A 243793-nucleotide genomic window follows, 5' to 3' on the forward strand; every position below is an offset into this window, starting at 1 on the left:
TCTCAGATATGCATCTGAGCTGTATCTAGAGTGCCTGCCATGGCCTTGGGGATACTCGGTACCGGGCCAGTTCTTAAGAGTATGTGTCACGGCAGCAATGACCAGGTCCGTGGCCCTGGGCGTCCAATGAAAAATGATGATTAAAGGGGAAATAAAGTTTATAAGAGATGATTTGTGATGCCACCTGTGGTACTCAGCCAAGGATGGCCAACGCTGCTTAAAGAGACCGCTGGGGCTGATGGTGATGCAGCAGAGTTGATACAGCCCTCCACAGGTAGAGCTTAGTCCCAGGGCAATTATATTCTTAAAGGTGGTGATGATGGATGTAGTGCAGGGTGTATGGTGCAGTAAATAATTCCGAGGACACTGCAGGGTGCAGTTTCCACACTTTTACTCACGGTTTGAAGTGCAGGCCGGAGCACTAGTTAAAGATGACAATGGAGGTCCGGGGAACCTGGAAGCAACTTAGGATCCAGTAAGTCAGATGGGTTTTGAGACCTCCTTACTGCACTGTCCTCTGAGGTCCTTGCTGTCTAAAGCTGTGCTCTGTCCTCTGTTCCTTATTGTTCTGAAGTACATTCCTGTATGGCAGGCAGCTTGAGCCTATTGCAGATGTCACTCCTTTATGGCGGCTCCGGTCTGGTCTGCTGCTGTGCCTTCAGGTGTTAGCTGGGCCAGGAGACCTGCAATCCCCTGCCCTCCAGATTTAGCTGCTGGGACTGTTGTATCCGTCAGCCATGGACTCCGGCGTCCGGCTTCTAGCGCTGTACTCTGAGGTGAGCTTGGTCACAGCTCCACTCCCCAGGTTCTCTTTCACTTCTCCTCTCTCCTCTCTTCACTCAGACTCTGTCTCTCTCAGTCCCAGACACTGACTGACTGACCCCGCCTCCAGGTCAGAACTAATAGAGAAGCTTCCCTGAAACCGGGTTTAGAGCTCCCTCTTCTGGTCTGGAGTCAGGAAAAGTGTTGGATGTAAGTGTCATCTGGTCAGGGAACCCCTCCTTGCTTCCAGGCATGTCATCATCCCCCTGTGAGGGAGGCAATGCCACTGTGGCAACTGGACTCCTGGGGTGCCACATATCCACAAAAGAGCTCACATGCAGGCTTATCTGTGGATAACGCAGTAAAATGAAGGAGATGAATATTATATAGATTTGATAAAAAAGATTCAGTATTACTTGTATTTTATTAATTGAAATCACTGGTGTTTGCATGTGAGTCCACTGGGCAGTACTATTAAGCGATTTACAGCTATCTCTGCAAGGACAACCATACAGGAAACTGTTAATCACTGAGTAGTACCGCCCACTGGACTCATATACATACAAACACTAGAGATTCCAATGGATATAATCAATTTTTCTGAAACTTTGAAAAGATTGAAACTGATCAACTCCTACTGCTCTATAACATCCTGCCAGCAGATCACATACCATGTTTAACATGACAGGTTCCCATTAACAAGTCATTCAGGCAGTGACCATTGAATTTCTGTAGTCCATGACCAGCTTACAGCCAGTTTCCATTGTTTGACTTCTCCTTTAAATAATGTGTTTATCTCCATCTAGAGCTCTATAGTCAATGTGCGATAATCCACACCCAATATAAAGGACTCAGGTTTGGCTGAGATGGAAGGAATATTAGTGACTCCTGACATCTCATAAAATCGGACATGGCCAATATGACAACATTGTAGGAAATGGCAAACAGTGAGCACAATAGTCTCAGAGCTGATCTGAGAAGGTGGGTGAGATAATAAAAGTGCAAGGTGTGCACAAAACAAAGAATCAAGAAGCAGACTTGTGTACTAGAGGTGCATTCTAACCCCTTCATGACTGGACGTATTTTCGTTTTTTATTTTTCGGTGTAAAAGGAAGCACTGTGTTCAAAGTGTTAACCATATTGAACCACTGCCAGAGTAGAGACATATGAGGAAATCAGCAGAATTGTAAAATCTAGAAGAAATGGATGAGAAGGTAAGAAAAAAATAAGAAAACAAAAAAGGGGAGGATGATACTGAAGAGCAATAACCCCTGGAAGTGCAAAGAGAGCCTGCTTAGTGAAGCGATGGCCGGGGGACCACCACAATGCAGGGAGACTATGGTGCACAAGATGAAGTGCAAGTAACAAAGAGTTAATTTATTTACAGGCAAGGAATGCAGTGTTAGGAAAGTGTAAACAGGGGTATGCTAAGACATAAAACAATTTACAAAAGTGATATTCTCTAGCTGGGCCGTACAAATGGCACGGTACACCAACTATTACAGACGAGTGTATTTTGAAAAAGGCCAAAAAATACAATAAAGTACACAAGGCTGCTACTCTAACTATAGCCTGACTGACCGCTGCTAATCCAGCCGCACGGCTACCGGGCTACCGTGCTTTGTCTATTGTGGTCTATCCTAAGCCCTAAACATGTGCACAAACGGGGTTAACACTCACAGTAGTTGGCATCTCAGTCCATTCCCAGGGGCCCCTGAAGCTATGTAAGATGGTGCGCAGTTCTTCCTGGAAGCTCTGTGCAATGTGATCTTTTCCTTGTGTGCAAGTTCAATGATGCTCCTAGAAACGGTGGATTCCTCCTCTGGGTTCCTTTCTTGTCTTTTCTTTGTGGCTTCTCACGGCAAGACAGGAAAGCCACCTTTTAATCCCCAGAATAGTTTAAAAAGTCACAGTCGCAGACTAAACGTTCTTTTCCTCACAGCTCAGGCATGCACACCTGCTTCCTGCAGAAATCTTGGGTCTCTTCTCCACACAGAAAAGCAGCCCATCCCCTCTGTAGTCTGGCAGATGAAACCAAACAGCCTTCACAGCAGGGAAGCGCAGAATGTCCCACCGCTCTAATCAAGGGGGTGCTGTCTCTTAAAGGGGCTTGTCTCTACTGTCCATAGCAATGCCAACCCCCTTACACTTAGTACTGTATATAAAGATTGGGGACCTAGTATGGACCTCCCTGTATGAAACTAAGGAGCCGTGTAGGGGGAGGACTTACTGGACTGTGTCAAGAAAGAAGCAGAGATTGCAGCGCTGGTGTAGGATGATGGACTTCACTTTCTGGAATGGCACTAGGTTACCTGGGCATATGGGGAGGTTTGTATACTGAAAGGTGAACATAGTCATTGGGCTTAACGTGATGTGGGAGAGGTGGGGGCTCAGCACTCAGGTGATCACCTAATAGGCTTTTGTGCTGTAAGTGGGTGTGTCAAATCGGACATGTCAAAGTGCGTCATAAAGAGTATATGTGAATACTGTCTCACCAGTTGCATCTCACTAACTTTGGGAAGCCTCATGTGAAGCCTACCTCACAGTTTGAGAATCACTGCTCTAGAACAGGCATGGGCAATTAATTTTCCCCATGGGCCACATGAGATACCATGATTATTGTAAACTAGATGGAGGCCCGATGCTATCGCATCGGGAGGGAGGTAATGTCACGATGGGGGCAGGCTTTGCAGCTTTGAGAATCTCTCACCCATGTGCTCACCCACCTTTCCACTAGCTCTCTTTCCCCATGTGCTGAATTCTCCTGTCTGTGCTCTCTTCTTTGACCTGTCTACTCCATGTGCTCTTCCCCTTGTCTGCTTTCTCTCTTCTTCCTGTACTGTGCTCTCCCCTCATGTGCTGTCCCATTTGAGCTGTCTCCTCCCTGTGCTCTGTCTCTCTCACCCTGTGCGCTTTCTCTCCCCCATCTGCTGTCTTCTCTCATGTCATCTCTTCTTTGACCTGTCTACCCCATGTGCTCTCCCCCTTGTCTGCTCTCTCTGTCTCCACCACTGTGCTGTATTCTTCCCTCATGTGTTCTCTCATTTAAGCTGACTCCCCCTGTGTGTCCTCTTTCCTATGTGCACTCAAATTGTCTGGGTCTGACTGTGTACAGAACATATCACAACTACTGGGCAGGGAAGGAAGCAAAAGACAATACTGACATTACAGCAGGAGATCGCAGAGGATACATTTTGTGAGGTAAAATATTGTTTAAAAACAGTCAGGGAAAGATTTTACCTCACAAAATGTATCCTCTGTGATCCCGTGCTGTAATGTCAGTATTGTCTTTTGCTTCCTCCCCTGCCCAGGAGATGTGGTATGCTCCATACACGGTCAGACACAGACAATTTTTAAAATGAATTATCGTTCGTGGGAAATCCCCTTTAATGTGACCGGCTTTCTCTGCCTGTAGAAACGTCACGCATCTGCTGCCGGGATCAGCCGAATGATTCACTGCGCCAGCGCAGAATTCAAGCAGGCACAGTAAATCAGACTGCCGCCATCTTTGTGCAGACAGATAGCGACGGTCATATTAAAACTGCGCATGCGCTCCTCCTGTAGAAAGATGGCGGCGGTCAGTGAATCAGTCGGCTGATCCCGGCGGCGTGTTCGCGACGGTATTCCGCTGATGGTGCCACGCAAGAGGCTGCGTACAACCAGCAGTTTCCATATTGAGACAATCATCAATTGGGTGTCCGAATATGGTGGTCGGTGAACTTCCGCCGCTTGGAATTCTGGGATCCGGACATATCTGGACGGAACAGGATGTGAAGACATTGCAAGGTAATTATATATTAGATATGAAAATAATTCTGCTGAATATTAACATTATTACTATAATTAATAATAATAAATATTCACGTTATCGCGCCCTCCTATGGAACATAGTTGATAAGACGCCGTGTCACGAGAAACCCGAGAGCTTGCTAGAGCTGAAGGTAGTGGACCTAAATAGGACTGAGAGTGTGGGACTAGTGGAGGTCCCAAGCAGTAAATCCAGGGTGTCCATAGTGATGGGACGCAGAACCACTGAGCGAGAAGAGAGAAACTCACTGATCAGGACTATGGCCTAGAAGCTGGGTTGTGGCAAAGTGAAAACTACACAGATAAGCTGCAGAGCCCTGGAGTAGCCTACAGCAGAATGATACAGAAGGAATGAAAAGGCTTCTTACTGTGAAGGAAACGTGCTTAAGACGGTATACCCATTAACCCTTATCAAGTTCAGTAAAGACCCCATGATTGAAAGGAAGTCTCTTTTATTAATCTGTGGGATTTATGGTTCTGGCTAGCCAACACAATCGGCTAAAGGTAGCTTGCACCAAGCAAAGCACAAAATACTGAGGACCAAACAAACCCAAGCTGTGTGCAAGAGATTTCTGAATTCTCATAGACTTTGCTGGTACTGTAAAGCACAGCTGAAAATTTGCATAAAAAATGCAGCAAAAAAAAATGCCACGTGAGAACATAGCCTAAGGTGGTTGCATCATGTTTTTTTGATGGGGGCGCTAAATTTTATCAGTATGCACAAGGGATAGGTGATGACTTGTTTTAAATGGACAATCCCTAAAATGTTAACAGATGGCTTTGGCCAATGTTCCTACTCTGTTAGAGTTGCCGCCAATTGCAGATTATTCTAATGCTGACCGTACACATGATTTCGATTTCCAGGTCACCACCTGACAGCATGCTGGAGGACGTCCTTCTTATCCACAGTGGGGCAGGAAACCACGAGAGTTTAAAAGGACCCTCCCCCTACCACCCTTCAGTGTTTTTCTTGTCCCACTGCGGATAGGAACAGCGAGAGATCTGACCGTTCTGGGCAGATGGTGTGGATCGGGGGGCCCAGCATTTCCCTTCCCACCAGAGGGTCCCTCAGCAGACCAAGTGTAGCGCTGCTCCTGGGGAGTGGGGTCGCTTCCTCCTGCGGGGGCTTTTGACTCCAGGCGACACCCCTGATGTTCCTGAGCCCGGGCCGCCTCTATGGAAGACCGCCGTTCCAGCATGAGGGTCCCGGGGACAGATTACCGCCACATGGCATCCCTGCACGCCGGGTGCTGCAGCTCCCGGCCGCGGCTCATCACTCCCGGGTTGCGGCCTGCGGGGGCGGCCGCGTCACTTTCGGGTCGCGACCAGGGGCAAGAGGCAGAGCAGCCGCATCACTTCCGGGTCGCGGCCAGCAGCAGGAGGCGGGGCGGCGTCTCCTCCATAGCGACAGAGGAGTATTTCCGGGACATGTCGGACAGCACGGCGTGGCCAGCATCCAGGTACGTGGTGCAGCAGGTGGTATAGCAGCCCCAGGGCAGCCCTCCCTTCCCAATAGTATGGAGGAACAGGCTAAGATAGAGATGGGGCCAGAGGGCCAGGGTCACGTAAGTTCCCAGTAAGGGTTACTTCAGAGCCCCAAACAGGCCAATCCCACAGGACAAACATGTCATATATTCCAGGGGGAACCTCTACCTCAGCAGAAAAGAAGGATTCCAAGAGGTCGGGGAAGGATAAGAAGTGCCCTATTTGTACAAAAAGGCTAAAGGTACTGTCACACTTAGCGATGCACCAGCGATATGACGCGGTCAGGATCGCTGGTGCATCGCTAAGTGGTCGCTAGTGGGCTGCCACACAGGCAGATCTCACCAGCGACATCGCTGGGGTCGGGGGTCGCTACTTACCTGTCAGACGCGGCGATCCTGACGTCCTCCCGCCCGCGTCCACGTGTCGCTCCTTGGTGCCACAGGAAGCTGATGACGAGAAACGGCCCAGGACGTTCTCGCGCGATCAGCGATAACCAGCGGGGGAGCCGGTCAGAGGTAAGTATCACACATAGCGATATCGCTAGCAATATCGCTATAATGTCACAAAACCAGTGACTTTATAGCGATATTGCTAGCGATATCGCTTAGTGTGACCGGCCCTTAAAGGACACATGGCAGAAACCCCTCTGTGACACATGCACCAGAAGGATCGTGGGGGAGGAGCAGGCTACGCTCATGTCTAACATGAGGTCTATTATAAGAGAGGAGGTGCAGGCTTCGGTGTCAGGCCTTGTGTTCCCCCAGACCATACAGTCGAACCTCCAGGTATCCAGGAAGAGGCCAAGGGAATCGGACACCTCATCTGAGGAGATCCTGTCCGAATCAGAGCTGGAGGAGGAAGAAACAAATAGAGATCCTCCAGAAAAAGGGAAAAAATATCTATTTTCGCCCGGGGATACGGACGAGCTCTTGGGAGCAGTAAGGCAGACTATGAAGATTGAGGAGACCCCAGCAACTCTCTCAGTACAAGATGAGATGATTGGGGGGCTGCGTTCGCAGACCTCAGTGGTCTTCAGGGCCGCCATCAGGGCATTACTGCCCTTACTACTGTATGGGGCCCCATGAACAGTAGCAAAAAGAGGGGCCCGGATATGCTGGCAGCCCGGGCCCTCCTCTCTTGATACTGCTGTTTGGGCTACAGGTGCAATAGTTCATGGCCGCTGCAAGCCAGATACATAACAACACTGCGGTGATTTAAAGATACACCTACAGTGTTGTTAGTGAATGCAGTGGCCAGAAATCGGTGCTGTACCTTTAAAGCAGCAGCAGGACCAAGTGCATCATGGCCCTGACGCAGGTCATGTGACACACTGCGCGCTCTTCTTCATTCTGGAGCAGAGCAGCAACATGTCACGTTTCTGGGAAACAGAAGATGCTGAAATCGGCGAAGAGGCAGAGGAGGCGGCAGTGTGTGGGGACTTGCAGGAAGTTGCAGAGGGGAGTGAGGTGAGGAGATGGCAATCTGCTGATGTGAGTGAGAAGTTGGGAATCTGCTGAGGTGAGGAGATGGGAGGCTGCTGAGGAGATGGGAGGCTGCTGAGGAGAAGGGAGGCTGCTGAGGTGAGGAGAAGGGAGGCTGCTGAGGAGAGGAGATGGGAGGCTGCTGAGGAGAGGAGATGGGAGGCTGCTGAGGAGATGGGAGGCTGCTGAGGAGAGGAGATGGGAGGCTGCTGAGGTGTGGAGATGGGAGGTTGCTGAGGTGAGGAGATGGGAGGCTGCTGAGGTGAGGAGATGGGAGGCTGCTGAGGTGAGGAGATGGGAGGCTGCTGAGGAGAGGAGATGGGAGGCTGCTGAGGAGAGGAGATGGGAGGCTGCTGAGGAGAGGAGATGGGAGGCTGCTGAGGAGAGGAGATGGGAGGCTGCTGAGGAGAGGAGATGGGAGGCTGCTGAGGAGAGGAGATGGGAGGCTGCTGAGGTGAGGAGATGGGAGGCTGCTGAGGTGAGGAGATGGGAGGCTGCTGAGGAGAGGATATGGGAGGCTGCTGAGGAGAGGAGATGGGAGGCTGCTGAGGAGAGGAGATGGGAGGCTGCTGAGGAGAGGAGATGGGAGGCTGCTGAGGTGAGCAGATGGGAGGCTGCTGAGGTGAGCAGATGGGAGGCTGCTGAGGTGAGGAGATGGGAGACTGCTGAGATGAGGAGATGGGAGGCTGCTGAGGTGAGGAGATGGGAGGCTGCTGAGGAGATGGGAGGCTGCTGAGGAGATGGGAGGCTGCTGAGGAGATGGGAGGCTGCTGAGGAGAAGGCAGGCTGCTGAGGAGAGGAGATGGGAGGCTGCTGAGGAGAGGAGATGGGAGGCTGCTGAGGAGAGGAGATGGGAGGCTGCAGAGGAGATGGGAGGCTGCAGAGGAGAGGAGATGGGAGGCTGCTGAGGAGAGGAGATGGGAGGCTGCAGAGGAGATGGGAGGCTGCAGAGGAGATGGGAGGCTGCAGAGGAGATGGGAGGCTGCTGAGGAGAGGAGATGGGAGGCTGCAGAGGAGATGGGAGGCTGCAGAGGAGATGGGAGGCTGCAGAGGAGATGGGAGGCTGCAGAGGAGATGGGAGGCTGCTGAGGTGAGGAGATGGGAGGCTGCTGAGGTGTGGAGATGGGAGGCTGCTGAGGTGTGGAGATGGGAGGCTACTGAGTAGATGGGAGGCTGCTGAGGTGTGGAGATGGGAGGCTGCTGAGGTGAGGAGATGAGGCTGCTGAGGAGATGGGAGGCTGCTGAGGTGAGGAGATGGGAGGCTGCTGAGGTGTGGAGATGGGAGGCTGTTGAGGAGATGGGAGGCTGCTGAGGTGAGGAGATGGGAGGCTGCTGAGTAGATGGGAGGCTGCTGAGGTGTGGAGATGGGAGGCTGCTGAGGTGAGGAGATGAGGCTGCTGAGGAGATGGGAGGCTGCTGAGGTGAGGAGATGAGGCTGCTGAGGAGATGGGAGGCTGCTGAGGTGTGGAGATGGGAGGCTGCTGAGGAGATGGGAGGCTGCTGAGGTGTGGAGATGGGAGGCTGCTGAGGTGTGGAGATGGGAGGCTGCTGAGGTGTGGAGATGGGAGGCTGCTGAGGTGTGGAGATGGAGGCTGCTGAGGAGATGGGAGGCTGCTGAGGTGAGGAGATGGGAGGCTGCTGAGGAGATGGGAGGCTGCTGAGGTGAGGAGATGGGAGGCTGCTGAGGAGATGGGAGGCTGCTGAGGTGAGGAGATGGGAGGCTGCTGAGGTGTGGAGATGGGAGGCTGCTGAGTAGATGGAAGGCTGCTGAGGTGTGAAGATGGGAGGCTGCTGAGTAGATGGAAGGCTGCTGAGGTGTGAAGATGGAAGGCTGCTGAGGTGTGGAGATGGGAGGCTGCTGAGGTGTGGAGATGGGAGGCTGCTGAGGTGTGGAGATGGGAGGCTGCTGAGGTGTGGAGATGGAAGGCTGCTGAGGTGTGGAGATGGAAGGCTGCTGAGGTGTGGAGATGGGAGGCTGCTGAGGAGATGGGAGGCTGCTGAGGAGATGGGAGGCTGCTGAGGAGATGGGAGGCTGCTGAGGAGATGGAGGCTGCTGAGGTGTGGAGATGGGAGGCTGCTGAGGTGTGGAGATGGGAGGCTGCTGAGGTGTGGAGATGGGAGGCTGCTGAGGAGATGGGAGGCTGCTGAGGAGATGGGAGGCTGCTGAGGAGAAGGCAGGCTGCTGAGGAGAGGAGATGGGAGGCTGCTGAGGAGAGGAGATGGGAGGCTGCTGAGGAGAGGAGATGGGAGGCTGCAGAGGAGATGGGAGGCTGCAGAGGAGAGGAGATGGGAGGCTGCTGAGGAGAGGAGATGGGAGGCTGCAGAGGAGATGGGAGGCTGCAGAGGAGATGGGAGGCTGCAGAGGAGATGGGAGGCTGCTGAGGAGAGGAGATGGGAGGCTGCAGAGGAGATGGGAGGCTGCAGAGGAGATGGGAGGCTGCAGAGGAGATGGGAGGCTGCTGAGGTGAGGAGATGGGAGGCTGCTGAGGTGAGGAGATGGGAGGCTGCTGAGGTGAGGAGATGGGAGGCTGCTGAGGTGTGGAGATGGGAGGCTGCTGAGGTGTGGAGATGGGAGGCTACTGAGTAGATGGGAGGCTGCTGAGGTGTGGAGATGGGAGGCTGCTGAGGTGAGGAGATGAGGCTGCTGAGGAGATGGGAGGCTGCTGAGGTGAGGAGATGGGAGGCTGCTGAGGTGTGGAGATGGGAGGCTGTTGAGGAGATGGGAGGCTGCTGAGGTGAGGAGATGGGAGGCTGCTGAGTAGATGGGAGGCTGCTGAGGTGTGGAGATGGGAGGCTGCTGAGGTGAGGAGATGAGGCTGCTGAGGAGATGGGAGGCTGCTGAGGTGAGGAGATGGGAGGCTGCTGAGGTGTGGAGATGGGAGGCTGCTGAGGTGTGGAGATGGAGGCTGCTGAGGAGATGGGAGGCTGCTGAGGTGAGGAGATGGGAGGCTGCTGAGGAGATGGGAGGCTGCTGAGGTGAGGAGATGGGAGGCTGCTGAGGAGATGGGAGGCTGCTGAGGTGAGGAGATGGGAGGCTGCTGAGGTGTGGAGATGGGAGGCTGCTGAGTAGATGGAAGGCTGCTGAGGTGTGAAGATGGGAGGCTGCTGAGTAGATGGAAGGCTGCTGAGGTGTGAAGATGGAAGGCTGCTGAGGTGTGGAGATGGGAGGCTGCTGAGGTGTGGAGATGGGAGGCTGCTGAGGTGTGGAGATGGGAGGCTGCTGAGGTGTGGAGATGGGAGGCTGCTGAGGTGTGGAGATGGAAGGCTGCTGAGGTGTGGAGATGGAAGGCTGCTGAGGTGTGGAGATGGGAGGCTGCTGAGGAGATGGGAGGCTGCTGAGGAGATGGGAGGCTGCTGAGGAGATGGGAGGCTGCTGAGGAGATGGGAGGCTGCTGAGGAGATGGGAGGCTGCTGAGCTGAGGAGATGGAGGCTGCTGAGGAGATGGAGGCTGCTGAGGAGATGGAGGCTGCTGAGGAGATGGAGGCTGCTGAGGAGAGGGAGGCTGCTGAGGAGATGGGAGGCTGCTGAGGTGTGGAGATGGGAGGCTGCTGAGGTGTGGAGATGGGAGGCTGCTGAGTAGATGGGAGGCTGCTGAGGTGTGGAGATGGGAGGCTGCTGAGGTGTGGAGATGGGAGGCTGCTGTGGAGATGGGAGGCTGCTGAGGAGATGGGAGGCTGCTGAGCTGAGGAGATGGAGGCTGCTGAGGAGATGGAGGCTGCTGAGGTGTGGAGATGGGAGGCTGCTGAGGTGTGGAGATGGGAGTCTGCTGAGTAGATGGGAGTCTGCTGAGGTGTGGAGATGGGAGGCTGCTGAGGTGTGGAGATGGGAGGCTGCTGAGGTGTGGAGATGGGAGGCTGCTGAGGTGTGGAGATGGGAGGCTGCTGAGGTGTGGAGATGGGAGGCTGCTGAGGTGTGGAGATGGGAGACTGCTGAGTAGATGGGAGGCTGCTGAGGTGTGGAGATGGGAGGCTGCTGAGGTGTGGAGATGGGAGGCTGCTGAGGTGTGGAGATGGGAGGCTGCTGAGGTGTGGAGATGGGAGGCTGCTGAGGTGTGGAGATGGGAGGCTGCTGAGGTGTGGAGATGGGAGGCTGCTGAGGTGTGGAGATGGGAGGCTGCTGAGGTGTGGAGATGGGAGGCTGCTGAGGTGTGGAGATGGGAGGCTACTGAGGAGATGGGAGGCTGCTGAGGTGTGGAGATGGGAGGTGTGGAGATGGAAGGCTGCTGAGGTGTGGAGATGGGAGGCTGCTGAGGTGTGGAGATGGGAGGCTGCTGAGGTGTGGAGATGGGAGGCTGCTGAGGTGTGGAGATGGGAGGCTGCTGAGGTGTGGAGATGGGAGGCTGCTGAGGTGAGGAGATGGGAGGCTGCTGAGGTGAGGAGATGGGAGGCTGCTGAGGTGAGGAGATGGGAGGCTACTGAAATGACCAAAAAAATTCTAGAATTCCACTTTTTTCATTTTCACCACACTTTGAATTTTTTTCCCATTTTCCAGTACGCTATTTGGTAAAGCCAATCATGTCATTCAAAAGTACAACTCATCCTGCAAAAAACAAGCCCTCACACGGCCATATTGATGGAAAAATAAAAAGTGGGTATATATGATTGGGAAACCTCTTTATTTCGGAAATTGTTCTGCGCTCGCATGGCGGTGCATGGACTGGGCGCCGATCTCCTGGCCTGCATCCTCATACATGCTGTGAGGCTGCTGAATGCTAGTCAGGAGACCCGCGGCCCATCCATGCACTGCGGTCCGAGCGCAGATCGATATCCACCGACAGCTTCATACATGTACAGAAAACAATACAATAATCTACAATCAGAAATACAGATTATAAAAAAAGTCACAATCTGGTTTCAATTATTTTAAAAAAAGTATGTGACTCATTTCCTTAAGGAAAAATAAAAATATACCTAAACAGAGTATTGGGTATTTTAACAAATGATTAATAAGTTACAGTAGAGTAGAGCTCATCCAAAAGAGTCTACCTTGTTGTGGTGGCGGCTTAAAATTCTTTTGGCCAGAACAAAAGCTGCTGGCTATATGTGTGATCTGGGAAATGTTAATGTGTGATTGGTGAGGACGTGGTGCAGAAGTGGAGTTTTTCCAAGAGTGGGCAGTAGGACTCTGGAAGATTTGAGGGGTGGAGGCACGGCTGGGGTGGAGCCTGGACGGAGTCTCAAGGGGGCCCAAAAATTTTTACAGTATGGGGCCCTGAAATTCCTAATGGCAGCCCTGGTGGTCTTCCCAGTGAACTCCCATCTACGAGCAATGATCTTAGAGGAATGGGAAGAGGCAGAGAAAAGACTGACTATCCCCAGAGACTTTAGACTTTGCCTACCATTTGATCCAGAGGAGGTCAAGGTCTGGGAAGAGATCCCCAAAATAGACATCCCGGTAGCGAAGGTGTCCAAAAAAATGGCTATCCCCTTTGAGAACTCTAGCTTAAAAGAGCCTATGGACCGGAAAGCGGATGGGCTCTTAAAGAGGGCCTGGGAGAGTTCAGCAGCAGTCATACGCACCAATATAGCTGCAACGTCAGTAGCACACTCCATGCATCTATGGGTAGATGATCTGGAGGAGCATCTTACAGCCAGAACTCAGAGGGAAACTATCTTAAAGTCCCTTCCCTTACTGAAATTAGCAACCGGTTTTCTGGCAGAAGTCAGTCCCTGTCCAACGCAGCCAGAAGAGCCATCTGGCTAAAAAGTTGGTTAGGGAATATGCAATCAAAAAACAAGCTTAGCTCAATTCCTTTCTCGGGGGGGGTCAGGGAGTTTTTGGGCCTGTCCTTGATGAAATTTTAGAGAAAGCCTCAGACAAAAAGAAATGGTTTCCAAAAGAAAAACACAAAAAATATCAGCCCTTTCATAGACCCCGCTTTAATCAAAAGATGGACTACAGAGGGAAAGGGAAATCGGGAACATGGAGATATCCCAAAGGGGCAAAGGGTGCGAGAGCAGGGGTAGAAATAGAGATACCATCTTCTCCGGCTTGGGGTCGAGTTCCCGAAGGAAATGACGCCACCAGGGTAGGGAAGCGATTGGTCGGTTTCCTAGAAGGCTGGTAAGAGATTTTCAGCAGCCCTTTGGTTCTGCAGGTCATCTCTCAGGGATACATAATAGAGTTCAACTCCCTACCTCCGGACAGGTTTCTCGTAACCAGTTCCCATCTTTGTTCAGCCTCCCCTATGTGGTCAGATATTCTGGACCTCCTAGGGATGGCTGCAATCGTTCCAGTACCCACTCGAGAAGAAGGGAGAGGACACTACTCAAACCTCTTCTTGATAAAAAAAAACATCTGGGGAATCCAGAACCATAATAAATCTCAGACCCCTAAACAGATGGTTAAGATAGAAGAGGTTCAAGATGGAATTGATAAGATCCACGATTCCCATCTTAGTGAAAGGGGTGGTAATGTGCACTCTAGACTAAAAGAGTGCATATTACCACACGTCAATCTACCCAGACCACCAAAAATACCTCAGATTTGCAGTCGAAAAAGATGGCAGGATCTACTACTATCAATTTTGCTGCCTCCCCTTTGGCCTAGCATCAGCCCCCAGCGTCTTCACAATGCTAATGGTGGAGGTAGTGGCCTACCTAAGATATCAGAATATCACAGTAGTTCCCTACCTAGACGATTTCTTGATCGTAGCAGATTCGGTAGATCAGCTCAGAATCTACTGTCAGTCTTTGATCTCCACACTGCAGAAGTTGGGCTGGATCAAAAACTGGGCAAAATCAGACCTAGTACCCAAGCCAAAGATAAAATTTTTGGGAGTCATGCTAGACTCGAGTGCAAGAATGTCTTACCTACCGAAGGAGAAGCAAGCCAGCATGAAGGAAAAGATTTGTCAGTTCACAAGGAACCAGGTCTCTATCAGGGATGCAATGAAGATCTTGGGTCTAATGATGTCCTGCATTCCCTGCGTGAACTGGAGCCAGTTTCATTCCCGGGAACTACATCAAGCGGTCCTAGCATCCTGGGACAGAAAGCAGAGCTCGCTAGACAAGAAGATACGGCTGTCCCCTCGGGTCAGGAAATCCCTGTATTGGTGGACCATCCCGAGAAATCTACAGGCCGGTGTCTCATGGGTTCAGTCTTCAGAGATCATAGTCACCATGGATGCAAGTGAACAAGGATGGGGTGGACACGTCCAGGGAAGATACTACCAGGGACGATGGAGTCCGGAGGACAGCAGCGAATCCTCCAACTTCAAAGAACTTCACACGGTCTGGAAGGTTCTATCTTCCGCCCAGTCCTTGGTGAGAAACAAACATGTGAAGGTACTGTCAGACAATACCACAACGGTAGTCTTCCTCCATCACCAGGGCGGTCCAAGACACCCAGCACTACAACATCTAGCGGGATGAATCTTCAGGTGGGCAGAGAGGGAGATTCTCTCGATCTCAGTGGTACACCTGGAGGGTACCAGAAACCAGATCGCGGACTTCCTCAGCAGGAGAAGGGTAGACGCAACAGAATGGGAGCTGAACGACGAGGTGTTCAACAGACTATGCCAGCGGTGGGGAAGACCGGAGATAGACCTATTCGAGGTCAAGCAGAATGCAAAGGTCAAGACATTTGACTCTCTGAACCCTCTGGGAGGCCCAGCAGGAATCGACGCCCTGTCACAATCATGGAGCAAGAGTTCTGTTATACGCTTTCTCGCGCTGATCCCAAGGACTCTCAGGAAGATTTGCGAGGACAGGGCCAGAGTTATACTAGTGGTGCCCTTCTGGCCGAAGAGGAGTTGGTTCCCCTTGCTGAAGAAAATGTCAGAAGAGGAACCCATTCTCCTACCAAGAGGAGACCTTCTTCATCAAGGTCCGGTCTTGCACCAGAACCTAGAAGCACTCCAGTTATCAGCATGGATCCTGAGCATTAGGTCCTAAGATCTAGGGGTCTGTCAGATGATGTTATCTCTATCCTCCAAGCGAGTAGAAAACCGGTGACTTCCGCAATTTATAACAAAATCTGGAATAAATTCTGCAGCTTCTGTGGAGAGGCGACAGTTGATACTGACCACCCTGACATCCCCAGGATCCTTGACTTTTTACAGGCAGGGTTCAGGAAAGGTCTATGGCCCAGTACTCTAAGAGTACAGATCGCAGCCCTATGCGTATTCTATGACTCTTCCCTATCGTCACACCCTTGGATAGCCTGATTCTCCAGGTCCGTTCAGAGGTTGGGACCCTTAAAAAGGAAAACTGTTCCTCCTTGGGGCCTTAATTTGGTCTTTAACGCATTATGCAGACACCCATACAAGCTAGCGGCAGAGATGGAGATTGGTAATCTCTCACTCAAGACGGCGTTCCTAGTAGCCATCACGTCAGCAAAAAGGCTAGGAGAGCTTCAAGTCCTGTCTATCCAAAATACTTACCTACAGGTGTTTGACGACTGACTAGTCTTGAGGCTTGACCTGACTTTTCTCCTCAAGGTTATCTCGGATTCAAATATGAATCAGGAGGTGGTGCTCCCTTCACTTTGTCAGCTTCCTAAAAATCAGAAGGAAAGTACCTACCATAACCTGGATGTCAGGGAAACAGTACTCAGGTACCTGGACGCAACCAGGCCCTGGAGACAGGATAATAATCTTTTTGTTCAGTACAGTGGTCCGAATAGGGGGAAAAAAGCATCAAAATCCACAATCGCAAGGTGGATCAGATCCACAATTAGCTTAGCCTACAGGGCACAGGGATAAAGTCCCCCAGGGAGCCTTAGAGCCCACTCAACTAGGGCCATGGCCGCTTTATGGGCAGAGAAGGGGGGAGCTTCTGCGGAACAAATCTGCAAGGCCGCATCCTGGTCCAGCCTTAGTACCTTCTCTAGGCATTACAAACTAAATATAGTGTCGACGCAGTTAGCGTTCTGCAGAAAGGTGCTTCATGCAGTAGTCCCACTCTATGACCAATATCCTTTGGCACTACTCCAGCATGCTGTCAGGTGGTGACCTGGAAAATGGTAACTAAACCTACCGGTAATTGTGTTTCCAGGAATCCATCCTGACAGCACTGTTAGTTCCCTCCCTATGACAATCTCCATACTACTGTGATGTAACATGTGTATGATGAATTATTGTTTAAATAAAAATCTCCTTTTTGCATCCATCCAGATGTGTTACTTTGAAAGAACACTGAAGGGTGGTAAGGGGAGGGTCCTTTTAAACTCTCGTGGTTTCCTGTGTCACTGTGGATAAGAAGGACGTCCTCCAGCATGCTGTCAGGATAGATACCGTTTTTGTCCCACCAAACCGGCTACATACTAAGGACTGGCAACTGTGGTAATAGTTTATTTCCAACTAAAAGAAGGGATCAGACGTGGTAAAATTCAACATTCCACATCTTGTGCTAGATTACTAGCTACACAGATTACATAAAACAGCCAAAATGGCTGATGCAAGCTCTTTCAAACAATTATCAATTTCACAATCCTCTTAGTTACACAGGAAAGTATTTACTTTATATGTTGTTACTGTGAAATCATTGTCGTCCTTACTCTTGTACTGTGACATTACTATGTTTATTATCACCATATTGTGACATCACTGTGTTTATTATCCATATATTGTGACATTACTATTTATTGTTCATGTACTATGACAATCATTACTATTTTTTTCACCATGTAGTGGGCTATTAGGCTATGTTCCCAAAATTCTGAACTGGCAGCGCTTTGTATGCAGCCTATTTTTGCTGTATTCCATTGAAGGCAGATGAATCAACATGTGATCACTGAACTGTGCGGATTTACTGCATTCAATACATTCTATTGAATCAATTTCTGTTGCAGAGACTAGTGTCCTGAAAGACCCATGGCATGTTAGTCTCCGCGGGTGATTCACAGGCGCACATGCACGCATAGTGGACATGGGATCTCTAGAAATAATATCCAATATGTTGTAACATCTGGCCTCTGCGATTTTAATGCAGAGTCAAAAGCGCAGCAAATCCTAATCGTGGGCACGTGCCCTGCTTCTTACATCACTGTCTTTACTATCCTTTTGCTTTGACATCACTGTGTGTACTACACCTCTACTAGGACACCGCTCTCTTTTTTTTTTTTTTTTATGCCTATAGTGTGACATTATTGTATTTATCATCCCTGTAATAATGATATCACTGTTTTTCTTTTAACCGTATTGTGACATTGTAAGGGGGATGACCGTACCGCGGGTACCTGCATGCTGGGTCCAGAACTAAAAAAACGGCTGCATCCCCTGTTCCCGTGGGGAAGCATTAGTGTGCCGGACCTTCCTCCTGACAGAGGGTGGCGGGGGGATAAAAAGGCAGAACGTGTGCAGCAGTGGAGTTTGGCGCCAACCTGGGGCAGCGTGCGGTCAGAGGAGCGCTTCGCCCCGTCCCTCCACACAGTACTGGTGCTGTGACAGGCCCCACCACCTGCAGAGGGGCTGCAGCAGAATGAAAGGCCAGGCATGCTGCAGCAGACCAGAAAGAGAGTGACTGCCTTGCTCCAGGAAGCCTGGTGTCCAGCAGACCACAGAGAGGAGTACTCCGTCCTGGGAGCACCAGCATCGTGTAGGCCAGCATTCGTCGTCTCCCGCCACCAGCCGCGGGGACCAGAGAGAAGGAGACGTACAGTGTGAGCCAGGTGACTACCAGAGAACAAGGCGCCGTACGAGCCGAGTACATGAGTACAATGCATGTGACTCATGAGAATGACCGGGAATGGGACTGACACTTGCGCCTTGATGTTGCCCGCGAATATTTGCCCAGACACTTGCATCCTGATTTCACCAGTGCATATTTGCAGAGCCACGTTGGGCTCATACAGGACTGTAGCCCACACCCTTCTCAGCCACTGCCGCATATGGACTAGGCTCAGCAGAAGGTACCGGAGACCAACCGGTGCCACCAGAAGATGGGGTATTGTTGCCCACAGGACCTTCCTGGAAAAGACACCGTGCCAGCTGTTGCTGGAGCTATTGAGTTCCCAGTAGGAGTTACAGTTTAAGGAACTTCTGACACAGGTGCTTCACAAGAACTGCTATTACTTGATCCTTTATTCTTTTCCTCAGAATATCCTTTGCCATTTATACCGTTTAATCCCCTGTTTGAACATTTACCTCCCTGCATGGAGTATTCCCCTGTTAAATAAAACGGTTAACACTTGCTCTGCCTCCTGTCCGCCACTGCATCCAGCAACATGCTCACACTCTCATCGTGTTTAACATCCCGACATTGTGACATCACTGTCCATGCTCCCTTGTATTGTGACAGCATAGGGTTTATTATCCCTTTACTTGGTGGCGTAGCGTGGGTTGCCAACAGCCAGGACGTTTTTTGACCATAGTTTAATAGCACTCAGATTCCCTTCCACCAGTCCAGTATTTAACACCTTATACCTCAAGCACAAGTATTATAGTTGAGAAACGTACTGATATACCGTTATTATAGTTTGCTCTTTGACCTTGTAGCTATCTTCTACTTTCTGCTGAAACCTGAAATAAAAATGTAAAAATTAACAGTTATTCTCGTGTATATATAGATATATATATTTTTTTTACGTTTTTATTATATTTTTGAGTTTTTCTCTGATAACTGGCAATGTATTTTCTCTGGTAAGTTATGCTAACCTAGTTAGAGTAAGGGTACCATTACACTTAGCGATGCACTAGCGATCCCGACAACGATATGGACCGCTGGTGCATCGCTAAGTGGTCGCTAGTGAGCTGCCACACAGGCAGATCTCACCAGCGACATAGCAGGGGTCGGGGGTCGCTACTTACCTGTCAGACGCGGTGATCCTGACGTCCTCCCATCCACGTCCACGCGTCGCTCGTCGGCGCCATAGGAAGCCCAGCAGGAAGCGCCCGACGAGAAATGGTCCAGGACGTTCTCGCGCAACCAGCCATGAGCAGCGGGTAAGTGGGTCGCCCTCCAGTCCCAGGGCAGTGGGGTATTCGGTACCGGGCCGGTGTCAGGGGGAAAGTATCACGGCAGCTGTGACCCGGTCCGTGGCCCTGGGCACCCAATGTCAATGGTGGTGTGTGGTTAATGGAATTGAATAGTTCGTGACGCCACCTGTGGTGTTCGGCAAGGAAGATGTTGAGCCGACGCTGCAGACAGATCCTCTGGGACAGATGGTGGGATGCAGCAATGGTGGTATAGCCCTCCACAGGCAGGGCCGTTGTCCCAGGGCAGTGTAGATGTGGGGACACCTTGATGGTGTAGTGTCCGGCGCAGGGAATGTAGCAGTGCTGGCAGACGCAAGAAGGAATGGAGGACACCAGGGCTTGCAGTTTCAACGCTTTACTCACAGTTCTTGGTAAGCACTGGTGCCCGCTTCCATGCCATGTCCTCCGGGGCAGAGACTCAATCAACCTCCCAGGCACGTTAGGCTTCTCCTCTCCAACACTCCGCCGACATGTACCTTTCTTGAACGACTCCTCTATTGCGCCTTTAGTGTGAAGAGCTCCAGTACCGTGGTACTCTGAAGTTCCTCCTGTCAGATGTTCCTAACAACTCTACTTGTATGACAGACAACTGTAGCCTCTATCGGGGACTCCTCTCTGAGTCCTGGCTCTCTATTCGGTTGCTGTTGTGTCCCAAGTCTTAGATGGGAGTAGTGCATTTACAGCCAACTACTCCACCGGTGTCTGCTGCAGAACCATAAGTGTCCATACAACCTTGGGGACCGGGCCCCGGCCTTGCGCTAAGAACCTATAGGCAGGGTTCCTCTTCCAACCCACAACTCCTCTCTGTTCTCCTACTCCTTCGTTCTGCGCTGTTCCTTCTCTCTCTTATGGAAGCTTAGGTTGCAGTTCTACGTCTTTCTCCTTCTGTTCCTTTCCTAGGGATCTCGTTCCACTAAGACCAGTCCTCAGCCTCGCCTGACTGACTGCCTTCCTCCGCCTTGAGCTCCCCTCAGGCTGACCTCTTGTCATCCTGCTCTCCTCCAACCTCCTCTCAGACTGAACTCCAATTCTCAACTTTCCCTCTCTTTTATATCTAACTCCACCCACCTCCCAGCACATCTCGTGTTACGAAGCAAGGACCCACGAAAGGTGCTCTGCTATCCTCTAAGCATGGAGCCACAATCTGGTCCATTGCTGAACTATCCTGTGCGTGTGGGTGCAGGTGTTGAAGCGAGGAAAGGAGTTCCCAACTTACCTAGGCGGTGGGGCACTACACCTTAGGAGAAGGTGCTGTACCTCTGTGGCGACTGAGCCTCAGGGGCGCCACATAAGTATCAGACATAGCGATATCGCTAGCAATATCGCTGCTACGTCACAAAATCAGTGACGTTACAGCGATATTGCTAGAGATATCGCTATGTGTAATGGGCCCCTTAAAAAAGAGTATTTAAAAATGCAAAGTTTATGATAACATTATTTTTTTGTATGCAGAGAATACTTAAAGCGGACCTGTCAACAGGATTTTACTAAGTAAACTACAGGCATTGTCAAGTTGGCAGTGTTAAGCTGATTAAAATGATACCTGAGGTAAAGAAATCCATCTTGTGGTTCTTCCGTAATCAGTGTTAGAATTTTGCAGTTAATGGGATGCCCATGCTTGGAGTGGCCTGTAGGCAGAGTCTTATCTTCATGCTTTATCCTGCTCTAGGCCAGAGAAAGCAACAAGAGACTTTCCCACAGGCCGCCTTGAAGCACTAACATGTTCCTCATCATAGAGACAGTGAGAGAGACACACTGTGCTTCGGGGCCTCCTGTGGGCAGATCTTTCCTTGGTTTCTCTGACTAAGGCTGGTTTCACATTAGCGCATTTTCAGCGCGCGCACGGCCGGGGGTAGCTCCGCCCCCGAGCCGGCTCTCTGCCCGGCGTGCCCGCCCCTTGCTTGTAGCGCCGCCTACTAGCGGACAGCGGCGCCTGCGATCGGCGCACCCTATCTTTAGCATAGGGTGCGCAGATCGTGCGCAGGCCGTGCGCTAGTTGCGCTTTGACCTGTGCTGCGCACTTTTGACGGTGCGCCGTGCGCGCCAAAATCAAACTTTTCGGATTTTGGCGCGCACGGCGCACCGTCAAAAGTGCGCAGCGCAGGTCAAAGCGCAACTAGCGCACGGCCTGCGCACGATCTGCGCACCCTATGCTAAAGATAGGGTGCGCCGATCGCAGGCGCCGCTGTCCGCTAGTAGGCGGCGCTACAAGCAAGGGGCGGGCACGCCGGGCAGAGAGCCGGCTCGGGGGCGGAGCTACCCCCGGCCGTGCACGCGCTGAAAATGCGCTAATGTGAAACCAGCCTAAGGGTACCGTTACACTACGTGACGCACCAGCGATCCCGACAACAATACGACCTGTTAAGGATAGCTGGTGCGTCTCTAAATGGTCGCTAGTAAGCTGTCAAACAGACAGATCTACTCAACGACGCAGCAACGATCCATTGATCTGTATAACGACCTCGGCGGTCGTTGGGACCTTGTCACACAGCAGCTAATTCTGACAACTCCCGCCTGCGTCCCTGAGTTCTGAGTCGCCAACGAGGTCGCTCGTCGGCGTCAAACACAAAAGTGCATGCTGACCAGCGGGACACCAGCGATCAAAAAATGGCCCAGGACATTCGAGCACAATCAGCGAGATCGCAGTGGGGGCCCGATCGTCGCTATGTGTCACATGTAGCGAGATCGCTGGCGAGGTCGCTGTTGCGTCACAAAGTCTGTGACGCAAGTGAGCTCGCTAACGATCTCGCTATGTGAGACGGGGTCTTTAGAGCAGGAAGATAAGACTCTGCCTACATTCCCGCCCCGGAGAACGAGAATATCATTAACTGAAGACTTCTAACACTGATCACAGAAGAACCACAAGACAGACTTCTTCACTCCAGGTATCATTTTAATTAATGTACCACTGCCAACCTGACACTGTCAGTAGTTTACTTAGCAAATCCCGCAGACAGTTTCGCTTTAAATTTGAGCCAGTTCTCACAGAATTCCATGTGAAAGGCGGAAAGATGTGGGAGAGCATAGTGCAACCTTTTTCACCTCCGTTGCTGCCTCTGCAGAACCCAACAGTCAAGATGAATTTGTCTTCAGCTGCTGTGTTCTCTCTAGGGAGTGGCCAAGATAGCAAAGCTGCCTATGCAGAGCGCAGCCTCATGACAAAGTCTCTGTGTACACATTGCTGCCAGCAGTAAGCTCAGTGACGATTGCCTAGGGCTGTGGGCTGGCTATTCAATGATTCTCTAAGTGGGTGCAAATTTTTGCATTCCCATAAAATGTTATTTGATGAGCAACTATCCCTCTGTCCCCCAATGCTATGCCATGGCCTACAGTGGGGGAAAAAGTATTTAGTCAGCCACCAATTGTGCAAGTTCTCCCACTTAAAAAGATGAGAGGCCTATAACTGACATCATAGGTAGACTACAACTGGGTCGCCCTCCCAGGGCTGTGGGGTACTCGGTGCCGGGCCGGTGTCAGTGGGATGTGTCACAGCGGCGGTGACCCAGACCGTGTCCCTGGGCGCCCAAGTAATAGAAAGATGTGAGTTAAATGAATAGTTCGTGACGCCACCTGTGGTGTTCGGCAAGGGAGGTGTTAAGCCGACTGCATGCAGATCCTCCGGGACAGATAGTGTGGTGCAGCAATGATGGTATAGCCCTCCACAGGCAGGACTGTTGTCCCAGGGCAGTGCAGATGTGGAGACACCTAGGTGATGTAGTGTCTGGCACAGGGGATGTAGCAGTGTCAGGCGGACGGATGCAGGAAGGAATGGAGGACACCAGGGCATGTAGTTCCAAAGCTTTACTCGCAGTCTGTAGTGCTTGCTTCTGTGCCGTGTCCTCCGGGTCAGAGACTCAGTCAACCTCCAGGCAAGATGGAAAGCTCCCTTCCACACTCTGTCAACTTGTGTGCCTTTCCTGAACGTCTCCTCTATAGCGCCTTTAATTGTGAAGATCTCCAATACCGTGTTACACTGGAGTTCCTCCTGACAGATGTTCCCAAGAACTCTACTTGCACGGCAGACAGCTGCAGCCTGCTTCGGGGACTCCCTAATCCTAAGTCCCGGCTCTCTCTCCATATTTCTGTTGTGCCCTCAAGTCTTAGATGGGAGTAGTGCATTTACAGCCCACTACTCCACTGGTGTCTGCTGCAGAACCATTAGTGTTCATACAACCTCGGGGACCGGGCCCCGGCCTTGCGCTTAGAGCTTCTAGGCAGGGTTCTTTATCTAACCCACCTCCTCTGTGTTCCCTTTTACTCCTACGTTCCGTACGTGTCCTTTCCCTTCTATGGAAGCTCAGGCTTCAGGTCAACGTCCTTCTTCTTTCCTTTCCTTTCCCGTGCCAGCTGGCTCAGGTCACTGAGGCAGCTGCAGCATTCCTTCCTCCATCCCTTCTTCCAGGGATCCCCACTCCTCCCGATTGACTTCCTTCCTCACTGACCTCCTGTCAGACTGACCTATAATCCTAAACCATCCCGCTCATATATATATTCTGAACTCCACCCACCTCCCAGCACGTCTAGTGTTCCAAGCAGGGAACCACCAAAGGTGCTCTGCTTCTCTCTAAGCAAGGAGCCGCAATGTGGTTGTGCTGAACTACTCTATTGTGTGGGGTGCGAGTGTTGGAGTGTGGTCAGGAACCCCCAACCTACCTGGATGGTGGGGCACCACACCTTATGAGAAGGTGCAGTACCTCTGTGGCGACTGAGCCTCAGGGGCACCACACCCCCCCTGTTAAACACAGCACGTCCGTGGGCTGGAAGGTAAACAAAATTGACAGTACAGGAACATACAAATTTTTATAATGCTGAATAAACGTTTCTTATACTAAACTTCCCAATGTGAGAGGCACTTATTCTTGAACGTTGCAAACTGTTATTAAATAACTACCTAAAATCCTCAGTCAAAAAGTACAATTTTTCCATACCACACTTAATTCAAAGTGCTATTATCCGTTACTCTCTATCACTTCAGTATTCTTCATCTTTCCATCTCTAGTACACATTTTCTACTTTCTTTCAAGTGACAACCGTGATGCCTGGTTCACCATATACATTTTCAATTCTTTATTCAAATCTCTCATCTCTGTATCAAAACATTTCTAGTTCTATATAAAAGCTATCATGAGACACATTATCAAATACTTCACATTAAAACTTTCAACAATAATTCTTGTAAGTGCTGGACACCGCTCCCAGCCGGGATCTCTTGCAGTGTCCTTTGATTGGAGTCATGCTCCAAATGAGGTAGACGTAATCTTCGCAAAGTGTCCATATGTAAAACCAAGAGAGGGCACCTAAAGAGGTGCAACCATTTACCAGTAAAAGTTTTTGGATCACTCCAAGTTCATGATCGCTAGTTCACTAGGAAGGCTGCCAACAACACAGGGCAACAATAGGAGAAACCAAAACTGAACCATGATGGTCAAAAATAAAACAAAAGGCACAACGGTGCAAATAAACCCTCCTGGGTCACGAGAGTTAGTGCTAATTTTTAGTGCTGGTCCCCTCCTGTGGTTCTTGAAGCTGCTGATGGGGTACTGCTACCAGATGAAAGGAACACACGGGCAGTCCTCAAGTACTCCTCTTCCAGTGGGGTGAAACCGGTGGCTTTCTGTACCTTGGACACATCTTGACACAAAGGGGCAGTAGGTGGTCTCTGCCTGCAGGTCTGGATGAGATCCTCTGGGACTAGCCTGATATTCATGGCATACCAGCCTCTGAGACCTTCATGTCTGGTAAAGGTCACCTTGTCTCCTGGGCTCAGGTTCCTGGCAGGGTGTCCCTTCCTCAAGTGAGGCTCCACATCCCTCCGGTGGAAAAACAGATTGGAGATTCGGCTAGGGTCATGAATAAAGCCGAACCCCCTCTCATGGTTCACATTTAGGACATAGCCCCAAACTGCCGCATCTCGGGGACCAAAATGACTGGCACGTACCCTCTCCTTCCGGTCCAAATCTGGGCCTAGTACCGCTTGCCGGCGCTGCTCCCTCTCCCGGTGTTCAGCTGCCAGTTGCCGGATGGTGACTTGACAACTAGCCCAGTGCTCATCATACTCCTGCTCCTCCCGGGACCGATCCAGGCTGGCTTGGTACTGCGGCGCCACCTTCAGGGGTTTCGGTGTTCCCCCCGGGGACTGGTATCCCGGTCCCAGACCAGATCTAGCACAACCTGGCCAGCTGCGGCGACCGTGGTGCACCCCAGGGCCTCCCCAGATGTCGGGGCATCGGACGTACCTGGGGCCTCTTGACGACGTGGCCTCTGCTCCGGTGCTGGTGGAAACGGGCCGGTGGCAGCAGGTGGTGGATCCAGGTCCGCGGGGGCCTCCGGTGGGACCTGCGCAGCCATGTCAGGTCCAGGCGGGAGCTTCTCTTCCGTCTCAGCTCCCGGGGATTCATATAAGTGTTCCTGTGGCGGCAGCAAAGTGTGTTCGGATGCTGTCGGCGATGTGGCGGCAGCGGCAGGCTCCACTGAATCTGTCTGGGGAAGCTCCGCTGCAGTGGCGGTGGTCACCGCAGATGTAGGCCCCTCCTGGGTGCGCTACCAGTTCAGCCTCCACAAGACCTCCTGCCTCAGCCGCAAACATTGGGTCAGCCGGGCGATTTCGTCCTCCAGCTGCTGACGGTTCATCTCTACTACGGGGTTGGAGCCTTCAGCCATGGCGCCGGGGAGATCCACTTCCCCGTGCTCCGCAGACCTCCTTCCCTCTCCAAGATGGCATTCTTCTCCCTCCTCTCTCGGCCCCTTTCCCGCCACTGGCTTCTGCCCCTCCTTCTGGGGACGGCGTCTTCTTCCAGCGCCTCCATACCAAGCCAGTATACGAACCCCTCGGGGGGTGGGCCATGTTGCTGTTACATAGTGATTCAGGCAGGGGAGGCCCAAGACTCTTTGCGGTCTTTTCCTAGGACCTCCCATCTCTTCACGCCCTTCTTCTCCACACCAACGTCCATTTTTAAGGTTCATTTCACAGTCTATTAAACTGGGTCTTCTGCACATTCTCAAATGTTTTAAGTCCAACAAATCTTAGGCACACAAAACCCGATGGCATCGGGCATCGTCATCCTGTTCGTGACGCCAAAATTGGGTCGCCCTCCCAGGGCTGTGGGGTAGTCGTACCGGGCCGGTGTCAGTGGGATGTGTCACAGCGGTGGTGACCCGGACCGTGGCCCTGGGCGCCCAAGTAATAGAAAGATGTGAGTTAAATGAATAGTTTGTGACGCCACCTGTGGTGTTCAGCAAGGGAGGTGTTAAGCCGACGCTGCATGCAGATCCTCCGGGACAGATGGTGTGGTGCAGCAATGATGGTATAGCCCTCCACAGGCAGGGCTGTTGTCCCAGGGCAGTCCAGATGTGGGGACACCTAGGTGATATAGTGTCTGGCGCAGGGGATGTAGCAGTGACAGGCGGACGGACGCAGGAAGGAATGGAGGACACCAGGGCATGTAGCTTTACTCACGGTCCGTAGTGCCCGCTTCTGTGCCGTGTCCTCTGGGTCAGAGACTCAGTCAACCTCCAGGCAAGATGGAAAGCTCCCTTCCACACTCTGCCAACTTATGTGCCTTTCCTGAACGTCTCCTCTATAGCGCCTTTAAGGCCGGTTTCACACTAGCGCTTTTTCAGCGCGCGCACGGCCGGGGGTAGCTCCACCCCCGAGCCGGCTCTCTGCCCGGCGTGCCCGCCCCTTCCTTGTAGCGCCGCCTCCTAGCGGACAGCGGCGCCTGCGATCGGCGCACCCTATCTTTAGCATAGGGTGCGCCGATCGTGCGCAGGCCGTGCGCTAGTTGCGCTTTGACCTGCGCACTTTTGACGGTGCGCCGTGCGCGCCAAAATCCGAAAAGTTTGATTTTGGCGCGCACGGCGCACCGTCAAAAGTGCGCAGCGCAGGTCAAAGCGCAACTAGCGCACGGCCTGCGCACGATCGGCGCACCCTATGCTAAAGATAGGGTGCGCCGATCGCAGGCGCCGCTGTCCGCTAGGAGGCGGCGCTACAAGGAAGGGGCGGGCACGCCGGGCAGAGAGCCGGATCGGGGCGGAGCTACCCCCGGCCGTGCGCGCGCTGAAAATGCGCTAGTGTGAAACCGGCCTAAGTGTGAAGATCTCCAGTACCGTGTTACACTGGAGTTCCTCCTGACAGATGTTCCCAAGAACTCTACTTGCACGGCAGACAGCTGTAGCCTGCTTTGGGGACTCTCTACTCCTAAGTCCCGGCTCTCTATCCGTATTGCTGTTGTGCCCTCAAGTCTTAGATGGGAGTAGTGCATTTACAGCCCACTACTCCACCGGTGTCTGCTGCAGAACCATTAGTGTTCATACAACCTCGGGGACCGGGCCCCGGCCTTGCGCTTAGAACTTCTAGGCAGGGTTTTTCCTCTAACCCACGTCCTCTGTGTGGTCCTTTTTACTCCTACGTTCCGTACTTGTCCTTTCCCTTCTATTGAAACTCAGGTTTCAGGTCAACGTCCTTCTCCTTCTTTACTTTCCTTTCCCGTGCCAGCTGGCTCAGGTCACTGAGGCAGCTGCAGCACTCCTTCCTCCATCCCTTCTTCCTGGGATCCCCACTCCTCCCGAATGGCTTCCTTCCTCACTGACCTCCTGTCAGACTGACCTGTAATCCTAAACCATCTAGCTCATATATATATTCTGAACTCCACCCACCTCCCAGCACATCTAGTGTTCCAAGCAGGGAACCAGCAAAGGTGCTCTGCTTCTCTCTAAGCAAGGAGCCGCCATGTGGTTGTGCTGAACTACTCTATTTTGTGCGGTGCGAGTGTTGGAGTGTGGTCAGGAGCCCCCAACCTACCTGGATGGTGGGGCACCACACCTTAGGAGAAGGTTCAGTACCTCTGTGGCGACTGAGCCTCAGGGGCGCCACACAACTATGAGAGTCAAAATTAGAAAACAAATCCAGAAAATCACCTTGTCTGATTTGGCAAGATTTATTTTTCAAATTATGGTGAAAAATAAGTATTTGGTCATTAACAAAAGTTCATCTCAATATTTTGTTCTATATCCTTTGTTGGCAATGACAGAGGTCAAAAGTTTTCTGTAAGTCTTCACAAGGTTGGCACACACTGTTGGTGGCATGTTGGCCCATTCCTCCATGCAGATCTCCTCTAGAGTAGTGATGTTTTGGGCCTGTCGCTGGGCAACACGGACTTTCAAATCCCTCCAAAGGCTTTCTATGGGGTTGAGATCTGGAGACTGGCTAGGCCACTCCAGGACCTTCATATGCTTCTTATGAAGCCGCTCATTTATTGCCCTGGCGGTGTTCTTGGGATCATTATCATGCTGAAAGACCCATCCACGTTTCATCTTCAATGACCTTGCTGATGGAAGGAGGTTTGGACTCAAAATCTCACGATACATGTCCCAATTCATTTTTCATGTACTCGGATCAGTCATCCTGGTCCCTCTGCAGAGAAACAGACCCAAAGCATGATGTTGCCATTCCCATGCTTTACAGTAGGTATGGTGTTTTTTGGGTGCAACTCAGCATTCTGTCTCCTCCAAGCATGATGAGTTTTGTTTCTACCAAACAGTTCTACTTTGGTTTCATCAAACCATATGACATTCTCCCAATACTCTTCTGGATAATCCAAATGGTCTCTAGCGAACGTCAGAAAAGCCCAGTCATGTACTGGCTTAAGCAGGGGACACGTCTGGCACTGCAGGATCTTAGTCCCTGGCGGTGTAGTGTGTTACTGATGGTAGCCTTTGTTACAGTGGTCCCAACTCTATGCAGGTCATTCACTAGGTCCCCCCATGTGGCTCTGGGATTTTTGATCACTGTTCTTGAGGTTGTGGATACGTGTCTTTTATACTGATAACTAGTTTAAACAGGTGCCATTGCTACAGGTAATGAGTGGAGGATAGAGGTCCATGAGAGCCAGAAATCTTGCATGTTTTTAGGTGACCAAATACTTATTTTCCACCATAAATTGCAAAAAAAATCTTGCCAAATCAGACAAGGTGATTTTCTGGATTTGTTTTCTCATTTTGACTCCCATAGTTGTGGTCTGATATCAATTACTGGCCTCTCTCATCTATTTAAGTGGGAGAACTTGCACATTTTGTGGCTGACTAAATACTTTATTCCCCACTGTATATTGTGTCATCAAAATGTATTATCGCTGTGAGGAGCAGGCCATTGACTAAAGACTATTGGAACAATGAATGTAGAGTGGAGTACACAGCTCTAAGGTTATGTTCGCATGTTGTATTTTTGCTGCATTTTTGTTCTGCAGGCAAAACTTTCTGTCTTGGCAGTAAAGAAGTGTGGTGCCCCTGAGGCTTCAGTCACCACAGAGGTACTGCACCTTCTCCTAAGGTGTGGTACCCCACCATCCAGGAAGGGTGGGAACTCCCTTTCACATTCCAACACCTGCACCCCACACACAGGATAGTTCAGCAGGGAACCATCCATGCTTTATGCTGGAAAGGTCATAGGGTGCCTTTTGTGGTCCCTGGCTTCGTAACACGGGAGGTGCTGGGGAGGCGGGTGAAGTTAGAAATAAAAGAGAGGGAAGGTATAGGATTTCAAGTCAGTCTGGGGTGAGTCCCAGAGAAGGAAGTCAGTCTGACAGAGGGTCAGAGAGAAAGGAAGTCACTCAGACAGGGGTGAGGATCCCTGGAAGAGGGATGGAGGAAGGAGTGCTGCAGCTGCCTCAGTGACCTGAGCCAGCTGGCACGGGAAAGGAACAGAAGGAAAGAGACGTAGACTGGGGACTACAGATTCCATAAGAGAGAGAGAACAGATCGGAACGACGGAGAGTAGAAGGACGGTGGGAAGCAGGTTGAGAAAGAGAGAGAACCCTTCCAGTCCAGAGCGCAAAGGCCGGGGCCCGGTCCCCGAGGTTGATTGGATCTTTATGTCCGGCAACAGACACCGGAGGAGGAGTGAGCCCCTAACGCCTTACTCCCATCATAGACTTGGGACACAACAGCAACTGAATAGACAGCCGGGATGCAGAGAGGAGTCCCCGAAGCAGGCTACAGCTGTCTGTCATACAAGTAGAGACTAGGAACACCTAGAGAGAGGCATTCCAGGGTAACTAAGTACTGGAGTGCTTCGCACCTAAAGGCGCATTGGAGGAGTCGTTCAGTAAGGTACATATTGGCGGAGTGTGGAGGGGAGAATCCTATCCTGCCTGGAGGTTGGCTGGGGCCCTGAACTGAAGAACACAGTGCGGAGGCAGGCATTTGTGTGAACTGCAAACAGTGAGTAAAGCTTTGGAACCGCATACTCTGTTGTCCTCCAGTTATTTCAGCACCGCTACACCTGGGTACCAGCATCTATACCATTCTGCGCCTCTCCTCATCCATTGCACCTACACTGCCCTGGGACTACATCTCCACCTGTGGGGAGCTACACCATCGTTGCTGCACCACACCATCAGTCCCAGTGAATCTGCATGCAGCGTTGGCTCAACATCTTACTTGCCAAACACCACGGGTGGCGTCACGAACTATCCAAATAAACTATTACTCCATTAACACCACCTCTATTGATATTGGGCTCCCAGGGCCACGGACCAGGTCACCGCTGCTGTGACACACATTCCCCCTGACACCGGCACGGTACCAAGTACCCCACTGCCCTGGGTGTGAGGGGTGACCCAATTTTGGCATCACGAACAGAATGACAAGACCCGATGCCATCGGGTTCTGTGTGCCTGACATTTGTGAGACTTTGTGCTTTTGAAAATGTGCAGAAGACCAAATTTAATAGACTGTAAAATGGACATTAGAAATGGCCGCTGGCGCGGAGAATAAGGGCGTGAAGAGATGGGAGGTCCTAAGAAAAGACCGCGAACAGTATTGGGCCTCCCCTGCCTGAATTACTATGTGACAGAAACATGGCCCACCCCCCGAGGGGTGCACATCCTGGCTTGGTATGAAGGCGCTGGAAGAAGACGCCGTCCCCGGAAGGAGGGGCAGAAGAAGCCAGTGGCGGGAAAGGGGCCAAGGCAGGAAGAAGAATGCCAGAACGCCATTTTGGAGAGTGAGGGAAGGAGGCCTACGGAGCGCGGGGAAACGAATCTCCCTGGCACCATGGCTGACGGCTCCAACCCCGAAACTGGCATGAGTTGCCGGCAGCTACAGGATGAGATCACGGAACTGACTACTCGTCTGCAGCTAAGAAGAGAAGCGCTGGAGAGGCTGAGATGACAGCGCACACAGGCGGGGCCTACCAGTGAGATACTCAGTTCACCGGTACTCGCTGCTACACCGGACTGCCCCCGGACGGCGCTGACCTACACATCTACCCTGAATGTGCGGTTGAGCACCACCTGCCCGGAGAAGTTATTGGAGGACCCGGGAGTGGAAGCGGAGCTCCCGGCTGGACCTGACGTGGCTGCGCCGGTCCCCACCGAGACCCCTGCGGATCCAGAGTCCGCACCTGCTCCTTCATCAAATGCACCGGAGCAGAGGCCGCACCGCCGGGAGACCTCAGGTATGTCCGGCGCCCCTTCACCCGAGAAGACCCGGGGTTGCCCCACCGTTGCAGCGGCCGGCCAGGTTGTACTAGACTTGGTCTGGGACCGGGAAGCCAGTCCCTGAGGGGAGACACCGGAACCCCCAACGGTGGTACCGCAGGCCCGAGTAGGCAAAAGCAGGTCCCGGGATGAGGAGGAGCAGAATGAGGCCTATTGCCGAAACACCATTAAACAGGTGGCAGCTGAGTACCGGGAGAGGGAGCAGAGGAGATTGGCTGTGCTGGGCCTGGATTTGAGCAGGAAAGAGAGGGCCCGTGCTGGGCATTACAGTTCCCAGGATGCCACAGGATGGGGGCAGGTCCTTAACGTCAATCAAGAACGGGGGTTCGGATTTATTGCAGACCCCAAGAGGATAAGTGACTTATTCTTTAACCAGAGGGACGTTGAATCCCACTTGCCCAAAGGACACCCTAAAAGAAACCTGCAGCCTGGGGAGTATGTGACCTTCACTCGCCATGAGGGGCTCAGGGGATGGTACGCCCTGAATGTACGACGTATCCCTACAGAGTTTATTGAGCGGTACCTGCCAAGGAGACCTGTTAATGCTCCTCCACCTACAGTTACCACCCAAGCTGCTCAGGTGCCTAGGAATCCAACCATTACCACGTCAATTCCAACCCGGCAGCCTAAAAAGATCTCTGGCTTGACACCGTGAGAAGAGGACTACCTAAAAATGGTCAATGATTATCTCGAATATGGTGATGGTGCAGCTTCCAGAACCCCAGGAGGGGATCACCAGTAGAAGAAAAATACTTTTCCAAATCTCGTTACCCAGGAGGGTTTGTTGCACCAGTTGTGCCTTTGTCTTTTTGTTCATCATGTTGCCCAGTTTTTGATTGGCAGCATTGTTTTTGAAATGGAACTGTAGAGATCATAGACGCTGATTGGTCCAAAACTTTATTGTACATAGTTTGCACCTCTTTAGGTGCCCTTTCTTGGTTTTACATATAGGACCCTTTTGTGAAGATAATGGATACACAAGGACACTTTGCGAAGATTAAGTTTTTTAATGGACACTCTTCGAAGAATGATGTCTACCACAAGGGACACTGCAAGAAATCCCGGCAGGGAGCAGTGTTCAGCACTTTGCAACAATCTTTAAATGTTTTATGATGACGTATTTGATAATGTTCTGTCTTATGAAAAGTAAATGTCTTTTATAGCATGTTTGATACAGAAAGTTAGAAAAGTTTTGAGATAGAATGTGAGAATTGAATAAAGAGTAAAGAATTGAAAGTGACAGATGACAGGCCAAGTACAGATGGTCAGTGTCTTGCATCCAGTAGAAAGAGAGAGAAAGAATAATTGCACTTTGAACTAGGAATTGTACTTAAAGAAATTTTTGATACTAAGATCGGAAGTTAGCCTGTTTGTAACGTTTAAGAAATGTGCCTCCTACATTAGGAAGATTAGATAAGTATTGTTACACAGCATTTAAATTTTTTGTGCGTTCCTGTATTGTACCTTTTGTTGTCTTGCAGCCCGCGGACGTGCTGTGTTTAATGGGGGGTATGTGGCGCCCCTGAGGCTTCAGTTGCCACAGAGGTACTGCACCTTCCTTCTCCTAAGGTGTGGTACCCCACCATCCAGGTAGGTTGGGAACTCCCTTTCACATTCCAACGCCTGAACCCCACACACAGGATAGTTCAGCAGGGACCCATCCATGCTTTATGCTGGAAAGGTCATAGGGTGCCTTTTGTGGTCCCTAGCTTCGTAACACGGGAGGTGCTGGGGAGGCGGGTGGAGTTAGATATAAAAGAGAGGGAGGGTGTAGGATTTCAAGTCAGTCTGGGGTGAGTCCCAGAGTAGGAAGTCAGTCTGACAGAGGGTCAGAGAAAAAAGAAGTCACTCAGACAGGAGTGAGGATCCCTGGAAGAGGGATGGAGGAAGGAGTGCTGCAGCTGCCTCTCAGTGACCTGAGCCAGCTGGCATGGGAAAGGAACAGAAGGAAAGAGACGTAGACTGGGGACTACAGATTCCATAAGAGAGAACAGATCGGAGCGAAGGAGAATAGAAGGATGGTGGGAAGCAGGTTGAGAAAGTGAGAGAACCCTTCCAGTTCAGAGCGCAAAGGCTGGGGCCTGGTCCCCGAGGTTGATTGGATCTTTATGTCCGGCAACAGACAACGGAGGAGTAGTGAGCCACTAACGCCTTACTCCTATCATAGACTTGGGTCACAACAGCAACTGAATAGAGAGCCGGGACGCAGAGAGGAGTCCCTGAAGCAGGCTAAAGCTGTCAGTCATACAAGTAGAGACTAGGAACACCTAGAGAGAGGCATTCCAGGGTAACTAAGTACTGGAGTGCTTCGCACCTAAAGGCGCCTTGAAGGAGTCGTTCAGTAAGGTACATATTGGCGGAGTGTGGAGGGGAGAATCCTATCCTGCCTGGAGGTTGGCTGGGGCCTTGACCTGAAGATCACAGTGCGGAGGCAGGCATTTGTGTGAACTGCAAACAGTGAGCAAAGCTTTGGAACCGCATACTCTGTTGTCCTCCAGTTATTCCAGCACCGCTACACCTGGGTACCAGCATCTATACCATTCTGCGCCTCTCCTCATCCATTGCACCTATACTGCCCTGGGACTACAGCTCCACCTGTGGGGAGCTACACCATCTTTGCTGCACCACACCATCAGTCCCAGTGGATCTGCATGCAGCGTTGGCGCAACATGTTACTTGCCAAACACCACGGGTGGCGTCACGAACTATCCAAATAAACTATTACACCATTAACATCACCGCCATTGATATTGGGTGCCCAGGGCCACGGACCGGGTCACCGCTGCTGTTACACACATTCCCCCTGACACCGGCCCGGTACCGAGTACCCCACTGCCCTGGGTGTGAGGGGCGACCCAGAAGCTGCTTACAAAAAGCCGGTTTTGCTACTTTTTTTTGCTGAGTATTTGCTGCGCTTTCGCTGCATTTTTATCAGGTGCATTTGTCTCGTGCATGCTGATAAAGTTTAGTGCCTCCCAAAAAACATGTTGCAACTTCCTGAGTTTTCAGCACCAAAACGCAGCAAAGCCTGATACCTGCATTTTTGCACTTACTCATTGCTTTCTGTGGGTGAAAAAACGCTGAAAGTGACATGCTGCAATTTACAAAAACGCAAGTCATGAAAAGAAAAACAATGTATGTGCATGAGATTTCTGAAATCTCATAACTTTTGCTGGTACTGTAAAATGTATCTTAAAACTTGCATAAAAAAAGCACAAAAAAAAAATCACAGCAAAAATGCAGTGTGTAAACATAGCCTAAGGGATGTGGACTTTTCCCAGCATGGAGCACCGGTAACGTTGACCTTATTGCTGTGTTTTATTAGAGATTTGCTTGCTTGTCAGATTAAGGTGCACAAATCTCTCCTGGAAAGCGTTCAGCCTCCGGAATCAATGTTTTCAATAAGTGACAGTAAGCAGAGGAAGACATGCGGGCTGGATCTTATGTGTACATAAGGCCAAACATAAGATTGGTTATCAGGTAAAGCAATCATTCCACTACACTCCTCAGAGTTTCAGGGGCCTCAATTAAACAATTGTTCTCCCAGTCACTAGTCCCATTGTGTGGATGAGGTAGTAGACCCAATGGAGCCGTCACCACAGGGGGTCTCACCTGCAATCCCAGGCGAGGGTCTCGGCCTCAGGAAAATACCTCCACCAATGCACAATTAAGGCCACGTCAAACACAGCGATCTCGCTAGTGAGATCGCTGATTTTGTGACGCCACAGTGTGTGACGGGGATCAGCGACCGGCCCCCCTGCCGATTATCGCTGATCGTGCTCGATCGGCCTCGGCCATTTTTCAATCTCTGGTCTCCCACTGGCCAGCGCGCATCGCTGCGTGTGGCAGCGGGAGACCAGCGATCAGCGACCCTGGACGCTGGTTTCTAATGTAAACATCGGGTATCCAGGAGTTGTGCAGCTCTTAGATACCCGATGTTTACCTTGGAAACAAACGTGTAAGCCGGTTTCCAAGGTAAACAGCGGGTATCCAGGAGCCGCGGCGACTGAAGCCTCAGGGGCGCCACATTATTATAACAGTAAATACTCCATGCAGGGAGAGAGAATGAGGGAATATAGGTGCACAAAGCATACACAGTTATAAAGCAATAGTATAAGTTCAAATAAAGGGTTAACTTCTCAGTCTGTGGTTCCCGGACAGAGGAGGCTGGAAAATCCCATGATGGCACCATAGGTGACGGGAGAAATCCCTGAACTGATCCCGGAGAAAGGTGAGGCACTGTCTCTTAACAGCAGCGACGTATCCTGGCCTTCCCACCCATAGTCTTGTGGTCCTGGAACAAGGAACTGCTCGAGTGGGAGTCTGAGGCAACACGATTGATAAACGAAGTCCCGGAATGGAGGCCGCGGTCACGCTACCTGCTTCAGCGTGCACCGCTTGGTGAGTACTGTGTCGCGCGCTGGCAGCACCGGTTTGTCTTAGTAATGTCAGAGACAAGAAAGAGGAGTGATGGTCTCTGGAGATACACAGTCTGTTTGCGTGGGGAATGAGAGAATGCAACACGGGCCTGCTCGTTGGCGTCGGTCTGTGGAGAGCGAGTCAACCTTCTCCTGTCGCACACGCTGTCTTCCTGCCAAAAGCCCCATCCTGGTGCGCCCTGTACCTTTTATCTCAGACCCGCCCCCTACAGTCAGGTGCAAAGGTCTCTTCCAGTCAGAAGGTGCTTCCCCCAGCAACAATGGTGATAGCCCCAACAGTTCCGACCCAGACACGAAAGAGATACCACTAGCCCGGTCTATCTCCCTACACACCCACAGGTCCAAAATGCTAAACAGGCACATTTCCAGGTTGCTTGTCAGAAATATTGCCATTTAGGCTAATAGACACAAGATTATGCAGCCACTGATCCACTGGCTGCAAAACAGACTGCTTGCCCTGGAAATGTTGTCGTTTCATTTTTTGGAGACGGAAATGTTGCCGTTTAGGCTTTTAGAGACAGAACCTATACGCAACTTTATGGTGGCAGTCGTTCTATGATATTCTGTCCCCAGCCGCCACTTTTTCTCCCGATGTGGCATCCCCACCTTGTACCAGCATGTGTCCAGAACATCACCCGTGCCCTTACCTATGAACTTACAGGCATTGTCCACTTAACGACCGACATGTGGACAAGAGCTTGTGGGCAGGTATAAGAGGGTGAACTGTGATTACACCAGGAGAGCACTAAGACCCTGTGGTGTTTGCCTGCTGCAGCTAAGAGCAGGTGCTGCGAGTGCCCTGGAATCTGTGTGTGCTGGGGGATGGGCCCTAGTGTCGGCTGTCTAGATCTGACAGGGAAGCTTCCAGATGAAGAGAGACTGCCCTGAGAGACACTGTGTGTGTGTGGAGCAGCTTGTGAGAAGCAAAGAGATTGAACGCTGTAAGAGAATGTAAACTGCAACACCTTCATCTTGGGAGCCTGAGACCTTGCAGTGGAACAAAGACTGAGCATTCCTGAGAGCTGTGTGACTGTGGAGCTCTGTGGACTCCCTGTTGTGATGAGCTGAGAAGCAATATTGGACAGACATTTTATACAGAAACAAGCATATTGCTTCTAGGATAATTCGTGAGGACCACAGGAGAGACGGCATCTTGAGGCTACAGAACTATAAGTCCCAGGCGTTTGGGCTCGGCACTGGCCGACAAGACAAGGAACCTTGTGTTGCTGCAACTGATTGGTGCCAAAGATTTGGGACTGGCTGCAGCCGATGTAATCTATATGCCGGAGAGGAGACTCACCTCTGGGTAAAGGTACCGTAGTCATAGATACCAGGGTATCCCTAGTTGAAGCGCTTAAGGACCTTTGTATTATATTTATATGTATTTTTACTGTAGGTTATACTTAGTGTGCCATTCCAGGGGGTCCTTTGATATCACTACATTCAATTTACACCTGTTCCCTGAGTACCTGAATTGACCTTTCTGATAGGTAAATTTATTTTAATTCACTCTTCAGGGAACCTTGAACTGGCATGGTGATTTCTGCTCTGGCTGAGTGTACTGTATAAGGGTATTTCAATCTGTTTCTTCCACATACTAAGTTCTACTTTATCTGCTGTTTGAGTAGACACTTTTGAGATTTTTGTCTCAGTCTCGGTTTGTGACCCACTGGATCTTATTCGGACCTCTGGTCATTACATTTTTGGCGTAGCCGGCAGGATCCAGTATTTGTCATGGACAGAGGCGAGAAAAGAAATGACCTCACTGCACCAGCATCCCCCTCGGTGGGTGAGGGTCCCCTGGCAGCCACGGCGACTCCAGCAGGGTATGTGCGTGTAGGAGCTTTACTTCAGCACATGCCGAAATATGATGGGTGCAACATGGCGTTGCAGGATTGGGCCGAGAGGGTCCGGAGTATTCTGCGTATATGTAATCTGGCCCCTGCATTACGCGCCAAGCTGGCATTAAATGCACTAGAGGCCGATACCAGGCGGATGTTGATGGTGCACCCAGAATCAGAGAAGAAGAGAGAAGATTTTGGAACCGTTAGAGGGGAGTTTGGGAAGCAGAGCTTGTGTGACCCAGCTTTGGTTCCTATTCTTTAATCACCCTCAAAAGAAATGTGAGTCTCTGATGCAGTGCTCTAATATCTTGCAAGAGATGTTGAATGAGGTGCAGCGACAAGACCCAGCGGTCATGGGGGCATTCCGAGAGGTAGACCACTTGCTCTAGGATCAATTCATCACTTGGTTAGCGAATAGACTTCTCCAAGACAAACTGATGGACATCGCCCGGACTGCACCGGAATTATCTTTCTTGCAGATTTATCGTGCCACAGTGGAAAGGGAGGAGGAGTCTGCCCTTGTGCACGAGGGGTCAGTAAACAGTGCCCAGCTGGAGGGAAAACGGTTGTCAGTGTCAGGAGAAGGGCAGGTAAGCGTGGTACAAGCTCTGCGTGCCGAGTTGAAGGACCTGAAACTGGAAGTGTCTAAATGTAGAGCTGGGCTAGCCTCTACCCCCGCAGGGGGATCATCTGCCATACCCCCTGGAACGGTGGCCCCACAGACGGCTAGGTCACCCTCCCAGAATGAGTCAATTCCTCGTCCACGAGGAGCAGTCTCCTGCTGGAAGTGTGGATGCCGGGGACACATCTCTCATTACTGCTGGATGCCTGTAGCCCCAGAGGCCCCATCGCCAGCTTTAAACTCCCATCTGCTGCCATGAGAGGGAGAGCAGCGGTGGCCCCACCCCCACAAAGCCCTCAACGATATGAACAAGATTTTTTTGCATGCAGTTCAGTGATGGAAGCAGAGTTTGAAGGGCGGAAGATGAGGTGCTTAGTCGACACGGGATCCGAATGTACTATAATGCCTTTAGAAGTGTATGAGAGATACTTCAGTCAACTAGTGGTTCCAGAAGGTGGCCGAGTGATATGACTTACCACTGCTAATAATGGCCAACTGTTGGTTAAAGGGATCGTGTGGATGCAGCTAAAAATGTTTGCTCAAGAGCTGGGACAGAAAGGGATAGTGCTGGTGGATCGCCCCCCCAGAAAAGGGATGGAGGTGATGCTCGGAATGAACGTGATGCGAGATTTGAACCACCAGATGTATGCCAGTGAGGGACCCCGATACTGGACCCGTGCTACAAGCCACCGACCCACACAGAGAATGTTACACCATCTAGTGCTGAGTTGCGACTTGCTGAAAAGTGCAATCCCAGGGGGCCGGGTGGGCCTGGTCTGAGTGCCATCGCGGACCCCAATGCTGCTGGCACCCAGACAAGAGGAACTCTTAATGCTGCCGGTGGGAGCTGCACAGAGATTGAATGGGCTTGAAATGCTACACGAGTCAGCCCAAGAGAAGTCCTCATTTGCCAAGGTACAAGTGGCCTGGTCTCTGGTGATTGTGAAGAATGGACGGGTGTTGGTCCAATGCATCAATGTTTTAGATGAGGTTGAACTGTTTGTGCCGGTGGAGAAGGTGCCTAACAAGGCAGGATTTGAACTGCACCCAGACCAACAGTCATCCTGGACATTGGTAGTCGAAGTAGGTCGGACTGAACCCCCTACCGAAGAATGGAATGGTGGTATGATCATGGAATAGATGGGAGTGGATCGGGAGAAACTGACCTCCGTGCAGTTGGAGAGAGTTTTGTGGGAGCATCAAGATACCTTTTCGCAACATGGGGAGGACTTTGGATGCGCCCGGATGATTGAACATGAGATCATGGGGATACTCCTCCCATTATGGAAAGATATCATCAAATCCTTCCAGCGCTCTATCAAGAGGTGAAGAGCATGGTGGCCAGTATGCTAGACAATCCAAGAGAGCCGGAGTCCCTGGGTGGCTCCTGTAGTCTTGGTCCGGAAGAAGGATGGGACTCTTCGATTTTGTGTGGACTATCGATAATTGAATGCCCACATGGTACGGGACACATATCCTTTGGAGAATACCTGTTGGCATTGGGTCGGGCCAAATATTTCTCGACGTTGGATTTGGCAAGTGGTTACTGGCAGGTCCTAATGACCAAAAAAGTTTGGGCCAAGACGGCATTTGTCTTGCCAATGAGGCTCTATGAGTTCAGTCGGATGCCCTTTGGCATCGCTACCGCGCCAGGAACCTTCCAACGTCTGATGTAACATTGCTAAGGTGATCTGAATTTTGAATCTGTCCTGATATATCTAGACATCGTGGTGTTCGGGACCTCATTTGAAGATCATCTTGAAAAGCTGCGTCAAGTTCTCCGGCGACTTAGTAGCTTCGGCCTGAAAATAAAGCAAAAAAAAAATCAACTGTTCCGGAGTCAGATTGAGTATTTGGGGCACCTGGTGACCCCGGACGGGGTGCTACCTGTGGCCAGTCAGGTTTAGGCGGTACAAGAGTGGCCGCCTCCTCGTGACCAGCAAGAAGTGCGGTCCTTCCTGGACCTAGCAGGATACTATTGGCGGTTTGTGCCTAAATTCTCACAAGTGGTGGGTCCCCTAAATTAACTTTCAAGAGGGACAGCACTGGGTCCTCAAAACCGCTCCAATGGGGCCCCAGCAGGAAAAGGAATTTGATGAAGTGAAAACAGCCCTAACGATGCCTTGTTGGTGGCATATACCCGGTTTGACACCCCTTTTCTGTTGTACACAGATGGTAGTCTTCATGGATTGGGGGCGGTACTAGCACAGGTGCAGGATGGCCGACAGCGATTGATTGCCTATGGCAGCAGGTCTTTAAGAGACTCCGAGCGAAATCCGGCTAACTACAGCTCATTCCGGCTGGAATTGCTTGCTCTGGTGTGGGCAATGACAGAACGCTTTGCCGAGGATCTAAAAGGAGCTGAGGTGCTAGTCATGACAGATAACAACCCTGCTGGCTCACTTACAGAATGCAAAACTGGGAGTGTTGGAGCAGCGGACGGTCGCCCGCTTTGCCAAGTTCAATTATCGCATTAAATTCTGCTCTGGCCGAGGAAATGGAAATGCAGATGCATTGTCAAGGGTACCCCTTGGGTCCTTGGGGGTGGATGTTGATGACCAACTTGAGGACACTGAAACTCCAGCCTTGGAGCAGATACCTATCTTCCCAAGTGTGGTACACTCAAGTGAGGTGGCCACTGGGATGCCCTGTGTCCTGACTAAAACCTCCTCAGATTGGGCAAAGATCCAGGATGAGTGCCCGGACATTGCACTTGTGCACCATTGGGTACAAAACGAGGTCTGGCCCAGTGCAGAGGACAAGGCTCAACTGTCCATGGAAGGAATGAAACTAATGCGTCAATGGGACAAGTTGTGTGGGGAACGGGGCCATTTGTATTATAAGGTGTACCTACCATCTGAGCTGCAGCAGCGGTACCAACTAATAATCCCTGTGTGGATGGGTCCAGTGGTTGCTTGCAAGGCGCATGAGAAGAGGGCTCACTTTTGAAATGAAAAGACACTTCAGTGGTTGCAGCGAGTCCTCTATGTAATGTCACGTGTGACTGGATACACCTCATCCAGCAGGGCGAATTTCTATAACACCCGTGAACCTGGATACACCGCCTCCAGCAGGGCGAATTTAAACAGAGTTAAGGGAAACACTGGGGAAACCATTACAATGGAGGGCCCTGCAATAGGGCACGGGACGTGGAGACCTCCTGAGTCAGTGTCCCTACACTCCTGACGATCCCTAGGCAGGTTCCACACCTGGCGAAGAGCTGGATACCTCAAATCCCTAGCTCGCCCTGCACCTATCCCTTTCTAGTGAATTGGACGGTGCAGAAACTAATCCCACCACTGCACTAATACACACACAAGGAAAGTCACAAACAGGGAAAAACACCACTTAGCTTTGCTCTGTTGCTAATGCTCCCAGCAACAGAGTACAACACCAAAGTTCAGCTTCACCCCTCAAACTCGACACCTGAATTCAGCTTCCGCCTGAAGCTATTAACCCAGAGCTCCCCTGAGCTGACAGGAACTCCTCTCTGTAGTTCCTTCCTTCGCCAGACTTGGTTGGAAATGAGCAATATCACCAACAGTGAGTGAGACCACCTGCTACTCCTTTATAGGTAGCAGCCATGGAATCACACCTGCTTCATTATCACGTGCAAAAACACTAGCGGCCACCGGGGGCAACTGAACCAAAGTAACCAGAGTGCAATGACCCTAACGGCCACGGGGGCAAAACTAGAACTAAAACAACCACAGTGTAATGACCCTAATGGCCACCAGGGGCAAAACTAACTTTAAGCAAACAGCTTAAAGGAAAAAAAAAGGTTACTTGTGCAAAATCTGTCATAATCCAACCTGGATCATGACATTCTATTGCACTGAGTTGGGAGCACAACCCCATCTGTGGATGTCGGGCCCTCAGACCATCCTCATGGAGTCGGTTTCTAACCATTTGTGCAGACACATGCACATTTGTGGCCTGCTGGAGGTCATTTTGCAGGGCTCTGGCAGCGCTCCTCCTTTTCCTCCTTGCACAAAGGCAGAGGTAGCGGTCCTGCTGCTGGGTTGTTGCCCTCCGATAGCCCCCTCCACGTCTCCTGGTGTACTGGCCTGTCTTCTGATAGCACCTCTAGCCTTTGGACACTACGCTGATAGACACAGCAAACCTTCTTGCCACAGCTCGCATTGATGTGCCATCCTGGATGAGCTGCAATACCTGACCCACTTGTGTGGGTTGTAGAGTTTATCTCATGCTACCACAAGTGTGAAAGTACAAACAACATTCAAAAGTGACCAAAACATCAGCCAGAAAGCATTGGTACTGAGATGTGGTCTGTGGTCCCCACCTTCAGAACCACTCCTTTATTGAGGGTGTCTTGATAATTGCCAATAGTTTCCATCTGTTTTCTATTCCATTTGCACAACAGCATGTGAAATTGCTTGTCAATCAGTGTTGCTTCCTAAGTGGATAGTTTGATTTCACAGAAGTTTGATTTACTTGGAGTTATATTCTGTTGTTTAAGTGTTTCCTTTATTTTTTTGAGCATTGTATATCAATAACACTTTCAAAATATTTTTGTTAAAATATTGTTATGGATTCAATGACTCATCCATACAGTTTAACATGATTATTATTGCATTACGGTGGTTTGTAAAATGAACAAAAACGTAGAAAAATAGTTCAGAATTTGATTACTCATCCATACAGTATTACCTGCTTTCCGTCACATTTTGAGGGTATATAACTGTAGAGAAAAGCATTTGAAAATTTTGCTTGTTTCTTCACATTTCTTACTCATACACTATTCTGTGTTCTGGGGTACATAATTATGATATACCGTATAAGACTCCAAAAAAAACTTTACAAATTTTGCTGGGTTACATTGCTCAGCCATGCAGTATTACTTTTTCTTGGGCACATTTCGTTGTTAAATAACTCTGCAAAAACTTTTTGAAAAAGTTATTGTTATTATATTGATTACCCATAGACTATTCCTTGGTCTGGAGTACATTTCCTTGGTATATAACCCTCAAAAAAACTAATTAAAAATTTATTGGTATCATATTGCCCACCCATATGGTATTACATCTTCTTGGGTATAGGATATTGCCCACCCATAGGGTATTACATGCAATATAAACCTCCAACAACGTGTTAAAAAATTTAGGCTGTGTGCACATGTTGCAGATTGGGTGCGTTTTTGTCGTGTTTTACTGCGTGGATTTGTGACAAAACCTGATGATGGCAAAGTGAATGAGAAACCTAAAGTGTCATGCACACTTGAAGTACCGTAGATACTCACATATAAGCTGAGATTTGCAGCCCATTTTTTTGGGCTGCAAGTCCCCCTCTCGGCTTATACGTGAGTCATACACTGGGGGTCAGCGGGGAAGGGGGAGCAGGGGTGTGAGAGATCATACTTACCCCCTCCTGGTGGGTCTCTGCAGCCCCCTGCTTCTCCCACGCCTTCCTTCAGCGGTCACATGGTACCGCTCATTAAAGTAATGAATATGCGCATATTCATGACTTTAATGAGTGGTACCACATAACCGCTGAAGGAAGGCGTGGGAGAAGCAGGGGGCTGCAGAGACCGCACCAGGAGGGGGTAAGTATATGCGATATTCACCTGACCACAGTCCATTGCTTCAAGCCGCTCTGTCCTCCACGTCCTCTGTCAGTGACGTTCAGGCGCGATAACTTAGTGCGCGCCGCTCCCTCTGCTGCCTGAACGTCACTGACAGAGGACCCAGAAGACAGAGCGGGCGCAGCGATGGAGCGGGGACAGGTAAATATCACAGGTTCCGGGGCCCTGAGCCAGCGGTGACACGGGCACCTGTCCCCCATAACACACCGGTGTCCCCGCCTGCTCAGGACACTGGCACCTGGCCCACAGCGACGAGAGATGAGTATGTCATTTTTTTATTTGCAGTGGCAGCACATGGGGCAAAATCTATGGGGCATAATCTATGGAGCATCTTATGGAGCATTTTATGGGGGCATAATATATGGAGCATCTTATGGAGCATCTTATTGGGGGCATAATCTATGGAGCATCTTATGGGGCATAATCTAGGGGGCATGTTATGGGGCATAATCTATGGAGCATCTTATGGGGGCATAATGTATGGAGCATCTTATGGGGGCATAATGTATGGAGCAATTTATGGGGGCATAATCTATGGAGCATCTTATCAAGCATAATCTATGGAGCATCTTATGGGGCATAATCTATGGAGCATCTTATGGGGCAGCATATGGGGCATAATCTATGGAACATCTTATGGGGCCTTTATTAACCTTTGTGTAGCATTATATGGGGCGTATTTTGTATGGAGCATCTTATGGGGCCATCATGAACTGTATGGAGCATTATATGGGGCTCCTGATTCAATATGGATATTCAAAAACATTTAACTTACTGATGTCGCAATTAATTTCACTTTTATTGGTATCTATTTTTATTTTTGAAATTTACCAGTAGCTGCTGCATTTTCCACCCTAGGCTTATACGCGAGTCAATAAGTTTTCCCAGTTTTTTTGTGGCAAAATTAGGGGGGTCGGCTTATACTCGGGTTGGCTTATATACGAGTATAAACGGTATTTTTGACTTGCAGACTTGGTTCAGAAAATGATCTGCAGCATGTCAATTTTCTGTGTGGTGAACATACCCTTATCGGTATTATATTGCTTACCCATAGAATATTCCATGGTCTAGAGTACATTTCCTTGGTAGATAACCCTCAAAAGTGCATAGCATTTGAGAGTCCAGAAGTAGAAATGAGTGAATTTGTTCGGATTTTGTCCCTGAACCTGATTTTGACATATTCGTGCCATATTCGAACACTATTCGTGCCGAATATATCCTTGATGGTCGATTCTGAATATATTTGGTAATTTCTACTCCCATTGACTCTAATGACGTTTGGCTATGTTCAACGAAATTTGCAAAAACAATATTCAATGCCCATCGTATTCGGATCTACTCAACTCTATCCAGGAGTTCCAATATACAGTGGGGAAAAAAAGTATTTAGTCAGTCAGCAATAGTGCAAGTTCCACCACTTAAAAAGATGAGAGGCATCTGTAATTTACATCATAGGTAGACCTCAACTATGGGAGACAAACTGAGAAAAAAAATCCAGACAATCACATTGTCTGTTTTTTTTTTCATTTTATTTGCATATTATGGTGGAAAATAAGTATTTGGTCAGAAACAAAATTTCATCTCAATACTTTGTGATATATCCTTTGTTGGCAATGACAGAGGTCAAACGTTTTCTGTAAGTCTTCACAAGGTTGCCACACACTGTTGCTGGTATGTTGGCCCATTCCTCCATGCAGATCTCCTCTAGAGCAGTGATGTTTTTGGCTTTTCGCTTGGCAACACGGACTTTCAACTCCCTCCAAAGGTTTTCTATAGGGTTGAGATCTGGAGACTGGCTAGGCCACTCCAGGACCTTGAAATGCTTCTTACGAAGCCACTCCTTCGTTGCCCTGGCGGTGTGCTTTGGATCATTGTCATGTTGAAAGACCCAGCCACGTTTCATCTTCAATGCCCTTGCTGATGGAAGGAGGTTTGCACTCAAAATCTCACGATACATGGCCACATTCATTCTTTCATGTACCCGGATCAGTCGTCCTGGCCCCTTTGCAGAGAAACAGCCCCAAAGCATGATGTTTCCACCACCATGCTTTACAGTAGGTATGGTGTTTGATGGATGCAACTCAGTATTCTTTTTCCTCCAAACACGACAAGTTGTGTTTCTACCAAACAGTTCCAGTTTGGTTTCATCAGACCATAGGACATTCTCCCAAAACTCCTCTGGATCATCCAAATGCTCTCTAGCAAACTTCAGACGGGCCCGGACATGTACAGGCTTAAGCAGTGGGACACGTCTGGCACTGCAGGATCTGAGTCCATGGTGGCGTAGTGTGTTACTTATGGTAGGCCTTGTTACATTGGTCCCAGCTCTCTGCAGTTCATTCACTAGGTCCCCCCGCGTGGTTCTGGGATTTTTGCTCACCGTTCTTGTGATCATTCTGACCCCACGGGGTGGGATTTTGCGTGGAGCACCAGATCGAGCGAGATTATCAGTGGTCTTGTATGTCTTCCATTTTCTAATTATTGCTCCCACAGTTGATTTCTTCACTCCAAGCTGGTTGGCTATTGCAGATTCAGTCTTCCCAGCCTGGTGCAGGGCTACAATTTTGTTTCTGGTGTCCTTTGACAGCTCTTTGGTCTTCACCATAGTGGAGTTTGGAGTCAGACTGTTTGAGGGTGTGCACAGGTGTCTTTTTATACTGATAACAAGTTTAAACAGGTGCCATTACTACAGGTAATGAGTGGAGGAAAGAGGAGACTCTTAAAGAAGAAGTTACAGGTCTGTGAGAACCAGAAATCTTGATTGCTTGTTTCTGACCAAATACTTATTTTCCACCATAATATGCAAATAAAATGAAAAAAAACCAGACAATGTGATTTTCTGGATTTTTTTTTCTCAGTTTGTCTCCCATAGTTGAGGTCTACCTATGATGTAAATTACAGACGCCTCTCATCTTTTTAAGTGGTGGAACTTGCACTCTTGCTGACTGACTAAATACTTTTTTTCCCCACTGTATTACAATTTGAACACAATGTTTATGAGACCCTCCTTTACGCCTAATACAGGGTGTATCTCAGTCCCTTATTTTGGGCAGTTCTTGCTTCCTTCATACATTAAACTGAAATTTCCCTTTTTTAAAATAAAAAATCTATTTTGGTTTAAGTAAATTAAATTTTTTCACATCCTGCTTAAATTTTTGCCTTATGTAGAAGTCATCATACAGGAAACAATGTTTATTAACATTTTTTTCCTGTAAAATGAAATTTCTCGTGGGTTTGGAATTGTTTATTGTCCCTCTTAAAGTGGAGCAAAAGTGTGACACCATTGTTATCAGCAGCAATCTGGGAGTCAGAGATGCTTCCAGGGGTCTTCCCCATGCTGCTCTCCTTCCATTTAGCACTTTTCCCAATCATTCCAACATTTTCACTTCCCCCCAGACCTCTTTGTAGGGTCTTCCAGAAAAAACTTGGCTTTCCCATTGACTCCCATTATACTTGTTACTCAAAACGAGCATGCAAGTATTAGGAATTGCTCGGTTTGAGCACCAAGCACCGGAGCAGTTTAGTGCTCGCTAATCCCTAGCATTTAGAACACTGACTAGGAAATAGAGGGGTTGTGGCTATCTGGAGCTGCATACATGTGCTATGGTCTTGGTATCCATCATTTGGAGGAGCATGGACTGTGCCTGCAAACTATACCGGCAGGAGATACAAAAGCTGTTGGCCAACCAAAATTTGGGAGACAGTAGGTATCGCCTGGTACAGGGGCAGTGGAACTACCAGACCCCGGGAAGGGATCTTGTGGGTTGCGGGCATTTCATTGTGACCATCTACTCCGAGTAGCAGTAAGACCATGGATGGAAGGAATAAAAAATAGTTGCATCATTAATGTGCGTAGGTGATTATTACAAACGACAATCTCAGATCGTCACAGTCTCTTATGTTATGACATCATTAGATTTATTATCCTTGTACTGACATCACTGTGCATATTAACACTCAGAGGCTGGCTGGCAAATTTTGGCCTGGGGGTAAGTAAAAATAAGTGGCCCTCGAGTTGTGGCGGACTACCATTAATCTGGTTTTCTTTGGCTGCTGCATTAAAGCAGCAAATGTAACATGCTTTAAACATAATGGTGGGTAACATAGTAACATAGTTTTGAAGGCTGAAGGAAGACCTTATGTCCGTCTAGTTCAGCCTATTTTTAGTGCAGTTGTTCTGCATTGTTGATCCTGGGGAAGGCAAAAAACCTACAGAGTAGAAGCCAATTTTCTCCATAGGGAAAAAAATTCCTTCCCCTAAGCTGGGTCAACCATCTACCTATAATATTATGTTATTCGTAACCTTCTATACTGTTACTCCCAAGAAAAGCATCCATTCCTTTCTTAAATTCATTCAGTGAGTTGGCCATCACCACTTCCTCAGGAAGAGAATTCCAGAGCCTCACTGCTCTTACCGTGAAGAACCCTCTTCTATGCTGGTGCAGAAATTGTCTTTCCTCCAAATGAGGAGAATGCCCCCTTGTTCTTGTCACAGTCCTTGGTACAAACAGTTCATTGGAGAGATCTCTGTATTGCCCTCTGATATACTTATACATATATATTAAGTCTCCCATAAGTCTTCTCTTTTCTAGAGTAAATAGACCTAATTTTTGATAACCTTTCTGGGTATTGTAGTGAACCAACTCCATTTATCATTTTAGTAGCCCGCCTTTGAACCCTTTCCAGTTCAGTAATGTCTTTCTTGAGCACCAGCGTACAAAATTGCACACAATACTCCTAGTGAGGTCTGACGAGTGATTTGTACAGAGGGAGAATTATGTTTTCATCTCGTGTCACCAGACCTCTTCTAATGCATCCCATGACCCTATTTGCTTTGGTGGCAGCTGCCTGACACTGGGCACTCCAATTTAGCTTCTTATTGACTAAGATGCCTAAGTCTTTTTCCATGTCTGATTTCCCCAGCAGGTTCCCATTTAGTAAGTAATTGTAGCATCTGTTTCTCCTTCCCATGTGCATAACCTTACACTTATCTGTGTTAAACCTCATTTGCCATTTTTCAGCCCAATTCTCCAATTTACTCAAATCTGTCTGTAGTTGCAAACTGTCCTCCTTTGTGTTAACTACCTTACATAGTTTTGTATCATCTGCAAATACTGATATTTTACTGTGTAAGCCATTCACTAGATCATTAATAACTATATTAAATAGTAGGGGGCCCATTACAGAACCCTGTGGTACCCCACTAGTAACCCTGGCCCAATCTGAGTATGCACCAATAATAACCACTCTTTGTTTTCTATCACTAAGCCAGCTACCTACCCATCTACACACATTTTCCCCTAGCCCAAGCTTTCTCATCTTACTTACCAATCTTTTATGTGGGACAGTGTCAAATGCTTTAGAGAAGTCGAGATAAATGACATCCAATGATTCTCCTTGGTCCATTTGAGAGCTTACATCCTCATAGAAGCTGATCAGGTTAGTTTGACAGGAGCGATCCTTCCTAAATCCATGTTGATATGGAGCTAAACATTTATTAACATTGAGATATTCAATAATGGTATCCCTTAGAAACCCTTCAAAAACTTTACCCACAACAGATGTTAAGCTTACCGGCCTATAGTCTCCAGGTTCCCTTTTACACCCCTTTTTAAATATTGGTACCACATTTGCTTGCCGCCAATCAAAAGGAACAGACCCTGTTTCTATCGAGTCTTTAAATTTAAGGAATAGAGGCCTGTCTATCACATTACTTAACTCCTTTAATACCCGAGGGTGAATGCCATCAGCGCCTGGTGATTTGTCAATTTTAATCTTACTAAGGTGGTTCTGCACTTCTTCCTGGTTTAGGCAGGTAATACTTAATGGGGAGCTTACATTATCACTCTGCATTTCCCCTGGCAAATCCTTTTCCTGTGTGAACACTGTTGAGAAAAAAGTATTTAAAACATTTGCTTTTCCCACATCGCTCTATGATTTCACCCTTATTGTTCTTTAAAGAGCTGACACCATCAATTTTAATACACAGATATGTGAACAGAATTGAGCTTACTATATAGATACATGAACAGAGAGAAACTACAGCACAGATACGGGAACAGAACCATGTCTACTGCATAAATATGGTGCCAGAGCCGGGATTAATACCTAAATACAGGAACAGAAAGGAGCTTAATGCATAGATAAGGGAGAAGAACCAAGTTTACTACATAGATTTGGAAACAAAAACAAATCAACTACACAGATACGAGAAAGAAACCAAGCTTAGTACATCAATGCGAAAACAGAACGGCGCTTACTACATAGCTACAGCAACAGAACCAAGCTCACTACATACTGTAGATATGGGAAAAGAACCAAGCTTACTGCTTAAATATGGTACAAGAACTGAGCTTAATATATAGATGCATTAACAGCCAAGCTTACTGCACAGTTATGGGTACAGAACTAAACTTAATGCATAGATACAGGGGCAAAACAAAGCTCGCTGCAAAGATATGGGAACAGAACACAGAATTAGAAGTCATCAGTCATCATCAGACTACAGACCATACAGGAAGCACAGCACTGATGAGACACATCACAAATAAACATTTACAACCACGTACCTTATAGGTGATTAGAGATGGGCGAAGCCGAACAGTAAAGTTCAGCATTCGTATCGAACAGCTACTCTTCGGGCACGGGCACCGAACACGGACTTCACCAGGAAGTCTGTGCTACTGTTTGGGTTCGGCTGCCCGAACACCAGGTGTTTGTCACGCTGTCATGTGCATGGCAAACACCGCTTCTAATCGGCGATGAAATCATCCCCACCGGTCAGAGAGCTGCGGTTCCCACACTGTCAAAATAAAGCATGAGCGCTCAGCTGTGATTGGAGGTATAAAGCTTACCTCCGGTCACTGGTGTCAGCTAATAATAGCGAGAGCAGGAGCAAATGACGGGAGTATTCATTAGCCGCACCTGTGCGGTAAATAAATAATTAAAAAAAATGGCATGGGTTCCCCTGTATTTTTGCTAACCAGCCACACAAAACTCAAAGCTGGGGGCTGCAATCCTCAGCTGTCAGCTTCAGCAAGGCTAGTGATCAAGAATAGAGGGGTCGCCATGCTGTTTTTTTTTTTTAATTATTTACATAAATAATTAAAAAATACGTTGTGGGGTCCCCCCATTTTTGACAACCAACCTTGTTAAAGCAGACAGCTGGGGGCTGGTATTCTCAGGCTGGTAAGGGGCCATGGATATTGCTCTCCCCAGCCTAAAAATAGCAGCCCATAGCTGCCAAGAAAAGGAACATCTATTAGATGTGCCACTTCTGGTGCTTTGCCGGGCTCTTCCCACTTGCCCTGTAAAATAAAATAACTCAAGGAAAGTGCAGTATAAAATTCACCTAAATATCATAGTTATGCACCCATGGAAAATATTAAAAAGACAACTCGGACATATAAGATAAAACAAACGAAAAAACCGAGGAAAATGTCCAATAATTAAAATTTCTTTATTTTATTATTTAACAAACAAATGTATACATTATATATATAATTAAAATAAATTAATAAGGGGAGGTCAATGCCAAAATGAAGGCACAGCCAGGGGACAGCTGTAAATACTTAGTAAAAATGCACCCACAATAATGACATACAAAATCTAGTGAAAATATAAATGTATAATTAATGTATAATATATAAATATATAAACATATATATCAAGTGCAAAACTACAGATGATAAGTGCAAGCAAGAAAGAACTGTGTAAAAAAATATTAAAAAAATGTAATATAAAATTATAAAAATAAAATAAATATACAATGAAAAAGATTGATAAATAATAAGTATATTACCACAAATAAAGTGCAATGTGTTGAAAAATAGTGAATAAAAAAGTGTACAAAAAATCCCTGTATAAATATATATATATATAAACATATATTTAAGACCAAGTGCTGAGATAATTAATAATAAATAAAAAATAAATAAATAATAAATAAACTGCCGCACATAAAGTGCGATGTGCTGCGGTGATGCGGTGGTGCGGTAAATCAGCGCTTATAGTAAAAATAAATAATAAAGAAGTGAGCACAGTGTGGATACCTTTCTGCTGCTTCTGTCCCCAGGATGTGCCAGCCCCGACGCGCGTTTCGGCGTACCTTCGTCAGGGGGTGGCACCATCCAGACAGGAAGGAGTATAAATAGGGCAAACTGTCCAATGAGAGCGGGGGGTGTGTATGGTGACGCACGCTAGCATCATGGGTAACCAGGCAACCCCACGCCGTCGGCCCACGTGTCTCCCCGATCGTCGCAAAGTGATGATGCGGCGAAGAGGGACGCAAGCACGGCGGGCGGGACTCCCGGAACCCGATGCCAAAGTGCGTACAACACTGACCGCTATCATTGGACGCCATATAGCACGTGGTACATAAAATCATTGGGTGCTCTATGATAGGATGAATTAGACACATGACACAAAGGTCCTGAGCACACACAACATAAACATGGAAGTCACATGGTACGAAGGTCCTATTGAAATCAGTATAGAAAAAGACAAATAAGTAAGAAATTTGAATAAAGTATAAATAATTAGTATAAATAATAATAAAGTAGTAATTAATAGTAATATACAAACATATATAACATTAAGAGGATGACAATAACAAAATATTTATAGACATAAATAAACAAATACTAAATTCATGTCCAATCAAATTCACATGTATATTTTGACGAAACAATTCTCATTCTTTGTCCTCTTTCTTTCTCTTCTTTTTCATATATATATCAGCAGAGAGACGCCGGCATCAGCATCAATCAACTCCAGAACCTCCACTTAATAGGTGACACAAAATAATTGCTGATATAAAATAAGAACTAAAAAATAAAATAAATAAAGATTATATTAACATTATATATGAATACATATTAATAAAACCATGTGAATAAATAATCAATAATAAATATATCACATGCCCAATAAATAATAAATAATATAAAAATGTAAAAATATATAAAATATATATAACAATTATATATAGAAAAATATAAAAGCTGGATGACTAGGTGGTCATAAAAAAGGGACATAACTGATATTCTCATTTAAACCTAAGGGGGATGTGGTTTTAAGAGTCCATATCCATCTTGTCTCCATTTGTGCTAATTTCTGACTAATTTGGCCTCCACGTATAGAAAACGGAATTGTGTCTATTCCTCTTACTCGAAACTTGCTTGAATCACAGTCATGAAATTGTTTAAAATGCCTCGGAATGGTTTTCAAGGCAGAAATGTCACTCTCAGTTTTTGCTCCATTGATTCCAATTACATGCTCTCTTATTCTTACTTTCAATTGTCTTATGGTAAGACCAACATAGATCTTTGAACAAGGGCATGTGGCGTAATAAATTACTGCCTTGGTCTCACAGTTGATGTAATGTTTAATAGAATAGTTTCTTGAACCAGAGGAGTCCATAAACGTGTCACTTCTGTCCATATTTTGGCAAGCAATACAATGACCACATGGATATGAGCCATTCCTTTTTGAAATCTGTGTAAAAAAGGATTTCTGTTCATTCTGATAATGGCTCCTTACAAGCGAGTCTCGCAAATTCCTAGAACGACGAAAGGTAATACTTGGTTGCTTCGTTAGATAGTTAGATAGAGTCTGATCAGCCAATAAAATATGCCATGATTGACTTAATACTTCTCTTAGTCTTTGATTAGCAGTGTTATAGTTCGTAATGAATCGAACTGATGATGAAGATACAGGTTTCGATCTAGAATATAATAAATCATTTCTAGTTGAATGTTTAGCTCTATTAAAAGCTTGCTTGACACATCGATTGCTATAACCACGATTTAAGAACCGTATTTTAAGTTCTTCAGACCTCTTCTCAAAGTCTATATCATTAGAACATATTCTTCTTAGTCTTAAAAATTGACCTATGGGAATTGATCGAACAAGAGATGCTGGATGGGAAGAGGATGCATGTAAAAGAGAATTTGTTGCTGACTGTTTTCTAAAAATATCGGTTTGTAGAATATTATTAGAATCACGTTTTACCAATACATCAAGGAATTCAATATTATTTTTATCATAGTGATGCGTCAACCGAATATTCAAAGAATTATTATTTAAATGAGAGATAAATAATTCGAGAGACTCAACAGAGCCTTGCCAAATAAAGAAAATGTCATCAATGTACCGTATGATATTTAGGTGAATTTTATACTGCACTTTCCTTGAGTTATTTTATTTTAATTGTTTATACTGTGTTTTGCACAGGTCTTTCTCTTTGGACATGGATTTTAAGGCCAAGGAACAGTCCTGGCTTAACCGAATTAACCAATTATTCGGTAATGGTGGGTCCAATGCTAATGGCTCTGGTGGTCAAGGACTAATTGATTTTTCTTCCACTATTAAAAATTTGTCATACAAGCGGACACGCTTATGGTGGAATAGGGCTTTTCTTCAAAATTATATTAATAAGGATTTGATCCCTAGGGGTTTACGTGTAAGAGTGATTCCCTCTTTTCCTATTGAAGATGTTGAATTTATACAAAATTGGGAAGAGATTTGCAATAATACCTCAAAAAAATTCATGGAATTATTGGTTAATCTTAATACTAAGAATCTAGCTAATATTGATTTACAATTAGAAAATATTTATATATCAGCTAAGAACCAATTGACGGCAGAAAATTTTCAGTCCATTAATACATCAATGGAGAAGGAAGTTGAAGTATGGGTTAAAGAAATCCAAGAAAACCATGCCAAGAAATTAATGAGAGATATGAAGGATCGACAAATGAACAAGATATATAACTGGAAGAGATCCTCTATGTCCACTGATCGCACTCGCCTTACATCTACATCTTCGGTCCTTTCGACGAGCGAATATTCTGATGTTTCAGCTTCTTCCTCTTTATCATATAAGAATACCATTAAACGCAAACGGAATCTACGTAATTCTCCATATGGAAGAAGGAATGTTCGTTCACCTGACAGTAATCATCTTCAGGTAATTAATTTGAGTGAACATTGTCTCTCTGAAACAGATTTAAGGGTTCTTGGCAAGGGTCTCACTTTTTGTCCAGATGCACGTTTCGATATTTTTTCTGCTACTAAAGATCTGCACATGTTTGCTAGAGCTTTAATGTTCAAAAAACATTTCCATGATGAAACATTACAAAATCTGTTTCCAACAGACACGGAGCAGGAAGCATTACAGATCTTGAATGAGCTCTCCCATGAACATTCATCTTTTGAAGGGGGTAAGATTCCTTCATGTATTTTACCACACTCTAAGAAATTTCCATCTTTCTCTTCGTGTCCAAACATTGATTTATTTGTTAAAATAGTCAGTGAGGAGTTTAAAAAGATTCCCCAGAATATTTCTAATGGAAATTTGAATTTTGAAGAGCGGAAAAGTTTAGAAAAATTAAAAAATTTATCTGATGTAGTTATCAAACCCGCCGACAAAGGCGGGAATATAGTCATTTGGCCTTCTTCGATGTATGAAACAGAGGTTTTTAGATAATTAAGGAATAAAGTCTGTTACAAGAAGCTTACATTTAATCCTCTATTAGCTTTTACATCAGAATTGAATTCAATCTTGAATGAAGCTACTGGTGCTGGCTTTATAACAAAAGAATTGAGTCAGGCGTTACAGATAAGGGAACCATGTATACCCACATTTTATCTTTTACCGAAGATTCATAAAAATCTAACACTACCACCTGGAAGACCTATTGTGTCGGGAAATTCCAATTTTTTAGAGAACGTGGGTAAATACATTGATTCAAAGCTACAACCTTTGGTTGAATGTCTCCCGTCTTTTATACGTGATACCAATGACTTTTTGAGGAAGATTGATGGGTTATACATAGATGATGTTGCATTGCTGGTTACTTGTGATGTTGAATCACTATATACCAATATTAAACATCTAGATGGTGTACAAGCTACTAGATATTTTTTATCTATGTCGGATTATTCTCTTTCCATGATAAATTTTATTACAGAGATTTTGGAATTCAGTTTATCACACAATTTTTTTATTTTTAAGGGGTCCTTTTACCTGCAGCTCCACGGTACAGCAATGGGAGCGTCTTATGCACCTTCATATGCAAATCTGTTCCTGGGGCTGTGGGAGAGGGACCTCTTTTTATCTGATGATTGTCATTCAATGTGCCGTGTCCTATTGTGGACACGGTACATTGATGACATTTTCTTTATTTGGCAAGGCTCTGTTGAGTCTCTCGAATTATTTATCTCTCATTTAAATAATAATTCTTTGAATATTCGGTTGACGCATCACTATGATAAAAATAATATTGAATTCCTTGATGTATTGGTAAAACGTGATTCTAATAATATTCTACAAACCGATATTTTTAGAAAACAGTCAGCAACAAATTCTCTTTTACATGCATCCTCTTCCCATCCAGCATCTCTTGTTCGATCAATTCCCATAGGTCAATTTTTAAGACTAAGAAGAATATGTTCTAATGATATAGACTTTGAGAAGAGGTCTGAAGAACTTAAAATACGGTTCTTAAATCGTGGTTATAGCAATCGATGTGTCAAGCAAGCTTTTAATAGAGCTAAACATTCAACTAGAAATGATTTATTATATTCTAGATCGAAACCTGTATCTTCATCATCAGTTCGATTCATTACGAACTATAACACTGCTAATCAAAGACTAAGAGAAGTATTAAGTCAATCATGGCATATTTTATTGGCTGATCAGACTCTATCTAACTATCTAACGAAGCAACCAAGTATTACCTTTCGTCGTTCTAGGAATTTGCGAGACTCGCTTTTAAGGAGCCATTATCAGAATGAACAGAAATCCTTTTTTACACAGATTTCAAAAAGGAATGGCTCATATCCATGTGGTCATTGTATTGCTTGCCAAAATATGGACAGAAGTGACACGTTTATGGACTCCTCTGGTTCAAGAAACTATTCTATTAAACATTACATCAACTGTGAGACCAAGGCAGTAATTTATTACGCCACATGCCCTTGTTCAAAGATCTATGTTGGTCTTACCATAAGACAATTGAAAGTAAGAATAAGAGAGCATGTAATTGGAATCAATGGAGCAAAAACTGAGAGTGACATTTCTGCCTTGAAAACCATTCCGAGGCATTTTAAACAATTTCATGACTGTGATTCAAGCAAGTTTCGAGTAAGAGGAATAGACACAATTCCGTTTTCTATACGTGGAGGCCAAATTAGTCAGAAATTAGCACAAATGGAGACAAGATGGATATGGACTCTTAAAACCACATCCCCCTTAGGTTTAAATGAGAATATCAGTTATGTCCCTTTTTTATGACCACCTAGTCATCCAGCTTTTATATTTTTCTATATATAATTGTTATATATATTTTATATATTTTTACATTTTTATATTATTTATTATTTATTGGGCATGTGATATATTTATTATTGATTATTTATTCACATGGTTTTATTAATATGTATTCATATATAATGTTAATATAATCTTTATTTATTTTATTTTTTAGTTCTTATTTTATATCAGCAATTATTTTGTGTCACCTATTAAGTGGAGGTTCTGGAGTTGATTGATGCTGATGCCGGCGTCTCTCTGCTGATATATATATGAAAAAGAAGAGAAAGAAAGAGGACAAAGAATGAGAATTGTTTCGTCAAAATATACATGTGAATTTGATTGGACATGAATTTAGTATTTGTTTATTTATGTCTATAAATATTTTGTTATTGTCATCCTCTTAATGTTATATATGTTTGTATATTACTATTAATTACTACTTTATTATTATTTATACTAATTATTTATACTTTATTCAAATTTCTTACTTATTTGTCTTTTTCTATACTGATTTCAATAGGACCTTCGTACCATGTGACTTCCATGTTTATGTTGTGTGTGCTCAGGACCTTTGTGTCATGTGTCTAATTCATCCTATCATAGAGCACCCAATGATTTTATGTACCACGTGCTATATGGCGTCCAATGATAGCGGTCAGTGTTGTACGCACTTTGGCATCGGGTTCCGGGAGTCCCGCCCGCCGTGCTTGCGTCCCTCTTCGCCGCATCATCACTTTGCGACGATCGGGGAGACACGTGGGCCGACGGCGTGGGGTTGCCTGGTTACCCATGATGCTAGCGTGCGTCACCATACACACCCCCCGCTCTCATTGGACAGTTTGCCCTATTTATACTCCTTCCTGTCTGGATGGTGCCACCCCCTGACGAAGGTACGCCGAAACGCGCGTCGGGGCTGGCACATCCTGGGGACAGAAGCAGCAGAAAGGTATCCACACTGTGCTCACTTCTTTATTATTTATTTTTACTATAAGCGCTGATTTACCGCACCACCGCATCACCGCAGCACATCGCACTTTATGTGCGGCAGTTTATTTATTATTTATTTATTTTTTATTTATTATTAATTATCTCAGCACTTGGTCTTAAATATATGTTTATATATATATATATATATATTTATACAGGGATTTTTTGTACACCTTTTTATTCACTATTTTTCAACACATTGCACTTTATTTGTGGTAATATATTTATTATTTATTATTAATTAATCTTTTTCATTGTATATTTATTTTATTTTTATAATTTTATATTACATTTTTTTAATATTTTTTTACACAGTTCTTTCTTGCTTGCACTTATCATCTGTAGTTTTGCACTTGATATATATGTTTATATATTTATATATTATACATTAATTATACATTTATATTTTCACTAGATTTTGTATGTCATTATTGTGGGTGCATTTTTACTAAGTATTTACAGCTGTCCCCTGGCTGTGCCTTCATTTTGGCATTGACCTCCCCTTATTAATTTATTTTAATTATATATATAATGTATACATTTGTTTGTTAAATAATAAAATAAAGAAATTTTAATTATTGGACATTTTCCTCGGTTTTTTCGTTTGTTTTATCCACTTGCCCTGTAGCGGTGGCAAGTGGGGTTCATATTTGTGGGGTTGATGCCACCTTTGTATTGTAAGGTGACATCAAGCCCACAGATTAGTAATAGAGAAGCGTCTATAAGACACCTGTAACAACCCTGCTGGCATCAATGCATGGCCTCCCATCCCCCGCACACCAACTTACTCACTGCTCCAGGTCATTCTGTGACTTCTGTCTGCTGCCAACTCCATGCTCTGTGCCTCTTGTCTCCTGTCTGCTCTGTGTTTGTCTCCTGACCGTGTGTATAGGGGGGCAGCACCTGAACTCTCTGCTTCTTATGGAGTCAGGGTGCACCTGGCTAATTTGTCCCTGACCAATTGCCTAGATCCCTCTACTATTTAGGGATGCCCCACCCACTGGAACATTGCCTGTGCAATGTCTAAACTCAAAATCACCTTGTGGTAACCTTAACTTCTAACAAAGACCAGGTGCTACACCATCGTACATCTCAAAAATACAAATTGTATTAAATATACACAATTTATACACAGATTAAAAGAAGGTGCCAGACCAATCCCAAAAAGACCCATAAATTATGGAAGTACAACACTTAAATATTTTGCAGAAGGCATTCCTATATAGCACATTATGGGAAAAGTAGATTGTGTATACAGGGGAAGCATTAACCACTGTTAAATCGTAAAGGGCTATCAACACGTTACCCCAGCGGCACTCCCTCTCATCCAACACTGATAATCCTATATAGTGTGATACACATTATCCCATCAAGCAGGAAGGCAATCGGGAAAGGCAGCCACTAGTGAATTAAAGAACCGCCCATAGGAATGTCAATAAGGACTGTAAACCCACTACCCCAGTGAACACTCCCTAACAGTGTCCCTAGCTTCACAATGCAATGCTAGCATACATGGATGTTTGCCATAATAACATACCACAAAATAGGTGGCGCTTCCCAGGCGTCTCTTATGCCCCGACGCGCGTTTCGCACTGCTTCATCATGGAGGCGTGTCAGAAGAGGGGGGCTGGGCCACTTAAATTTAAGAGGCCCGCGCTCGTCATTGGCGAAGGTGCGATGTTACACCTGGTTAAAAAATCATAAACCCTGTGTCTGATTACTGCACATGCGTGGTAGACGTCTCATGTCATTCACACAGATGATATATCTAGCGACGCTGTGTCTACCTACTGCGCCTGCGTGATTAAGGTCCTGTGCCCTCCACACAAAACACATAATGGCACATGCCCAGATCACATGACCTCCGCCAGCCAATGGGAGGAGTAGTTCGCGGTCACGAGGTCCTGGTAGTGCCAGGTCCTAAAAGGACACCGGGATACGGAGGAACACCGCAGACCGCTATGTATTCCTCAAGGCGATTCAAAATCCTGACATGCGCACTGTCTCTTTGTGGCATATAAATCACTCCAAATAAATAAATAGGGGGGTAAATAGAGTTCAACCCCAAGATGTATGATAATAGCCTTCATTGAAATATAAATGCTAGAACAACACCATAGATATAAATATCGCGCAGTAAATAAAATACATGCTTCATTTGGACAATTACGGTAATTTTATACAATTCTGATAAATAGAATAGATGAGAAAAATAATATAGATGAAAAAAATAATAAATATATGCCCAATCAAGACAATTATATAAATCTAGGTTTTATATACATAATAAGCTGCCACCATGCATTATTGACCCCAACTGGAGGACTTGTAGGACCCTAATAAACATACAATGACCCCCACATTGGTTGTCCATCCCTGGGAAACAAAACCCTATATCAGGATTCTAAGAGATAATTGGTGAAATGCTCTCATCACTAAATAGTTGGTAAGGTAATAGTTGGGAAAACCTACCATTACTGCCTTGATTAAGCTATATACTGTATACTGTATCATAATTTGTAAAAAAAAAAAAAACCCTCCTATTGAATAGAAATATTGCACAATGCCCACCAAAAAACGCACACTAAATATCATCGCTCCAACTACAAGGCGACAGATTCCCCAATGGTCAAGGATTTTTCAACCCTATTGACCATATTCACCATCCACCCTAAAAAGGAATGGAAAGACGACATATGTTGAAATGACGATTCTAAGCGACAGTAGATCCTCATCCGAAATGATCCAGCCGTAATCAGAAGAAATCCTTCAATTGTAGTAGACAGGTATATCCAAAACGATCAGTCACAGGGTATAGTAACTAGAATTAAAAAAACAATTAAAACCAAAAAAGCAAATAAAAACAAACAATAAGAATCAACCCCCAAGTCTGAATTCCTTGGCTATTTAAAGATAAGCGCTAAATCCGAAACTCTCATTTAAACCCTGAGGTACCAGCGTTCCCAATCTAAAAATCCACTGACATTACTGTGAGGATTAATGTCTAAACTCAGTTAGTGTTTTTTTGCTGCTGAGTAAGCCAGGCCCTGTTCTGTATTTCTCCTTCTCTGGAGGCTACACTCCTAGCTGTCAGAGACACCGCACTGCACTTGCGCATAGAGCCAGTGCGCGTGTCCTGAGTACAGAAGCAGTGCTAAAAGTTACCTCTGGAGCAGGGCAGCAGAGGTGACCCTGCGTGCTTCAGGCTAATAGTGTCAGGGTCCAGTCAGCGCTGGAAAGTAAAGAGGCATAGGACCTGCGGACACTGAAAATGAGTAAGCTTGCACGGGACCTATGGTCATGTGACTGCAAGGGGCGGGGCTTAGCGTCCTGTATTCAGATAGGACAGGACACCATACAACAACTCAGAGTCAGGCAAAACAGAGGTCACAGCAGTACGGGCAAACGAGGTACAGGAGGGACAAACAGACGGGCAGTCAGACAGAGCCAAAGGTCATACACAAGAGGGCGACGTGGTACCAAGTGGACGAGCAGAGAGGAGTCGGGTCACAAGCAGAGAGTCATACACGAGAGGTAGCGCAGTACAAGAGGGTCAGGCAGAACTCGTAACAGGGACAGAACCAGATCACAACCGAATAAGCAAGCAAGATATCAGGCACAAGGCACACGTATACAAGAGGTCACTTAACTCAGCCGAGGGCAGGAGTATAACTGACACCGGACCCAGGTCCAGTGAGCACTAAATAGCCTCCTGCTGCCAGAGAGAGGCAGCACAATTAACCCATAGTATAACCAGGACCGGTCAAAGTGAAATCCCGTCCTGGATCATGACACTAGCTTTGTCTTGTGCCTGTCTGTCTGCCCTCCAGGAGACTGAATATCCTGGTCTCTGTGCTATAGCTCCTGACCTTGAATTGCCTTGTACCTCTGTCCGCCTTCCAGGAGGCAGTATATCCTGGTCCTTGAGTCTTTGTCCCTGTACCTTGTCTGAACTCTGTGTACCCCTGCCTCCTTGTCTTTGGCTTCTTTCCCTGCTGTGTCTTTCCCTGTGTCCTCCCTGTCTGTGCTCTGCACCCTTGCAGCTCCAACTGCTCTGCACCCTTGCAGCTCCGCCTGCTCTGCACCCTTGCAACTCTGCCAGTTCTGAACCCTTGTGGCTCCGCCTGCTCCGCACCCTGGCGGCTCCGCCTGCTCTGCACTCCTGCAGCTCTGCCTGCTCCGGACTCCTGCCTGTATCCATACCTGCTCCTCCCGTGTGAACAGGTCCAAACCTGTCCCGTCATATTCCACTCCCTCCTATCAGTACCCATCCCTGCACCTCCTGTGTGAACAAGACCGTTCCTGTTCCTCCATATTCCATTCCTTCTGGCGAGTACCCGCTCCTGCTGTGTGAACAGGTCCCTACCTGTTCCTTCGTATACCACACCTGCCTGCCCTGTGTCTCAAGCCGTGCCTGCCTGCCCTGTGTTTCAAGCCATGCCAGCCTGCCCTGTGTCTCGTCCGTCCCAGCCTGCCCTATGTCTCCAAGCCATGCCTGCTTGCCCTGTGTCTCAGCCGTGCCTGCTTGCCCTGTGTCTCAGCCGTGCCTGCTTGCCCTGTGTCTCAGCCGTGCCTGCTTGCCCTGTGTCTCAGCTGTGCCTGCTTGTCCTGTGTCTCAGCCGTGCCTGCCTGGGTACCAGCCGTGCCTACCTGCCTGCCTATCTATAGCACCTGTCCAAGTGACTTGTCCCCTAGTGGGATCAGCATCCACAACCAGACACCACCCTGGAGTGGCACCCGGCAGCTACCTGCCGCACAAGCCTGACCTCACCATCAGAGGCTCCAGCGAAGACCGAGGTAGCTGTCGTAGTCATGCCCCTTCCAGGGTAGTCTGGTTTGTGGCACAGTGGGGCCACAACCCCCCGGCTCGCGCCAATCAGCCAAGACGCGAGCATGACAACACTTATCCTTTTCTTAACTCTATACATTTTTGTAAATAAACACACAGCCAGAAGTCCTTTGTTTGAAATAAAACTAAACACAGTTTTCCATTTTTATTTAAACACCTAATTCCAGTGAAGCCCTCAGTTTCCTATAATAAAAGTAAAATAAAAAACAACAAAATACCATACCTGTCCTTCGTTCTGTCCCATGCTGTAATCGATGTCTGGGGGATAAACAGTTTTCAACCTGGACGATACCAAGATGCGACCATCCAGGCTGAAAATCACAGGTGAATGAGCTGCTGCAAGTGCAGCCTCAGAGACCGGTGGTGATGTCATAGAGGTTACAGTATGTCCAATCACTGAGGCTCTGTTCCCAGTCGGACAGAACTGCCATGACCTCGGTAACATCCCCACTAGCACCGTGAGAGTTTTTCCTCACCTTGTATAAGGTGCATTGAGCATGTCCTATTCTGATCCTCAAAATCGGATAAGAACAGAACATTCTCTGACCTTCCCGGATCTCATTCTCAGATCCATAATTTTCATGTATGTGTGAATGGACCTATAAAACTCTGAGTACGTGTGCCATCCGATAAAAAAAACCTGGAAGCACATGGGCATTTCATACAAATGTGAGAATGCAGAATAAGGGATTTTACAAAAAAAAACATTATTACTCCACGTCACACAGTGCAGATACAGAATAATTCAACAAGAAAGACAGAGTGAGTGCTCCATTTCTTTTATTCTTGTCTGTGCAAGATACAGAATAATATCTACATCCAGGCACTTACCGCTGATGTCTCATCTGATTCTCCTGTTTCTTCTTCATCTTATCAGACCTTCATGTCGACATCTCCCAGCCACGACTCGTCTTGTCACGATGATCTTCGCAGCCCTGAAAATAGCAAGGTCACATACATTGTATACATACAGTTGGTACTGAAAGTATTCCAGGGAGAAAGGCCAGATTGCCCTCAGTGTTAACTGCCCTGCAGGGGCCCCCCTCCAACTCCGGGCCCCAGTGCAGTTGCACATGCGGTATGTCTGCCCCTGACGTAGGGCTCCCAGACAGGCTGGCCTGCACTTAGTTCCACTCAACTACCCATGTTACTTTCCTTACATTTTCCTACCAATAGTACTCTATGAAACTGATGTTTGTGCCATCTGAGTGTGGCTGGGGGAAACAAAGGAGCTGTTGAATGAGGTATCTGGGCTCTCAGCTAAGAAGGCTAGGGGTCCCGTTACATTTAGCGATGCACCAGCGATCCCGACAACGATCAGGATCACTGGTGCATCGCTAAATGGTCGCTAGTGAGCTGCCAAACAGGCAGATCTCACCAGCGACGCAGCAACGATCCAGCGATGCTTGGCGGTCGCTCGTCCCTGTCAGACGGCAGCGATGATGACGACTTCCACCTGTGTCCATGCGTCACTAGTCGACGCCAGCGAGACACCAACGAGAAGAAAATGGCCCAGGATGTTCGAGTGCGATCAGCAATATACAGCGGGGGGCCGGTCGGAGGTAAGTGTCACATGTAGCGATCGCTAGCGCTATCGCTGTTGCATCACAAAATCGGGGATGCTTTAGCGACATCGCTAGCGATCTCGCTATGTGTAAAAGGCCCTTTACACAGCTCCCTTAAAAGGTATCTATCAGCAGTTTTGGCAGATATAAGATATGGCCACTACCTTTCAGGGCTTATCTACAGCATTATATAATGCTGAAGATAAGCCCTCGATCTGTCCTGCAAGATAAAACGTATTTTTCTTATTATACTCACCCGGGGGGGGGGGGTCTGGTGCGGTCCAGTCCGATGGGTGTTGCACGTCCGAGTCCGGTGCCTCCCATCTGCTTGCTTCAGCGCTCCCCGGCATCGCGCTCCTGCACAGGCATACTTATCTGCCCTGTTGACGGCAGAGTAAAGTACTTTAGTGCGCAGGCGCTGGTCCTCTCTGACCTTTCTCGGCGCCTGCGCACTGCAGCAATTTGGTCTGCCCTCAACAGGGTAGAGAAGTACGCCTGCACAGGAGCGTGATGCCGGGGAGCATTGAAACAAGCAGGAGGGTGGCGTTGCAAGAAGACGGGAGATGCCGGACCTGCGATACCCATCAGACCGGACCGCACCGGACCGCCCCACCGGGTGAGTATAATAAAACTTATTTTTCTTCTCTTGCAGGTCGGATCAGGGGCTTATCTACAGCATTATAAAATGCTGTAGATAAGCCCTGAAAGGCAGAGGCCGCATCTTATAGCGTCCAAAACAGCTGACAGGTTCCCTTTAACCACCAAGTCTTCATTGAAACTTCATTCCACAGCTGTAAATGCTGGCCCAGACCCTGATACTTCATGAATGGCCCACGGCTGACTGCTTCTGTGCCATTAGAAAATGTTCTATCGTGGGTCAGTTGATCAGTCAACAACCTGTGTTACTATTTTTACATATCGGCGAGCGTCAGGACGTTCGGCGAATCGAACAGAACTGAATGTAATATTTGCTAAACCACTCATTCTCTAAACACCCCACTAAACATTCAAAGCAGATCCAAACATATAGTCTGAGATTCCATAACTTTGTTTGCTATGGCAACGCATCCATACATGCTATATTCACAAAGAGAGAAGAAACAGACGCACAACCACGTGTCCGCAAATACACCAATATAAAACTCTTGAACAGCAATGCAAACATCAGAGAGGACTCACTGTTCCTATTAGTTCCACCATTCATTTGTATAGCTGCCAAATGTCCCTGATTTTCATGGACAGTCCCCACTTATTAAACATTTGTCCCTGAGTATTCTTCGAGATCAGATACATGGTGTCCGCTGCTATTAAACACAATGTCATTTCCTTTGTTTTACTTCTATTTGGATTATTTATTGCTTTACTTATGCCTGCTGGAACATGTAACCAGACTGTATCAGCACTGTCCTTAACCTCGTACACTTTGAAGAATATATTTGCAAATGTTTGGTCTGACAGTGAAAAGCCCTTATTTCTAAAAATGTAAAAAAAAAAGTAAACTTCAAAGCTTTGCATGTTATCTATGTAAAGTGTCACGCATGGTCATAGGGGTTTCTCTCCGTTGATTTGGTTTCTATATTCAGGTAAAATTTCTACAGGTACATTAGAGTCAGATTATTCAGCTACACTTATGACAGAGCATTTTTTTTGTCTTTGGTCTTTTGTTTATTCTTTTCCTCCTTCCATGTCAACATAGCCATATACACACGTGGTCAAAATTGTTGGTACCCCTCGTTTAATGACAGAAAAAAACACAATGGTCACAGAAATAACTTGAATCTGACAAAAGTAATAATAAATCAAAAATCTATGAAAATGAACAAATAAAAGTCAGACATTGCTTTTCAACCATGCTTCCGCAGACATTTTTTAAAAATAGAACTCATGAAATAGGCCTGGACAGAAATGATGGTACCCTTAACTTAATATTTTGTTGCACAACCTTTTGAGGCAATCAATGCAATGAAATGATTCCTGTAACTGTCAGAGACTTTTGCACCTATCGACAGGTATTTTGGCCCACTCCTCAAGAACAAACTGCTCCAGTTGTCTCGTGTTTGAAGGTTGCCTTTTCCAGACGGCATGTTTCAGCTCTTTCCAAAGATGCTCACGAGGATTTAGGTCAGGGCTCATAGAAGACTACTTCAGAATAGTCCAATGTTTTCCTCTTAGCCATTCTTGGGTGTTTTTATTTGTGTGTTTTGAGTCATTATCCTGTTGCAAGACCCATGACCTAGAACTGAGACCAAGCTTTCTGACACTGGGCAGCACATTTCTCTCTAGAATCCCTTGATAGTCTTGAGATTTCATAATACCCTGCACAGATTCAAGACACCCTGTGCCAGATGCAGCAAAGCAGCCACAGAACATAACAGAGTCTCCTCCATGTTTCACAGTAGGGACAGTGTTCTTTTCTTGATATGTTTCATTTTTCCATCTGTCAACATAGAGCTGATGTGTCTTGCCAAAAAGTTCCATTTTTGTCTCATCTGTCCATAGGACATTCTCCCAGAAGCTTTGTGACTTGTCAACATGTAGTTTGGCAAATTCTAGTCTGGCTTTTTTATGATTTTTTTTAACAATGGTGTCCTCCTTTGTCGTCTCCCATTAAGTCCACTTTGGCTCATACAGCGACGGAGGGTGCAATCTGACACTGATGTTCCTTGAGCTTGAAGTTCACCTTTAATCTGTTTAGAAGTTTTTCTGGGCTATTTCTCTTTCCCCCATGACGGCACCACGGAGAGAACGGGATCCGCCCTCAGGGACAGGAAACCTACAGATGAAAAAGGCGGTACCTCTCTCCCACATCAGTTGGTTTCCTGTCCCTGAAGGGGAACCTACAGCACGTACCTGGAAGTCGTCGCAGGATTCCGGGGAGCTATCCAGACCGGCAATAGGCAGCGGGGCTCCCTGCCTTGGCCGGGTCGAGGCCTTGAACAGGCTCCCCCTCGAAGCACCACCATCGGGATCGGCGGGCCTTGAGGGTGAGTGGGGAGAGGCAGTGAAGAATCCAGGAAGTCTGCCAATCCCAGGAAAAAAGGGAAAAAGGATAAAAAAAAAAGGGGGCCTCCTACAGTATAGTGACGGTGGTCACTACAGGAGAGTCCAGCCGATCTGATAAGGGGCCGGGCAGGTGGCGGCGGTCACCACGGGCCATACAGCATAGCCTGCCATACCTGGAACGGAGCCGAGAGCCAGGAAGCGGGCAGGCCTCTGCAGCGCACAGCGGGGGCGACAGCGGCCACCGGAGCCAGGTGTGCAGCACCGGGAGGCCGCAAGAAACGGGCGCCGGACGCGCGGTACACCGGAGGATGGGGGCGCGCGCCATGTCAGCTCCCTTAAGGGAAAGGGAGGCGTGGTGCACCGCTGGGTGATCTCGTGGTGCGCATGCGCGAGACTTCCGGCGGGCCGCGGTACTTCCGGCGGGGCGCAGGGATCCCTGGGATGGGGGCAGCGGCGGCGGAAAACTCAAATTCAAAAAAAAAAAGGGGTTGGAAAGTTTAAAAAGAGCAAAGGAAAAAAAAAGAAAGCGGTCACCATGAGTGGGAAACCGCAGAAGGAGAGGGAGACACGGCGGCGGTCCCCGAAGCAGGGACCACAGTAAACGCAGGAACAGCACCAACAGCGCCAGCGCGACTCTTCCCAGCAGCGCAGCAGCAGTGGTCACACAAGATCACGGCGCAGCCAAAGCTCCACCATGGCGGCACAGCCAGAAGTGGATTCAGCAGTGGAGATAATCCGTACGCCCGAGACGGGGCGTAAATGCACTGCCAAATCTAAACACATGGTATGTGCTATATGCACAGAGGAACTACCCCCTAAATGGGAGAAAAAGCTCTGTGCAGCTTGCATAGAGCAGACAATACAAGAGGAATCCCCGGCGTTTGCCTTAGACCTCAAAACGTTAATAAAAACTCTGATCGAAGACGCCCTTAAGGGCGCCAGGACCTCAAAGAAGAAACGCCGGTCCAGGCATAGATCCCCAGAGTCGAGCATCAGTGAGTCGGGAAGCGAACTATCCAACTCAAGTGATTCATCATCCTCCCAATCCTCTTCATCATCATCAGAAGGGGGACGCAGCTGCTTTCCCATTGAGGAGACGGACGCCCTAGTAAAGGCTGTGAGGACAACTATAAAAACAAAAACCAGCAAATAATTCCAGCGGATGCTTCCTACTTGGCCATAAAATCCATTTTATTTTTATCTTTTAAAATAGTTCCATATGGCAGAAACCCAAATATATACAGGGGGTCAGAAGAAAAAAGGGCACACTGCTGCTTTATGCGTGCAGCCTACGCGTTTCGACCTTACTAGGTCTTCTTCTAGGTCCTAGAAGAAGACCTAGTAAGGTCGAAACGCGTAGTCTGCACGCATAAAGCAGCAGTGTGCCCTTTTTTCTTCTGACCCCCTGTATATATTTGGGTTTCTGCCACATGGAACTATTTTAAAAGATAAAAATAAAATGGATTTTATGGCCAAGTAGGAAGCATCCGCTGGAATTATTTGCTGTTTTTTGTTTCTATTGCAACATGGGTGTGCCTCTCCCATTACAACTCCGTGCGGCTTCCTGGCAGTGAGCAGAACCACTAAGGATGTCTAACTGGGTGAGCTGGCTATAATTTTTCTTGTTTGAGTGAGGACAACTATGGGGCTGGTAGACGAATACCCCAAGAAAACGGCCCAAGATATAATGTTCGGAGGGCTAGAGCAAAAGAAACGGAGGCCTTTCCCGATTAATGAGAAAATCCACTCCCTCATCAAGCGAGAGTGGAAAAAGCCAGACAAAAAAGTCCTCCTAACACCAAAGAGGAAATACCCCTTTGACGACCCGGCCTGCTCCTTTTGGAGCAAAGCTCCTAAATTAGATGTAGCGGTCGCAAAAGCCTCTAAAAAGTTTGCCCTGCCCTTCGAAGACATGGGCACCCTGAAGGACCCAATGGATAAGAAAGCTGAAACTTTTTAAAAAAACGCTTGGGAAGCAGCAGGAGGGGGGGCTAAAGCCAGCCATAGCAGCTACATGTATGGCACGGGCCCTGATGGTATGGCTGGACCATTTAGATTCTCAAATAAAGGAGAAGGTCCCAAGGGAAACGATACAGAGGTCAGTTTCCGTAATGAAGGGAGCAGCAGCGTTTCTGGCGGATGCGTCGGTAGACTCAACCAGACTGGCAGTCAGGACAGCGGCCTTTTCAAATCCCGCAAGACGCGCCTTATGGCTGAAATGCTGGCCGGGAGATTTGCAGACAAAAGCCAAATTGTGCGCAATCCCGTGCGAGGGGGAATTCTTGTTTGGCCCAATACTGGACGACATCTTAGACAAGGCCGGGGACAAGAAAAAATCCTTTCCCGGGTTCCCCAACCAGTCATACAAATGACCCTTTCGGAACAGAAGGTTTATGCGGCGGAAGCCCCCAAAAGGGAACAAAGAAGGTTGGGAGGACAGAAGGAACAAGAGTAAAGGCTTTATGTTCAACAAAAAACCTGACAACAAGAAACCACAATGAGGGTATTCCCCAGGTCGGGGGAAGATTATCATACTTTCTCCTGGCCTGGGAGAAAATATCCGCGAGTTCTTGGATACTGGACATAATAAAGGAAGGTCTGAGGCTAAAATTCATTTCCCTTCCAAACAACTCTTTCGTGATAACCCCTCAAAGGACATCACAAGAGCAGCTGGCTCTACAACAAGAAATAGCGAACCTAAGGGAGAAAAACGTATTACAAGAAGTCCCCTACCAAGACAGGGGCAAAGGCTTCTACTCCCCTCTTTTCCTTGGCAAGAAAACAGACGGTTCATACAGGATCATCATAAATCTGAAAAGGCTGAACAAATTTCTAGAAATTCAGCACTTCAAAATGGAGACGATAAAATCTTGCATAAAAATGCTTCCCCCAGCTTCCTTCATGGCCATATTAGACTTGAGGGACGCATATTATGTGCCTATCCACAGAGACCACAGGAAATACCTCAGGGTGGCGGTGACAATCCAGTGGGAGGTAAAACATTATCAGTTCAGAGCCCTCCCCTTCGGACTAGCCATTGCTCCAAGGGTATTTACGAAGGTAATGTCAGAGGTAATGGCCCACATAAGAGAGCAAAACATTCTGATAGTCCTATACCTGGACGATCTCTTAATAATAGGGGTCACCTCTCACCACTGCAAACAACAATTGGACATAGTCATGAAGTCCGTACTGAGTCTAGGATGGATGCTGAACTTGCCCAAGTCCAAACTCATACCAAGTCAGGTGCAGTAGTATTTGGGGATAACACTGAATTCAATCGAACAGAAATGTTATCTGCCGCAGACAAAGGTTCAAAAAATGACACAAATGGCGTCACAAATGATAGCCTCCCCAAACACTACCCTGAGAAAAGCGATGTCACTGTTAGGGTCCATGACAGCCTGCATTCCAGCAGTTCAGTGGGCACAGAGCCATACTCGAGACTTGCAATACTAGAGACGCAAACACTTCCCTACACGGGAATTTAGACATGCAGTTAAACATCTCACCAGAGACCAAACATTCCTTAACGTGGTGGACAATTCCAGCCAACCTAGTCAAGGGGGTTCCTTGGACATTACCTGCAACAGAGATCCTAACTACAGATGCAAGCCCCTGGGGGTGGGGTGCACATCTAGACAACCAAGTGGCACAGGAGGCCTGGGACCAGGGAAGAAAGTCCGCTTCCTCAAATATGAGGGAGCTGCTGGCAGTAAAACTAGCTCTCATTCATTTTCTGGACTCCCTTCGTTCCCATCACACAAGGGTCTTCTCAGACAACCAGGTAGTGGTGGCATACCTAAACCACCAGGGGGGCACCAGATCTCAGCCACTGATGGAGGTAACAAACTCCATCTTCCACCTGGCAGAGCACAATCTAGAATCCCTGACAGCCCTTCACATAAAAGGTGCAGAAAATCGAACGGCGGACATTTTAAGCCGGACATGTCTAAAACAGGGGGAGTGGGAACTAAGCCAGTTAATCTTCAACCAGATCGTGAAACTCTGGGGCCGGCCACAAATAGACTTATTTGCGAACAGTCAGAACCGGAAGCTGGAAACCTTCTGCTCGATCGATCCCTGGGGGGGCCCAGTAGCGCTAGACGCTTTCACGATACCCTGGGGTTATCATCTGGCCTACGCCTTCCCACCAATATCTCTCATCCCCTTAGTACTGAGGAAAATACGGGAAGACAAAGCAACGGTAGTGGTAATAGCGCCCTTCTGGCCACGGAGAATATGGTTCTCCTGGCTGAGAAGAATGTCCGTAACGGATCCCTGGGTTCTACCAGAGACTCCAGACCTGCTATCCTAGGGACCAGTGTATCACCCCCACATAAAAAACCTACACATGACAGCTTGGCATTTGAGAGGGAGCTCCTAAGTAACATGGGCTTCTCGTCAAACTTGGTATCCACATTACTACAAATTAGAAAGCCAGTAACCACTAAAGCATATGGCAAAGTGTGGAAGAAGTTCATGTCAGTGTCAGGCTCTTACCCAACAGGCGAAATCCCTGTAGCCAAAATTCTGGAATTCCTACAGAGGGGGTTGGAAAAGGGGTTAGCTACCAGCACCTTAAAAGTACAGGTGGCGGCCTTGGGAGCTTCGTATATCCATGACCTAGCCAAAAATAGATGGGTTATGAGATTCATTAGAGCCTCAAGTAGGTCCAGGCCAATCCCTCTACACACCACCCGCCTGGGATCTAAACCTAGTGCTAAACACACTAACCACATCTCCCTTCGAACCCCTAGCGGAGGCTCCTTTAAAAATATTGTCACTTAAGACTTCCCTCCTCGTAGCCTTAACTTCTGCCTGCTGCATTAGTGACATGCAAGCTCTGTCTGCCCACGCACCCTTCACACAAATTCTGGATGATAGGGTAATTCTTAAAACCGACCCAGCATATCTCCCCAAGGTGTCTTCACAGTTTCATAGGACCCAGGAAATCTCCCTACCCTCTTTCTGCCCCAATCCCAAAAACAAAACAAAAGAGGTGTTGCACACTTTAGATGTAAAAAGATGCCTGGTCCAATATTTAATAACCACGAGGGAGTTTAGGAAGGATAGGGCTCTGTTTGTTTGCTTTCAGGGTCCTCTGAAGAGTCAAAAAGCATCGAAGGCCACACTGGCGAGGTGGATAAGAGAAGCCATCACCCTATCCTACTCCTCTTGCGGGCCAGCCATACCGGAGGACGTAAGGGCCCACTCAACCAGGGCAGTGGCATCATCCTGGGCAGAGAAAGCCGGCGCTTCAATAGATCAGATATGTAGAGCTGCCACTTGGTCTTCCCCCTCTACATTTTTCAAACATTACCATCTAGACTTGACCTCCTCTTCAGATCTCAGCTTTGGGAAAAGGGTTCTGGAGGCGGTGGTCCCTCCCTAGATGTACAATCTTTGTAATTCTCTCCGTGGTGCCGTCATGGGGGGAAAGAGAAAATCATAGTTACTTACCGATAACTGTATTTCTCTGATCCCATGACGGCACCCGTACATCCCCTCCCTTTCATACACACAGGTGTGCACATAAGAGTGAGTTAGTTAGCTTTAGTACTTAGCCACACGGTGCCTTTGTTAAGCATAATTTGATTAATGTTGGATTTTTTATAACAGTTTGAGTTGCAGCTGAGAGTTCTGTGTAATGCTCTGTAAACCAACTAATGTGGGAGAGAGGTACCGCCTTTTTCATCTGTAGGTTTCCTGTCCCTGAGGGAGGATCCCTCTCTCTCTCCATGGTGCCATCATGGGATCAGAGAAATACCATTATCGGTAAGTAACTACGATTTTTGTTGCCATTCGTATTATCCATCTCTTTGATTTGTCATGAAATTTCCTACAGTCCCATGGAGCTTAAATTTCTGAATAATTTGTACAACTGTAGTCACAGGAATATCAAGCTGCTTGGAGATGGTCTTATAACTTTTACCTTTAACCCCTTCATGACCAAGCCTATTTTGACCTTAATGACAAGGCCATTTTTTGCAATTCTGACCAGTGTCCCTTTATGAGATAATAACTCTAGAATTCTTCAACGGATCGCAGCGATTCTAAGATTGTTTTTTTTGTGACATATTGGGCTTCATGATAGTGGTAAATTTCAATAATTTTTGCCTTTATTTGTGAAAAAATCAGAAATTTGGTGAAAATTTTACAATTTTCAAATTTTGAATTTTTATTCTTTTAAACCAGAGAGTTATGTGACATAAAATAGTTAATAAATAACATTTCCCACATGTTTACTTTACATCAGCACAATTTTGGAAACAAATTTTTTTTTATTAGGAAGTTATAAGGGTTAAAAGTTTACCAGCAATTTCTCATTTTTACAACAAAATTTACAAAACCATTTTTTTTAGGGACCACCTCACATTTGAAGTCAATTTGAGGGGTCTATATGGCTGAAAATACCCAAAAGTGACACCTTTCTAAGAACTGCACCCCTCAAGTTGATCAAAACCACATTCAAGAAGGGTATTAACCCTTCAGGTGTTTTACAGCAGCAGAAGCAACATGGAAAGAAAAAATGAACATTTAGCTTTTTAGTCACAAAAATGATCTTTTAGCAACAATTTTTTTTTATTTTTCCAATGGTAAAAGGAGAAAATGGACACCAAAAGTTGTTGTCCAATTTGTCCTGAGTACGCTGAAACCCCATATGTGGGCGGGAACCACTGTTCTGGCGCACGGCAGGGCTCAGAAGGGAAGGAGCGCCATTTTACTTTTTGAATGGAAAATAGGCTCCAATCGTTAGCGGACACCATGTCATGTTTGGAGAGCCTCTGTGTGCCTAAACTTTGGAGCTCCCCCACAAATGACCCCATTTTGGAAATTAGACCCCCTAAGGAACCTATATAGATGCATAGTGAGCACTTTGAACCCCCAGGTGCTTCACAAATTGATCCGTAAAAATGAAAATGTACTTTTTTCACAAAAATTTTCTTTTAGCCTCAATTTTTTCATTTTCACATGGACAACAGGACAATATGGATCCTAAAGTTTGTTGGGCAATTTCTACTGTGTACACCGATACCTCATATGTGGTCATAAACCACTGTTTGGGTGCATGGCAGGGCTCGGAAGGGAAGGAGCACCATTTGACTTTTTGAATAGAAAATTAGCTCCAATCGTTAGCGGACACCATGTCGCGTATGTAGAGCCCCTGATGTGCCTAAACATTGGAGCTCCCCCACAAGTGACCTCATTTTGGAAACTAGACCCCCCAAGGAGCTTATCTAGATGTGTGGTGAGCTCTTTAAACCACCAAGGGCTTCACAGAAGTTTATAACGCAGAGCCGTGAAAATAAAAAATCATTTTTTCCCCTCAAAAAATGATTTTTTAGCCCGCAATTTTTTATTTTCACAAATGTAACAGGAGAAATTGGACCCCAAAAGTTGTTGTCCAGTTTGTCCTGAGTACACTGGTACCCCATATGTGGGGAGCAATCACAGTTTGGGCACACGTCGGGGCTCGGAAGTGAAGTAGTGACGTTTTGAAATGCTGACTTGATGGAATGGTCTGTGGGCGTCATGTTACATTTGCAGAGCCTTTGATGTGCCTAAACAGTGGAACCCCCCCACAAGTGACACCATTTTGAAAACTAGACCCCCTAAGGAACTTATCTAGATGTGTGGTGAGTAGTGCACTTTGAACCCCCAAGTGCTTCACAGAAGTTTATAACTTAGAGCCGTAAAAATAAAAATCATATTTTTTTTTCACAAAAATGATCTTTTGCCCCCAATTTTTATTTTACCAAGGGTAGCAAGAGGAACTGGACCCAAAAAGTTGTTGTGCAATTTGTCCTGCGTAGGCTGATACCTCATATGTTGGGGTAAACCTCTGTTTGGGTGCATGGTAAAGCTCAGTAGGGAAAGAGCGCCGTTTGACTTTTTCAATGCAGAATTGGCTGGAATTAAGATTGGACACCATGTTGCATTTGCAGAGCCCATGATGTGCCTAAACAGTGGAAACTCCCCACAAGTAACACCATTTTGGAAACTAGAACCCCCTAAGGAGCTTATCTAGATGTTTGGTGAGCTCTTTGAACCCCCAAGTGCTTCATAGAAGTTTATAGCGCAGAGCCGTGAAAATAAAAAAATCATTTTTTTTCCACAAATATCATTTTTTAGCCCCCAATTTTTTTATTTTCCCAAGGGTAACAGGATAAATTAGACCTGCAAAGTTGTTGTGCAATTTTTCCTGAGTACGCTGATCCCCCATATGTTGGGGTACACCACTGTTTGGATACAAAAAGGGGCTCGGAAGGGAGGGAGCACTGTTTGACTTTTTGGACACAAAATTGTCTGGAATCAATGGTGGCGCCATGTTGCGTTTGGAGACCCACTGGTGTGCCTAAATAGAGGAAACCCCCTCAATTCTAAATGAACCCTAACCCCAACACACCCCTAACCCTAATCCTAACCACAACCCTAACCACAAGCCTAACCCTAATCCCAACTCCAACACACCCCTAACCCTAATCTTAACCCTAATTCCAACCCTAACAATAATGTCAACCCTAACTCTAATCCCAACACTAATTCCAACCCAAATTCCAACCCTAACCCTAATTCCAACCCTAATTGCAACCCTAATTTCAACCCTAACCCTAATTACAGCCCTAACCCTAATTTTAACCCTAACCCTAATTCTAACCCTAACGGAAAAATAAAAATAAATATATTTTCTTATTTTATGTGTCCCTACCTAAGGGGGTGAAAAAGGGGGGCTTTATTTACTTTTTTTCGTATTTTGATCACAGTGATACATTTTGATCACTGTGATAAACTACCTGTAAAATGAATGAATGAATCTGCCACCTGGCAGATTTGCGGGCACACTGCGCATGCGCCCGCCATATTGTAAGATGGCGGCACCCATGGAAAGAAGATGGCGGGACACAGGGAGGTACCGTGACTCAGGAGGTACCTGTGGGGTGATAGGGGGGATCGGAAGGCACGGGGAAGCGGTGGGAAGTGGAGTGGGAGCAAATATTGACGGCGGCTGATCGCCGCCGTCAGTCGGTGGCGGCAGCACTTCGCCGCTGTCAGTCGATGTGGTGGGGGGTTGGATCATGGTCTCCAGCCATGCCCCATGCTATTGCAGCATCGGGCATGGCTGGATTGTAATATTTCACCAACTATCATTGGTGAAATATTACTATCGCTCTGATTCGCTGTTTCACTTTCAACAGCCAATCAGAGCGATTGTAGCCACGGGGGGGCTAAGCCACCCCCCCTGTGGTGAAGTACAAAGCCTCCTGTGTGTGCGGGTAAGGTGACCTTTCAGTGACCCCGGTCACCCGAACCGCAGGAGGGCAATTAATTCATGACGCCACACAGGCGTCACTGGTCAGATTGGCACGACTTTTCATGATGCCTATGTGGCGTCATTGGTCTGGAAGGGGTTAACATGTTTGTCTATAATATTCTTTCTAATCTCCTGAGACAACTTTCTTTCGCTTCCTCACTCACTAATTCCAAGATTTTAAACACCTGTGATGCTAATTAGTGGACACACCTTGATTTAACATGTCCCTTTTGTCACATGATTTTCATGGGTACCATCATCTCTGCCCAGGCCTATTTCATGAGTTTTATTTATTTCTAAATTCTTCGGAAGAATGGTTGAAAAGTAATGTCTGACTTTCATTTCTTTGTTTTCTTAAATTTTTGATTTATTATTACTTTTGTCAGTTTCAAGTTATTTCTGTGACCATTGTGAGTTTTTCTGTCATTAATCGAGGGGTACCAACAATTTTAACCACATGTTTGTTTTTTGGAAACGAGTTGTAAAAAAACATTGGTTTGCGTCACCAATATCTTAGACATGTAACTTTGTAATTTTGTTGTTGATAGACCTGTGTAGGGCTTGAGTTTTGAGTGATGACCTGTAGGTTTTATTGGCAGTATTTTGGAGTACTTACAATGTTTTGATTGCTTTTTATTCCATTTACATGGAATGCAAGATTATCAAAAATGTCAATTTAGGCTTTTCATCTTTTTCTTTGACGCATTTACCGTAAAAGTTACATTAATTCTCCAAAATATATTGTAAGACCCCCAATAAAATTATCTAAGCTTTAACAATCCATTGGGATGAAAACAGTTAATGCTGGATTGTACCCAAAAGAAACAATAGGGGAATATAGACAAAGTAATATAAAACAGATAATAAATTTATCGGATAATCGCATAATCACAAAAATATACAATAGCTAAATATATTGCAGATAATCAATATAATAGAGACCAAACAAAGACAAACATCAGGGGAAATCCAGGTGGTGCAGTGGTCCACAAAACAGACCAAATGTTAATATGACGCTTGTAATAGGATAGGTATTAGTTAATGTTATTAATGTAATTGCACATGTCCCATTGATTACTGAAAGAAAAGTGGCCATGCACATTAGATGGCTGATGTAGACTGAGTTCCACGATGCATATAACCTTGTGGAAAATACGTTGTGTTTTACAGTGGAATCATAGTGTATGACAAATCTAATGCACATGCTGCAAAATATATTGACAGTGTAAGTAGACTGGAGCTGAGGGATCCACGGCATGTTAGTTTATGCTATCGATGTAAGAGTGGATTTTATTTGCAATGCAAAGGATGATGACATGTGCGGCTTCCCCTTTCCTTCACATTGATATCTGTGTAAAGGTTGGCCAGGGCTGTAGTCATGGCCGAGGACACTGGGGCACATAAGCCCTGGCCTTTCCTTCACAGAAACACTACATTTCTCTTGTTGTTCACTTGCCTCTCCATTCCTGGCTCCGTCGAGGTCCACCCTCCTTTTCGTGGTGTCACCATTGGCGTTAGCTGAATGATCAGAGACACAGTGGAAGTATAATTCAAAATACCAAACTTTACTCTCGGTACTTTGCAGAACATCCAGATCCAGTACAGCACTTACAGCAGTATTCACATTGCACATCACTTCTTCCTTTCCTTCCTCACTCACTCTGTTGTATGGCTCGAGATCAGGTCGTACCGCACCGTACGTCTTCTTGGTACTCTCCCTGTGCAGCCTGGCTTCCTTTGAGAGTTTCCCCGGCCATTTTGCCCATGCTAGGAACTGCCACATGATGAGTAAAATGCCCGTATGTCCTGCCGTGTACTCCAATGTAGTTTCTTCTCTAGAAACGCCTGTAGCTATAGCTATGCTACGTGCACGTCAGCTGTAACTTTACTGCTTCTTGCTCTGGCTTTAGTGATGCTGCTCCCCACGTTCTGGATGACTGGGCTCTCACTCCTAGATAACGTTGCGGGATATCTAACTTGCCCGGGCCAAAGGCCACCCGAGCTCTATGGGCATCCTCACCCCCAATGTCCCTAACCAGGAAGCTCCCTTATCTTAAACTAAGTAACCCCTCCTATATTAACTATCTACATTCTTACTATACCTTCTGTTGTCCTATATACACCTCAGTGCCCCATCTAGTGGTCCACTAGCAGTATTACGGTATGTTAGAAGGTACATATATATAATAGCCTGATATACACATATTAAACACAGCATTATAACGGAATTATGTAGCAAAGAAATACAACCGCTGGCAAAAATTATGGAATCACTTGCCTTGCAGGATGTTCATTCAGTTGTTTATTTTTGTAGTGAAAAAGCAGATCACAGACATGGCACAAAACTAAAGTCATTTCAAATGGCAACTTTCTGGCTTTAAGAAGCACTAAAAGAAATCAAGAACAAAAAATGTGGTAGTCAGTAATAGTTACATTTTTAGACCAAGCAGAGGGGAAAATTTATGGAGTCACTCAATTCTGGGCGAAAAAATTGTCAATAAAATTTTCACAAACATCTCTCAAAAGTGTGCGGTGATTGAACATTTCTCTATATACATACAGTAGCAGCATAGGGAGCTTAAAGGGGTAAAACCTTCAACCCCTTACATTTGCAGCAGTAAATGTTGTGGATCTCGCAGTGACATTTCTGCTACATGGGAACGTAGCCTAACACAGCCATCCCCCCACTCTGTATGTAACAGGCTCAGCAATTAAAAGGAACCTGTCAAATAAAAAACGTTCTTTACCTGGAGTTATTCTGCAGGTTAATATCGTTCTGAACCTGCATGGTGCCCGCACTTAGACCCATGTTCCCAGGAGAAATTAACTTTATTCCTCCTGGCAGCGTTTGCTTTTCAGTCACGGGGGGCGGCATCGGCACGGGTTTAGTTTCCTCTCTGTGCATAGAAAATGGCAGCTGTAACCACACCCTGGCACTGACTGATAGCAGCATCATAATTCGGGTCGGCTGTCAGTCAGTGCCAGGGCGCTGTTACAGACGCTATACTCTATACAAACAGCGGTGACTGAACCCGCGCCGGTGCCAACCCCATGACTGAAACCCAAACGCTGCCGGGAGGAATAAAGCTAATTTCCTCCTTGCAGCGAGGCTCAAAGTGCAGGCGCCGGGCAGGTTCAGAACACTGTTAACCTGCAGATCATTAACCATCTGTTAACCATCATTTCATTGTTCGTCTTTAACACCAATGGCAAATCTAAAAAATGTGCATACCGTAGGTGAGGTAGTTATTGCTATTGCAAAAAAGCGACGAGCCTTTAATACTTTACAATATCTCATGGTCAAAAGAAGTCATTTCCTACTTGAGCAGAGGTGCGATAATTGATACTCCAATCCCCATTATATCTATTTCATGTAAAGTGTGAACATCCCACCTATAGATTAACTGCGCCCAGGGAAAGCCTCCAACATGAATGGACTGTCTATGTAATATAATGACAAATGATGTCCTCCAAAGAAAGATCTGCTCTATGCAGCGACTTTCAGCTGAGCTATGAGAGTGGTGTGCCGAGTGACGTTCTCCTATATTACATCCATCTGTCATCATCGGAGCTATCTAAAGTGGACACCCCCTAAACATTTCCGTATATTAGGATTACTATATCCAATGTTGTGATGCTTGAGATGTTCTCTTAGGGCGGTTTCACATGGCTGACCACAGTCCAAGTAAGAACCGTGATGCCCAACCTGACCATAAGTCTCCGGACTCAAACCCAACAACTTCATGGGCATATTTGAGGCTGTTGAGTTCAGATTGTGAATGTCAGATGTGTGAAACAGATATATTGTAATAAAGAGGCATACATAAAAAACATGATTTTATAAAAAGACTACGGAAGGTTCCTTAAGACTGACATAGTACATGCCAGTCTTAATGAGGGATCATTTTGGAGAAGGATGCACCATATTCATTACGTGGCACATACATTTTAATGAAATTGGCACGTGCCTCCTTGCACTGTGCCATTAATACTACCCTAGTCAGGATCTGAAGTAACATTTCTGGTGAAAAAAAATGCAATCACTATTGCACAATATTTGCACATAGATTTTAATGTGTTTTATGTCAGTTTTCTGGCATAAACACTTTGATGAATCGGAGACTGAGTTTAAACTTTCATAAAGCGATTCTGACGTGGATTTTCGTAGAAAGTACACCAGCCTCATCAGATCTAATACTATAGATTTGTTTTCTAATGTGTACAATTTATATTGTGTAATCTGGTGATAGATTATTTTTAAAGAGTTGGCATAATAATCAGTAATCAATTTACAGAGATTTTAATTCAGAATGATTACTCCTTGCGTCAACCAATTTTCGTTATACGTTTTCTTATTCACATACATGTTTTTTGGATTTTTGAGAGAAGTAACTGATTTCTGGCTTTTTACCTAATTGATGATCAGAATCCCTTCATGTCCCTTTATACAGCACTGGCAAAAATTAAGAGACCACTGCGCAGTTTTATAAAAATCAGCTTCTCTACATGTCTGACAGCCATTCCATTCCAGTGTCAGTTGAATTCCAACCAGAGTACACCTCATTCTACTTAATGTGCTTCTGATTAGGTGGTATATGCAAAACACAAGCCGCGGAGACACCATTCACATGTTTCTCAACGCAAGCAATGACTAACCAGGTCAGTCTCCAATGAAGGAAACCACCTATGCCAAAACATGGTATCCATCCGCGGCTTGTGTTTTGCATATTTTACATATTTCCCATAAGGGATGGGGGCCTTGCTCTAGAATCACTGCGTTGAGAAACATGTGATGGTGTCTCCGCAGTGTTGGATGTTGATCTCCATGAGTTCTTTCTGATTAGGTGATCACCTGAACCAAATCCTATTTAACGAAGGAAATAAAAACCCTGCTGTGGTGTTCACAATCCTCTTGCAATAGGATAAGTTGAATGGCAAAACAAATGCAAGTAATATCCCAAAAGTAATAGGAATGAAAAAATACCTTTTAACCATGCCAAAGGAGTTGAAAAGAAAAGTCTTGAGTGAGGAAAAGAAGGGCTCAATTCTGGCTTTACTAACAGAGGGAAACAGTGAGCATCATGTTGACTCCATCCTTAAAATTTCTAGACGGCTGTTCATTACAACAAGATCAAGCAGCAGACATTGGGGACAACAAAGCTACAAACTGGCAGAGGGAGAAAATGACTCTTCACTGACCGGGATGACCGTCATCTTATTCGAATGTCACTCAGCAACTGCAGGATGACATCAAGTGACCTACAAAAGGAATGGCAAATGGCAGCTGGGGTGAAGTGCATGGCAAGAAAAGTTCGTAACAGGCTCCTAGAGGCAGGGCTCAAGTCATGTAAAGCTAGAAAAAAAGCCTTTCATCAGTGAGAAGCAAAGGAGAGCCAGGCTGAAGTTTTACAAAGACCATAAGGATTGGACCATAGACGACTGGAGTAAGGTAATCTTCTCTGATGAGCCAAATATTCAGCTTTGCCCAACACATTTAATGGTTATACGGAGACCTGGAGAGGCGTACAAGCAACATTGTCTTGCACCCACTGTGAAATTTGGTGGATGATCGGTGATGATCTGGGGATGCTTCAGCATGGCTGGAATCGAGCAGGTTAATCTTCGCGAAGGACGTATAAACCAAGACGCATACAAGGTTATCCTAGAAAAACAGTTGATTCCTTCTGCTCAGGCAATGTTCCCCAACTCTGAGAACTGTTTTTTTTTTCCAGCAGGACAATGCGCCATGCCACACAGCTAGGTCAATCAATGTGTGGATGAAGGACCACCACATCAAATCCCTGTCATGGGCAGCCCAATCTCCAGACCTGAACCCCATTGAAACCTCTGGAATGTAATCAAGAGGAACTTGGATAGCCACAAGCCATCAAGCAAAGAAGAACTGCTTACATTGTTGTGCCAGGAGAGGCATAAGGTCACCCAAAAGCAGTGTAAAAGACTGGTGGAAAGCAGCCAAGACGCATGAAAGCTGTGATGAAAAATCATGGTTATTCCACAAAATATTGATTTCTGAACTCTTCCTGAATTAAAACATTAGTATTGTTGTTTCTAAATGATTATGAACTTGTTTTCTTTGCATTATTTGATGTCTGAATGCACTGCATTTTTTAGTTATTTTGACAATTTTTCATTTTCTCAAAATAAATAAATACAATATTTAGTGCTTGGAAATTCGAAGACATGTTGCCAGTCAGTAGTTTATAGAATAAAAGAGCAATTTACATTTTACTCAAAAATATACCTATAAAGAGAAAAATCAGACAAACTCAAAATTTTGCAGTGGTCTCTTAATTTTGCAAGAGCTGTTTATTGCAGGATCTGTAGTGGCAACTGTGCATTTTGTCTTCCTGTCCGATTCTTCATTGTCTGTATCTTCCTGTACAATTCCTGTATCCATTACTATTCCTATTTACTTGAAGTCTTCATATCTGAGTTTCCAATCTTTCCTGCCTTTACTATGTGTGTCTGCTGCATTGGTGAAGGTATAATTATATATTTCTAGACTAATTACTTTCTATTCATAGCACACTTTTCCTCACGCTGTTAGGCCTTGACCCATCTGCGTCCATTTCCTGAACACACCTTGAGAAAGATTCCTCCTGATAGCAAATCTATGTAAATACAATGCATCTCAATGTCTTCTCCACCCTCCATTATTCCTAGCTTCAAGTTTGGAATCTTAGGAAGATTATGCACAGTCAGATCTCCTGGGCCTCATTAAAAGGAAATGGTCTCTTTAACGTTTCTTACCTTTTAGGTCTACACTTGTAAATGTCTCCGTGCAATAATCATTATTAATCTCTTCTCTTATGTGATCTCTTCATAAAGACAATACATTTTTTGGATCTTTGGAGTTTAGAGTTGCAGAATATCTGTGATATTTTACCGCTGATATACAGTAAGTCACTCGCTTAGAACTTTCTATGGGTCGACACAGACATTAAGGTGACCTTAGCAAATGGAACCCTGATTGCAAAAGGGTCTAGACTTGTGACCTTCTAGCTCTTGCTCCAAAAGCCTTAATTCCCCGTCCTGACAACCATACTGCATTGGTATCCTCCACCTGTGCTATCTAGTATCTCACCTGCTGGACCCTGTTACTCAATGGAAATTAGTCTGGTACTAAGAGATAACGCTACAAGGAACCCAAGCCATCACCACTGGATAGGACTCCTCTCTTCTACCACCACCTTGTGGCCTGTAATTTCTACATGACCTTAAAGAAGTTGTATCTTTCTTTGTTGGATTTGACCACTATATCCCCAGTAGGACAATCCAGCTCTTGCACAATCTGAAAGTTTCCCATATACACATCTCTGGAAAAGGGCTGAGGTTTACTACATGGGTAACATTTGTGATAGCAGCATAATTAAATTTTTCCAACAATTCTTTTGCCTTCAACTAATGCTCGCAGTATAAAAAACAGAGCCTCCTCGCCTATGAAGAATTTCCACATCTCCAAAATTCTTCTGCAGTCAAATAGTAAAGGAAGAATATTGATGTCTACTTACTTTAAGATTGATATAGAAATCTCAGGTTGGCTTTATATTGAATACAAAGTGGTCTTTAGCAATATAGACCCCAATATAGACCTCAAAATTATTATTTCTCAGTTGCACGGCTTATAAGCTAGCTCTCAATTCTTCATAGAAGTGTTGTGCTCTACCACCTGCCTAAATAGATGTTTACTTCCCCATCCAAAACACTACTCGAATCTTCTTCCACTCTCTTTTGGCCTGTCATAATGTCCACAGTTTCTGGTCTTCAAATTCCCACATGACAGCAGGTGAGGCTCAGTCCCAGATAATTTTAAGGTTTGCTTTTTTTTTTTTTTTTTTTTTACTAAACATTGTTCCTCCTTGTAGGAAGTCTTGTGCATGTAGAAGAGGGCCATACCTACCTGAAAATACGAGTATGAACCATACCTAATTTCCTTTTAAACAGTGTATATATAAACATAGGAATGTCACGCTCTCCCCATGTTGGTTTCCTTCGGGTGCTCCAGCTTACTACCACACTCCAAAGGCATCTTGATAATGAATTTACATTGTGAACCCCAATAGGGACAGTGATGATGATGATGCCTGTAATGTCTGCGGAATACAAAAGTGCTATATAAGGAAGTACATTTTTTTTCCTGCATTCATGTAATACTGTCTTAACATTTCACATGTTGCTGACCTATCAAAGCTATTCTTCATTACAATAAATTGGAGCGCCGTCGTTTTTTGTAAACTCTTATAGACATTGATGTCTTAATTGATATCCTTTAATGAATGCTAATTATAAATTCATTAATAAAGTTTAATTGTTTATTAAAATTACCATGTCCTCACGTGGGCTGATGTCGCAAGATCTATGGGTGAAACATCATATTCCAATCTATGAAAAGTATCTGAACCATTGTGATCCCTGGACCATGTTGTATTGCACGGTGGCACCAATAACATCTTTATTTTCCTAATCTATGTGATAAAATTCAGCACTGTTTTTATGGGCCTATGGATAACAGTCACCTTGACAGGGTTATATGAGGAATTTTTTAATGTTAAGGTTTAATTGACGCCCACAAGCTCAGTTAACTACAATAATCCCTGCCCATTAGGTACGGTCTGGGGCTGAAATTCAGCCCTGGCATTTGAAATCACACAGGCCCATGCCGTCCCCATCCCCAAGAACCAGATGGGATATATTAGTAATATTACCCTGGATGAAAGAAAGCAAAATTTTCTACAAGATCAATAATTCTAATGATACCCATGACCTGCTGGGGTAAGTGACGGAGTCAGCGACTTTATACTTCATCACAACTCTTAACAGAATCGGTGTTCTCAAGACACCGATACTGTTAACGACAATGCGGCTCACGACCAGACGGGCCCTTCTGGCATTTGGCAGAATTGCTAGATGGCCAGTCCGGTTCTGCCTGCCTATATAATGGTTTCAGTCATAGTCAGTGTCCCCATATCAACAGTAGTTTGTGCTAGCCATAGTTTACTTGTACCACAATCAGCATCAGACAACCCAGTGCCAGCCAAAGAGGACCAGTACGGTGTAACCCCTTACTGGTCCATGTTGTTCGGTAGCTGAGAACAGAGAGTTACCTATGAAGGGCTTACCATATACAGTGGGGAAAAAAAGTATTTAGTCAGTCAGCAATAGTGCAAGTTCCACCACTTAAAAAGATGAGAGGCGTCTGTAATTTACATCATAGGTAGACCTCAACTATGGGAGACAAACTGAGAAAAAAAAATCCCGAAAATCACATTGTCTGTTTTTTTTTTCATTTTATTTGCATATTATGGTGGAAAATAAGTATTTGGTCAGAAACAAAATTTCATCTCAATACTTTGTGATATATCCTTTGTTGGCAATGACAGAGGTCAAACGTTTTCTGTAAGTCTTCACAAGGTTGCCACACACTGTTGTTGGTATGTTGGCCCATTCCTCCATGCAGATCTCCTCTAGAGCAGTGATGTTTTTGGCTTTTCGCTTGGCAACACGGACTTTCAACTCCCTCCAAAGGTTTTCTATAGGGTTAAGATCTGGAGACTGGCTAGGCCACTCCAGGACCTTGAAATGCTTCTTACGAAGCCACTCCTTCGTTGCCCTGGCGGTGTGCTTTGGATCATTGTCATGTTGAAAGACCCAGCCACGTTTCATTTTCAATGCCCTTGCTGATGGAAGGAGGTTTGCACTCAAAATCTCACGATACATGGCCCCATTCATTCTTTCATGTACCCGGATCAGTCGTCCTGGCCCCTTTGCAGAGAAACAGCCCCAAAGCATGATGTTTCCACCACCATGCTTTACAGTAGGTATGGTGTTTGATGGATGCAACTCAGTATTCTTTTTCCTCCAAACACGACAAGTTGTGTTTCTACCAAACAGTTCCAGTTTGGTTTCATCAGACCATAGGACATTCTTCCAAAACTCCTCTGGATCATCCAAATGCTCTCTAGCAAACTTCAGACGGGCCCGGACATGTACAGGCTTAAGCAGTGGGACACGTCTGGCACTGCAGGATCTGAGTCCATGGTGGCGCAGTGTGTTACTTATGGTAGGCCTTGTTACATTGGTCCCAGCTCTCTGAAGTTCATTCACTAGGTCCCCCCACGTGGTTCTGGGATTTTTGCTCACCGTTCTTGTGATCATTCTGACCCCACGGGGTGGGATTTTGCGTGGAGCACCAGATCGAGGGAGATTATCAGTGGTCTTGTATGTCTTCCATTTTCTAATTATTGCTCCCACAGTTGATTTCTTCACTCCAAGCTGGTTGGCTATTGCAGATTCAGTCTTCCCAGCCTGGTGCAGGGCTACAATTTTGTTTCTGGTGTCCTTTGACAGCTCTTTGGTCTTCACCATAGTGGAGTTTGGAGTCAGACTGTTTGAGGGTGTGCACAGGTGTCTTTTTATACTGATAACAAGTTTAAACAGGTGCCATTACTACAGGTAATGAGTGGAGGAAAGAGGAGACTCTTAAAGAAGAGGTTACAGGTCTGTGAGAGCCAGAAATCTTGATTGCTTGTTTCTGACCAAATACTTATTTTCCACCATAATATGCAAATAAAATGAAAAAAAAAACAGACAATGTGATTTTCTGGAATTTTTTTTCTCAGTTTGTCTCCCATAGTTGAGGTCTACCTATGATGTAAATTACAGACGCCTCTCATCTTTTTTAAGTGGTGGAACTTGCACTATTGCTGACTGACTAAATACTTTTTTTCCCCACTGTATGTCATGCAGCATTGTGTTTAGTGCCATTCTGCACTGAAGAAATTTCTGTCCTACAGAACTAAATCTAAATCTAAATAACAAGCAATAATGGCGTCATGTCCCTAGAAAGGGATCCTAATGAGCCTTTTCCAAAAAAAGACAGCTTTCTTTTTGTGCTATCTATTGGAGGCACCCACCCTATAGGGCAATGATGACCATGTACTGAGCCTTGCCCCATCAACTAGGATATTTAACCAAGGAAAAACATTGTCCAAAAGAAAAAGACATCTATTTGTAGATATTTGCTTCAAGGTCCGTCTCCTTTATCAGTCTACTACTGGTTGGCTCAGTAAAAGGCATTTGATAGAGCAATAGGGGGTAAAATTTATAGTTTTGGAGATCACAAAGATGGTGTAGGAAGATTTATAGGCTGAGAAAAACTTGCAAATTAGCACTCTTCCAGGAGGAAGAAGACTAATTCTTAGTGCTAACTATTTGAGGTAGACATCCTTCAAGTCAATGTTGAATCTATAACTGTTGGATTATGCAACGGCTGCAGATTTATACTGTGGAGGCACAATTTTGAGCAGACAGCAGATGATGCTTTGTTAAATTTTAGCATTTGTAAGCACTGTATTGTATGACTTCTTATTTAGTGTCTCTCTTGCTGTCCTCCATATAGATAATGTCCTAATTAAAACAGTTTATTCTCCAACAATGCCTTATTGCTGATGATTATTCTAAAAGCTGAAATCTGCAACAGTAACATGCCTTACCATTTAGGATATTCAGTAAAATCTGAGGTTTCTTCAAAGGAAGAAGACCCCCATCTGCAGACAGCTGTTTCTTGCCCTCATTAGTGCAGCGAAGGATACTGGTTGGCTCGGTGAGAGACTTTTGACGGAGGTCTTGGGTGTGTATCAAGTGTCCCTTGAGGATTAGATGCAGAAAAACACCTAGTTTTTTGTGAGCTTCAAAACTTGGATCAAAAGGTTATAGAGGCTTCAGCTTCAGGGTGTTCCCAGCATTGTGTAAGGGTGAGTAGTATGTTTAACCCTATAAAAGATCAGAAGTTTTCTTTCATCAATTAGCTGCTTAACATACACCACACGTCAAACCAGGTGAAACCAGACAACGCTCGTGGATTTTTCAAACCATCATATATTTGACATCTTCAAAAGCTCCTGTCAGACAAGAAAACAAACATATACATAGGCTCCTATGAACTGACAGACATGATCGGTTGACCTGTTTGTATGGCCATCTGTATAAACTGTAGTCTGCTGACTGCCATCTCTCCTGATTCCCCCAAACACCGCTGTATATTTTTCTGTATGGGCAGAAGAGAATAACCATCTCTCCAGGGAGAACAAAAAGATTGGACGCTTAATAGAAAGAAACTTGCCACCTTCTCCAGGCCTCCCAAACCACCACCATACAATTATTGATTCCATTACACCTTTCCTACTAAGTCTCTTTTAGTGGTCGCTCTTTAAAAGTCTCTGCCTTCCTGGCAATGCGCAGTGGAGAAGGGTGTATACACCCCAGCTTAATCTGCACATTGCGTATGCCCAGGGAGGCAGCAGTATACTGGACACAGCCAGCATTGAGATTTGCAGGGTCAGCTGTAATGGCTGGATAAGTCCTGTGTCACTGTTGCCTCCTTGGGGATGCAGAGTGCGTTAATAAAGCAGCGGTATGTAGACTGTTGTGAGTTCATTTTCCCCTTCACTACTGAGGCCCGAGGAACTCCCTCTTCTGGTAAAGAAAGGTAGTGAGCCTGATTATCAAACACCTGAGTCTGATGATGATGACTGGCTGAGTGGAGTTACTGACTGGATATAAGGCTGCTGACGCCCTTCTGCCCTGCGGGTGATTTCTCTGTGGGATCCTTGGAGACCAGTCTGAATTCCTGCTCCTCTAAAGCTAAGTTTTCTGCTCGGCCTTTTGCATTTGTGCTTAGACTTTGTTTTGCTTTGTTTTTCTGGATTTCTGCCATTCCCTGCTGGGGTGTGCTGAATTCCTTTAGCTCTGTCTTCTGAAAATACCTGAGTGCTGATTTAGTTTTTGAAGCCTAGCTGCTTCAGGGTCTCTTTCATATCAGCTTGTTGGCTTATGTCTTTGATAGGGTTTTGGCAGATTGCAGACAGCAACCTTCCTTTCCTGTTCTGTTTAGCTAGCTTGGGCCCCATCGTTTGCTCAGCCTATCTTTCTATCTGTGTGAGTGTTTTTTCATCTTGCTTCACCGTCATTATATGTTGGGGGCTGCCTTTTACTTTGGGGTCTGCTCTGGGGCAGTGTAGATTTCCTTTTCTGTCTTTAGGCTATTTAGCGCTCCGGCTGTGATCGAGGGGTCTAGGGCATCGTAGGAACCCCCCACGGCTACTGCTAGTTGTGTTGATAGGTTCAGGGGTCTGCAATCTGATAGTTGCCAACTTCTCTGGATTTCTGGACGTAGCTTCTATTTTTGTGTCTGCCTCCTACGGTGACGCAATCATAACAGAATCACCCGCCATACCACAGATCCTAGGGTACTCAATAGCAGGAAAGAATTGTAAAAAAAAAAAAAAGTGTATATTTTTTCCCTCTATATCTCTGAGGCCGTAGGGGGAACTTTTTTTCTCTCAATGGAGATAAAGCAATTGTCTGATCGTGTGGAGCAGCTCGCTGCGGAAGTGCGGGGAATTTCCGCCTACCTTGCTCATTCACATGCTGCTGAACCAAAGATTCCTACACCTGATGTATTTTTTGGGGATCGGTCTAAATTTTTGAATTTCAAAAATAATTGTAAATTATTTTTTGCCTTGAAGCCTAACTCGTCAGGGAGCTCCACGCAGCAGGTTAAAATTGTCATCTCTTTGCTGCGTGGCGATCCCCAGGATTGGGCGTTTTCTTTGAAACCAGATGATCCTATTCTGACTAATGTGGACGCATTTTTTCAGGCCTTGGGGTTGTTGTATGACGAACCTAATGCCATTGATCAGGCTGAAAAGACCCTGCTGGCATTGAACCAGGGTCGAGATTCTGCAGAATTGTACTGTCAAAAATTCCGAAAGTGGGCAGTACTTACTACCTGGAATGATAATGCCTTGGCTGCTCTCTTTCGGAAGGGGTTGTCAGAAGCCGTAAAAGATACTATGGTGGGATTTCCTGTTCCCTCTGGTTTTGACGATTCAATGTCATTAGCCATTCAGGTTGATCGGCGTTTGCTCGAACGCAAAGCTGCACGAGAGGTGTTGCCACCTGTTGAACAAATGTCTGAACCTATGCAATGTGATAGAGTTTTTTCCAGAGAGCAGCGTCAGGAGTTCAGAAGGCGTAATAAGTTGTGTTTTTTCTGTGGAGATGCCTCGCATATTATTTCTGTCTATCCTAAACGAGAGAAACGCTTTGCACACACATTTTCTGTTGGTGGTGTTCAACCTAAGTTTCTTCTGGCTATTACTCTGATCTGCTCCCTGTCCACATTTTCCGCCAAGGCTTTTGTGGATTCGGGAGCAGCCCTAAACCTAATGGACTTGGATTTTGCTAAACGTTGTGGATTTCCGATGACACCTCTGCAGACGCCTATCCCTTTGAGGGGGATTGATGCTACTCCTTTGACTAAAAATAAACCTCAATTTTGGACCCAGGTGGTAATGCGGGTCGCCCCAGACCATCAAGAAAATTGCAGATTTTTGGTGTTGCATAATCTGCATGATACTATTGTTCTGGGGTTTCCCTGGTTACAAATTCATAATCCAGTTTTGGATTGGAAATCTGTGTCTGTGGTGAGTTGGGGTTGTCGGTGTGCCTTTAGTGAGGCTCCGGTGTTTTCCACCTCTCCTCAGTCGCATGATGTTCCTGATTATTTGGCGGACTTTTATGATGTATTTAGTGAGAATGAGTCTGCGTCTCTGCCTCCTCATAGGAGTTATGACTGTGCAATTGAACTGAGCCTGGGGTGTAAATTTCCCAAGGGTCGGCTCTTCAATCTATCTGTACCCGAGCACGAGTCTATGCGATCCTATATTAAGGAGGCGTTGGAGAAGGGTCATATTAGACCATCCTCGTCACCCTTAGGTGCGGTTTTTTTTTTTGTAGCCAAAAAGGATGGATCATTAAGACCTTGTATTGATTATCGTGCCCTCAACAAAATTACTGTTAAATATCAGTATCCGTTACCCCTGATTTCTGATCTATTCTCCAGAGTTAAAGGTGCTTGCTGGTTTACCAAGCTTGACCTCAGGGGGGCGTATAATCTTATTCGTATTAAGCATGGGGATGAATGGAAGACGGCGTTTAATACTCCGGAGGGACATTTTGAGTACCTGGTGATGCCTTTTGGGCTCACTAATGCCCCTTCTGTCTTCCAGTGCTTCATGAACGATATTTTCCGAGATTTTGTCAATAAATTTTTGATTATCTATCTGGATGATATTTTGATCTTCTCCAAGGATTGGGATTCTCATGTGGAACATATTCGGACTGTGTTCCGGATCTTGAGGGAGAATTCCCTGTATGTCAAAGGATCTAAATGCCTTTTTGGAGTACAGAGGATTTCTTTTTTGGGATTTATTTTGTCCCCGTCAACTATTGAAATGGACCCGGCCAAGGTACAGGCCATTTACGATTGGGTTCAGCCCACTTCTTTGAAGGTCCTCCAGAAGTTTTTGGGTTTTGCTAATTTTTATCGGAAATTTATAGCAAAATTTTCTAGTATTGCCAAGCCATTGACTGATTTGACTAAGAAGGGTGCTGATGTGTTAAATTGGTCTCCGGAGGCTGTCTCTTCCTTTCAGGAGCTGAAGCGAAGATTCACCTCCGCCCCGGTTTTGCGGCAACCTGATGTCTCACTTCCGTTCCAGGTAGAGGTGGATGCTTCTGAGATTGGTGCAGGCGCTGTTTTGTCCCAAAAGGATCCTGTAACATCTAAAATGAATCCCTGTGCTTTCTTTTCCCGAAAGTTCTCTCCATCTAAACGTAACTATGATGTGGGGAATCGGGAACTGTTGGCCATGAAATGGGCATTTGAGGAGTGGAGACATTGGTTGGAGGGAGCTAAGCATCAAGTCGTGGTCCTCACTGACCACAAGAATTTGATTTACCTAGAGTCGGCTAAGCGCTTGAACCCTAGACAGGCTAGGTGGGCCTTGTTTTTTACACGTTTTGATTTTGTGGTTTCTTTTCTTCCTGGAACTAAGAATGTCAAGGCAGACGCCCTCTCTAGGAGCTTCTTTGCTGATTCTCCTGTGGTGACCAAGCCTGCTACCATCTTAGGCGAAGGGGTAGTTCTTTCTGCCATCTCGCCCAATTTGAGACGTGCTCTGGAAGAGTTCCAGGAGGACAAACCTGAGCGTTGTCCCAGTGGAAAGTTGTATGTTCCTGACCAGTGGAAGAAGAGAGTGATGTCTGAAGTTCATTGCTCTGCTTTGGATGGTCATCCAGGTATTTTTGGTACTAGAGATCTGGTGAGTCGGTCTTTTTGGTGGCCCTCCTTGTCTCGTGATGTCAGGAATTTTGTGCAGTCCTGTGGGACGTGCTCCCGGTCTAAATCGTGTTCTCGCTCTAGTGGGTTGTTGATGCCTTTGCCTGTCCCCAAGAGGCCATGGACCCATATTTCAATGGATTTCATCTCTGATATGCCAGTCTCTCAAAGGATGACTGTTATTTGGGTGATTTGTGATAGGTTCTCTAAGATGGTTCATCTTGTACCACTCCCTAAGTTGCCATCTTCCTCTGAGTTGGTGCCCCTGTTTTTACAACAGGTGGTTCGCTTGCACGGGATTCCTGAGAACATTGTATCTGACAGAGGAGTCCAGTTTGTGTCTAGATTTTGGAGAACTTTCTGCTCCAAGCTGGGAATTCAGTTGTCCTTCTCCTCTGCTTTTCACCCTCAGACCAATGGGCAGACAGAGAGAACAAACCAGACCTTGGAGTCATATTTGAGATGTTTTATTTCTGCTGATCAGGATGATTGGGTTTCATTTTTGCCCTTGGCTGAATTTGCTTTAAATAATAGAGCTAGTTCTGCCACTTTGATGTCACATTTTTTTTGTAACTTTGGGTATCATCCTCGATTTTCTTCAGGGCAGGTGGAGCCCTCTGCCTGCCCAGGTGTTGACACTGTGGTGGAGAGAATGCACCAGATCTGGGACCAAGTGGTGGATAAGTTATCTCTCTCCCAGGAAAAGGCCCAGCGGTTTTCCAACCGACATAGGACCATTGGTCCCCAGTTTAAGGTTGGTGATATGGTGTGGTTATCATCAAAAAATATTGCTATGAAGGTGGCTTCTCCTAAGTTTAAGCCTAGATTTATTGGACCTTACAAGATTTTGGAGATTATTAATCTGGTCTCTTTTCGTTTGGCTCTTCCTGTCACATTTAAAATCCATAATGTGTTCCATAAATCTTTGTTGAAGAGGTTTGTTGAACCTGTTATTCCGGGGGGTGGCACCTCCAGACCCTGTATTGGTTGAAGGTAACATGGAATATGAGGTAGAGAAAGTACTGGATTCACGTCTGGCTAGACGGAGACTCCAGTATTTGGTTAAGTGGAAGGGTTATGGTCAGGAGGATAATTCCTGGGTCTCTGCCTCTGATATTCATGCCAAAAGATTGGTGTGTGCCTTTCATCGGGCTCACCCTGATCGCCCTGGTGGCATGGTTGAGGGTTCGGTGACCCCTCCTCAAGGGGGAGGCACTGTTGTGAGTTCATTTTCCCCTTCACTACTGAGGCCAGAGGAACTCCCTCTTCTGGTAAAGAAAGGTAGTGAGCCTGATTATCAAACACCTGAGTCTGATGATGATGACTGGCTGAGTGGAGTTACTGACTGGATATAAGGCTGCTGACGCCCTTCTGCCCTGCGGGTGATTTCTCTGTGGGATCCTTTGAGACCAGTCTGAATTCCTGCTCCTCTAAAGCTAAGTTTTCTGCTCGGCCTTTTGCATTTGTGCTTAGACTTTGTTTTGCTTTGTTTTTCTGGATTTCTGCCATTCCCTGCTGGGGTGTGCTGAATTCCTTTAGCTCTGTCTTCTGAAAATACCTGAGTGCTGATTTAGTTTTTGAAGCCTAGCTGCTTCAGGGTCTTTTTCATATCAGCTTGTTGGCTTATGTCTTTGATAGGGTTTTGGCAGATTGCAGACAGCAACCTTCCTTTCCTGTTCTGTTTAGCTAGCTTGGGCCCCATCGTTTGCTCAGACTATCTTTCTATCTGTGTGAGTGTTTTTTCATCTTGCTTCACCGTCATTATATGTTGGGGTCTGCTCTGGGGCAGTTTAGATTTCCTTTTCTGTCTTTAGGCTATTTAGCGCTCCGGCTGTGATCGAGGGGTCTAGGGCATCGTAGGAACCCCCCACGGCTACTGCTAGTTGAGTTGATAGGTTCAGGGGTCTGCAATCTGATAGTTGCCAACTTCTCTGGTTTTCTGGACGTAGCTTCTATTTTTGTGTCTGCCTCCTACGGTGACTCAATCATAACCGTAGACCCGGTGTTACTGCGCATTGCCAGAGAAGTAGAGATTTGAAAAGTCCTAAAGGGTTTGGGGAGCCTGAGATAGCTGAAAAGTTTCCTATAAATATAAAATGCTTGATTATTCTTCTCCCCAACATCATCTGTCAAGGGAAAGTCTGGAAGCTTGCCCCCCTACGCACACCAGATGGACATCTGGCCCTAGTGAGATCAGCGGATTCAGCCAGCTTTACTTTAATGTGTATGGGCATCTTTACCCTGGGTACTGTCAACAGTTATGTTCCAGATGCAAACCGTATGTATATGATATGGCAGTCAACCTATATTTATTCAAATTAGCAAATAACAGTGCCATACAGTGTCCACATAGTGCCACACACTGTGCATCTAATAGATCTCGATATTCCTAAAATAATAATGCCATACAGTGTGTTAGGAGTGGCTGAAGGTGTGGCACCCCCTGAGGCTTCAGTCGCCACAGAGGTACTGCACCTTCTCCTAAGGTGTAGTGCCCCACCATCCAGGTAGGCTGGGAACTCCTTTCCGCATTCCAACACCTGCACCCCACACACAGGATAGTTCAGCAGTGACCCATCCATGCTTTATGCTGGAAAGGTCATAGGGTGCCTTTTGTGGTCCCTGGCTTCGTAACACGAGAGGTGCTGGGGAGGCGGGTGAAGTTAGATATAAAAGAGTGGGAAGAGTGAGAGTTAGTTAGTTGGTTAGAGGAGAGAGAAGATGGGTGTCTGAGGGATGTGCTGCAGCAGGTCCCAGTGATCTGGGCTGCTGGCACGAGAAAGACCAGAGAAAGAGACTGATAAGATTGATAACCTAACCTTCCATAGGAGAGAGAGAACAGATCAGAACGAAGGAGAATAGAAGGACGGTGGGAAGCTGGTTGAAGAAAGATAGAGAACCCTTGCAGTCCAGAAAGCGCAAAGGCCGGGGCCTGGTCCCCGAGGATGATTGGATCTTTATGTCCGGCAACAGACACCGGAGGAGTAGTGAGCCGCTAACGCCTTGCTCCCATCATAGACTTGGGGCACAACAGCAACTGAATAGAGAGCCGGGACACAGTGAGGAGTCCCCGAAGCAGGCTACAGCTGTCTGTCATACAAGTAAAGACTAGGAACACCTAGAGAGAGGCATTCCAGGGTAACTAAGTACTGGAGCGCTTCGCACCTAAAGGCGCATTGGAGGATTCGATCAGTAAGGTACATGTTGGCGGAGTGTGGAAGGGAGAATCCTATCCTGCCTGGAGGTTGGCTGGAGCCCTGCCCTGGAGAACACAGTACGGAGGCAGGCAGTTGAGTGAACTGCAAACAGTGAGTAAAGCTTTGAAACCGCATACTCTGGTGTCTTCCAGTTATTCCCGCACCACTACACCTGGGTACCAGCCTCCATACCATTCTGCGCCTCTCCTCATCCATTGCACCTACACTGCCCTGGGACTACAGCTCCACCTGTGGGGAGCTACACCATCTCCGCTGCACCACAACATCAGTCCCAGCGGATCTGCATGCAGCGTTGGCTCAACACCTTACTTGCCAAACACCACGGGTGGCGTCACAAACTATTCTACCATTAACTACATCACCGCCATTGATATTGGGCGCCCAGGGCCACGGACCGGGTCACCGCTGCTGTGACACTTTCCCGCCTCGACATCGGCCCGGTACCGAGTACTCCTCTGCCCTGGGTGTGCGAGGGCGACCCAAAGACACTAAATAAAAATGTAAATTAAGTGCCTTCGCTACTCGGGGTCCACCGTGCGGTGGATGGAATAACCGCTGCTAAAAGAGGCAGAGCACTAAGGCGGTAATGTGCACAGGGTTTTAGCTGCACCCAGTGCACTGAAGCAGACTCTGTTATATGCACAGAGCTGCAAACAAAAGCATAAATAACGCAGAGTCTGTACAGGGTCACAGACTTCCAGCGATGGAAATACGGTATTAAAGGTCACAGGAGTAGCCTTAAACACCAGGACTACTCCTTCTAGACCTACCGTAAAAATAGGATGCGGAACGTCGCAACTGCGAACGCCCGATAGGCTGCAACCGCAGCGCGGCGTGAACTAAGCCGCAGAGAAAGCACCACAATGCTGCAAGCGCGATGCAGGACATTAGCTTCTGGCAAAGATGAAGCTTGAGTGCTCTGGCGCTGGCGCTAATACTGGCTGATGCCCAATCACTCACACAAATGTATTATCAGAGGGAAGGGGTTTCATAATAAGTCAGTCACCAGTCCAAGCATCCATCACCATACATACAGCAGCAGTATGAAAATACTAGCGCATGGCGGAACGGCCATGCACACTTTTTATAGCGAGCGGGACCTGCCGGAAATGACTAGGTCTCCAAAAGGAGCCAATAGGATCCGGAGCAGGACCTGAGCACCTGACTCCCGAACTCCAATGGGAGCTCGTCCCGTGAGCATGCTCAGAAGATGGAACAAAGGACTTAGCCTCTGGAGATAAATGTGAGAATCTGGATTCCTGCATAGGCATGGTAGAAACCAGATTCCTAACACAGTGTCCTAATAGAAAGCGATTACTTGAAGTTAGTCCCTTCTGAAATTCAACCTGAAGACTGCAAGTTAGTGAAGACCATCCCTGGGCCATATACCCCTTTTGCCTCACCAGATTGTGGCCCTGCTTGGATCCATCAATGTTATCTTCAGGCATATCTTTAACACATAGATGACTTTTAAGGCCCTTTTAGATTTAGCGATGCACCAGCGATCCCGACCACGATACGACCTGGTCAGGATCGCTGGTGCATCGCTAAATGATTGCTAGTGAGCTGCCACACAGGCAGATCTCACAGCGATGCAGCAGCGATACAGGGGACGATACTTACCTTTCAGACGCGGCGATCCTGACGTCCTCCCGCCCGCCTCCACACGTCCCTCGTCAGCGCCACAGGAAGCCCAGCAGGAAGCAGACGACGAGAAATGGAGCCGCCCGATCTCGCGCGATCAGCGACAGACAGCGGGGGAGCCAGTCGGAGATAAGTATCACACATAGCGATATCGCTAGCAGTATCGCTATAACGTCACAAAATCAGTGACGTTATAGCGATATTGCTAGCGATATCGCTATGTGTAAAACCCCCTTAAGTGGATTTCCTCCACAAGTTTTTTTAAAAGGGAATCTGTCATCAGGGTTTTGTAATAATGTGTAGGTGCTGGGTATGTCACCACAGAACAGACAGACCAACAATTAAAGGGGGGGTTTATTTACAGGGATAAACACTGGCAATATAACAGTGCAAGTATTGGTGAAGTGGAAAACAAGTTATAAAACAGGCAAACGGAATAAACAGTATTAAACAGTATTTCCTGGAATGAACTTAACAGTCTGAAGAGGACTTGCTTGTATGGTTAACCTTCTCCCACGTAGGTACCGAACAACAGCGACACTTGTTGTCTATAGTCTCTGTGAACTCTGTGATCCTTAACAATTCCCAGCCGGGGTCTTAGAGGTTAATGCAGAAGTCAGAGGGGGCACGAGGCAAATGGGGTCCCCTCTGCTCTGAGTCTTTCGCTCCAATACTACAGTCTCTCCTGCAGAAGCAAAGCTGGGTACACAATGGCGTCCCTTCGCCGGAATCAGGAGCTCTGTCTGCACTATCTCTGTGGGTACCGGGGCTTCACGCGGGGATCACTGCCTCTGTACGGGTCACTGTCTCTACACAGGCACAGTTTCAACATGGGCCACGGTCTCTGCGCAGGCCACAGTCTCTGTACGGGTCACAGTCTCAACACGGGCCCTCGTATCTGCAAGGGCCTCAGTCTCTGCATGGGGGTCAGGACACACCTTTGCTGCCACTGCAGGCTCCAGCTCCACGTACTCATGGGCTGCAGTCTCTGTGTGCGGTACTCCGGTCTTTGCCTTCTGAACGGGAGCTCTGTCTCTCCCCGGTCTGTGTCTGCGTCTTGTCCTGACCGCCGCCCAGGCTGCTCTGAGGACAGCGCGTGCACTTTTCACGCTCTCTGCCCGGCTTCCTTCCTGTACCAGGCCCCTTTTCTGTCCCCCGGGGATCAACCAGTTCTCTGAAAGCTGAGCTGTGTATAACCCTGCCCACCCCTCTGATTGGCAGCTTTCTGTGTACACTGTGTATAGGCAGAAAGCTGCCAATCAGTGGCAGATGCGGGTTTTTTTCAGAACCCGTGAATATGGAGGACTAATCTACCGCTGATGAAACAGTGATTTGATTAAATTTACAGCGAGTAGTCAGGTAAGTGACACATTTCTGCAATCAGAGTCTCTGCCCCTACATTATGCTTCTCACATTAGGTGGGAAAATCCTGGTGACAGATTCCCTTTAAAGTGATGTGTTTGGTGCCATGCAGACTTTATACTTCCCAACCGAGAACCTGAGTTATTTTGCTCTACATCCTTTCCTTCAAGACTTCCGCAAACACCTCTCTTCCTCATATTTGTACTGATTAGTGTCTTGATTGAATAATCACACGCCCAAACTGTCACCCGGTCTCATGTTAACGGGAATGACAGAATTATGTGCCAGATTATGTTTAACTCTTAAACAATGTACAAAGATGAGATGATTGCCGGAGAACACGATGCAGTGCAGTCATCTTCATTTTGACACATTAATGCCCTATATAAAAAAAAAATGCGGAAAACTGACTTTGAAGCATTTTTGGCCTCTAGAGACAGATAACCAATTAACATATAAGTTATAACCTATTAAAGAGCATATGTTTATCTTATCTCATAATGCGTTTCACATTCTGCCATGTCTTATGATTATGTTGGCCCAACCTGATTTTCTACAGATGCTAGATGTTTATACCCAAAAGACATAGCTGACATACCAAATTCCCAGGATGACAAGAATATGATCCAGAAGAAGCTTATGGTAAACCAGATAGTGTGTAAGGAGCTACCCAAAGAAGATATATAATGGAGCCTACAGTACGATCATTGGAAATGCGCCAATATGTTATATTACACAGTCGCAGTTACACCTAGGGGCTAAGTAGCTCCTCTACCGAATAACAAAAAATCCTACAGTAGTATAAATAACACATTAGTAGATGGGGGACCCCATTACAGATTTTGGCCTAGGAGCCTTAAGTTACGCCTCTGCTGCTCTGTGCATCTCCATGACTTTGTGTTATATCTTACACAGTATATGTGCAGAGGCGTTTTTTTCTGCATTTTGTCTCCTGCAGTTTTTTTTATATACTTAGGCCAAAGTTGTAAAGTAACAGATTGACCTTGCCTATATGCATTCTCAATTTTCTCACTGAGAATTGTTGTAGGGTCCCATTGCTGCTATGCCTACTACATGGTAATAATGTCCACTACTCAATGGGAAGATGTGATATTTTAGGAAAAATCCTGTTCGTACAAGACTGCTGAAAGCCACAAGGGAGCGCTGCTCTAAGAAAACTTCTGTATGCCCAATCTTAGATATTTTGGTTCCGATTATTCAAAACTGGCGATATTCACGGCAGTAATTGATGAGGGTGCGTGTTGGAGTCAGACGCTCCTGATTCATTCGGAGGCACATGCCTCTTAAGTAATGAATCAGTAGTGTCTGGTAAGTGTGATGCGCTGCTGCGTGCCAGAGGAAGATTTTTTGAATTAGGGACATTACAGCTAAACATGAATTAGCCAAGCAGGCATCATTATGCCCGTGTTCCGCCTCAGCTCTCTCCATTTTGGCATAACTGGCGTAAAAACAAAAAAGTTGCAAATCTTTGCGCAACTCCACTTTGTTCAAAAAATTTGCTGCTTTTCAAGGCAATTTACACAAGAATTTTAGCGTAATCATTTTAATGAATTGGGGCCTTAATTTTAATTTTATTGCAAATTTTCCTTCACTGAGACGAAGAGAAGCTTTATAAATCCCATGTAAAAGCCAAGATGCACAATGTGGTTCTGTGATGAAGCTTTCTGGTAAGCAGTTAGGGAAAATAAACCTCATCAAATTCTAAAATACTGAATCAAATATGTCAACTTATGGAGGTTTTTCACTGAGGCTTGGTGTTGGGGTTTCTGGCAATTGTACTCTTTATAAACTGCTCCTTAACACCTGACTGTCCAGGACTGTTCATCAGACTATTTTGATTTTGATAATTATTATTTCCATCCATTTTTATTGATTTAAAGGATCTAGGGGGTGCTATCAGTTAGGATCTTACCCCATAACCTGCGAATAGGGTCTATCTTCCAATCTTGTGAATACCCCTTTAAGTCAAATAATATAAAAAAATATGCAATTTGAAAATAGTCTTGATTTGAATATTCTACTGCCATATATCTATAAAGCCTCTTATCCAGACTATGTGTCTACATGGTAACAGACTACAAACAATCCCTGTGTAGTCTGATTCCACAGTCACATAATTCCCAAACTTCCTGACAACCAATTACATTTATAATAGGAGAAAAAAAAAGGTCAAATGAAACAAAATTTGACTGTGGGATCAGACTACACAGAGTTTATAGTCTGTAATTATCCATCCAGATGCATAAGAGACTCCTAAAAAGATCCATATGTAAGGTAGTTTCTTTTTTTTAAATTTCTGATTCATTACCTTTTGGGTGTGTGCACATGTGTCGCCCCTGAGGGTTCAGTAGCCACAAAGGTACTGCACCTCCTCCTGAGGTGTGGTGCCCCACCATTCAGGTAAGGTGGAGACCCCTGACCACACTCCAACACCTGCATCCCACACAACACGGTAATGTAGCAAAGCACCTTTGGTGGCGCCCTGCTTGGAACACGAAGAGTGCTGGGAGGTGGGTGGAGCTTAGTCTGCACAAGAGAGGACTAGGTCAGTCTGTGAGAGGAGATCCCCTGAGTGGGATGGATTGAAGGAAATGCGGCAGCAGACCTCAGTGACCTGGGTCTGTTGGCACAGGAAAGAGAAATTAAGATAGCCTAATTCTCCATAAGAAAGATAGTTTTGTACAGAACGTAAGGAGAAGAGAACTAAGGATTAGGGTCAGAGCAGAGCCCTTCCTCAAGTTGTAAGCGCATGGTCCGGTCCCTGAGGTTGTATGGATACTAATGGTCCTGCGACAGACACCGGAGGAATAGAAGCTGTCACCACTTTATTCCCACACAAGACGTGGGGGCACAACAGCAACGTGAGAGAGACGGGACTTAGTAGCAAGGAGTCCCTGAAGCAGGCTACAGCTGTCTGCCGTACAAGTAGAGTTCATAGGAACATCAGACAGGAGGAACTCCAGTGTAACTCAGTACTGTGAGTACTTCAAATAGGCGCTAGAAGGGAGACGTTCAGAAAAGGCACATATGTTGGCGGAGTGTTGGAACGGAGGACTTCATCTTGCCTGGAGGTTGGCTGAGCCCCTGACCTGGAGGACACGGCACGGATGCGGGCACCTGTATGCACAACAGACTGTGAGTAAAGCTTTGGAACTACATGCCCTGGTGTCCTCCACTTATTCCTGCGCCAACCCACTCAGCACTGCTACATCTCTGTGCTGAACACTGCACCATTACGCTCTCCTCACTAGCTCTCCAGCTACACTGCCCTGGGACAACAGCCCTGCCTGTGGAGGGCTAAACCATCATTGCTGTACCACACCATCTGTCCCAGAGGATCTGTCTGCAGCGTCGGCTTAGCATCTTCATTGCCGAACACCACAGGTGGCGTCACGAATCATTCACTTATAAACTTTAATCATCACACACACACTATTCCCCTTTTACAATGGATGCCCAGGGCCACGGACCGGGTCACCGCTGCCATGACATCTCCCATTGAAATCAACGGGCCCGGCTCCGAGTACCCCGCTGCCCTGGGAGGGCGACCCACACACGCTGCGGATTCTGCTGCGGATCCGCAGCGGTTTTGGTCCTGCGGTGTACAGTACCATTATAATCAATGGAAAGCAGAATTTCAAAACCGCAGCATGTCACTTCTTTGTGCGGAATCTGCAGCGGTTTTACACCTGGTCCATTGTCCAGGTGTCAAACCGCAGGGGAAAACCGCAGGTTAATCAGCAGATAAACTGCAGGTCTTTTGACCTGCAGATTTACCTGCGGATTTTGCAAAATCCTCGTGGAAAATTCCACAGCAGAATCCGCAGCATGTGCACACACCCTTTAAGTCTGGAGTTACACAGCAAATTTTGGCTGTGAAACAGGTAACATGGTAAAAGATTGTTCTATGATGTTACAACAAGCAAGTTGAAAAAAATCCGACTGGTTCTAACTTTTTGCAATTTGGTTGTTGCAGTACCTTCATGGGGGCAATGTGAACCCTTTAACTTGTTTATGTTGCAACATTTCAGCAGTATACAGCAGTATCTGGCCGTAATGCTTGTGTTGAAGTCAAAGTCACCGTGTAACCCTAGCCATAAAGAATACAAACTATATTAGGGAAAACAAATACATAATCCGGTCAGTAATTTCTATCCTGCTTGTGGATGGTTTCTAGGTAGCAACAGATTTACCTGAAATCTAAAAAAATATAGTGACAACAGATTGTTTAGATTTGATGACTTATTATTATTAGTGATGAATGAGTGTGCTCGTTATTCGGGTTTTCCGAGTATGTTTGGGTGTCCTCCGAGTATTTTGGGCGTGCTCTGAGATTATGTTTGAGTCGCCACAGCAGCATGATTTGTGGCTGCTAGAGAGCCTGAATACATGCAGGGATTGCCTGTTTGTTAGGGAATCCCCACATTTATTCATGCTGTCTAGCAGCCGCAAATCATGCTGCTGCGGCAACTCAAACATAATCTCCAAGCACGCCCGAAATACTCGGAGGACACCCGAGCATACTCGGAAAACCCGAGTAATGAGCACACTCACTCATCACTAATTATTATTTAATGACCTTTGATTTGATCACGAGCAATGGCAACTTGATGGATGAATGATCTGTATGAAGATCAATCTTGCGCAATTTTTTATCCCCACATGAGGCGAATGGAGGTGTAGTTGATTGGGGCTGGGAGAGATTCCTACCTTCCGTTTCCTCAATGCAGAGCAGACAGGACCATTATTGCAGTTCATTCTTCCGGAGAGATGATACACACCAGGGATTGTGAAGTGCAGACTTGTTTATTTGGAAATCTGGACATAGATTGGTAATGCAGTAGGTTCTCCAGATGTGCAGAATGTTAACAACAAGATGTGAGCAACGAAGTGTGAGCAAAGTGGTACAGCAAATTGTGGTCGAAAAGCTGATGCCTTTCACAGCTCGGTACAGCGTATCTCTCCTGGGTGAAAGAGAAACTAAGAATGGGTGCTAGCAGGAAGAGAAGCTATGAACCTTGACACGGATGTGAAAGGCATGTACAAGAATTAATTAGCTGCAGGCTGCCATACAGAAAAAAGACCAGCACGTGGCAGCAGAGCAAATGCAGGACTAGATTATACACAGCATGGAAATAGTAATCTATAGAAACCATATAATCATAACTTAGACGGAACAGCACACGCAAACCTATCTAGGTCCACCAAAGTCTTCACCGCAATTATTTTGATTGTATCTAGCCTTTGAGTTACTGGTCTTCCTCTTCACCTTGTTCCTTCTTTTCTTCCAATCATGATAACCTTCTCCAGTGACTGCTGTCTTTGTATGATGTGTCCAAAGTAGACAAGTCATAGTTTGATAATCCTTGCTTTGAGTGACATATCTCCCTTGATTTGTTCCAGGATTGATTTGTTTGTTCTTCTTGCCACTCATGGTATTGATAACATCCTTCTCTAGCACCAAATTTTAAAGTTGTCGATTCTCTTTCTGTCTTTATCTTTCGTACAGATTTCGCATCCATCACTACAGAAAGAACCAAACAATGTAGGAGTCGTGTCTTCATCGCCAGATCGTCAATTTGAAGACCTTGTCCAGTGAATTCAGTGTTCATTTGCCCATAGCTATTCTTCTATTAACTTCCGGTGTCATCAAAGTAGAGCAAGGCATAAGACAAGGCTACATCCTGTCACCATTTCTCTTCAATTTTTCTGCAGAAGCTATTTTCAGGAAGGCTGGACTTGCCGAAAAAGAAGAAGGAATCAAAATTGCTAGACAAATCATCAACAATCTTAAATACGAGGACGATACAACATTGATAGCAACAAGCGTAGATGGAACGAAGGACTTATTACGGAATGTCAAGATGGAAGGCTCAAACATGAGACTGCTACTCAGTACAAAGAAGACAAAAATATTGACTACTGCCAGGTATGACTGGGACACATTTGAGATGGACGGCGAACTGGAAGTTGTAACAAGCTTCCATCTACTCTGCTCAATAATCACTCAAAATACAGCAATGACACCAGAAGACAATGCGAGATTTGATGACTAAAGAACTAAGGCTAGTTTCACACTAGCGTTTATTCCCTGCAGCGCACGGCGCCGCTAAGCCATGCCCCCTGCCGGCTCCCTGCCCGCCCCATCCGGTCATCGCCGCCTACTATCGCACACGGCTGCATGCGATCTGCGCACCCTATCTTTAGCATAGGGTGCGCAGATCGTGCGCTGGCCATGCGTTAGTAGGATTTTAGCATGCGCTGCGCACTTTTGAAGGCGCGCCGGTGTGCGCCGAATGCAGCATGTTGCATTTTGGCGCGCACGGCACACCTTCAAAAGTGGGCAGCGCACACTAAAATCCTACTAGCGCACGGCCAGCGCGCGATCTGCGCACGCTATGCTAAAGATAGGGTGCGCAGATCGAATGCAGCCGTGTGCGATAGTAGGCGGCGATGACCGGATGGGGCGGGCAGGGAGCCGGCAGGGGGCGTGACTTAGCGGCGCCGAGCACTGCGTGGAAAATAAGCTAGTGTGAAACTAGCCTAATATAGGCAAAAGTAGACATTTGCTTAAATGTTAGTTTTTTCTTCTAAGGAGACAAACCATTGTATGACTAACACTGTTCCCTTTAAAAGTACACTCCCTTAATTATTATTATTCTTTTTCATTCGTAAAAAAGGAAATGGAAATAATTACCAGAAGGCGACACACACGTACCCACGTCACATTGTGTATCTTACTTCAGCTGCCAGTCTCGCTGTCTGACTCAGGTGTGTGTGGTAAATGTTATATATACATGTCAGATGATTTCCATTGATTGCGCCACACAACTTTTTTTTATTACTGTTGTGTTTTTGCCATTTTGTGTCACACTATTTGATGATAATACAATATATGGTTCTACCAACAAAGGTTATAAAATTCATTTACTAAACATGTGGCATCATTCCTACTGACCTAGTTTGTATGATGACACCTTTGGCACATTGCTGTGATATTGGCATACCTCAATCAGTCACAATATGAAGGGTCAAGCTCCGTCTACTACCACCCTGCGAAAGTGTAAGCGTGCCACAAGACAAGTGCATGTTAGGGAATTTTCATTACTTAGTGAGAAAGTTCCAGCTGATGTTAGGAACCCAAAAGTCAGAAGGCCAGCATGACTAACACTGTCGTCACGTGGTAGTTATTTTCAGATGCAATTTTTACAAAAAATGAATAGATAAATGGTGAATTGACACATTACCCAGTCACCAAAAATCAGTAGACTATGGGAAATCGACGGTCATCATGCAAAAAAATCTTCGTCTAAGCTCACAGTTGCGTCAATTCACTCAACTTAGAGTTTTGCGAAAATTTGATGACTTTTACCACTTTTTACTCTAATTTCTCCCAGCGCCATTGAACTGGGCAGAGCAGTGGCAAGGTGTGATGCAGGAGGAAGGGTGTGATGCCACAGCTCAGCTTATTCGTGACGAGTTGCGGCATTCCTTGTGCTAAAAATCTGACTCCAGTCAGAGATTGGAGTGAGATTTCTGGCATGGAGCATGAGGTTCACAACACTCATCAAACGCTCCAGATTCATGAAGAGGCTTCCAGAAGCGGGATGGAGTGAGGGGGAAGGCAGGGATGCAGAATAAGGCTATATTCACATATGGTGTTTTTGCAGAATTCTTTTCTACAGCCAAAACCTTTAGGCTGTGTTCACACACAGTGTTTTTTAGCAGTATTTTTAGCGGTTTTTCCAATAAAACCGCTAAAAATAAGCTTCCTATTCATTTCTATGCATTTTGCACTTTTTGTGCATACTGATGTGTTTTTTACCGCGAAAAAAAATGCTTTGCGGTAAAAAAAACGCAGCATGCTCATTAATTTCGCGGATTTTTCCGCATTTCTGGCTATTTCTATGCGTCTTGAAAACGCACGGGAAAAAAACGCATAAAACCGCGCATTTTTTGCGCAAAAACCGTGTGGAAAACGCGCAGAAAAAAACGTGCGATTTCTGGGAAGGGAGTCAGGTTTTTCAGCAGAAATTTTCTGCTACGTGTGCACTTTCTTCCAGTAATGCTGCATATAAAATGCTGCATTTTCTGTTGCATTTTGCTGTGTTTTTTAGGCAGTTGACATGTGTGATTTGTCTATAGTACATGTTAACCCTTTCGGAATATGATGTACAGCTGAGGACGTCTCTTTCCCCACAGTTGATCATTGTAATATTAAGCATTTATTTGCCTCTTACAGCCACTAACAATCTCTGACAGCGGCATTAACAGAACTCCGGCCAGGGGGTGCATCATTCTATGCGTCCATTGGCATCCCTGTGACGTGATCACAGATCGCCGATGAGTTGCCATGACAGCCAGGGGTCTACTGAAGACTTCTGCGCCTGTTATGATGGTACTCCTGTGAATGCCAGCTTCTGACTAGCGTTCAGTGCTTGTTTGCTATATACAGCAATACCATAGTATCGGACGACAGCAAATTTAAAGGGGTAGTGCCATCTCCAAGATCCTATTCCAAAATGTAGTAGGTGTAATAATAATATTAGCAAATACCTCCAATTGGAAATTTAGTATAGTTCTTCTGATTCGCTATGCTGCTTACCCCATGTGCAGGGCATTGCAGTAACTTAAGTATCCATGGCTACGACCACTCATATAGTGACAGTTAATTGTTAGAGTCCGTAAGCATGGATACCTGAGCTACTGGTAGGCTCTGCACAGGGGTGGACTGGCCCGCAGGAGAACAGGAGAATCCTCTGGTGTGCCCCTGTGCAAGAGTGGGCCACCACCCTCTTAAATGAGCAGTACTTGGCACAATAGACATGAATCACTATGTACAGGTAAAGGCGGCATCTTATTCATGTAACAATCTATCAGTTCATTATTATATGTATATCTGTGATTGAGGATAATGTCACATGTATATGTAGCTGAAAAGTGGGGGACTGGAGTTGGTTTCTTGCCGGCCATTAGCACCCTGCACATGGGGTAAGCAACATAGCGATGAAGAACTATGAATGAGCAACAACACAGCAGTTAGTCTTCTCTCACTAGCTCAGAGACAACTGAGAAAGAGCCTGCAGAAAAGAAAAGTGCCGAAAATGCAGCATACGAGTCATATAAAGGCCATAGTGATATTTCTCATGTACACGCACCACATTTTTCTCAAAAGGTACGTTTTAAAAATGTTGCCCATGAAGACGAAAAGTGTCTTTGAGGGAAAAAACAACTTTCTAAACTTTAAATTATGAAAACCTCTTTAAATCATGGCGAGAACTGCACGATAATTTGCTAATGGCACAAAGCCAGTTTTTCCTCTATTGATAAATGAGGTCTAGAGAGGTATTCTGCACCCAGAGCAGAGTCTTAATTTGGAGGGTATGTTTGGGCACATTCTGTGCCCTGAATGAGGTGGACACATTCCATTGTCTTATCAGTATTTGGTATTGGGCAACACTACAAACACCGAGGAGGAACAGTGATCAGTGATGTTCATGTCATGTTGACACAGCGTAAAACTGGATGTGTTATGACTGCAAGGTTCAGATATCAGTGCTGCTGACACCAGCCTTGTTTTGGACTAAAGTCCCCGTCACACACAGTGATCTCGCTAGCGAGATCGCTGCTGAGTCACAAGTTTTGTGACGTAACAGCGATCTCACCAGTGAGGTCGCTGTGTGTGACACTTATCAGCGGCCGGTCCCCCTGCCGGGTATTGCTGATCGTGCTCGATTGGCCTGGACATTTTTTTGATTGTTGGTCTCCCGCTGACCAGCATGCATCAGCGAGCTGGAGCTGGTAACCTAGGTAAACATCGGGTTTCTAAGTGCCACGTGGCGCTCAGAAACCCAATGTGTATGTTAGATACCAGCGCGCTGGTGCAGGGAGCTGGTAACCAAGGTAAACATCGGGTTTCTAAGCGCCGCACGGTGTTTAGAAACCCGATTTTTACCTTGGTTACCAGCTCCCTGCACCAGCGCGCTGGTATCTTAACGTATACTGCGGGTAACTAAGCGACGTGCGTCGCTTGTTACCTGCATGTGGCTGTCCTGATCGCTACTGAGATCTGCCTGTTTGACAGCTCACCAGCGATCACGTAGCGACACACCAGCGATCTTGACAAGGTCATATAATTGTCGGGATCGCTGGTGAGGCGCTATGTGTGACGGGGCCCTAAGGCTGTGTTCACATGCAGAGTTTTTGCTGCGTTATTTAACGCCAATTAAAAGCTGCTTTTTACAGCACCAGCAAAAGCAATGAGATTTCAGAAATCTCATGGACACGCTTGCTTTTTTATGTTCCCTGACTGTATTCGAGAACTGCAGCATTTTTCTTTTTACGTCTGTTGCATGTCATGATAAAGGGAAAAAACGCTCAAAAACCCCACAAAAAATATCATTTCTACAGAGCTCTCATGCCAATTTTTGTTGCGTTTTTTTAAATTTAGCAAAAATACAGCAAAATGGGCATTTTTAACGCAGTGTTTTAACTGCAAAGAGAGCATGTTTTTGCTGCAGAAAACAAAATGCAAAAACTCTGCACATGTGAATATAGTCTTTGGCTACGTTCACACTTGTTTTTCACAAATGTTAGTACTGCATGGTGAGGGACTATATTTTATACAAATGTGGTAATGGGACTGAATAAATTTTGCATGTCTGCTTTGTTTTTAGGAATGGATAAATGGAATTCATGGCCAAAATGGATCCATTACATAACGGATACAAATGGAAGCGGAGGGATCAATTGACCATCGTGAGATCTGTCTGGATTCTTTTATTGATCCAGTTTTGGTGCAGAAGAAAAAATGCATCATGACCTTTTTTATTTCTTTTAAAAAATGGATCTGTTTTGGACAATAATTCCATTTGTCTGTTCCTAAAAACGGAGCAGATAAATGGAATATCCAAACATAAGTGTGAACACAGCTTAACGCACAAGGTCTGATATGAACCAATAAGTTACTGTATATGGAGTGACGCGTACATTACAGGATGGGTGTTTACTATGATATATGTCACAGTCACGCAATGTCCTACTGGTTCTCAGTAGTGCTTGGCTTATTATGTGATGCTCTTATCTCATCTATTCTACTTTTCGTCTTCCCTGTTCTTCTCATATTATCTCTGTGCTATTTTTGGCTTTTTCTCCCATTATCTACTATCTCTTCCTTTTCCTAAGTCTGTTACTGTTTCCGAATTGTTCCCTCCATCTCCTACAGGCCATATGTGACCAAACCAGACCATGAATGACCTGTGGGAACAGGAAGGAACAACCAGAAACTCTTGATATTGTACCAGGAGATTTCCTGACATTTGAGGCCCCCATCACAGATTTGTCACAAACGATGAGAAGAATGACGCACCATGAAGTATTATTCTTCTTGTCCAAATGGCAGAACCCATTAACTGACCATTAAAAAAATGGAAACCTCAAGGGTGGTGTGAACAAAGTCTTAGATGTCAGGTTACACCTTCTTGTAAGAATATCAAATAACAACAGCCTTACGTAAATTCTAGGGGAAGCACAGCAATGAAATGACACCTAAAAGGTGCATAAAGAGAAATTATTCTATTCCCAAAGCTAAACGGGTAAGTATATAATTCATAAAGCAGATAAATATCGAAATGGGCACGATATAACAAAGAGACATTGGATATGGGTGTAAACTGGATGAACTAGTGTCACCGTTACCAGAAAGTAACCATTTACACATCCAGATCTACAGCTCCCTGGTATCATGTTTGGTGCCTCCTTGTTCTTCCACCTTGATGTGACCTTCTTATCTTTCTGGAATGTCTTCGCAGGATAGTTCCATCCTTGGATGGGGCCTCTTCACTGTTCCTGGGACCCCATTCCTCAGGGATGACTTCCTTAATGCTCCCCTTAGTGACCCATGCCTGGTTATTTCATACCCAATTCTAGCCCACCCGCTTTGTGCTTCCCCTCCAACCTGAAGATCCTCTCATTTTGAGAGCTGTCTCTCGCTTCGCTCTCCAATAATAACAATAATCCTGATTATCCCTCTAATATGCATACAATAGATCATAAAGCCATATATCTTCCCCTAAATAGCCTTTTATGTGACAATTTGATTATTTTTGTTAGCACATGGAATAAATCCTACAGAATGTGGACCAACTGGCCAGGTGATTAACCCTTATGTTAGCACTAGGACAAGCAAATACCTGTGTTGTCAGGAGATCATGATCATTGCCATGTGCATCCTGAGCAACGCTTCTGAAGACCTAAGATATTAAGGCCACGTTCACACGTTCAGTATTCGGTCAGTATTTTACCTCAGTATTTGTGAGCCAAAACCAGGAGAGGAACAATCAGAGGAAAAGTATAATAGAGACACGTCACCACTTCTGTATTATCACCCACTCCTGGTTAAAAATCCTGAGGTAAAAAACTGAATGTTTCCTAATAACCCTCCATGGGCATACTGAATAGAAAAAGTTTATTTTGTCCTTTTGGTTATACAAAACTTTGCTTTGCTATACATTCAATTAGGGGCTGACATATCATTGGTGCACCCAGTGCAATACCACAGGGCCCAAGAGGTAAGGGGGCCACTACCACCTCCAAAGCAGGTGGGATTGTGCATTATGTGGAGCTATTGGACTGTAAAGGGCCCATATACAGTTCCGGCACAGGGCCCTCTTCTGTCTGTGTCGTATACAGATATATCATATGCTTTATACCTGTGTACCTTACTTCTCCTGACTGTATCATGGAGGCCCTATGTGCTGTACACTTGTGTTTGACACTATAAGTAAGTGATCCAGGAGGGAGAACAAACACTGAGTACAGTTATAAGCTGCAGGCAGCACACCTGCCAGGTACACCTGGATACCAACAGCAAACATACTGCCGACTAAAGCGCTGCCATCAGGCACAAGACAACTCGAACTAGGAACAAGGAAACAGTAAAATATCACCCCGTAAAGACGGTGCCTGTCCAGTCCTTAGTGATGCAGTACCATTTTTCAGGTTTTGCCTATTGGTGTGTCTTAATTTGTCTTTTATGTTGGTGTATAGGGTCAAGAATTTTGTAAGATTGCATTATTATTATTATTATTATTATTATTATTATTATTATTATTATTATTATTATATTCTATTATTATTATATTCTACTATTATTTTTATTATTATTAGAATATTATATTATTAATATTATTATATTCTACTATTATTAATATTATTTTTAATTATTAGAATATTATATTATTAATATTATTAAATTATAATATTATTATCAGAATATTTTATTAACAATATATATTATTGTTTTTTAGAAGAAGATTATATTATTATAATAAATGATAATAAATAATTAATTATAATATATTATTATTATTATTATTATTATTATTACCTATCTTATTCAGACACCTACTTTTTGGTTATAAAAATATTGTCTGGTCCCATTATATAAAGTTATGGTGGCGATTTAAGACCCTGCGAGAGCTGACAGGTGCCCTGTGTAATACTGCCATAGACAATGTAAAGAAGATATTACAAGTTAAACTAAACCACAAAATCGTAACATTTAAGTGTTTTTTTTATTGTGGATATTTCATGACCATTAGTATTTTGTCATTAATGACTATGTTACTAAGTTTGCCTTGCTATTAGACCGTGTTGGATTATCTCCCCCATTGTGTGCACTTTTAAGAAGTGAAATCATGACTCGGATTTTACATGAAAAGTTTTTTTTTTTGCCGCACAAGCGTTAAGATTTTGTTTTTGCCGGCGCTGTAGATATTTAAATTCAGTATATATCATACAGAAAGTTTGTGCAACAATGTAAACTGAAAACCAACACTCCTTTTGTTGGTTTTCAATATGCTTTGTTTGGAGTAGTGCACCAGTGTATTCACTATACTGATTTAATGGGAGAGCTAAATATTTGAATCCTGCTCTCGGCCTTTGATATTAGAACGTGCTTTTTGATTATTGTGTCTGCAACAATGTAAACCTGCAGAAATGAGGACAGATTGTAAGTTTGTTGTTCAGTCCATCGCATAAGAGCGCCACCTGGAGGAAAAGAGTGGAATATCGCATTTCTAAAGAAAGTTGCATCCTGTCCCACTCGCTGCCTATTATAAAATGATTAGATATTTGTAATATTTATTTAATATCCAGCTTTTATATTTCACTTTACGTACAATAAACACATGCTCCTGCTCATTAATTTCCCTTTCTGAGACTACAGGCAATGTCTTTGGCTGGTCTGTCAGTATGTTATTGCTATAAGCCTTCTTTCCTGCGGTGACAGGTTTGTGCTTCTTGTAAATACTGTGTGTTGTATACTTCAGCCCCAGCCGGGCGAGACGCCAATGATGTCGTATAGGCTGTAGACAGTATATAAGAAAGTGCAGAAGGCAATGTCACCAGTCCAAGGTGTCACGTTCCCCCCCAGCATTGCCGGGAATGGTGTCAGAATAATAGGACTTTGTATCCTCTTCTCTCAGTCAACTTTTTTTTTTTCTTCTATTTTCACATTCATTGTCTCTTGGGTTTCACTCTCGTCCCATTTCTCTCTTCTCCCAATTGTTTGAAAAGTGGGAGGAGGGAGAGAGAAGGAATCTGTCATAGTGGAAAACTTATAAATCCTCCCACTTTTACTTAAACCTCTGCAGACACCTGAGCTGAGAGGGAAGAGGAACGCTCTGCTCCGCTGCCTGCACAAGAGACACTCTGTGAGGGCCACCAGAGACCACAGCACATCTGCAGGTAGAAGGCCAAAGACCTGGACACTGTCTCTTCTTAGACACATCTGCTGGAGTTCTTCACACTTCTTACAATGGGAGTGAAACTTGGAGATAACAAGTCTCAAGCGAGGTCCATAGGTAGCTGCTGCCAGGGGATCTTCAGCAACATCAAGGTAAGATGAGCTTCCAACATCTGCTTCTTCTTCTTGAAGTTTGGCTACAGTTGTCACAGACCTATTTTAACATCAGGCACCCCTCCTGTGATATTACACGTTGTCGCAAGTTTTAAAAAAATACACTAAAAACTTCTCCAAAAGAAAATTCTAAGATACGATGACCCTTTATCTGGACCTACATATATTACACCTGACCATATTCTTCGAGAAGATCATCTAAGTATACTAAGTACTGTCTATAACACAGTTTCCATAGGTTAAAAAAATACACAGGTCCATCAAGTTCCCCCTTTCTCCACCAGTTATACCTTCTCTATATCGAGATTACTTATAACCCAAAATGCCATATGTTGTGAGAAAAGCATCTTTCTTAAGTGCTGATATAGTGTCTGCCATTACTACCTCTTGTGGTCGGACATTCCAGATTCTGTCTGCTGTAACTGTAAAGAATCCTTCCCTCGTTAGCTGCCGGAATCGCCTTTCTTCCACAGGTATTGAATGCCCCCTGGTCCTTTGTAACAGCCTTGGAAGGAGTAATTCATGGGTCTCTGTGTTTTACGGTTTCCATATATGAATGAAGCTTCTAGCATTGCAGAGGCGACCTGAATCCAGTGTGATTTTGCAGATATTGGTCTGGGGAACACATGGTGATCTGCGTTCAATCTTTTTTCATGGATTTTTCTTCCACAGGAGGATTATATGTAGGAACAGGCTGATAATATCAGCCGTGTCACTTCATAATAAGCAGAGCTCGGGACGGCTGGTGGTTTATGTCCGTGACACTGTTTTTATTGGCTTCTGAATAATAGCGATATATATTTAGAACTAGATATACGAGAACATGGTTGGGTTTGGGCCCCAATGACAAAATATATGTTGAATTATTGCTAACATCAACCATCGATGCTCATAATACTGATAGGGTAATACGTCTAAAGGGAATTACGGGGCTACAGAATATGTCTCAATTAAAGAAGCTCAAAATATTTGCAGATATTCTCTTTTGCAGCTGCGGGCTGTGGGTTTTCTGTTTACTTATGTGCATGGATATGGATTAGGAATTTATGTATATATCTCTTTTCCGTGAGTATGTATGTAAACAGACAGTACCCCGTCCCGCCAGCTGTGCTTCCTGAGAAACCGAGCTGGAAGAAAGTATATCCGGAATTAGAGCATCTGTCGATGGGACCGGCAGACTAATGGGTGTAGGGACCTCACAAATCTCACTCAGGGTGAGACGGAACGGGCTTCTGTTCCTACGGACTAATTATCCATTGCTAGAGGTGTCTTACCCCTTTCTCCCTATTCAAATCATACGTATCCTCAGCTGAACTGATTGGGCATGTGTAGGAGTGAAATGAGGTGTCAGGAAAGAGATATCTTTTGGATAAATGATCATCTAATGTATGAGTAAGCTTAAATGGTCATGGGTGTTTGCAAAAACTGATTGTTCAAGCAAATATAAGAAATTTTGTAACATATTTTATCAGACAAATGTGTTTATTTCTCCCCTTATGAGCCACTTCATCTCCACCCACCTGCTTCCTGAACTCACTATCTACTGTGAAAAACTGCTCAAATCTGTTTTGGACAAAGCAAAATGGGCTGCCAGTTCACTCTGCTATCAGGTTACAGTTTCTATTAAACTCAGTGGAGTATAGCAGGTGAAAATTTATTTTAGTTCAGTGCTAGATTCACATCTACACTGCTCAATAGTGCTTTATAATTCTCCCTACACTGTTTCTGCTTCTGTCTAAATTTTACGGAGAAAAATGAGCAAGAATCCCTCTTGTGTGTCTAATATTTATGGGAGAAATCATAGCAGATAGTCTCCACACACTAGCTCCGTGACAACTGAAAACTAGAGAGGGGAAAATTGGTGAAAATGCAGGATACAAGTCATTTAATAGGTAGGCATAGAATAATTTCTCTTGTACACGCATGACCACTTTTTGTTGAAAATTTACCGACTTGCTTATCTTGTGTAGTGAAACGAAAAAGTAATGAGCTCACCATGCTAGCTACTGTAGCATGCTGGAAGCTGAGATACCTGGAGCAGGTGGGTGCCGCGTCCTGCTGGTGAAGCACAGCAACAATGGATGAGACATGGACAATTCTTAATCCATTAAAACAAGTGGATCGGTACAAGGTATGTGTAAAAACGGATGGATTTCTGGAGCAAAACTCCCTTAATTATAGTATGAACCAGAAAATCTTCAGTCTTTACGCTTTCCTTGTATGTATCCACTTGTTTTTATGGATTAAGCATAAAGACATTTTTATTTCACCGGATGGTTGTGCTTCACTTCGTCTTGTCTCCCCCATACTTGCTTACATCGCTTTCCACAATCGTTGTGACTTGATGGTTCAGTTTTGTTCCCATCACTGCATAGATGGCCCTATAAGGGTCCCGTCACACTAAACGATGCACCAGCAATCCCGACAATGATACGACCTTGTCAGGATCGCTGGTGCCTCGCTACATGATCACTGGTGAGCTGTCAAACCGGCAGACTCACCAGCGATCAGGAACAGCGAGGACGCTGGTATCCAAGGTAAATATCGGGTAACTAAGCACGCGCGTCACTTAGCTACCCGCTGTGTACCTTGGATACTAGCTCCCAGCGTGAGCACACAGGTATCCTGGGTACACAGCGGGTAACTAAGCGACGCGTGAGCTTAGTTACCCGACATTTACCTTGGATACCAGCTCCCAGCGTCTGCTTACAGCGCAGGGAGCTCGCTGATCGTTGGTCTCCCGCTGCCACACATAGCGATGCGCTCTGGCCAGTGTGAGACCAACGATCAAAAAATGGCCCAGGACATTAGCGCTAGCGATCTCGCTGTGTGTGACGGGCCTTAAGGTTTCTTAGCATTTTACCTACATCGATAGGACAAAACCAATGCAAATATGTTCTCCCAACAGCACAGCATGATATCAGTGCAAAAGTTATCAGTGCTTGTGTGCTTACAGAAACCAAGCTGATAACACATTGTGCCTTAGTGACAGTCATTAATGCTCCAGTAACGGGGGCTGCTGGATACTCCCTGATTCCTGTCCTGTGTTCACTTACATTTATGAGTCTTGCTTCGCACCTGAGTTTAGGCCGTGATCCTGTGGCGTAACATCCCACGTAATAACGCATTGGCACCACAAGTCTTGCAAATTTAACTCCCTTATCTGTTATATTCAGGGTAAGGAAGTAACTGAAGATAGATAATGAGTTAAACTAGCCTTTTTTACCAGGAATATGAAATGCCGCGCATATGGTGTAGGTCAAGATTTTACCGCTTGACTGGCATGGAAGGGCATGGAATGGTTATGCACCGAACCATAGTGAGAAGTCAGACAACTCATGACACATTTCCAACACATCTGATAAATTGTATTTTACCGATCGTACGTTTTTGTCCATTACCGAAATGCTATATTTTGGTATCGCAGCAAAACCATATTTACTTCAACGGGGCTCAGTTGTAACACCAGATGAAGCAGTGTTTCTGGAGAAACGAGGAATGTTTTTATAATTCCAAACAACTCCTTTAAATACTGTTGTTGGAATCATCCCCCGTAGCAATTGCATAGGTATAAATGATAATACCCAAATATTGCATGGTTGTAAGTAGAGTTGAGCGAAACAGGTCGGTCAGATTCAAAAATTGCCGACTTTTGCCAAAGTCGGGTTTCATGAAACGAAACCCGACCAGTGTGAAGTCGGCCATGCGGTCGGCGACCCAAGCGCCAAAGTTGGGTTTCGCCGAATGCTTGCACGTGACATTTTTCAGCCAATGAGAGAAGCGGAGCGTAGCGTAGCGGAAGCGTAGTTTGAGTGGGAGCGGGAGAGAGAGAGAGAGAGGGAGAGGGAGAGAGAAGAGAGAGAGAGATTTCGCCGCCTCTAGGGTTAAAATTCATGCCAGGTGTGTTTACAGTCCTCCACTCACTGCCGACTTTTCTCCCCATTGACTTGCATTGGGTTTCATGTTTCACGACTTTTCCCTATAGTCGGCCGATTTCGTTCGACTCGACTTTTGAGAAAGTCGGGTTTCATGAAACCCGACTCGACCCTAAAAAAGGCAAAGTCGCTCATCTCTAGTTGTAAGTCAAGAACTGCTTCTTGTAGGATAACGAGTAATGTTTAGATCAATGGAGGTGTTTCTCTGAGCAGACCCCAGAATGTAGGCCTCTTTATTAACAGTCTGTATTCTGGTGCACACTAATATACATGATGCAGATAAGCCATGTGGGATATGAAGTAACTCCCGTTAAAAATTCAATAAATTAAACTTATAACATGGGGAGAAGACAGATATTGCAGATATTGTGATCGATTCTTCAGTTGCATGTTTATCTTTATAGAGGTTGTCCACTACTTTAATATTGATCACCTATCCTTAAGTTACGCATTCCGCTAAAAATATAGCAAAATTTGGGCCAAAAATTTAGGAGTACATAAAATCAGTCTTAGAGGGTGTAAAGGCTGGAGTAAATTTGCGCAGAAATTTAGCAACTTTTTTAAAAAGTCAAAAATGATCAATAAACCAAAAAAAATCTTGAAACCCCAAACTCTGTCCACAATAATGAACATAAGAAAATAGGCGAATGCATTTAAAAAAAGGTGCAGATCAAAAGAAAATAAAAATAGGGCGCAAATGAAAAAAAAGGCAAAAAACACCAAAAACTAAATAAAAACGGTGCAAACGTAATAATGGACCGGGCCTATAGTCTCTGGTGGAATGAGAATTGAGGACTCTATTGCTGAGACAATGCTAACCACTGAGCCTCAGTGAGCCTGTGAAGGGCTTTATTATGCCTATTCTATATAAGTAAGGACACAACACCCAAAAGGGAAATAATTAGAAGGATGATGGGGAAAACCACTACATGGCAATCCTGCTCCAATGATTTAACTCCAAAATTTAGCAGTTAAATAATAGTTCAGAATTTTTCTCCGGTGCCCCTCTACCTACTGTATTATCGATTAGTCTTAAGGCCCCGTTACACAAAACGATGTCCCAGCGATCCCACCAACGATCCGACATGGATGGGATCGCTGGGACATCGTTAGGCTGATCTCTGGTGAGCTGTCACATAGACAGCCCCTCCAGCAATCAGGACTAGCGAGCAAGCTGGTTTCTAGTGTAAACATCGGGTATCCAGGAACCGCGGCTCTTGGATACCCGCTGTTTACCTTGGAAACCGGGTATCTAAGAGCCGCACGGCTCCTGGACACCTGATGCTTACATTAGAAACCAGCGTCGCTGATCGCTGGTCTCTCGCTGCCACACGCACCGATGCGTGCTGGGCAGTGGGAGACCAGTGATCAAAAAATGGCCCAGGTCGATCGAGCACGATCAGCGATATCTGGCAGGGGGGCCGGTCGCTGATCCCCGTCACACACAGCGATATCGCTGGCAAGATCGCTGTGGCATCACAAAATCAGCAATCTCGCTAGCGAGATCGCTGTGTGTGACGGGGGCTTTACATCTCCCACATAGTGGCGCGACATATGGCTACCAAGGGAACATCTGACTGGGAAGACGGGATTTTGTTTGATCTGTTACTAAGACGTAGGTTCAATGAGATTATATCAATGATTATTATGTCACGAGCTGTAACTACAACACTTAAGAAATGACGCAACGTTGTCCGACCTCCTGAGAAGCATCATGCACATTGGTAAAGCTCTTCGCTTTCTGTTGATTTCTTTACATAGGATCTGTTCCAATAAGGTACAAGTCAGTGTTGTAACTTCTTTGTATTCTGTGTACTTAAGAACACGTTCAGTGCCGGAGAACAGGTAAACTGTGGATCTGTGTGTCGACCTTATACGGTTCCTCCCTTACAACATGGCTGATTTCCTATAAAGTGTCAATGTTTCATTTAACGACCTTCTATATAACTTTTTTAAATCAATATGAACTCATTTCATCCCATTTACACTTCATTAAGTTGGCCATTACTTTTCAGATTTCTCTTGACCTTCATACTCATGCACGAATGGCTCAACGGAGTGTGTATTTATTCTGAATGAGGAGAGGGGAAAAACCTACCAACAAGACACTTGATCTGAACTTAAGAGGGGTGTCTCACGACATACATCCATTACATATCCACAAGATTTGGCATGAATGAGTTTCAGATGCAAGTTCCACTCCTAAGAGACGCACCAATCTTCAAAAAAGTGGTCCTCAGAACCCATGTTCTGAAGGGTGCCCAGCCAGTGGCGGATTAAGTGGACTATGGGCCCGGGGCTGTTCATAAAACCTGGGCCCCTGTACCCCCCTTCCCACTTGAGCGCTGCGGTCCCCGTGCGGGAATTGACAGCCGTACGGACCGCAGCACTTGGTTTGCTGCGGGTCCATACGGAAAACCCGCCATCATTCCACTACGTGTGGACATGGCCTAAAAAGACGTTGCACATAAGCTGTAGGCCTACGGCCAATACGCACAAAATCGCCCAACGTGATCCTGGCCATAGGAGATCCACTTTAATGTCCCCACTTTAATTTGAAGTCCCCTTACTTCATCCATTGCAGTCCCCTATCACCCACTCACTTCATCTGCAGTGCCGCTTCATCATTTGCAGCCCCTTATCCCCCCTTCCATTTTATCATGTGCAGTCCCCTTCCCCCCCAACTTCATGTGCAGCCCCACTCCCCCATCATCATGTGCAGTTAATTTTACCCCCACATCATGTGCAGTCCCCCTTACCCCCAATTCATCATGTGCAGTCCCCCTTACCCCCAATTCATCATGTGCAGTCCCTCTTACCCCCAATTCATCATGTTCAGTCCCACTTACCCCTTAATTCATCATGTGCAGTTCCCCTTACCCCCAATTCATCATGTGCAGTCCCACTTACCCCTTAATTCATCATGTGCAGTCCCACTTACCCCTTAATTCATCATGTGCAGTCCCACTTACCCCTTAATTCATCATGTGCAGTCCCACTTACCCCTTAATTCATCATGTGCAGTCCCACTTACCCCTTAATTCATCATGTGCAGTCCCCCTTATCCCCCACTTCATCATGTGCAGCCCCACTTATCCCCCACTTCATCATGTGCAGCCCCACTCACCCCCCTTCATCATATGCAGCCCCACTCACCCCCCTTCATCATGTGCAGCCCCACTCACCCCCCTTCATCATGTGAAGCCCCCACTCATCCCCCCTTCATCCTGTGAAGCCCCCACTCACCCCCTTTCATCATATACAGCCCCCAGTCACCCCCCTTCATCATATACAGCCCCCAGTCACCCCCCTTCATCATATACAGCCCCCAGTCACCCCCCCTTCATCATATACAGCCCCCAGTCACCCCCCCTTCATCATATACAGCCCCCAGTCACCCCCCTTCATCATATACAGCCCCCAGTCACCCCCCCTTCATCATATACAGCCCCTTGGCCCGGGTGCCACTGCCAGCTGGAGCTGCCGCAGCAGGAGCCGCCGGCACCACCACTCACTGTCTTGGAGTTGGAGCAAGGACTGATGAGCCTCACTCAGCGAGCCGCAGCGCCAGCCACTCACTAGGTGTCAGGACTCAGGTCAGGAGATGTGCGACAGAGCGCCGCCCGTCGCTGATGTCCGGTCACCGCCCGGTCCCTCCATGTCCAGAGAGAGGCGCGCAGCACGCTTCACAAGCTCCTGCTTCCTCCTTCCGCCCCGTCCTGTCTCCGCCTCGTCACTTCCTCCCTGCGTCGCACACGTGACAAGAGACAGGGGAGGGGAGCTCTCCACGGTCTCCACCAATCAAACGACACTCCTGGGCGGCTGCTGGACTGCGATTGGCTAATGGCACGCGTCTCCTGCCGGCGCCACTGATTCAGATTCAAGGTCGCATTCCCCAGCAGTCAGACAGTGTGTCACCGTGTGTGGGCCCTTCCGTCACGCCAGGGCCCCGGCACTTGCCCGGGTACGCCGGGTGCTGACGCCGGGCCTGAGCCCGCCCCTGCCCCTGGGCCCCCAAAAAACCTTGGGCCCGGGGCGACCGCCCCATCCGCCCCTATTAAGATCCGCCATTGTGCCCAGCCATAGAGACCGAATCGGTGGCAGCTCTCTCCATTCACTGATATGGGCATTACAAATACAACCCAACACACTTGTCAGTTTGAATGGGAGATCGGAGAACCCCTGTTATAGTGATAGTTGTTAGTCTCTGAGGTGGGACCCCATTTATTAGTTAATATTGGACTATCTGATAGACAACTCCATTAAGGGCCAAATTTATTCTTGTTGAAATCCAAGAGTCTGATCCTTTACCCTGACTTCAGACATTGGGTAAAAGTAGTGACAGACTAGTACACATAAAAACGGTTGGCTGCTCATACTAAATTATTTGTCAGAATTGGGCAAAATTAATGTAAGGTATGACTACTTTTATAGATACTATGAATGTTGGCCAAGCCCGCTGATTTCAGCTAGGCCGGTCAACCATCGAATGGTCTATGGTGGTGTCCCTACTCTCTCCTGATGGCAAATATAGAAGGGTCGGAAAAGTGAATTTCAACATTCCAAATCCATTTGTTCTCAGGACGCCAATCTCCCTACTCAGCTGAGAGCAGCATGCATGTGTGCAGCGGCCCCTAGGACCGGGGTTACTCGATGCCAGGCCGGTCAGTCCTTAGGGGGGATATGTCACGGCAGCAGTGACCCGGTCCGTGACCCTGGGCGTGCAATGTAAATAAAATATGGGGGTAATAGTTTATGGGGAAATATATTCGTGATGCCACCCATGGTGTTCGGCAATGAAGGTGTTAGCCGACGCTGCTAAAGAGACCGCTGGGGCTGATGGTAATGCAGCAGATTTGTTACAGCTATCAACCGGCAGAGCTAGACCCCAGGGCAGTTATAGGTGTAAAAGATGATGATGGTGGTTGTGGTGCAAGGCAGGTGATGCAGTAAATAAATCCAAGGACACAGCGGAATGCAGTTTCCACACTTTTAATCACAGTTCTCCAGTTTCATTCCCCAGCCGGGGTGCTTTGTCCTCCGGGTTGGTAGTCCAGCCAGCTCTCAAGAAATTTGGGGTACACTGTGTCAGAACCCCCTTCAGATGTTCCTTCCCTGGCTGTCTCACTGTGTTGGCTCCCTTCTCTCCTGCCCCTTCACACACAGTGTCCCAAGCCAGCAGCCCTGGATCCTGTCGGGCAACGTACTCTAAGTCCCCTTGATCCTATCTGGCAGCCTTTTCAGCGATTGTGTTCGGATGTGGCTGCAGCACATGCAGATACTGCAACCTCCGCTACCTAAATGAGTCCTCAATTTCTCCACTAGTCTGGGGCTGGTACCCTACTGCAACCTGGTCCCTCCACCCGACTACAGTCGGCGTGGATTCGGGCGCCACGGGTGGATTGCTCTCTTCCCGTGCCCCTAGGACCCCTTCTTTCTCTCCTCTTTTCTCTCATGCTGTGCTAGTCTACGGAGACATGCTCCTCTCTCCTTCAGTCCCTAGAACCCACTGAACTACTTCCCTTCAACTGACTCCTGTTTCCATGACAACTCCCTCTGACTCCTCCCCTACTACTTTCTCCACCCACACCCTCTACCTAGCTCCTCCCGAGCCCTGAGAGGTACAGTGTTGGATGTAAATGTGTGGGTTCTGGGTAGTGCCCCCTCCTTACCTGAGAGCGGAGTACCATACCTCTAGCTGAGGTGCAGTACCTTTGTGGCGACTGAACCCTCAGGGGCGCCACATGTGCATGGGGCTGTTAGGAGAAATAACTGTCTGCATGTATGGCTATGAGCTATGTAAAACGAATGCTCGCTGTCAGTCATCTTATGGTTTTGCATATTTCAGGAATAATTTCTCCGTGCAAGATAAAATGTCTTCGATCTCTTCACTAATGGGCAGGTCCTGAATGGGCAGGTCCTGATCCTAGGAGTCTGTGCCGAGCTGAGAGCTGGATGGTCGGGTCTACATCTGTAACATCTGTAATTCTTTCAGGCATGTGTTCCAAAAAAAGCTAAATTCTTATTAAGCATAAAAGCTGAAGGTCGCACCCTTCCTCATGGGCTATACAACCTTATTAACTAGTTAAGTGCTGGGTCAGTAGATATTCTGGTTCCTTTTAATACTAGTAAACTAGTTAATAGTAAGTAAAATGTCCTGCCCACATGTGACTGTGATTGAAGCGGTGTTAAATATTCATAGATCCTAATTTACAATCAATTAAAAAAATAAATATTCTATGCAAGCTGTTATTTACAGTTGCTAGCTAATAATTACATGTGGTCATTAAAGAGAATCTTTCACCAGGTTTTTGCTAACCCTTCTGAGAACAGCATAATGTAGAGACAGAGACCCTGATTCCAATGATATGTCACTTACTGGACTCCTAGCTGCAGTTTTGATAAAATCAGATCTGCAGATCTAGCAGTTCTCTGAATACAGAGCTCTGTTTAATCCCACCCACATCATTGATTGGCAGTTGTTATGTACACTGTGCATAGACAGAAAGCTGCCAATCAGGAGTGAGGGGTGGGGTTATACAGAATATACAAGAATATGGCAACAGATTCTGTAGTGATAACTTCTTAGTGAAAAAACAGTGATTTTGTTAAAACTACAGCAAGCAGCCCAGTGATACATCACTGGAATCAGGGTCTCTGTCCCTACCTCAGTCTACTCTCAGATTAGGTGGCAAAAATCTGTTAACAATTTCCCTTTAAAACTGCGTTTACATATCGTGGCTGTATTACATTTTTTCGGGGGCTGTAATCGTTGCAAAAAATGCATCGACTTGTTACAATTTCCAAATGTGAATACTGCTAAAGACTAGCTGTTGTTAAAATGATGTCCCTTTTCAAGAAAATTTTTCCTAATAGGTTGTTATACATAAATAAATAAACTAAGTCTGACGTACCCTGCTTAGGGTACCGTTACACCTAGCGATGCACCAGCGATCCCGACTAGCAATATGACGCGGTCAGGATCGCTGGTGCATCGCTAGGTGGTCGCTAGTGAGCTGCCACACAGGCAGATCTCACCAGCGACTTACCTGTCAGACGCGGCGATCCTGCGTCCTCCCGCCCGGCTCCACGCGTCGCTCGTCGTCACAGCAGGAAGCGCCGCAGGAAGCTGACGACGAGAAATGATCCAGCAGCTTCTCGCGCGATCAGCGATAACCAGCGGGGGAGCCGGTCGGAGGTAAGTATCACATGCAGCGATATCGCTAGCAATATCGCTGCAACGTCACAAAATCGGTGACTTTACAGCGATATTGCTAGCGATATCGCAGTGTGTAACGGGGGCTTTAGACTCAGTGCTTCCTCTCCAATGTGGCCCCGATGTCTGCGGCAGCGGTGACGTACCGATAGTGATGAGATATCAGGTAGCCAGTAGGAGCCATGGAGTTAATTGATTGTTTAAAGCAATGTTGAAATTACGTCACCGCTGCAGCCGATCAACACAAACCAGGCAGCGACTGATACGCAGCGCAGGACTGGGAGAAGATTAAGTAAATCCTAGGTTTTTTTCTAATAGATAGCTGAGCCTGTAAGCAAAAATGTATTGAAAGTGTACGTCCCCTTTAAGTTTATTGATCAGTAAAAAAAATGTTTCATAATTAAATTCACTAGATATTTCATGATGAATAAACCTACTAAATTTTATCAGAGGAAGAAATTGGAAGGTTGCTGAAATTTGTAATTTCGTTTCTTCAACCCACTGCATCATTGTGCTGACTTCACTATATATTGTGCCAGCTAATCTTTTTTCCTTTGAGGCTGTGTGCCCATCTTGTGTTTTTTAAGCGTTTCCGCGGCGCTTTAAGACGTGCGCTTCTGCCGCGGAAACGCTTAAGAAAAGCATCCCGTGGAAACATAATTGAATCCGCACATGTTGTGTTAATGGTGCCTTTTTTTCCGCTGCGGAAACGCTAAGCGGAAAAAACCGCAGCATGCTCATTAATTTTGCGGAAACACACGCGTTTCCGCATACATACAATTGTATTGCAAAAAACGCATAGGAAAACGCTTAACAAAAGCGTCAAAAACGCTTACAAAAGCACTCCCTAAAACGCATGGGTTTTCCCAGGAAGAGGGTGTGCGTTTCCGCTCAGGAATATTCTACATGAAAAACGCTATGTGGGCACATAGCCTAAAGGGAATCTGTCACCATTTTTTGCTACTTCATATAAGAGCAACATAATGTTGGAAAAAAGAAGCTGATTCCAATGATATATCACTTAGTTTACTGGGCGCAGCAGTTGTGGCACAAATAGAGTTTTTAGATATACAATGTAGCAGAGCTCAGAAGGCCCACACCACAGCTAACCCCACCCACATGACAGCTAACTTTGCACCCACCATCGAAGCTACAGACAACATCACAGCTTTCTGTGCACATTGTATAGTGACAGTGAGCAGCTAATCAGTGCTGGGAGCGTGGTTGGATCAGAACTCCTGATAATTTCCTGATGATAAAACACTCATTGTATTGAAACATCAGTACACAGCCTAATAAGTGACACATCCCTGAAATCAGTGACTCAGCCCCGACCTAATGCAGCCTAATGCAGCCCACAGATTACATAGTAAAAACCAGTTGACATATTCTCTTCAATCTTACCTACAATTTTTTTGTAACCTGGGTCTGTAGTCTTCTTTTTCTTTTTAAAGCAATAACTTTTTATTTGATTTTGTATAGAGCTACAGCCAAGAGATTATTGATGATTAATCCACATATGCAAAAATATGTGCAAATTGTATAATAACCAAGCAGGTAAAACAATGGAAAAACACATACAATATCTCGGGGATTTTAGACAAGATAGAAATATATTGAGTTAAGGGTGCATTGTATTGTTTGGGTGATTAAGACAAAAATCTGACAATCACTCAGAAAGGCTTTAAATCTATTGTTCTTATGTATAATAATTTCTTCATGTGCGCAGGTTTTGATAATGGATTGAATTATTTCTATTTTGGAAGGTGAACATGTAGTTTTCCAGTATCTACTGATTGCCATTTTTGTGGCTAGTAGGGTGTGTGCAGGGACCACCCTGTCTTTGGCAGGACTGAAGTGGATATCTAACAGTAGTAGTGCTAAAGAGGAAGTGGGATTTACTTTTAGTTGTAGTCCCAAGGATATTAATTGGAAAATACAAGTCCAGGTATTGGCAATCACTGGACAATCCTATAAGACATGGAGAAGTGAGCCTTTGAGACCACAAAGGTGGGAAGTGTTTGGAAACATTTAACGGAGTGTCGTGAGGGTGTAGTACCACCGTAAGACGGTTTTCATATGGTATGTAAAATAGATGACGCATGTGCTTGTTGTAAAAGAAAGTGTGCGAGACCAGTCTGGATTCGAAAAAGTCTTTTTAAGGTCACCTTCCCATGACAAAAATGGATAAATTCTCCCCCGGAAGAAGGCACACAAGCCGAAACGCGCGTAGAGGTTGTGGTACCGCAGGTCAGAGGTGATTACTTACTACCAGTATTTTCTTTCTATTTTCTTTCTACACCTCCATCTTCTTCACACTTCTTGGTGACACCCACCAGTGGCTTTACTAAGTTCTATGTTGATTTATTGCCCACTTTGGATAAGTATATAAGATTGATGTGTGGAGTGGTTATATGGTATTTACTATGTACTCATTTGCCTCTGACCTGTGGTTCCACCATTGGTACCCTTTTTGTGGGCAGGGTAGTTGATAGAGCTTGGAGTAGGCCTGAGTTGACTCTAGTTAAAGTGAGAGGAGTGCGTTGTAATATGTGCAGAGATATTGATAGAACTCGTGATTAGGTATTTGGAAGTTGTGGTGGAAATATTCAAATGAGTGGAGAATGGAGCCTTCCAAAAAATGTTTGATTAATGTGATTCCATGTCCACTTCATGCCTGTAGGTTGAGGTCAGGCAATAATAATTCCCATGTTTCCAAAGGGGCTATGGACAGAATCAGAGTAGAGGAGTTGGAGCATTTTTTATGAAAAAGTTTCCAGCACGAGAGTGAGGAAGCTGTCAGAGGCAAGGTGTCGATAGAATTTAATGGCACTATTAAAGAAGCGTGAAGCAAGGCTTGGAGGTACTTTGAAGCTGCGTACTGAGATTCAGTCTGAACCCAATGGCAGGTTCTGTCTCCTCTCCACCATGCCTTAATTTGATCTAGCTGTGAAGCTATGTAGTAGTCTAGTATGTTAGGTAGGCTCAACCCTCCTAGCTTTTTTGGTCTTTTAAGAAGATGGTTGTATTTAATAGTTTATGGGTTTCATTGAAGGACTGCTTTGGACATATTGGGACCGTGCAAAATAAGTATAAACGTTTGCAAAAGTTTCAGGTTGTTTCAGGTCTCTCTCTATTATGCTTAGTAGAGGGAAATATTTTGACTATAGAGGCATAGTCTGGAGGGAGTTACTGGCATCCCAAGGAACGCGATGTGTTCTTTTTGCCAGTCAAAGGGGATTTGCTGCTGTGTTTGAAAGATTTATCGGGAACATTAATATGGATGATTTTAGATTTACTTTCACCAGCTTTATATTATGACAGACTACTAAATGATGTTATTATAGTTTTAAATCATTTTATAGTTTTTAAGGCCTAGTCCAGGGACTTTTTTTGACAAAATCACGTTATCCACATATAAGGAGATGTAATGTGAGCAATCTTGGACATTAACCCCCAAAATTTGGGGATTTTGCCTGATGGCTTGAGCTAACGGCAAAATGGAGAGCACAAATATCAGGGGGGACAGAGGGCACCCCTGCCTCGTGTCATTAGTTATTTAAAATTCTTCTGACAAAATACCATTTACTAAAATCCTCGATGAGGGAGAGGAATACAATGCTTTTATGGCAGACATGCTCAGGCCCCCAAATGCCATCTGATCCTGCACCAAGGAGGTGAAAGACAATTTTACTCTGTCATACGCCTTCCCAACAAAAAGGGTGATCAGAACAGCGGGAACGTTTCATCCATTAATAGTGTCAACCAGATTTATGACTCTTCTAGTGTTGTTGGTAGTTTTTCTGCCCTGCACAAAATCAGCCTGGTCAGGTGACACTGATGATGGTAAAATAGGGGGCCAAGTGGCAGGCAAGGCACTTAGCATATATCTTTAGATCTGTATTCAGAAGGGATATAGGTAAGAAATTCTGAGGTATGTCTGGTTGTTTGCCCTGTTTTGGAAGTCCGATGTTAGTTGCAGCAAGCATCTCTTTAGGGAGTGAGATTGAGTGATTGCCTTTGTAAGGTATCCAGGAGAAAGGGGGTTAATTGATCCATAAATGTTTTGCAGCATATAGTAGATAAGCCATCTGGGCACGGAGCCCTGTGCATTGGCAGAGAGTTGATGGCCTTTCATAACTTTGAATTGGTAAAAGGAGCATTTCAAGAATCTATCTAAGATTGAGAGTCGAGAGGGGATGTGGAGTTTTAGATAGAAAAGATAAAATTTGCAGGGGGGGAAGTGGTGTTGAATCTTGATCTGGGCTGAAGTTGTATATTCCTTGAATTTACTTGCCGTTTCGTTGGGACTATATATTTTTTGTTGCTATAAGTCATTTTTCAAGTAAGGAATTTTAGCCTTGAAACTTTACTCTATTGGCTATCCGTCTCCTCGTTTTGTTGTCTTGTAATAGTGGGCTCTGAATTTGATTTTTTGTAACTTTTTCTCTGTATTGTGAACCTTTTTCTGCCACACTTTTTCCTTCCACTCAACTTTCCATTAATATGCTTGGATACAGCACTCTCTGAACAGCCAGCTTCTTTAGCAATGGTGTTTTGTGGCTTACCCTCCTTGTGGAGTGTGTCAGTGACTGCCTTCTGGACATCTGTCAAGTCAGTAGTCTTCCCCATGATTGTGGAACCTACTGAAACAGACTAAGTGACCTTTTTAATAGCTTATGAAACCCTTTTTAATGTGTTTTTTGCTATTTATTCTAATTTACTGAGATAATGCTTTTGGGTTTTCATTGGCTGTAAGCCATAATCATCAACATTAACAGAAATAAACCCTGAAATAGATCACTCTGTTTGTAATGACTCTATATAATGTGAGTTTCACTTTTTGAATTGAAGACCTGAAATAAATTAACTTTTTGATGATATTCTAATTTTATGAGATGCACCTGTATATAGTAAACAGTCTTAGAGCTGAATGTTTCAGAATTAAGTTTCTAGGTTTTGAATTTCAGAGAGAATGTCTTTAAATTTCCTCCCTCTCTCTCGGTTGGCTCTATGGCCCAGTTTAATAAAAGTGTCCCATATATACACTTTGTGCGAGTTCCAAATAGGGAACAGGCTATCCACCAATCTGTGTTATCTAGAAGAATTCATGGAGGTTATTTTGAGGATAGGATACATGTTGTGGAGTGGCTAAAAGTTAATTCTACAAGAGAATATAGATGGGATGGAATGCTTTTCCTCTATAAGTAACATTATTGGGGTGTGGTCTGCCAAGTAATTAATCCTATAGAGGAGGAGATTACATTGTCAAGAAGGGACCTGTCTATAAGGAATATATCTAAGCGGCAATATGTGTTATGAACAGAAAAAGAAAAAAGTGTAATCACTTTTGTTGTCAAGCTGGATACGCCAAATGTCATATAAATCTTCCTTGTATATTATGAATGTGAACTGGGGGAACATGGTGCCTCAGTGGTTAGCACTGAAGCCTTGCAGCACTGGAGTCCTGGGTTCAAATCCCACCAAGGACAACATCTGCAAGGAGTTTGTATGTTCTCCCCGTGTTTGCATGGGTTTCCTCCGGTTTCTCTAGTTTCTTCCCACATTCCAAAGACATACTGATAGGGAATTTAGATTGTGAGCCCCTTTGGGATCAGTGCCAATAATGTGTGTAAAGCGCTGTGGAATTAATGGCGCTATATAAATGAGTAAAATAAATAAAATGTCTACAGTTTTGTGTCGACATATCTAGTGTGCAGTCATGAAAAGAGTTGAAATCCCCACAATATAATTCATGACCTTGTTTCACTCTATTGACCCGACCTTGAAGTTGTTAAATGCATAGACTACCACAATCGTATAGATGATGTTGTTGATAGGGCTTGTTTGGATGATACAACTCCTCTATGGGTCAGTCTCCCCAAATGGGAGAAAAAGCCACAGAGTTGCTCACCGCCAAAATAGCGCCTCTTTATTTTTTCTTCAAATTGACTTGTATGACATGTGGGAAAAGGGGGTGTTTAAAAATATGAGCCTCTTTCTCTGTAATATGTGTTTCTTGTTCGCAGAAAATATTGCACTTGGAAGATTGCCTTTTTCCACATGTATGATCACTTTTGAGGACTGTTTAGTCCATTAACATTTAAAGATCAGATTTTGAAAACCATCATATAGAGGGACGAATGCTAGAGCATCCTGAGACCTGGGTATAGGTTAAACCCACAAGGCATTTGATGGCTTAAACCGGCCTATGCCCAATGTAAATCTTGAATACAGTGTAGTCTCGAGAAATTGCATAAAAAAACAAAAGAAACATGAGTTATACAAAGAACTGACTTGGAGGTCAACAATAGGATCAATTTATTCTGTGAGATTGAGTAATCAGTAACACAGAAGGGTAATGATTAATCTGGGGTAGCCAAGAAGAATTAATGGGTTCAACAAACACCCATTTACAAATGACTTGCCAGTCCTTGTCCACAAGTGGAGGGTACAACGTGTCCAAATGTAAGTGGTTAGGCACTACGAGGTTCCATTTACGCAAAAGATTTCTGCCGTCCTCGAACAAGGTATTGGCATGTCAAGTATTCTTGTAGTTGATGAGAAGCTTCATGGGTTACCAACCACCACTGGTAGGCCACTGAGTTCTCCCTTAATATTGCGGTGATAGGATACATGAGTCTGCGGAAATGGAGAGTGGCCACAGAGACATCAGAAAATATCTTCACTTTCTCTCCCTTTTTTCTTGAGAAGAGTAGCAGATCTTCCTTAATATGGAAGATATGAATACAGGCCAGGACATCTCTAGAGGCAAAAACAGGTAGATGTCTGGAATGAGGCACCCAGTAGGTTCTGTTGATTGTGATATCATGTGAGGATTAAGTTGGTAGTAAAAGCAGCATAACTGGCAATAAAAAAAACTAAGAACAGCTATGTGCTTTATTCAGCTATGGATTCGAAAATTAAGTCCAATACCGCATAACAGACTGTACAGAAAGAACTAAAAGCCCCTCTTAAATACATTAATACATTTATAGATACAAAATATATCCATCGAATTTGACCCTTTTAACACCCACCAGTGTATCTTATTGTAACTAAAAGTTTTGGTTAAACCACTATTATCTCAAGGTCCCATAAATAGTTCTCAGTGTTTCCAAATATTGGGATCTTACATTATTCAGACTATTGGCCACTTTCTGGTTTTGTCTATTTCTAGTTTTAATAACACAATGTATTTTAAGCATTACTTAGTAATTTCTGACTTAATTATTGCTTTAAAGTAACCACTGAAAACTTTTCCCCACTTCTTGGGAACCCTGATGTTATTAATGGATCAAACAAATCTTGGTTTGGGGAAAGTAAATTATTTTATAAATCTTGTATTAAGATATAATGTGCTCGAATGAGTTGCAAAGCATATTTATCTAGGCTGAAAAATAAGTGTACCTTCCCTATTTCTAAAAAAATATTGTGGAAACACATATGAAAATGCTGCATTGACTTCCTTCTAATTCTTCAATGAAAAGATTACACAAAATTACAACCACAGAGACACTAGGACACCAATTCCCTTTAAATAGTAATACATAAATATGGATAATGCATAACAATAAAACAATAAAAGCTAATGTAATAACATATAAAAAGAAAATTCCATCTCAACTTGTACCAGAAATAGCCAAAATTAAAATTAATGAACCATACAGAGTTGCGTGTTTCGAGACTAATAGCTTCCTCAGGGATGTCACATAATTCCTGTTATGGGTAAGATGCTTTGAGGCTATATTATTATCTCTATGTGGTTCATTAACTTAATTTGGGCTTTTTATGGTAGATTTGATATGGAACTTTCCTGGTATATGTGGTTACCTTAGCACTCATTTCTATTTTTACTCATATTTATTTTTTCACTGTTATATAAAGGGATGTGCTGGCATAGTGTTTCTGTGGTTGTAATTTTGTGGAATCTCTCTATAGAAGACCTAATATAAATTTGATAGGGCATTTTTAGATATATTTCTAATAACTTGATCTTTTCGTGAATAATTTATGGTTGTTTTTTCTTCTAGGCTATATATGTTAGCGTTGGAGAGTCACCACATTGTTATATTGCCATGAATATGTGTGGTTGGTAGCGAGCATTGAAACATGAATTTTACCAAAAGGTGCAAATATGTGTCTTGTGAGAATCCTGTTGCCAAAAAATTATCTGCATTGCAAAAGATTTCGATCCATCAGATGGAATCTTGTTGGTTGACCTTCGCTGTTGACTTGACTTTGTCATATGATATGTCATATCTCAATCAAGCAGAGAATGTATGTGACTTCCAGACCTTAAATTGTAGAGCAAATGTAAAATTATATGCTCCATTTCACATAAAAGTATAACTAGGCTTGCCCTTTGACCCTTCATTCTGGTAGTCTTAGAAATATCAGAAAATGCAACCCAAGGGGTCAAGAAAACCACAGGTACGTGTGTCAAATAATTTCTCAGGCTCTTAGAGCCCATTGTTCAGTTGTCAAAGACATCAACTTAATTTTAGGCCTTAAAATTCCAAATGACATTGAAGGAATGCCTCTGACACGCTTCCATAAGACTCATTCATTTTTGTGACCTAATGTTGTAATGGAAGGCTGCAATACTCATGATAAAACGATTGCATAATTCGTCTGCCCTCGAGGCCCTTCTTAATTATTCCGATAACATGATATAACCATGAATTACAATAATTAAATGAAATGATGATAGAAAATGTAACGTAAATAAGTTGGTTGAAAGAAGTGAGAGTTGTGCGGTTGGTTGGAGGATTTTGCCTTTTCCATCACATTAAGCTGTTACAGTGAGTCATATGGGTGGGATTGAATTAGTGTGCATGAAAGACAAGGGTCAAGTGAGTGCAAAACATAATGCATTACAAAACAGAAATGGAGAAAATGAAAGGCCAGAAGCAAAAATGAAATGCTAATCAGATGCTGCAATTTACTTGGTCACGGTCCAAGCTCTCTGAAGACCAAAGTAGACTGTGAGTGTTTATATACTTAAGTATTTTTTTTCACAGTAGAAGGTGGTGGCAGTGGATATAGCATGGGAGGGAGTCTGACCACCAGAACCCCAATGATGCCTAGATGGAACCTAAATAGTGATGTGGCCTCTCTGCAATGTTCCCCTGCTCAGGAACACTATTGGACATAAACTATGTTGGAAACTGCAGCAAATCCTCGTTCACTTGAAATCGCTGTTGTTCATAGCCAGAAGATTGACCAGATCACCAAATTTCCAAAAGAAAAACCTTGGTCACTTGATTTTTGGGATTCGAGCTAACTGATCATAATGTTATGTTATATTCTATAAAGGAGAGAGTAGTGCGGTGGATTTCGGGGGCAATGCCGTTGACAAAGTTTAATCCAGTTGGTAAGTATTAAAAAAATTCAGTTTATTGCAACATGTTTCGGAATAGAACCTACTTCTTCATCAGGCATCATGCCTGAGGAAGTAGTAGATTATACTCCAAATTATATTGCAATAAATTGGAAGTTTGGCAACGCCCAAGATCCACCACACTATTCTCTTGTTTACTTGTTATGTCCTATCTCCCTTCGGTGTGAGTACAGCGCCTGAAGCGGCAGCCACGATTGGATTATACATTACTCTTTACGTAGTTGTGACATGAACAACCTGATCAGGTGAGCGACCAAACCTCACACTCACCTCCAGCTGTTGCTCATGGTGTTACACAGGGGGCGCGCCTCTTATTTTTAATCTCTCCTTGTTATATTTTATGGAATTTCACATATTACAGCACATTATCACAAATTTATACTTTTTTATATAAATCATAAAAATGCAATATTTGACATATACATGCAGTTAAAAAGTCAAATAAAGAGGTGTGACCTTTACTAACAAAGTATAGTGCCTCCTGATGTTCAAAATGTAAGGAATGCACTAGTCCATTTAATGAACTACAGTAAGTACTGGTGGATACACATGCTCAGCCACTCTCCCCACTGCAAGGTTCTTTGTATATTGACCTAATGCTTATTGTGGCCAATGGCAGCTAATTAGCAGCCATTATTAATAGCTTTCTGCCCTGTTTGTCAAGGGAGGGGCAAATACTCTATATAAGCAGGACAAAATAACTGTGACCACAACAGTGGAACAAAAAAAGAAGTGAAATGTGAATCAGTCTCAGACTAAGATCTAAAAAAATCTCTGCTGTGGAATCAGAAATAGTATGCGTGAATCAGAAATTAAAGGAATAGTCATTAATTAAAAATAATCTCAATATCTAAAGAGTAACCTGTTCAGCCTGTCCACAAAAAAACCTTCATCTATTTCATGACTCCCCGTTTATAGTAAGGAAATATGAACATGTGTACCCATTCCCATCAACCCAGTAAAAGACTGGCATAGAAAGGGGCACATCATGCCCCCACTGCAGTACCTGACATTTGCCCCCATAAAGTGTTTTAAGAAAAGTGATTCTGCCATAGAACAAAATTTAAGTCCAAAATAAACAAGTCAAGTTTATATCTTTTTCAGAGGAGAAGCATCTCGATTTGGAGGGGTCATAACTGTAACAATACCACAGATTACTTTGTTCATTGTAATAACGGTATATAGAAAACCTAGCAAGAATGGTTATAGCCACATTAGATTATCCCTGATGAAGTTGCCATTTGCAAAGGTGATGAAAGTTTTGCTTTCTATCTCCATATGGCGTCATATTTTTTTCCTTTATGTATTTATTTGTAGGGTGTTAGTATCATATACAATTCTGAGTACAGTTCATCAATACCAAGCAGTTTTCTTTGTTCATCCTACTAATTGGGTATTTTTACATATTTGTGCACATTTACTTATATATTTGGAGAGTTATCTATGTTATCTATATCAAAATAAATATAATGTTGGAATACCAATGGAGAGGCTGTCTTTTATTGGGATGAACCTACTGTTAATCATATTTTTCAAAGTTTTTAATTGAGTGGTCCTGATATTATATTAATATTTTGTTGTAAGCTACTATTTTTTATATATTGTCAGCTGGCAGAAGAGGAAGTACACTGATTTAATCCCGAACCCATCCTAAGTAGAATTAGATAGCAACAAGTGGGGCAAATGGAAACTAAAAAAATATGAAAAATGTATTTCATGTTATAAATGAAGCAAATTTTGTATAGAAAAAAAAATATTATTGGGGTCAGCATTTTACGTTGTATTCAGTCATTATAGCAAACTATGGATTCCTATCAACACCATCCCTGAATAAATACTTATTTGTGCTCTCTACTACATAGTAATTGCTCATCTTTTCTATGTTTATTCCATGATTTAACCACCCAACGCAATCTCAATATGAGTTCTACCATGAAAAAGGATTGCAATGAAACCTCTACATCTGGGGGTTTCGATAAAGTTCAATGGAGTTTACAGTTAGGAGAAACTATGGAAAATATGGAATATTTTGAAAGGAAACATGCAGTGTTTATATAGCACCCTGAGGCACATTATTATGATGAAATAGGTGTCAAGAAGACGCTTTAATGAAAGATCTACAATGGAGTAAATGTGAGCACACAAGCCCGCTATGCCCCACAATGGAATTTTCTATTGTAATAAAGCCTGAAAAATGACAGCAAAATATTTTTATGGATAATTAACTGCATTACTACCAAATTTCACCTGGGAGTCATAGTAGTGATGTTGACTCATTTGTGACGTAGGTATTTGAGAACATATTGTACGTTGTGGAAAAAAAATTACAACTACGAGTGAATACAATAGTCAGTTTGTAGTTTCCTTTTCCATTCATTTGTCCTGAACCCATAACATTAAGGCCTCATTCAGATGTCAGTTTATCACGAACAAGTTCTATCCGTGTTTTTTATGACTATTATAGTCTATGGCGCTGTTCACACGTTCTTGCATTTTCACAGACCAAGTTTTCAGTACAAAATCACAGGGGCATGTCCAATTTTGATCCAAATCTTTGATCAATCTCACCAATGCAAGTCGTGAAGAAAATCAGACAGTATTTGGATGTCTTCCATGTCCTGTCCTTTTTTCATGGACTGTTTAAACCTTCTTTTATCATTTTCATCCAAGAAAAACTGATGAAACTTGGACCAAACGCTGATGGTAAAAATTGACACTTTGACCAAACCCTGATGATACTCTGATCAAAAACACTAATGAGACCTGAACCGCATTTTTTCTATGTGAGAAAAATCACTGATGTCTGAATGAAGCACAGAACAAAAAGAAAGTTTAGCAGTATATAGTCACTTCTTTCATAACTGCTTCCTAACCTGAACCTCATCAACAACAGGAGGCTCCTCATGAGTGAAGATCACATAACAATTTGGGAAGCACTGAGGGGGATATCCAGATTCTCCACCGATGACCAGATTAGGAATGTTGACCTTCTTAACCATCAGAGAAAATCCTTCCCACAAGAGCATTATTCCCATCCCATTGAAGAAAATCAATGTGTAACTGAAGTTCAGATATTTGCTTCGAGGGAGAGTATTTGTGAGTGACATCTGCAAATTGGTTACAGACATGTCTTAGTATTCATAAGACAGGTCAAGTAAATAAAAAATGTTCCCTAAACAATACAACTCTGTGTAAATTCAGTAGATGTCCAGTGACATTATCATCCTCTTCAATAGTGTTGGATTATCAATGCAAAGTAGGTTTCTTTAGCTGCCTGTCTTTAAGAACGTCCATTGACATAGAACCACCCAAAGAAATGAACATAGAAGTTCTAATTATTACTTTAATAATTGCCAGACCTGAAATAACAAGCACTTTTCACCTACTGTGTCCCCCCCCAGTTCCTTGTAGATTGTAAGCTTGCGAGCAGGGACCTCACTCCTAATGTCACCGTTTTGTCTTAACTTGTATTGAATTTATTGTCTGTACATGTCCCCGCTTAATTGTAAAGTGCTGCGGAATATGTTGGCGCTATATAAATAAAAATTATTATTATTATTATTATTATTAAGCTAGGGCTGCATGGTGACTTTGGGTGCAAGAGCCATCGCATGACCAAAGTTTGCTGGGTACTACTGCTACATTGCGGCACTAAATCAGTAAATGAGGTTGCATTGCGACACCTACACTACACGACAAGCAAGACTCAAAAAATCCATTCTAGTCAAATTTTTGCGACTGATCCCTGTTCCGGTAGTGTAGGTGTTGCAATTCAACCTCGTTCACTACTATAGAGCCATGATGTTGAATCGGCACCAAGCAAAATTTAGTTACACAACCGCTGTTGGGACCAAGGTCATCACGTTGTCCTAACCTTATTGTTACTTATTTTCTATTTTGTAATCCTAAAGATGATAGTGAATTCTACAAAATGTTGAAGATGGCACAATTTTGCAGTTTATTTACCAAATGGCACAGCCTTCTACTGTATAATCTGGTATTAACCTTGACGTACAGTGTCATGTAAACGTTGGTCACAATTACTGCTATTGTGAACACTTAAGCAAGATAAGGTGTGGAGGACAAAGCAAAATTTTGGTGAGACCTGCTTGTAGGATAACTAGAGAGGCAAATCAGAACGCTCACTTGACTGCAAAAGCAGACTCTGGAGTTGTGGTACATTGCTCTACTGTTCGGAGACACCTGCAAAAATATGACCATCATGGAAGAGTCATAAGAAGAAAACCTCTACTGCGTCCTCACCATAAAATTCAAGGTCAAAGTATGCAAAAGAACATCTAAACAAGCCACATGCATTTTGGAAACAAGTCCTGTGGACCGAAGAAGTTAAAATAAAACCCTTTGGTCACAATAATCAAAGGTATGTGTGGAGAAAAAAGGCACAGTATTTCAGGAAAAGAACATCTCGCCAACCATTAAGCATGGTGGTAGATCAATCATGATTTGGAGTTGTGTTGCAGCCAATGGCACAGGGAACATTTCATGAGTAGAGAGAAGAATGGATTCAATGAAAGTTATTTCAACAAATTCTTGATGCAAACAACACCATCTGTCAAAAAGCTGAAGGTGAAAAAAGGATGGCTTCTACAAATGGATAATGATCCTAAACACATGTCAAAATCTACAATAGATGACATCAAAAGGCACAAGCTGAAGGTTTTACAATGGCCCTCACAGTCCCCTGATCTGAACATCACTGAAAATCTGTGGCGATGCCTCAAAATAACAGTGCATGTAAGACGACTCAGGAATCTCACAGAACTGGAAAAATTATCCAATGAAGAATAGATGAAAATCCCTCAAACAAGAATTGCATGACTCTTGGCTGGCTACAAAAAGCATTTATAAGATGCGATATTTTCAAAATGGGGTGATACTGGGTACTAACTATGCAGGGTGTCCAAACTTTTGCATCAGCCCCTTTTTTAATTTTTAAAATGTAAAAGATGAAAATATATATATATATATATATATATATATATATATATTTAAGGCTCTAATTTTTCTGTTTTTTGTCATGGGCGCATTGTCGACTGCTCTGCATTATTACCCTGTTACCCATGCCCCCTTGTACAGACCATGAAAAGTAGCACTTAAAGGGAATCTGTCACCCCCCCGGACATATATGACCTATTAATATGGGCATACAGGTGATAGCAATGTTACACTAATCCTACCTGTATGTCTCATATTAATGGTCTTGTTGCTGAGAAATGTGATATTCTGTCTTTATGCTCATGATTTCTTCCAGGCATAGAGGTGTGTGGTGCTGGGTAGATATCTCTGCCTCCTGTCATTATAATACCACCCCCCTCCCATGCATGTCAGTTATGGCGCCGGAATCCTGCGCCTGCGCTCTGCACTCCCTCAGAAATACATACCTCATCCTCCCTTCTATGGGCGCTGCATTCAGGAATCTTATACCCATATTAATAGGTCATATACGTCCCAGGGGGAGGGAAGGTGACAGATTCCCTTTAATAAAAAGGCCCAGATCTCGCAAACCATTTGACAGATTAAAATAAAACAACAACAAAACACAGAAAACTCAGGGGAGCAGGAAGAATGAAAGAAGAGCAAAAACTGGACACTTTTGACATGATGACAGGTTTTCTTTAAAGCATGGAGGCATTTCATAGTTTTAGATCATGCAGGCTAATGCCTCAATGGCGCTAGCTACAGTATATTTAGTGGCCTACAGTGTATGGCTTTTAAGCTCTAAATAAAATCAGCTTTCCTGTGTGCAGTATTTTTATTTGGAGGAGGCCAATGGATGGGTCCTGGTCACATTTTCCGTCATCAGCGGCCATTGTAAAATCGTGCATTGTGGTGAGCTATTGAACTGTAAGGGGCCCATATGCTGCTCTTGCACAGGAGCCCTCTTCTGTCCATACTGACCTCTGGTATTGGACAAATGTGGTAATAGCAGGTACGCAGGATGCAGTGACGAGACGCGAGACAGAAATGACTTTAAACGTTAACTTTTATAGATAAATGCCGTTAGGGCTATTGTTACGCAACCAACAGAATAACAGTAGTTGTCCTCGCAGGTAGCCAATATACATAAACAAGGATTGGGAGAACACAACTAATCTGGCAAAGACCGGTCACTATATGGCCGCGGAATAGCCGACTACTGGTCCTTAGTCACTATGTATCACTTATCCGTCCTGACGTCCCTTGGCGTTCTGTTCCACGGTGTGTCTGCGTCGCAGCCACTGGGCCCAGCCACTGAAGATCTGGCGTAGTCTTCAGGCGTTCCGACGCCCAGGAGGAGTAGGGGCACAACAGGCCCTCGGAGAGTTCTTTGGCGGGATGTCCCCCAGTGGAGGCAGCGGGATACCGCCTGGGAGTGGGAGAGTGGAGGTCACAACTCCCTGACAGGGATTTGCAGCGGCGGTGATAAGTGCTGGTTGATAGGCCACAGGCGCAGTCTGAGGCCGCACTGGAGGATCCACAGCGGGCACAGGCTCAGTCTCTACTGCGGACTGGAGCGGGGCGGTGGCAGCTGCGGGCGGCAAAGGAGGAGTCACTGCCATCGTCAGGAATGAAGCGGTGGAGGCTGCGGGCAGCAGCAGCAAGGAGGCCGCAGCCGCGAGCTGGAGTGAGGCAGCGTCGGCCGCGGACGGCTGTGAGTAGGCCACAGCCGAGAGCTGGAGTGAGGCAGTGGTCTTCTTTTGTCCGTAAGCTCGGCGCCGTCTCCCTGCGGTCCACCGAGAGTCTCCCTCCTGTTGCTGTCCTCCTCTCTGGGAGCTGCTCGTGGCTCTCGCTCTCTGGCCCTCCCCAAGTCTCCATCTCCTTCTCCCTCGTTCTGCTGACTCACACAGTCTGGCCCGCTCCGCCCCTCTTCTCTGAACTCCTCCCCCAACTGCCCTGTCAGTCTCAGCATTCCATCCCCTAGCTCTGCTCCCTGGAAACAGATACCCCAGGAACCTGGAAGACGGTCCCCTCGGTTCCGGCCCGGGTACTTGGCGGAGGCCTCTCCTACACATACACAACATTTCTTCATGCAAACAGGAAGGTTTTCCTATTTAGAGTTAAATCATCGGGAGCCACATGAGGGGGCAATAATGTCCAAACTGAACATTTTGTCCAGCGATATTATTTGCCTTGGATCTATTTGTTTAATAGCCTTACACTGTGCCAAGCGGTGGTGTACCAGGCAGGTCTTGGCCTCATTTTGGGAGGACAAGATTTTTGCTCTTGCTGTAGAAAAAGTGAACAAATAGCAACATGTGACCTGATTCTTCTCCTGCCAGAGAGGCCCCATGTGCGGGAACTGTGCACAGGAATGACATTTTCTATTGATGGATTTCTTTGCATTTGCTGACTTTTGCTTGATCTTTAACACATTCTGCTATTAGTGCTGGAAAGTCCCCCCCCATAATTCTCCCCAAAGGACTGTTATGGCCTTATGGAGGGGGGGCACGCTATGTGAAATGAATTAAAACTAAATAAAGCAGGTGAAAATAAATAAAGAGGAACAGAGTCTCCTCGGGGTACGCTGCTGTGTAACAACATAATGCGGGTAGACGCCGTCACACAAGGTCAGATCTAGAGAGCGAAGATATGGTACTATTTTTGCAGTAGACTGATATTCATCTACCAGTCATTTGCCGACTACTTAGTGTTCACTTATCAGCTCTGAGTAAAAGCAGAGACTAAATAAAAGCAGAGCAGAGATGTAATATGGAGATCCTACCCCTACTGGCATAGGGGCTCGTCCATATGTGTCTGGCACCTCTGTGTACTCTATAGCTGCATGTAGACACCTGCACCATGTTCACACTGATGCTGGGCTTTACACTGCTTTGAGATTTTGAGATTTGCTAAGTATCGACCACTTTCAAACAACTTGATCTCTTTTGCCAGATAACATGCAAATACACAATCTATCTAAATAGACTGCTATATGCACCATAAACAGTTTTCCTAACTCTTGCCCGAAAGTAGAAAGTAATTCTGTCCCTCTTGAAAGTAATGATACCTTTTTGTGCCCTGTCAAAGTAATTATGTCCCTAAAAAAAATTAATAAAGCCCCCTGAGCGCCTTCCATTTTTTAAATTAATTATGCCTCCTATAAATATTAATATGCCCCATATTGGTCTCTTAAAGTAATTATTACCCCAATAATGTTCTCTGCAATTTACTTTGTCTAGATTAACATTCCCCTGAGAAAGTGCTCCAAAGTGATGGTCACTAGCTCTCCTTTTGCGTAACCTGTCCACTGCCTGCTGTCAAGTGTAATCCCTCTTTAGCAGCAGAGGCACAGACATGGACTACAGGAAGTGGGGGTAGGGCACGTCTCTGTTGTGACGAACAGCCCACCGCCGTTCGTCTACTTACGGGCGACACTAACGGGGGTCCCGCTGCCACCAAAACGCGACGGACAGCGGACCCTGTGTCACCACTATGTCACAATCCCACCACTGACACGGGTGTATCAGCGGACGGAGGGACGTGACACAATGCCGGCACACAGCTATCACAGGCACCGTTGGGGCTTATCTTAGTTATCCCACCACCGGCACCATGTGACAAAAATATCCAGCAAGCTAATCTCGCTCTACAATTTGCCGCAGGGGGAGTTTAATTTGGATGCCCCACCACTGCTATCAATCTTCCAAGTACTGCGGGGATTTATGTATATCCCACTTTCTCAGTTCCACTTTGGAACTCGCAGCTCTCCGGCGCCCCCCTTACCCTCAGGTCAGTCAGGGAACTGCACCTAGGATAATTAGTCGCCGGACGGGCTGCCTGTTGTGAACCGGCAATTAGGCTTCTGCAGTAAGGGAATTATCAATGCTGTGGCCGCAGACCCTTATTCAGCAATATAAGACCCTTCTAGACTGCCAGCAAGCCGCAATAGCCGTGCACAACGCGCTGCCACCAGTCACGGTTACTTAATTCACAGTGTTAAATTAAGAGGGTCCGTGGCAAACCCTTTGAATTAGTAGCGATTATCTAACAAAGGCGTATAGTTCGATTCTTAGAGCATGGAGACAGATCTAAATAATTTCATTTATTTTCCGAAAGAGGACAGTGATTACAGATAAAAGTTGCTATAAAATTGAGACATAAAATATGTACAGTACAGGTATAAAATAAAAGTGGAGAAAACAAAGAGATTACACTCACAGTTCCATATTGTTCCTTAGGCAGACCATGTGGCTTTAAGGTGGGTGGAGGCGGAGCTGCACTTCTCCGCTCATCTGAGTTCTTGTCAGCACGGACTCTGCAGCTGTTCTGAGCTGGTTTGCCCAGGAAATGCCTTATAGACTTTCCTATGTGACATCACAGAGAGGTGCATGCTGGGTTGATCCCACCTCTCTTATCCAAGTTATGTTTTGGCTACAAAACTTAGATTAGCTATAACTTTATGGGAGAAGCTGGTATGGACTCATCAGTGGTTTCATGTTTCCCAGCGTAATGAGCCCATCAAGAAAACATCAAACATCTATGCGATATGACCGTCCATTTGGGCGCAAATCCTATCTCATGTTCTGGACAGGGTAGAACTTCGAAACATACGCGGTCTCGAAGCTGGGACCGCTCAGGTTACAAAAATATGATTTTCATATCTCTAGGGTATTTGGTTCTTATGGTATAGTCTCTCATAGTTTTATTTGTTTCAAACAAAGAAGTTTTTCCCGCTCTGAAGAGGAGAGAAGGCAAATGGTGTGAGGAAGATGGTCTAGCTAATTAACATTCCTGCTCTTCCAGAGGAAGTGGCAGGGTTGATAAAACCTGGGGGGAAGGAATTCCTACTACTGACAGTTTACAATGTCCTAGGATGGAGGATTTGTAGCACATTCCAACAGAAAACATATCTTGCAGACATTGTACATCACACCTCCCCCCTTAAGAGGGCGCTAAGGAGGCATTACCTCTCGGTAATCGGCCATGCGCACCTCAGCGGGTTCGCCCCAGCGGGACAACCCATCGGCATTGCCTTTTTCACTGCCCTTCCTGTGTTTTACAGTAAAATCGTACTGTTGAAGGGCAAGGCTCCAGCGGAGCAATCTTCCATTGGTTCCGGACACTGTGTGCAACCAGCTCAGAGGGTTGTGGTCAGTTACCACCGTGAAGGCGCGCCCGTACAGGTAGGGCTGCAAACGCTGCAGTGCCCACACCATGGCCAGACACTCCTTCTCGATGGTCGAGTATGCCACTTCCCTCGGCAAAAGTTTCCGGCTCAGGTACAACACGGGGTGCTCTTGGTCCCCCGAGTCGACCTGGCTAAGCACAGCACCGAGGCCAAACTCGCTGGCGTCGGTCTGTACCAGAAACGGGCGACTGCTGTCGACTGCTCTCAACACTGGAGAGTTGCACAGGGCTGCTTTCAAAGCTTGGAAAGCCGCCTCACAGTCATCTGTCCAGTTGACTGTTTGGGGTAGCCTCTGCTTGGTGAGGTCAGTCAAGGGTTTGGCAAGGGCGCTATAGTCCTGTACGAACTGCCTATAGTACCCTGCAGTGCCCAAGAAGGACTTCACCTGTTTCTTGGTCCTGGGGGTGGGCCAGGACACGATTGCGTCCACTTTTTCTCGCTCCGGGCTCATGGAACCCCCGCCTACCCGGTGCCCCAGGTAGTGGACCTTGCGCATGCCTATCTGGCACTTCCCCGGCTTGATGGTCAGGCCTGCCTGGTGAAGACGCTTGAGCACCTCCTGGAGGTGCTGAAGGTGTTCCTCCCAGGTGGAACTGAAGACGGCAATATCGTCTAAGTACGCCACTGCGTACTCCTCCAGTCCCCGAAGCAGGTGGTTGACCATCCGCTGGAAAGTGGCAGGGGCATTCTTCATGCCGAAGGGCATGACCGTGGACTCGTACAGTCCAAAGGGGGTGATAAAGGCGGATTTCTCCTGCGCCTCAGGGCTCAGGGGAATCTGCCAGTATCCCCGACTCAAATCCATGATGGATATGTAGTTGGCGTTTGTCAACCGCTCGAGCAGATCCTCGATGCGCGGCATTGGGTGGGCATCAGAGGTTGTGATGGCGTTGAGCCCCCTGTAGTCCACGCAGAACCGGGTGGTTCGATCCTTTTTAGGCACGAGGACTACAGGTGAAGCCCACGCGCTTTGTGACCGTCGAATCACCCCCAGCCTTAACATCTCATCGATCTCTTGGCGCATGACTTGTTGCACCGTCTCAGAGATCCGATAAGGTGTTCGCCGTAATGGGGCATGATTCCCGGTGTCCACCTCATGAACCGCTAACTCCGTCCTCCCAGGACGGTTGGTGAACACGGGCCGGAAGAGTTCCAGGGTGGCCATCAACTGCAACCGCTGGGACACGGTGAGCGAACCACTTATCTCCATGTCCTCAATGGACCCATTGGCCTTGGCCTGGGCCAGCATGTCCAGGAGGGAATCTTCCTCCCCATCCTCTGGCAGATTGCAGACCGGTAGGACGCAAGCTTCACGTTCGTAGTGCGCCTTCAGCATGTTGACGTGAAAGGCCTTGCGCCTACCCCGAGCATGGTCAAGCGTGACCACGTAGGTGACCGGGTTGAGCTGTTGGTGGACGACGTACGGGCCTTCCCAGGCTGCCTGAAGCTTATCCGTTGGTACAGGGACCAGCGCCCACACCTTTTGACCCACCTGGTAGGTCCGCTCCCGGGCGTTCTGGTCATACCAGTGCTTCTGGTCAGCCTGAGCCTGCGTCATGTTGTCATGCACCAACTGCGTCAAGGTCTGCATCTTGTCACGGAAGCGCATGACATAATCCACGATGGACACTTCTGTGGGGTTTGGCTCATCTTCCCAGGATTCTCTTATCAACCCAAGGGGTCCCCGGACTCGCCTGCCATACAGGAGCTCGAAGGGGGAGAACCCGGTCGAGGCCTGCGGAACTTCTCTGTAAGCGAACAGCAGGTGTGGGAGGTACCGCTCCCAGTCGCGCCCTTGGGTCTCAACCAGTATGCGGAGCATCTGTTTGAGGGTACCGTTGAAGCGTTCACACAAACCATTAGTCTGTGGGTGATACGGACTCGATACCAGCTGCGTCACCTGCATTTTCTCACAGAGAGCCTCCATTAGGCGAGACATGAATTGGGGCCCTTGATCGGTAAGCATCTCCCTGGGAAATCCTACTCTTGAAAAGATGGTCACCAGTGCGTCAGCCACCTTATCTGCCCTGGTTGAAGACAGAGCTACTGCCTCCGGGTACCGGGTAGCGTAGTCTACCACGGTGAGAATGTATCGCTTTCCGGAGCTGCTGGGGACGGACAGCGGCCCTACAATGTCCACCGCGATTCTCTGGAAAGGCTCCTCTATCACCGGCAAAGGAATAAGGGGAGCCTTAAGAGCAGGCCCCGCCTTACCCACTTTTTGACAGGTGGCACAGGAGCGGCAGTAGTGTGTTACATCTGTCCCCATCTTGGGCCAATAAAAGTGTTGAGACAGCCGTGCCTTTGTTTTGCTGATCCCCAAGTGTCCAGCGAGTGGAATCTCATGGGCAATCCGCAACAACTCAGTTCTGAACTGATAGGGGACGACCAGCTGTCTTTCCCTCAACCACTCCTTTTTAGGATCTCCGGGTACTGTCTCCCGGTACAACCTTCCTCGTTCCCAGAACACCCTCTCCTTATCAGACTTGGAGGTGGGCGTCTCGGCGAGACCTCTCAATTTCTCCAGGCTGGCATCTGAGTGCAGAGCAGCCTGGAACTCCATGCTGGAGGCTGCCAGAAGTGACGTCAGGGTCCCCTCTTTACTGGGACCCTCTGGAACCGGCTCTGGGTTCACCTCTGGTTCAGTCTCTCCTGTAGCAGCAGAGGGTCCAGAAGACAGTGCGTTACCTGCGATCTGGGCACTCTGACTGCGTGTGACAGCTGCTATGTATGCTGTCTCCCTGGGGATTTCTTCAGACCCACCAGCTGGTGCTGCCCTGGGCTCTACCTCCCCATCCACCCCCAACACTTCAGGAGCAGTGCTACTTATGGGCCAGTTACCTTCCTCGGTGGCACTGGTCAGCTGCATGGCATTACCTTCCTCATGGTCCCCATGCACCTCCCCATTTCCTTGAGCACCGTTGCTTACTCCTGCCAGGGGTTCCTCAGCCGTCTCACTCCGCAGAGTGATGGGGCTGAGCACTTCGGTACCTGTGGACACATCTACCGCTTCAAAGAAAGGGTTAACGGGTTCAGTCGGCACAGATACATCAACATCATCATCATCCTTCCTAGGAGAAGAATGGTTATCAGTTTGCTTTGGTACATTCACATCAGCATCAGCATCGTACCTGGGGAAAGAATGGTTGTTAGTTGCATCATTACTCATCAAGGCATTAGCAGGTAACACATTCAGTTTCCCGTCATCATCATCATCATCAGGGTTAACGTTACCCTTATTATCAGTTTGGGGAAGGGTGTCAGGGACGTAGTATGCAACCATCCGCCCCAAGTCAGTCCCCAATAAAACATCAGTGGGCAGGTTTTCAGACACTCCCACCTCCCTCAACCCGCTCCCGGCACCCCAGTCAAGAAAAACTCGTGCCACTGGCAAGGAACAACGGGTGCCTCCAATCCCGGTGACAGTCAGGGTTTTCCCCTCAACAAGCTCTCAGGGGCCGCCAGTCCAGGACGGATGAGGGTTCGTTCAGCCCCGGTGTCCTTGAGGCCTGTAGCAAGACGGGCCCCCACCTGAACAGGTTGAACGTTGTCGTCAGCCCTCCCAACCACACCTCCCACCAAAAGAACAGAGGCATTGGGCCCGGGGGCCTTGGCTGGGGGGTTCTTCGGCCTATTCGGACAGGTGTAAAAGAAGTGACCAGGCCGCTGGCAGTGGTGACACAGGCGACTGTCAGTAGCCGGCCTGCTGTTGGCAACAGGGACTGGGCCTCCGGAGGGACGGCTAGCTAGGGCATTGGGGTTGGTTGCTGGCTTACCCCCTTTCCAGCTGGTGGCGACTGGCCTCCGCGTCTCGGGCTTCCGGTTGGCCTCGTGGTTGTCAGCGATCTGCGCCGCTTTGTCCACGTTCGTTGGTTCGCGGTCCAGGATGAACTGTCGGACCTCAGCTGGGCAGAGATGCAGGAACTGGTCTTTGATCATCAGGTCCCGTAGCTGCTCAAAGGTTTCAACGGACAGTCCATGGATCCACTGGTCAAAGTGGGTCCTGAGTCCTTGCACCACATCACTGTAGCTATCATGTGGGCCACGTTGGAGGTGCCGGAACTTCTTTCGGTATACCTGAGGTGTCAGCCGGTATTTGGCGATCAGCACCTGCTTTATGGCGTCATAGTCATCATCGGCTTCTGGCGGAAGAGAAGCAAATGCCTCCAGGGCTTTGCCTTTTAGCCCTGGGGTCAAGTACCTTGCCCATTGGTCTCTGGGCAGCTGGTACTGTCTGCAGGCTTTCTCAAAGGCTCGCAGAAACGTGTCCAAGTCCCCGTCCTTTTCCATCACGGGAAAATGCTCTGGCCGGGGTTTAGGAGTCTGGATGCTGCTGGGCTCACCGCTTCGGGCTGTGGGGGCATTCCCACCCCGCTGGAGTACCTCCAGTTCATGGGCCCTCTGCTCCTGGCGCTCGGCTCTCTCAGCCTCTGCTCGGCGCTCAGCTCTCTCAGCCTGGGCTTGGCGCTCACGTTCGGCTTGGGCCTCCTGCCGATATTGCTGGATCAGCCTCACCCGCCCATCACTGTCTTCGGCGGGGAGTTCGTCCAAGGCCATTTGCAGATAGGGGTCCACCCCGTTCTGGCTGAATGTGGGGCCAGCGCTCAGGAGTGGAGCCTCTGCTGCAGCCCCATTGCCACTTGGGCCAACTTCTGCGCTCGCTGGATTCTGGTCGTTGTCCAGCTGCACTAGAGCCGCGATCATTTGAGCTCTGTTTTTGTTCGTGGCGTCAAGGCCTTGGTATGTGCATAACCCAGCAAGAACTTCCTTTGTCTGCCGGTTGTACCAAGGTTCTCCTTTTGCCGCCATGGTTGCCAAATAAAAGATAGAAAAAGAAAAACGAAGAAACGGGAGGGGGATACTTGCAAGTACACACTAATGTCTCAGGACTAGTAACCACTGAGTCTGTTCTCCAAAACCTATGATGCAGGATTCCCGCAGGAACCGTGCAGGTTTTTAGTGAGAGGAATGATTGCTCAAACCAAATCACTAATGCTCTAGGATTATCCCACCGCTGCCACCAATATGTGACGAACAGCCCACCGCCGTTCGTCTACTTACGGGCGACACTAACGGGGGTCCCGCTGCCACCAAAACGCGACGGACAGCGGACCCTGTGTCACCACTATGTCACAATCCCACCACTGACACGGGTGTATCAGCGGACGGAGGGACGTGACACAATGCCGGCACACAGCTATCACAGGCACCGTTGGGGCTTATCTTAGTTATCCCACCACCGGCACCATGTGACAAAAATATCCAGCAAGCTAATCTCGCTCTACAATTTGCCGCAGGGGGAGTTTAATTTGGATGCCCCACCACTGCTATCAATCTTCCAAGTACTGCGGGGATTTATGTATATCCCACTTTCTCAGTTCCACTTTGGAACTCGCAGCTCTCCGGCGCCCCCCTTACCCTCAGGTCAGTCAGGGAACTGCACCTAGGATAATTAGTCGCCGGACGGGCTGCCTGTTGTGAACCGGCAATTAGGCTTCTGCAGTAAGGGAATTATCAATGCTGTGGCCGCAGACCCTTATTCAGCAATATAAGACCCTTCTAGACTGCCAGCAAGCCGCAATAGCCGTGCACAACGCGCTGCCACCAGTCACGGTTACTTAATTCACAGTGTTAAATTAAGAGGGTCCGTGGCAAACCCTTTGAATTAGTAGCGATTATCTAACAAAGGCGTATAGTTCGATTCTTAGAGCATGGAGACAGATCTAAATAATTTCATTTATTTTCCGAAAGAGGACAGTGATTACAGATAAAAGTTGCTATAAAATTGAGACATAAAATATGTACAGTACAGGTATAAAATAAAAGTGGAGAAAACAAAGAGATTACACTCACAGTTCCATATTGTTCCTTAGGCAGACCATGTGGCTTTAAGGTGGGTGGAGGCGGAGCTGCACTTCTCCGCTCATCTGAGTTCTTGTCAGCACGGACTCTGCAGCTGTTCTGAGCTGGTTTGCCCAGGAAATGCCTTATAGACTTTCCTATGTGACATCACAGAGAGGTGCATGCTGGGTTGATCCCACCTCTCTTATCCAAGTTATGTTTTGGCTACAAAACTTAGATTAGCTATAACTTTATGGGAGAAGCTGGTATGGACTCATCAGTGGTTTCATGTTTCCCAGCGTAATGAGCCCATCAAGAAAACATCAAACATCTATGCGATATGACCGTCCATTTGGGCGCAAATCCTATCTCATGTTCTGGACAGGGTAGAACTTCGAAACATACGCGGTCTCGAAGCTGGGACCGCTCAGGTTACAAAAATATGATTTTCATATCTCTAGGGTATTTGGTTCTTATGGTATAGTCTCTCATAGTTTTATTCGTTCAAACAAAGAAGTTTTTCCCGCTCTGAAGAGGAGAGAAGGCAAATGGTGTGAGGAAGATGGTCTAGCTAATTAACATTCCTGCTCTTCCAGAGGAAGTGGCAGGGTTGATAAAACCTGGGGGGAAGGAATTCCTACTACTGACAGTTTACAATGTCCTAGGATGGAGGATTTGTAGCACATTCCAACAGAAAACATATCTTGCAGACATTGTACATCACATCTGTCTCTGCTCCTCCTCTCCTATCTGTCAGAGAGGAGGGACAGGGTGAGTCTTTGTCTCCGCTCCTCCTCTCCTGTCTGTCAGAGAGGAGGAGCAGGGCATGTCTCTGTCTCTGCTCCTCCTCTCGTCTGTCAGAGAGGTGGAGCAGGGCGTCTCTCTGTTTCTGCTCCTCCTCTCCTGTCTGTCAGAGAGTAGGGGCAGGGCAAGGTCTTTGTCTCTGCCCTCCTCTCCTGTCTCTGAGAAAAGAGGGAAAGGATGAGTTTTTGTCTCTGCTCCTCCTCTCCTTTCTGTCAGAGAAGAGGAACAGGGCGTGTCTCTGTCTCTGCTCCTCCTCTCTTGTCTGTCAGAGAGGTGGAGCAGGGTGTCTCTCTGTTTCTGCTCCTCCTCTCCTGTCTGTCAGAGAGTAGGGGCAGGGCATGGTCTTTGTCTCTGCTCCTCCTCTCCTGTCTCTCAGGAGACAGGAGGCCCACCAGTTTTTGTCTCCACTCCTCCTCTCCTGTCTGTCAAAAAGGAGGGGCAGAGTGAGTCTTTGTCTCTGCTCCTCCTCTTCTGTCTTGTCAGATAGGCAGGTTTTTTTTAGATCAAGGCAAGCAAGTCCTTAGACAAATGCACGGGCAATTCATTGACGCACCGCCTTATGAGATGCAGGGCCTACTATCTCGGAGGATGGTTCAGTCGCGGTGACTCCGATGGCTCTAACAATCCCTAGGTTATGTGGCAATTATAAAGGGGAGATGACGGATATATGAGACTGAAAGTTATGTTGATGCCCACAAGGTATGAGGCCGCGGAGGAAAGAAGCATATACCGGGGATCCCGTGCAAACTTGAAAGATGAACTTTACTGAAGACTTGTAACAATTCTTATATTTTTCAAGATAAGTCATGGGTAGCAGATAAAAATTTTCTTACACATTGCGACGGGCAAAGCCTTTACTCGGTCCCGGCCTTGGGAGGATGGCGGTAACTTTCCATTTGATTAACTGTGCTGTGTGAAGAGGGAGGATCAGCTAACCCTAATCGGATCAGAGTATCCAAGAAAGCTACTGCGCAGTTCTGCAGTAGCTTCTCTTGTCTCAGCACTCTGTTGCTGTAAACGCAGGGCACTCCGAATCGGGTGCTGTTGTGAGCTCATCTGTTCATTCATCTTTTGTGTCCGAGGATCTCCCTCTTCTGGTGAAGGAAGGTAGTGAGGCTGATTACCAAACACCTGATCAGGTAGATGGTGACTGGGTAACGGGAACTTCTGACTGGATATAAGGCAGCCGGCGCCCTTCTGAGTTGCTGGTGACTTCTCTGCTGGATTCTTGGAGACCAGTCTGATTCCTGCTTCCAAAGATAAGTTTTTGCTCTGCTATTGAACTTATTAGTTTTGGTTTTGTTTACCTTGCTTTTTGGAGTTCAGCCATCCCCGGCCAGGGGTGTGCTGGATTCTTTTTCCTTGATCAGTGTTCTCTTTTGCTCTGCTTCCAGAATATTCTGAGTGCTGATATAGGGCTTGAAGTCTAGTGACTTCAGGGTCCTTTTTGCTTATCAGTTGTGTTGGTAATATTTTTAGCAGGGTTTTCTCAGATTGCAGACAGTAGCTTTTCTATCCTGTCCTTTTTAGTTAGCTTGGGCCCCATCATTTGCTCAACCTATCTTTCTATATGTGTTGGTGTTTTCATCTTGCTTCACCGTCATTATATGTTGGGGGCTGCCTATTGCTTTGGGGTCTGCTCTGGGGCAGTCAGTTTTTCCCTTTTCTCTCTTTAGGCTTATGTAGATCTCCGGCTGTGAAGAGGTGTCTAGGATCACCGTAGGAACACTCCACGGCTACTGCTAGTTGTTTGATAGGATTAGGGGTCTGCAATCCGCTAGTTTCCAACCTCTCTGTTTTTCTGGGCTGAGCTTGTGTTTTGTTTTTTCCTCCTCGGTGACTCAAGCATAACAGGGTGCTATTTGTACTCCCCGCTTGTCCCAGTCAAGGAGCCCCAATTTTCTACCTCCTCTCACCGCCAAAACCACCCATAACCCGACCTTTTCAGTCCCTCACGCACCACCTCCAACTGCCACTTATTTTCAAATCAGAAAAACAAGTTGCAAAGTCAAACTAAGGCAGAAGAGGGGAGCATAGTACTACAAGTTGTAAAACCAAAACAAGGCAGGAGAGGGCAGCATAGTATCAAATAATTTACCTCCTCCCAAGGCAAGATGGGGAGCCGGTGTCACAAATGTAATCATGTAAGGCAGGGTTCCCCAACTCCAGTCCTGAAGGCCCACCAACAGGTCATGTTTTCAGGATTTCCTTAGTATTGCCCAGGTGATAATTGCATCACCTGTACAATACAAGGGAAATTCTGAAAACATGACCTGATGGTGGGCCTTGAGGACTGGAGTTGGGGAACCCTGATGTAAGGAATAGAGAACACACTTACCATATGACATATAACATACTGTATATACTCGTGTATAAGCCGAGATTTTCAGCCCATCTTTTAAGGCTGAAAGTCCCCCTCTCGGCTTATACACGAGTCATATACCGGGGGTCGTGAGGGAGGGGGAGCGGGGGTGTCAGAAACCATACTCACCCCTTCCTGGCATGTCTCTGCAGCCCCTGCTTCTCCATAAGTCTCCTGTGCCTGTGTTCAGGGTTACGTGGTACCGCTCATTAAAGTCATGAATATGTGCATATTTATGACTTTAATGAGCGGTACCACGTGAACGCTGAACGCAGGAAGACAACCGATCGAGAAGCAGGCGCTGCAGAGAAGACCGTGTGCCAGGAGGGAGTGAGTATGACGGAGGGCATAGCAATATTCACGTGTCCCCGTTCCATCACCGTGCACCGCGCTGTCTCCGGGTCCTTTGGCTGTGACGTTCAGCAGAGGGCGCGATTACGTATTCAGTACGTGCCTTCTGCTGAACGTCACTGCAGAGACCCGGGAGACAACGGCAATGGAGCGGGGACCGGTAAATATCGCCAGTGCCAGGGGCCTCAGCCAGCAGTGACACTGACACCTGGTCCACATAGCGCACCAGTGTCACCGCCTGCTCAGGACACCGGCACCTGGCCCCCAGCGAGAGGTGAGTATGTAATTTTTTTTTTTTATTGCAGCAGTGGCAGCAGCATATGGGGGGTATTTATGGAGCATCTTCTTGGGCCAGCATTAACCCTTGTGCAGCAGCATATGGGGGGTATTTATGGAGCATCTTCTTGGGCCAGCATTAACCCTTGTGCGGCAATATATGGGGGTTTTTTTATCTATGGAGCATCTTCTTGGACCACCATTAACCCTTATGCAGCACCACGCTCGGCTTATACATGAGTCAATAAGTTTTCCATTTTTTTGTGGCAAAATTAGGGGGGTCGGCTTATACACGGGTCAGCTTATACACAAGTATATACGGTACATTAGTAATGGTTTTTCTAGTCACTACACAATGCATGCTGAAAAAAGAGGGAAATAAAGTTCAAGCACCTAAAGTGTACGCAGCTTATTGATAAAGAGGAACTATCCACTCAAAATAAAGTGTATTTCCAGTTGCAAATCGAAAGAACCAAAGCAGTTCTTGGACAAATTTGAGTGCTGTATGCACCCAAAACATTTTTACCCTGCTGTGGGAGATGAGGACTGCAAGACCATGCTTTACTGCAAGTTTTATGTAAATCTCAGCTACACCTTAGATTAGTTATTAGAAGTACTTCTTGGGTACATCTAGTATGGACCTTTCTGGATTTACACTTCCTACAGTTTCTTCAATGCTACTCGTTTGCTGCCTGTATTGATTTTCTGATTTTGATCATGGTCCCAGAAATAGAATATCCGTGTCTGGCATTAGATGAGTGACATCAAACACCTCCTGGTGTGACATCTACATATCTCACATCCTCCCACAGCTACCGGACTTCTTAGAACATCCCACATACTCCTGAAAAGTTTATATAAATCATCTTGCAATACATCTAGAAACCCATATCGATTATATGCACTATTTAATGCCGTTTCCTTTGTCTACTGATAAAAGTATAAAGGAGGACATAATATCAAAAGACCATGCGGCTGTTGTGGAGACCTTGAAGAGAGAAGTCCCAGCCTGGTTGGCGTGTTGCCCTTTGCTATTAGTTGGCAGTACTCCCCTCATCAGAAGAACTTCATTGTTAGCAAATAAGAGGGAGATGAGTTGGCAGGAAGACCATGAGAAGAGAATAGAAGACAAAAATGAGGCCCCTTTTATCTGAAAAAAAACCAGACACCATAATAAGGTCCTTTTTTATATGGAGCTCCTATGTACAGAAAGAGAAACCTGGAAATTCTGTTCCAGGACAAATATTGACTGCATTTATGTTTTATCCTTAGGTTTTCGTATTTTGCCATGCTCTGCTGCAGCTCTCGCAGCTCCTCTACAGCGCTTACTTTAAGAGCAGCCTGACCACAATTGAGAAACGTTTTGGCCTCTCCAGCTCATCTTCTGGTCTTCTCTCGAGTATCCATGAGGTAGGTCGAACATAATTTGTCAATATTTGTCTCCGAGACATTTTTCAGCTGTTTTTCAAATTCATGAGGCTGGGTGTGTAATACCAGACAGATCCCACATGCAGGAGAGGCAATGTTGCTACAAGAAAAGCAGACCTTTTCATGATCATAGACATCTCCTTTTAGTAACTCTTCATTGACCCTCTTGACATAACCATATAAACCCTCCTACTTTACCATTATCGTAGATTTCATCTTATAATCTGTTAGACAGGGGTGACTTGTGGTTTGATCCATATAATTATGCTCACTATGTGCTGACCTTTGCTTCCTCTGTTTCAGATTAGTAATGCTGTGCTGATTATCTTCGTAAGCTATTTTGGAAGTCGGGTACATCGGCCTCGTGTTATTGGCATTGGTGGCTTACTACTCGCCCTTGGGACATTCCTACTGACAGTACCCCACTTCCTGTCAGAGAGGTATCAGTACACATCGCTAGAACATGGTACGTTCATTGTCAGGAGAATGCTCAGCTTTTCAAAACCTATTTGTAATACTATAAGTTGACTTTAATGCATATTATTAATATTATAACTTAAAAAAAATCAAGGAAAATATCAGGCCCTTTTAATTGCACCTCTTAAAGGGAATCTGTCACTAGGTTTTTGTTACCTCACCTGAGAGCAACATAACATAGGAAAAAGACCGATTTCAGGGATGTGACAACTTAGATTACTGGGTGCAGCAGTTGTGACACAATTAGAGTTCTTAGCTGTAACATGAAGCAGAGCTCAGAAAGCTAACCCTGCCCTCACCACAGCTTTCTGTGTACATTGTATATTGAAAGTGAGCTGCTAATCACAGGAGGAGCCTGCTCCAGCTAGCAGTGATGTGAGACCTAATCCAGAAGTGATAATATCATGGTAATAAAACCTTCATTGTAAGTTAACAGCATGCAGACTAATAATTGACAGAAAAATGAATTCTGTGTTTTAACCCCTACCTTATGCTGTCCTCAGATTACATAGCAAAAACCTGCTGGCAGATTCCCTTTAAATGGTTTCCAACTCTTCATCATAATATAATTTGTATGGGGGTTTAAACTCTTGCCCGAAATAAGAAAGTATTTTTATGCCCCCATTGTGCCCTCTTAAAAGTAATGATACCTTTTTTTGCCCTCTCAAACTACTTACGCCCCTTAAAAAAAGAATAAAGTCCCCATTAGTGCCATCCCTTTTTTTTAAAGTAATTATGCCTCCTATAAAAATTAATATGCCCCTATATTACTTAAAAGTAATTATTATTACATTTTCTCAAAATTATGCTCTTTAAAAGTAATACTGTCTCCTTAATGCACACTCAAAAAGAATTATTGCCCTCTTGAAAGTAATATGCCTCCTGAGTGTCCAAGACTGAAAAATTTAAAAAAACTTATACCCATCCAACAGGAATCCCCTCATGAGTTTCCCAGCCAAACACAGGTAGGTCAATAAAACCAAAGAAATGAGCCGGGGCATAAGTTGGTATACGAGAAAAAAAACAAAGTGAGCATATATCCTGTAGTAAGCAAATAAATAGTATTAATATATGTAAATAACTTAGGGGACTTATATAACGGTATTTTGATCAAAAAAAGCTTAAAAGCCATCCCACAAGGTGCACCGATTCGGAATGGTCCTATCCTGTCTCTAGTAGTAAAACCTCCCCTTGTGTCAGTCGATCTCAATGTTGATAAGGGCAGAATATGACGGGTGCAATGCAGTGTCCTGAGCACGGCCTCAGAGTCTTGCTGGCTGTAGGCTTGTACGAGATGGAGAATATTAGGGGAGAGAGATAAGTTTCTTGCTCAGCCTATCAAGTTCAACTGAATTAGTATCCTGTTGATGCCTATACAATTGAAATGAGCTCTCAGGGGATCTGGCGCACTAAGTGGGTCCAATTATGTACGTTCTCTTACACCCCCTTCACAACTGGAATAGACATTTAGAGCGGTAAACACAGTGTGATTAGATCAGAGCCTAATCTAGAAACTGACTTGGCTGACAAAGCCCTTAGTTAAGTCATAGGCAGCATAGTCAATAAAATGTGACTTATTTTGACATGTGGCTTTATTGGACAGGAAATAAGACTCATCATGAACTATGCACAGGAGAAAATAGGACTATGTATGATACAAGGACAAAAGGCCAAGAACCATCCCAAATGAGAAACGTTGACTCTGGCAAGATGTGGGCGATAATGGTTGTGGGGCAGTTGCTGGCTGGAATTGGCACTGTTCCTATACAACCTTTTGGCATCTCTTACATAGATGATTTTTCAGAACCAAATAATTCACCTTTGTATATTGGTAAGTGATTAAATGTAAGTAGAATTAAAGATATCGCTCTCATGTACGTTTCTAACCATTCTGCTTGACTCTCTACAGCCATTCTGTTTGCAATCTCAGTCTTCGGACCAGCGTTCGGGTATCTTCTGGGTTCCATGGTCTTGAGAATGTTTGTTGACATTGGAAGAGTTGACCCTGGTGAGTAGAGATGGAGAACATATATTATGTACTTGTACTATTGGTACACTTCTTAACTAGATAAACAGAAATTTTAAGAAAATGGGAACATTTTGAACAACCGGATGTACTGTATGTCACAAACTCTTCTGTTTACATTTTCGAAATTAATGAATTTTCTGCCATGTTGCTACTTATCTAATTTGTTGATTTTAACTTTTTTTTTTTACGGGGTTTCAGTGGAAGTTGACATTAACCCACGTGACCCTCGTTGGATAGGAGCTTGGTGGCTAGGTCTACTCATATCATCTGGATGCCTTGTGATTACATCCATCCCTTATTTTTTCTTTCCAAAGAACATGGCAATTAAGGTAAAATAATATTCACATTTTCTACACTTACAGTACTCATTTTGAAGGTGATTTCTGACAATTAACTTTTCAAATCAACAAATAAATTTTAATTTTTCTCTCGTAAAATGAATCATGATTTTCTCTTGATCAACAAAGAGGAAAATTAGATTGAACTTGATAGATTTTTTAGATTTAAAACTTAATATGTTTCTTGATCTTTTAATCTTGTCTTAATGACCAAGTGATGTCCAATGCTTACATCTTGACCATTAATCATGGTTAGAATGGTTGACTATAAGAACCACTCTAGCGTTTTTTTGTTTTTTCTTTAACCCCTTTGTTAGCCATCGGTAATGTGTGTACAGTGTGTTCATTAAAATTCCACCAGTTGCCGTCTTCTACTGTTTTGAGCGTTTCTCAAGTCTTCTCCTGCCTCACGTGACCTCAACTAAGACATAGCGTTTCTGTGTGAACTGAAAGTCACTTTCTCAATGTACATGTATGAGCCTCAGAACAAGGCTCTCGTACATTTACATTAAGAAAGGAACGGTCTACGGTGTGAGCAATCAAGAAGGAGCTGTGATCACATGATGCAGGAGAGGACTGGAACAGGGCTGGAAACGGCAGAAGATGGCGATTGCTAAGTGTTTTAAACACACTATACATAAATTAGAAATGGCTAATTGGGATGCAATTAAAAACAAAAGAAAAAAACATTGCAGTGATTCTTTATGTGCCCATACACATTAGACAAAATGTGGTCATCATTTACTTGGCAGGATCAGGCAGCAATCTAATGCAGGTGAGTCATGTCTCCCACAACAACAAACGACAGGAGAAAAAGGGTTGAAAATGTTGCATTTTAGCATATCCAATGTGCAAAGTCATACAACACTTATCTACCGTCTATGACCCACTATACACTAAATATCCAAGTAGTTTTTGAATTTTTTTTCCCTTCTTTAGTATCATAAGGAGAAAATAATCTAATTTATTAAATTTTCTTCCGTCCATTATGACTAATACTCTCACCAGTTCCCAATCAGACACAACAGCCTTAAAGGGAATCTGTCAGCAGCTTTTTGCTATTCAATCTGAAGACAGCATGCTGTAGGGGTTAAAACACAGATTTCAGGGATGTCTCACTTATCAAGCTCCATGGTTTTGCTTGCTTGCAATGATTGTTTTAGCACCAGGAGCTTATCATTGCTGGGACACAGCAGCCATACCTCCTGGTCTGGCAACTCCCCCTCCTGTGATAAGCACCTCACTGTCTATAGACTTTGTACGCAGAGAGTCTGGTGCGGGCAGGATTAGCTTTCTCAGCCCTGCTGCATTGCTAAATCTACCTCATTACCTCATTGAATTCAGCTTCTGTTTGCCTACATCAGACTGCTTTCAGATGAGGTAGCAAAAACCTGCTGACAGAGTCCCTTTAAAAGAGGACCTGTCACAAGCTCGAAATCTTTCCAGCATTTGCTCTTAGTCTTCTCCCGTTGCTCTCTGAGTATTCTTTTTTTTTTTACTTTTTTAAATCCACCATACAGACATTTTATTTAATGCACCCAATATGAAAATTTTTATAATCTTTCCAATGAGGCGTTGCTCACAGGGTAAGTTTGCATAACAGCCTAAAGACTAAGTAGCGCCATCTTGGTGAAGACCATAACATTAGGCAACTTTGGAGCACTAAATAAGACTTAAGTCTTGAGATGACAAAACCTTAGATAATAGTCATCCAAATGCTCCCTCAGTCCACAGATATCTTTTCTCCAAGATTAGAAGATTTGGCAATGAAATTTAATATAAACGTAATAGGCCTAATTCCTTCTTTTCCCCACAACCTCACATTTCAGGAGGTTGAAATCACTTGGTTCAGCTGACTTTTCTTTAGTGTGTACGTGTTTCGTTTGTGCGAGCTTTGTACAATCCAATCAAGATTGGCCACACCAAGCATTTTATATGGTATTTTACTTTATACACGACATTGTCATGCCACAACAGGAACCTTCTCCAAACAGTTGCCCACCTTAACCCCCATTCCTAATTTTTCATTTCCCCTCTCCTTACCCATGTATATACGGCTTTAAAAAGCCCAATAAAAATGATTGAAAACCAAACTGTTGCCCAAAACTTGAAAGGAAAGAATTTCCCCAGCGTAGATAAACTATTAAAAAACAGCTTCAAAAGATTAATCTTTTCCTGAAAATGTAAACTTTACATTTCGCACTATACGTTCATGTAAGAAATGTTCTCCTGATCTTTCCTAAAGCTGGAGAAGCCAGATTAATAAACATGATACGCCTAGAAATTAATTTCTATTGTCCCAGAGAACAATAGTGATGTATTTTTGTTATTACTCTAGCTGATGGTTGCGATTGATAATGACTTGTGTACTCAGCCATGACGTCTCAAACTCGCAACAGCTTTTGTGTAGTTTCGGACTAGTTAATCATTTTGCATAAACCATGGAGTAGTCTTACGGCCCCGTTGTCAGGAACACCGCACTGCACTTGCTCACTGAGCCATTGCACGTGTCCTGAGTAAGACAACCTGTGCTCAGAGATACCTGTGGAGCAGGCAGCAGCAGAGAAGATGCGTGCTTCAGATCCACAGGACCTGAAGCATGTGACTGCTGGGGGCGTGGCCTAAACTCCCAAGAGCTAGGAGCTGCAGGAAAACTCCTAGAATGGTAACTACGGAACAAAGTTACTAATTGGCATTGACAGGGAAATAAACCAGATCAGGCGGGGGTCAAAGCACGAGATAGCACGACAATTACCAAAGGGCAAGACAGAACGGATAGTCAAGACGTAGGCAAAAAGTCAGAAACCAGAGAAGCAGATATACAGTACAGAATCAACAGGCAAACTCACAACGGGGGACAGAACCGGATCAGAACCATATAAGCAAGCTATAAGACAACGAACAGGCACACAGGGGTCACAACACTCGGCCAAAGGCAAAAGTATAACTGACAGGGATTGGAGTATCTCAGGGCAATAAAAAGCTCTGCCTGAACCAAAGAGAGGCCACAATAATTAACCCCAGGTGTGCAGGTCAAAGCCTGCACTGAGCTCAAGACATTAACCCCTGACGTGCAGGTCAAAACCTGCACTGGGATCATGACACCGGTCACACACAGCGAGATCGCTGATTTTGTGACGCATCAGTGATCTCGCCAGCGATCTCGCTATGTGTGGCACGCATCAGCGCTAATCGTACAGGAACGTCCTGGGCCATTTTTTTGATTGTTGGTCTCCCGCTGGCCAGCGAGCATCGCTGCGTGTGGCAGCGGGAAACCGCGATCAGCGAGCTCCCAGCGCTGTAAACAGATGCTGGTAGCTGGTATCCAAGGTAAGTATCAGGTAACTAAGTGCACGCGACGCTTAGTTACCCACTGTGTACCTTGGATACCAGCGTGCTTGTGCTGGGAGCTGGTATCCAAGGTAAACAGCAGGTAACTATATGCCCCGCACGCTTAGTTACACGATATTTACCTTGGATACCAGCTCACGCTGGTAGCCAAGGTACACAGCCGGTAACTAAGCATAGTTATGTTCACACGTTGCTTTTTTTTCTGCAGCCAAAAAGTGCTCTCTTGGCAGTAAGAAAAAGCTGCTTATGAAAAGCAGGTTTTGCTGTTACTTTTTTGTTGCAGATTATATGGGTCATTCATCTACAATACTGGTTCTATAAAGTTCGCTTCGGTCACCGTAAAAGCTGCAAAAACGCATGGTTGGGGTTTTTTTGTGCAGCGTTTTTTGCACTTACTCATTGCTTTCTCCGGTGAAAAATCTGCAAAAACTATGAACGAATTGACAAGCGACAGTTTTCCAATTCAGTCAGGAAAAAAAAGCAATCGTGGGCATGAGATTTGTGAATTGGCACAGATTTTGCTGCTACTGTAAAAAGCAGCTTTGAATTTGCATTAAAAAAATGTATAAGAAAAAAAAACGTAGTAAAAATGCAACGTGAGAACATAACCTAAATCAGGGCCCATCTATTACATGGAGAAGTTTCCTGAATCAGCCTTTTTGGAGAGTTCATAACCTGTCCTACAACATCAGAGTCTTCACTTTTACTCTAGCAAATGTTTGTACATGGAGATTGCATTTTGTAACCATTGATTTCCACATATTTTTGGGGCCAAGTGCGAAAAGATTATAACTGTGTTTCTTTTTTTTATTTTCGGTGTCAGAAGTCAAATACAGAAGAGAACGTTCTCAGAAAGGTCCCGGATTCGACCAGCGATGAAAGTTCCCTATCCGGTTTTATTAAAAGTAAGGAGACGGCACCACAGGGACACCACGGCCAGCCATATCACAGGAAGGGCAGAGCACATGTTATTCCTCAAGTCAAATGCTGAGCACTGTGAAATTTTGTCCTTGACAATTCATTGACAAACATAACACAAATCTCATGACTAGGAAGATAAATGCTGCCCAACCTACAAGACTGGATGCAGCACTGTAAGAGTTCACAATTAAGAAGCTTCTCCGTTAGAAAGGTTTCCTAAATTACCGTATGTCTCCTTTTATATCAAATACAGTTTTCAATTTTGGAGTGTGATGATGAGAAAAGTTGCACTCTAATTTCTTTTCACCATATATAACTTTTTTGTAATTTACATGGAAAACTTACTTCTTTGGCTTCATTTGGTGGAGATGTTATAGACATTTTTCTTTTTTTCAATGGGATATGCTAGGTGATCAAACTCGTCGTACAATTATTGTCAGAGTGCTCTAGGCTTTGACATTTTGGGACTGGTGGTGACTTTGTATTGATCATGTAGGGTTTATGTTTTTTTTTAGATATGGTTGGCCATGGACAATAGTCGTGAATTCATTTTCTAGTCAACACTGTGTGGGCCCTTACAAAAATATTCATATAGGACCTGGGGTGGACACAGACAGAAGAGGGCCCTCTTACGGGAACACTATATGGGCCCTTTGGAGTCCAATATGTTTGGCGTCGGATTCCCGCAGCTACACAACAGGAATCCAGAACCTCACATGCTGCTCTGCAACAAGTCACTCCTGAGGCTAAGTTCCTCTGCCGCTCCACTGAGCATGCTCACGAGACAATCTCCCATTGGAGGTCGGGAGTCTCGTGCTCAGGTCCTTCTCCAGATCTGATTGGTCCATCTCAGAGATCTGGAAGGTCCCGGCAACGCACAGCTATAAAAGGCCCGCATGGCCGCTCGGCTATGTGCTAGTATAGACTCTTCTTGCTAGATGTGTGAATGGTGATGGATGTATGATTCTGGTGACTGACTTATTAAGATTCCCCTCCCTTTGATATTACGCATGTGGATAGGGAACTATATAAAGAGTCAGCGCCAGTCAGTGGCAAGCCATAGGCCACTGTGCACACCGCACCTCTACACTAGCATCCGGTGGTGTCACGTCTCTCACGGCACTATGGCATAGCGGCTGTGTCTGCCGCCGCGCTGCCTTCAACAGCACTTACCGGCATCTGCAGTAGCGACGCCGCACACACGGTAGGTCTAGACGGACACCGTCCCCTGTCTTAGACCCATGTCCTGTGACCAGATACCGTGCATGCAATTTCATTGAGACCTGGCTCAGACAGGCTCGGCGTTTATGTTTATGTTACAGCGCCTCTGTGAGTTAACAGAGTCCGCTCTGCGCACATCGGGTGACGTTGAACCCGTGCGCATTATACCGCCATATAGCGCATCTGCCATTAATTAGCAGCAGTGTTAACACCTTCTGCACGGTGGACCCCGAGCGGCGAACGCACTTTATTATTTATCTATTTGGTGCGTTCCGCCGTTCCTAACACAAAAGATCTTCACAATGCTCAATTCCACCTGCTTTCGATGTGATTGTGGCCCCCTTGCCTCTTGGACCCCTGAGCGGCTGGAAGATTTGCAGATTGCGCCAATGACATGGTTCCTACTAGGAAGAATTTGAAATTCATGGTTGTTGTAAAGGTTTCCTTATATGGACTGACTTTTCAAAACACTTCCAAATGGTAATTTTCATGACACGTTCATTTCCATCAAGCATCATTATTATTTCACAATATCTGTTGAAAAAAAGACAATATTATACATAGATCTACTGCGGCTAAACAAAACTATTGAAAACTGAACATGAGGTTCTTGGTTAACATTTTGATCAAAGCGTGAAAGCCCACTGCCACATTACAGTGAACTGTGTAAAGGATGCCTATTCTATTAAAGGATTATTCCCATCTCCAAGATCCTATCCCAATATTTAGTAGGTGTAATCATAATATTAGCAAATAGCTGCAATTAGAAATGTAGTATAGCTATTTTGATTAGCTATGTTGCTTACAGAATGTGCAGGGCATTGCAGGATACCTAAGCTACTGCACTGCCCTGCACAGCGTCGGACTGGAGCACCTTGGACCCACCAGAGAAAATCATTCTTGGGGCCCACTATGTAGCTACATAGAAATAAATACAAGACCACCAATTGTGTGGTAAAATACGCTAATGTCAGGGTATAATATAAGGTAGTACATGTCTTAATTATGTAGCAGGGATTGGATTAGCCCCCTCATAGAATATAACGTAGCCCCCTCATAGAATATAATGTAGCCCCCTTATGGAATATAATGTAGCCACCCTCATAGAATATAATGTAGCTCCTCTCATAGAATATAATGCAACCCCCTCTCATAGAATATAATGTAGCACCCCACAAAATATAATGCAACTCCCTCTTAAGGTATAATGCAGTCAACACCATAGAATATAATGTAGCACCCTCATAGGGTATTCTGCAGCTCCCCTCATATAGTATAATGCAGCCCCACCACAGAATATAATGCTGCCCCCCAGAGTATACTGTAGCCCCCTCATAGGGCATAATGCTGCCCCCCTCATATAGTATGATGTAGCCCCCCAGAATATAATGTAGTCCCAGAGAGAATAATGCAGCCCCATCACAGAATATAGTGCAGCCCCCATAGAGTATACTGTGCCCCCCAGAATATACTGTAGTCCCCTGAGAGAATAATGCAGTCCACCCCACTGAATATGATGTAGCCCCCTCATAAAGTATAATGCAGCCCCCCTCATAGGATATAATGCAGTCCCTCTCCACCTCCATCATTGTTCTCCCCCTCCACCCCATCATTGTCCTCATCACCACCTCTATCATTGCCTTCTCCCCCACCACCCCTATCATTCTCCCCCACCACCCCTATCATTCTCCCCCACCACTCCTATCATTACTCTTTCCACTACTTCCATTTTTGCTTTCTCCCCCACAACCCCCATCATTGACAATTCCACCACTTCAATCATTGCTTCCTCCGCCATCACCACCACCATTGTCCTTTCCACCACTACCATCTTTATACTTTTACACCACATCCATCATTGATTTCACCCCCTCCACCCTCATCATTGCCCATTTCAACACCTCCATCATTGCCTCCTCCCCCACCACCATTGTCCTTTACACCACTACCATCATTGTCAATCTCCAGGACTCACACACAGCACCATTCTCTCTCACTCACACACAAAGCACCGCACCACATACACACACAGCACCACACCCCTCTTTCACACTCACACACAAAGCACCACACCGCACCGCATACACACAGACACACAGCACCACTCATCTCTCCGCAAGTTCCCCACAGCACATCCTGACAGCATCTTCCTCACCGGCAGCTTTCTGTCTGAAACAGCCATGCGCTGATTGATGATATCATCCAGCTGCGCTGTCTCAGACAGGAAGCACCAGGCAGGAAGCAGGACATCAGGATATGCAGCGGGGAACTTGTGGAGAGGTGAGGGGCTGTGTGTCTGTCTGCCTGCGTGTGTGTATGTGGTGCAGTGCTTTGCGTGTGAGAGAGTGGAGCGGTGGTGGAGGGGCTTTACATGCGGCCAGTGTTAGCCTCAGACTGTGGCTAACACTGCCTACTATTAAACTATTAAAGTCAAATGGTATTCAGTCCTCTCCACGTCCATGGGGGAGTGGAGAAGCGTGAATATTCATTTCTCTTTAGCAGCAGGGACAGGATCCTGTCTCCAGCTGCTGCTCCGCTGGCACAGGACGGGCCCCCTTCACTCAGGGGCCCCATAGCCACTGACTGTGGGCCCCTGGAGCAGTGGGAGCCCAAGGCAGCTGTTGGCCAGTATGCCAGCAGGTGTCAGTTCCTGGGCCCACCGGAGAATCCTCCGGTTCTCCGATGGGCCAGTATGACCCTGGCCCTGCACATGGGGTAAGTGACATATAGCTAATCAGAAGACCTATACTGCATTTTTCATTAGAGGTATTTGCGAATATTATTACACCAGCTAGATATTGGGATAGGATCTTGGAGATGGAAATACCCGTTTACGTATGGTGCTGCATGGTGGCCATTGCCGCCTGCAGTTAGAGCCAAGAGATGGCAGGCAAAATCACACCAACTCACAGACACAGCACCACAGCAGCAATGGTCACTGCATAGCACCAGCACCTGGTGAACAAATCTCAAAAACTCACCAGACAACAGACTAATTAAAGTAGGCCAAATGGCGTACTATTACCAAGAAAAAAAATAAGAGGCACAATAAAAGCACATCGAAACACACTCATTTATCCATGGATGAGCCAAGAGCCAGCACTTTTTGAAAATGACATGAGGCGCTAATAACCTATCTATTATTATTGTTGAGGAGCAACTTATATATATGCAGATAAACATGGGACTGCAGATCACACAACACACGTTTGATTTTTACCCATAGAGACACATAGATCTGCATTGGAGCTGCATACAGAAAAACATCTGTTCTCTGATATTTGAACCATTTCGATAAATACTCATATTTTTTATGCAATATGTGCACTGAGCTCGTATAGTAGAAAGTAAAACTTTATAGTGTAAAGCTCAATGCCAGGATTAAGGAGTTAACACGCTTTTTGATTTACGTGGCTTTACAGGTAAGGTTTATAGCTTGGCAGCAGTTTTGAGAAGATTTACTCCGAGCATTGAAGCGATTAGCGCAGGATAGGAAAGTGTAAGGTTTTACCACCAACTACGAGCGTACCGCTTCTCGCACAAAGCTTCTCTTGTTTGCTGCAGTGACCATAAGTTTTCCAAGAATTTTTTGGCACGCTTCATAGTCAATCACGCAGCCGCTCAGGAACATTAATAAAAAGAATTTTGGCAAGAACGTTCTGAAATATGCGTCCAACTTGGCAGTGCTGATCAGTAAGCGCTGACTGATGTGCGGGAGCATTTAGTTACAGGACAGAATACGTGCAATTATAGATTTTTTTTCAAGATAAAATAGAAGTAAATAAATAGGCCAAAAAGTAATAAAACTACACCTCTCATCATTCGGCTGGTAGCTCCAATTCCACGCAGTTATTGTACTCACATGTCAGACTTTATAGATGACTTTGTAAACCTTGCAATGATACTTGACAGCTCGGTTTCCACTTGGCTGGAGTTACTATAAACTGATTTGTTAAACATTTAGTAGGGTTTTTCAGGACAAGCTCTGATCCTAGGGACCCTACAGAACCCTGTTCTGACATGTGTTGAATACAATGTATTTTTCTTTGGGCAGGACTCCATTTGCACTTCAGAACCTCGCAGGCAAGTGGCTGCCAGATGTCGGCCATTCTGTTATCAGCATTTAACCAAGCACCTTGACTAGTGACGGGAAGTTGGGTGGAAGTCAAGTGCCCATCACGGATAAGACTGATCTGGAACAATTCATTCCCTGCAGTTCTTTATAGCAGAAGATCAGAATTTAATAGGCAGGGCTGCCCCTCGTCAAGGTTAAGGTGCCCACTTATCCAACCCGAGATAGGAAATTGCACAGATGAACTGTTTAACTACCAAAATGTTGTCCCTTGTGGTGGGAGAATGACAGCTATGGGGTGTTGGGGTTTTTCCTCTACGTTCTCTCAGAGAGTTAAAAAAAACTAATTACAGTAGCTCACATTTGGTAATACTGCCTAATATTTAGAAACTTGGACGTGGCAATTATAGGAAGCCCCGAAGTTATGGCAGTGGCGCACAGAGCTGGAAGCAACTAATCATCCCTTCTATGTCAAATTACTGGTGTCAAAAGCTACCAAAAATTGTTCCAAATGGTGTTATATGCCAAATGTTGTGGCTTTCTTTTGCCTTTTTGTGCTTTACTCTGCAATTAGCAGAAAGTAGGGGTGTGCAGGTTTAGCAAAAGGGAGCATGGCTCCCTTTACTTTACTAATGTGCTATAATGCATGCCATAAAACTGGTCTACAATGTAACTGAAATCTGGCATAGATTTATTTTTTCTGGCACAAGGACAGCCCAAAGATGTGTCAAATTAATTAAAACGCTGTGCACGTCTTAATGGATTTACCATTTGCCATTGCAGTGGTTATGACCACTGATATAATGACAGTTAGTTAGCTAAATGCTAGTGGTAATAACCCTGGATACCTAACGTCCTGCAATGGCTGCAGATGAGGAATGAGACATAGTAAATCAGGAAAACTATACTACATTTGTAGGTGGAGACACAAGAAAAAGAACAGAACACATTCTATTTATAATAAACCCAGCACCAAGTGGTACTCTGGGTCACGTCTGCAGGACGCTCTCATACATGACAATTAAACAAGAAAAAAAATTGAGAGACCAAAAACAGTCCAATAAAATATAATTCCGTTTATTAGAAAAACTCTTAAACCACCATCAATTCATGGATATACATATCAGGAAAATCTTAACAAATAATGAATAATATGGAAACAAGATGCAAAAAAGATGTCACAAAACCCACTATGAATATTTAAGTGGATGGGGGACGGGACCTCCTAAGATGATAAAATATACCATATAAAGTGGTAGTGCTAGAAACCCTGACCAAAAATCAAGTGCACGTATCCTGTATCAACTTTACTGTCAATCTCCACCTGATTCATAATACATCAACAATATTAGTGACCAATTTACAGAGGAGAGTCATAGTTACAGCAGGCACCAGTAATCACATATATAAATAACAGTCCAATTATGTCCAGGAGGTCTTACCCATAGTATTCACACACAGGGGGTAGGTGCTGGCAGCCCTGATGTGCTTTTCGCATCAGGGCACGTTGAATACAATGTATTTTTCTTTGGGCAGGACGCCATTTGCCATTTGAACCTCACAGGCAAGTGGACACTACAATGGCAGATTTGCAATTTTCGCTGAGTAACATCCACTGCTGGTTGTTTCTGGAAAATACCCATGGGGTCACATCGTCACTACACCTTTAGATAAATTCCCAAAGGGGTATAATATCCAAAATGGGGTCACTTGAGGGAGATTCCGCTCTTCTAACATTTAGGGACTCTTAATTTGCAGTCCGTAAACTATTTTAGGGAACTCTGCTATCCAGGAGGCAAATAGCGCTCTGTTCCTCCCGAGTCTCGCTGTGTGGCTAAGCAGTACTGTGCAGCCACATATGGAGTATTTCCACACTTTGCAGAAATTGTGAGACAGATTTTGGTGTCATTTTTACCCATTTCCCAGTGTGAAAATGTAAAATCTGGAGCTAAAATAATTTTTTTGTGATAAAAATGTAATAATTTTTTCTTCATTGTGCAATGGTATACAATTCTGTGACAAACCCCTAATGTCAATATGATCCCTTAGCTGAGTTCATTGAGAGGTGGTTTGTAAAATGCGATCACATATGTGGGGGGGGGTCTTTTGTCCTGGCACCCACAAACCACAACAGTAAAATCTGGACTATAATATGGCGCTCCTTCCCTTCTGAGCTTTGCACGGTGCCTGAAAAGTATTACATGTAGGATATTGGTGCACTAAGGAAAAAATGCACAAGAAGCTATGAGCTCCATTTTTTCTATTGGTCCTTATAAAAATTAAAAACTTTGGGCTAAAACAACAAAAATGTAATTATGTAATTATTCTTTCTTCTCTGCTCAATGGTATAAAATTCTGTGAGACTGCACCCCTACATAATGTAAGTGGGGGGTGTAGTTTGTAAAATGTGGTCACTTATTTGGAATTTCACTGATCTGGCACCTCAGGGGCTCTGCCAATGTGACATGGCACCCTCAAATCATTCCAGCAAAATCTGAACACCAATATGGGGCTTCTTCCCCTCTGAGCTTTGCACTGTGCCTCAAAAGTAGTTTTTGACCACTTGAAGTATTTGCATACTCAGGAGAAATTGTTTAACAAATTGTACCTCTTAATTTCTCCTGTTATTTCTTTTGAAAATCAAAACTTGGGGCTAAAGCAACATTTTAGTGGGAAAAATGGTAATTTTCCATTAACTCAGCCCAATGTTATACAATTCTGTTAATTACCTTAGGCTTAAAAATGCTCACTACTTCCCTAGATGAATTTCTCAAGAGGTGTAGTTTGCAAAATTGGGTCACTTGAAGGGGTTTCTGCCGTTCTGGCATGTCAGCGGCTCTTCAAATGTGACAGCATCCGCAATCTATTCCAGCCAAAACTGCGCTCTAGAATTCAATTGGAGCTCCTTCCCTTCTTAGCATTGCCGTGTACCCGAACAGTAGTTTTCTGCCACATATGGGGTATCGGCGTACTCAGGAAAAATTGCACAACAAATTATAGGGATTATTTTCTTCTGTTACCCTTGTGAAATTGAAATATTTGGTTACCAAAGCAAGATTTTTGCGGGAAAAATAGATTTTTTCATTTTCACGGCTCCTTTTCACTTCGGCTAAGTCTAGTGAAGCTCAGACATCTTTTCTTTATCATGAAAATCAGTAGTACATTTGTCAAAATTAATTTGTGCCAAGAAAAAAATGGTATAACCTACACTGGATTTTTGGGAAACAAAAATTTGAAAATGGTGATAAGTTAATAAAATATACGAGAAAATTGTAAAACCCACATGGAAAGCACTACTGTATTGAGTGCTCCTCCCAATAATATTGTGGACTCATAGGTAACAGTCTGCTACAATCTTAGGAAGACAGATGAATATTTTTTGTGCTGTTTGAGCTAATAGTGTACAGGACCTATCTTCAGACCATGACGACACTGTAATTCCCATTGCATTAGGTTGGAGATACTGTAATATTATTGAAACCAGACTCATTGTCTTATATATATATTTATATATATATACGACATATGTGTCAGACATGTCTTTGGATAAACCATAACCATCTATGCATTCTTATATGTTTCACACATGAATGTTTGCTTTCCCTATTTGCAGAGTTCCCACGACACTTTGTTCGTCTGCTGATGAATCCACTTTTCTTGATCCTGGTCCTGTCTCAGTGCAGTTTCTCCTCGGTCATTGCTGCTCTTTCTACCTTCCTCAACAAATATCTAGAGAAGGAATATGGATCCAGCACTTCATATGCCAACTTTCTCATTGGTAAGTGATACATCTGATGAGATTCTAATCTTTTCCGTAACATTTGAATGGAGAACATGAATACACGTCTCTGAATATTAAAATCCTGCCAATAAGACTATAAAAGCAACATAAATAATAATTTGATGGATGATGACTGCTGTCCGAACCATGAATCAGACACTGAAATCCAGGGGAAAAGAAAGCGGTCACTGGGAGCGCTGTGAGGGTCGCAATTAAAAATAAAGGCAAAAGGTCAACCGCAGCTCCAGCTGTTAACCTTCTAAGAGGATACCAAATGCAGTAGAAAATAATAACAATGGTCCTAGGAGCGCTGGAAATGAGACCAAGACAAGGATTTTAGTGTTGAACCAGAACGCGTTTCAACGGTTAAACCGTCTTCATCAGGTGGAAGTTTTTGTTGAAAACAGCTGACATGTCGCGGCTTTGAGGTGGGCTCACCGCCGGAGCCTACCTCAAAGCGGGGGATAGTGCCAGCTAACGTACTATTCAGTGAGCAGGCAGTAAGGGGTTAAGGTAAAGGGAATCATTCAGCAGGTTTTTGTTATGTAATCTGACAGCAACATGATGTAGGGACAGAGACCCTGAATCCAGTGATGTATCACTTCCAATACTGCAGTTGGGATAGAATGACAGTTTTCTCTGCTGCAGACTAAGCAGAGCTCAGTTGTTGCGCTGTGTATAACCAGCACACACCACAGCTGTCTGTGTCCATTGTATAGTGACAGAGATCTACTAATGGTGGCCGTGGTTGGACAAGGATGCATAAGGCCATTTGTCCTGTAGTGATAATCTCCTGCTGATAAAACACTGATTGTATTGAAACAGCAAAGCACAGCCCAGTAAGTGACACATCCCTGTAATCAGGGTCTCTTCCTCTACAACATGGTGCTTTCAGATTACTAGCAAATACCTACCGACAAATTCCTTTTAAGGGGAAGAAAGATGGCTCTCTATTGCCACTTATTGGTGGCGTACCCTTTAAGTCAATGTCGACCCATTTAAGGGAATCCGTAACCATGTTTTGCCATGTTATCAGAGAACAACATGATGTAGGTACAGGGGCTTTGATGCATCATTTACTGGGCTGCTTGGTGCAGTATTGATAAAATCACAGTTTTATCTGCTGCAGATCTAACAGCTCCCTGAATGCTGAGCCTGGTATAACCCCGCCCACACCACTGATTGGCAGCTTTCTGTGTATACTGTGCATAGGCATAAAGCTGCCAATCAGTAATGAGGGCGGGGTTACATACTATAGGAAGACTACACGTCATGAGACAACTAGTCCTCTAGTGATAATCTCCATTACTCAAAGAGGAGATCCCAAAAGGGAAAAAAAAAAAAACACCTGGTTCCCGCACTGCTATACTTCAACCCTCAAATGGAGGAAATCCAGTCGATTCTAGGAGTAGGTTCCAATATCAATGCTTTATTTCATGGTACATACAAAGACAACGCGTTTCGAGGTCCATTCCATGACCTCTTCCTCAGGTCGGATGTACAAGGATGAAGACAAATCAAAGGTTGACGATTTATATCATATCAGGGTTAATTACCCCGCTGCTCACAAAGAGGAAGCTGTGGGGTGGAGTAACCAAATGCAAATACATAAACACTTCATTACAAAACGAACCAATATTAAAAGACACAATAACTTACTCCCCATAAATCACAAATTGGACTAGATTAAAAAGAAAAAACAAAACAAATTAATTTTTAAAGAAAAAAAAAACTTCTCTTACCAGAATCAAACCTATAAGGTTGTGGGGCTAAAAGTCTGTATGTGACCTGAAATCCTCCACTTTATCTAGTAGTGCTATAGGCACACTATTATATTGGACTAAAAAGAGGCATCGTCACAATGTCAAAAAAGGCTTTACGAAGCACGGCCTGTCCAGACACTGCGCTATCATGCATGGACGAGATTTTTCGGGTTTGCGGTTTTTACCTATTGACCGGGTTGATTCTAGTACCCTAACAGATTCCAGGCTTTGTGTAGAAGAGAAATATACTGGATTTATAGGTTGAATACCATAAATCCAAATGGCCTCAATGAGGTGTGCGATATCTTCGAGTGAAATTTCTTCTCAGATGCGTTTATTTTTCTGTCACTCTGAAAAGGTTTCCTGACCTCTTATGTTAGTACTGTAAGTGGAAAACCAGTCTGGTTATTCACGGTCTTGGTTTTCTGTGTATATAATGTTCACTTTTTATCTTAAATAGATGGCTCTTTTTAGTCCAATATAATAGTGTGCCTATAGCACTACTAGATAAAGTGGAGGCTTTCAGTCCACATACAGACTTTTAGCCCCACAACCTTATAGGTTTGATTCTGGTAAGAGAAGTTTTTTTTTTTTCTTTAAAAATTAAAAAAAAAAAATTTTTTGTTTTTTCTTTTTAATCTAGTCCAATTTGTGATTTATGGGGAGTAAGTTATTGTGTCTTTTAATATTGGTTCGTTTTGTAATGAAATGTTTATGTATTTGCATTTGGTTACTCCACCCCACAGCTTCCTCTTTGTGAGCAGCGGGGTAATTAACCCTGATATGATATAAACCGTCAACCTTTGATTTGTCTTCATCCTTGAACATCCGACATGAGGAAGAGGTCATGGAACGGACCTCGTAACACGCTGTCTTTGTATGTACCATGAAATAAAGCATTGATATTGGAACCTACTCCTAGAATCGACTGGATTTCCTCCATTTGAGGGTTGAAGTATAGCAGCGCGGGAACAAGGTGTTTTTTTTCCCTTTTGGGATCTCCTCTTTGAGTAATGGAAGCAGACGCTGTCTGTCTACACCCTCCTGCTGCAGCTTCATTATGGGATTGAGCGTATTTAGTAGTTGTGTGGTTACACAACCTCTGAGGGTGAGTACCCTGAACAATTCAAATTTTACTCATTATATCTGGTAAAGCCCTATGGGCGCGCTTTTGTGGTTTCTTTTATCTTTATAGTGATAATCTCCAGTGATTTTTTTGAACCATCAACAATTGGCCCAGTAAGTGATACATCACTGGAATCAGGTCTCTGCTCCTACATCATGCTGCTCTCAGATTACACAACAAAAACTTGAGGATAGATTCCCTTTAACAAGTTTTGATTCTTGAGCAGAGGTAATTTACATAACTTTTTCCCAGGAAGCATTGCCTCCACTTTTTCTTACCCCAGCTTCGTGGTCTCCACAGGAAGAAATAACCAATAACTACAACTTTTTTCTCTGTGGAAGCAACTCTGTAGCCCGTCCACTGATTGTGACTGCTGTATCGGCACATAGAGGCCGGTGATGGAGATGTCACTGCAGCATGGATGCCCGTCACTCCATGTTTATCTGTAGGGTTGTGATGGATATACCTATATTTAATGTATGATTTATTCCAAGTGACCCATTATAAATTCAGCCTTTACGTCTTGTGTACACAGGTGCTGTAAATTTGCCAGCTGCTGCTCTAGGAATGCTAATTGGAGGAATCATAATGAAGAAGTGTTGTTTTTCTGCCAAGACGATTCCTCGCTTTGCCCTGTCTGTTCTGTTCACCTCGGTCATGCTCTGCGTACCTCTGTTCTTCATGGGCTGCTCAACACAGAAGCTGGGATCCTATAGTGGCAGGTACTGAGCCTACTACAATCACACCTGCCATTTATCGGCCATGTCCCCTAAAGGGGTTTTCCAAGAATCAGCTGCAGCCACATTCAAATACGGCACAAAGGTCTGGGTTCTTGGAATTTGAGGGGGTCCTAATAGTGTGACCTCTAGTGATGAGAAAAGAAAAAACAAAAATGCTCTATGATAGAAGTAATGAGTATGGCCTAACCTACATCATCATCAAATGGCTTTTTCCATAGATACTTATGGACTGGTGAGACCAATCCTGAGAGGTTTACCAAATGCCTTTCAATATTTAGGATCTGCATGTCCTACAAATGTTCAAGTACAGGAAATTCCTTCTCGTTACAACTGTTACTTCTGACACTTCCCAAATATGGCTGCTTACTTACATATCTATATCGGATGACTTAAAATAGGTACATAATTGAATCAATGAAATTCTATGAGATTTCAGATATCAGAGCACCAGATGAAGCCTAGTTAGATGCGAAACACCTACTTATACCTATGTATACTTTATACTTTTCCCATGTTTGCAACTCCAACACAGAAATGTGAAATGCAATAGCCAGAATCCATCCTCGGCACCTCCTCCAAGCCTGAGTATCCAGCCCTTTACCTCTACATCATCCACCCCATGGTGTCTTGTGCTTTACCATAGAACTGAAGCCCAGGAGAAGGTCAGATTGATGGAAATAGCACAAGGTATGGATTACGAGATGGGCTTGATTCTCTGGCTTGCAGGAGGCGCTGGGACAACCCATGGAAGCCGTCAGCAAAAGATGAAGCCACTTATCTCAAAAATATGATGTTTGATCAATTTTGGACATCAAATTTGATGAAGGACTGTTTCTAAGAGTTTTCCCAAGGAATATTTTTTTCAGGTGGTTTTGGAATAGATAAGCTTAAAAAACACCTGAAAAATTGCTCAAAATCGCGTGAAAGACTCTTTGTATTCACTTCTATTGAAAAACAACTTGCTGGTCATACATTCCGGCTTTTGATCGGCTTTTGATCACTTCTTCCGTAAACGCTAAGAGTTTAAAACTAGTGACCCGTCCAGTCTAGTGATCCACTCCATACTTTACAACAGAAGTAAAAGGGAAGGGTAGAAAAACGCCTGGGCGTTACTTTGTGTGTTTAATAAGGACTTTTAAGGCTTTTGAGCTATTCTTTGCTTAATGGCAATAAAAAAATGCAATAAAAAGGCCCAAAAGGTGGTAGAAAATATTTTCATAAAGTTAGTAAGAAATACATTAACAAATATCAGGAAATGTCAACAAAAAACCACCAAGAAAACATCAGCATTTCCTGAACCAGTTTCCATTTTTCACCGACTGAAAAAACCTTCTGTAAATATACTCTTAAAGAATAAACCTAGGTTATGCCGTGTAAACTAGTAGTTGACGAAATAAGCTAAAAAGTTGGCATCCTTATAGATACTTGTCTCCTATCTAAACACTATAAATTATATTTATGAGTTGAATTCTTCTTCAACATCTCAATATTTGTTCAAATACCACACGCGCCTCATAATATTTGGCACAGATACAATCTAACGTACTTAACATTAATTATAATAATATTGTATTCCCTTCCATGTTTTCTTTATCCAAGAATGGGGTCGTCCAGCCCAGTGTAGGTTTTTGGCACATACTGCAGCATGCTGATTCTGTGTGGAATATTGTTCCATCGAGAGAAATGGATGAGAATCTAGACGCACATGACAAGTCACAGATACACCATACTGTGTGCACAATTTTAGGCAGTATGTTTTTTTTTTAATGAATAATTTTGTTACTGAACAACTACTGGGCTGCCGGTTAATCCAAAAGACCAATAAACCTGAATATTTAAGAAAGTGTAAGTCTGCCATTTAAGTAAGGCCCAGAAGGTCTTAGACTTTGTCCCGTACCACTGGTGGAAGAAAGAGTCTTCTAGAAACTTGCAGTAGGTTTGGGAGTTGATTTTGATTCCATCTTCAACCCAACAAGGTCCAACTGGCTCATCTTTAATAATACCAGCCCACAGCAGTACCACACCTCCACCTTGGTGGCACCTGAGTGGAAGTGAATGTCTGTCCCCGTTTCTGATCCAGCCATGGACCCATCCATCTGGTCTATCCAGAGTCACTCTCATCTCATCAGTCCATAAAACCTTTGAAAAAATCTGTCTTCAGTTGTCTCTTGGCCCAGTCTTAATGTATCACCTTCTATGTGGAGTTCAGTGGTGGTCTAGTTTCAGCCTTCCTTACCTCCTCCATGTCTCTGAGCACTGAACAGCTTGAACTTCTGGCCTTTAGGGAGGTTGCCATCCTGGAATATGACAGCACTGGAAAATAATGCCTTCCCGGTCACTCCACATTTGATTATTCTTCAGTCTTTGGCAGTTAATGTCTGTCTTTTTTTCACAACACACTTTTCGTGACCCAGATGACTATTTGCAACAAAACTTTTGCTGGTTCTGTTATCACGCTTCAATATCTTGGCGGCATCCATCGATAAGACAATTTTTCACTAATCAGGGTCAGTTAAATCTCTTTTTTGGCCCATTTTGCCAGAGGAAAGTCAGCTGTCTATTAATTCTACACCCCTTGATAAAGGGTGTTGTATCCTCAGGCCTCACCTCCTCATTACACTAATACACATCACCTGATCTGCTTCATCCAATAAACATTGAAGTTGGAAAATCTGAATAAAACTGATATGGTTAAAATAGTGTACGTGGCCAATTGATGACCGCTAGAATCAGAGCCAAATAACTGTGTGTTTTCCTCATTGTTACGATATGGCAAGCTGGATTACTTGTCAAAAATTTGGACTGGGCTGAATACCCCGTAATGAGTACCCAGACGTCAGTCACCCACTGTTATAAATTAGTCATGACTGTTACTTTTAAGAGTTTGTTCAACCAAAAAATTGTGATATTTTTCAGTACGAATATGACCTGCATTCAGCAGTGTGCTTGCCCAGAACACACTTTTCACCCAGTGTGTGGGTCTGATGGAGTGGAATACCTGTCCCCCTGCCATGCAGGATGTAGTACATTTAATACTTATACATCGGTGAGTAACCCATACAAAAGTGATTATATTCCTGTATGTTGTATTTACTACTGTGCCAAGATTATTGGTTTAGGGCCAAATTATAGGAAGGGAAAAATGGCCAAATACCCTGGGATCTGAACCACCCGGCACCCGGTCTCAACCTCTCTTTTGTGGATTTGGACCATAAATGCGCCATCTGTCTGCACTTTATTCTAGAAAAAAAAACAGTGGTCAAACATGTTAACCCCCTTACGACATCTGGCATAATGGCACGCCGATTTCGGACATCCGCTTTTTGATTGCGGCTCACCGATGGGTCAGCATGACAACCAGAGGTCTGACGCTGACCTCTATGGTTGGCATTGCTGGATTGCTATGAATGCCGCCCCGTGGTCATAGCAAGTGAGCATTTCTGCTACACCCAGGTGATCATCGCCTGTTTGTAGCAGAGGCAATCAAAGTAGTGCAGCTTCTGGTCTCGCATGGAGATTATTGAAGCATGCATAAAGTAAAAAAAAAAATGTATGAATCCCGCTGACAAATTCCCTTTACTAATGCGTGGTCTTATAACAAATGCATGGATTGTCCATCTACGTGGAAGTTTGAGGGTCTGTGCACAAAAAATGACCTGCGTTTTACCTGCGGATTTAGTGCAGATCTACTGTGGATTTTGTGCAGATTTTGTGCAGATTTCACCTGCGTTTTTACACCTGCAGATTCCTATAACGGAAGAGGTTTGCAAATGCTGCGGAATCCGCACAAAGAATTGACATGCTGCAAATGTAAAATCGCAGCAAATCTGCACATTGAATATAATGGTACTGTACACCGCAGCAGAATCCGCAACGTACTGTGCACACACCGTAAATCTTACTTTGTGTCATGCTTTGGCCTCTAAAGAATTGTTATCTGTTACTGGTCATCACAAGGCTGCCTTCTTTATTAATCCAGGTATATACAAACTGCTCGTGCATCAGTGATGGCAGTGATACTGGGGGAACGGCGCAGTCAGGCTCCTGCCCCGTGAGCTGTGCCCATCTCCTGCTTCCAGTAATGTTCCTCATCTCATTCGCTGGACTTGTTGCCTGTCTGTCCCATAATCCTCTTTATATGATGGTCTTAAGGTATGTAGGAAAGATAGAGGACAAAATGGATGGTCATGAAAGAGTACCAACCATTTAATTTCATCATACTTTTTTTCGTAGGGTGGTACCACAGGAGGAGAAATCATTTGCAATCGGAATTCAGTTTCTACTGATGAGACTTTTAGGTGAGTTATGGTGAAAAGGGAACAAAGAAAAGCTCAGTCTTCCATCACTGACCTTTTTTTTAAAGACTCTGTCTCATTATCCGATCTTCAGGAACACACTGCTCCACAGAGTCCTGTTTGACAGGAGGTGGTGGGGGAGGAGTTGTGCTCCTTGTGGGCTGGCAGCAGGGGCACTGCGATTTGCTCTCAATTCTCCAAAAAGGGATGTTCTCCAGCTCCAAAGGAAAGTAGATAAAACTTAGGCTTTAATCATATAAGATAACAAAAATTGGGAGAATGTGCACATATTATAAAAAGATTATGGGTTATTCTACCAGAAACACATAACAATTATGGGTTTTCTTTTTTTATATGTGCCCATTCTCCCAATATTTTTTCTCCTATATGATTAAAGGCCGCGTTTTCACTACTTTCCATGGGGTTGAAGAACATTCCCTTTTGGACCATTGAGAGCTTTTTGACCTGTAGCCAGACTACTTTATACTCTGTGCACCCCACCCAGACCACAGACTGCCCACCCTGGAGGTCTCTTGGAGACTTACCTCTATAGCACTGCGATTTGGCCAGCTTCAGAACCCTGTGCTTGCAAGCTCTATAGCAAAGAACTTGCAAGCGCATGCTCCGCAACCTAGGAAGCCATAGACTGCAGAGGTGGCCGGTAAATTTGGCAACAATATCTAACCCGTAAAATGAAGAAGCCCTCTATTCCTAGGGGCAGAGGGGATTTTTAATAAAAGGTAGACTGAAAAAATTCTTGGTTTTGCAAGCAATTTGCAATTTTACCAACCTATGGTGATGAAAAACCCTCCTTTAAATAGGTCATCATTTCCGCATTTTACTTTGACATGCACATTGAGATGCTATATAGACTTATACTTGTCTCTATGAGTCTACAGGACTCTTATAATTAAAGTCTTTACAAATAAAAGCTTGGTCACATATCAGATATAGATCGAGCCCCAAGAGATTAATCAGTCGTATGATTCAGATCATCATATGCATTAAAGTAATCAACTATTAGGCTGCGTGCATACGTTGCAGTTTTTTAGCGTTTTCGAGGCTTTTTTTACATGCGAAATCGCCGTGAAAACGCAAAAAAACGCATCCCATGCAATACTATGGAATTTCGCAATGCTGTGCTAATGCTGCGGAATCGCATAGCGGAAAAATCCACAGCATGCTCATTCTTTTTGCGGAATCGCGGGGATTCCGCACCCATAGGATTGCATTGAAATGCTCACTTTACAAATGTGGCTATGCCCTCCATGCGCAAAGTAAGCGGAAAATGTGCGGATGGTACCCAGGGTCTGGAGGAGAGGAGACTCTCCTCCATGCCTTGGGTACCATAATCCTGTAAAATATAGAATAAAAATAAAAAATATTGTTATTCTCACCTTTCGACGGCCCCCGATCTCCTTCCCGCCTCTCTCGCGAGCGCGACGTCATTGCAGGTCCTTCTCGCAAAGCATTACTGGGACCGGAAGAAGCCGGGGGTGCCGCAGAGCAGATCGGGGGCCGTCGGAAGGTGAGAATAACAATATTTTTTATTATTTTTTACATCCTATCTTTTACTACTGATGCTGCATAGGCGGCCTCAATAGTAAAAAGTTGGTCACACTCGTCAAACACTATGTTTGACGAGTGTGACCAACCTGTCAATCGGTTTTCCAAGCGATGCAACAGATCGCTTGGAAAACTCTAGCATTCTGCAAGCTAATTACGCTTGCAAAACGCTAGTTTTTTGCGGGACTTCTGTATGCGAATTTCCCACGATTTTACCGCAGCAGGGAGTTGCAGAATTGCCGCGGAAATTTCCACGGTAATTCTGCACGTGTGCACATAGCCTTAATGTCGCACAACCAACCTCTAAAAATCAAGCCATAAGATAAAATAGGTAGGCAGAACCAGAGCCTTCCTAATTTCCTCCTAGTTGCCAACATCGCTCCTGGTCTACAAATCTGAAGAGGTGCTATCGATTCCAGCAGATAGGAGAGCTTGTTCAGTACTCTGGTCGGTGGCCATGGACTTCTGACATGGCTGCTGGACCTGAGCTGTGCAAATCTTTTGATCATCTCTAAATCCAACCAATCAAACTTTTGAAAGCAACCTGCCAGACGTCAGCCATCCATAACTATATTCGAAACTGACTTCAAATAATCTGATGTCACATCTGATTTCACCTCGTTGTATTTGTTATTTCTCAGCATGGCTCCCAGCCCCAGCCATTTTTGGACTGGTCATTGATTCTACTTGCATGCAGTGGTCTACATCTTCCAGCCTGAAAAGAGGAGCATGTCGATATTATGACAATGACCTTCTAAGGAACAGGTACTATAATGACTTAGTATATAATAATCACTAGATTGGCCATACAGCATGGAGGTCCTGATTCTGAACACAACCAGAGGATTTCCACAGGGACTTTAGACTCCTTGTGCTTTACACAATTACTTCAAGTGCTCACCGAGTTGTAGGGTTCATCCAGTACTACAATAATAATGGCTTATCATTGGGGTAGGTCATCAACATCAGATCGGTGGGGGTCCTAGAACCTGCAATCCAACTGATCAGCAGTTTCCAGTTCCGGTAGAGGCTGGATGTAAACACTGTACAGAGAAGAAATGCACAGCTCCATACACTGTGTAGTGGCCGCTCCTGGGTACTGCAGATCAGCTCCTTTGTACATAAGAGCTGAACTGCAGTACCCAGTAGCGGCCACTAAACAGTGTACAGAGTTTAGTGTATTTTATAGATTTTGTAGGAATAGGAGAAGTACCTCCAGAATTATTATTTCTTTGGGAGGAGGAGAAATATCACATGCACATACAATGTATTACATCGCATCCAAATACAAACATTTTTAGGGACTGTCCCCTGAAAACTACGGTGCCTTCCACGGATCATCTGTTATTGATGGAGAACGCTGTTCCAGGCCAGACATTTAGTATGCATTGGTCTTCATTATTATTTACTAACTACAGAAATAATGCTCTTCATAAATAACCCCCATTCTAGGTCAACTAACTCCCTGGGGGGTGGGCCCGATATGTAAGCCTCGCTCTATGAAGTTCACATTTTCTAACAGAGTAAATGGGCGAAAGTTATTTTTATTAAGTTGCAATATGTCTGAAACACAATGATGTGCTATGTTAGAATCAATGCCCCATAGAGTAACTATCAGGGCCTTATGTCATCTCAGCAATGTATAGTGCCAGACGCCACCAATAATTCAATTAGCTCTGTTGGCAACGTAGCGTCTGCTGCTCCATGTCTCCTAGTGCTTCATAACTAATAGTCCTGTAACAGTCATGGAAAGCATGTACCATGAACATAAAGTTATGGGATAGGATGAGCTAATAATCCTCTCTCCGTAGGTATCTTGGTCTTCAGATGGGATACAAAGGCTTGGGATTACTTCTGCTTAGCTGCATTGCCTGGAAGGTAAAGAAGAGCAGAGAATACGATTTACAAGAGAAGGATTCTGGCGTGGCATAGCTTCTCCCCTGCATAGCTCAGGCTGCTGGACTAAAACCTTTCCTTATAACTGTACTCCTCAGGGGCCGGACTCTGCCAGAGCCCCTCCTAGCAATACAAAGTACAAAGCTGAGGTTATGATCAGCTGAGCAGCACATGTTCCCAATTGCAAGGAGAGGACAATCCAACGTTTACCTGGAAAACAAGACAAAAGTCCCCTTTCCACAGCTCAGCATACATGATATGATGAGAAGAACGCACAGACATACAAGTCACATTGTGCTTATTGTCACAAACATGTATATATAGCCATCCCTCCTGATCCAGTGTATGTGAATGGGAGCAATTGTGGTTAAGGAGGTGGAATAATTGTATTAATTCCGTCATTGCCAAGTTTTTCTACAATTCATGAGCATTCGAAGTGGAATCATAGAAGGATCAGTCTGATCTAAGGCTCTTATACATCTCAGCAATACTGCATCCAGATTTCAGTGGTCAAACCAGAATATAAGGCGAACGGCTGGGCTGCAACCAAAGCTGAGCACGGAAGATGAAGAGACAGGGAATTATCAGAGACAGATGTGAAGCTTGTGTTCAGTATTCCATCTTCCAGAAAAGCGAAAGATTTCTCTGTAATCACAATCTCGGAGACTGCAGGAAGGAGTCTTGTGCTGCTGAGGATAATGTGCATTGTGCCAAAGGGAAATGCAGCAAAATCTACCAGCAGAGCATTATGGCGCAGAGAGAGCGGAACAGATTGATAGATACATTTGTAGGCTGGATCTAGTATAACTTGTAATTTACTGATTAAAAGCCCTTCAGGATCTATGCTTAAGAGTCCAGTGGGTGGTACTAATCATTGATTGCTATTATTTCTGCATGCATACTCATCCAGGCCAGCTTTCAGTCATTGATGGACACCACCCATTGGACAACTCTCCAACAAAACTATAGATCATCCTGCTTAGCTTTTCCCTCTCTATGATATTCGGCTGGCAGGCTGAACAGCATGTTCAATGTGGCAGTGTTCACATTAAGTAGGCCTAATGATAGCTCCAAACTCAACAAGTGCATTAACATAGCTGATCCTTTCTGTCCCTGGAAGGTCTGATGAGTTCACCAGCAGCTTATTCCCCTTCCATCATTGTAAAAAAAATCAAGCACGCTCAGGCTCATTGAGTTTGCATGTGTATGAGGAATTTGTGAAAGCTGGCTTCCTGCTAGGACTTGTGCACATGACCGTATTTTCGGTCTGAGTACAATCCGACAACATCAGAACAATGTTATTCTATGGAGTAATGCACATGTTGCAGCATGCCTGAGTTGGATCCAATTATCGGATCGCACTTGGCCATTCAAGTCAATGAGTCAGTAATAAAAAAAAATTGGACTGCACTCGGATGACATCTGAGTGCAGTCCAATTATCATAGGCTGATAGAATGGGGAAGACGGAGACTTTTTTTTTCAATCTTGTCCTCATTTGAGAAAATTGATCAAACTCTGAACGTGTGAACATGGCCTAAAGGTGAGAAAGTGCATAATAAAGTTTCCTTTTCATTTGTATTAAAGAGAAGTAAATAATAACAAAAAAAGCTTTAAGTCAATTTTCCATCTGAATTATTAAAAGCTAAAAATATATTTATTATAGTTATATAATCACAGAAAACTACAAATCAAAAAACAAAACACATGAGGCCTTTACATTTGTCTAATTTTTTATACTTTTCAGCTGTTTTTCATTTCGAGTCTAATTTACATGTGATTTCTTATATATATTTTCATTGCCATCATGGGCCGAGTTTAGGGTTTTCAAATGTATTTGCGACTTTTTTAAAAAGTTACACAATTTATTACAAATGTCCTTCCTGCTGGAGTCATTTGAAACACATTTAGGCACAAATTTTATGTCATTTTAGCGGTTCACGAGCTTAAAAAGTCACAAAATCATTTAAAGGCAAATATAAAGATCATTTTTTAATCATTCTGTGCAACATTCATGCGCCACTTTGATGAATTTGTTGCAAAAAAGAAAAAAATATTTGCGCATAACGCAAGACAAAAAAAAAAAAAAGAAAAGTAAACTTTAAAAAAACCGTAACTGATGAATCCGGCCCGTGGTTTGCAAGTGTCATAAAATAGAAATGTACAAAATATTGAACTTGTCTGCATTACCACCCGTATGTTGTGCGTCAGCCGTTGCCATCCTGCCCTCTAGCGGTGCTGTCATTAGCGCGTATAAAATAAAGCACAAGTCACAAAGTTCAAAACCAGACCACCCAATCCCTGCAAAGAAGTTCATGGAAAATGTGCAGAGAAATCCATAAAGGTTATATTATATAGTATGCAAGCTTGATATCACTCTTAATTGGCATGTGTCACCGCCAAACTGAAAAGTCAGCTAATTAAACATCTATATAAGGCCAGGGTCACATGGGCGATGATTCTCTAGGCTCGATTATACTCTGATCAAACTCTGTCAGAGTTTGATCCGAGTGTCATCTTAGGCTAGTTTCACATTTGCGCTTTATAGCGCTGCGACGGCCTGCGCACGGCCGCCACTAAGCTCCGCCCCCTCCCGGCTCCCTGCCCGCCCCATCCGGTCATCGCCTCCTACTAGCGCACATGGGCGCTTGTGATCTGCGCACCCTATCTTTAGCATAGGGTGCGCAGATCATGCGCTGGCCGTGCGCTAGCAGGATTTTGCCGTGCGCTGCGCACTTTTGAAGGTGCGCCGTGCGCGCCGAAATGCAACATGCTGCGTTCAGCGCACACGGGCGCACCTTCAAAGGTGCGCAGCGCACACCAAAATCCTGCTAGCGCACGGCCAGCGCACGATCTGCGCACCCTATGCTAAAGATAGGGTGCGCAGGTCGCAAGCGCCCATGTGTGCTAGTAGGAGGCGATGACCGGATGGGGCGGGCAGGGAGCCGGGAGGGGGCGGGGCTTAGTGGCGGCCGTGCGCAGGCCGTCGCAGCGCTATAAAGCGCAAATGTGAAACTAGCCTTACTGTGATCCGATTCTCTTGCATGAGATCATTGCATCACAGGTGCAGAGAAGATGGAGAACTTAAATTCTCCATCTTCTCCATTGTCTCTGTTAGCGTAGATTGCATGGCACTGATATGACATTTGAGTGCAGTCCGATGTTTTACACGCACCCTTAGACTTGAATAGGTGCACCAGATCCGATTATCGCAGCCCCTCGCATCATGCTACGATTTTGTTTCTCATGCCGATTTGGTATGCGCCGAAAAAACCCCCGCAGCTCTGCACTGCCCCATAGTATAACACTGGGCCTACTGCTATGTGACGAAACGCTGGATAGCACTCATCCGATGTGTACGCTCGTGTGAGGGAGTCCTAGAAGCATACTGGTAAAATACATTTTAGGCCACATGCACACATTTGGTGAGTTTTTTTACCTCCGTACTTGTAAGCCAAAACCAGGAGTGGGTGATAATACAGAAGTGGTGACGGGTTTCTATTATACTTTTCCTCTGACTGTTCCACTCCTGGTTTTGGCTTATAGATACTGTGGTAAAAAAAACTCATCAAATACTCAATGTGGGCACATGGCCTTAGAAATGTAGTTGCAGAAAAAAAAATCACTTTGAATCACAAGGTGTGACTCTGATCTCCAGCTCCTGCTTGTCACTACACATAGAGGTGCAGAAGCCAGAGATCAGAGCATGCCCATATCCACACTGAAGGTGTGCTGCTTGGCTCCTGAAGTGTTAGTGCCTAAGCGCAGGAACAGGGTTTAGTGAGCACTTGCTATGAAATAGCAAGCACTGTCAATCAAGCTGAGGGACAATAGCCACGCCAAAGGTGCACTGAGCTACTGGCCATGCAAAGGGTGTACTGAGCTATTGGCCATGACAAGGGTGCACTGGGCTTTTGGCCATGAGAAGTGTGCACCGAGCTATTGGCCACACCATGGGTGCACCAAGCTGTTGGCCATGCCAAGGGTGCACCTAGCTATTGGCCATAACAAGGGTACATTGGAGCATTCTTATTTGCATATGTAGTAAAAGTGAATTTTTCTTCAACTAAACTGTATGTTACTGGTTTGGCTTTAAGGTGGCAAAGTCGCCTATATAAGTATTTAATTAGCTGAATTTGGAGTTTGGAGGTGACACACTCCCTTTAAAAATCTATTCTGAAAGTCTGTGAAGTATCACCGCTCTCCACATCTGCAATAAATACACATCATACGAACACCCAGCAGTGCCACATCATCTGCAGTAGGTTATGTAAAATACACTAAGAAATCATCCAAAGGGTTGAATGGATGCGTCTTACCGTTCCAACAAAGAATATTCGCAGGCTGCACCCTTGTGTCTCTCCAAGACCAATAGCCAGGTCAGGACAAAACTCCCTTCCATCCAGAAGTGCTCAGTCCACCCAGCATGCCAATCCAGCTCTGCCACATTGCTCCGTCAGGAGGACTGCAGCTGTGCTTGTACCTAAAGGAATCACAAAACAGGAATTAAATGGGTGAAATCCTGAAAAAGGAGATTTCCCCTTTCATTGTATAGAACATACAGGATGTGGCTTTCGCACACATCAGGACGTTTTACAGGAGCGTCCATTTCAGCTGCATCAGAAACCAGGTTGCAAGTTTCCTACCTCTGGATTATTGCTCCAACGTGTATATATACGACATAAAAAAGAAGGGTGGAGGCGTTCCCTGCCGTGTAGAAAAGTCATTGTAAATACTGTGTACTGGGGTGTGTGTATAATATGGACCCAATGGACGATACAAAGCCCATGTTTTAGCTCCGGTAAATATTGCAGTCATTCTGTTCTGTTTTCACTGATAACCGAACATTGGTAAACTGTTAATATATTTGTATGTAAATTATATAAAAACCTTTATATGTATTTACAAAGTCTCCTGTCTGTTTCTTTGTAGATTGGGGGGGCGACCATAATACAAAACATAATGGACCCCACGTGGCAGTATAGCGTGCCAAGCTCTCCTGGCATTTACCCACAAAGGAACTGACTGAGGGTTCTCCATTTGCCCTGAAAAACACGTAGGACATTAATCTCGCTTCCTCACACATTAATATTCTTCACAACTTGTGCTGTCACACACTATCTGTAGGCAGCTCTCACACATTTCACTTTTGCTGCATTCATGGTAAAATTGTAATGTTTTCCCATAATTGTCTGCAAAAATACACAATGCAGCTGCAGCGTGTAAATGCAGTCTTAAAATTTCTTTAGTGTCTCTATTTCTAAGGCCAAGCTGTGATCTCCTCTCAGTATCCAGATTCACCACAAAATGGCTGCTGCATTCCCTGCTTCAGTTTTTATATAGGCGATGATAGTCCCTCGTGATTGGCTGTGCTATACCATATGATGTCTTAGTTGCCAGGCATTATAGGAGAATCCTTCCTGAGATCATGTGCGCCTTCTCTGGCTGATGCAATCTGCTACATTGTGTTTTATGGCAGCAGCAATTTAAGGCAATTTGTGTATTGTGCATCACAAATTTTTCCAAAATGCCGTGATCAACGAAATTCGAAAAATTTTGAACAAATTCATTTCACATTACATCAATTTGATCATTTCTATTGATTATGGATGAGATTGTCTGGGGTCCAAACTCCCAAACCTCCACCCATCAGCTGATACCTTCTCAGGAAGTGGATCTATTCCAAGAGTGGGCAATTACTTTTCACGAGGGGCCACATGAGAGACCGTGATTGCTGTGGAGGGCTGAACCAATAGGCTAAAATTTATTCTGCTCAATATTAATATTAATATATTACATTTTATTATTATTTTATGTTAATATTAACTGTATCACTTAATATTGAGCAGAATAAAATATGCTGACGCTTCTGTATATACAGTATGATCTTACACACAGCTCCCTATATACAATATCATCCCATACGCAGCCCTCTATATACAGTATAATCTCACACACAGCCCCCTATATACAGTATGAGCCCACCATCCCTATATATAGCATGAGCCCCACACAGCCCCCTATATACAGTATGAGCCCCAACACAGCCCTCTTAAATACAGCATAATCCCCCACAGTGCCTCCTATATACTGTACAATGAGTCCCCACATAGCCTTCCTATATACAGTATGAACCCTCACACAGTTTCACTATATAGAGTGTAAGCCCCTACATAGTTCCCCTATATACAGTATGAGCCCCCTCATAGCATCCCTATATACAGTTTTAGCCTACAGACTGTCTCCTTATATGGTATGAGCCCCACATAGTCCCCCTGTATACAGTATGAGTTCTCACATAGCCTCCCTGTATACAGTATGAGTTCTCACATAGCCTCCCTATATACATTATGAGCCCATACATAGTCTTGCTATATACACTATGAGCCCCCAAACAGTCCACCTACATACAGTATGAGCCCCCTCATAGCATCCTCATATGCAGTATGAGCCCGTAGACTATCCAGCTATAGGGTATGAGCACAACACAGTACCCCTATATATAGTATGAGCCCTCACATAGCCTCTCTATATACAGTGCCTTGCAAAAGTATTCGGCCCCCTGGAACTTTTCTACCTTTTCCCACATATTATGCTTCAAACATAAAAATACCAAATGTATCTGTGGAAAGAGCTGAAAACTGCTGTTCAAAAAGATCTCCATCCAACCTCACTGAGCCCGAGCTGTTTGCCTAGGAAGAATGGGCAAGAATTTCAATCTCTCGATGTACAGAACTGATAGAGACATACCCCAAGCGACTTGCATCTATAATCGCAGCAAAAGGTGGCGCAACAAAGTATTAAGTTAAAGGGGCCGAATAATATTGCACGCCCCACTTTTCAGTTTTTGTATTTCCACAAAAATTTAAAATAACCAATAAATTTCGTTCAACTTCACAGTTGTGTCCCACTTGCTGTTGAGTCCCCACCAAAAATTTACATTTGATATCGTTATGTTTGAAGCATGATATGTGGGAAAAGGATGAATAGCTCCAGGGGGCCGAGTAGTTTCGCAAGGCACTGTAAAGTATGAGTCCATAAATAACTTCCTTATATATAGTACGAGTCCTCCCAAAGACTCCCTATATACAATATGAACCCCAAAAAAGCCTCACTATATACAGATTGAGCCCACACACAGCACTCCCTATACACAGTGTAAATATTCACATAGCCCTTATATACGGTCTGGGCCCCACATAGTCCCCTATATATAGAATGAAGTCCCACATATCCCTCTATATACAGAAACACATCCCAGACACATTCACAGATATAAAACTTAAACCACATACTCACTTTGCTCCCGTGCCTCTGGTGACCTACTCCACGCAAGATTTCAGTTTGTCGCCCCCCCCATCCCAAACACGTAGGCGAGTTGTACACTTAGTCATGTACTAACAAGCTCTTCTAACTTCTTTCAATGTTCAGTGAAAAACAGAGAAGCAGAAGAGAAGCTCGTTGTCACGTGACCGTAAGTGTGAAAATCACATGAGTGACGCGGATATGTGATGACTGGAACCTGCAAGCAGAGCTGAATCCTGCCAGTGAGGATATGACAAGCTGTTAGGATTGGCTGCAGGGCTTGATTTTATAATTTAAGGGCTCATCCAGGTTTGATATGAAAGTCTGTAGTCACTCTATGTGACCACAGGCTTCTGAATTCTCACAGCGCATGCACTGCACACTTTTAGGGTTCTCCATTACCGGCGGCAAGAGTGGACGGTCTTTTGAGCACAAGTATGTGATATGTATACTTCTGATCTAGTGATGAGCGAACGTGCTAGGATAACGTGTTATCTGAACAAGCTTGGGTGTGCTTGAATAATATACAGTGGATGTACACAGTGTACAGTGGATGATTTTGCAAACTCCCCTCTCCCGCTCTCTGACCACAATCTTCTTTCATTCTCTATCAAGAACTGCAAGGCTGCTCAGGTCACCCCCACTGTCCATACTTGTAGAAACATACAGGCCATTAACACCCAGAAACTTATGAAGAACTTGCAGTCTTCATTGGCCCCTATCTCCTCCCTCTCATGTCCTGATTCTGAATTGAAGCATTACAATGAAACACTTCAAAGTGCCCTGGATGAATTTGCACCCCCTATAAATAGGACACCACAACGCAGACGGCGACAACCCTGGCACACGGTGCAAACACGTTTCCTGCAGCGGTGCTCCAGGTGCGCCAAACGTCTGTGAAGAAAATCCAATCTACATGAAAATTTCATCCATTATAAGTTTATGCTTCGAACATACAACACTGCCCTTCCCCTGTCCAAGCAAACCTATTTCAACACCCTCATCACCTCACTGTCCAATAACCCGAAACGTCTCTTTGACACTTTTCATTCTCTACTCAACCCAAGAGTACAGGCCCCAACCACGGAGCTCCGAGCTGACGTTCTGGCCAATTACTTCAAAGAAAAAATTGACCAGATTCGACAGGAAATTATCTCCCAATCCCCTCACACCATGCACTGTCCTCCCTCCCCCACTGCATCTAGCTCACTCTCTGATTTTGAACCAGTCACAAAAGAGGAAGTAAGCAGGCTCCTTGCATCTTCTCGCCCAACCACTTGCACAGTGACCCATTTCCGTCACATCTCCTCCAGTCCCTTTCCCCTGCTGTCACCCCTCACCTAACTAAAATATTTAACCTTGCTCTCTCTTCTGGTATCTTTCCCTCCTCATTTAAGCATGCCATCATACATCCACTACTTAAAAAACCATCCCTCGACCAAAACTGTGCTGCTAACTATAGACCTGTCTCTAATCTTCCCTTCGTCTCTAAACTCCTGGAACGCTTGGTCCACGTCCATCTTATCCGCTATCTCTTTGATAACTCTCTTCTCGACCCTCTCCAATCCGGTTTCCGCTCTTTACACTCTACTGAAACTGCCCTCACTAAAGTCTCTAATGATCTACTAACAGCTAAATCAAATGGTCATTACTCCATTCTAATTCTCTTGGATCTCTCTGCAGCATTTGACACTGTGGATCATCAGCTCCTCCTCACTATGCTCCGTTCCATTGGCCTCAAGGAAACCGTTCTCTCCTGGTTCTCCTCCTATCTCTCTGACCGCTCCTTTACTGTATCTTTTGCTGGCTCCTCCTCCTCTCACCTTCCCCTTACTGTTGGGGTTCCTCAAGGATCGGTTCTAGGCCCCCTCCTCTTCTCCTTGTACACTGCCCCTATTGGTCAAACAATCAGTAGATTTGGTTTCCAGTACCATCTCTATGCTGATGACACCCAATTATACACTTCTTCTCCTGACATCACGCCAGCCTTTCTAGAAAACACCGGTGACTGTCTAAACGCTGTGTCTAACATCATGTCCTCACTATATCTGAAACTGAACCTGTCAAAGACTGAACTCCTTGTGTTTCCTCCCTCTACTAATGTACTTATACCCGAAATTGCCATTTCTGTGTGTGGTTCCACTATTACTCCCCAGCAACATGCCCGCTGTCTTGGGGTCATACTTGACTCCGAGCTTTCCTTCGCCCCCCACATTCGATCACTGGCTCGCTCTTGTCATCTGCACCTCAAAAACATCTCTAGAATTCGACCTTTTCTTACTTTTGACTCTGCAAAAACTCTTACTGTTTCTCTTATTCATTCTCGTCTCGACTATTGTAACTCTCTTCTAATCGGTCTCCCTCTTACCAAACTCTCCCCTCTCCAATCTGTCTTGAATGCTGCAGCCAGGATCGTATTCCTCACCAATCGTTACACCGATGCCTCTCTCTTGTGCCAGTCATTACACTGGCTACCCATCCACTCCAGAATCCAGTACAAACTTATTACCCACACCCACAAAGCCCTTCATGGCTCAGCACCACCCTACATCTCATTCCTTGTTTCAGTATACCACCCTACCCGCGCCCTCCGCTCTGCTGATGACCTGAGGTTAGCATCCTCAATAATCAGAACCTCCCACTCCCGTCTCCATGTCTATGCTAGCGCATGTCGGAACAGCCATGCGCGCCTTTTATAGCAGCCGGGACCTTCCGCAAGCTTCCAGATCTCTGAGATGGACCAATGAGATCTGGAGCGGGATCTGAGCACATGACTCCCGATCTCCAATGGGAGATCGTCCCATGAGCATGCTCAGTAGGAGGACAGAAGGACTTAGGGCCCCGTCACGCATGACGACTCACCAGCGATCCCGACAATGATATCAATGTGTCAGGATCGCTGGTAAGTCGCTATGTGATCGCTGGTGAGCTGTCAAGCAGACAGCTTCACCAGCAATCAGCACAGCGACGCCGAGCGTGCGGCATCGCTGTGTTCGTTAGTTACCAGCGCGCTGATGCAGGGAACTGGTAACTTATGTACACATCGGGTATCCAAGGGACGTGCATCCCTTAGATACCCGATGTGTACGTTAGTTACCAGCTCCCTGCATCAGCGCGCTGGTAACTAACGTACACATCGGGGTTTAAGGGACGCACGTCCCTTGGATACCCAATGTGTATGTTAGTTACCAACTGATCGCTGGCCTCCCGCCTGTCACACGCAGTGATGCATGCTCACCAGTGGGAGACCAGCGACCAAAGAAAAGTCCAGGGCTATCCTACAGCGATCAGCGATACCGGCAGAGGGGCCAGTCGCTGATCGCTGTGACACACAGCGATCTCGCTGTTGTGCGAGATCGCTATGTGTGGTGGGGCCCTTAGCCTCTGGAGAGATTTGCTGCAAGGCAATCTCCTCTGCAATCTCCTCTGCAGTAGATAAACAGCAGGAGACTGCAGAATGTGAGGGTCTGGATCCCTGCGGAGTAAACACAGAAATCCGATGCCTAACACAAGGTATGCTAAACTGTTCAAACAAGTTCGGACAAGATTCAAAGATACTTGTACAGAATGTGTTATATGTTCCAAAATTGGAAGGTGGATTGTTATCTGTGAAGCGTTTAACAGCAAATGGACTCACTATAAAATTCAAAGATAATGAGTGTGCAATTCTAGCAGGAAACAAGGTGATAACCAATGTCAAGGCAGATGAACAATTATATCATCTTGACACACCAAAGGAAGAAATGAAAGTATGTACACATGATCACAAGAACTGTATTCACGTGTGGCAGTGACGTCTAGGACACAGACACCCTGACAGTATAAGGGAACTACAAAGGAAAGAATTGACAAAAGATCTAAAGATATCAGATTGCTCAATTACCGTAAGATGTGAATGTTGTATAAAATCTAAAGCCACAAGAATATCTATTCCAATAGAAAGTGAGATGAAAAGCAAAAGACAACTTGATTTGGTGCATACTGACGTATGTGGACCCATGCAAGTGACTACATCAGGAGGAAATAGATACATGGTGACTTTCATAGATGACTACTCAAGATACACAGTCACATACTTAATTAAGAACAAAAGTGAAGTTTTTGATAATCTTGTAGACTACGTAACAAGGTCAAGTATCAAATTTCAAAGGAAGCCAATTGTCACCAGAAGTGATAATGGAAGTGACTTTACAGGTCACAAAATAGAAAACTACTTAAGACAGAATGGTATAGAACACCAGAAAACTGTTCCGTACACACCTGAACAAAATGGAGTAGCAGAAAGGTAAAATAGAACTCTGACAGAAAAGATGAGATGTATGCTGACAGATTCCAAACTACCAGAGAAATATTGGGGTGAGGCAGCAATGACAGCTACATATCTACAGAACAGACTTTTTTTTCCAGAAAACTCCATATGAACTGTGGCAAGGTATGAAACCAAGTGTCAATCATTTAAAAGTTTTTGGATGTAAAGTTTTTATATTTATTCCAACAGAAAAACGTTCCAAACTTCAAAACAGATCCATGCAGGAAATATTTGTTGGATATAGTGAAAATTGCAAGGCATACAGAATCCTAGATCCCAAAACAGACTGAGTCACGGTGAGTAACAGTGTGACATTCACTGAGGAGCTAAATGAAGACACTATGATTTCAATTGAAACAAAAAATGAGAAAAACAGTAGTGACATAACTGAAGTAGTATCTGATGAGAAAGTAGTTGAAATTGATGAAGAACAGAATACTGAAAATGAAAAAATACAACTACAAGCAGACACAGAACCAAGACGTTCAATGAGAGAAAACAAAGGAAAACCACCATACGTCTTTCATACAAGACAAGCACAAGTAAAATTTATGAACCTACTTCTTGGGAAGACATATCTAAACTCCCTAAAAAAGAAGCTAATAAATGGATAGAAGCAACAGAAACAGAAATGAAATCCATGCATGACTCAAATACATGGACATTGACAGATTTACCAGAAGGAAGAAAAGCCATAAGATGTAAATGGATTTTTAAAGTAAAATACCAAACAGATGGCACACCTGAAAGATACTGAGCAAGACTCATAGCTAAAGGGTATTCTCAAAAAATGGAGAAGACTATGATCAGACATTTGCTCCAGTTGTCAAACATACTGCAATAAGAACTTTACTTACAGTTGCAGCAATGAAACAGATGGAACTGATACATCTGGATGTAAAGACGGCATTTCTGAATGGAGATTTAACAGAAGACATTTACATGGAACAACCTCCAGGATTCAAAGATGAAAGAAACCCAAACAAAGTTTGCAAATTACAGAAAAGCATATATGGTTCAAAGCAAGCAGCTAAAGCGTGGAATGACAAAATCACGGAAGTGCTTACAAATGAAACATTTCAAAGAAGCAAAGCTGATCCATGCTTGTACACAAAAAGGCTGATGAATAGATGGATTTATGTACTCATATATGTAGACAACATTTTGATTTGTTCTGAACAAGAAAGGAATAAAGAAAACATTCTAAAAATCCAGAAGCAACATTTCGAAATCAAAGACTTAGTACCTAGGAATATAGATAGAAAGAGAAGAAGACAGAAGTTTCCTACTGAATCAAAATCACATGATTCAAGACATAACAGAAAAATTTGGATTGAAGGATGTAAGGCTGTTTCACACTAGCGTTTTATCGCACAGCGCATCGTGCGCTATAGGGCGCACGCGCAATGTTCCCCTATCTGTAACACGGTGGTCGCAGGTTCTTGTGATTGCGCACGCTCATCAGCGTTTAATGTGCACTGCGCATTTTCCAGGTGTGCGCCCAGATGCGACGTACGCTACATGTTGCATTTTTTGTTCCGCCTACATCGTAAAAAAAATCGGGCGTGCACGTGTGCACACGGTGTGCGCCCAAAAATAGCATTACAGTCTATGGGGTCGCTGGTGTGCGCTTGGATGCGCGCACGTCAGCGCTTTGTGCGCGCTCGCGATTTGAGTAAACAATGTCTAGACAGTTGTTTAAACCTCCCCCTAAAAACAAGCAACATTGTTTGGGAGGAGTGTTGATAAAAGAAGGCGTCTTCAGGGCCACACCACTATAGCCTTGAAGATAAGAGCAGCTACAGAGAGCAAGAGAAGAGCAGCTACAGACAGCCTTGAATAGAAGACCAGACAAGAGCCTTGGATTCAAGCTTCTGCAGCCAAAATGTGAGTATTCTTCAACATAATGTCTGTGTGTCCTGTACAATTTTATAATGTACTAATGTATTTTTTGTTTAAATTTCAGAATGTCTTCTTCTGGATCGGTCTATTCGCCATCTCGGCAAGAATTGGCCCAAGCTGATCGTGAGGTGAGGATATTGCTGCCTTTGGGTAAGTTTAGCTGCTGCCTCTAGAAATGTGTAATAATTTTTTTTTCTTTACAGACATCGGACATGGCCAGTGAAGGTGAAGTGCAGGAGAAGTCAGAGCGGGAGCAGTCTGAGCGGGAGTATTCTGAGCGGGAGCAGCGTAGCCAAGTCGTGGCGAGGAGACGCAATGTTAGTATATAGTCTTTCCTTTTTTTTTCTGTCTTTATTTTCATCTTTTATCTTGCTTCTTCTCTGTTTCTTTTTCTATCTTTTTCATTTTCCAAAATTACAAAGATTCTAATTTTTTTTTTCTAGGTACCACAACGGGATGACGATGAATTTTACATCGACAATGAGCACCTGATCCGCCTTGTTGAGGAGCGTATCTCGTTGTGGGACAGCCGTGACCAGCAGTACAAAGACACAGTGGTGACCCGGCAGCTCTGGAATGAGGTGGCCACAGCGATGATGGATGGCTGGGACAGCGCCTCTCCAACTTCAAAAAAGGCGTTCAGTAAGTATAAAGCTGCTCTGTGATGCTGCACTGATTTTTGGTCCTGATGGTACAGGTGTGTTTGTGGCAAGATATATTCTTTCATCAAACACACCAATGCCTTCTGGAAAACAGTGATTGCTTTGTGTATTGAACTGCTGTCTTGAAGCTGCATTGATTTTTGGTCCTGATGGTACAGGTGTGTTTGTGGCAAGATATATTCTTGTATCAAACACACCAATGCCTTCTGGAAACCAGCGAGTGCTTTGTGTATTGAATTGCTGTCTTGAAGCTGCATTGATTTTTGGTCCTGATGGTACAGGTGTGTTTGTAGCAAGATATATTCTTGCATCAAACACACCAATGCCTTCTGGAAAACAGTGATTGCTTTGTGTATTGAACTGCTGTCTTGAAGCTGCTTTGATTTTTGGTCCTGATGGTACAGGTGTGTTTGTGGCAAGATATATTCTTGCATCAAACACACCAATGCCTTCTGGAAAACAGTGATTGCTTTGTGAATTGAACTGCAGTAATGATCCTGCTTTCACTCTTGCTTCTGATGATACTGTTGTGTTTGCTGCTACATATATTCTAGCAGGAAACAAAACAGTGTCCTCAGGATCAACAGTGACTGCATTGTGTATAGAATTATTTTGTGCTGCCGCATTGACTGTTTGCAAAGTTCTATCAGGTGTGTGTGCTGATAATTATGTTGCCTTCAGTGCATTGTCTAACGTTTCTTCTTTGTTTTTCCAACAGTGAACAAAGTCCGCACATGTTGGCGCTCGATGAAGGACCGCTTCAACACTGATGTTCGTGCTGAGGAACAGGTTCGCAGTGGTTCAGCGGCAAGGCGCAGAAGAAAGTAACGCTATCATCGCGAGTTGGCTTTCCTGAGATCGGTCCTTGCCAGCAGAGTGTAAGTATTTTTTTTTTTATTACTATGTGCTTTTATATTCCACAGCTGATGCTTCTTGTTAATGCTTGGAGCAGCACCCTGCAACCTGTCCCTGGAGCGATCCTTCATCGGACAACATCAGACCCGTCCCAGCCATCCGACAGCCAGGAAGCATCTTGCAGGTCAGCAACACAGACAGCTGGTGACCAGGAAGCTGGTCAATCAGGTGTTCCCCTGTCCCAGGTCTCTGTCACTGGTTATGCGGGCACTACCGGCCAGTGGCAGAGGGTCTTGGACAGGCCTGTCATGCCTGAGTTCATGCACTTGAGCGAGGCCTTTCAGGCCAGCCTCAAGGCGCTGTCCGGTAGAGTGGAAAGTGGTTTTTCCCTGATGGAACACGGTTTTAACCACATGGAACACCTCTTCCACTCTGTCGACCAGCGCTTTGACTGTCTGGAGGCCGACCTCAACAGACCAGCGCACCATTTTTTCAGTAAAATTGAACAGGGCATAGAATCATAGAATCGTAGAGTTGGAAGGGACCTCCAGGGCCATCTGGTCCAACCCCCTGCTCAAAGCAGGATCCGCTAAATCATCCCAGTCAGATGTCTGTCCAGCCTCTGCTTGAAGACTTCCATTGAAGGAGAACTCACCACTTCTCGTGGCAGCCTGTTCCACTCATTGATCACTCTAACTGTCAAAAAGTTTTTTCTAATATCTAATCTGTGTCTCCTCCCATTCAGTTTCATCCCATTGCTTCTAGTTTTTCCTTGTGCAAATGAGAATAAAGTTGATCCTTCTACAATGTGACAGCCCTTTAGATATTTGTAGACAGCTATTAAGTCTCCTCTGTCTTCTCTTTTGCAAACTAAATATTCCCAAATCCTGCAACCTTTCCTCATAAGACAGGGTTTGCAGACCGGTCACCATTCTGGTTGCTCTTTTCTGAACTTGCTCCAGTTTGTTGATGTCTTTATTAAAATGTGGTGCCCAAAACTGGACACAATATTCCAGATGAGGTCTGACCAAAGAGGAGTAGAGGGAAAAAATGACTTCACGTGATCTAGACTGTATGCTTCTGTTAATACATCCTAGAATTGCATTACCTTTTTTGCTGCTGCATCACACCTTAGTCCTGAGCAACAGCTGAGTGTGTTACAGGCCTGCAACACTGCTTACTTGCAGGCTATGCAGCAGAATCGGTATGTGCAGCAGTCAGTGGTGTCATTTCCAACAGTGCCACCACTGAATCGCTACACCTCCATACCGACTTCTCCAGCATACCACTGCACGGCCACCTGCATTCCAAGCCAAGCCGGACACCACTACACCACCCCAAGTCCGAGTGCTGCTAGACACTCCTCCGCCACCACCACTATGGCAAGCACTGCTCCTGTATGGAGCACCACCACCGCCACTGCACCACCTGCTTGGAGCAACACCTCCACAGAACCTGCTTGGGCCACCGACACCACCAGTCAACATCATCAAAGGAGCACGGCCAGCACTCCTCATCAAAGGAGCACAGCCAGCACTCCTCATCAAAAGAGCACAGCCAGCACTCCTCATCAAAGGAGCACTGCCAGCACTCCTCATCAAAGGAGCACCACCAGCACTCCTCATCAAAGGAGCACCGCCACTACTCCTCATCAAAGGAGCACCACCACCACTCCTCATCCAAAGAGCACCGCCACCAATTCTCCTAGGAGTCCCGCCAGAACTTCTCCTGCTTGGATCACCGACACGCAGCCTCCTTCTAGGAGCACCGACACGACTTTGTCTCCAAGGATCACGGCCACCGCCACTGCCACTTCTTTGAGCACCAACACGAGTTTGTCTCCTCATATCACCTCCACCGCCGCTACTTCTATGAGCACCGACACAACTTTGTCTCCTTCTAGGGGCACCGCCACCGCCACCACAGAGCAGCAGAGTGGTGACCCACATTCGATCTTTTACAGGTCAACGCCACGGTCCACCATCTCCAAGCGGTCGAGCAAAGTAAGGCGGTCACACGGTGGAAGTCGGGTCAGGCAGGATACTCCTGCGCCAAAGAAAAAAAAAAACTTTGTCCATCCACCCTCTCCTCCTAATGTGTCTCAACCTGCCTCGATGTCCATTCCAGAGCTCCCTTCCCCCAGTACTTTCGTCGCCCCTTCTCCTAGAACCCCTTCCTCAACCTCCAGCCGTTCCTCGTCTCTCCACACCCCCAAAGTATCCCAATCTTCCCCCAAATGTCATTCCTAATAAAATCTTTTTTTTTTTGTGTAAAAATAAATATGCAATTCTGCTTTCAAAAAATTTGGATTGGTTACTGTGTCAATTGCCAACTACACACACTGTGCCGTACACACACTGCGCCATATACACTTAACGTTTTTGACACCAGATATCTCCATTACTGAGACATGTTTCTTGTGTCAGTCTTGGAGATATGTGTTGTGAAAAAAAACAATCTATAGGACTTGTATTTTCCACACCAGTCTCTACATTCTTCTAATATTGCACAGACTGGATCCAGCAGGGTTCCCCAACTCCAGTCCTCAAGGTCCACCAACAGATCATGTTGTAAGGAATTCCGTTTTTTTTGCTCATGTGAAGCAGTTATCAACGGAGCAGTGGAATTACTTACAACATTATCTGTTGATGGTCCTTGAGGACTGGAGTTGGGGAACCCTGCTGAATTCAGTCTGTGCAATATTACAAGAATGTAGAGACTGCTGCGGAAAATACAAGTCATATCGATTGGTTTTTTTTTACAACAAATTTGTCCAAGACTGACACAAGAAACATCAGTAATGGAGATATCTGGTGTCAAAAAAACAAATCTATGTGACTTGTATTTTCAGCACCAGTCTCTTCAGTCATATAATATTGCACAGACTGAATTGAGCAGGGTTCCCCAACTCCAGTCTTCAAGGCCAACAAACAAATCATGTTTTAAGTAATTCCATTACTCCGGTGATAACTGCTTCACCTGACCCAAAAAAAAGGAAATCCTTAAAACATGATCTGTTGGTGGACATTTAGGACTAGATTTTGGAAACTCTGGCATAGAGGATGGTGTTGAGTGCAAGGCATATCTATTGTTACTTGCCTATTTTGTACCATCATCATTTAACTATTTAAAGACAAGATATACCTTGTAATTAACCACATACTCTATTACGTGTGTTGAAGAAACTGATTACATGATGGTGAAAATAAATGTTATATTTACTTCACAAATACCCTGACCTTGTATCATCATCACTATCACACCTGGGCAGGTGAATACACATGAGTTTGAACCTGCAGCGTTGCTTAACTCTCCATATACTTGAAGCAGACTGTAGCGATGCTGTAGTTTAATGTGTATTCTCCTGCCCATGTGTGATAACTTTGTTAAGTAGTCGTCACTTCAGCATGACCCAATGCCTGGGTATTGTAGAAGTTGTATAAACTTTATTATGTCACCAGTGTGCTTTCAAAATCAAGCCACATTGCTGATCCTACAAATAATATTTATAGTCACATGTTTTGGTGTCATAAAAAGTGAAGTATGCCAGTGCACCCACAAATCACTATTTGTAAAATCGGCCCATGTGACACAAATATTAGTTGTATTATCTCCACCGTTGCTGTTAATTGAACACACACTGTAGAAATTATAAAGGTAATACAACTTGTGTGTGTATGTATAGTTACCTAGTCAGGAGTATTAGTGAATTCATGATGCACAAAACACAGCATCATAAATTCACTGGTACACCTGGCTACTTGATAATAGTATTGGGAGTGTAAAAACACAGAATGCAGTCAGTACAGGTATCAAAACAGTGTTTTTATTAACATACCAACAGGAAAATTTTTTTACACCATTTGCTTTTGCCATTCCACTCGTCCTACATCTGAGTTGAAGTTGGCCGCAAATTGGTCCCTCATTTGGCCAACTTCAACAGATGACCTGAGAGGGTGCTGAGTAAATTCAGGCAATGGATTAGGAGCAACATCATCAAGATCTAAGTTCGGGTGCTCTCTAGCAATTACAAAATTATGTAGAACGACAAAGGCCTTCACCACCTCATCCACTGTTTCCAGTTTCCGATTAATGGCTGTGCCAAGAATGCACCATCTGGATACAGGTATACAAAATGCACACTCTACAGTTCTTCTGGCCCTGGTCAGCCTGTAATTAAAAATTCTTTTGTTGTGGTCCAAGTCCTGGCTAGAGTAGGGCTTGAGCAGGTTTTGGCACATCTGGAATGTCTCATCACCAACCATCACAAAGGGCTGTGGGGAACCTTCAGTGTTGGGAAGAGGACGTGGCATGGAGAAATTGAACTGGTTGCCATACAACCTCCTGCCCATGTCCGAGTTCTTAAAATCCTGGGAGTCATTCCCACGGCCAAATGCACCAATGTCCACTGCAATAAACATACAGTCTGCATCCGCAATGGCCATGAGTACAGTAGAAAAGTACTTTTATAGTTGTAGTACTCAGATACAGTTCTTTTGGGCTTGATAATCCGGATGTGTTTCCCATCAACCGCTCCTAAACAGTTGGGGAAATTGCAGACTGTCCAGAATCTTTCGGCAATTTCCAACCACTTTTCTGCGGTGGGCAGGGGCATGAATTCTGGAAGAACGTTCCACAAATCCCGGCAGGTGTCCGCTACAATTCCAGACAACGTGGATATTCCAATACGGTACTGGAAGTGCAGTGAAGAGAGGGTCTCTCCAGTAGCCAGGAATCTGTGAGACAAAGAAACAACAAAAATTAATATTTGTGTATATGGATTTTTAAAACACATAAAATAAAAAAAAAAAACAAAAAAAAAAACATAAATCGTAAAAATACATCTGCAGCCTTTTGTTCAATACATGCCATAAAAAAATTACCGCAGCCTTTTGTTAACTACATGGCAGAACTATAATTCTGCCAGATTTGGAAGAGTACATGTCACAACAAAGAAAATTATGCAGGCATTGGTTTTGCAAAACTACGTACCGTAATGTGACCAGTAGCCGTTCCTCAGGAGTAATCGCACGCCGGAGCTGCGTGTCCTATCTCCGGATGACTTCTTGGACACGACCAAGCAAATCATTAAAGCTTTGTTGGGACATCCGGGTATAATCTGTAAATTTCTCCGGGTTTGCCTGTAGCTCACTGTAGAGGGTGTGGTACGCTCCACGGCTCTCCCGGACTTCAATAATGGGATGTATCCACAAACGCCGCCGCTGCCATCTTCGCTGCCTCTCTCTCTCCCTCTGTTCATGGCAAGCAACTGCATAAGCCTGAGCCATCCTGATGTCCAGATCCAAGTCAACGTGAAAACTCTTCCAGCGCAGATCCATGTTTCACAAGGCAAATGCAAGCAAATGTGAAGAATTCAGCTGTAAAAAGGGTCTGTATAAAGAATTTCCATAAGACACGCCCACTGCTGTCCCATTGGTGGAGTGTGTTGCAAGAATTTTTGAAGGATTTTTTCTCCTGTGAAGTGACACCATTGCGCATAAAAATGCAAACGCATGAAAAATGCTTACAAACGCATAAAAACGCTGCGATTTTTTGTCGTAATGCGCACAATAATGCTACTAAAAAACGCAGCATTTACAAGCGTTTGCATGCGTTTTATGTGCGCTCAATATGCTGCGCAAAAAGGCGCAAGTGTGAAACTAGCCTAAAAACAGTAAAGTCTCCAATGGAAACTAATTATCTTAAAGAGATGAATAGTGAGAAAAATGTGTTACCAAATAATGAAGAGTACAGAACAGCAATAGGAAAATTACTGTATCTAGCGACTGTTACAAGGCCAGACATTGCAGCAGCAGCAGTAGGAATCCTGAGTAGAAAGGTGTTAAAACCAAATAAAGCTTACTGGAATGCTGTGAAGAGAGTAATGCGTTATTTAAAAGGAACCAGCAACGTTATTTGAAAGGAACCAGCAATGTTAAGCTCAAACTACCCACAAGTGATAATTGCATTTTAACAGGATACGTTGATGCAGATTGGGCTGGAAATCCAACTGACAGAAGATCTACTAGTGGACATATTTTTTTCCTCTCAGGTGGACCAATAAGTTGGACAAGTAAGAAACAGTCAATTGTGACACTGTCTTCAACAGAAGCAGAGTGTGTTGCCACAGCACATGCAAGTCAAGAAGTTCTGTGGTTAAGGCAATTGTTGACAGACTTAGGACAACCACAGTTGGAACCGACAAAATTGAAAGAGGACAATCAAGGATGTCTTGTTCTTGCTCAGATGGAAAGAGTCAATCCAAGAACCAAGCATATTGTTGTGAAGTATCATTTTTTGAGAGATCATTAGGAACAAGGAGTCTTGAAGTTAGAATATTGTCATACTAAAGAAATGACAGCAGAGATCTTCACAAAGGCGTTGAATGCTGATAAACACCAGAGACTAATAAAAAAGTTGGGTTTGACTGAATAAGTCCTTACTGTTGAGAAAGGGTGTTGGCATATGCAACAGAAATGGACTTATTGTTTATGTAAAGGAGGACTTTACACTAGCCTGACAGCAGATGGCGATAGTGTGAAGTTAAATGTTTGCTGTATTGTGGGTGGGAAGCTCTCTTGTTGAGTTTAGTTTTACTTTCGCTTTTGACTGTGTTATGCCAGCAGCACGGCTGTGTGCTTCTGAATTCTTATCTCATGTTTACCCATAAGAAGTAAATGCTGTTTACTGAAGATAACTTGCTCAGTAAGGTTCTCCGGTGTACCGGTGGATTCTCAAAAGATACACTCTGTTACAGTCTAGACCCCATGATGACTTTTAACATCCACAACAGGTGCCTGCAGACTTCCATCTTCAACAGTCTTCTGCAGCACATCCCCACACAATGACCTTAAAAATAGCAGTGTCTTTATAATGCTCCTGCACACTGCAATCCTCTTGATACTGGATCTCCTCTTCACGCTGTCCTCTCACACTGTGTCCCCCATAGGACCCAGTCTCTATACTGTGCCCCCTCATCACACTCCCCCTCTTTGGATTACTGTCCCCTTTTTGCTGTGCCCTTACGCTGTCCCCCCCATGCTACCTATCTCACATACTACTCAGTCTCTATTCTGCACCCACTCTCACTTTCCGCTCAATGTCTCCTCACACTATTCCCATCAACAGTTTCTTCACACATTTCCTCTTCCCTCCTCATACTGTCTCCTTTCACAACCCCCTTCCTAATCATACTGTCTCCTCCACTCACATACCATGTCTGCACCCATCCCTCCACTCACCATACTGTGTCTGCACCCATCCGTTCCCTCACTCCTCCTATTGTGTCCACATACAATCCCCCTTCGCACCCCATACTCCATCCTCCCCATCTTGTGTCCGCACCAACCTCCCACTTACCATATTGTGTTTGTGTACAGTAGAGAGTTTGTCAAATGCAGTGGAGAGCAGAAGGCAGAGCAGGGGTTAACAAAGGTTTACTGAACAAGAAGTTAGACAAGGAATACTCCACACAGGGAGGCAAGATTAACTACATGAACGACGGTTATTAAGCACAACCACAATGCACGATAGAAAGACATGCAAAAACGGGGTAACTTATCGCTTGCAGTCCTTGCAGAGGAAAGGCTGGAAAATCTCCTGACGCCGTCGCAAATCGTGAAAAAAGTCTCTGGCTCAATCACGGAGGAACGAGAAGCACTGTCTTCCAATGCTGCAGATGGATCCGGCCCTGGCTGGCTTGAGTACTCTGGGTTGTGGAAACAGTCCTTTGTATGGATTCCTCAGTGATGGCGCCAAACACGAGCTGTGTGCTCGCTCACAGACCGCGGTAGTGGGCGGTCCTCTGGGATAGTCTCTAGGAACGCAGCAAGTCAACTTATCAATCACCAATGGCAGGACTGGGCTGTTCACAGAAACAGGGTCAGATGATAAACTAGAACAACATGGGAAGGGAAGCAAAAGACTAGAAAAAGCCATACACCTGACAAATGCTATTGAGAACTCTGCTATTAGAAGTGGAAAGGAAGAACAAAGACAAAAGAATCTAATTAATAAAAATATTGGAGAAAGAGAAACCAATCACAAACTAAAATGTTTCTATACTAATGCACAAAGCATGGGCAACAAACAAGGAGAATTGGAACTACTAACGCAGGAGAAGAAATATGATGTCATTGGAATCACTGAAACTTGGTGGGACAATACACATGATTGGAATACAAGACTAGAAGGATACAACTTATTTGCAAGAAACAGACTTGATAAACGAGGAGGAGGTGTCGCATTGTAAGTTAGAAACGCGTATATCTGCACAGAGATTGAAGCTTCAGAGACTGGGAGTTCTGTGGAAACTGTTTGGGTAAGAATACAAGGACAGAACAATGGAATGGACACCATTGTAGGCATTTACTACAGGCCACCTGTGCAAGCTGAAGATATGGATGAACCCTTTATGCATCAAATGGCCAAGTTCTCCCAAAAATATGACATAGTTGTCATGGGAGATTTCAACTATCCAGACATTTGTTGGGAATCTCTCTCAGGCAAGACTAACAGGTCAAGGAAATTCTTATCCTCTCTTGCTGACAACTTTATCTTCCAAAAGGTAGGGGAGAAAACAAGGGGAACTGCTACCTTGGATCTAATCCTTATAAACAGGGAGGAAATGGTTGAGGAGGTAAAAGTGGCTGGGACCCTAGGAGGTAGCGACCATGCTATTTTAGAATTTTGGATAACTAGAGGAGGAAGACCTGTGAAGACTCAGATGTCAAGGTTAGATTTCAGAAAGGCAGATTTTAAGGGATTCAGAAAGAGAATTGGAGGGATCCAATGGCTGGATATCCTTAAAGACAAAAATGTCCAGGAAGGATGGGAAATCTTGAAAAATGAAATTCTCAAAGCACAATTGTTAACAATTCCGAAAAGAGGGAAGAATAGGAAGCATTTAAGGAAGCCAGGATGGATGAACACAGAACTTAAGCACATGCTAAAAAGGAAGAAAAAAATGTTTATAAAATGGAAAGAGGGAGGCATATCTAAAGAAGAATATAATGCTGTCTGCAGAACCTGCAGGGCACAAATCAGATTACTAAAGCTGACAATGAATTGAGGCTTGCAAGAGATGTCAAAAGCAATAATAAAGGATTTTGGGGATATGTCAAAAGTAAAAGAAAAGTCAAAGATGCTATAGGATTTTTACAGGATGAAAATGATGAAATGGTAAGACAGGATGTTGAGAAGGCCGAACTTTTAAATTCCTATTTTGCATCTGTTTTCTCTCAGAAAGGAAATGTGACATCAATTGTTCTTCACTGTCCTATTAAGGGAATAGAAGAATCCAGGATATCTATAAACAGAAAGATAGTGAGGAAACACTTAGCTAACCTAAATGCATTCAAGTCTCCAGGTCCAGATGAATTACACCCCAGAGTACTGAAGGAGATAGCAGAAGACATTTTTGAACCCCTCTCCATAATCTTTGAAATTTCTTGGAGAACAGGAGAAGTCCCAGAAGACTGGAGAAGAGCAAATGTTGTTCCTATCTTCAAAAAGGGGAAGAAGGTGGACCCAGGCAACTATAGGCCGGTGAGTCTGACTTCTATACCAGGAAAGATCTTTGAACAAATTATTAAACAACATGTATGTCAGTACCTGGATAAGAATGAAGTGATTAAACAGAGTCAGCATGGGTTTGTAACTAATAAGTCATGTCAGACTAACTTAATTTCCTTCTATGACAGAATCACTGATTGGGTGGATCAAGGAAATGCTGTAGATATAGTATATCTTGACTTCAGCAAAGCATTTGACAAAGTATCTCATACAATCCTTATTGAAAAAATGACTAAGTATGGAATGGACAAGGCATCTGTTAGGTGGATTCATAACTGGCTTAGTGATCGGACCCAAAGAGTGGTCGTAAATGGCTGCACATCCAGTTGGAAGAATGTCTCAAGTGGGGTACCACAGGGCTCTGTCCTGGGCCCTGTATTGTTCAACATCTTTATCAACGATTTAGATGATGGAATTGAGGGTAAACTGATTAAATTTGCTGATGACACAAAGCTAGGAGGGATAGCTAATAGTAGAGAAGAGAGAGAGAGGATTCAAAAAGATATAAATAAACTGGAGAAGTGGGCAGCAACTAACAGAATGGTTTTTAACAGGGAAAAATGCAAACTACTACATCTGGGCAATAAAAATGAAAAAAGCATATACAGAATGGGAGGAATAGGCCTAAGCGACAGCACATGTGAAAAAGACTTGGATATACTAATAGATCACAAACTGAATATGAGTCAACAGTGTGATGCAGCAGCAAAAAAAGCAAATGCAATTCTAGGATGTATTAACAGAAGCATACAGTCTAGATCATGTGAAGTCATTATTTCCCTCTACTCCTCTTTGGTCAGACCTCATCTGGAATATTGTGTCCAGTTTTGGGCACCACATTTTAAAAAAGACATCAACAAACTGGAGCAAGTTCAGAAAAGAGCAACCAGAATGGTGACCGGTCTGCAAACCCTGTCTTATGAGGAAAGGTTGCAGGATTTGGGATTGTTTAGTTTGCAAAAGAGAAGACTGAGAGGAGACTTAATAGCTGTCTACAAATATCTCAAGGGCTGTCACATTGTAGAAGGATCATCTTTATTCTCATTTGCACAAGGAAAGACTAGAAGCAATGGGATGAAACTGAATGGGAGGAGACACAGATTAGATATTAGAAAAAACTTTTTGACAGTTAGAGTGATCAATGAGTGGAACAAGCTGCCACGAGAAGTGGTGAGTTCTCCTTCAATGGATGTCTTCAAACAGAGGCTGGACAGACATCTGACTGGGATGATTTAGTGAATCCTGCTTTGAGCAGGGGGTTGGACCAGATGGCCCAGGAGGTCCCTTCCAACCCTACGATTCTATGATTCTATGATAACTCAATAGCGTCAAAGTCAATTGTAGGGTCAGTACTCTGTGAGAATGGTGGCATGTAGTTGTCAGCTGGAGCAGCGGTGAGGGAGTCAACCTTCTCCTGTCACTTTTCCGCCAAGTTCTCCCCGTTCTCTCGCTCAGTTCTCTTCCCCACGGCCCCTGCTGTCCAGCGTAAAGGTCCTTCCCTCCCAGAAGAACCCTCCCCCGGCAACGGTGGTGACAACCCCGATAGTTCCGGCCCTAAAGGGCACCGCAAACCGCTGCTTCTGCCTCGGCTCATCTTCTTACACCTGTACCCATCCTCCCACTCATCATACTATGTCTGCACCCATCCCCCATAGTGTCTCCAAAAACATGCCCCCATCTTCCTCCTTGCTCCTCATATTGTGTTGTAAAATTTCTCCTGCTCCTCATATTGTGTCTGCACCTGTCCCTTTCTTGCTACAAAAATCTTCCCCACCCCATTATACTAAATCTTCAGTGTCTTCAGTTCCACTGAAGCACTTACCACTATCGTGCCTCTGTAGTGCTGGCAAGTGACATGACTTGATCACACTACTGACGTCACCCTGAGAGGCGTATCTAGAGGGGGCAGCCGGGGCATGTGCCCAGGGCACAGCCGGCAGGGAGGCACAGTCGGGCCGCCTAATGCGGCAGTCCACAGTGTCTCCCCTGATGGCTGCATTCTGCTGCCCCCGGACTGGGAGTCGGCCGTGTTGGCTGTCAAGCTGACAGCCAGCGCAGAGAAGCTGCCTTGCGCCGGCTCCCAGGGATGAATTGTATTGGTGTCTGTAAAGACGCTAGTACAACTGAAGCTCTGACTTGCTGGGTCAGAGCGACGACAGCAGCGTCATCAGGTCATGTGATCGCGCTGCTGACATTACTCGCCGGCGCCCAGAAGGGCAAACATTTGTGGTAAGTCAGTGCTCCACTCTGGAGCTGCAGAAACCACCAAAGATTATGGAGGGGTACATAATATGTGGAGGGGATTTAGAGTGGAGATGGGGGTGGTTATTTAACCTCTTTCTGACATCTGACGTACTATCCCGTCCACGGGACCCGAGCCTGTATGACCGTGGACGGGATAGTATGTCATCGCGATCAGCTGTGCTCACGGGGGAGCGCAGCTGATCGCGGCCGGGTGTCAGCTGATTGTCACAGCTGACACCCGGAATATTAACCCCTGGCACACTGCGATCAAACATGATCACAGTGTACCAGGGGCATAGGGAAGAATCACGCAGGGAGGGAGCTCCCTGCGTGCTTCCCTGAGATCCTAGGAGCAACGCGATGTGCTCGCGTTGCTCCGAGGGCCTCCTTCCTGCAGGCCCCCGGATCCAATATGGCCACTGGGGCCTTCGGGGTCCTGCAGGGAGGTGGCTTTCTCAATGTCTGCTGAGAACAGGCACTGAGAAAGTCTCTGCAGTGGCTGTCAGATCGCTGATCTGACACAGTGCACTGCAAAGTGTCAGATCAGCGATCTAAACCTTTAATGTAATGTCCACACTGGGACAATATAATGAAGTAATAAAAAATTTTAAAGAAATTCCTAAATAAATTTTTAAAAAATTCCCTAATAAATTCTTTTTTTGTAAATAAAAAAAAAATATATAAAAGTACACATATTTAGTATCGCCGCATCCGTAACGACCCGCCCTATAAAACTATCCCACTAGTTAACCCCTTTAGTGAACCCTTTAAAAAACAAAACAAAAAACAATGCTTTATCATCATAACGCCGATCAAAAAGTGCAATAACACGCGATCAAAAAGACAAATATAAATAAACATGGTACTGCTGAAAACGTCATCTTGTCCCGCAAAAAATGAGCCACCATACAGAGTCATCAGTGAAAAAATTAAAAAGTTATAGCTCGCAGAATAAAGCGATGCAAAAATTATTTTTTATATAAAATTGTTTTTATTGTATGAAAGCGCCAAAACATAAAAAAAGATATAAATGATGTATAGCTGCAATCATACTGACCCGAAGAATAAAACCGCTTAATCAATTTTACCACATGCAGAACGGTGTAAACGCCCCCCCCAAAAGAAATTCATGATGTTTTTGATCATTCTGCGTCCCAAAAATCGGAATAAAAAGTGATCAAAAAAGTCACATGCCCAAAAATGGTAACAATAAAAACGTCAACTCGTCCCGCAAAAAATAAGACCTCACATGACTCTGAGGGGCAAAATATGGAAAAATTATAGCTCTCAAAATGTGATGATGCAAAAACTATGATGCAAAAACAATAAAAAGCATCTTCTAGTGTGACAGTTGCCAAACATAAAAACCCGCCATAAATAAACCTCCCATTTATCACCCCCTTAGTTAGGGAAAAATAATAGAATTAAAAAAAGTATTTATTTCCATTTTCCCATTAGGGCTAGGGCTAGGGTTAGGGCTAGGGTTAGGGTTGAGATTAGGGTTAGGGGTGTGTTGGGGTTAGGGTTGGAGTTAGAATTGGGGGTTTCCACTGTTTAAGCAGATCAGGGGTTCTCCAAATGCAACATGGCGTCTGATCTCAATTTCAGCCAATTCTGCGTTGAAAAAGTCAAACGGTGCTCCTTCCCTTCCAAGCTATGCCATGCGCCCAAACAATGGTTTACCCCCACATATGGGGTATCAGCCTACTCAGGATACATTGCAAAACAACTTTTGGGGTCCAATTTCTCCTGTTACCTTTGGGAAAATAAAAAATTAAGGACTAAAAGATCATGTTTGTGGAAAAAAATATGATTTTTTTATTTTTATGGCTCTACATTATAAACTTCTGTGAAGCACTTTGGGGTTCAAGGTGCTCACCACACATCTAGATAAGTTCCTTGGGGGGTCTATTTTCCAAAATGGTGTCATTTGTGGGGTTTTTCCACAGTTTAGGCACATCAGGGGCTCTCCAAATGCGACATGATACACGTAGACCATTCCATCAAAGTCTGCATTCCAAAACGTCACTACTTCCCTTCCAAGCCCCGACGAGTGCCCATACGGTAGTTTTCTCCCACATATGAGGTATCAGCAGTGTACTCAGGACAAATTGGACAACTTTAGGGGTCCAAATTCTCCTGTTACCCTTGGGAAAATAAAAAAATTGGGGACTGAAAGATCATGTTTGTGGAAAAAATATGATTTTTTTATTTTCGTGACTGGGTGCTATAAACTTCTGTGAAGCACTTGGGGGTTCAAACTGCTCACCACACATCTAGATAAGTTCCTTAGGGGGTCTAGTTTCCAAAATGGTGTCATTTGTGGGGTGTTTCCACTGTTGTGGCACATCAGGGGCTCTCCAAATGCGACATGGCGTCCGATCTCAATTCCAGCCAATTTTGCGTTGAAAAAGTCAAACGGCTCTCCTTCCCTTCTGAGCTCTGCCATGCGCCGAAACAGTGCCCCCCCCCACATATCAGGTATCAGCATACTCAGGACAAATTACACAATAACTTTTGCCGACCAATTTCTCCTGTTACCTTTGGTAAAATAAAAAAATTGGACCTGAACTAATTTTTTTTTGAAAAAAAGTTAAATGTTCATTTTTTTAATCATTCAAGAAATTCCTGTGAAGCACCTAAAGGGTTAATACACTTCTTGAATGTGGTTTTGAGCACCTTGAGGGGTGCAGTTTTTAGAATGGTGTCACTTTTGGGTATTTTCTATCATATAGACCCCTCAAAGTGACTTCAAATGTGATGTTTTCCGTAAAAATAAAATGGTGTTGCAAAAATGAGAAATCGCTGGTCAACTTTTAACCGTTATAACTTCCTAACAAAAAAAAATTTTGGTTCCAAAATTGTGCTGATGTAAAGTAAATATGTGGGAAATGTTACTTATTAAGGTTTTTTGTGCCATATCTCTGTGATTTAAGGGTATAAAAATTCAAAATTGGAAAATTGCAAAATTTTCAAAATTTTTGCTGAATTTCTGTTTTTTTCACAAATAAACGCAAGTTATATGAATGAAATTTTACCACTAACATGAAGTACAATATGTCACGAGAAAACAATGTCAGAATCACCGGGATCCATTGAAGCGTTCCAGAGTTATTACCTCATAAAGGGACAGTGGTCAGAATTGTAAAAATTGGCCCGGTCATTAATGTGCAAACCACCTTTGAGGGTAAAGGGGTTAATGTGTGGATTTTGAGTAGTGATGAGGGATACTTTATGTGTGGGGTAGATTTAGAGTGGGGATGGAGGGTTCTTTATGTTTGGGGGGAATTTGGAGTAGGGATGGGGGGTACTTTATGTATGTGGGGGATTTAGAATGGGGGTGGGGTTTATTTAATGTGTGGGAAGTTTTGGAGTGGGGATTGGGTTGGTTATTTAATATGTGGGTGGATTTGGAGTAGGGATGAGGGGTACTTTATGTGTGGGGGATTTGGAATAGTGATGGGGTACTTTATGTGTATGTGGGATTTGTAGTGGGGATGGGGGAGTACTTTATGTGGGTGGGAGTTTTGGAGTGGGGATGGGGGGTACTTTATGTGTGGGGGCATTGGAGTGGGGGATGGGCAGTTATTTAATGTGTGATGGATTTGGAGTGGGGATGGGGGTTATTTAATGTGTGGGAGGATTTGGCATGGAGATGGGGGGATTTAATGTGTGTGGGGGATTTGGAGTGGGGGGATTTAATGTGTGTGGGGGATTTGGAGTGGGGGGATTTAATGTGTGTGTGGGGATTTGGAGTGGGGATGGGGGGATTTAATGTGTGTGGGGAGATTTGAGGACACAAAATGAAGAGTATGTATGAATGAGGGCATGACAGATCAGGAGAAACAAGGAGTACCTGGTGATAAAAGGCATATAAATTTTATTGAATAACAATCAGTAGTAAAAAGCACAAGATACAAATAGGTAACACATGCTTCCAGAGACGTCCAGATAAGACAGAAGTACCCCCTCAAAAAGGTGCAAGGAAATGTTCATGTGTATAGATCCATACTCTTCAAAGGAGCACCCAAGGATAGCCAATCCTAAAAGTAACGGGAGTGAGGGTGATGGGATGTGTGCAGACCAGTATGGGGAGTGGAGTATGTGTGAGCAGATAGTATAGAGAGTGAGAGGGTAAATATATGAGGAGACAGTATGGTGAACAGGTGGGTTGTTAGAGGAGACAGTATGGGGAGGGAGGGGAATAGTGTGAGGCGACAGTATATTGCAGATATTTTTATTTAGGAGCATTAGGGTATGTGCACACATTCAATGTGACTGCAGACTTCTGAATTCTCACAGTGCTCATTGAACGCTGTTTAGATTCTCTCGTGCAGGTAATTTACATACATGCAGTCACATGCTAACTAGACATGTGTGGCCTCACTCAATGAAAATGATCAGAGCGAGGCCGAGCACATCTAGTCGGAATGTGGCCAGAAGTATATAAATCACATGCCTGTGCTGACATGACCGTGTACTCTTGCCACCGGTACGGTAGAATCCTAAAAGTGTGCAGTGCATTAGTTGTGAGAATTCAGAAGCTGCAATGTCAGGATTCAGCTCTGCAGGTTCCAGTAGTCATCACATGGACACTTCACTCATATGCGATTTTCATACTTATGGTCCTGTGACAACGAGCTTCTCTTCCTGCTTCTCTCAGCTTTTCACTGAACAATGAGAGCATTAGGAAGAGCAGCTCATCGGTACAAGTTTAAGTGTGCCAATCGCAAGTGTGCTTTGGAGGGGGGGGCGCCGAACCAAATTTTTGCCCCAGGTGCCAGAAAGCCTAGATACACCTCTGCAAATACCTGTTAGCCGTTATCCCCATTATAGTGGATCATCAACTGTAAAATACAGGTGGCTCCTGCACATCTACTGTGTCCACATCATAACTGTCATGTACGATTATGGTAGTTTACATTAAAGAGTTCTTTGATGAAAAATTATCAACAATCCACAGGATAGGTAATAACGTATTGATCAGTGGGGTCCAACCATTGGAAACTTCACTAATTGGAAGAATGGGGAACTTATATTCTTGACAGGGCACTTTTGTTCCCATTTTAAAATGGATCAGGAGGTTGGATGTCGCACCCATGATCCATTTATCCTCTTTGGTGTTGCCAGAAAAAGTCGAGCACAGTGCGTGCAGCTACTAAAGGAATGAATGGATCAGTGGTCGAGCCGTACATGTTGCTCCATTCTATTGGGGATAAAAGTTTCACATTTTGCAGATCAGTGCAGGTCCCAGCACTCAGACCTCAACAATCAATAAGTTGTCACTTATGCTGCAGACAGGTGATTATGTTTTTTCTCCGGAGAACCCCTATACAGTGGCATGTAAAAGTTTGGGCACCCCTGGTCAAAATTACTGTTATTGTGAACAGTTAAGCAGGTTGAAGATAAAATGATGTCTAAAAGTCCTAAAGTTAAAGATGACACAATTCCTTTGTATTTTAGGCAGAAAATAAATATGTATTGTCATTTTCTACATTTTAAAAACTACAAAAAGGAAAATTGGCCAATGCAAATGTTTGGGCACCCTTAGAGATTTGTGTGCTCAGATAACTTTGACCAAGATTTCAGACCTTAATTAGCCTTTTAAGGGGTACTTCACATATAACGAGATCGTTAGCGACATCGCTGAAACGTCACAGGTTTTGTGACGCAACAGCGACCTTGCCAGCGATCTCGCTATGTGTGACATGCAGCGGTGACCGGGCCCCCGTTGCGATCTCGTTGATCGTGCTCGAACGTCCTGGGCCATTTTTTGATAGTTGGTGTCCTGCTGGCCAGCATGCATCGCTGTGTTTCACGCAGTAACAACGATGAGCGACCTCGTTGAAGCACGTGTATCGAGGTCTGTGTCGTCAGAATAGTTGCTGTGTGACAAGGTCCCAACGACCGCCGAGGATCACCGTATAGTTGCTGCATCATAGAGTAGATCTGCCTGTTTGACAGCTTACTAGCGACCATGTAGCGACACTCCAGTGATCCTTACCAGGTCGTATCGTTGTCGGGAATCGCTGGAGCATCGCTATGTGTAACGGGACCCTAAGGTTATGGCTTGTTCACTATCATTGTTAGAAAAGGTCAGGTGATGGAAATTTCCCAGCTTTGTAAAAACCCAGCCTCATCTAACCTTGTGCCAAAAAAAGTAGCTAAGGGTTCTTCTAAGCAACTGGCTAGCACTCTGTAAGTGAAAGTGGTGGAGGCCCACAAAGCCAGTAAAAGCTATAACAAGATAGCAAAGCATTTTCAAGTTGCCCTTTTCTCAGTTTGAAATGTAATTAAGAAATGGCAGTTAACAGGAACAGAGAAAGTCAATATAAGGTATGGAAGACCAAGCAAAATTTCATTGAGAGCTGCTCGCAGGAATGCTAGAGAGGCAAATCAAAACCCACTCTTGACTACAAAAGACAGTCTGAAAAATTTAGCAGACTCTGGAATTGAAGTACATTATTCTACTGTTCAGAGACGCTTGCACAAATATGGCCTTTGTGTAAGAGTCATCAGAAGAAAACCTCTCCTGCGTCCTCACCTTAAAATTCAGCATTAGAAAGATGCATAAGAACATTTAAACAAACCTGATGCATTTTGAAAACAAGACCTGTGGACTGATAAAGTTTTTTGCCACAAAGATCAAAAGTATGTGCAGAGAAAAAAGGGTACAGAATTTCAGGAAAAGAACATCTCGCCAACCATTAAGCATGGAGGTGGATCAATCATGCTTTGGAGTTCTGTTGCAGCCAATGGCTCAGGAAACATTTCACAGGTAGAGGGAAGAATGTATTCAATGAAATTTCAAAAGATTATGCAAACATAACACTATGGGTAAAAAAGCTGAAGTTGGAAAGAGGATGGCTTCTATAATTGGATAATGATCTTAAACACACATCAAAATCCACAATAGACTACCTCAAAGGTGCAAGCTGAAGGTTTTACAATGGCCGTCACAGTCCTCTGATCTGAACATCATTGAAAATCTGTGGCTAGACCTCAAAATAGCAGTGCATGCAAGATGACTCAGGAATCTCACAGAACTGGAGGAATATTACAAGGAAAAATTGATGAAAATCCCTCCTGTCAGGTTACAAAAAGCATTTACAAGCTGTGAAGCTTTCAGAGTGGGGTGCTGGGAATTGTTGGTCCACTGACAGACATTCAGTTGAAATCAGCACTGTTCTCTGGTTTCTGTTCGGTGGCTCAGTCCGACCCTAAGTAACTTATAATAATAATTTTTATTTCTGTAATGCCAACATATTCTGCAGCACTTTACATTTCAGAGGGGACTTGTAGAAACAAGATAATACAGTACAGAGTATCACATAGTTCAACCAATTTCAAGATGAGTGAGGACCCTGTTCCCAAGCTTGCAATCTGTGAGGAAATAGGGGGAACACAAAAGGTGAAAATAAAGAGCTTGTTGTGTAAGGTCGTAGGGCATATCAGCACGGGTTTTCTCAAGCATGCTCGGGTGATCTCCGAGTATTTTGACGTGCTCGGAGATTTAGTTTTTGTCATCTCAGCTGCATGATTTGCGACTTGATGATCAAAAGACAATATTCTCATAAGAAATACAATTTATCTACTGAGGACGATGGAATAGTGCATGACATTCGTCACTCATAATTCACATAAAACGCTCAGGATCCAACAGGAGCAGCCACATATAGAATATAACCACAATTATGTAGTATGCTCCCATACATTGTCCATAATAATATTAATGCATAACCTTTAATCAATAATCACCTTAACGTGCCTTTTAATAAATAGTAGCCACTAAACAATGCTGAAAAAATTATTATTATTGTCAGTGGTAGTATATTATTACACAACTAATCCTTAAATATAGCACAAGGGTTAATAGGACAAAATAAAGATCACCCATTGCCCACCCCTGTAGTAAACCACCAAAATATCCTAGTGGGAAATCATAGAATCATAGAATCGTAGAGTTGGAAGGGACCTCCTGGGCCATCTGGTCCAACCCCCTGCTCAAAGCAGGATTCGCTAAATCATCCCAGTCAGATGTCTGTCCAGCCTCTGTTAACACATCTCAGGCGGCTATGGGCACAATGGCCATCACTCACTAACTGTTAATAGCAGACTGCTACAAGTGCGGTATAACACTGCTAGTCCACCATTCGGCATAATCCTCATAATACACTGCATATCAGTACAATTACCTCTTAGGTGGTGGGGATACCGAGTGTTGTCACCTCCTGGATCCGCGCGTCCGCCCCGACGCGCATTTCGGACACCTTTCTCAAGGGGCCTTTTGATCATCATTTCTTGTTTGTTGGTGTATGGTAATTGATGATAGACTGCAGTAATCCAGCCACATACATGGTTAATTAACCATGTGTGGTTGTCAGATCTTTTTGTGTATGATTTGCGACTTGTAGACAGGCTGAATAAATGTGGCGATTACCTAACAAACAGGCATTCCACACATGTACTCAAGCTGTCTAGCAGCTGAGTTGAGGAAAACTAAATCTCTGAACACACCAAAATACTCAGAGACCACTTGAGCATGCTCGGGAAAACCCGAGCAACGAGTATACTCACTCATCACTATCCAGAACACAACATTGGGGTTTGGATAGCAGCACAAGTAATGATATTTTGTAAGAGTGTGGCAGACTCTGTTGTAACGCTCTTTTACAAGTCTGCACGGGGGGACAAGGGGACAATGTAGCATTCTACATTGTGAACACTACAAAACTTCGATAATATGACAACTTCTAATGCATCCACTAGAGGGCAGCAGTGAACAAGCCTGTAGGAAAGATTCGTTATACAACTACATAGAAAGAAAATAACAGAAGCAAAAAATAAGTGATCAAATTGTGCAAATATTGCAGATCAGGGCGGACAATCCGGACATATCATTGGTGCAATGTACGGAGCCTCACAGGGGCCCAGGGAGCAAGGGGGCCACTTCCACCTCCAAAGCAGCCAGGAGCTTCTGTCTCAGACACATAACAAGGTTGATTATGTGGAGCTATTGGACTGTAAAGAGCCAATATACTATTATTGCACAGTGGTCTCTTCTGTCTGTGTTCGCCCCTGTTGCAGATGTATTGTCTGTTTTTTTTACTATAACTGAAATTGCATTCTTTAGGATTCACTATAACTGTTTAATATATAAAACCTGCAAAAGACAAAATGAGCAAATACTCTGCTGTAACTAAATAAGTAAAAGCAGTGTGTTATAGCTGTTTAACCCCTTCACTCCCAAGGGTGGTTTGCACATTCATGACCGGGCCAATTTTTACAATTATGACCACTGTACCTTTATGAGGTCATAACTCTGGAACGCTTCCATGGATCCCGATGATTCTGACATTGTTTTCTCGTGACATATTGTACTTCATGTTAGTGGTAAAATTTCATTCAAATAACTTGCGTTTAATTGTGAGAAAAACGGAAATTTGGCGAAAATGTTAAAAATTTTGCAATTTTCCAACTTTGAATTTTTATGCCCTTAAATCACAGAGATACGGCACACAAAAAACTTGATAACTAACATTTCCCACATGTTTACTTTACATCAGCACAATTTTGGAACCAAAATTTTTTTTTCGTTAGGAAGTTATAAGGGTTAAAAGTTGACCAGCGATTTCTCATTTTTACAACACCATTTTATTTTTAGGACCACATCACATTTGAAGCCACTTTGAGGGGTCTATATGATAGAAAATACCCAAAAGTGACACCATTCTAAAAACTGAACCCCTTAAGGTGCTCAAAACCACATTCAAGAAGTTTATTAACCCTTTAGGTGCGTCACCGGAATTTTTTGGAATATTTAAAAAAAATGAACATCTAACTTTTTTTCACAAAAAAAAATATTTCAGGTTCAATTTTTTTTATTTTACCAAGGGTAACAGGAGAAATTGGACTGTAAAAGTTATTGTGCAATTTGTCCTGACTACGCTGATACTTGATATGTGGGGGGGAACGACTGTTTCCGCGCATGGCAGAGCTCAGAATGGAAGGAGCGCCGTTTGACTTTTTCAATGCAAAATTGGCTGGAATTCAGATCGGACGCCATGTCACGTTTGGAGCGTCCCTGATGTACCTAAACAGTGGAAACCCCCTACAAGTGACCCCATTTTGGAAACTAGACCCCCCAAGGAACTTATCTAGATATGTGGTGAGAACTTTGAACCCACAAGGGCTTTACATAAGTTTATAACGTACAGCAGTACAATTAAAAAATCATATTTTTTCCACAAAAATGATCTTTTCACCCCAATTTTTATTTTCCCAAGGGTAACTGGACCCTAAAAGTTATTGTGCAATTTGTCCTGAGTACGCTGATACTCCACATGTGGGGGTAAACCACTATTTGGGCGCATGGCAGAGCTCGGAAGGGAAGCAGCGCCATTTGACGTTTTTGGCTGGAATTGAGATCGGACACCATGTCGCGATTGGAAAACCCCTGATGTACCTAAACAGTGGAAACCCCCCACAAATGACATCATTTTGTAAACTAGACCCCCCAAGGAACTTATCTAGATGTGTGGTGAGCACTTTGAACCCCCAGTGCTTCACAGAAGTTTATAACGCCCAGGCGTGAAAATAAAAACTTCGTATTTTTTCCACAAACATGATCTTTTAGTCACCATTTTTTTATTTTCCCAAGGGTACCAGGAGAAATTGGACCCCGAAAGTTGTTGTCCAATTTGTCCTGAGTATGCTGATACCCCATATGTGGGAGAAAACTACTGTGTGGGCACACTTCGGTGCTCGGAAGGGAAGTAGTGACGTTATGGAATGCAGACTTTGATGGAATGGTCTGCGGGTGTCATGTTGCCTTTGGAGAGCCACTAATGTACCTAAACAGTGGAAACCCCCCACAAATGACCCCATTTTGGAAACGAGACCCCCTAAGGAACTTATCTAGATGTGTGGTGAGCACTTTGAACCCCCAAGAGCTTCACAGAAGTTTATAATGCCCGGGCATGAAAATTAAAAAATCGTATTTTTTCCACAAACATGATCAATTAGTCCCCAATTTTTTCATTTTCCCAAGGGTAACAGGAGAAATTGGACCCCAAAAGTTGTTGTCCAATTTGTCATGAGTACGCTGACACCCCATATGTGGGAGAAAACTACTGTATGGACACACGTCGGGGCTCGGAAGGGAAGCAGTGACGTTTTGGAATGCAGACTTTGATGGAATGGTCTGCGGGTGTCTTGTGCGTTTGGAGAGCCCCTGATGTACCTAAACTATTGAAACTCCCCACAAGTGACCCCATTTTGGACACTAGACCCCCCACGGAACTTATCTAGATGTGTGGTGAGCACTTTGAACCCCCAAGTGCTTCACAGAAGTTTATAACGCTCGGACGTGAAAATAAAAAAATCATTTTTTTCCACAAAAATGATATTTTTGCCCCCAATTTTTTATTTTCCTAAGGGTAACAGGAGAAATTGGACCCCAAAAATTGTTTTGCAATTTGTCCTGAGTAGGCTGATACCCTACATGTGGGGGTAAAACACTGTTTGGGCGCATGGCAGAGCTTGGAAGGGAAGGAGCACCATTTGACTTTTTCAACTCAGAATTGGCTGGAATTGAGATCAGACGCCATGTTGCATTTGGAGAGCCCCTGATGTGCCCAAACAGTGGAAACCCCCAATTCTAACTCCAACCCGAACCCCAACACACCCCTAACCCTAATCTCAGCCCTAACCCTAACCCTAGCCCTAACCCTAGCCCTAACCCTAACTCTAGCCCTAGCCCTAACCCTAACCCTAGCCCTAACCCTACCCTAACCCTAACCCTAGCCCTAACCCTAATCCTAGCCCTAACCCTAATGGAAAAATGGAAATAAATACATTTTTTTATTTTATTATTTTTCCCTAACTAAGGGGGTGATAACGGGGGGTTTGATTTACTATTTATGGCGGTTTTTATATTTGGCAGCTGTCGCACGCTAAAAGACGCTTTTTATTGTAAAAATAGTTTTTGCATCACCACATATTGAGAGCTATAATTTTTCCGTATTTTGACCCACCGAGTCATGTGAGGTCTTATTTTTTGCGGGACGAGTTGACGTTTTTATTGGTACCATTTTCGGGCACGTGACATTTTTTGATCGCTTATTATTCCGATTTTTCGGACGCAGAATGAACAAAAACCAGCGTTTCATGAATTTCTTTTGGGGGGGTGCGTTTACACCGTTCCGCGTGCGGTAAAATTGATAAAGCGGCTTTATTCTTCGGGTCGGTACGGTTACAGCGATACCTCATTTAGGTCTTTTTTTATGTTTTTTCGGTTTTATGCAATGAAAACTATTTTATATAAAAAATAATTATTTTTGCATCGCTTTATTCTGCGAGCTATAACTTTTTTATTTTTTCGCTGATGATGCTGTGTGGTGGCTCGTTCTTTGCGGGACAAGATGACGTTTTCAGCAGTACCATGGATATTTATATGCGTCTTTTTGATCGCGCGTTATTACACTTTTTGTTTGGCGGTATGATAATAAATAATTATTTTTTGCTTCGTTTTTTTTATTTTTTAAGGGGTTCGCTTAAGGGGTTAACTATTAGGACAGTTTTATAGGGTGGGTCGTTATGGACGCGGCGATACCTAATATGTGTACTTTTATTGTTTTTTTTTTTATTTCCAAAAAATGGATTTATTTGGGGGAATATTTTTTTTTTTTTCTAATTTATTTGGCGATTTTTTTTAAATTATTTTAACACTTTTTTTTATTTTTTTTTAACTTTATTAAATAGTCCCAGGTGGGACATCACTGTCCTGTGACAGATCGCTGATCTGTCACATCACAGATCACTGTGACAGATCAGCGATCTGTCACAGGCAGTGCAGAAGGCTTCCTCATGCCTGGCACAGCATTGCACTGCCGTGGGGAGCTCAGGGAAGCACGGAGGGAGCCCCCTCCCTGCCGATGCTTCCCTTTAACCCCCGGTACACCGCGATCATGTTTGATCGTGGTGTACAAGGGGTTAACGTGTCGGGGGCGGTCCGTGACCGCCCCTGACACATTGTGCCGGGTGTCAGCTGTGATAATCAGCTGACACCCGGCCGCGATCAGCGGCGCTCACCACGTGGGCGCCGCTGATCGCGGTAGACGTACTATCCCGTCCATGGGCATAGGGGCCCGGGTCCCATGGACGGGATAGTACGTCGGATGTCAGGAAGGGGTTAATGAAATATTGGCACACAAATAGTGAAGACAAATATATAACATAAACAGGGTTTTTGCCTATAGAGGAAGAACAAACAGGGAAGGCCTCATCAATTATGCTTATAATAAAAGTAACAATAACCAAATTTAACAGTTACATTCCCCTTTGTCTAACCATAGCCGATGTTACCTGCAGTTCCACGTAGCATCAAGGATAACAACCCAGTGATAGTGTAAGGGGGTGAAGAGAAAGAAGAGTCAGAAGGGGGTTACCTCTCCTGCTCTGTGTCCGGAATCACATAGCCGGGCAGCAGGCTTGCCAGGGGGAAGACTTGTTGACTTGGACAGACTGCACCATGTGACTGTCTGGGGCAGTGGGGGAAGAGAAGGGGAGGTGGAACGGAAACTGTGCAGGCTGAGGGCACGAAATGCAGAGTGCGCCAGAGGCAGAGCAGCGCGCGTCACGGAGTAAGAAGGCTGCAGCACCGCGCTCCAGGAGAGAGTGACTCCCTGTCAGAGGACTGAGGCAGAAGAACGGGATATAGAGAGCACTGTCTGTGAGTATGTGGACTCGAAAGCCCCTGTAACCAGAGGAGGCTCTTCCCCTGACAGTACAGAGACAGTGACCCATGCGCGCAGCCCCAGTGCTCGCGGTGACAGGCCAGAGCCCATGAGTGTGGCAGAGACTTTTCAGTGTGCGCAGCATCGTTCCTGCAGAGAGACTGTTAGTTTGACACACAGAGACTTAGAGCAGGGGAGACTCAGTTTCTCAGCGTCCCCCTGCCTTCTGCTTTAACTCCAGAGATCCTGGTTGCCAAGAGGAGAGAGACTATAGAGACTTCAAGTGCCGCTGTTGACGGTGCCAACGTTGGAAAAGACGACCCTTCAATCAAGATTTCACCGGTCTGATAAGTTGCAAGAATACCCGTTTAACCATTTATACGCTATACTTAACTGCTTTACAGCTTTGCCTAGCTTATTGTGTACCGTTAAATCGTTTTACCTTATCAGTTTTAACCCCCATTGCTTCTCCCTGCGTAGAGACTTTATCCCCTGTAAATAAACCCTTTAACTCTTGGTCTGTCTCTGATCCATGGTGACATCATCAGCACCTGCACTTTATTACACTAGCGTACATTTATGTAGCGCCCCCCTAGGGCCGGGGTACTCGGTACTGGGCCAGTCAGTTCTTAAAGGGGATGTCGCAGCAGCAGTGACCTGGTCAGTAGCCCTGGGCGTGCAATGAAAAAGATGAAAGGGGATGATTAAGTTTATGAAAGATAGTTCGTGACGCCACCTGTGGTACTCGGCAAGTAAAGGTGTTAGCTGACGCTGTAGGTTCAGTCAGCTGGAGTATATGTTAATGCAGCAGAGTTGATTCAGCTCTCCACAGGCAGAGCTATTCCCCAGGGCAGATGATGGTGTTTAGGATGGTGATGATGGTGGTTGTAGTGCAGGGCAAGTGACGCAGCAATAAATTGGAGGACACAGCAAAGTGCAGTCTTCACAAGTTTTACTCACTGTTCAGATGGTACAAACCCCAGCCAGGGGTGCTGTGTCTTCAGGGATAGTGGTCCAGACAGCTCTCAGGTAGCTTGAGGTGTATGTTGCCAGGTCCCCCTTAGATGTTCCTTTCCTGGCCATCTCACTAAGCTGGCTACCGCCTCTCCTGCTCTGCATCTTCATACACAGTGTCCCGTGCCAGCAGACTCGGATCTTGCCAGGCGACGTTGGTCAGACCCCTGGATGACAATACCCGCAATCACCAGCTGTTCAGGACCTTCTACCAGGGTTTGGGTAACCTGATGGCACACTCCAGGTTTGGCAAAGGTGATTGTTTGGGTTGCCTGATGCCGTACTTCAGGTCTGATAGATGAAACTGGTGCTGCTTCTGGTACTGGAGATCTGGTAACACTAATTGTTGCAGCCTTTTGTTTTATGGATTCTGGTTATGGTTTCTTAGTGCAGACCGATGCAGCTTTTACTACAGTGGGCACTGATGGACTTGTTGTTACAACTGCAGGTGCTGAGGGGGTTGGTGGACAGACTGTTGGTGTTGTAAATGGGCCCACTAAAAGCTCCCCGTCTACCGGGGCAGAGTCGGCGACAGTACCTGTTTGTGGTGTTTTTCCAGTACCAGTCGTCTCCTCCGCTGAGATCAGTGGCTACCGGATGGGACTCGTCTCCTCCATCTTCACCCTTTTCAGCAAGGACGCCTTCCATTTCCCCACTGCAGTCAGCTGAGTGCCCAGGAGCTGATGACTCAGCTCCTCCACTTGAGCCTCGAGGAGCTCCAGATGTCTAGCAGTCTGCTGCTCCATATTCGGACTTCGGATGCTGGTTGAGTTGCCCACCGCCACCCCACACTTCAGGTCACCACCGCTCGCCATCTTGTTGTTCAGATCCTTTGCAGCTCCAGCTGCTTGTTCCCGCTCTCTCCGACATGGGCGGTCTCTTTTCTTCCTTCCCCCGCCACTGCACAGGAGGAGACGGATTTCTCTGGTTGATGGACATATCCTTCTGACATAGAAGTACTAGTGAGGGGCGGCCATGGCTTTTGTGCTGTTTCTCCAGGCTCCGCCCATGAAGGCCGACCCCCCTCCTCCTGCCCGCCACATGGTGCTGCAAAGGCGGCAATTTTACAGTTCAACAAGTTCACAATTCTGCACTGTCTTTCAGGCGCACGGGACCCCGTTTTAAGGGTCGGTTCATCCTGCTTGTGACTCTAAGTTTGCAGTGCCCCCCTAGGGCCAGGGTACTCGGTACTGGGCCAGTCAGTTCTTAAAGGGGATGTCACAGCAGCAGTGACCTGGTCAGAAGCCCTGGGCATGCAATGAAAAAGATGAAAGAGGATGATTACGTTTATGAAAGATAGTTCGTGACGCCACCTGTGGTACTTGGCAAGTAAAGGTGTTAGCCGACGATGTAGGTTCAGTCTGCTGGGGTATATGTTAATGCAGCAGAGTTGGTTCAGCTCTCCACAGGCAGAGCTATTCCCCAGGGCAGATTATGGTGTTTAGGATGGTGATGATGGTGGTTGTAGTGCAGGGAAAGTGACGCAGCAATAAATTAGAGGACACAGCAAAGTGCAGTCATCACAAGTTTTACTCACAGTTAAGATGGTACAAACCCCAGCCAGGGGTGCTGAGTCCTCAGGGATAGTGGTCCAGACAGCTCTCAGGTAGCTTGAGGTGCACGTTGCCAGGGCTCCCTTAGATGTTCCTTTCCTGGCCGTCTCACTATGCTGGCTACCGCCTCTCCTGCCCTGCGTCTTCATACACAGTGTCCCGAGCCAGCAGACTCTGATCTTGCTGGGCGACGATGGTCTTACCCCTGGATCCTATATGTCTGCCTTTTCAGCAAATATGTATGGATGTGGCTGCAGCACCTGCAAATACTGCAGCCTCCAGTTTCCTAGCTAAGTCCTTAGTTTCTCCACTAGTTTTGGGGCCGGTCCCTCCACCTGGTAGGGACAGGTGGATACTCTCCACTACTGTAACCTTTCCTTCCCTCTTGCTTCTCTTCCTGTAGTCTGGGAACAAGCTGCACTCAGCTTCAGCGCCCTTTCTAGACTGTTCCTCTAGTCAAATAACTCTCTGCTTACTACACTCTCACTCCTCCCCCTCTAACCTCTTCCACCCACACCCTCTAGTTAACTCCCCCTGGCCAGATGAGGACTAGTGTTGGATGCTGGGTGTGTGAGTTCTGGCAGTGCCCCCTCCTTACCTGAGAGCAGAGTACCACACCTCTGAATGAAGTGCAGTACCCTGTGGCGACTGAGACCACAGGCGCGCCATACATATGGTAAATGTTCCCTGCAGTCCTATGTAACATAACACACAGTTATGAGTACAAATATTGCAGTAGATGTTACCTGCAGTCTGATGTAACACCACTGATAACACAGTGATAATAACTATCTCTGTACAGACAGTGTAGTAGCTGTCACTTGCGATCCTGTATAACATCACATATAACACAATCACAACTCTGAGAACAAATAATGTGATATGATCTACAGTCTGTAACATCTGTGCCGGTTTCTGCTTCAGTCACTAGGCGGCTCTCTGTCTTTGTTGCGAATGAAGCTTGTTTGGGTTTCTATCTGCTGTCAGCACTGTGTGAGGCTGTTACTATATAAACCTCATAGAGGAAGTTTACACTGCCTGTCAACATTTGGGCTACCTGGTTTTACTTGTGTGCTGTGCTGCTGGTGTTTCTTCCTCATTTATCCTGTTCCTTACCTCGGCCAGTTTATTGACGTTTCTCATGCCTGATGATTTTGTGCCTTCCGTACCTCCTGGATCTGACCCAACTGCCTGACTACCCTTCTGCCAGCTTGCACCACCGAACAGCAGCTGACTTTGTAGCCCAGCCCAGTGACCCCTGTGTACATCCAGATCCCTGTACAAGGGTTAAAGGGTGACGGCCAGGGCAACCCCTGGAGTCTGGAAAAAGGAGTAGCTTGCGCCAAAGCCATTTGGGAGTTGCCATGTGACTCAGTGAACAGTGCTTGCATGACACAGTCCTATGTAGCATGTCACAAAGTCACTTGTTAGGTGCTGCGAGGGGTTAACAACCAATTAGTTTAAAGGGCTGGGATTTTAGAGAGAGGGTCCAGTTTATTTCCACCCTAGGGAGTGGTCTGGGGCTTAAATAGCTGGCCTCCAGAGGCATTCTTTATTTGGTAGGGAGAGAGGATCTCCAGTGTTTTGTGTCCTGAGAAGGAAAAACTGAACTCTGGTATGGTTGTTATCTGGAGCGGTTGGATCCCCGTAGATACAGAGACTATACCCCAATTTGCCTTGGTCAATTGTTTTGCTCGAAGGGCTGTGTTTATTTTCTCTTTATGTTGGTTTTCGCCACTTGTAGAATAAACCAACAGAAGATTTAAGGAGACAGTGTGTCTGTTTCTACCTTTGTGTGCAGCCGAGTGAGCTGATCTACCACAGTCAATATTGTCAATATTTGTGGTTTGTCCTGATGAAGGGGTCACCTGAACCTTGAAACGCGTGGAATAATCCACTTTGAAACCTCTACAATTTTTGGAATTCTTCTTGCGGCAGCACGGGGATGAACCTTCCTTCCTACCTAAGTGTAAAATAAAATCTGAAAAACTATGCCATATTTGCAATTTTTATTAATCTTGGAACATAAAATAAATAATTAAAAAGTGATCAAAAAGTTGTATGTAATTCTAAATGGTACCAATAGAAACTACATGTTATTACTAGTGATTAGCGAGTGTACTTGGATAAGGTGTTATGTCAGCACGGTCATGTGTTAACCCCTTTTCGACATGTGAAGTAATAGAATGCCAATGTCGGACTCCCCGTTTTGGTCGGGCTTCGGTTCTGAGCCCGCATCTTTCTGGGCACATGACAGGTGATCTATACAGCTGATATGTGCCCGCAACAGCCATGGGTGGAATCGTGATCCACCCGCAGCTGTTAACTACTTAAATTCCACTGTCAATCTCTGACAGAGGCTTACAGGAAGTGCATTACTAATTCTGCCCATCGGTGACCCCATCACATGATTGCAGGTCACTGATGAGTCGGCATTACAATCAGTGGTCTGCAGCAGACCTATATGGTTGTCTTTGCCAGATTGCTATGAGCGCCACCCTGTGGTTGACGCTTATAGCAAGTGAGCATTTCTGCTACTCACTGGCAATCTGATCATCACCTGTGTGTAGCAGAGGCAGTCAAAGTACTGCAGCTTCTAGAAACTATTGAAGCATGCAAAAGGTGAAAAAACTGTTTTAAAAAAATATTTAAAAAGTACAGTACAGACCAAAAGTTTGGACACACCTCATTCAAAGAATTTTCTTTATTTTCATGACTATGAAAATTGTAGATTCACTCTGAAAGCGTCAAAACTATGAATTAACTCATGTGGAATTATATAATTACCAAAAAAATGTGAAACAACTGAAAATACTCTATGTCTTATATTCTAGGTTCTTTAAAGTAGCCACCTTTTGCTTTGATTACTGCTTTGCACACTCTTGGCATTCTCTTGATGAGGTTCAAGAGGTTGTCACCGGAAATAGTTTTCACTTCACAGGTGTGCCCTGTCAGGTTTAATAAGTGGGATTTCTTGCCTTATATATGGGGTTGGGACCATCAGTTGTGTTGTGCAGAAGTCTGGTGGATACACAGCTGATAGTCCTACTGAATAGACTGTTAGAATTTGTATTATGGCAAGAAAAAGCAGCTAAGCAAAGAAAATTGAGTGGCCATCATTACTTTAAGAAATGAAGGTCAGTCAGTCCGAAAAGTTGGGAAAACTTTGAAAGTGTCCCCAAGTGCAGTGGCAAAAACCATCAAGTACTCCAAAGAAACTGGCTCACATGGGGACTGCCGCAGGAAAGGAAGACCAAGAGTCACCTCTGCTGCGGAGGATAAGTTCATCTGAGTCACCAGCCTCAGAAATCGCAGGTTAACAGCAGCTCATATTAGAGACCAGGTCAATGCCACACAGAGTTCTAGCAGCAGACACATCTCTACAAAAGCTGTTAAGAGGAGGCTTTGTGCAGCAGGTCTTCATAATAAAATAGCTGCTAGGAAACCACTGCTAAAGACAGGCAAAAAGCAGAAGAGACTTGTTTGGGCTAAAGAACACAAGGAATGGACATTAGGCCAGTGCTTTGGTCTGATGAGTCCAAATTTGAGAACTTTGGTTTCAACCACCGTGTCTTTGTGCGACGCAGAAAAGGTGAACGGATGGACTCTACATGCCTGGTTCCCACCGTGAAGAATGGATGAGGAGGTGTGATGGTGTGTGGGTGCTTTGCTGGTGACACTGTTGGGGATTTATTCAAAATTGAAGGCATACTGAACCAGCATGGCTACCACAGCATCTTGCAGCGGCATGCTATTCCATCCGGTTTGCGTTTAGATGGACCATCATTTATTTTTCAACAGGACAATGACCCCAAACACACCTCCAGGCTGTGTAAGGGCTTTTTGACCAAGAAGCAGAGTGATGGGGTGCTGCACCAGATGACCTGGCCTCCACAGTCACCAGACCTGAACCCAATCGAGATGGTTTGGGCTGAGCTGGACCGCAGAGTGAAGGCGAAAGGGCCAACAAGTGCTAAGCATCTCTGGGAACTCCTTCAAGACTGTTGGAAAACCATTTTCGGTGACTACCTCTTGAAGCTCATCAAGAGAATGCCAAGAGTGTGCAAAGCAGTAATCAAAGCAAAAGGTGGCTACTTAAAAGAACCTAGAATATCTAGTATAATAAATGCGCTAACAGCTTCCGTCCGGTTGTAACACAGCTTCTGTCCAGTTGTAACTTGGTGACGTCACATCCAGACAGAAGCTGCCTTTGGCGGTAGCACTGTGCCTCTTCTGCCCCCCGCACACTCCCCGACACAGTGGCGTAGCGTGGGAGGGGCGGTCCGCCCCAGGTGGCACATGTGTGGGGGCGGCGCGGCAGCATGACAGCTCCTCAGCTGCTTTTAGGAAAGGCCCCAGCAGCCGTATTGTTATGGTAACACTGTAGGACTACATTACCCGTCATGCCTCTAGCACGCGTTCCTGGTATGACCCCACTGCAGCGCTGTAGATTTGCAGTCATATGACCGTGGGATCTGCTGAGGCTCTGGCTGTCACATGCCCAAACAGCGAGCAGAGCGGCCGCACAGCACGGAGCATGACCAATGTGGCCAACAGGGTGTCGTGATCCGGCCGGGAGCAGCTGGAGGAGGCCGGGGAGAGCACGCCGCTGTTGAACGGAGACGGCAGCCGGCAGGTGAGGGCAGGAGGAGGGATACTGGGAATTGGGGGGCTGTGCAGATAGGTGGCCAGGCGAGGCTGTGTAGGGGAGGTCATGGGGGGCTCTGTAGGGGGAGGACGTGGGGGGCTGTGCAGGGGAGGACATCAGGAGCTCTGTAGGGAGAGGACATGGGGGGCTCTGTAGGGAGAGGACATGGGGGGCTGTGCAGGGGAGTACATGGGGGGCTCTGTAGGGAGAGGACATGAGGGGCTCTGTAGGGAGAGGACATGGGGGGCTCTGTAGGGGAGGACATGGGGGGCTGTGCAGGGGTGGACATGGGGGGCTGTGCAGGGGTGGACATGGGGGGGCTCTGTAGGGGGAGGACATGGGGGGCCGTGCAGGGGAGGACATGGGGGGCTCTGTAGGGGGAGGACGTGGGGGGCTCTGTAGGGGAGGACCTGGGGGGGCTGTGCAGGGGAGGACATGGGGGGCTGTGCAGGGGAGGACATGGGGGGCTGTGTATGGGAGAACATGGGGGCTCTGTAGGAGGGACATGGGGGGGCTGTGCAGGGGAGGTACATGGGGAGGCTGTGTAGGGGAGGACATGGGGGCTGTGCAGGAGAGGACATGGAGGGGCTGTGCAGGGGGGTACACGGGGAGGGGGGCTGTGCAAGGGGAGAACATGAGGGCTTTGTAGGGGGTTTACTGTGGGTCTGTGCAGGGGGAGGACACATGGGTCTCCTTACACTGTTTTATGGTGCGGCTCTCGGCAGGGCAGTGGTGGAGGTTCAGTAGGGTCATCAAGCTAATACATACATATATATATAGAGAACTGCAAGAAGATGAAAGTCTAGAAATTTAGAAATAATAACAGCAGAGTTAGTAGTAGACTAAAAATTAGATCTTTGAGTGTAGTGTGGGCTCTTCGGATGCTTCCGGATTATCAACGACCGAAGGGGCGGCAAGTTTTTCGACCGCCCCGGGCGCCACAAACAGTTGCTACGCCACTGCCATCTCCACTCACATCCCCCCTCTTTCACTCGACATACGACCCTTTCTCTCACTCTGTCTCTCATACTCACGCCGTCATCGCCGCTGCTCCACGATCGCCGTCGGCATTGGCACGATCCTCGACATCTTCTTCCGCCGGCACCATCCTGGATCCAGACGTTGTCCACGCCGGCGACATGTTCTTGTGGCGACGCCATCTTGGATCGGCGAAATCCCGCGATCCTCAAGATGGTGTCGGCGAAATCTCACGAGATTTCGCCGACGCCATCTTGAGGATCGCGGGATTTCGCTGATCCAAGATGGCGTCACCGCAAGAACATGTCGCCGGCGTGGACGACGTCGGGATCCAAGATGGCGTCGGCTAAATCTCGCGAGATTTCGCCGACGCCATCTTGGATCCCGCGGAATTTCGTCATTTACCTCACGCCGACTTGCTGTGCGGACGTGTTGCCTTGCTCCTCTGCCTGTTCACTGCCGGTGTCTAATTACAGGGCCAATTTGCCTCTACCACTTCATAACTACTGCTGGGCAATTACAGGGCTAATTTGCCTCTACCACATCATAACTACTGCTGGGCAATTACAGGGCCAATTTTGCCTCGACTAGGAGGACACCAGTTTCTTCAAACGTTAAGCATAACTACAGGAGGACCCCAGTTTAAGTCTTCTGCATAATTACACCAGTTAATAAGTCATTTATCTCATGCCATTTATATCCCCTGTTTTGCTGTACCCCACTTCTATAAGAAGACTCAGAGTGCCGCACAACACATGGTCAACGCTACATCACTATCCTCCCGATGTGATAGCATCGGGCCTTAATCTAGTAAGACATATTTTCAGTTGTTTCACACATTTTTGTTAATTATATAATTCCACATGTGTTGATTCATAGTTTTTATGCTTTCAGAGTGAATCTATAATTTTCATAGTCATGAAAATAAAGAAAACTCTTTGAATGATAAGGTGTGTCCAACTTTTGGTCTGTACTGTATATAAAAGTTCAAATCACCCCCCTTTCACCCCATTTTGACTTTTTATATTTTCTGGACAGCTTATAAAAAAAACACAAAGAGATTTTTCATTGATATTTCATTGCTATGCAATAAGGTTTGTCTCTCTTCTGAAGATTGTCCCTCCACTCTCCCTCTAGGTGTGATGTATCTCTGAGGTCAGTAACCCCTCCCTTCTTCTTTATTCATTGTCTGTCAGCCATCTTTGAAGCTCATGTGTTTGCATCTTTGGTTCTGAAAAGTCTCTTTTACCTACTTTATTTGTGCATATCTACAAGAATTCAGTTGGAAAATGAATCTTCTGGAATCTTCATACGTGCCTCTGCAGTCAAGTTCAAGCTATCTGATGATATATCTATGTGTAAGTAACTGTACATAGAGGCAGCCTACAAACGGTGTCTCAAGCGCCACACACTCTCAGCGCTGATATGGAGTCAGAATAGGCCTTAGGCTACATTCTGCAGTCACTCTATGTGCCGTCGCCAGGAGCAGCAGGTACATAACCGCAAGAATATGATTTGCATATATGCAGTCATTCGCCAACTAGATGGGCATGACCTCTTTCAATTCAATTGTGTTGAGTAAGACCAGACACAGTCTAGTCAAAATGTAATTGGAAGTATGCAAATCACATGATTGCAGTCACATGATTGCCCACTCCTGGAGCTGGCATCGGAGAATCCTTAGAGCACTCAGTTAACGCACTGTGATGATTCACAAGTCTACAGTCACATAGAATGACTGTAGACTTGTGGCCTAAGGACAGACAATCCCTTTAAAAAAAAATTATAGACAGGGCAAAAAAATTGCTTTATTTTTACCGACTGTCCTGGAATTTCTAGATCGTTGGCAACCGTGCCCATGAGCATTTTGGACCTCTAGAGGTTCACAGGCCTAAAGCAGTCGGTACCTTACCAGAGAAAGGCTGTGTGCTCACATTGCACATTTGGTGCCTTTTTTCATGCAGATTTTCTAGATAAACCTGAAGCAATCCTTATGCCAGCAAAGTGAAGGAGAAACCTGAAGTGTCATGCACGCGTTGCTTATTTTTTGACCTACAGATTTCATGCAGAAAATAATCTGCAGCATTTCAATTCTCTGTGCATTTTTGTCCTGTGTTTTTCACCATTGACTTCATTGTGGTCTGGAATTTATCGATACCGTAGAGGTCGTGCAACTCTTCCATTACCCTTCTTTGGAAACAAGCCCCTTGACCTGAATGGATCCACTTTGGGCACCCATATACACGAATAAAGTCCCAACAAATTGCTCTGGCCAGCTTTTCTGCTATTTGGTCCTTGGGTAAGGTCACCACCGCAAATGTAATGAAGTGGTCGATCATCACCAACCAATATTCATAGCCATTGTGGGACATCCCGATCATTAAGTAGTTGACCGTCAACAATTCCAAGGGCACGAAGGAAGTTGAGGCCAATACACCAGCCACTGCAACCATCAGAAGGTCTTCTCACTACCAAGGTGAGCACACTTCTCATGAACTTCTTTGGCCAGGCTTACCACCATCCCTTCCAGGATCACCACTTGCCAGGTGGTGCCAAATTCTCGGGTTAATTGGTTCCTCCAGTATAACAACCTGTTTCCCATGAAAAGTTTTTCCCATTGACACAGGATTTGCAAGGCGCTTGCTGGCAGAACTGTCCTTGCCTCTAGGTCAGGTTTCTGTCCCAGGGTGACCAATTTCCTCAATTGAGCTTATTGAAGCACCCACTCATCCTGTGGGAGGTCCAGGGTCTGGGTGGGTCTGTGTTCCTACTCTGACTCTTGGGTGGCTACAATGGCTGCTGCAAACTGCCTGAAGTCCAGGGTTTCATTGACTTCTAGTTCTTCGGCTGCATCCCCCTATGGCCCTGATTGACATGCCTGTTTTTGTATTTTGAGCTATAGGAGATCTTATACTTGTATTTAGACATTCTCGAGACCTATATCTGATCCGGCACACTCAACTTTGCGTTTTTCAGGTAGGCAAAGGAATTGTTATTATTCCGTACATGTACATCCGACCCCTTCAGGTATTCTGCAAACTTTTTGGTCATAGCCCACACCAGAGCTAGCAACTACAACTTGAATGAATTATAATTATCAGGGTTCTTCTCGGATTCCCTCAGCGACTAGCTGGAGTATGTGATAAATCTCACTTCCCTTTTGCATTTGGGCCTGCACTGCCTCCAACCCCTACAAGCGCCCGATGGTATACAGCACAAAGTGCTTGAAGAAATCAGCAAAGGCTAAGATGAGTGCACCAATCAGTGCCATCTTCATAGTTTGAAAAGCCTCTTCTTGTCTGGGACCCCACTGGATTGGTTGCAGCTCGGATCCCCCTCTTAGTATCTCGTTGCTCCAATTTTGGTCAAGTTCTTTATAAATTTGCTGTAATACCTGACCAGTCACAGGAATGCTTCGGCTCTCTGTGTGGTAGATGTAGGCCATTTCTTTACTGCGGCCACTTTCTCCATGGTGGGATAGACAAAAAGTATGCCCCAGGTACGTAATCTCCCTCTGGAACAAAAACCTAAAGAGATTAACTGAAATATAAGTTGCAGTGCATGCAGCGTGTAGGCGCATGTTCACGCTAGCCATTAGTCAAACAAAACCCAAGATAAAAACATAGTAAGCAAATACCCTGCAGTCATTAAATAAACAGCAACTGTGCATGAAAATAACATAAGGTGCTTAGTTAACATAATTTTGATTAAAAAAAAGTAACAATGGTAAGGTTTTAATACTAGAGGTTAGGACCATCCCAAATAGGGTCATCCTGACATAGTGGGATGGTTTTTACTTTTTTAAATCAAAATTATGTTAACAAAGCACCCTTTATTATTTTCATGCACTTTTGCTCTTTATTTACTGCAGATTCTTTGCTTATCATATATTTATCTTATTTTTTTTGCTCTGGAACAAGTCACACTTTCGAGGATACACCTTCAGCCCATGTCTTTGAAGTCGTCCCAACACATGCTCCAACCATGGGAGAGTAAATTATGTAGTCAAGATATATCAGGGTCGCTTCAAAGTTCATGTCCCAAAGGCATCTTTCCATTAAATGAAATGTTCCTTGCGCATCACATTAAACTCAAATAACCCAAATAAATAATCTACACAGAATCTCAAAGTCCCATCCTTCTGTCGAATTAGTACAATGGATGCAGCCAAGGGGCTTTGGCTCTCCTGCATCACTTCATTTGCATATGTGACAGCAACTCCTTCACTTCCTGGTACATCTGAGGTGGGATTTGCCGATTCCTCTCTCAGATGGTGGCTGTAGTTCCCATGGGGATCTTGTGTTGTATGGCCTTGGTGCACCCAAAGCAGTTTTTGTGTCAAAAAAACACTCCTCGATCCTGTTGTAGCAAATTTTCTACCCGCCCCAATTGTCCCAGGGAGAACTTCATGAAGTTTGTTTCCATTTGCTCTAGGAGATGGTGACTGGCTCAGACCTAACGACTACGTTCCTTTGCATTGAGGGACACTGACAAAGTCCACGGGTCCCCCTTCACAGGCATCAATTCTATGACTTAGGACCTCGTGAGGTCTTTTGGCATCACTTGATCTACCTCCTTCCAGTGAGACAACTGCAGTCTTGCTTGTTCCACTTAAATTTATGCACCGCACGGTCCTTGATGATCGGTGGCTAGGGTGGGGCCAACCAGGAGTCTTGGGGCAGTTTCATCCCCCTCTGTAGGTTTAATCTGGATATCCACTACTGACACATGGACCTGCACCAGAATAGTGAGTACGGTCTGGTCCACTAGTTTTTTGCAAAAAAACGTATCAACTAAATACTCTGTTTTTGTTATTATTTTACTAGCACTTGCTGTCTGCTGTTATATTTTTTACAACAGAGTATTTTTGCACATTTGTCATACTGTGTTTTTTCTTTGTGTTTCAGTCTTTGGGTGGTGTGAACACTGTCCAACCGACCTGTTCACTTTTGTGCGTGTCACATGTGCTTTTAATCTATTAGTTCCTTGCTCATGCAAGGTTTGGGAGATGCCCGTCCCTCTCTTGTGTGACATGCACATAAAAAGCCATCTTACACAGTGTGCCCACATTAAGAAGCGCCTTTCTGAATCCTGCTCATATAGGTACTGTTCACATGATCAAGTTTTAAATACATTATATAGGACTGCTCTGAGATGGGTATACCGTGACGTTGGTGGAGTGGCTTAGTATACATTTTTTGCAAAAAATGTATCCACTAAATACCCTGATTTTGTTATTATTTTACTAGCACTTGCTGTCTACTGTTATATTTTTTACAACAGAGTATTTTTGCACGTTTGTCATACTGTGTTTTTTCTTTGTGTTTCAGTCTTTGAGTGGTGTGAACACTGTCCAACCGACCTGTTCACTTTTGTGCGTGACACATGTGTTTTTAATCTACTAGTAAGGTGTAGCTTCCGAGGGCACTACCAACTTGCCAAGGGGCTGTTAGGTGGCGGTAACTTTTAAATCTGGCTGACTCATAACCGGCTGTTATTATTATTATTATTATTTATTGTTATAGCGCCATTTATTCCATGGCGCTTTACATGTAAGGAGGGGTATACATAAAAACAAGTACAATAATCTTAAACAATACAAGTCATAACTGGTACAGGAGGAGAGAGGACCCTGCCCGTGAGGGCTCACAATCTTCAAGGGATGGGTGATAATACAGTAGGCGAGGGTAGAGCTGGTCGTGCAGCGGTTTGGTCGATCGGTGGTTACTGCAGGTTGTAGGCTTGTCGGAAGAGGTGGGTCTTCAGGCTCTTTTTGAAGGTTTCGATGGTAGGTGAGAGTCTGATATGTTGTGGTAGAGAGTTCCAGAGTAGGGGTGATGCGCGAGAGAAATCTTGTATGCGATTGTGGGAAGAGGAGATAAGAGGGGAGTAGAGAAGGAGATCTTGTGAGGATCGGAGGTTGCGTGCGGGAAGGTACCGGGAGACGAGGTCACAGATGTATGGAGGAGACAGGTTGTGGATGGCTTTGTATGTCATGGTTAGGGTTTTGTAATGGAGTCTCTGGGCAATTGGGAGCCAGTGAAGGGATTGACAGAGGGGAGAAGCTGGGGAATAGCGGGGGGACAGGTGGATTAGTCGGGCAGCAGAGTTTAGAATAGATTGGAGGGGTGCGAGAGTGTTTGAGGGGAGGCCACAGAGCATGAGGTTGCAGTAGTCAAGGCGAGAGATGATGAGGGCATGGACTAGGGTTTTTGCAGATTCTTGGGTGAGGAATGAACGGATTCGTGAAATATTTTTGAGTTGAAGTCGGCAGGAAGTGGAAAGGGTTTGGATATGTGGTTTGAAGGAGAGATCAGCGTCAAGGATTACTCCGAGGCAGCGAGCTTGTGGGACTGGGGAGAGTGGGCAGTCATTTACTGTAATTGATAGGTTCGTAGGGGGGGTCACGTGAGATGGGGGAAAGATGATGAATTCTGTTTTGTCCATGTTAAGTTTCAGAAATCTAGCGGAGAAGAAGGATGAAATAGTGGACAGACATTGAGGGATTCTGTTTAGTAGGGAGGTGATATCTGGTCCAGAGATGTAGATCTGTGTGTCATCAGCGTAAAGATGATACTGAAAGCCATGAGATTCTATGAGCTGTCCCAGGCCAAAGGTGTAAATAGAGAACAGCAGGGGCCCAAGGACTGAACCTTGTGGGACTCCGACAGATAGGGGGCGAGGTGAGGAGGTGGTGTGTGAGTGGGAGACGCTGAATGTCCGGTCTGTTAGGTCTGTTGAAAGACTCTTACTTTTATGATAGCAAGTTGCTCGTGTCCAACTGTTGCTTTGTTGTCCAACGACCAGGAATTATCCTACTCCTTTCAAGACATTCATCCCCAGGGTCACGATGGTTTCCCCTCTTCTGTAAGCAGGTTACTTGGATGCAACAGCACAGACAATGAGGAGACAGTGATACTACCCAACCAACACCATTTACTTGACAAACACAGAAGGGAAATCTATAAGTACATATATATATACACAATGAGGAAAATAAGTATTTGATACACTGCCAATTTTGCAATTTTTCCCACCTACAAAGAATGAAGAGGGCTGTCATTTTTATCGTAGGTACACTTCAATTGTGAGAGACCGAATCTAAAAAAAAATCCAGAAAATCATATTGTGTGCTTTTTACATAACTAATCTGCATTTAGTTGCATGAAATAAGTATTTGATACAATAGAAAAGCAGAACATAATATTTGGTACAGAAATCTTTGTTTGCAATTACAGAGGTCAAAAGTTTCCTGTAGTTCTTGACCAAGGTTGCACACACTCAGAAGGGTTTTTGGCCCACTCCTCCATACAGATCTTCTTCAGATCTTTCAAATTTCTGGGCTGTGGCTGGCAATAGAGTTGAGCGAAACGGGTCGAAAAAATTCAAAAGTCGCCGACTTTTGGCAAAGTCGGGTTTCATGAAACGAAACCCGACCCTAGGATGAGGTCGGCCACGAGGTCGGCGACTTACGCGCCAAAGTCGCGTTTCAAAAGTTTGTTTTGCGCTCTTTTTCAGCCAATCAGGATCCACGGACACTGTGGGCAACGTGATGACCTAGGCACGGGTCACCACCATCTTTCAGAAGGGCATGCAAGTGATTGGCTTGCTTTGGTGGGCGTCACAGGGGGTATAAAAGGGCGTGCATGCCGACCGCCATCTTACTTCTGCCGATCTTAGTATAGAGGTTGCTGCTGATTCTGTAGGGAGAGCGTTAGGCAGGGAAGAAGACAAAAGAACTGCTTCTGCTGCTAGCGATTTGGCCTGCACAACACACAAGTCACTGTGTGTGCAGTGCAAGGGGAGGCTATATTGTGGTGTATCAGTGGTTTTGGTTGTTGGGCTGCCTTCTAAGGCTTCCTGACACGCTGGCATTGCTGTTTACTCACTGCTCCGCAAACTGCTTTTTTAAAAGCAATCCAATGTCCCTTATCCTCTAGTCACTTTTGTCACAGCTGTGCCATCGAGCGTGTCACATAGCGCTCAGATATCAGTGGGCCTCACACAATCTACAAGTGTCCAGTGTCCAAAAGTGTACGCAGAGATTCAAAATCTCCATTATCCTCTCGTCACTTTGGTCACAGGCAGCTGTGCCATCGAACGTGTCACATAGCGCTCAGATATCAGTGGGCCTCACACAATCTACAAGTGTCCAGTGTCCAAAAGTGTACGCAGAGATTCAAAATCTCCATTATCCTCTCGTCACTTTGGTCACAGGCAGCTGTGCCATCGAGCGTGTCACATAGCGCTCAGATATCAGTGGGCCTCACACAATCCACAAGTGTCCAGTGTCCAAAAGTGTACGCAGAGATTCAAAATCTCCATTATCCTCTCGTCACTTTGGTCACAGGCAGCTGTGCCATCGAGCGTGTCACATAGCGCTCAGATATCAGTGGGCCTCACACAATCTACAAGTGTCCAGTGTCCAAAAGTGTACGCAGAGATTCAAAATCTCCATTATCCTCTCGTCACTTTGGTCACAGGCAGCTGTGCCATCGAGCGTGTCACATAGCGCTCAGATATCAGTGGGCCTCACACAATCTACAAGTGTCCAGTGTCCAAAAGTGTACGCAGAGATTCAAAATCTCCATTATCCTCTCGTCACTTTGGTCACAGGCAGCTGTGCCATCGAGCGTGTCACACAGCGCTCAGATATCAGTGGGCCTCACACAATCTACAAGTGTCCAGTGTCCAAAAGTGTAAGCAGAGATTCAAAATCTCCATTATCCTCTCGTCACTTTGGTCACAGGCAGCTGTGCCATCGAGCGTGTCACATAGCGCTCAGATATCAGTGGGCCGCACACAATCCACAAGTGTCCAGTGTCCAAAAGTGTACGCAGAGATTCAAAATCTCCATTATCCTCTCGTCACTTTGGTCACAGGCAGCTGTGCCATCGAGCGTGTCACATAGCGCTCAGATATCAGTGGGCCTCACACAATCTACAAGTGTCCAGTGTCCAAAAGTGTACGCAGAGATTCAAAATCTCCATTATCCTCTCGTCACTTTGGTCACAGGCAGCTGTGCCATCGAGCGTGTCACATAGCGCTCAGATATCAGTGGGCCTCACACAATCTACAAGTGTCCAGTGTCCAAAAGTGTACGCAGAGATTCAAAATCTCCATTATCCTCTCGTCACTTTGGTCACAGGCAGCTGTGCCATCGAGCATGTCACATAGCGCTCAGATATCAGTGGGCCTCACACAATCTACAAGTGTCCAGTGTCCAAAAGTGTACGCAGAGATTCAAAATCTCCATTATCCTCTCGTCACTTTGGTCACAGGCAGCTGTGCCATCGAGCGTGTCACATAGCGCTCAGATATCAGTGGGCCTCACACAATCTACAAGTGTCCAGTGTCCAAAAGTGTACGCAGAGAATCAAAATCTCCATTATCCTCTCGTCACTTTGGTCACAGGCAGCTGTGCCATCGAGCGTGTCACATAGCGCTCAGATATCAGTGGGCCTCACACAATCTACAAGTGTCCAGTGTCCAAAAGTGTACGCAGAGATTCAAAATCTCCATTATCCTCTCTTCACTTTGGTCACAGGCAGCTGTGCCATCGAGCGTGTCACATAGCGCTCAGATATCAGTGGGCCTCACACAATCCACAAGTGTCCAGTGTCCAAAAGTGTACGCAGAGATTCAAAATCTCCATTATCCTCTCGTCACTTTGGTCACAGGCAGCTGTGCCATCGAGCGTGTCACATAGCGCTCAGATATCAGTGGGCCTCACACAATCCACAAGTGTCCAGTGTCCAAAAGTGTATGCAGAGATTCAAAATCTCCATTATCCTCTCGTCACTTTGGTCACAGGCAGCTGTGCCATCGAGCGTGTCACATAGCGCTCAGATATCAGTGGGCCTCACACAATCCACAAGTGTCCAGTGTCCAAAAGTGTACGCAGAGATTCAAAATCTCCATTATCCTCTCGTCACTTTGGTCACAGGCAGCTGTGCCATCGAGCGTGTCACATAGCGCTCAGATATCAGTGGGCCTCACACAATCTACAAGTGTCCAGTGTCCAAAAGTGTACGCAGAGATTCAAAATCTCCATTATCCTCTCGTCACTTTGGTCACAGGCAGCTGTGCCATCGAGCGTGTCACATAGCGCTCAGATATCAGTGGGCCGCACACAATCCACAAGTGTCCAGTGTCCAAAAGTGTACGCAGAGATTCAAAATCTCCATTATCCTCTCGTCACTTTGGTCACAGGCAGCTGTGCCATCGAGCGTGTCACATAGCGCTCAGATATCAGTGGGCCTCACACAATCTACAAGTGTCCAGTGTCCAAAAGTGTACGCAGAGATTCAAAATCTCCATTATCCTCTCGTCACTTTGGTCACAGGCAGCTGTGCCATCGAGCGTGTCACATAGCGCTCAGATATCAGTGGGCCTCACACAATCTACAAGTGTCCAGTGTCCAAAAGTGTACGCAGAGATTCAAAATCTCCATTATCCTCTCGTCACTTTGGTCACAGGCAGCTGTGCCATCGAGCATGTCACATAGCGCTCAGATATCAGTGGGCCTCACACAATCTACAAGTGTCCAGTGTCCAAAAGTGTACGCAGAGATTCAAAATCTCCATTATCCTCTCGTCACTTTGGTCACAGGCAGCTGTGCCATCGAGCGTGTCACATAGCGCTCAGATATCAGTGGGCCTCACACAATCTACAAGTGTCCAGTGTCCAAAAGTGTACGCAGAGAATCAAAATCTCCATTATCCTCTCGTCACTTTGGTCACAGGCAGCTGTGCCATCGAGCGTGTCACATAGCGCTCAGATATCAGTGGGCCTCACACAATCTACAAGTGTCCAGTGTCCAAAAGTGTAC

The 243793-nt window shown here is 44.9% G+C and overlaps 1 protein-coding gene and 3 long non-coding RNA genes across 5 annotated transcripts; 1 reads left to right on the forward strand and 3 right to left on the reverse strand.

The window, feature by feature from the left end:
- Positions 1 to 60915: 60915 nt before the first annotated feature.
- Positions 60916 to 65305, reverse strand: LOC141091135 (uncharacterized). The gene is made up of 2 exons (XR_012232425.1): positions 64443 to 65305; positions 60916 to 61583 (listed from the first exon to the last, which is right to left on the reverse strand). It is a non-coding gene; the product is annotated as an uncharacterized lncRNA (long non-coding RNA).
- Positions 65306 to 79779: 14474 nt separating this feature from the next.
- Positions 79780 to 105018, reverse strand: LOC141091221 (uncharacterized). The gene is made up of 2 exons (XR_012232459.1): positions 104655 to 105018; positions 79780 to 79882 (listed from the first exon to the last, which is right to left on the reverse strand). It is a non-coding gene; the product is annotated as an uncharacterized lncRNA (long non-coding RNA).
- A 9490-nt stretch (positions 105019 to 114508) lies between these two features.
- Positions 114509 to 186282, forward strand: SLCO2A1 (solute carrier organic anion transporter family member 2A1). Its single transcript, XM_073576536.1, has 14 exons — positions 114509 to 114843; positions 156454 to 156591; positions 156913 to 157075; positions 158690 to 158917; positions 158996 to 159094; positions 159314 to 159444; positions 163628 to 163709; positions 172632 to 172796; positions 176224 to 176410; positions 179345 to 179474; positions 180408 to 180580; positions 180662 to 180726; positions 182931 to 183054; positions 184101 to 186282. The coding sequence occupies exons 1-14, from the start codon at positions 114763 to 114765 to the stop codon at positions 184219 to 184221; spliced, it is 1887 nt and encodes a 628-aa protein (XP_073432637.1). The 5' UTR covers positions 114509 to 114762; the 3' UTR covers positions 184222 to 186282.
- On the reverse strand, positions 158661 to 227806 carry LOC141091137 (uncharacterized). 2 transcript variants are annotated; one of them, XR_012232426.1, is made up of 3 exons: positions 227321 to 227806; positions 188503 to 188666; positions 158661 to 159091 (listed from the first exon to the last, which is right to left on the reverse strand). It is a non-coding gene; the product is annotated as an uncharacterized lncRNA (long non-coding RNA). The 2 variants fall into 2 exon arrangements; XR_012232427.1 differs by lacking the exon at positions 227321 to 227806 and adding an exon at positions 224399 to 224469.
- Between the last annotated feature and the right edge of the window lie 15987 nt (positions 227807 to 243793).

The sequence above is a fragment of the Dendrobates tinctorius genome, unplaced genomic scaffold (genome assembly GCF_039654945.1).
Source record: "Dendrobates tinctorius isolate UK_male_01 unplaced genomic scaffold, ASM3965494v1 ptg000049l, whole genome shotgun sequence".
Taxonomy (NCBI): domain Eukaryota; kingdom Metazoa; phylum Chordata; class Amphibia; order Anura; family Dendrobatidae; genus Dendrobates; species Dendrobates tinctorius.

Excerpts from the sequence above, each read along its gene's own strand:
- SLCO2A1 (XM_073576536.1), top strand. The coding sequence starts at position 114,763 with ATGGGAGTGAAACTTGGAGATAACAAGTCTCAAGCGAGGTCCATAGGT. Across the intron at positions 159,095-159,313 it reads CATTGGAAGAGTTGACCCTG|TGGAAGTTGACATTAACCCA; the intron begins GTGAGTAGAGAT and ends ACGGGGTTTCAG. Across the intron at positions 172,797-176,223 it reads ATATGCCAACTTTCTCATTG|GTGCTGTAAATTTGCCAGCT; the intron begins GTAAGTGATACA and ends TTGTGTACACAG.